General features: G+C 45.3%; 1 protein-coding gene across 1 annotated transcript; it reads right to left on the bottom strand.

The window, feature by feature from the left end:
• Positions 1–47489: 47489 nt before the first annotated feature.
• Gfra1 (GDNF family receptor alpha 1) lies at positions 47490–263404 on the bottom strand. Its single transcript, XM_052182664.1, has 10 exons — positions 263143–263404; positions 262274–262559; positions 261125–261418; positions 259909–259992; positions 113775–114111; positions 86697–86806; positions 83544–83678; positions 79199–79380; positions 55373–55426; positions 47490–54643 (listed from the first exon to the last, which is right to left on the bottom strand). The coding sequence occupies exons 2-10, from the start codon at positions 262311–262313 to the stop codon at positions 54488–54490; spliced, it is 1392 nt and encodes a 463-aa protein (XP_052038624.1). The 5' UTR covers positions 262314–262559; positions 263143–263404; the 3' UTR covers positions 47490–54487.
• Positions 263405–283840: the final 20436 nt, after the last annotated feature.

Genomic DNA, 283840 nt, shown 5'->3' with positions numbered 1-283840 from the left:
CCTCGTCATTCACGTGTCCATGAATGTTTGGTTGCTCCCATCTCTTAACTGGCATGAATGTTGCTGCCGTAGATAACTATGTGCATAATTTATTTTAGAACCAGAAATAGAATTGTTGTTTCATATGAGGATTCCAGATTTATTTGTTTGGGGGTCCGCCATGCTGTGTCCCACAGTAAGTCAGCATTTTACATTCCTGCCAACAGGGAGGATCCTTCACCTACACCCTACTTTCCCTTCTTCTTGTAATGGCTATTGCCATCCAGGTGGGAACAAAGTGGCCTCTTACTGTGATTCCACTAGGACACAAAATATCTTCCTCCATGACTGGGACACAAAGTATCTTCTTCCATGACCCATGGACACATGTAAATCTTTTTTAGGCAACTATGCCATTTCCCTTGTATGTTTTAAAAATTAAGTCATTTGCACCCTAGCTTTTCTTTCTTTGTATCTATATTCCCATCTCTGGACTTTCCAATTAAGCCTGGTCTGGTTTCAACTTGCTGGGCTGTACCATTGGTACGCTCTATGGACTTCTGTGTGGGTTGATCGCACGGTGTACGCTCTTGCCTTGTTTGCTCACTTAGCATTTGGAGACATACTTGCTTGTGCCAACAGTTTCTTTTCTTTGGTTACTGGCAGAATTCCTTGCAAAGATGACATGCTTTGCTGTTCATCTTAACATTTTTTTTCTTTATCCTGAGACACAAACTCGACATGTTGCATTTCTCAGGACTTGGTTTGCTGCCTCAAGGGTATCCTCTCTCAGCTAATCTTATGTGGCTAAGATTATAGACACCACCAGGTCCAGCTCTGACATTTATTTGTATTCCTGTGTAACTTTAAACAAAGCAGTCAAAAACATTTATTTATGCCTTAATGTAAATACATACTTCCGTCTTCTTGTGTTAATGGCCAATTAATGCACAGTGGCATATACATATGGCTTGACTGTGTGTCTTGCTGATGAGTGATGACGTTGAACACCTTTTCATAAGCCTCTTGCTACCTTCAGGTTTCCTCTGATGGAGCTCTGAGCTCGGCCTTGTTATTGAGTTGTGTTCTTTGTTATAAGCAACCTACATTTCTCGGTTACATTTCCTAGTGCTGGAGTTTCATCTTTGTTTTTATAATAGCGTGTAAAACTTCCAATTTCATAAGACTTTGTCCATTGCTTCCTTTTCAGTGTTTTGGAGTTTGTAACCTGTTGAAGATATCTTTGTAAAAGTCAGCGACACTAAGATTTTTTTCTCCTGTCTTTTCTTCCAAAACGTGTGCAGTCACATTAGTGATCACCTTTAGCGCTTATGCACTGCTCTGGGAGTTTTATATCATGTTAGGTAAGGGAGAGAGTCTTTATGTTCTCAGGTGACTGTGAAGTTATTTCAGTTCCTTAGTAAAGACTGAATTGCTTTGATGCTTCTGTCAGGATCAACTGGAGCCAAGTAGGTCTATTCCTGGAGTGTGGCCTGTTGCACCGACTCTGTATCTGTGTTATGGTCTCATCACACTGTGAGCGTTCCTTTAATCTTCTAAGTTTTATAAATATATAGTGGTTATTTCATAGCTTGTATTGTAGAGTGGCTTTGTGATGTATCACTGGAAGACTATGCTCTGCTTCTATATTATTTATTCATTCCTTCACAATTCGATACATAAATCACTTTGGTCATAGTCACCCAGTTAGCTTCTCTTCACAACAAATCCTCCTGCACTATTATGTCTTCTTTTGTGACCGGATGTGTCTATTTGGGGTTGCTTTCCTGAGCAGTAATAACTACCCTTTATAAACTCTGAAATAATTTCATTGGTCTTTATTCTTTTTCAAGGTTGTTTTGATCATTCTAGGTCCTTGGCTTTTCTGTTTAAGATTTAGAAACAATGTGTTTATTCGAGGCAACAAAACAACTAAGGATTTAGAAAATGTGAGATGAGAGGCTGATTTAGCATCTCTCCGTTTTCCAATGCAGTTTTTGGTAGCTACAGAATTAATGACGAGAACTCTCAAGACATTCAAGACACTAAAAAGGCCCTGGCTGCCTTTGCTTCGGAACTTGTAACAAGTTCATTGTAACTTTTGTTACTCTGTTCTACAACCTCCTTCTGTTGGTGCTGTGTTTTGAATGGAAAATATCCTCCATAGGTTCAGGTATTTGAACATTTGGCCTCCAGAATGTAGTAATCATTGAGAAGGTTATGTAATTTTTAGGAGGCACAACCTTGCTGGTGGAAGTACCTTATAGGTGGGGGTGGGGTGGGTTGAGGGCTGGATTGGGGTAGGGGATAGGGGGGCAATTTTGAGGTTTTCTAGGGCAGCACAGTTTTCTCTTCTAGTTCTCTGCTTCCTGTGTAGGGTGAAATATGACCTCTCTTCTTCCTGTTTTGAGTGAAATGTGACCTCTCTGCTTCCTGTTTTGAATGAAATGTGACCTCTCTGCTTCCTGTGCTAAGTGAATGTGACCTCTCTGCTTCCTTGGTTGAGTGAAATATGATTTCTCTGCTTCCTGTGTGGGGTGAAATATGACTTGTCTGCTTCTTTTGTGAGGTGAAATGTGACCTATTTCCTGTGTGGGTGAAATGTGACCTCTCTGCTTCCTGGGTGGAGTGAAATATGTCCTCTCTGCCTCCTGTGTTGGGTGAAATATGACTTCTCTATCCACTGCATATGAATGAAATTTGACTCGTCTGTTTTCTGGATGTCAGGCTGACTTGGTGCCTTGCTGCCATACCGTCCCCACCGTGATGGACTGTCTCCCGCTGAAACTCAGAGCCAAAGCAAACTGTTACCTCCTTAAATTGTTTTTGTCAGAGTGTTTTATGAGAGTTTATGAACCAACTTTATAATAAGTTGGTTCAGCTAATGTGGTGGTTAGTTTTGCTTAACAACTTGACTGGACCTGGAATCAAGTTCCATAAGCCACTGGACCAGGGATAGTATTTTCTTGATCAGATTATTTGAAGTTGGAAGACTCATCCTAACTGTGGCTGGCACCTTCTGGTTGCAGCTTTGCCTTTTGCCTTTTTTGCCTTTGTTGCAATGATAAGTCCATCTACTCTGTGTACACTGTGTTGTGAATTCATCTCTGGATGCAGTGGCCTCTCTTTACTTTCTCTTTATGATTCTGATACTTTATCAGAATTCAGAGTTTTTGCTGTTCAAGATGGACACTGTTTCTTCAGTAGTCTTCCAGACCTGCTGCACCTGACAAGGTCTGCTGGGGCATCCAGTCTTCCCAGCCGCTGTAATGTGAACAATAGTCACATTGTGTATGCATATCTAAAAATAAATCCTATTTTAATATATTTCATTCTACCTATTCTGTTCTCTTAGAACCTTGAATAATATACCCAGTTTTATGATTTTTTAAGTCACTGATTTAACTTGATTATGACAGTGTTCAGTCTGTATTGGTGTATTATACACAATACACTCAATAAGTATTTTTTATTTATTTTATTTTTTATTTACATTGCAAATGATTTCCCCTTTTCTGGGTCCCCACTCCCCGCAAGTCCCATAAGCCCTCTTCCGTCCCCCTATTCTTCCATCTACCCCTTCCCACTTCCCTGTTCTGGAATTCCCCTATATCTTGCACTGAGTCTTTCCAGAACCAGGGGCCACTCCTCCATTCTTTTTGGACATCATTTAATTTGTGGATTATGTCCTGGGTATTCAAAGTTTCTAGGCTAATATCCAGTTATCAGTGAGTGCATCCCATGGTTGATCTTTTGAGACTGGGTTACCTCCCTTAGTATGATGTTCTCCAGCTCCATCCATTTGTCTAAGAATTTCATGAATTCATTGTTTCTAATGGCTGAATAGTACTCCATTGTGTAAATATACCACATTTTTGTATCCATTCCTCTGTTGAAGGACACCTAGTTTCTTTCCAGCCTCTGGCTACTACAAATAGGGCTGCTATGAACATAGTTGAGCATGTGTCCTTATTGCATGCTGAAGAATCCTCTCGATATATGCCCAGTAGTGGTATAACAGGGTCCTCAGGAAGTGACATGCCCAGTTTTCTGAGGAACCGCCAGACTGACTTCCAAAGTGGTTGCACCATCTTGCAATCCCACCAGCAGTGGAGGAGTGTTCCTCTTTCTCCACATCCTCGCCAACACCTGCTGTCTCCTGAGTTTTTTACCTTAGCCATTCTGACTGGTGTGAGGTGAAATCTCAGGGTTGTTTTGATTTGCATTTCCCTAATGATTAATGATGTTGAACATTTCTTAAGGTGTTACTCAGCTCTCCGAAGTTCTTCATGTGAAAATTCTTTGTTTAGCTCCGTACCCCACTTTTTAATGGGGTTATTTGGTTCTCTGGGTTCTACTTTCTTGAGTTCTTTGTATATATTAGATATTAGCCCTCTGTTGGATTTAGGGTTGGTGAAGATCCTTTTCCAGTCTGTTGGTTGACGACAATACACTCAATAAGTATTTGCTTACATATTAGACCAGACATTCCCTGAACTTTTTGAATTTGTGAATTTATAGTTTTCATCACATTTGGGGGAAGTTAACTATCATTGCTTCAAATATTTTGTGTGTTTCTTACCTTGGAGAACTTGATGCCCTGCATGGTCACCATTTTCTATGCTGTTTTTGGTCTTAGTCTTTGCTCCCCTTGGTGCTTCTGTGTTGAGATCTCCTGTTGCTCCTTTATAAAATTAGCCAATGTCTGTGCTGTGTAGTCTGTTGTTAATTCTGACCAGCATGTCTTCATGTTTACTATAGCCAACATCTCAAGAAGCATGGCTTGCATCTTCTCACAATCCATAGCTCTCTTGGTTACAGGATGTAATTCCATCCTCTTTAATGTCCTTGGTGTCCAGATGTCTCCCCTTTAGTCTCTGTCTGCTGTTCTTTCTTCTCCCTGTTGGCGGCTTCCTATTGCTACTTAGCAATCAGTTTATTGGAGGCTAGACATTGTGTTCTTTCCTTTGTTTAGTACTGGATACTATGTGTTCCTTCCACAGCTTTCTGCTCTGTGGCTGCTTGTCTAACACAATGTCTAGCTCTCATTCTGAACTGAAAGATCCAATGTAAGAAAACCAGGTGATGTTTCAAGTGATTCTCAGTAGCAAACTATCTGGTATATTACTGACACCCAGTGTTTGGTAAGTGGATGACTAAACAAAAATTCAGATGACCTTTGTTTTAGCTGCCCATTGTGTAACAATGTACTCCCAAATGTAATCAATTTTTAAATGGTAATTAATTATATCTCATAGTTGTGTGGCTTCACTGAATTCACCTGTAAGTTCTTTTGCTTGTCCCACTAAGGTCATGCAGATGGTTGCCATGAGATGTGTCATCTGGAGTCCAACTGGAATGCTGGATGCTTGGTCTCCCCACTTCCCCATGTGATCATGGGGTCTTTCTATGCACCATGTCTTCAAAGGCTATCTCTATGATGGCAGGCTACACCCTACACTTACTCCTCAGACTTTCTCAGACACTCAGATTCCAGGAAGGAGGAATTTGCAGAGGTTAGTCCTCTAAGGCATGCAAGTGGGTCAACATTACTTCCCCAGTCTTCTGTGGATCATGAGAACTTGGCATCCACCCTGAGTCAGGAGAGGGGACTCAGGACCTCCTCCATGTTTTAAACGCACCAAGTCTATGAAAAGGTGCTGATGTGCTTTTCCTCTGAAGGGTTTTATTACTAGAAATCCAGTGGTGAGGCCAGGAGGGCTTCTGTTCTCAGGTGTCACCCTTACCCATTTTATAACTGTCCAGAGACAAGACTTCCTATCTGGAGACCCCAGCTCAATATTCCAAACCAATGAGATGTACTTAATATTTTACACGGAATTCTACAACTCCTTATTATACAACAGAATTCATATGTGTGCGTGTCTCTCTTTTTAAATCCTACTTTGCCCAAAACCACCACATTCAGAACTCCTGGTATGAGGCCAACCTTTCCTCCCCCTTGATCTCTCTCCTCTCCTTCTCCTTCTTTTTCTTTTTCCCCCTCCTTGTCTCTGTCTCTGCCTCTGCTTTGTATCAATGTGTATCTCCACCTCTGAGTCTCTGCTCAAGTCTCTGTCTCTCTGTCTCTCTGTCTCTTTCTCCCCTCCTTTGAACTGGGCTCACAAACTTGCCTTAAATCTAGAATCGCTCTTAATTTTTCCAAAAATAACCCTCTCCTCTTCTTGACTAATGCACGCTTCTTAATTCTTAACAAAATGTGGATAGTTAGCCATTCTGCTAAGAAAAAAACAAAACTATAAATATAACTGCTTTAGGACCAGAAAAGCTCTTAGGGAAAGTGCATTTTTAGTCCTTTGTCCAATGTTAATTCGGTACCTTCCACCCATGAAAACCTCAGTAGGTTCATGTCTAACTCTATGACAACCGAGGTGGGCAGGGCTGTCAAAAGCCGTTGAGCTCTGTTTTCACACCCCTCCCACCATCGTGGTTAAGAACTTGAGACCCACTTGTCAGAGCTGATGCTAAGCAGAAACCTGATGGCCCCCAAAAGTTCTGGGTCTTCAGTTTCATTTCCTCATCCCTGCCCTAGAAGATCGTGGTTTCCTTAGACCTGGATGTTTTATGATGGCCTCCAGTCTCTGCCTTTCTCTCTCTGGGGTCACCAGAAGTTCAGTTGAGCTGAGTGGGAAAAAAATACACAATTCTAAGTTTTGGTTTTCACTGTGAAGAAAGACCTGGGCTTTCACATAGTCCCTGTCTCCTCAGACTCCATGTGTCAGCCACAGAAATGCATATTTTTGTTCTGTGAAAAGCAAAAAGAACACACCTATTCTCAGGTAAAGACTCACACTCATCAGTGAAGCCCATTTCCCTGGGGAGAAGATAATGAATGCATTGGATTTGTTTAAATACAAGTTGCAAGCACCCTCATACTCTTCAGAGCTGTCATAATTCCTTAACGTTGGCATGAAATGGGGACATAGCATCAATGAATGAGAAAGAATTAGGAAAGGGAGCCCATCCCACCTGAGGTCTACCCTGCCTTCAGTTTAATACCTTTAGCCCTTGGACCTCCTGTGTGTCCTTGGTAAACACGGGAAGCCCCTTTCCAGGCACATCCCCACGTTTTGACCTCCTTCCTTTGATCTAACACAATCATATGACGCCTGATACTTTCTGCTAGATAAGGCTCTGAGCTATTTTTTAAACAGAGTACTTACGCTGATAAGAGTCATATTTTTCCCATCTGTATTTTCAACATATTGCCAGAAGGGCCGGGCAGGAGATCCATTTTTGAACAAAACAGAATACTAAATCGAGGCAATGGATCATAAGCTTAAGCAAGGAGGCTCTGCCTTCACCATCCAATAAAAAAGGTCAGTAGACAGAGAGATGGAATGGCAAGAGAAAGTTTTAATAATGCTACCATCACAAAGCTCAGCCAAGCTTTTCTTCCTCCTCCCGGGCCCTGCAAAGATAAAGTCTTCATCAGAGCACAGGAAATATGCCCAGGCCCACCGCCACGGCTGTGGTTCTGGGGAATGGATCACAGCAGCCCTGACTCTGATCTCCTAGAAATCCATCAAACTTGTCTCTCCAGGGCCTGGGCTTGAGTTATTACCCTAGGAGGATTGGTGGGATGCCCATGTGTTAGCCTTTTATGTGCCTAAAAAATAGGCACTGCTTCATCTTCCTCAGCAAGCCAAGCGTTCCGCCAGCTCTAGGACCTTCCCTTCATCATCTCTCTTGCCGCGGTTGAGGCAGTGGAGTGGGACAGAACAGCCTATAAGAAGTCCTCACTCCTTGATTAATGGCCTATGAAGAAGTGTCTCAGGAATAAAGTCAGGGGTGAGAGACGCCACAGTTCATCACTTGTCACAGGAAAGCCTTTGCAATGGCACTCACAGAAACTCAGACAGAGTCGAGTGGGCAAGTTCACCCAGGTAGGCAAGACCTGTGGATTGGTGTCATCCCTGCCTTGGCCTTTGGGATTTTCCCTATAGTTTGGATGCTCCTCAAAGGCTTATGTGTCAGAAGCATCATCCTCACTTTGGCCCTATTGGAAATGGTAGAAAGATTTAGGGGAGGGGCTTGTGAGGTTTTAGGTGGTCATTGGGGATGTGCTCTTGAGGAATACCATGGGACACCAGTCTCTTCCTCACCCCTTTCCTTCATGACTAGATCATCACATAAACAATTTTCTTCCATATCCTCCTGGTCAAGATATGCTAACTTAGCACAGGCACTAGGCTGTGGGGCCAACAGCCAAAGACTTAATGCTCCAAAACTGTGAGCTTTGAGAAACCTCCCTCTTTAGAAGTTGACTATCTGGGGAATTCTGTTAAAGTAACAGAAAGCTGACTAATATGTTTTTCATTATCATTCGCATTACAAGGCTTACATTGTAAAACCTGCCAACCATTTCCTCAGAAGTTAACATAATGATTAACTGATTAAAAAAATTAATTCAGCAACTGCGCTAAACAATGTTAGTTGTGAACTACCTCTTATATAGTTCAGATGCTGCTGTTGGAGAAATTGGTGGATCAAATGAGCAAATTATTATTATTTTTTTTTTACCTACAATAGTTCAGACTGTTATAGTGGCTTAAATTCATAGGTTTATACTATCATTCAGCAGCAATAGCACACAATACATGGAAATTAGTTCCTGTCTTCAGCATAACTGACCTCTCTGATACTCCTAAATTCTTTCAGATTTTCTCTACTCTGTCCTGTTGGTTCTCACCTTTATGCAATATTTTAATATGTCACACAAGATACTGGTCTTCAGCCCAAATTGCAATTTGACTTTAAAATCAGTTCTCTGAATAGCTGGACATGATGTCTGTATTGGAGTTTACCTCCATTCCTCATTCTTGGGAGGAAATGACACAATTCGCCCTTGTAGAGGCACCTGTAACAGTACCTCCCCTTCCATTAGGAAATCCTTTACTTCTCTCCTCTTAGGGCTTTGGTGCAATATGACAGCTATTTCCCCCAAACCAGTCTGTCAGCACTAACTTAACATGTTAGCATACATCTCAAACATTACCAGGAATCTGGGACTACTGAAGCAACTGCTTGTGATGTTTTTAGTTCCTCCTTTACAAGGTCTATGTCTTGCCTGGCCTTCTGATGCTTGGAGGATAGTGCAGCTCAATCATGGGTTATAGGCCAGCTTTATTGAGGATGGTCGTACCAAAGCCAGTGAAGAAAAATGTAGACTTCTGCACTTACTATCCTTTGATGTTTGAGCATCCAGTGCAAGATATTCCACAAAGGTTGATTGTAATGATGAGACTACAATTTATAGTGTATTAATTATCATTCTAAAAGTCAAAGGAACCAAAAGTAGTCTGGTTTTCTAGAAAGTTCTGCAGGGTGCTATTCAACTTAACATGTGACTTTAGTAAACCTTCCAATTGGCGTGTGCATATGTCTGTGTGTGTTGGTGTTTGTACATGCCCATGCATGTCTGTGCATGCACTAGAGTCTTCCTCTATCACTTTCTACCTTATTTTTTTGCTGCAGAGTCTTTCACTGAACTTGGGTTGGCCATATTTGGTTATGCTGGTTGACCAGTAAGCTCCAGGATCTGGCCCCAACCCCAGGCACTGAACTGCAGACTTCCATTGTCATGCTAAGCTTCAGTGTGGGTCCTGGGGATTTGAACTCAGGTCCTTATGCTTGTACTACAAGCACATCATGGAGCTATCTCCCCATCCTGGTCTTTTAGTTGTTTTGTTCCGCCCCCCCCCCATCATTTTTCTAGTCATTGATTAACTTTTCTGTACTACCAGGGTTTGCTGCATCTCCTCTATACACCAGACGCCATTCTGCATACTAAACAAATGTTCTTTCTTATTTGAGTCCAGCCACCCTTGAGGTCTGAGGGGTTTTACTTCAAGGAGTGTCTCAAATGATGGCAGTCCATAGGACACATTCTTGACTAGTCTGTTGTAGTGGCTATTCCTGGTTGTCAACTTGACTATATCTGGAATGAGCTACAATCCAGAATTGGAAGGTTCACCTATGATCCTAATCTGGAGGCTCAGAGATACAAGGTTCTGACCTTCTCTCGATCTCAGTGAAGTTTTGAGTTTCTCCTTTACAAGGTCTACATGTTGCCTGGCCCCTCGGTATGTCAACAAAAATGAAACCCAACCACAAGTTTTATTAGTCTTATTAAGGACTGCTACACCAAAGGAACTGAAGACAAAATTTAAATTCCTATGCTGGGTGTCTTTCAAAGTTTCTGTAAGGCAAAGGACACCATCAAAAGGACAAATCGGCAACCAACAAATTGGGAAAAGATCTTCACCAACCCTATATCAGATAGAGGGCTAATATCCAATATATACAAAGAACTCAAGAAGTTAGACCCCAGAAAACCAAATAACCCTATTAAAAATGGGGTACAGAGCTAAACAAAGAATTTTCATCTGAAGAACTTCGGATGGCTGAGAAGCATCTTTAAAAAATGCTCAACTTCATTAGTCATTAGGGAAATGCAAATCAAAACAACCCTGAGATTTCACCTTACACCAGTCAGAATGGCTAAGATTAAAAATTCAAGAGACAGCAGGTGTTGGCGAGGATGTGAAGAAAGAGGACCACTCTTCCACTGCTGGTGGGGTTGCAAATTGGTACAACCACTCTGGAAATCAGTCTGGCAGTTCCTCAGAAAACTGGGCATGTCACTTCTGGAGGATCCTGCTATACCACTCCTGGGCACATACCCAGAGGATTCCCCAGCATGTAATAAGGATACGTGCTCCACTATGTTCATAGCAGACCTATTTATAATTGCCAGAAGCTGGAAAGAACCCAAGTATCCCTCAATGGAAGAATGGATGCAAAAAATGTGGTATATATACACAATGGAGTACTATTCAGCCATTAGAAACAATGAATTCATGAAATTCTTAGACAAATGGATGGAACTGGAGAACATCATACTAAGTGAGGTAACCCAGTCTCAAAAGGTGAATCATGGTATGCACTCACTAATAAGTGGATATTAGCCTAGAAAATTGGAATACCCAAAACATAATCCATACATCAAATGAGGTACAAGAAGAACGGAGGAGTGGCCCCTGGTTCTGGAAAGAGTCAGTGCAGCAGTATAGGGCAAAACCAGAACAGGGAAGTGGGAAGGGGTGGATGGGAGAACAGGGGGAGGGAAGGGGGCTTATGTGACTTTGGGGGAGTGGGGGGCCAGAAAAGGGGAAATCATTTGAAATGTAAATAAAAATATATCGAATAAAAAAAAAAACCTCAGCATTCTATATGAATGTATTCTAAAACTGGTCCCCACCTGCAAAATGAGCATTTCTTGTTGAGGAGAAGTGTAGGGTGCAGCCAAGTTGCTGGCTGGCTGGCTGGCAGGCAGTTGGTGCTGTGTTATTTATTGCAGAAAGGCACATGATGGTGCTGCAAAAAAATAAAAATAAAAATAAAAAAATCAAACTTAGGGGATGCTATCAGCCTGCAAAATCGACCTGAGTAAGGTGGGGCTTTTTAATTCCAATCCTTGGTGTATCTCTCAGCAACACTGATAATAAGCCTTGGAGCCACTCACTTGAACTTGGTTATGCCTTTGACTCAGACCTGTCCTGGTCGACCCTCAAACCTCAGGCTTCAGAGAAAAGTCTGGATGGTGGTTTTGTATTTACATTAACTGCATTGATTTATATCTGACACAAAGAAATTGGGGGGTGGAGGTGGGAGTAGGGTGGAAAGTGCCTAAGTTAAAAGTGGCTGTCTTAGTCAGGATTTGTATTCCTGCATAAAACATCATGATCAAGAAGCAAGTTGGGGAGGAAAGGATTTATTCATCTTACACTTCCATGCTGCTGTTCATCACCAAAGGAAGTCAGAGCAGAAATTCATGCAGGGCAGGAACCTGGAGGCAGGAGCTGATGCAGAGGCCTTGGAGGGATGCTGCTTACTGACTTGCTTCCCCTAGCTTGCTCAGCTTGCTTTCTTGTAGAACCCAGGACTACCAGCCCAGGGATGGCACCACCTACAGTAGGCTGGGCCCTTCCCTCTTGATCACTAATTGAGAAAATGCCTTACAGCTGGATCTCATGGAGGCATTTCCTCAAGGGAGGCTCCTTTCTCTGTGATAACTCCAGTGTGTGTTGAGTTGACACATAACCAGCCAGTACAGTGACTTCGTTGGAAATTTAACCTGCTTGGTTTTGGGAAAACCCTCTGCTAGACTTTGAACTACACAGACTGATTATTCAGAGGTCCCCCTTCCCCATTGTACATTATATATGTGTGTGCAAGCAAGTATGGGCGTGGGCAGGCATGCACATGGTATGTGTGTGTATGTATGTGTGTGTGTGTAGGTAGAGGTAGATGTTGTGCATCTTCCCCCCTAGTACTCTCAACTGGATCTTCAGTGACAGCATCACTCAGTGAGTTCAGAGCTTGCCCATTGACTGGAAAACCTGAGAAGCAAGCTGCAGGGATTTGCGTATATTTCTACCGCTGCTCCATGGCACTAAGGTGACCGAGACAAACAATCACAACTGGCTTTTGCATGGGCTTGTCGTTTTACTGGCTGAGCCATCTTTCTTGCTCCCTCAAGCAGCTTTCTGTGCCATTTTGGAGGATGGGGAGGGAGATTCTTACATCCGCTGCTTCTTTGTGACTGTTCACTATCTCATTCCCAGGGTAAGTAGTAGCATATGTCCTCTAACCCAGTATAACAGCTTTATTGGAACCCGAGAACACCCAGGGACAATGGCCAAGCACCTTCCCGTGCACATCAGGAAATAGTCATCAGCCAGCCTCAGTGCCAAAGCAGAACTAATGTGATCCCGCACACCTGCCCGTCTCAAGAAGTCTCTTTACACAGTAACTGCTCTCATTATCTGAGAGCGCTGGACTAATCCTCATTATAACTTTAACACGGTATTATTGCCGGCACTAGGATGAATAAAAATAATTTGCCTTCAGTGATACAAAATATTCTTTAAAGACTAATTTGACCTTGAGAAGAGGCCTGCTCTCACAGGTAATTTAGACAGCAGATTTGAAAAATCACCTCTGCGCATCCTAACAGGCACTCTCCTTGGGAAAAGCCAGAGAGAGGCAAGAAATGGTGTGTAGACCATCTTCAATCATGTTTTCTCATAACGTGTATCTGATCTTGAAATGATGGAGCGTATGGGAGATGATCAGGTTCAGCGGGTAGGGGAGGGTCACAAAAGAAAGAAAAATCCAGAGAAGTCTCCCTTCCCTGATTAAGGTGAAGGCCTTCTCTTACCATACTACCCTCTGCCATTAAAAAAAAAATTTATAGAAGAAATTTAAATGAAAATGAAAGAAAACAATTACCTCTCCGACTCCTACAGGCACATCACTTTTGATTGACAACATCGCTCCACTCAAGACAATGACTGATCAGCCAGGGTCATAATCTTGAGGAGACAGAGAGAGCAGCTTGGAAAAGTAGATGTTTAAATTCACTGTGAAGTCCTGGGATGGGGGTGTGGACCTGGGCCTCACTGTGACTCTCAGCAGTTTGGGGCTTTTGATGACGGGTGGACAACAGGAGAGATGGCATCGATGTGGTGGTGTACTGTGTGAGGGAGTTATCAACTCAGCCTGGGGACAGTTGTGATGACACCGTGTCTTCATCTTGAAGATGGATGCTCTTTATGCAGGTTGGACCCTTGTGTCAAAGCACTGAGAATAGGACCTGGCCCTCCACCATTTCAGATCTGTAATTTGAATCTCTGGGTCAGAGATGCTGGGGGTTTGGAAGCAGGGTCTTGGAAGATTTCTAAAGCAAGGAGTCCAAAGGCACATACACTGTTGAGCTTTGGAACTCCCTGATCGTCTTTTCAAAAATTGAAGTCTGGACTGTAATTTTGAGGCCTATGTGTTGACAACCAGGAAGGCTAGCTTGTGCTGTTTCTAACCCCCCCCACCCATACCATGACATATCTGAATTCACGACCCAAGCAATCAAAAGCTTTCCCCCTTCATTCCAGCTGTATATCCAAACAGGAGAAAGCAGGGCTTGCCCTGCATGTCTAGAAGGAGATGGGGATTCATGCACAATTTCCAAGTCTCCGTCATCTTCATTTTCTCTTGCCTGAACAATCCCAGTATCTAACTTACTGTCAGTCTTTGCATGTCTTTAATGGGCTACTCTCTTTTCCTTTGCTTCGTCGTAAGCAAACCTCCCTCTGAAACCCACACATGTGCTAAGTGAATGGTTAATAGCACTCAAGAAAGTAACTGTGAAGTAATTAAATACAACCCACATCTGTCTCATCTAAAACGTCTTGCCTGCCACCTTTGGGACACAGATATCTTTTGATGGAGACACAAGCCTAAGACTCTGGTGGGAGAGTTGGTTTTTAAGGGTGAGGGTTTCCACTGTCAAGAGCTGGGGTGAAACCACAGCCTGCTGCTCCTCACTCCATGGCTCTGTTCTCTGCAGAGGGTCCAGGACTCCAGAAAGACAGACTTGGAGGGCCCGTTTCCCATCAGAGACAAGAGTGAGGGTCTTTGACAGATGCCATGGAACCATTAGTCTTCCAAATGAGAGCTCAATTTACCAAACATGTGTTCCTCAAGCAATCAACGTCCTCCTCTTGTCAACCAGAGCTTCGATTAGAGGCAAGTAATATGCACGTTCCATTCATAATTATCTCCTCTTAATGCAGTCTCCCTGATAATGACGTATGCTGTAGCAGTTGACGCCTCACAGTGGGGATTGTTAACATATTGTGAAAATTTGCACAGAATCACTCTTTCCCAAGCTGACTTTTGCTGTTAAAATTAGAAAGACCAACATGAGTCTGAGCAGCGTGAATAGGAAGAGTGGATGATCAATTCTTATGCCTGGGGGTGCAATCTCCTCCCTGGAGCTGGGGCTTCTTGCTTTCACATCTTATAGTTTCTTGTGCTTATTATAATAAAGACAATAAAGTGGAATGAAAGGGGTCTGGGCTGAGAGGAAATAATGGAATAATCTAGCATGAAATGATTCTGATTTTAATATTTTTCTACTTGTATTAACCGGTATATCTGGTTATTAGAAACTTGGCAAAAACTAGAATGCATTTAGTTTTCAAGCATTTTTTGAAGTGAAATCTTTGATTCTGGTATCTGTAGGTTTGCTGCTCATTCAGAAGAAAAAAAAAGTGGGTTGAAAATTAAAAGGAAAACCAAGACAGTCACTGTTTTTCAAAATGTGCCACTAAAAGTAAGCAGAGATCTACTGAACTGACAAAGACCAAGCCAGCTTGTTCAGAGATCTGAACTTGGTAACGGTGTCTCTCGGGATACCGATTGGGATGTTTATTTTAACAGTCATAGATAGATAAAGAATACTTTCCTGTCCCCTTAGGAAAATAAGATTTCCATTCTATTGCCATCTTCTTTGAGACTCACTGTGGATGTGTCCCAGGATCAACCTTCTTGGAGTGAATACTCCCTGGTCAGTCAGTTCCCAGGGAACTTCAAAGGCAAATGGAAGTCACAGGTAGTTGTAGCTCTAGCTCCTCATTCAGAAATGTTCCATAACCCACTGATCCTAGAATTAACTCTCAAAGGCTACTCCTCTTCCATCTCCATGGCCAGTATGAGGACTCCATGACCCAAGTCAACTTTTGCTTCCTCAGATGAACCTTCCCTATTGGTACTGCCAAAGGTGGCAGACTTCCTTGCCCAAGGGGAGTCATCAGGATGACACCTGCAGTCCAGAAGTCTGACTTCACAACCCCCCCCCCCAAGGCTATTTTGAAATGTCAACTTTTTCCTGCCTTTGACTCAAGCAGAGATCTGTTAAGTATCAGCAAAGAGTAATGTGTCCCACATGCTTCAATGGGACTCCTTAAACCCTGAGCATTTCACTGTGACCCAGCACTGATGAAAATAGAAATATTATGGGAAGAGAGAATAATACTTTTATTAAATATACCCACATATATGAAGTTAATATGTAATTATATCAGACCACCCAGACAGAAACCATTCCTCCTACACCAAGGGCTGAGAGACATGTCTGAGGACTGCGTCAACCCTGCTTCCATGCTGTTTGGAAGCATCAGATCCTTTTTCCTTTTCAATGCCTGCTCTTACTATGGGTATTTTGCAAATACAACATGAGGTTTTGCTTAACACCCACGTCTCCATTAATAATTATTTTCAGAGTCTGGTTTCAGTGCCTGAAGCTCTTTGTGTCAAAGGATCCCAAGATCCCAGCGACAGCCACTCTCTCAGGATGGATTTTTTTGTGTTGTACATCAGAGGGAATTATTTTAAAATGCATATAGTAGCTCAAGGAAACACACTTTCCAAGTTAGGATAACCTAGTTATAAACATTTGTTTCTGTGTTTCATCGACAGTCACAGGGGTTCAGGATTTAAGGGAATTAAAGAAGCGAAGGTCTGGAACATTCTTAAGCGAGCCCTGCTCAGCTTTACTCTGAGATCGGAGCGTAAGCCAACCTTGCTTAAGCACATCTCCCAGGTGGGATATCGATCAGTAGCTGCCGTCATGGTTTTACTTGATGTCCTGACTATTCCGATGGATTAAATGTATTTCAAACAGATAAGAAAGAAGACGGGTTTTTAAATATGCAGAGCAGAGCAGGAAGTCCATATGGCAAGGAATAAAGACACAGACACTTCTGAAAACTTAAAAGGCTGTCATCCGCTGAGCCTGCCCATAATAGCCACTCTGAAACATAATTGCCACCCATGTGTCCTTGATGAAATGTATATCACACTGCCCAGGAAATTGGCTCAAACTGTAACAAGAAAGATTTAGATTTGCTGAGTCAGTTCTTCCTGCTGGGTAGCTCTGGGATAGCAGTGTGCGAGGCTGGGGTGTGCTCTGGACTAGACTCTGTCTTCTCTTTGGCCTTGAACTCTGAGCTTAAAGCAGAGGAGTCGATACTGTCTCCTTGGACATGTGAGATTCTTCATTTTAGGAAGGTTGGCTTCCTACCTCACTTGCTGTTTATGAATTCCCACAGCAGTCCTGATGGTGTTCTAATGGAGTCATTGGGTGATCAAGGCAAAGGCAGCCCACATACCTCATGCTACACACTATTCAGAGAGAAGGAAGTGGGCACAGAGATCTCCCCATAAAGCAATCCCACCCATGGATTGGACACTGTCTAAGTAGGGAGGTAGGCAGGGAGCAAAGAGTAGCCAGGGTTGGGTGAGGGACATATATAACTCAAAGCTCCCAGATCTGATTGTAAGGCTTGGGCTCAGGAGATGGAGCAGAAGAGGGGACACTCATGGACATCCGCCAGGCTGCCCCCATGGGCTCTCTCGGTAACTGGAGCACCAGGGAAACCCATACAGTGTGCCAGCTGGTAAAACTTTTCCTTCTTTGATTCTTCTAGAATATTTCAGAACTGTTTCAGCCAACAATACTCTTGCAGCCACAGCCAGTTCTGAACACCATTAACAACGCCATGAAAATCACTGAGGACTCTCTTAGGCGCATGGGCAGATAGAACATCAGTACCCTTTGAGGGCACTGCAGAGTCCCCCATCCAGGTGACATCGAACTGTACGCCTCATTCATTTGCCCCTGAGAGCACTGCCACTACACTTGAAGCTCCTGGACATCAGAAGAGAGGACTTGGAGCAGAAAGGATAGACAATCATTTGCCTTTGGAGGGTGGAGCCATCACAGATGTTCGCTCACATACATTGACAGAGGTGGCCGGGCAGCCTCTTGTATTGGATGTTTCCGGGACCTTATTGGTGCTTCCAGCATGAGGGGAGCCAGAGAGGGCCTGGGTTAACCTCTTGTCCAGCCCATGCCCTTAAGGCTGATGGGACCTGGTAGCCTCCGGCTAGCTAGCCACCAAGATTTATTGTGCTACCTCTTGTCTACCTGGGCCCCTGCTCAGAGCCCAGGTGTGCTTTGGGAAGCTTGGGCAGTGCCTCTGAGCTGCTTCATCCTCACTCCTGCTTCAGAGGGCACAGATGAGAGAGAATTATGAGCAACCTTTCTGTGCATTCTGGGTTGTTTTGCCTATTTGGGGGTAATAATTCTCATTATACTTTGTGGTCCTTTTTAATAAAAATGACATTCCCCTTATCTTTAAAGGTTGAATTCTCGGGCTAATGTATGACCCGCACTCTCCTTGGAGAGTTGTAAAAATTAGATTATATAACCTCACATTTCCCGCTAATGAACATGGTGATGCTTCGGCCCAATGAGAGCGAGACAAGCGATGGGAATTTATGCTTTAATAATCCTGCTTAGATTGGTGTGTGTGGCTGCGGGCAGCAGCCTCCGATGGGCACTGCAGGCTCGGCGGTGGCTCTCCTAGCTCTCCTGGCCAGCAGAGCAGTATTTTTTATGGCAGTAAATCTCTCTCCTGGGTGAGGGATTCTTACAGTGTACCAGGAGATAGTGGCCTGCTGTGTGAAACTGCTCTGAGAATAGGCTTTCCCACCATTAGAAGGATGCCACCGGTGCTGTTTGCTTGGGGTCCTAACATGGAGGTGATTCTCTGACACCAGCTTATCCCAGGCATGGTGCTGGTTACCCAAAGCATAGTTTTCTCCCATTTATTCCACTTGATCTCCCAATAAACTACGTGCCACGTCTCCATTATTTCTGTGGTCTCCTGGAGGTGCAGACCAAGTCTTCATTTCAGTATTCCCAGCAGTTGGTGTGGTTCTCTTTCTGTCACTTCATTGTCAGTGACAAACTGGGGTCTCTATCCATGTACCAGTTTCATTGAGCCATGTGTCCAAACATCTGTTCAGACATTATTCTAGAAGGTGCTTCTGTGAAGGTGTTCTTTGGATGAAATAACTTTGGGTAAAGCACATTACCATCCTCAGTGTGGGTGACTCACACCCAATCTAGAAAGGCCAAGAGGACTTACTAGGAAAACTATGAGTTCATCAAGAAAGAAGGAATTCTACCAGTATGTTGTGTTTTATAAAATAAATAAATAAATAAAATAAGTAAGTAAATAAATAAATAAAAGAAAGAGAAGCCAGGGATATGTTTGGTGGAGGTGCAGTATGGTGAGGGGGCAGTGGGGTGCCTCTCCAGGCCCATGCTGAGGCATCCCTTCCCCCTGAGGGACCAACCATAAGATGTATATAGTATGTATAGGGCATGGGAAGGGGAGTCAAGGGGATAGTAGAGACAGAGAAATGGGGGAGGGAGAGAGAGAGAGAGAGAGAGAGAGAGAGAGAGAGAGAGAGAGAGAGAGAGAGGAGAATGTATAGAGAAGTAGAGGCCAGCCGTGAACATGTGTATAGAGAGGGAGGAGGGGAATGGGGAGAGAAGGGACAGAGGGGGAAGAAGATAAGAGAGATCGAGGAGGAGGCAAACAGCCCCCTTTATAGTGAGTCAGGATCCCTGGCTGTTGCCAGGTAACTGTGGGCGGAGTCTAGAAGAAATGCTAACACTGTAGATGGCCTTTGACCTAGAATACTAGTCCACATGTCTAAGAAAGAACCACACACAATGCTCCCCAGCCCTCAGTCCATGCCTAGTGAGGATTGGAGTGGTGGAAATGACAGTGATACCAGAAGATGGGTTGCTTCACTCTGCTGGCCCCCTGCCATTACCACAGCCACAGCAGCTAAGGGCAAGCTCCCTCCAAACCTATTTCCAGTGTGACTCCAGAGTGTGAGTAGATGGTGTGGGATACTCGGTGTCTGGGAGCAGAAAAGGCTGTGAAAGAGTGGCACCCAGTATGCAGATCTGCCCATGGGGGATTTGAGAGAGCAGAGATTGAGGACTGAGGACTGTGCCTAGGGAGAGCCGGCTTCGTCCTCTGTCCTGTATCCCCAGCATCTGTTTGCTAGGGATAAGTAAGGCATGGCTGGCCTTCCCACCGGCTCAGTCCCCAACAGCTCCATAGCTCTCCTCTCACCTTACCCACGCCTGCACTGCACAGTGAACAAACTCCAAGTCTAATTCCATCCCTTGTCTTCCATGCGGCTCTTCCTGTTGGAAGGCTGTGCTCCCGAGAAGAGAGGCCAGCGGTGACAGATGGCGCCTGTGAGGAGCACCTGCAGAGTGCAAAGCTCTCTCTTTGATTCTGCTGATCGTGAACAGCACGTTTCCATTCCATTAATTGCACGGGAGATGTCTGGAATGTGTGACTGGTGGTGTCCCCTGCCCTCTGCAGTCTCTGCCCAGCCTACTTGGCAAATCCCCTGCCTGGGTTTGGTCTGGTACAAATCTGTGGTCAGAAGGTTGAATATGAGTCAGCGGCCCCGGCATATCAGGACTCAGAAGCTGCCGCAAGCCCTGCCAACCCACCTCCTAGGTTTCCCATCCCTAACCCACCACACTAGCCTGTGTGTGTCCTATTCCTGGAAGATTATGGACCAGCACAAGAGCTACCTTTATTTACTTGAAGAGGTTAAGCCCTTGAAATGTATCCAGTGGAAAGAAGGCCTAGATCTCTCTTCCCACAGTTCGCCCTGCCTGGTTCCTAGGTGTTACTGACACCTCAGGGATGAGGTGTGTAGCCTGACCCTCCCGCTGCAGCTCAAGCCCAAGTCTCTCAGTCTGTCCCTGCCGTGTTCTTGCATTCCCTAGCCACCCATGGTCACCACCAGCCAGAGCAAAATGCTGTTATGTGACATGCCAGTGTGTTATCCTCCACACTTGGTAGCTGAGAGCCTCCATGGCTCTATGCATTGTGGGTCTATTCTTTTTTAACAAAAGTTACCCATGGAGTTAGCTGTGGCCCTGTCACTCTAGTTGACCTCAGCTGAAGCAACCAAGCTCTTTGTCCATTTCTCCTCTCATCAAGCCAACAGAGTTCATGTGTATAGCAACAGCAGAGGTGCAGGAGGACCCTGGCAGCCAAGATCAGAACTGGCCCCATGGCTAGGCCAATGGCTACAGGTCACTTGGCCATCCCTGAGTCACAAGTATGGAAGCAGATAACATCTCCAGGGAGGAACTGGATGCAAAGTCACTTTGCAAGGGACTCATGCTCAGAGAAACATGGAATTTGGGAGCATTTTAAAAGGTAATCTACTCTACCAAATCTCATCCCTACCCTGGGACTGCATTCTTAGTCTTCAAAGTTCAGAATGGGCAAATGTCTGCTGCCCGTCCTCCAAAGGCAGAATTTCACATTTCTCTCTGCTCCAGCCTACCTTAAAAGGCCACTGACTATGCCAGGCTTACTTGCTACACTCCAGCTGGCCTGGAATGGTCCCTGAGTTAGAAAAGTCTCAACTCAGACAAAACAGATGATGAGAACTGGCAGAGAGGACTGAACTTTCTTTTCTGTGAATGATATGTGCATACATACAAACCCATGTGCACATACAAACACATATGCACACATACAAATACATGTACACACAAACACATATACACACACTCAAACATATGCATACATACATAGACACATACTCACACATACATACTCACATGCCTACAGACACACATATGCGCACACACACAAACAAACGATAAAAGGATGTCAGTACAGCTCAGTGCAGTTCTTGCATTTGCCCCTTTTTAGTTGTGGGCAAATTACCTTCTCTCTACTCATCTGTTTTCTCATCTTGATTGGATAGAAATGGTACCCAGGTTTTAAGGCAATCGCATCTACTGGATCTATAGGATAGCATCTACACATTGTTTGAGACCCATGGTGCACAGAGCAGGGACTTAGGGTAGCTGTGTCTCAGGTACAGGAGAGGGGAGTTACTGAGGTAAGTCTGTGAGGAGAGAGGGCATTTTCCCAAGGAATCCTTAAATCTAACCCTGTACCACATTCAATTGAAGTGTATTTCAACTGTTCGCATTACAGGATTTGCTACTTAACAAAACACAGACCTGCCCTATAGAATGTCTTCCAGTGGGAGGGGTTGGATGTCTTCTTAAGTGGATCCTGTGTGACCAGACTCTGCCCCCTGACGTGTTTCTTCTAGGACACTGTGCTTAGACCAGGGAAGGAAACCTTTTGCAGCTTAGCTAGTCATCTGCTGGTGGGTGTTCCCTGGGGATTGCGTGGTCCTGACATGACCTAATGGCTGTCCATCCCACTCATATACCTCAGGTCACCCAGGTCCCAAGCAATCTGAGTGTCTGACAGTGATGTAGCTCTATCAAGAGGCTGGAGACTGGGGATTTACGCAGCCCTCACAAGGGCTCTTGTAACCTGCCAGAGTGCACTGGCCATGTCTTGCTTCTTAGACACACCACTTGCCATCTCTGGGCCTTTGTACACACTGTTCACCCTTTCTGAAGTGCTCTACCCCTACATTTTATTGTCCTGATGGTCTCAGCTTAAATGTCACCTTCTCAAGGAAACCTACAGTAGCTCTTGACTAGGACTACAAAACAAAACAAAACAAAACCACCAATTTCACCTGACCTTGAGCCTGTTTTCCCAGGGATTCTGAGGCAATCTAAATAACACTGAAGACATCAACAAAAAAGCAAGCCAAGCTTCTGTTCTGACAAGCAAAGTGAAAACTGAACCGAACTTTAAGGTATCATTAAAATGTAAAGCCTTTCAAATATTTCTCACGCTATCAAAGAACTCAGGTAAAATTAGCTCCCACAGAGAGGTGGAGTCTCCAGGTCAGAGTGGTCATGGGAGGACTTGGAGGGCAGGATTAACTGATGTGAACTTATCTGGGTTGCACTGACCCAGATCTGGAATAATTCCCAGGGAGTTTGCTCCTGGCTTTACAAAACAGAACACTCTCTGCTTTAGAAGCATCAAGAGCCAAGCTGTGCTGCCTTTAATGTGGAAGTAGTCCAAACCCAAAAGTCCAGAAATGCCCAGCGAGTCCTTAGAACTCATGCTGGTGCCTCCTAGTCCTCTCTCCTGGGTATACCAACTCCACATGTATGGGCTTAGAAACTTTGTAACAAAAGAAGTTTAGGGGGGGTTTCCAACCAAGATGATTTTTTTCACTACTTTTTTTTATATTATGTAAATTTTTTGTCTTACCCCCCATTAATTTCCTTTTCTTTGATTTATTTTAATTGATTTTATTCAGCTGTTCTCTTCTTTACAATTATTTTTATTGACAGACAATTCAATACAGGTATGCGACATCTTGGTTCATTTCCATAGATACCCCATTAACCTCACTCATCCCTCTTATTCCTGTTAAACAACTTCTTTCCAGTAAACCTCTCTAGCTTCGTATGTGAGTGTGTGTGTGTGTGTGTGTGTGTGTGTGTGTGTGTGATGCATGTGTGTGTTCCTGAGATTAATTAAAGTTGCTTGTGTGTTTCCCATCTATCATTGATTGTCTGTAACTTCCAGGGGTTGGATCTTCACAAGACCCTCTTCCGCCCATGGTGAAATGTTGACGGGTTCGTCTTGTATGGGTAACTGTGGCTGCTGTGAGTTTGATTCTCTGGCACTTACATTCTTTCCGCCAACTCTCTGACATTCCATGACCTGGAAGGATTGATAGAGATATTCCCCTTAGGGATGAATACTCACGATGACTTTCAGAAGAGAATGAAATGATGCATGTGAAGTTTGAAAATAATTATTTAAAAAAGAATGCACCATGACCACCCAGTGAGAACCTCATTTAGAATTGTTCTTAAGATTCTTCTACGTAGATGCACATAGCTACAGATCTCTGCCTGGCACTTCCATACTTGTTTCCATAGTTGAAGAAGACTGCTGTTCACCCTGATCCTGAGAGAGGGCATCTGAGTTGCCCTTTTTAATGTTTCCAGTTTTCTTTCTCTCCTGGAATCAAGGCTGATGGACATGCTGTTTTCTGTGTGTCTTAGCTATTCTTGTACAAGGTTTCTCTGAGGAACTGAGAAACTTTTAGTTAACTTTTCTTATGGTTGTAACAACGTATCCCACAGAAGCAACCGTGGAAGGAAAAGAGGGCTTAGTTTTGCTCACAGGTGTAGGGGAAGCCAAGTGTGAGGCCCCTGGTCATATTACATCAACAGTCAGGAAGGCAGAGAGATTCATGCTGACCCTCAAATCTTCTCCTTTTTATTCAGTCCAGCCCAATGATGCCTCTCACAGTCAAGGTGAGTCTTTCCACCTTAATTAATCCAACTAGAAACTCCTTCCCAGATGAGTTTGTTCCCATCTGTCTACTTGAAAATCAATGTTAACCATCACATCTGTAGTGTTCAACAGGAAGCTAATAATCTAAATTTTTCTAGTAATTACATAAAAGGTATAAATATGAAGTCAATTTAATAAAACTTAATGACCTAGTACATTTATGTACATTATGACATCAACATGTAACCAATATGCAAGTTATTAATGAATTGTTTTGCATCGTCTCTTCCCAGGGTGCTATCTTTGAAACCTCTCACATTTCAGTGGTTCATTTGCTGGCCGTTGCTGAATTTGGATTGCATTGCCTTAAAGTAGACAGAGAGGAGCAAACTTGCTGATTCATAACATGTGTGCATGTTGAGTTTTACTAGATAGTACCAAATTATTTTCCAAAAGTTGCATTACCTCCATTTGTTGTTTTTTGTTTTTGTTTTTGTTTTATTTAGGCACGTGTTGTCATTACACGAGTGTGTTCCTTCTATGTGTGGAGGGTGTATTCATTAGAACATGTATGTGGACATCAGAGTGGGGGTATATACCATGGCATGCATATGGAGATCAGAGGACAACTTTATGGGGCCATGCCTCTCCTTCCACCTCTATGTAGATTCTGGGGATCCAACACAGGTCTCCTGGCTTGCCCATCTGGCACCTTTACCCACTAATTCCTCTTGTTGGTCTCATTGTGTATTCCCAATGCACTAAATCTATGTCAAGGCTTGGGGTTCTCAGAGCTGCTTGGTTTTGCCTGTCTGGTGGCTGTGGAAGTGTTTTGTTTTTCACTGGGACTTAGTTATTGTGTTTCTGATTATTAATGAAAGACTGTCTTGTGTCTTTATGGGCTACAGCTGTGGTTGATCATTTTCCCTCATAGTTGGGCTCTTTTAATGATTCTATTTGTAGAAGTTCTTCTCATAGTCTGTAAACCACTTCTCCCTCAATTACATCTAATGTAATTATCTTCCATTCTGTGGCTTCCCTTTTTACTTTATAAATTTTGAAATCTTCTCATTCCTAACAGTTTTGTCATGCAGGTAATGATGCACCCTTGACGCTACACAGTTTAGTGGGTTTAGCGTACTCTCCGAGCCGTGGAGCGATCATCAGAGTGACGTGTTGAACATTTTCAACCCCCTGGAAGGCAGCACATCAGCAATCGCTCCTCAGTCCCTCAGTGATCACTGTGAATGTACACTATCAGAGAGACTGCCCATCACCTTTCAGGGCGCCAGTCCTCCTGCGTCGGACTGGTGTCAGCTTCTTGCTCAGAAGCAGCATTTTTCCATCTCCTGGGTCTCATGTTTCTGCCTGTTGTTCCTCTACAAACGATATGCATATCGTCTCACACAATTGCATTTAAAATCAGTCAAGGGAGAAGTGGAGGAATAAAAGATGCAGTTGTACTATCTTCTATAGTCTTTGGAAGTTGATTCCAAAGCTTTCTATAGTGTGTAGATACACAGATGCCTATACTCAAGTCCCTAACATAAAATGACACAATTTTTAGAAGACCTATGCATAGCCTTCCATTTTAAATGTTCTCCATATAACTTATTATATGAATAATTTTATGCTGTATTTTAGTTAATTGTGATGAATAAAAGCTTTGTATGTTCAGCGTGGATGTGATTTTTTTTTTCTCAAATCTTTTTTATCCAAATACAGAATGTTCTGTGGATGTAGAGTGCCAACTGCATCTAAAGTCTGGCTCGTCTGCCATTTAGAAGGATGTGACTAATAGGCAGCACTTTCCACTTGGCTCTCAGGACATTCACCTCCTGTGGTGGCTAATCTCCATTGTCAACTTGACTGGGCCTTCAGTCATTTAGGAAGCAATGCCACCTTATCACACCCTGACTGTGCACACGTCTCCAGGCTGGAGGCCTGCCCTGCTTGGGTGAATGGAAGACAGAGGGAAGCAAGCTGACTGCAGAACTATAAGTCTCTTTGCTTTCTAGTAGCAGACGCTGTGTGGGCAGCAGGGGCTGTGTGGGCAGCAAGAGACCCCTGTCCCTCAAGTTGTTTTGTCAGGTATTTTGTTTGGAGAAGGGGGCAAGTAACAAACACACTTTTTAAAACGCTTTTACTGCAAAATGCTTTATATTTCTATAGATTATAGCCTCAACAATACACTTATATAGATGCTGGGTTTTGTTGTGGTTGCTGGTTGTTTGTTTGTTTATTTTTGTGGTTTTTTTTTTTTTACAATGAATTTCAATTCAGTCAAGAGGAGAAAGGAGAAAATATATGACATTAACCTACTTTCTTGCTTTGTATAAAAGTATTAATACTCTTTTTTCCCCCACCATAGATTCAAATTACCATCTGGGACCATGGGCCTTTTAGCCTAAAGAATTACTTTTAACATTGTAAGTCAGTTTGTCTAGCAACAGATATTATTTTGGTTTTGGTTTTTCTGGAATGTGTTTGGTGCCTTTGTTTTCGTAAGCTAATTTTACTAGATATAAAATTCTTGGTAGATAATTCTTTTTTAATGTGTCAGCAGCATTTTGGGTACATCACACCACTAACTTCTGACGGCCACTGTTCCTGCTGAGAAGCTAGCAGCTCATCTTCGGGGTTCCTTTAGATCAGTCACAGTGATGACTATTATCTTCCTGCTTGCAGGATTCCTCTTCCCTTTGAGGCTCTGCTGGCATCTTCCCTGTGACACGTCTCTGGTTACACTCATCACACGTGGAGTTGACACCTTCCTGGATGTGTGTATTTATGTCTTTCATCAGACTTGTTATTTTTCTGCCTCCACGCAATCTCTGTTAGACTTTTCCTGTTAGATTTTCCCAGTCATGACTGTGGGCCCCACTGTAGTCAGCAGTGCTCTGGGATGGAGGATATTAATGGTATGCATAGCTTTACACACTGACTGACCCAAACAAATTCACCCTCCCTTGAAGACAGTCCCTGAGTGGGTGTTTTGGTCTTCTCTCTTCTCTGAGCAGTCGAGCCCACATTCTCCAGTGGATCTTGTTTTTTTGCCTTTCACCTCATCCTTAGCTCTCTCAGTGGGAGCTTCTGCACAGGCTCCAAAGGAAGTTAGTCCTACCATAGAGGAATGGAGTTGTGTATTCTTTGTGACCAGTTGTACCTCTCAGGCAAGACCAAAAAAATACCACTGTGAAGCTAAGACACTGCCTTTCTTTGAGGTAGTCTTGCACAGCTGAGAGCTAGGTGACTGACAGAGAAAGTAGACTTGAGCCATGTGGGCTTGTCACCCTGACACAGAACCACCACTGATGCAGGAGGATGACAAGGACCTTCTTAGCAGCCTCTTGAACAGCATGGAGCCCGTCGTCATAGTCACTGCTCTATCGCTGTGGAGACACACCATGACAAAAATGATTTATAGAGTTAATTGGGGGCTGCTTTGCCATTTCAGAGGGTAAATCTATGGCAGCAGTGGGCAGGCATGGTGCGGAGGCAGGAGTGAAAGCTCACACACGACCAACAAGCTGGAGGCAGAGAGAGAAAGACTAGGCCTGGCCTGGGGTTTTGCAACCTCAAGCCCCAGTGACTCACCTCCTCCATCAAGGCCTTATCTCCTAATTCTTCCCAAAATAGTTCCAGCCACTGGCAACCAAGCATTTAAACATATAAGTCCATGGGGGCGGTCTTTGTTCAAACCACCACAAAGCCTCAATCCCTTGAGTTAGAGTATACTAGTACACTACCCATGGTTATTGATTTTTTGTTAATCATGTTATGAAGACAATATCGTTTTATGATAATAAGTATTTTGAGATTGCTGAGACTTGCCTATGGTTAGAACAAACATGCATAGTCACCCTCAAACAGGAAGATAAATGTTAAACCACATGGATATTAAGATGAGGTGTAAGTTGATGCTGCCCCAGAAACCAGTGTCTCTTATCCCGTTTGGCCGAACACATGATGGAATTCTTAAGTTATTTATTTGTCAGAGGCAGGGTTTCCCACAAATAAATAGCCTTCTTCAAATAAAATTCTGGTTGGAATTTAACTTTGGGCATGATTATGAGGAAGATCATTCTGGAAATAGATGTTTACATTTAAGCATACATAGTTCTTCCTCTGAGCCCTCCTGAATCTCGGGACTTCCCTGTGGGTCCCTTCCTTTCTGCCTGGAGTCCATGCTTAGGAATTGTTTTAGTGAAGGTTTGTCACTGAAAAAACTCAATTTTGGTCTGTCTCAGGACATCTTATTCTTGTTCTCACACTGTATTTTTCACTTTTGTAGAATTCCATGCTGACAGCATTTTTTCTCCCAGCATGCTGCGAATCTGAGACTCTGTTCTCCTCTTTCTGGCTCCATTTTTGACACCAACAAACTGGCTACTATTTTTTTTTTTAGAGTGGTCTGTCTTTTCTCTGGGTGTTTCTTTCCATTTTTAGTTAATTTCTCGATTTATAAAGTTTCAAATAAGGGATAGTGTATGGAATCCCAATGTACCCTGGCTTTAGAAATATGTGTTATTCGGCCAATTGGCAAAGATGCTCAAATTTAAAAAAGAAGAAGGAGGAGAAGGAGAAGGAGAAGAAGGAGGAGGAGAGAAGTGGGCAGATGAGATGGCTCAGCCGATAAGAGTGCTTGCAGCTAACTCTAAGGACCCAAGTTCTGTTCTTGAAACACACATAATAAAAGGAGAGAAATGACCCATGAAAGTTGTCCTCTGACCTCTGAACTATGTTGTAACGTGTGCAAATGCATCCACACATGTGTTCTTTCCATTTAGTATACTAACATTTTACATGTGTGTTGCTTTTTATGTTGTATGTGGCCATATGGATCAAGTCCTTTTACCCACTCAGATGTTAATTTTGCAATATGCTTTACTTCTGCATCTCTACAGAGAACACACTTTCTTCATCTTAGCACTGCTGACGTCATTCTTTATTGGTCAGGATGGCCCTGTGATTGGACCATGTTTTTACTTCCCTCTCCATCTGTATCCTCTTGGTCATCCAAAATGTCTCTTTGATACTGCTGGTATTTAATCTTATCTTTTATTTCTACAGTTTTGTGTTCTGTCTGTGGTCATTTCAGGATTTTTAGTCATAGCTGATATTTCTTTCTGCCCATTTTTCTAAGGGACCCTTAAAGTCCTTCATTGTTATTTATCCTGGAACTTGTACCTGACGAGTCTTCAGGGGATGGAACCTTAAGAGAAGATTTGCCAGTCCCTGGGCTCCCTGCTAATCTAGGGGCACTTGCACTTGATCACAAGAACTCAGACTGCACCCCAAGCAAAGACCATTACTGTCAGAATGGTTTCTCCAGGATTCTTTTCATCCTTCAGTTCTGGGGCTCAAGGGCAGCACATTGTTTTGGTAACCCATTGGTGGTGAAGGCATAGTGGATTCATTTCTAATTTTCTCTGTACTGGGGACCTAGCTTCGAGGAGTCTGTTTCATTAGTTAGGGTCCGTTCTTGGATTCACTCCTCCTGAGCAGACCTGTCCTTTGTCTCTGGTGCTGCACGCACCTGGCAAACTAGAAGCTTGATGTCCTCGGTTCTGCAAATTGTCCCGGATGAAAGCTGTCCCATTTCTGCTTCTTGAGTTCACATCTTGACCTCATTCTGCGGCCTCAGTGTTTTTTTATTTTCTTGCGGGTTCCTCAGAGCACTTCAGAGGGTGCTCACAGTGTTTTGCCAACATGTTAAGCTATTTCCAGTGGGAAAATTGGTCGAGGTGCCTAGTCTTTTATTTTGCTGGCAGTAGATATAGAGTTCCATTTTTTACCTTTCCCTAGTTACAAACCAATTAGTTTACTGGGCACGCCATTAAAGCTACCTTTTCATCCTGACTACATGGCCAGCCTGGGTTTCTTAGGTCACTGTTTTATAGGAGTAACAGATGGAAGAATAAAGCAGAAACACTCTTAGATTGCAATTTTCACAGACCTTCCCTTCGCCTTTGACTCTCGGGGAGGAACCAATTATAGGTCAATATGTGTGACCTGAAAGCAGTCTGTTGGTTATTGAGTCTTGCACTGCGATGTCCCCAAGGGAATCTCTGTCTCAGGACCAATGGCCACTGCTCTGATGAATTCATAATGTTCAGCATTGAGGAATCAGTTTCCGACACACCCCCATCCTTCCAACGCATCTTTAAATTGTTACATGCTGCCTTGCAGTGAGGCTGGAGTGTAACCACCTGCAACGAAGTGGAGAAAAACATGCTAGGAAGACTGTTTGCTGTTACAGTGGTAATGATAAGGCTAACGACTGTGATAATGGCAGGTGTTTACTCTGGACCATTGGCCATGCTTAGGATTTACCTGGACCCATCAATCCAGATGATCTCACCTAATTAATCTCCTGAAAATTGGCCCTGGTATTTAATTATTGCTGGAATCAAAACTCATTAATAACTCATTCAAAAATAATAAACTGCTTCAGCACCTCACCTCATTCGGTCCTCCTGGCATTAATTTTGCCAACTAGTTCTTCTCGGTGGGCTGTTGGCATTGTAGGCCCTCCAATGGCACGTTTTTAATTGAGGTAGAAGGTTCATTTTCATCCTGTAAAAATGTCTTACGATATTACGTATATGCTATAGGGAGGAAAACTTTCAGATATAGAACCCTGTGTGCCTTAAGACATGCATTAAGGAAATCTTGACTCAACACTAAGTCTTGGGGTCACCTATAAGTAGAAATAGAATTGCTTCTGCATTAATGTTCACAACCTTGCCATGTAGTCCATCCATTCTGGTACATCAATGACTTTTTAAAATATTTTTAAAGCAATCTAAAAATCTACCAAAAGTTTGGAAAATTGTATGCTCTTTGCCCAGAAAACATGACTCATCACACCAGATACTCTTTTTGTATATTTACTGCACATAAAGTCATTCTCATTTATAAAACACAAGCAGCAAAGCCAGAAGCTAGCATCTCTGCATTTGCACCACTTCTAGCCTCAGACTTCACAAAGTTTCCCAAATGGTCCCAGTTTAGGACCACATTGCATTTCTGTCATCCAGAATATTGTCTGTCCCCCAAGTCTCACCTCAAATCTCATGATCATGATTTCTTCTGAAGATTCTGTGTGCTAGTTTCCTTTCTGTTGCTGTGATAAAAACATGCCGGCCAAGAATAACTTGAGGAGAATGAAGTTTAGTTGGCTTACACTGCCAGGTCACCACCCATCACCGAGGCCAAGTCAGGTCAGGAACTCAAGTGGAAACTTGATATAGAAACCATTGAGGTGCTCTGATAGTTGCTTAGTTCATATTCAACTAGCTTCCCTTACATCCCAGGATCTCCTGCCCAGAGAATGATGTCACTATCAGTGGATGGAGCCTTCCTTCATCAATCAACAACCAAGATAATCTCTTACGTGTATGAACATAGCTCTGTGTGATCTGGGTAGACCCTCAACTGAGGCCTCCTTCCCAGGTGACTCTAGGCTGTGTCAAGTTGATAGTTAAAGCTAACTCAGACAAGAGAGCAGATAATTTGGAAAACTTGTAGCATTTGTCGTTTTTCTGATGTTCTGATTTTAAGTTAGCAAGTCTAGCAAGAATGTCACAGAAGTGAGGAGAATCCTTTCCAGACCTCCTAAGCGGGTGTCACACAATGTCACCTGCCTTGTCGTGTCTCATGGCATTGGTATCAATCACTAGCTTCCTTGCTATAAAATTACTCTCCTCACCCTTGCCTGACAATTATTAAGTATTAACCTGAGGTGACAGACTTTGAGATTGGTAAATAACCTATTCCTCATCAACCTTTCAATTTGTTATTTCATTCTTCTCAATATTAGTTCATGGTTTCTCACTATGAATTTATTTTCTCACTCAAATTTTCCCCAGTGCCCTTCCATCTGATGCATTGCCATGATAGTTTTGAGTATACTCTCCCTGTTATCACAACAAAATACCATAGATACATCTCTTTCTCAGCCCTAGAATCAGCCCTTCATCATGGTCCCTAGTTTCTTTGCATCAGGAAGGGCATTTCAGAAACAAGGTCAAAACCAGCAGCTGTGTTCATTGCTGTTGGGATATAACTGTCATCTGGTCTTCTCATGGACAGAGATGTATTTTCCTTCTCTGTCTCCACTGCACCTGATCAATGAATAGACACAAATTTATAAACAGAGTTTGATGTTCTTTTGTTGTATGAACTAATTGTTCAACATTAAACATTTGAAATGCATAGAAAAACAGAGAGAACTTAGAGTGAAATCACCCATGGTGCCATTAGGGGAAAGAACCACTGTTGATATTGTTCCATTCCTGGGATTTGAGAGCCATGCAGGGTCTTCCCCTGAGAGGTGATGTCCGTGGCTGTACGTACCTAGGAGACAATTTGCTGCACACTTAGTGCTTGACAAAACCCAGCTTTTAATATTTGCTTACAACATGTAAAATGAAGCCAATGGCCATTGTAGCATAGTTCACAGATGCTGAATTCTTTTGCCCTTGAACCAAGCTTTTCTATGACCTCGGCCAGAGAGGGACTCACCCCAGCACAGGAAGCCTCACAGTGGAGTCTGGGCCATTGGCCGTCTCAGCTTCTCTCTCTCTCTGTTTGGAAACACGGTTCCCTGAGATGGTTGCCAATTCCCACCCTGTTATTCTTGTTTCTATGTTGGCACAACCTTGAGTCCAAGTCATTTATCAGATTTCTCTCCCAGATGGGGAAGACTCTAGACAAACGTAATGAGGTAAAGGCCAGATGACACCAGTTCTGCCAAGAATAAGAAGACAACCCTATTTGTGAAGAACACAGACAGTGGCATTTGCCAGATCCTCTCAGCTTTTAGACTGATCTCTGCAAATCAGGGGAAATCGTCATTCAGATGGCATTTGAGGGGCAAAGTCCTGGTTGTGTTAGTAAGTACCTTGACAGGGAGTTCAGGAAGACCTGCAAATGTACAATGATGTATGCAATCATTTAATGGGTAAAGAAGTCGATACTAAAATTGCTCCTGGGCAAATGCCCTCTGGGAAAGGATTTAGATCCAGTCACAGGATGTCTTTTGCCATTTTTATACCATATTTTCTATGCATTTCCATACACATTGGCCACCTTGGGTGGGACCTTCAAACCATGGACTCTTTAACTGTTCTTCTGTTTGAGGAACCAGTGTCACCTTACAGGAGCATTAACCTCAAGCCGGAGTGGGCTTTTAAGTGTGGTGAGATGGCCCAGCTGTGTTATAAATTAGCAGAGTCCCATCTGTCCAGGTCACTCTGTATAGATGAAGCAGAGCTATTTCTGATTTCATCCCAAAAATGAACCATGGTCTTCCCTGCATCATCACAGGCATAGAGGTAGAACACAAGTGGTTTAGAATTTCACAACCTAACACACTCCCCTGGCAGTGAAGTACACTGAATTAGATACATATGTAAAATGAAAATAGAACTGTGTCTTCCTCCTGGGCAATTCTGAGGTGTCAAATGGCCAATTTTCAGAAGGCTCTGCCAGGGCTTGGCACCTGTGTGGTGCTTAGCAAGGGGAAGCTGAGATGTTGATGGGAATCCAGTGAATCTCCTCTGTCCTGTAGACACAGCCACGATGCCCTGTTTACAGGGCTGGACATAGCTGGGTATCCACTGCTCTCTCACAGAACTTGATGTGGAGCAGTTGTTTTGAGCATCTTCCTCAGCCACCTTCAGAAATTGGTGGGATGTAGCTGCTTCCTAAAAGAATAGGTTAACCAGCTATAGGTAACTCTAAAGTAAATACTGATTTCTTATCTCTCGATCCCTTAGCTTGTCTCCTGATCCATATTGATCCTTTCCCACCAAACTCTGAGCCAGCAGATGACGTTCACCTTGATCTCACTCCTCACCTGATTTGATTCTGGAAGCATCTCTGGGTCTTCACTTTCACCTTTGCCCCTTTCCTCCTTTACCCGAGTCTCTGGTTTTTCAGCCATTTTATCAAATGATAGACAAGGGGATGTAGAGTCAGAGTCTAAGAAACTCCACTTAACCTTTCACTTTAGCAAAGACCTTGCGGCCCTCCAGTGTGACTACAGGGCTCTGGGACAGACCCCTGAAAGTTGTTGTTCTGGACAACTGGTGCTGCCCAGGCTCCTGCTCTACACAGCCATCCCTGGAAGGGTTTTTAAGGTTAGCTCTCTAAATATACTCTTCCCCATCCTAAACATGTTTGCTCATTGCCTACTTCCTGCCTCAGAAAGCATACATCTTGGCACTGTTATTGGCTGGCTATGTAATTAAGTATGCTGCTTAAATCTCTCCTCTGTGACTTAGTTTCCACATCTGTAAAATGGGCCGTGGTGAGGTCAACTCCTAGCTGTGCAGATAAAACACTCAGCTCTGTGCCTGTAAGAAAAGAAGCCTTCAGTTATTATATGTTCTTCATACACATCACCCTTTTCTTATTGGGTCATTAAACTAATCAGTAGATTTTGCAGTCTCGTGTTTACTAGGGGACCTGACCTCAGTGAGAGCCTTTGGCTCCCCTATAATTCTGTAGAATTGTGACTTGGGTGTTTCTCTTATGAGTTTTGTGACCCATCTGTGTCAGAATACTCATAGGTGAATGCAAATGCTTGGGTCCCAGTCAGAACTGTGGAACTGACATTTACAGGTCAGGGAGGGCACCAACCTACATTTTAACACAATCCTCTAGATTATCTTCTGTGTTGTGCGGAGGACTCTCAGCGTGTACAATTCCCCTCCCCCTCTCAGATGCTCTCAGGAGACCAGGGTTCCCACCCAGCCTTGACATGGTGATTCTTCAGTGCCAACCTCTCAATCCATTTTTATCCACATTCAATTTTATTCCAAGAGCCTCATCCTGCCCCCATACAGTCACGCTGCAGTACAGTTATGCCAGAAATATTGACTTTGGCCCCAAACCACTCCCTCGCCTCCTCCCCCCACCCCCGCAGGATTTTTAGAGGACCAGGTCACATGACTAAACAGCTCACTGCGACCAACAAAGCATTCACTCTCTTGGCCGAAGCTTGTTTGGGTTCCACGGAAGCAGCTAATTAATCGTTTACCATTCTTTTGTGTTTTTACCCAATACTAGGCTGTACTTAAGCTGTGGAATAGGCCATCCATCCAGTGTGTATCATAATTACTGTTTGGCGATTTCACACCAGCAAAAATTTATTAAAACTTCACGACTCATTAATAGTAAACGATCATAATCGCTTAATAGAAAAGGAAACTGTGCTAATGACGGCGGCTTTGATGAACATGTTTGACCTTAAGTCATGAAGTCAAGTGAAATTAATATCGCCAAGTGTTGAACATAAGGTTATTTACAGTGCACATCATTTCAATCATCGTAAAAGCAAATAAATGTGCTTTGAGTTTGACGAGATCTGAAAGCCTTTTAAGTCTTCATAACAGATTAAAGGAGCGTTAATGAACTCCCACACAATGGCAGTTAGGTGACAGGGTACCTCTCGAAGGAACTGGCTCTGTTCTATGCAACGCCGGAGCTAAGTCAGTCATTTGCTGCGTAAATGTGCAGAGGCACCTCGAGGGCGGATGTCATCACAGAAGAATTTGGGATGTGGTGGCAGCCATTTGGTAATATTTATAAAGACAGAGAAAGCAAACAGATGAGGGTTTGTGATACATAACTACCTAGAAAAAGGTTGATCCCTTTTATTTTGTGCATATGTGTGTTCATATGTATGCGTGCACATTCATGTGAGGGCTGCTAGGGGCCGGGTGCGCATGTATGCGTTTATGTGTGTGCGTGCGTACGCAGTCACCCGAGAGCCACTGGGGCCTTGTGTGGAAGCTGATGACATTTGTCTTCAGACAGTCTCTCATTGGCCAGAAGCTCACCAAGCAAGGCTGAGTCAACTGACCTGTAAGCTCTGGCGATCCACCTCTCCTTTACCAAGCATTGAAATAAATGCGTGCCGCCAGGCCCAGCATTTAAAAGGTGGGTTCTGAGGCTTAAACTTGGGTCTTTGGGCTTGCAAAGAAGGCACTTTGCTGATCCAGGCCCTTCCTCAGGCTCGAATCCCATTTGTAACAACTATCTTCATCCTTTGAGGTATCATGGGCTCTACTGTATGCATCCAAAGCCCATCTGAGAGAGCAGACTTCCTAGTGTGAGTGAGGCCTTCTACTACACCCAAGAAGTCTGAATTCTCCTAGGCCAGGACACAGAGGAATACATTCTCTGTTTTCACAAAGGCAGAGAGGGTCTATCACATGGTAGACCCCCATCTCCTCAAAATTCCTCAACAAAGAAAGGCAAGAGCCTGAAGGAAACCGAGCTCAACTAATCTTGCAAGAATAAGTCAGCACACACTCTTACTCCTACTGGTATATGTCCTGGTGTTTTCCCTTTTGATAATGGGAACCCTTTAGATTCAGAGAACTCAAGAGACTTTGTGTCTGAGTCCATGTATTAAGGACACACAGAGTCACCTTCCCTTTCTTTGATGGGAGGTGATGTTCTGAGACTTGCTGAGGAGGGAAGTCTCCTGCTCTTAAGACTGTACACATTTCACACAGGAAGACAGGAGCACTTGAGTGACTAGCTATGCAATCAGTGAGGATCTCAAACTGAGAATTCATTCAGGTGACCTGAAAAGCTTTTTGGATGGGAGCTGACCAGATAGATATGTAAGTGGCGGCAGCAGGAAGACATGGATGGTGCACAGGGCACATATAGAAGGCAGGGACTAGAAGGGTATGTATGGAGGAAGAAAGGAGGCTTAGATCAGAGCTGGGGTCTGTGTGGCCTGGTGCCTGGAGTGGGGAGGATGAGGGTGTGGTTCATCCAGGTGCATGGGAGAGCCACAGAGCAAAGGGAAGACCACACCCCAGTGACCAATGTTAGATTGCTCTACAAGGAGAAAAGCCAGCCAGAGGCATGGTATAATTTGAGGCTATGGACTAAGGGATCCTTGGCACTTAACAAAATTGTGGGTCCATTCCTCTACACCCTACGCGACCTCCTTCATGTCCTCCTTGCCTGCGCAGAAGCCATCCAGGGCCTGCTGCTTTAGCCTGGGAGGTGCCCTAGCTCACCCTCACCTCTAGGTGTGCAGCCTGCTTCTGTGTGTGTTCAATGCCCCCACCTGCTCTGTAAGCATCTCAGATGCCTTTCTACATGGACCATGACCACAGTCTGATTCTTCGCACCGCCTCTTGTATGTTGTGCTCTGCCTCCAACCCCAGTATCTTCACACAGTCATGCTGGCTGGACTGCTGTCTTCATTACATCAAGCCGCTCCCACCTTGGCCTTGTTGTGCCCTGGCCTAAGTTGTCCCTTTCCTGCTTCAAGGGCTTCTCAATCAATCAATCAATCAATCAGTCAGTCAATCAATCAAACCAACCAACAACAATGAAAAGAACCTACTTGGACTTTAAATGTGAGAACATTCTCGAAGAGATGTGCTCTGGTCCGTCTGTCCTCAGGCGACAGCCAGAGCCCAGGTCCACCTCTTGCAGCACCCACGTGTTCCAGTGATAGATGCCACGTGTGTCATGGCGCTGGTTCCACCACAGAAACTGATTACCTGTGTCAGCTCACCTCATCCTCAGAGCCAACCAGATAAGGCACCAGTGACATGGTAAGTGCCGTTACTGTTCACATTTCATGGATGTTATCTTTTGAGAGGTGTCATTGCCACATTCTCTTGCTTGGTTGTCATCATGAACACTCCTCCCATTACTGTGTAGGTTCAATGACAAGACAGACCTATCTCTGTTATTCTCAACTCTACCCAGCACCCGTAAGGATGCCTGGAACAGGGCAAGCGTTAACGTCTGCTGGGAAGGCTGGAGGACAGTGGGGAGGGACAAGGATGCCTGTGTGGGAAAAGGGTTCAGGAGATGGCTGGGTTTTCCTCAGAGGCTGGAAGCTGAGTGGGAGGAGGGGTGCTGTGTTTTGTGGGTTTAGGGTGGCAGCTGAAGCTGGGAGCTGGAGTAGATGAGTTCTCGAGAAGGGACAGATCAGCAGAGGGCAGAGAACAGAGTCTGACTGTTCTTGTGAAGTGCTCGGGCAAATCCGAGTAAATCCCTTTAAAATATCACCAACAAATTGAGTATCAAAAGGACAAGGTCTCACTCTCAGCAAAGCAAATTAAGAAAAGAACATGCCAAGCGCATACTCTGGTTTCCATAAACCCAGAGGTTATGAACTTAATCCCACAGGTTTCCTCAAGGATCTAATCCTTTTGTGGCCTGGACAAATGGCATGACCCAAGGTACGGTTTCAAAGACCAGCCAGGCTTCCCACACCCGAAGCCTAAGGCTCCTTTTTGCTTCTGAGACTTTGCCAAGTGACTTCACATGAGTCTGTTTCCTCATCAGCATCTGCCCCCCAGGGAGCCACAGAGATTTATTGTGGTACCTGAATTTATGTAAGCCATTAGTGGAAGAGGGTACCCTGGAGAAATAATCTTTGGCTCTAATTGGGAAAAGATGGAAGCCAATCACGGACCAAAATGGAAGTGGGGTCCACGGTGGAAGCTGTGGACAGACCTGTAGGACCTGGACAGCACCTGGGCAGTAGGACTTGATGTCTGCATGTGAGGTTTACTGGAGAAGTGACGCTGAACGTTGTTTCGGGAAATATTTAAAAAGTGAGCATGCACGCTTGTACCTCTGCCCCGGCGGCCTGGCTGGCCATGCACTGGTGGGCAATGACTGACCTGTTTTTATCTCATGGAGATTCTAACTCTGAACTCCACAATCTCTCTACCCAGCTTGCTAGGTGCCCACTAGCCAAACCCATGCTTCAAATCCCCCACAGCCTTTGTGGAGCACCTTAGGCAAACCCACACTTGGCCTCCATACCTTTCTTTCAAACACAACACCAACTTAGTTCAGAAACAATGGTTTCTGAACTCAATCACTGGGCACAACAGCTAAAACCTAATCTTGAAAACCTTATTAAAATCTGATCCCTCCAGTGGCGGATCCTTGTGGATCTGCCATGATACTAGGAAACTAGCAGCTACATCTTACCCCTCTGCTGTCCAGGCTCAAAGAGAACCTCACTCTCTGCTAGTTCCTCTCTTCTTCTATCCAACACGGGAGTCCCGCCTCCTCACCCAGTGATTGGCTCCTTTATTCATTAGGGGATTGGTTCACAAGAACAGTATCAGGCCCATTTACAACAGGATGTGAGGACTCCTTGTGCAGACAATGATCCCATTGAAAGGCAGCAGTACACTGTGAGTTGCTCCAGCCCCCCCCCCCCCCTGGTTTAGGACATTTAGGAAACCACAAGCCCAGCCCTCTATTGCTTTTGTCCAGTGTCAGACTAATGAGCAAACAGCTGTCACATAAAGCCATTGCTGGCAGCCCCATGACAAGGACACTCTCTTAAATTATTGTAAAGAGCATTTCAAAGGACACTTGATATTCTGTAAAAATTGCCTTTAAAACTCCCTCAATATATTCAAGTGTGTAGATGTGTTCTGCAGAAGTACATAGCACATTGTGCATTAAAATACCTTGCAATTTCAGAGTTGGAAGAGGTCACAAAATCAAGACAGGAAATCAAAGGAGGTCCCAGTGTCAAAGGGAGGGCAGAGAGATGCAGGGCTGAAGGAACCATCTGCTGTTGACCAACAAAGGTGTGCAGGACCTTCCTCTGCATACACAGAATGAGGATGGTCACGAGCATTACCCTGGTTGGTTGAAGGATTCAGAAACAGCTTGGGTGTGAAGATGTTGGGCAAAATGTATTCCTTTCCCTTAGTTGACCTCACCTGAGAGCCCCGGGAGAGAAGGGATCACAAATCAGCTGTTGGGCCATGCTTCTTTCTTCTTATAATATTGGGCAGTCACTGAATGCCACAGCTGGTGATCCTCTTTCAAGGGAAGGAAAACAGGGCTGAGGGGAGGGCTGTGTGGATATCATATCTGTTACCTTTTTCTTATCTGGTTTACATTTTCTTCTCAGTTTGGATAATGGTTTTCTTGGGGGGGGGACTCTCCAGCTTGAGTCAGATCCTCCTACAACTACAAATAATTTTCCATCACTATTGATATAGTATGGTTCCTACATGCCTCCCAAAGACCTACATGTTAAAGGACTGACTGACCCAGACACTGGTGCTATAGGGAGGAGGTGTAAGCTTTGACAGGTGGGACCTAGTGAGGAGGCTGAGGTCTTTAGAGGTGTGCCCTTGCAGGGATTGTGGGATCCAGTCCTTTCCTCCTTGTCTGTTTATGTCCCATTATGAGGTAAATGGTTTTGCCAAGATTTGTTCCAGTGACAGATTTCCAAAACCATGAGCCCAATCAATCAACCAATCAATCAATAATTCATCAATCTCTCTTTCTCTCTTACACTCTAGTATGTGTGTATGTATGTATGCACGTATGTATGTATGCATGGTTGCATGTATGGTTGTATGTATGTATATATGGTTGTATGGGTATATAGTTGTATGTATGTTTATATAAATGTATGTATATATGAATGGCTGTGTATATGTGTGTATGTATGTATTATGATTATATGGTTGTGTGTATGTTTGTCTGTCTGTCTGTATGGTTGTATGAGTGTATGCTTGTATGGTTGTATGGGTGTGTTTAAGTATGGGTATATATGTGTATATGGCTATATGTATTTATGTATGTGTGGCTGTATGGTTGTATGAGTGTAGGTGTGTATGTATGTATATATGGTTGTATTGTGTGTATGTGCATGTATGTATGGTGTAGTGGGTATATGGTTTTAGGGGTGTATATGCATATGTGTATGGTTGTATTGTGCATGTGTGTACGTGCGTATGTATGTATGTATGGTGTGTTGTGCATGGTTGTATGGTTGTATGTACATATGTGTATATGGATGTATGGGTGTATGGGTGTATAGTTGTGTGTATGTATGTGTGTATGTATATAGGTATGTATGTATGAATGGGTATATGGGTGTATGTGTGTATGGTTGTATGTGTGTATATGTATGCATGTTTTTATATGTGTATGGGTGTGGATGTAGATGATGCAGATGTAGATGATATAGACATTTGAACACACACGTAGAGGTCGGGTCAAATTTGAGTGTCATTCCTTAGACTTCAGATACCTAATCTGTTTAAATTTTAATTTATTTTATTTTTTGAGACAGAGTCTCTCACTGGAACCTGGGGCTGACCAATTTGGCTAGGCTGGCTGTCCAGCTAGCACCTAGGATCTGCACTGTGGTGTCCCCTCTTCCTAGCACTGGGATTGAGGTGTTAATGTCAGCTTTGGCATTTCACTGTGGGTTCTGGGGTCTAATTCACGTCCTCATGTTTGCAAGGAATGTGTTGACTGAGCCATCTCCTCAGCCTCAACCTTTCCTCTAAAACCTTTTGAGAGACTTTAAAGACACTTATATATGTATAATAGTAGAACCAGCTTATATTGCCTCTCCAGTTCATTCATCACATTTATTTGTTGTGTGTGCGCTGGGGGTGTGCACACCACATTGCATGTGTGGAGACCAGAGGACCTTCTTCTTTTTAAGATGGCTTCTCCCAGGGATTTGCTACAGTAACAGGAAGCTGACGTGCAGGCTGATCTCGGTCTGCACACTTTGGGTGTTTCAGTTCTGAGGCAATGAGGCAGAGAGAACTGCACTGATTGTGTGGTGGGGCTTCTCAGAGGAGAGAGAATGCTGCCCCTTTCAGAGTTGTCCAAGTGTGGAGCAGGATTGGCTAGGGCCAGGCAGGGACAAGACTTCTCTAAGCAGCACCTTGCGAAGGGTCAGAAATACAAGCCTTGACTGCCTCACCTCTCCTGTGTGTCACTAAGTCAGTGAGGGTCCAGGAGGCAAGAGGTGTATGGGATGGCTATAAGGACACATGAGATGGCCCTCAATACTTCAGAGCTGAGCCTTGTACTTGCACAGTTACAGGGTAACGGGCCAGCTGCACTTCTTTGGGTGCAGTTTGTGGACAAAGTGGCTCTTTAAAAACACTTTAGCTGGCTTTTGTCGCTTGGTTTAAATGTGTACATTGCAGCTACTTTAATTGGTTCCATGTCTGGAACGAGGGACCGGAATGGAAGCGTGGCTCTGTCTCTCGGGGGAGCAGTCCTCGCACTCCGATGGCTTGTCATATTTCTTTTTTAATCTGCTATTCTTCTCCTCCAGGCGAGGGAGGTGATCTAATTATCTTCTGAGACAAGCTCACGACACAGTCTACCAACTTGGGCTGTTCTCGGGCCATAGTTCCAAGTGTGTGTGGAGAAGAATGCAGTATGAGTGAATGTGTGGAGATACTGTGTGTTCTCATGACCTTCCCTGCTCAGCAGCCAGGAGACCATCTCCCCGCTAGGCCTGAGTCCACAGCTACCATAGTTTACCTGGATGCTGGCCTTGGACAAAGTTAAAAAAAAAAAATTCCATCCCTCCTTGGTGGTGCAGCTTTGCACCAACTCTGCCTTCTCCGAGAGGCAGTTTCTTTCATTGCAAATTGAAAATAGATTCTATCTGAAAGTTGTGGTTGCAATGACAGCTGGCATGATCTGGGGTGTGCAGCCTGTCCATCCCGTGCATGGTGCATGTGAATTCTTGATAGCTAGCAGCTGCTGTTCAGGAGCCCCTCAGGAACAGATCTTCAGGGCTGGTTATAGCCTGGCAAGAGCTGACCCAGCCTCCCTAGGGCTGGAAAAGCCCTGCCTGGAGCTGACTCGCCCGAGTCTCCAGCCACTGGGTGAGGGATTTTTATAACTCTGCCATGCACACAGCACACACCAGGTGCCTGGAGGTGTTTCTTCCCAAAATTGAGGCAATTAATCTTGCAGGAGGTGCTGCAGGGATCCTGCTGCTTGCTTCCTGGGATGTGTGGCTGCACGAGGGAACTTTAGCCTCCAGAGAGCTCTGATGCAGAGAGGGTCATCACCTCTTCTTTCTGTAAAGTAGGGCTTGGAAGTTGAGACAGTGGCATGCATGATATGGCCCGGATTTCCTCTGCATCTTATTCTCCAGAACAAAAGTAGTAAAAATCTGCGGACATAGTAAAACCTGCTTAGGCAATGTCTCTCTCTCTCTCTCTCGCTTATTGAGGCCTATCACTATGTCTACCATTTATTTACAATCTATCAGTAGCTCTTTCCTATTTCTATGTACTTACGTATTGATATTTTATCTCTGTTATATTCTACCATCTACCCATTGGTCATGTATCCATATCTGTATCCTGTAGCTATAATGTACTTACAATCTCTAGCCTGCTTATCAGCTAATTTTCTGGCACCTGTCATCACGTTTTTATCTTTATCAGTATAAACATTATTTATTACATTTATGAGTATAAAAATAAGTCCAGCATTTCCATTAACCTACCCTTTTGCTTTTGACATGATTGTTATAGAAGCTTACATTTTCAATCTGTTTATAGCTACCTCTCTCTCTCTCTCTCTCTCTCTCTCTCTCTCTCTCTCTCTCTCTCTCTCTTGTTTTCGTTTTGGCTTTCTTGGAGACAGGGTTTCTCTGTATAGCCCTGGCTGTCCTAGAACTCACTCTGTAGACCAGGCTGGCCTTGAACTCAAGAAATATGCCTCCCTCTGCCTTAGCCTCCGCCTCCGCCTCCGCCTCTGCTTCTGCCCCTCTAGTGCTGGGATTAAAGGCGTGCACCACCACTGCTGGCTACAGCTACCTCTCAGTGTAGCAATATAGGGCAAAACCAGAACAGGGAAGTGGGAAGGGGTGGGTGGGAGAACAGGGGGAGGGAAGGGGGCTTATGGGACTTTCGGGGAGTGGGGGGGGGGCAGAAAAGGGGAAATCATTTGAAATGTAAATAAAAAATATATCAAATTAAAAAAAAGAAACATAAATTAAAAAAAAATAGTTGCAGAAGTTAAGGAGCTGCCGGGGAATCCGACATTATCTTCCTCAGTAGTATAGGCACGGAGAAGCTAGCCAAACTCTGGTAAACACCTCCCCCCCCCCATTCATGCTCATGCAAGCAACCCTAAGTAAATTCAACAGATCATAAAAATATCAAAATAAGAAGGTAGGAGAGGGGCTGGCTAGAAAGAGGACATTTGGGATCTGACAACAGGGGCAGTGGAGTGAATCTGATCAAAATATTTTGGACACATGTATGAAATTGTCAAAAACTTTTAAAAAATAAGAAAAATAACAGAATGGGTGGGTCTTTTCTGGTTATTTGACCCGCTATATCATCCTGTGGTAGGATGATAGGAAACTCTTCTGCATGGATTTGGGCACACTGCAGAAGAATTTGGGATGTACTCTTTGCAGTGGGATTGTGGATCCCAAGGGTGTGATTTTAAATTAGGACACTTCCAGAGGGGAGTTTCTGAGGTTTAGTGTGGCTGACCTGCCCAGTGGTTAAGAGAACAACAGGGTCATGAAAACCAGAGCTCAGATCCCAGCAGCCATACACAAAGTATGGTGTCCTGGCAGAGGCCAGCGACTCCAGCTTCAAGGGATATGACACGCTCCTCTGGCCCCCACGTGCACAGGAACATCCATGGGCACCTATGTATTTGTATACATACATTATTTTTTTAAGATGAGCAGTGGTGGCACATGCCTTTAATCTCAGCACTTGGAAGGCAGAGGCACAGGCACATGGATTTCTGAGTTCGAGGCCAGCCTGTTCTACAAAGTGAGTTCTAGGACAACTGGGGGCTATACAGAGAAACCCTGTCTTAAGAAACAGGTTCCTTTTTTTTTTTTTTTTAAAGATACCTTTACTGTATTTATGTACCCATCCAAGCAATCGGAGACCAAAGTTCACTTTACTTTTGACGTGTGGCGACTCCCTCCTCTGCCAGTCTGCACCGCAGGAATCTCCGCAAGCTGAAACCCCCTCCGCAGCACGCTGTGGTTTATGGGGCTTTTACGACTCCTCCTGCTCCTATCCTTCACCTCACTGTGTTTTCGTTTGTGCTTTATTTATATCACCAAACACAGGCAGTCTTGTATCTTGTTCCTGTCACAATTTTTATTTGCTTTCTTGGCATTTCTCTCAGGGTTTTATTAGACATTTCTTGTTCCAGCTCCTAAAATTTCTATCACCAGTGTCTTGGGGACTTGGCTGCGTTCAGAAGATGATTAGAATTTGAATGGATGGCACAGGTGAGGGACCCTGAAGGGGCACAGGTGGAGGACCCTGAAGGCCCCCAGGTGCATGCCACACTGCAGGCTGCCCTTGCCTTGTTTCTGTTGGTGGCAATGCCCTATGTCTGCCCATCCCTTGAGTCCCAGCCCTACCTGAGCTAGCCCTGAGCAGCCTGACCTGAGTCATGCTTTACTGTGTCCTTTTCCAGGAGAATCCCAGAACCTGGGAGGTATGGCTTTTATTATACAGTTCTGAGTGCTTGCAACCCAAACAGACCCAGAAATTCTGAAGGGTCTGAATATAATCAACCTAAAGTTGGCTATTCGATATCAGGCTCAAGAAGCAAGGGAGGAGGGAAGGTGGTCTGGATAAACAAATCACAAGAAAAGCACCAAAAAACTGAGGATGTGACGGGCCATAGTGGGAAGGCCTTTGCTGGTGTTTTGCTAGACGGACAAGATGAGGCTCTTAGATGGCCTTCTGGATAGTTATCTTTACGCTTACAGAGGTGGAGGCGTGCTGGTAAGCAAGGCTTCACTTTTCTTGCTATGAGCAGAGATTCATAACTATCAAAGTGCTGAGAACATGTGGCTGCTGAATGCTTAGCTTTAATGGGACATGCATGTGCACACGCGCATGCACACACACACAGAGACAGAGCGAGAGAGCAAGAGAGCAAGAGAGAGAGAGAGAGAGAGAGAGAGGACTCAAGCAATGCCACAAAGAGAGGGCATGGAGAATAGAGGAGTGGGGAGGGGTGGTGTGCTGTGGGATGCATCTCTGGACAGGACACAGCGGTCATGCTGTTGAGTTCAAGACAGCAGCGAGAACCTTCACCAGACCTGCACAAAACTGGGCTTGTCAGCTTCCTCACAAAGACGTATCCCTCCCTGAGGGTTTATAGGTAACTAATGGTTGTTGAGAAAGGTAGACATTTTGTTCAATAGTGTAGCTACCAGCAAAGCATCCACTTAACCACTCGTGCTCCTATAAACAAAGCTAGTTAAAATCATTGAGTAACCAAAAGACAAAGGCAAAAATAGACATGGGCGTGGTGGGGGGAGCATTAACAGAGAAGCAGAAGGGGATCAGCAGGAGCAGAAGGGGACCTGACAGGGTAACAGGATCACACTTACGTCATATACATGTATGAAATTGCCGTGGTGAAATCCATAATAACTAGTGCATGTTAATAAACATAAAGTGGTCCCAAACAAATCACCATCCATGTCTCTGTCTCACACAGACGTCAGGCCTCCTTGCTCCTCGGATTATAATCGTGTGACTCCTGAGGCGTATAACAGTGGAAAACTTCATTACAGCACTTGTGTCTAAACATTTTGCTTTACCGAGTCCTGGCAGAAAAAAGGACATGATAACCACCCACCAGGGATACAGGAGAATGGTGGGACAGCCGTCTCCAAGTACCAGTACAAAGAATTCTGGGACCACCATGGCTTTCTTGGACAGGCACTGAATTATAAAAATACTATCTGCAAGTCTCTCCGAGTTACTCATGCAGATGAGCGTAACTAGAAAATCGCAGTAATGCGATAATAATATTGACCTTAGCAGACAGAAAATAAATGTCAGCTATGGCCCCTACACTAAACCTAACCCATTCCTTTTACAACTCTCAAGTGAGACATCAGATTGGGTCAAAATAGCAGCTTTCAACTAGTGGTGGGGTAGATCACCTAAGTGAACATTTGCCAGTGTTTAGAAATATTTGAAGACTGGTTGTCCAGGGATGCTACTGAACATCATACCAGGGATGTTCAGGACCTGACCCATCTTCTCTTGCCTAGTAAACTGTGTTGTCAGCCATGCCAACAGTGTCCGGGTCAAAGATAATGGCACACTGTTGTGTTGGCCACACTGCATCCTCTATGGCCGGCCACCCCAGATACCAGCATGTCCATCGTGAAGACCTCTGTAACCTTATAGGTTTCAACATCCCTGCTGTGGTGCTGCAATAATTCTAGTATTGGAGAGACAGAGGCGGGCAGAGTGAAGGCCAGCCTGGTCTACATAGCAAGTTCCAGGCTAGCCAGGGCTGTACAGGGAGACTCTGTTTCAAAAAGAGATTTTTATAACATCATTTAAAAAAAATTAGTGTAAAAGCAAAAGACCTCAAAGCAGCTGTGTTATGGTTTGAATGTGATACGTTCATGCCTTTGAATTTGTAGTCCCTGGTTGAGGGCATTATTTCAGAAGGTTCTGGAACCTTTAGGCAGTGGGAGTTAGCTGAAGGGCAGAGGATGCTGGATGGTTGACCTTGAGGGTTACACTTGCTGCCTGAGTTCTCTGATACTTGGTCTATAGAGAAGTGAGGAGTCACAGGTCATATCCTGCTGCCATGTTTTCCTCAGTGAGGACTGTGCCTTCTCAAATGTGGGCTAAAACAAATCCTTAAATTGCTTCTGTCGGGAATTCTGTTGCCAAGACAAGCACAGTAATTAATAAAAGCCATTTTTATATAAAAGAAAAGAATGTTTATTAGGATATTCTGGGGTGGAGGGGGCCAGAGGGACTACATACACTGTTGGGTTGAGCAAGAGGCAGACAGAAAATTCAAACATCACAGAACCTCTGTCAGAGTTCCAATGGAAAGCTGTGTCCTTCTCTTAGGTGGTCCTCTGAAGCATGAAGCGAGGTCCAAACAGCAGTGTGAAGAAGTGTGGGCAACCTGGGGAGATGTCCAGCTGTCTTCTGGAGATCTGACGCTCAGCAAGGCAAGCGCCTCTTCCTCTGTGTGGAAAACCCTGGAAACCGAAGTTAATGGATTCCCAAGAAACATGACCCTCTCCTAACCTGAGACTCCTTAACCAAGCCCATTCTTCTCACCCTGGCTCTGAGGAGACTGGTGTCGGAACCCTCGATTAGGTCAGAATTCTGAAAATATTCCCTGAATGAGAAGCTCTCTTCTGCATGAAACAGAGCAGCAGTAGCTGAGACTTACCCTCAGGTCAGGAGGAAAAGATGCAACCCCACTGGAAAATACAAGAGAAAACCCTGCACCCTAAATCCCACACAGCTTCTCAGCGGGAGCCCGGATTAAACAGAGAAAATAATTTCAATATCAAGGGATAATGTGCACAAGACAGGAAACTCTTTCAAGCAGTCTGTGTGATGAGCAGTGTTTCGCGTCCCCTGGGGACGGAGAAGAGAGAGAAGACAGATAATTAGGAAAGCTGCAAGGCTCTGGATTTTCAACTCTCTGAGGACATCAGCTCTTTCTGAATCCAGAAAATCACAGCAGAAGAGTTGGACTGCAGGAAGACTGCAGCCAGAGAGAGCAGGGTGTTTGTAAGTAGCTTCTACAGTCTCTCTCTCCCTCTCTTCCCTCCTTTCCCCCCTCTCCCTCAGAAATGTTATTAGTTACACCTGAACAGTAAAAACCCAAATAAAACCCAAACTCAGACCAAACACACTTCTCATGCTAGGAAGATGATGCTGATGCTGGGGCACACACCAAACAGCCCTTCCTAAGTGAGAAGGAGATGGGAGAGAGGTAGCCTTTATTTGTCCTTGCAACAATCACCATACTGTTCTAGTTCCTGGTGACCATTTTTTACTACTGTAAAAAACAAACAAACAAGCAAACAAAAAACCCAACAAAGCAAAACCATCTGGGTTTCCTATAGTAGGGCATCCATTAAGTTTCCTATTCTTCCTCCCAATTCACTTGAACCCTGGGGCCTGTGTTACATGTGGTGGACATTAGTACTCCTTGTACACAGTCAGAGATTTGCTATTTATATTGGCCCTGATAAAGATTGTCTGTGAGATCAGGAGTGACAGCAGAGGAAAAGTGGTCAGAAAAAATGCATGAATGTGATGATTGTGTGTGTGTGTGTGTGTGTGTGTGTGTGTGTGTGTGTGTGATGTAACCATGAGACCCATGAGCTATGATGATGTAATCATGAGACCCATTAGCTGTGATGACATAATCATGAGACCCATTATTTTGTATGCTAACTAATATTATTTTAAAAGGAGTCCTGCTTTTTGCTGTGCTCAGCCAAAGGAGCTCTAGAGTCCCTTCTTCCATAGCACCTAAATTGGCTCAGAGCACTGTGACCTCCCTACTGGCACACCTGTACAGCCAAACTCAAGGCCATTTGAGGATCATTGCTGTGTCCAGACAGGGACTGAGACATGTTTCTTGGAGACCATGTCCATAGGCTACGTATTATAAAGGCATCAAATTGAAGGATTTCACCAATCGAAAAGATTTAATGGAGATTAAAATCTCTGTAAGCTCACTGGTCTGGCAGATGTCAGTCTGTTGAGACTAGCTGGGACACTCAGCTCTTCTGGGAATAGGTGTTTATATCTCAGTTCTTGGCAGGAGACACAGGTTTCTGATCACCTTCTTAAACCCAGGGCACTCTCAAAATCATAATAGTCTACTGAAAATGTCATTCAAGGCCAGCACAGCAATGTGGCTGGACAGCTCTTGCAGCCATGGGGCATAATGAAGCCCTTTAGTGTGATTTTTTCAGGCAACTGGCATTTTTAAAGTACCTACTATGGGCTGTACCTACAAAGGAAGGCAGTGTTCAGAGGGAAACTGTCAGTCTCTGGCCAGGCTCCTGATATCTTTTGTAACATGAAAGTGGGGATGGATAAGAAAGTTCCAGCCGGTGAAGCGAGAAAACCCAGAGAATCCCTTCTATTGATGCTGGTGCTGAGCTTGGCAGCTGCCCTTGAGTAAAAGTGAACTCCTTCTCATGGCAATGGGACAAGCTGCTGATCCCAGCACCTGCCAGAGGCAGACAGCCGAAATCACAGCTGCGTTGGTCAAATGAGCTTGGAGACAGACCCCGGGGTCTTCTGGGACCTCGATGACTATCAGCGGGCTGCTGTGCTCTGCAGGCAGTTTATTGGAACTGGGTTCATATGCCTTCCCCACCGCTCTGGGCTGGGTCTCAGTACCCTTCAGAAATGCAGGTGGCATATCTAGATGATCAGCCATGCTGAGCTGCCTCTGGGAAAAAGTATGGACTACAAGAGAGTCCCAGAGATATCAAAGGGATCCCCACGAGGGTATAGGAGGCAGGGTACCAAAGTGAAAAAGAAGGATCTCAAAAGAGGGGCAGGGAGTGCATGTCTGACTTGAGGCTTTCATCACCTGCCCCAAGACATGTCTTCTTCCACAAAATGAGCATCTGATAGAATGTGGGTGGATTTTGGCAGCACTGAGCTTAGACTGACAGGTGACGAATAGATGGGAGGGGGCTCTGTGATGTTCATTGGCAATAACAGAAAAGGGAGCCACGGAGGCCTCGGAATGCAACAGGAAGATTAACAGAACCAACCGCATCTTAAGACATCTCTCCTTGGGAAATCAACATCCTGCAGGGTACGTGCCAGGGCACAGGCAGTTGCAACCCCATGGGAGTAAGGCCTCTGCAGTAAGACTATTAGAAATTCTGAGGTAACAGTTCTTCATGAAGAATCCCAGACAACAGACTTAAACTCGCTCAATAAGAAAAGCCATGTCAAGATCAAGACCTGTCAGATAGAGACGTGAGATTCCTTGCTCAGGATAAGAGAGAAGAAATACAGCTTCTAGGGTTGTCCAGACATATCCCCTGGCTTTTTTTTTTTTAACTTTAGTTTCTAAAAGAAAAGCCATACATTAGTCATTGCCCAGACACTAATTCTAGTGCCCTCTCTGTAGAGGACCTCCTGCTATTGCTATTTCAGGACACTTGCTTATTTTTTATTTTTTATTTTTAGAAGAATGTCCCTATCAGTAAGAAACATCAGCAGAGGGAGGGACCCACTGTGACTCCTTATTGCACCTTGATTTTGCTTTGTTTCTCCAAGCCCTGTGAGCTCAGGGCAGCTGGGCCTCCTGATGTCATGGTGTCCAGACGACGGCAATTCATTTCCATCTGTTGCCACTGTCTATGGTCTTTCCTACAAAGATGGGTCTCTCATGGTCTCATTTGCTTAGGCAAAAAGCACAGCCAGGGCAACAGAGAGCAGGGGCGTGGATCTTGGAGACCAAGAGCAGCATCCAGAAGGCAGAACATGAGCTGATTTAAGCAAACCCCTCTCTGTGCCACACTTTGATTCAAATAAGCCGTGCGTGTCTGACTATAGGAATAAAAGCTAACATTCCAAATGATAGGTCCTTCGAGTCCACTATTTTGTAAGTAATAACTGAAGTGCGTTTATGTTGGAACCCAAGGAAATAATTTGCTAATTATATATACCCCCACACGCTGCTTTTACATCTTTTTCTATACTCACTGATTCAAACATGCTTCCACCCTTTCTCATTTCTCCAACTCAACAGATAGAGTATTTGGGGGCATCTGATCTAGAGACAAGGAGGCTCATGGGAAATGTGGTGCAGCTGAGAATGACCAAGCCTTGGTGTACAGGCAAAGACATCCCTGTACAACACACACATTATACTCAGGGCTCTGGAGGGTCCTTGTGCTGTGTTGGGATGAACTTGAAGTTGTAACTAAGACATTTCTCTTTAGCTACAAGATATGGAATTGCCTTAAAAATAACATGAAAACTACCCTCCAATTACATCTAGACACAATTTGCTTTACTTGTTGAAAAACAACCTATGCCATCTTCAATGTCTACTATTTTTGAGGTTTGAAAAACAAAATCTGATGTGGAAAAATAAACAGCCAGCATTCCGAATTCCCTCTCTGTTGTGCACTTCTCCTCTCATGTGCTCTCTTTAAAAAAGACTCTCAAACACCATCTGCTCAAGGGCACTCAAGGTCAAAGAGAATGAAAGTGCTTCTGCTCAGTGTGGCTCCGTCACCTTTTTCTTTTTCTCTCCCCGACGTAGGCTGGATTCGAAGCCACTGTGTGGTCGCAACTGCAACTGTCCATGCAAAATCAACTTCGCAAAGGGCTTTCTGTAAGGAACCCAACCTCAGCAGACAAAACCCGTGTTTCTAACCAGCGAAAGCAGAGGAGCAGGAAGTATGGAGTCACTTCCGCTCATGGGCGGGGCTCCAAGAGGAAGTTGATTGCATAAAAGATCCGCCATTGTTTCCCTGTTCTAGTCTTGAGACAAGTGCTTTGTGGGTCGCACAGCCTCAACCTAAGGCCACAGAAAATGGAAGGCCTACATGCTTGCCTTGGTTTTGTAGCCGTCCTTAAATGTTGTCCCTAAAGGGGACCCTTCCCACTGTTTTATTTCATCAGCAACTTGTTTTCAAATCAAGGATTAGGTAACTCTCAGACACTTCTATCTCTGAAAGAAAATGCGATTTCTTTTTTTTTTTTACTGGCGATACAGCTTTCCAAAGTTTAATTTGTATGTTGCCTATCTATGAGTTCTTGCTGAAGGCTGCCCTTATCACTGGGCTCCTGTTTCCTCTCTGGTGCTCTGTGAAGCTAACTAACAGCGGGCAGCAGTACATGGCAGGGGTAATCTATAGCCTCATGGTCAGACAGGCCCTTATGCAATTAGTCCAGTGGAGATATATGTGTATACCTTAATTAAAACGAAAATATGATCAATAAGAGATATGTTCCCATTCATGACTGGCATTCTGTTTGGACACATCGAATATGTTTATTCAATGTATGACTCTTCTTGGAACTTCCCACTGATCAGGTACACGTTGGATGCATTCCCCTCAAAAACATTGTAAAGGGGGAAAGAAAGGTTGGTACTAAGTATTTTACATTGTTATTCATTAACATTTCAATATAAATGCACTTCAAACACCAAAGGAGTCCCTCCCCAGGTTATTCTCCCAAGGCAAACCTCAGAGAGCAGTGCAGGTATCAGAAGACTGTGTGCACCAGGGTTCCCTGCTCTGTGGGAGGGTGAGAAGCCCGATCACACTTCCAGGGCTCAATGGAGGGACGATTGTCCTCTCCTTTACTCACTTTGCAGGAAATATGCCAATATGCAGCCATTAACAGATTCTGAACCTGACCATGTAAAGCAGTCTTTAGATAAACGCTTAAGGGTGTGCCCCAGCAAGGAGGAGGGCTCCAGGAGATGGTATGTGGCTAATAAGCCAGATGTCTCTTCTCAAGTGTCCCCTTCTGTTCTGTGTATTTATGCCTAATCAGTTCACCTTTCCAGATCCCATGCTAGCCTTCTAGATCCATAACCTACCATTCCTTTTGTGTGGGACAGTCTGTATGTAGTGAAGGTCACAGAGCAATAAACAGGAGATGTTTAATGACCTTGAATCCAGACTGTTCTAATTTGTTGTCAGGAGCAGAGATGATTCCATGTGCCCTGGCAGGGCTCAACTTTGAAAGAGAGGGCAGCACATCTCCATCCCATCCCTTGTGGCCAGCTAGTCTCAATCAAAGCCATTTCTGCCAGACAACATGAAAACCAATGTACTGAGCCTCTATCAACTGCCAGTAGCACTGTCCACCATGGTACCCTTTACAAGTATCTAGTCATTCCTTACTTACAGGCAGTCTTGATTTCAAGACAGTAAGACATGGGCTAGCTGCTCTATTTCCTCCTGCCTGTCCACAGACACGTGATGCGGCTTTCTGCTAAAGCACTGGGCTTCTTGGGGCCTGCTTTTGAGAGCTGTATCTATGAAGTTGATGCTGGAGCGAGCTAGTGTTACTGATGAGGGGAAAGGGCTGTGTGTATTAAACCATCATTAAAACATGGGATCAGCACTGCTGCTTTCAAAACACAGAAAGCTAAAAGTTGTAGAGCTAATAGTTGGTAACACTTGTTCTACATGTGACCTCATAAGTGTAAGAAGCGGTAAGAGTTGTTCAGCTTCTCACTCAAGCGAAGGTCAGGAGAGTGCAGTGAACAATTCGGGTTCTGTGCAAGAGCCAAACCCACCCTCCTCTCCTGGGCTAAATGACAGGTTCTACATTTGGATGTGACCAGGGATTTGCTTTGCTTTGTTTGGGATTACATAAACACTCTGTGGAGAGCATACATAGATAGGTGAACATTAGTAAAAGATGGAGTCTGCAAAGTCCACTCTTGAGGCCAACCTCCACTTGCCATCCATACACACTAGGCTGCAGTCATGTCTTTAGAATTCAACGCTATTAAATAAGATATGGAAGAATCTTTATCAATAGCGTCTCCTGCTCCTAGCCAGCAGAGAGAACAGGGTTCAAGCTTTTCAAACTATCATCTTCATCGTCATGATCTTCTTCACCACCACCACCACCACCACCATCACCACCACCACCACCACCAAAAACATAAGCTCAGCTTGCTTTACAGTACAGGTTACAAATGGTCCCCTTAAACCACACCATGCCCCAGAGCTTTCTGAGTTTGGGATTAGCCCTGTAGCAGTTCTTCAACAGAAGCCCATGAGGGCCACAAGAAGCTTTCTTAAAAATAACAAAAGAGTTCCAGCTGGGTGAAACTGCTTCTCAACCGAGCTTTTAAAACTGGATTTTCAGATATACAAGAGGACAGGGATAGAATACTTGATTTTCTTTTGTCTTTTCATACTGTTTTTCTGGATGCAGCTATGATGTTTCTGCCAACAATACAGATAACAGGGCAGCCAGAGCAGTGAGCACCATCGCAGGCAGTGAGCTCAGACCACAGCTGGGAGGGGCAGCCATTGATTTTGTGGTTATGTGGCTGGAAGCACCAGCGAGACCATCCTTTCCGTAATCATTCTGTAAGAAAGAATGTTTTCATTATCACCCACAGCACATGCCCACTACACCATGTTGCATTTCACCCATGTTCTCCACCCCTACTTCCCTCTCCCTAATGGCCAGCTCCCTCTGGCCTGAGAGTTAACCACCGAGATTGAACTGGTTACATTTTAATTTTATGAGATGGGACCATGAACTTTGGGTAAGATGTGGATCCTTTGGATTACCTGCTGGCCAATGCTTGCTGCTTGATCCTTCATACATTCTTTCTGATGGGAGATGTTTAAACCCAGGTCACACTGCCTTTATGTCTTTTTCTAGACCCCTTACATCTATGACCTCCTGACTTCCTTCTGACTCTTCCCCAGTAGGCAAGGAAGTCTGGGGAAGTGTAGTCCATTGAAAGATGGATGGATCAGAATGAATGTCAAGGACAGACAGTTGCCAGAGCCTTTTTCTGAATCCCTAACCAACCCATAAGAGGTTTCATAGAATCTCAGAGTCTCCTAGCATAGAACAATGGGCTTAGAGCTGAGGCTGACTTTCTGGTAAAGATCACAGCTGTACAAAGTTCTAACTTTGCAGTGAATCTTAATTCTGCACTTTCCTCCAAAGGCAGGTCAATACGGAGGCTGATGAGAACTTTTCTGGGTCCAAGACTTTATTGTTCTTCAAATATTACATATTATATACCCATTTCCAAAGTCTATGTCCCTATAAAGAAACACAAAAGGAAAGGCCACTTACATCAGAAAGACAGAGATGTGTGCTGCCCGACACATTGGATTTCAGCTTCTGTGCCTGAAGAGAGACAAAGGAGGGAAAAAAAAAGCACTCAGATATAATAGGGAAGAGTAATTAATTATGATCCGTTAATCAACAGTCTAGGGCAGGGCCAGATGATAAATATAGGCGCCACAACTGTGAGCCCCATCCGTAATTTACAACGTTCAAGTGGCTGCCTAATAAAGAGGTAGCAGGTAAGGTTAATTTTAATTATATATTTTATTTAACCAACTGTATTACCATTTGGACATGGAATCAATATAAGAAATTAATGAGATATTTGGCATTCTTTCTTCCCTGGTCTTCAAAATACACTCCCTGACCCTGCAGGTCTGTTCAGGGATGCCCTAATTCAGAGCTCAGCAGCTACCTGTCACTGGTAGCTGTCTCAGGGATGGCACAGGCAGGGCTGAGACACTGAAGAAAGAGCTTTGAAGTGGTGACTCATTTATCTTCCTGGGTGTTAATTTGGAGAAAGTGCTACTTAAAAACATCACGACACGCACGCCTACGTATTAGTAATCTAGAGACCCCTGGAAACCCTTTCCTTTGCTGATTCTGTCAACTCCCTGCCCCAGTCAGCAAACAGCAAGGAGCTCTTAATGTTTCCTAAGGATGGGCAGGCGAGGGGGCAGGGAAACTGAAAGAATTCGGTCCCTGGGCTCATGGGCCTTCTTGATGCCTGGCAAACAATTCCATGTCTGGAGTCAGAGCACACTGAGAGCTCTCAGATGGATACCCTCCAGGAAGCATAGCCCTACAGACCCTGTGGTGGTTTGAGTAAGAATGGCCCCCATGGTCTCCTGTCTTTTGAATGTTTGGTTCCTAGATGGTGAACTATTTAGGAAGGGATTAGGTGGTGTGGCCTTGTTGGAGGAGGTGTGTCAGTGGAGGTGGGCTTTGAGGTTTCAAAAGTCCACACCAGAACTCTCTGACTCTCTGTCTCTCTCTGTCTCTGCCTCTGCAGATCAGGATGTGAAGTTTTCAGCTTCTGCTCCAGGCCATACCTGCCTGCTTTGGTCATGTTGGCTCTTCAGAGCAATAGAACAGAAACTAAGAGACCCCCAAATTCAAAAACTGACTCTAAGACAGTTGCAAGAAGAGCAGTGAAGGCCTAAAGCTCTTTTCTTCTTAGTTGGACCAACTCCGCCATTGGGTTTCTGCCTCAGGATTCAGTGGAAGGAGCATTTCCATTACTCAGACAATTGCAATAAATAGATCTTAAAAGCTGCCCAGTCAGTGCAACACTCATTTTTACAAACATGGTACAATTTAAGCCCAGAGAAGTGGCTGATGTGCTTATAAGCCAGGATGTAACCAAGGCTCTGCCGCAGTTCTATGAAAATACACTCTTTCCTGGATCACAGTCTTTCTTCAGTCTCTGCCCTTCCCAAAATCCACACGAGGAATGCTTCCCGTGACGCCCACCCTCAACCCTAACAACAGCAGCCTTTGACCCCAACGGGGAGCTTGTTTGTCAGGAAGGCAAGCCCTGGTAAACAGTCATCACCTTTGAGTTGAGGGGGTACCTGAACGACCAGCTCTGAGGGCATGACATTAGCAGGCTGCCTGTACACTACGAGCCACCGTGACTCACGGGAGACACACAAGGCTAAAACGACAGCCGGCTCACCCGAGGAGTAATTTGTTGACCATAATGCTACTGGGAAGGCATCATAATCTTTACCTACATTTGCATATGCCGGCAGTGAATATGAAGTAGAAACCTTTAAACAGGCTTCAAGAACAAGACACTGTGAAGCATCCCCGGGCTGTTCAAAGGTCACTAAATGTTATGTATAAGAAGATCAGAGGGGAAATTGGGAGCGGAATTACACTCACTCAAAAGCCTACTTTTAATCTATAATAATGGGAAGCCTGATCCGCTGCTCTGGTACCTATGGAGAATAATGTGTAGAATACCACGTTTTATTCCTAGTTGCGTCTGGAATTGTGCCCAGACATCCAAATGTCTCTGAAACCTTCCACTCTGCCTTTGCTTCAGTAGACCATAAGATACAATGACAAAATCCCCACTGAGGAAATAATCAGTGTAACTAATCTACTCACCGACTGGTCTGGGGATTCAGAAGGACCTCTGGGCCAGGCCTTAAGCTTTTTCTATAGTGTGGTTATAGCAAGCCAGCATCTGAGGGGACTGCTGCAGCCCCCAAGAGTTCACCGCTGGGTGCCATCTTCTCCCTGTGTCACCTGACAAGCACCAGAGATCCCTGGATTTTCTCAGTGTACTTGTAATCTATGGTTCTGTCACTGTATCCCTGTCACCATGGAACCTGGGGCAGCCTGAGGAAACGGGTTAAATAATTATGATGGGACATCCAGTGGCTAACCAGAAAGGGCTGCTGTCTTCCCAGGTGTTCTCGTGGGTTTCCATGCGCACGGGGAGACTTCTATTCCCCATCACTGAGAACCACACTAAATAAGATGCTTCTAAACTCTTCAACAGGTCAGCACGCCCACACCTAAACTGACAGCTCATGACTTTACTCAGAGAATGGAGGCAGTGATGATTTATTGACTCTGGAATATACACTCAGAGCATCCTCGAGGTCGTACTACATAGGGGCTCCTGTTCCCCAAACAGCATCCCATGTACCTCTCTAACAGTTAGCCTGTAGCCTGGAGGACCATCCTGGCGGGAATACCCACACAAAATGCTGAATCCCAGCTAGAATATGCTGCCCAACTTATAGAGGCTTCCCAGCGCCCACACTAAGAGGCTTGGCTTTCCACAGGCCAAGGCAGGTCTAAAAACCTGCTTTCACAAAACAGGTAGCAAGCTTCCTGTAGAGAGAACTCATACTGAGGGTGTTACCAGGAGTGTGAGCAGCATAGGCACAGAAGTCTTGCTGGGTCTACCCAATCACAGCAGGGGACACCGTAAGTAAGGTGTGTGGCCTTGATGAGAAGGTGAAGGCAGAAAGTGGTTGTTGAGCAATAAAATCAAGGATTGCACACAGATGTGAGATGTTTTAAATCCCTCACTGATAAGATACAGGCCAAAGGGTCCATGAAGATCCTGGAATCAGCTACAGACCAAGTGTTGTCTAGTACCCATGCCACATGTGTCCGGCAGGCAGAGGGGTAGAACGAGGCTCACAGGTATGAACAGTGACTGGCTGCAAGCTTAGGAATCTTGTATTCAGCATGAGCCCCAATGATCTCTGAGGATCAGGAACCTACTACTACAGACCCAGAGCCTCCTTAAGAAAATATGGGCCTTAAAACCCATTCTATAAGCCCCAGAAACCTGTTATTTCTACATTTGGATGATTTTTTCACCCTGAATGTTTTAAAAAGACATCATTAAGCAATCAGTCTTGCTAGTCAGTTGTGATAAATTCAAATGTAAAATGGCAGTGCATTCCCCCGTTTCAACAACTGTTGAGTGATTGCCGAGTACTTACACAAACACACACATGCACACGCGCACGTGCACACGTACACATACAGACACCTCCACACTCACATATACACACATGCACACCACACATAAGATACCACACACATACACACACACACACACACACACACATACACACACACACACACACACACACGAATACACACACACCTCACATGCACTCCTCACACACACATACACATACACACTCACATACACATATGCACACCACACAGAGACACATACACACACATCCAACACTTACACACACTACACAAACATGCACACACCACACACACAGGCACACATACCAAACACCACACACACACACACACACACACACACACGCAGATACACACATACCTCAGATACACAGACACTCCTCACACACACTCACCTATACACACACACCACACAGAGACACACACACATCCAACATTCACACAGACTCACACACACAAACATGCACATACCACACACACCAAACACCACACACACCAAATACACATACACAAATACACATACACTGACATTCCCACACACACACTCACATATACACATGCACACAGAGACACACACACACATCCAACACTCAGATTCACATACACACACCACACACACACTCACACACACACGCACACACACACACACACACAGCTCCTCAGACTTGACAGAGAATAAACTAAGTTCAAAAGTTTAAAAGCAGCTGCCATTGACAAAGTGTAAACTGGCAAAGCCAAGGACCATAAAGATAAAGCTAGCATGGGGTGTGAGGGTCTGCTGTGGTCCCCTGCTACCTGATAACCATGGGACACAGTCACCTGATTCAGGGTTCAGGCACCAACATGGTCACTGACCAAGCACTCACTGGCTTTAAAATAGGATGTGTCTCTAACGACAGGAAGAAAATGAAAGTCTATTCTGTTTTTGTAACAGTTAATTTGAACCATTATTACAGTAGGCTGAAAAATGAATTACTTAATGTCCTTTATGAAAATATATTTCCTATCAGTTAATTCCTGGTCCTGTGGTTTGGGCGAAGACTTCTGACTCTGCTTTGTGTGAAATGTCACCGTCAAGATGCCTTACCTTGCGGCTTGCGGCTTCCATCGCAAGGGTTAAGAAAGGTAAGTGGATGCTGGGAAAGCCACATTCTAGAAAACCACAGCCCAGAAACTTGCCCTTTAGAGTCTCCATAAGCTCTGTCCCTCCAGCAGCTGTTACAAAATTGTCCCTGGTGGTAACCAACAAGTCCAGGCGTGTCACATAATAGGATTTCCAGGGCTCTGTAATTGGGAGGCCAGACCTCACTAGACCCTGGCACCAGAGGGTTAATAAATGCATTAGCCGCTGTTAACCTCTGGTACCTGGAGTCAGAGTGGCCTCTCTGCCTTTTACCTCCACCATCAGCATTTGCAAAGTCAGTGTCAGTGCCAATAGCACCTTAATGCAGAGCACACCAGCACACATGCAATTTATAGCTGGCAGCGGAGTCCCCACCTACTTCTGCCCACAGCAGGCTCTGCAGGACTGTGGGGACAGCTCAGGTTTGTGAGCAGCATGCCAGGCCTGTTTATGGAATTGGAGACTTTAAAGTACACCCATGCAGAGCCTGGCCTTTGCTGCCCCAGGTCTCCATCTCTGTGCAGAAGCCAGTGTTTAATCTCGGGTTTTTAGGCAGCTGTCAGCCAGCAGGGCATGGAACATTTCTCTGTTCTCCTCCATGCAGGAGAAAAGCCTTCAGTCCGTTCTCTGCTCTGACTCCAGGAAATAAAACCAGAAGAAGCTCCCAATCCAATAGCAGCAGACTGTCCAGGCTACAGCCAAACAGTCATAATTAATGTGCTCTGCTTCCTTTCTCCCTGCTTTGCTGATTAGAGAGATTTGCTATATTAGGGACCTGTTTGCTTAATGACAGAATACAAGCAATAAACAGAGAAGCACACAGGCTGTAAAACACAATCAACTCTGCTCTCGATAAGTACCTGGCTGTATCTATTACATTTGTCAATACCAGCTCATTAGCCTAGGAGCCTCTTCTGTGGCACCAATGGGACTCTGGTTGGGGGAAGCCATTACAAGAGGTCTTTCTGAAGTAGTGGAGACTTGACAGTCCAAGTTTAAATATGCATGTTTGACTTTCTCCCGCGAAGCCAAATGGACAGAGAAGGGTGTCTAATCCCAAGAGAAACTGAGCAGGCTAACTTGCTACACAGGCCCCATTTCTCAAATGGTACTTGAATCGCAGACTTACCCGCCGATGTGCACTTATGGTTAGTATTTGTTACATAACCATACTGTGTACTTGGTCTGCATCTGCCCAAATTAACTTCTGTATGTAAAAAGAAAACCGAGGAAAGCAGCAGCCTGGGGGAGAGTCCCGGCTAGGTTGTGAGCTACAGGGCTCTCACGCCTTTTCCACTCTGCAGCTCTTTGACTCTGCAGTTTTTGGATCTTTGCTTCTGACTTTTGAGAGAACAGGAGAATCTGATGCCAGACTAAGTCACAATCTGGTCACAAGCAGTTGGGCAGCCTTTCTGACATCTCTCTCACTGACTATTTTAAAACTCACCTTCCCTGCACGCTTGGTAACAACTGCATGCAGCCACTGGCCTGAATAATTTGCAGTAATGTCGGCTTTGCAAAACAAGTGAACATATAAATAAGGCCTGCTCAGAGCCTCTGGGGCTGGCTGTTTGTCTTTTGGAGCCCGTGCTTAGCAGAGAAGGGACCCATTTCCTTCCAGCTCAGTTCTGTCAGGAAGAAGGAAGGGGCTGAGAAGTGAGGCCGGTGGACTGGGAGCCTCCTATTAAAGGGTTAACTGTGGTCATGTTTATCATTCTGCGATGGAGACTACACAGTTCCATAGTAGCCCTCTTGTCCTGAAACACATTTCAGTGTTGCCTGAGGCTTAGCCAAAGGCGCTCATCTTGAGAAGCACTTAGAAGGCCTGGGGAATGGTTCTCACTCAGTACTGGTTCCCAAAGACCTAGCACAGGCTTCTGGAGACCCAGGGCAGCAGCCTGGGCAAGCCAAGTCTGGTCATATGGCTGGGTGAGGAACGCCAATAGACTTCCTTACCTGGAGCAGGCCTGACTCAGACACAGTATCTATACTGTGTTTAGACGAGGCTTCCAATAACAAGTCCCGGTGAACTAAAAGGAAGTTGGACTTGTACAGCGTACCACAGCCTTAAAGCTGACATGGAAACAAGGTCTGAAGTCTGGAGGGTCTTAGGTTCTGATGCCAGCCTAAGTTCAGAATTCACCTGTGCTCCTGCTACAGCTAAAGCACAGACTCTCAGAGAAGAGAAAGCAGAAGTTCATCCATGACCCGTGTATCCAACTCTGTTAAAACCTGCGTGCTGGGGGCTGGAGGGTTGTCTCAGCAGTTAAGAGAATGTACCATTCTCACTGAGGGCCCGAGTTGTGTTTCCAGGACCCACACACGATGGCCTGAAACTCAACCTTGGAAAATCCACCACCCTTGGTCTGGGCCTCAGCAGGATCCTGTACTAAACAAGGGCACTTTCCTTTTCTTTTATAAGACAAGTCCACTGAACAGAATTCTCTGGCTTCTGTTTAACACAAGCCATATTAATGAACCAGGAATGACAAGCCCCATGGTTTAATTTTCTTTTTCCATTTTATTCATTTATTCTTAAGGGCCAGGGTCCCATGTAGCCCAAGGTAGCTTCTCTCTCTCTCTCGTATGCAAACTCTGAGGCTAATTTAGCTTCCATGAACATTATATGAAAGAGAAGTGCTTCATGCTCATCCTTAAGATTTTAAAAATGGATGGCATGAAAGAGACACGAGACAGACATATATCCAGGAAGACATGTCAACACTCCCCATTAGCTGAGCCATCCTTCGGGCCTCTCCATCAGTCTCCTCACATGAAAGGATGCTCAAAGCCCATGGTTGTAATTCAACGCTAATAGCACGATGGCGAAAAGCAGCACGTAGAGCGTGGCCTGAGGCACCACAGAATGCCTTAGCTGGGCTTTCTTCTTGGTTTAAAGTTCCACACGCTCATCTTATGTCTCTTTTGCTGTTCCCCATGTTGGGGCAACCATGGGTTGCAAAATAGACCACAGAACTGTATGTTTTCATTCATGGTTAGCTCACTTGATTAGTAAAATATTCAGACAAAAAGCAATTATGAGCTGCGGTTTAGGTAATTATGCCCAATTAACAATGAGGCTAAACAATGTGTGAAAGATGTTTTGGTGCAAGGGGGGAAGGGGTGTCTGCCAGGGGAGGGAAGCTGTTCAGTGCAAACATTCACAACAATGGTATGCAAATCCATAAGAGCAATGGAAAGATTCATAGCTATCCTCGATTGGAAGTGCATGCAGCCCGTCTCACCAAACACACATCCTCATGAACCACAGGACATTTATTAAGCCTCTCACTCTCTGGTGCATTTATGTGCAGCTGAGTGCAAGCCCATAATGGTCTTATGACGTATGGTGCTGAACAGGGTTTTATATAAAAAAATTAATTAAAAAATATCTAAGGTCTCAAGACCAAGGAGGCAGACACTTCACTCACCCTCTGTTTAGAAGATGCATGCTTAATGTTGCAAAATTAATGATAGACAAATAAGATAAATCCGATTTTAATTTTTTAAAATTATTGTACTTCAGCAGAGAAAAATATTCCAGCAAATACAGGAAAACAAAGTAGCCTAAAATGATGATGGCTGTGATTATTCCTATTGCTAAAAACCTCCACCGAGAGTCTACCTGCAATTATCTATTGTGGGCAGGTACCTCTGTTTTGTATGAGTTGGGACAGAGGGGTTCAGAGAGGTTGTTTCTACAGCCTGGACTGGCCATGTAGAAATCTGAACACACTTTCTCGGACCTCAACACCCTTGAATATTGGCTCCAGGTCAGATCCCTGTCTGTTGGTTCAAACAATCCTTACCTTAGAAGTAGATCTTTCTTTCCTGCTGACAGTTCAAGACAATGACTACAGGTGCAATAATGTCCCACAGTCAACAGGGACAGAGTTAACCCATGCAGGGACAGAGCATAAAGGGGGGACCTCCCAATCCTGAATCCATATACCAGGAACAGTGCTTACAAACATGGCCACTTGGAGAATCCAAAGGTCAGGAGAGACTGCGTGGCTTTTGCTCTCTTAAGGGCCTATGGAATAACTGCTTTGCATCAAATCTGAGGTCTCTGGTATTGAGGCTGACAGAAGGACATCCATTTTGGGGGGAAACTCCCTCAATATCTGTCAGCACCCAATTTCCAATTTTCCCTCTAGATAGTGTCCTCCCATAAAATGGCTCCTCTAGGGCCTGAAATAGAAAGGTGATGGAGAGGGAACACAGAGGTTCAGAGCAGATGTCTCCATATCAAGTCCCATGGTTCCAGCTCTGTGCAGCCTATTATTCAGGGAGGCGCGGTTAGAAGTCCAAAGGATAAAAGGTCAGTAGGGAATTCAAGAAATTGGATTTATTTATAGTATGTGACCTAAGTGTGCTCAGAGGTATTCTCGTAGGTTACTCGGAACAAGAGAGCATATTTATAGTCACGATAAGGCAGACGTCCTACTGCTTTTTATTAAGCATGGTTATTACATGGCAATTGGGTTAAGCAATTGTCCAAGGCTGAATTACTGTCCTTCTGATGGGCTTGGCCACACTGCCCTGTGGACCACAGGCCCAGGTAATCTATGGCTCTTTCCTGGATGTAGTAATGTGGGGGCTAGTCTTCAGATCCCATCTCGGTTTTTGAGATGAGTGGTTTTAAACAATGCTAAGGAGAAGATACAGTAAGCGTGAACATAAGTGGCTCAACCTGAGCCCACGTCTTCAGCAAGCAGACCTGCTTCTAAAGTTCAACTTCACTTTCCAGATGAATCTTGGTGTCCCATCGGCATGGGCTCCTCCTAGCTCATGGTCAAAAATGGGCCGTTCAGGTAGAGAAAACAGCCACAGAAAACCCTCACTGGAGCTGGGAGATTCGGATCTGTTTAATTATCCCAACCCTCCTAGGCAGTGAGGCTCTCCATGCCCACAGGAGAGATGACAAATCTGATGATCAATGAGATCTTCATCTTGGTCTGTGGGACGCTCTGATTTCACTTGAGAGCCCCCTTCAGCATCATCTTCCCAAGGATGACTCCAACACACAACCACCTCTTTACAAAATACAAAAGCACCATGGAGAGCAAACCTCTCCCTATTGTTTGCATGATCCTTTGCCAGGCCTCAGCACATTCACTGCTGGTATTTTGTTGCTTAAGAGAAATTAGCTTGAAATGTATTACAGAGGAGCTGGAGAGATGGCTCAGCAGTTAAGAGCACTGACTGATCTTCCAAAGGTCCTGAGTTCAACTACCAGCAACCACATGGTAGCTCACATCTATCTGTAATGAGATCTGATACTGTTGTCTTCTGGTGTGTCTTAAGACAACAACAGTGTACTCATATACATAAAATAAATATTTTTTTAAAAAATGTTACAGAGACAGGAGAGATTGTTCAGTGTTTACAAGAATACTTACTACTCTTCCAGAGGATCTGAACTGGATTCTAAAGCCTGCATGAAGGCTCATAACTATCTATAAACTCCAGAACCAGGATATCAAACCCCCACAGGCACAGCAAGCACATGGTGCACAGGCATACATGCAGGCAAAACACCCAAGGTGCAGTTTGGTCTTCAGGAAAATGAATGGAAGTGTTGCCCCAAGTCTCCACAGGCCACAGGACCAGAAAGCACAGCCATCTAACCCCATTATAAACCCAAACAGTAATGATCCACTACTCTAGATCCCTTCTGGTAAGTACCATTTCTATGAAACACTGACAGAGATCTGAAGCAGAAGCAGTCAGCCACACAGTACTCAAGGGCCTTGATACTGAACTTCTTTCTGCAGGGTGTGTGCCACAAGACCCTGCTTGTGGACCTGGCTTAGAGGTGCACACTATATTAATGCTGTTGTTCAATGCCCTACCCATGCCATACTCTAAAAATATAGCAGCATACACTACAGTTTCAGTGACAAAATGAGATAGAGCCTTGCCCTCAATGCTATAGAGCTAGCATTTGTATAACTCATAATGATAACATATAATTAAATTATTATAATGTAAGGCTCCCACATTTGCCACTCACTTTACAGAACAGTGAAGAACAAGCTATTTGTGAGTGTTAATAAGAGACTCTGCGATCAAGGAGAAGTCTGTGAAAAGGGAAATACTTCTAAAGAGAAGCAATTTATTACCTGCTCAGCTGAGGCTCTCTGGCCTGGCTGCTTCTCCTCCCCCTGTGCTCACTCAACAAATAGGTTTATTCTATTTTCAGGGGATTAGGGATAAAAGAGGGGACAGAAAGAGAAACTGTAACCCAGAGTTACTGCACTATGTGTGCGTAATTGGGAAGGCATCTAGGTGAGAAAAATAGGTTTCTGTTGAAAGGGGAACGGGACATCTGGGTTCATTAAAGGTGTGCAGTAGATTCTGATAAAAGCTATTTTTCTAAGTCATTAAATTGGTTTTAAGGAACTTTACATCCTCCTTCATTTGAACAATTATTAAACTATAAAATAGAATCGCACAACTGCAAAAACTGTAATCTGAAATTTTACAGCCAGCTATAAAATGCCGTATTATTAACTATACTGAAGACGCTAAAGCCCATTACAACTTTTTAAATGAATTACAAAAACCCTTTACTGCTGACGAAATAATCTTAAATTACAACATTATGTATTCTAACAATATGCTGAACCTAAGCTTGCTATAATACAAACATGCCAATCACAAAGAAATCGTTACCTGAATTAAGTCTTTACAAACCCACAATCTGATAACAGCTGCTGCCTGGAGGCAGCCCAGCACCTGATCTGCAAGCTGCGGTAGCTGGTCTTCTACACAGGTACAGCTTCCAACGTCCTTTCCAGGAACCAGAGCCTCAGAGGGTAAAGGCTCCACAAGTGACACTTACTAGGACCACAGGGACTCAGGCAAGGACTGTGAAGTCCTTACTATTGTCCCATAACGGAGTTCCATCCCTCCTTCCTTCTTTCCTCTCCCTCCCCTGCCTCCTTCCTTCCTTTGATTCCAATTGCTCAGTTACTGGGACTGTTGCACGAGCACCATTGAACATGCAGAGGGTATGTACACTTCCCTACCAGGAAGCCTGGCCTCAAGAGTCAGTTCCCGTTAAGGGAGTTTGTTACAGCCTGCTTGTTCCCTCGGCCATTTGGGTTGACACACACAAATCAAACACCATTTAGGGTCTCTGGATTGTTCAGCAGCCTTCATGGAGTACTACCTGATTTTTGAGTTCTGAATTCAAGCACTCTCTTGGTTCAAGGACTCTGAAAACACTCTATAAAGCAGTTATGTCAGAAAGCATTTTTAGGATAGCCTCTTTCCTCCTAGGGCTAAGTGGGTGGATTCTGGGGCTCAGCTTCCTCTGAGCTCTTCTGTTGGCACCTGGAAAGAGGAAGATCAAGCACAACCATCCTGGCAGCCTCTTTGCCGTGAGGACCTGGGCCCAGTGTGTAGGCCCTGGAACCACTTGTCAACCTGGTCCACAGTGATGGTGCAAGTCCTCTTGGGAGTCAAGAAATCAAGACACTGCCAAACTCCTTTCCTCCTCACACTGTCTCAGCAGCACCAGGGTTACAACGTGAGAACTGGAGGGGAGACCTCCAATCCCTATCACTGCCAGAACCCCAAATTTGGAAATTATGATTTTCCCAAAACAGCACTTTCCCACAAGTAGGCCCTGCCATTGGCACCACAGGTGATACCAACCTTAGACTTGAGCGCTTTTCTTACCATTCAGCGATGTGCAGGGGTCCACGGTACTCTGGAACCTCACTATACTTTCGTCCAAGACCATAGGCCAGGCATCTGTGACCCTAGAATCATGTCATAGCTTCCCCATCAGGGGACTGAACTCACTCTGGGCACATGAGCATCATGTGTGGGAAATGTTGGGTATACCCAAGACTTTAAAGAATAAATAAATAAACGGGACAAAAATAACATTGAGCTGTAGAGGGCAGGCTACACTGAGCTGTAGAGGGCAGGATACCTTCTACAGAAATGGCAGAACACCTTCAAAGATGGAAACCTAGTATAAAGGTTAATATTGTTAACTTCGCAGATTTACATAGGGGACAGACCTCTGGGTATACATGTGAGGGCTCATCTGTATTGGGTAAGCTCCCTGGCGTGTCTGTGAAGGGTCATCTAGATTAGGTCAACTGAGATAGAAAGAGCCGCTTTAATTGTGGGCAACACCATCCTGTGGGCTGGGATTGGCTCCGTAGAGAGTAAGGCAAGTGCTAACATTCATCCTGGGTGCTGTGCGACCAGCTCTTGGGTTCCTGCTGCCATCCTCCCTCTACAGGAGGGACTGTATCCCCTCCACCTGTAAACAAACCCTCCCTCCTGAACTAGCTCCTCCTCTGGTGTTTTAGTCATAGCAAAGAGGAATGTAAGACACCAATGTCACCAATACTGCACATCCCAATGCTACTACCTTAAAGACAAAGCCTTAGTGTCCAGGAATCAAGAACTTTAAGAAGGACTCAACACAGGGAGCTCTGTCACAGTGTATTAGTTAGGGTTTTACAGCTGTGAGCAGACACCATGACCAAGGCAACTCATAAGGACATTATTTAATTGGGGCTGGCTTACAGGTTCAGAGGTTCAGTCCAGTATCATCAAGGCAGGAGCATGGCAGCATCCAGGCAGGCATGGTGCAGGAGGAGCTGAGAGTTCTACATCTTCATCTGAAGGCTGCTAGCAGAATACTGGCTTCCAGGCAGCTAGGATGAGGGTCTTAAAGCCTACACCCACAGTGACACACCTACTCCAACAGGGCCACACCTTCTAATAGTGCCAGGCCCTTGGCCTAGCATATACAATAACCCCAACTCTTCTGAAACTCTCATTCTCCAGTCCATTCTACTTAGATCTGGGAGCACTCCAATCATCCACTGTGCCTTATGTCAAAAGTCTCCTCTGAGATGTCCTCTGCAGGGTACGTGCCGTGTTTTGCAGGGTCATAAACATCACTTAGAAGAAAGTACAGTGAGATCCGAGAGGCCATGGACTCCTGCATATCCCTGAATGGTAAAAAAGCGTTCAGCCCTAAGGTTGGTGTCACCTGCGGTGCCAATGGCACATCCTACTTGGGCACAAGTGCTGTTTTAGGAAAATCATAATTTACAAATGTGGGGTTTTGGCACTGATAGGGATTGAAGGTCTCTCCTCCAGTTCTCACATTGTAACCCTAGTGCTGCTGAGACAGCTCGAGGAGGAAAGGAGTTTGGCAAGTGACCCCACTGATAAATTCTGAGGCATGAATCCAAGGTGGCACGTATGCCTTTCTCATGAAGACACAGCACAAAGGCAGCCATCTCAGAAGGAAGTCTTCACCAGGAACTCCATCGCCTCTGCCTGACCTGATGTCTGTTGCTTATGTCCCATTGGCAGCATTTTGTACACTATCTCACACAGACTAGAGTCAGCAGCAGCTGCAGCCCCCAGGTTCATTATTGCCTACACCATAAAGGGGATCCCTACCACACAGGCTAGGGGTTGAGATGGGGTAAGGGGATTTTTAGGCAGTCTTCTTGTTGGTTAGTGATTCTGAGCAAAAGTTAGTTTTATCCTGCAAGGGGATAGATATTTGGGAAGCCTGAGGGAAACTTTAGGTTGTCATAATGCTTTTGAAATGATACTAAATATCATACAATGCCAGGACATCCCTACAAATTATTCAGACCAAAATACCAAGAGTACCTGACCCAGGAGAAGTGACTAGCTCACAGCCATGAGGTCCTTAAATAATTTTGAATACAATTCTTCACACTGACCTAGGGATGTGCAGCTCATGTCCAGCAAAGAATTCCAGAAGAAATGCTAATGTCCTATGAAGTACAGAACTCGAAGCTATGACATTGCCTCATCTTTTTCTGTCAATTATTGAGTTTATCCATACAAAGCTGCACAGGCCACCAAGATCAGAACACCCCCCAGGAATCAGCAATGCTTGACCCTCAGGGGCAGTTCATTTTAGTAAGGGTGGCATGAAGGCAGTCAAGGATTTCTGGGTTGACAGTGTTACACATTGACAAGTGTTGACAGTTCCCTGAAACTACTTACAACCAATGGGAACTCTCACAGTTCAAACTCTGAGGTAATCACAGTTCTGAGTAAGCCATACAAACAGAATACAGCATATTCTATTAAAAAATACTATAGGAGGATCTCCCACCATCTTGCCCACCTCACAAATAAAGAAACTGAGGCAGAGAGGATAAGAAACCAGCCCTGTTTTTCATGGCTAGAAGACACTGAAGAGAGCCCAGGCTCATTTTCAACTCCAGTTCTCTATACGAAGTTTGGCAAGTCTGTAGCTCCACATTTTTGCCTAAGCAAGGATTTTATTGGAGCTGTTCCTCTAGATCCTTCTGAGTTTTTGACTGTGCTTTTACTCAACGGCCCCATGGACCATACCTGAGCTTGTGGTGATGAGATCCTTCAAGATGAATGCTGGTCACCAGAGAAGCCAACCTTGGGTTCTGGGGGGTGGAGCTTTGAGCCAAGGGAGGTCAAACTGTCAGGACTTCCAGTGAATTATCTGGAGAGAATTATCTGAAGACTGTGTTCAGTCACACGGAGGGTGGTGTCAATGACTCAGTTCCTATGGCTACTTAATGCAACAACAAAGGAAGCATTGGCCACTGGGCTGCATGGGGCTTCCTGACTGGTAAGTACATTCATGTGACAAAATAATAAAATGCATTTAGTCTACAGGGGAGGGAATCCATAGAAATCCCCTACAGAAGCCCTCTCTGATCTTACTCACACTTCCACATCACAATCTGTATCCTTTACAACAAAGCTATTAAGTATTGCAATCTGCTGAGTTCCACGAGTCATTCTAGTGACCAGGACTTGGAGCTTCATGCAAATGCCTGAATCTGAAACTGGCTAGTCAGACTGCATATGGAGGAGAGCCCAGAAATGCAGCTGGCATCTAACAAGAGGCCAGCCTTGATGGGGCCTCTGGTCTGCCACGAGCTCCTGGTAGTAGCGTCGAGATTGAGCTGTGTTGTGGTATACCAGTTGGCATCGGAACAGTCGCCATTACTTTTCTTTATGCTAGTTTACGAGCCATACTGACACTTCAATCTGCCAGATGTTCAACAAGAATTTAGGGACTGATTTAATCTATAGTGATGAATAATGTTAGTGGAAAGTGAAATGTTTAAAGTCCTCTGATTTAAGTGATACAGAACAGGCATGCTGAATGCATAGAAGAGGAGAGGTTAAGTTAGTGTATCCCCTCTCCCGGACATTGCTATACGTTCCTCGCTCTCATCTGAATTACTGATCTCAAGGGCTACTCACTCTGTGGCTTATTCATGGATAGTGCTGCATGCACTCTGCCTTATTAACACCAGACCGTAATAGGATATAATATCCGTGCAACTGTTCTTGGCTCTATTCTAGTTTTAATGTATTTGTATGTACATGTATGTGCATGCATGTAAGGGGCATGTGAGTGGGTCATACATGTGAGTGGAGATGAATAGTCACATGTATGTATGTTCATGTGGAGTACAGAGGTCAATCTTGTGTGCTATTCCTCAAGATACCGTCTGTTTTCTTTTTGAGACAAGATCCTCACTGGTCTGAGAGACCAAGTAGATTATGATGGATGACCAGTAGGCCCCAGAGTTTTGCCTGGTTTTGCCTTCCCCAGAGCTGGTATTACAAGCACGCACCACTACATTAAACTCTTGATTGCACATATGCTGTTAAGAGTTGTGGTGGACAACTATTTATAAACAAAGTTATAAAGATAATAAATCATAATCCCAGACTATGACCAGTGACATATAGATATGGGAATAGCTCCAGTCCTGGGCTGTGAATCTGAGAGACAGGGTTGGTTCTTAGTCACCATCTTTTCTACAAGTAAGAGCACTTGGTGCTAATGGTTATGTCAACTGTTCCCATGTCAACATTGGTTAGAAGTTCAGCGAGGGGCTTGGTGGACTCTCCTAACCATGCCAGATAGGATTTGGCTCACATAGTTCTAGAGAGTAGACTGTCAGGACAGAGCTCCCGAGATAATTATCTAGGTAGCAGGATGGAATCGGGCGCAGTTCTAATCCCTCCAGAAAGACCTGGGTCTTTCTGCTTTGCCCTGCTTTTCCTTCTTGGCCTGGAGTACAAAGAACATCCTAACCCTTAGGAGGGACTGTCTGCTGACATTTAGTTCAAAACTTAACAAAGTAAGAGATCAAACCCTGAAGAGCTTCAACATTCGTTTCCATTGTTGTCCCCTCTGGCATCTTTGGGACAGATTCTCCTCTGCAGCTTCAGTATCCCCAAGACTAAGGCACGGCATCGACCCTGACGAGAGTACAGCCACTTTCCAAGTGCCAGGGGTTTGCTTGGCCCTGTGTACACTTGGACCCTTCCTTGATCAAAAGAAACTCAAAACTTGGGTTGTGCTTGACAGCAGAAATTCAGCGAGGTTAAGGTACACATTTCATGACACAAAATAATAGAGAGGCAGGTGGCCACCATTCTTGCTCAAATATGCCCAACTCCACAGGTCCAACTCCTCCCAGCAAAATAACTCCTAGGCTGTCCAGAATGCTTAAAGGAGGGGCATGAGGAGTGCCTGGGGCCAACTCCAGGGTGAACTCAGAGGTTTGACAGTCCTGCTCCCAGACAGACCTAGGGTAGGAAAGAGCCTCCTTACTCTCTGCCCTTGGGTTGTCTTCTCACCAGGCATCTCCAACAAAACCCTACCACCCTGGCCTGTCTCGTGAGTGTCTCTTCACTGATGGAAGATTAACGGGACGCCAGAGCACCCCGTTGCTCTGCAAGCATAAATTGCAAGAAAAACATTTAGAATATTGATTAAGTGCTTCATGCTCGAAGATTTAAATTTACCTCCTGTATTTCCAGGATTAGCTGACATAATGGGGTCAGTCTGCCGGCACAAATGATTTACAGAACACCCATTGGCAGCTTTCCTTTGAACACTCGACACTTAAAAATTTGCACTTGGTCACAACCAGCAGAGCCCCGGGTATTTCACAGTTTTAGATAATCACCTTCCTGCCGGGAAGTTTCAAAATCAGCTCTGGACTGGTCCGGCCCAATCTGGAACAAATGGACTTTGTTTGGATCCCAGGAGGTACTGTGGCAGAGCAGGGACGGGGGCCTTCTAAATATAGATAATATTTAATATTCTTAAGCAAAACATGGAAGAAGTAAATTGATGGTTTTCCCTCCGTGGCTCCAAGTCATCTTACCTAGGTGACTTCCTATCAAGAGTTCAACCTAAAGTACAAGTTTGGTTCTGCCTTTGGGCTAGAAAGAGGAGAAACTAGGCTATACAAAGAGACCAGGCTATGCTGGAAGACCAGGCTATGCAGGGAGACCAGGCTATGCAAGGAGATCAGGAGGTGTAGACCTAGATTCAGATCCTATGATTTCACAGCCCCACTGAGTGTTCCTCCCTCTTCTCGGGCACAGAGGGAGATGAGTGTCCTTGCAGAGACCTGCTTAGGGCTGATGAGCTCTGACAATGACAGACAACAGAGGGGTGCACCTGTTTCGGGGTTCAGGGGCAGCAGGGGAGCTGACTCTGCACTGCTGATCTGGGCAGGAATCATCCTTACATCCTTACCCTGCGGACGGACTCACATCTGTCATAGCCCAGCAGCTGCTCTGCTGACTCTCTTCTAGAATGCTCTCTCAAGGACTCTCTTCTAGAATGCTCTCTCAAGGACCCAAACCTTGGATGAACACTTGATGGCCTTCCATGTCTCACACCCAGATGTAAAAGCTAACTTGGTGGCTTACACATTGCCATCCTGCTTGATCTGAATGGATATGTGCTCCTTGATCTGCTCTATCACTACCAGCCCAGAGCCAGGTTGGAAGGCTGCCGTGACTGGCCTCCAGTAGAGCCAGCTCGCTACATCTACCATGTCAGAGGACTCAACCAACCCTGGGAGAAAATTAAAACAAAACAGACCTTGTTTTCTGGAGAGATAGCTTCAGTGTGTAAAGCATGCCCTGTGCAAACACTGAGGGCCTGAGCCTTATCACCAGGACATGTGTGTAAGTAGCACAAACTTGTAACCCAGTGCTAGGGATGTAGAAACAGGCAAATCTCTACTGTGGTTCACCAACAACCAGCTGAACTTGCCAAACTTATCTGACATACTATCTCAGAACATGGTGGGTGGGTGGTGTCCTAAGAAATGACCTCTGGCCTACATATGCATACTTACACATGCATACTTGCACCCCTGCAACAGGCATGCATACGACTACACAGAAACAAAACCTGACTAAGACATGATTACTCATATCTGAAATCCCAGCACTTGGAAGGCTGAGGGTGGTTGATCAACCCAAACTTAAGGTCATCCTGGAGTACAGTGTGAGACTTTTACCCCCACAAAACGAAGAGGATGTGGATGTTAGTAATCCTGGGAGCCTTTCCCCTGCAGATCCCCAAAGCAACACTACTACAGTTAGACATGGATGCTAGAGGTTTCCCACAGCAAGGGGTCTTCACTGGGAGCCCCAGTGCTAAGCAGTGCAGTGGTCCCAAACAGAAGGCTTTCCAATATCTGCTTCCATCCCCACAGACGTTTACTTTAAAGAAGCGGCAAGTACTCTCTTTTGGTTTAAATACTCTGAGTGTTTCCAGCTGCCAGGCCACTCAAGTGTACAGATGATGAAGTAATGGGTAGAGTTATTAAGGTTTCCTTGCTTCTCGTGTGACCATTTCATACAAGTCAGAGAGAGACTAACAATAGCACAGCTTGCTTGCGTCATGCTTGTTACTAAAATGCATGCCAATTTATCCTAACATGGGAGCTTGGCAGGTTACCCCAACCCGGTATTTTATCACCTCAGGGGGCCAGCACTTGGACATTTCCTTGACATTGTACACTAATCAATCAACTTTTCTTTTTTTAAAAGCAGAGCTTTCCACAGCAACCACCCATGAGCCCATGATCACCAGGCCCGAAGCAACCCACTGCCCAGGAGGATCTGATGTTGCTTTATTGCTGATTACACTTCTAGGCAGACTTTTTGGAGGAAAAAAAAAAGTATATTCTTATTCCTTTCCTTCTGGGTGGGGGGGGGGAGTCTCAAATGTTAAAACAGATTCTCTAGTCCCCAAGAGTCTTCTCATGTTATTGTGTATTTAAAAATATTACAAGAGGACGCTTCTCAAGAGATGTGAACTTTAAGGCTGCCAAAGTCTCTGACTGTCTCCAGATCTGTTACCAATGGATCCCAAGTTGGTTTAAGTCAGTTCTATTCTGAGTCCTGTCACAGACAGGGACAGACATCATTCGGGGATATTTCTAGGACCCCCTGGCAAATGGCAATTCATCTACAGCCAGGCAGGCACAAAGGAAAGGCAGATGCAGAGAGAATGAGCCTCCTGGGAGCCCCGTGCTGAGCAGAGCCCTAAATCAGCCAGAGCGACCATGTTCTCAGGGTGAAGGCCCTTCACTTGTCACCGCCAACCCCCAATCTGTGGCCTCAAATTGTCTTTCAGCCATTCTTCATGTAGGTCACCCTAAAGAGGTCATCCAGCTACAAAACTCTTACTGGCAAGCTCTCCCTATCCTGTGTCCTGGACTCGAGGCCAGAAGCAGCCCTAGTAGTGCTGACTTTAGATTCGCCACATTGCTCCTGGTGTCGACCTTCAGCATGACCTATGACAGCATCCCTTTCCTCCTCCTGTCCTGTGCTTCCTCCCACTCTGTGAGACCAGCCCATCCGAGACACGGATTCAGGCTAAGTCACTGTCTCCTCAGTTTTCTCAGGTGTTAAGGGAAGGAATGCCTGCCACGTCTGCCCCACAGGGGTGCTCTGAGGAAAGGGGAAACAGATTTTTGGGATTATGGACTACACTACTCTCCACCTGTCAGCTCTGTCTTCCACCAGTGCACACCCCAGACCCCCATCTCAGAGCAAAGCCAGGGAGCACCACTCTCATCTTTGCAACAGCCCAGTCATGTGACACACATGTGACAGTCAACACAGAGAGAGCCATTTCTGCATGTAGTCCTGGAGCATCCCTTCAGCCTCTCTGACTGAGCTCTACTACCGAGAAAATGCTCCTGCTCATGGGACAAGAAGGACAAGAATCAGGACATCTGCTAAGACCACAGTGCTAACACTCTCATCTGTGTCTCGGGTGTAAAGACGGGTTCAGTGAAACCCCCGAGACATCCTTTCCCAGATGCCAGGTGCTTCCAAACTCCACTGTGTATCACAAGGAAATGTGTCCATCCTTAGTCCCAGTCAATCCGATCTCTTCAGCCCTTTCAGCGGAGTCAACAGAGGTAGTCCTGTGATGAACATCATGCTATAATTTTAGTTTTGTCCTTCTATTTACAAAGCAGAGCTCCTATGCTAACACAGGGAGCGGAAAGGCATGGTTTCTGGGGAATGGAGCTCCTGTGTGCCTCAGCGTTGCCAGGGCAACTGTGCAGCGGTACACAGAGTCCTCCTGGCAGGGAGGGATAGCTGGGCATATCTGTGTTGGAGGTGAGATGTGTATCACAAGAACCTAAGCCAGGAGCCTGGATGGGATGTGGAAAAGAACTGGAAAGCAGAGGACACATTTCGTGGCTAACAGAGGAGGAAACTGGAATGCCATAGCTTCCTGTATTCACCTGAGATGTCACCTGGTTACCTCACCTGACCTTCCAAACTGCAGGCAAGCAGCATCTGGCCCATTAGGCTTCCTTCACTGAGAAGTTTTTAAGTCAGAGGGAACGTAATAATGGCCTTAGGTGGCACGTGAGTCACGCTTTGTGTATCTAAATGTGTGCAGGACGTACAGATGCAGGTTTTGCTGAAGCACAAGCCTCCTGCTTCCTGATCAGAAAGCACTTCTGACTTCATCACCTTCCTTAGCTTATAATGGATGGCACGGTCTTACCCTCCATCTGGCTGTTGTGTTTACTGACACTGGCATCTGAGGGTAGGAGACACAGGGAGCAAAGGTTGACTGTGTCTGCAGCAGGCTGACTGTGTGTCTGCGGCAGGCTATGTGCATGTGGAGCAGGCTGACTGTGTGCATCTGCAGCAGGCTGACTGTGTGCACATGCATTAGCAAGGAGAAGCAATAAAGCCAGTGGCAAAAGAGAATGACCTTGTCACTTCTGACTTCAGGTCACCTTCACGAGGCTGGGAGACTCAACAAATCTCTTCTTTCAGACTCAGGGCCCTGCTGCAAAAGGGGGGGGGGGCAGTAGATGTCACTGCCCACTCCCCCTGTGGCCTCCCAGCTCTGATACTCTACAGATGGGGATCTGGAGAGGACAAGGGCTCAAAAGTGGTTCCGAAATCCAAAGGACACAGAGTTTGACGTTGGGCTGTGTGGTCTGACTTTCTCCCTGCTATCTAGTGTGCGTGTGTCTGAAACTGAGTGTTGGAGTGGGAATCCAGAAGGACTAGGAGACAGAGACTGAAGCTCAGATGAAGGGCACTGAGTGTAATGTGGTGTCATACAAATTAGATGGGAAAACTGATTGACATTTTGTAGGGAGGATGGCACTTGCAAATGAAGAAGGCATTCATACAAAAGTTCCTTCTAAGAGTTCTTGGGCAGACAACCCTTGCCAGTCACATGGAAAGGAGAGGCACTCTTGTGGTAAGACTGAGGTCCTGTTACAACACTTGAAAGTAACACACCAGGCTCTACCATGAGCTCTGCATAAACTAGGCATGCTGGCACATCTGCAACCCCACACTCCAGATGCAGAGCAGTGAGGACAAGAGGTTCAAGGTCAACCTTAGCTACATAGCAAGTTCAAGGTCAGTCAGGATACTCAAGACCCTGAAACAATCAGAAGAACAGCAGAGAGCCTAAACATCCCTTTCCCCGAGTGGCAGAAGGCAGAAGCTGCTGTGGGTTTCCTTCTCCCTCAACGTATGGGAACAACCATGGACAGGTGACATTCTTGGGTTCCCAGCACTGCTTCTGTGATCTACCAGCTCTTCAGACTTGGATAGAAGCATCATATTCCTGAAGCCTATATCCTCAGATATGAGAGCTAGACCACTATGTTATAGTAACTGACCTCCTCTGTGAACTATCTGGAGAGCACCCAAAGAGTCAAAGTGCATGGGAATCCCTGCAAATCTCCAAAGAACTAATGTTTTGTTGACAGTTGAATACTCCATACAATGAGAACTCAGTAAAACAAGAGAAACTGGAACACTCCCTGGGCCTGGAACATTCCTTGGGCTTGGAGCACTCCCTGGGCCTGGAGCACACCCTGGGACTGGAGCACTCCCTGAGCCTGGAGCACTCCTGGGCCTGAGGCACTTCCTGTGTCGCAGAAACTTTCTTGTTTATACTTTGCTTTTACTCAGGCATATTTGGGTGGGTCTGCCTGAAGTCTCTTGATCACTGTCACTGGACTCTGGGCACACACAAGGTTTTCCATGGCACTCTTACACTGAAAAAGCTTTTATTTTTCTTTGCTTTGCAAATAACTAGTATTTCTGAGACTCCACATAGCAGCTAGTAACAATGCCTCCTCTGATTTACCTTCAGAGGCAGTGAAACAGTCCATGGAGGTTTGAATGGCTATAATGGTAACACGCTAAAAAAGAACTCCCTCTATTTGATACGTTCTTGCTTTATCAAGAACACAGAATCGGCTACAAATATATAGTGCCAACTCAGCTCTACCATGTCTCACCAAAAACACCCCCACCAAACACAAAAAACAAAAAACTTAGCAGTCCATCTGCCCAGACCCCTCATTGCACAGACACTTGACCAAAGTCCTCAGAAAGTGGCAGTCTGTACCACGATTGTCTTCACTTGAAGACATCACATCTTCCAGATGCAAATCTGAAGAAACAGTTCCGTGGGCTCACCACACACATAAAGACCTGAGTGCATATTCCCAAAGCCCGTGTAAAGCTAGACAGAGGCATGCACTGGTAATCCTAGCACCCTTATGAGGTAGGAGGCCAAGATGTGGATGGGTCAACCTTAGATGTGACAGGTCAATCCCAAAGCTCACAACTGGGCTGGCTTACATAGAGCCAACTAGAGCCTCTGTCTCAAACACAGGAAGAAGACTGACACCAAGGTTGTGTGCTCTGACCTCCACACCACACGCATGCTATAGCCCATGGGCTCCCGCATCATACATATGAACACATGTGTACACAAAGACTTTGGGGGGGGGGAGGATTTCAAATCCGAGAGGAACCTTTTGAACAATGAGCACACTGTCCTCCCGGAAGTCAGCTCTGATAGGAAACCAAGACCCACTTCTCACCTGCAAATTTGCACAAGGTGGTAAAACGTGTGTGGGGATCTCATTCTCAGACCCTGCTGGCCCTAGAGGCTTGTTCTTGACCCGGAAGGCAGTGGTAGTGGTGGCAGTAGTGGTCTGGATTGGGGGTGCTGGCTGCCACATGGTCACATCTGAGCCATTGCCAAAGGCTTGAATTGCATTTTCTGTGGTGGAACAAAAGGAAATCCCATTTCAGAGGCAGCATAGCATAACAGGCAGGATGCACACAGCCAAAGACACACAGGAGGAGGAATTCTGGCTGTAACACTGGATGTGTCAGAACAACCCCAGTCACCAGCTCCTCACTGACCATCCATCCATCCCACCCTCCTTCCCCCATCCCCCACCCCATCCCACTCATCTCCCCACCCCTCATCCCATCCCCTCTTCCCTCATTCCCCATCTCCCCCATCCCACACCCCAATCCCACCCACCCCTACCCCACCCATCATTCCACTCACCTAGCCACCTCTCCACACGTCTACCTAATTGGTGCTAAGAACCAATCTCTTGGATCCAGTGCTCAAAAATCAATCCACTCATTAAAACCTGAGCAAGACACTTACTCTACCATGAGCACAGCAAGAACTTATTGTGAGCCCTTTGAAAGTCATCCTGAGACTCAGAAGTAGCATCACAACTACATCATTTTCCAAGAGAAAAAATCCTTACACTCTATAAGAACTCTATGCCAAATGGAAATTAGCCAGTGGAGTTTTCTTTACCCTGAAGCTAGGCAATGCTAAGGCTCGCCCTCACTTGGCAGGAGAATGCAGTCACTTTCTTAAGAAAAAATATCTATCCCAAACCTCATCGATATCTGTGAAAATTTAAGTATGATTATTTTTCTCCTTTCTGCTTCCAGTCTTCCAAACAAAATCTGCATAATTAGATAGGCACAGCCCTGTCTAAATGAAAAGTTTGAAACGTGAAACTTTCAAAGCTTATTATAATTTCATGGGATTAGATTGTTTTTATGGCAAGAGTAAATTGGTTGTGTGTTGTTCCCTTCCCAAAATGAATAAAAAACAGTTTTTAATCAGGTCTTCGGGGATTTGCCCTGGATTTAGGAATTTTTTTTATTTCATATGCATTGTATAAGAAATCAGACTCCGTCATTTGGGACCCAAAAGTGCAAATTGCTAATACATGGCGCTTACTTGGCACTTTTGATATGTAAGACAGAGTGACTGAACCCTAATCTTCCTCTCAGAAGTGACACTTTGTTTCAACATTGTCATTCTTTGCATTTAGTAAAATTGGAAGCTTGTTTTCCATGACTGCACTGGGAGGGGTTGGGGGCTCTGTAAGAGGCAGCTTCGAAATGATACAAATGCAGCTTCGTGCTTCCAAATGATACAAATGCAGCTTCCTGCTTCGAAATGATACAAATGCAGCTTCATGCTTCCAAATGATACAAATGCAGCTTCGTGCTTCTTGCTAGGCCCTGTGGCTTAAGTGCTTTACAGATCCTCGAGACAGGCAAACCTGTAGACCAGGGTCCCTAAGGGATCTCAGGACAAGAACTCAGGGGTCTGCTTTTCCTTGTTAGATGGAGAGACTCAAGAAACAGCTGTCATTTTTGAAGACTACCCTTGCTTTCCCAGAGGTGTTGATGTAAAGCTACCTTTGCATATCCAGAGGTGTTGATGTGAAGACCACAGTAGCTTTCCCAGGGGTGTTGATGTGAAGACTACCCTTGCTTGCCCAGAGTGTTGACATAGTCCCTTTGAGTTTAGTTGTTTTCTTGCTCGTCCACTGAAATGTCCCCAACATAACTAAGTTTCAGGTTTGGCTCTGTGTACTACTCATAATGTCTTGAACAGTAGTGACATAAGACCAAAGTCACATCCCCAAGTGGAACTCTGACCACAAAGTCAAAACAGCAAAACCTACCATATATGGGCAGTGGTAAATGCCAGGAGAAAGGAGGCTGGGGTCAAGATAAAGTGGTCCAGGGATGCTGGGGTGGAACAAATCTTCCTCTCCTCCCCTTTCCCCTTAGTCTTCTCTCATCCCTATACCTCAGCCATGCACTTGGCTTTAAAATGATCATTTCCCATTCCCAAACTATGACAGAACAACCAACTGTAGCTGTGCTTACAGTAGGGGAATCTGAGAGAAGCCTGGCTAACTGGAAGAAAGTGGACTGGCGTTCCCATGCACGAGTCACGTTTAAGGATCTGTTACAGCTCCTACTCCAGGCCCCCTTGTAAGACATTGAATTTGCAGCCCTGTGCCCCATCCAAACTAGGATAAATGAAACAATTATGAAAACTTCTGGCTGGCTTTGGCATTTGTTTTTATTTAAAAGTCATTAATAAGACCATTCTTCCCTTTACCAAAATGCTGCCAAAGAGGGACAACTTTAATGTCTCTCTGAGGAACAAAGTTTTCATTGCTTTATTTTTTGCTAAAACTTGTATTCTACCAGAAGGGAACAAGATGTGAGGGGAAGAATGCACAAAACAGAGTTCAAACAAAAGGTCTAAGCACAGCACACTGGTACACCCAATGTTTCCACGCATGCTTCTGTATTTACGGCTCATTGTGTAGGAAGAACTCAAAAGTCCATTTTTTTTTTTTTGGAAGACCAAGGTGATGCTTTGGAGCTGAACTGTTTGAAGCACAGATCAAGCAAGTTGAGTTTTACTTTTCCATGGGGGACATGACGGAGAAATTTTAGTGAAATGCTCATGAGATGTAGTGGCTATTCCTGGTTGTCAACTTGACTATATCTGGAATGAACTACAGTCTAGAATTGGAAGACTCACCTATGATCCTAATTTGGAGGCTCAGAGATATAAGTTTATGACCTGGATCTTGGCATGGAGACCTTGAAGCATAGTGGCTAAGACAAGGAGATCTCAAGACAAGGAGTTCAAGATCATTTGGGATTAAAGGCATGGGTGCACACACCTTTAATCTGGGCCACACCCTCTGCTGGAGACCTACAGCCTTTAATCTGGGCTATACCCTCTGATGGAGATATATAAGGACATTGGAAGAAGGAAGATTCTCTTGCTCTCACTCTTCCTTGCCTGCTTACTTCGTGGGACTGAGAAACTGCTAGATCCTTGGACTTCTATCCTCAGCTGCTGCTGATCATTGTTGGGGAGTTGGACTATCGACTGTAAGTCATTGAGAAATTCCCTAACTATATAAAGACTATCCATACGTTCTGTGACTCTAGAGAACCCAAACTAATACATGAGATGTTTTCCATATAGTGAGTACATCACTAGCTAATTCTTCAAACACCAGTCAGCACATATCATCATGCAGAATTTATTACTTGACGACAGAGTTCTTCAAGGGCATGGCTGAACTTCTATGCTTGTCACTAAGAAGTCAGACCTAGCCCCTAACATCCAGGATTATACTTCTGACAACTGGTCCTTCAATATCAGTCATGAACAAGGTCTTTGGGAGTTAGGATGCTGCTCAAGGACCCACACTTTGGGACATATAACTCTACCACTCAGGGTCTGAGACAATGCTACTCTTTTACTATGCTATCCTGGGGATGACACTTGCATTTCTGGTGTTCTCGTGTGGAATAAGGAAACCCAAACTACATGAACTCCATATCCCTTTCAACATGATTGGTGTCTCAGCTGGAGAGTTGTCCAAACAAATATGGCTGACTGTCATGGAGCCATGTGGGAGGGTGACCAGGTGTCCTGCTTTTTAAATCTTTCTGACAGATGCAAGTGGTTCACATCAGTACATCCCTGTTCCATTGTCAAGCAGGATTCCAAATTACCTGAAGAGTACCACAGCAGTAACCAGCCCTGTTCCCAAAGAGGAGTAGTACCCTGCTCACAAAGGCTCATCTCTCAACTCCAAGATAACCCATCCCAAGTAACCCTGGTGAATGGCCCAATCAGGATAGATCCATTGCTTCTATCCGAGCCAGTCCTGACAAGTTAAGGAGGTGTTGATTTTAACATTCTAATTCCCCCTGAAGAGTCCTCCGAGGCCTGTCCTATGCACCCCATTCATATTGTAAATTCCTACCAGGTTTTCAGAACCTGGGAATGGACTCTCCACTGGCTGCCAGGATCAGAATTTGATCTGTGGGTAGAGGCGTTCTTTCCCACACAGTACACCCTTGAGGTTATCTGACTCTCTTGTCCTCATAAGCCTTTGGGATCACAGTCTTGGCAGCACCTAATTCATCACTTGTGTGGCTCCCTGCTGCGTCACGGAGTGTGCCAAAAGAAGCAAGCATCCACCAGACACCAGGAAAGGGAGGGAGAGAGGGAAGGTAAGGGAGGACATTGCAGGCAGAGCTTTCACTCAAAGAGGGGAAAAAAAAACTCACTGAGACACGTATTGTCCTTAAAAAAATTCAGAAATTTCAGGCAGTCTTCCAGGTCATTGCCACTGTTGCTGCAGTCACACCACGGTGCCACACTGAGGCTGCTGGAGTCTATGTAGTTGGGAGTCATGACTGTGCCTGAAAGAGAAAAAGACAAGGCATGTTGCCCTCCTGCGTTGACATAGACATTTCAGTGGCCTAAAAAAAAAAAAAAAAAAAAAAAAAAAAAAAGAAACCAACTCTACTGCTCTGACAGTAGAAATGTCACAGCTAATCACAAACACCATGGTCTCTGGGCAGGGAATTATGTTAAGTGGTGCATTTTCTTGGCAATTTATCTTGAGCACATAAAATAATTTATACATTTACTTAAAAAACTATAAGCAAACTCCTTGGGCTGTGTTTAGGGTATTTTCTTCCTGCACAAATGGTATGGATGTCGTGGAGAAGGCGAGAATTAACTTAGAATCTATGAGATGCCAAATCCCTTGCATTTTCTAGAAAATGTCATTAATTTTCATAAATAGAGAGTACTGGGTGCACATATCTTAAGAATTCTTTTATGCTTTTAACGCAGTTTCCTTGGAGGCAAATGGCTTCTTTAGAGTAACACGGGCAACTGTGGACTCCTCCAATGAGGTCACCATATCCTGAATGTCTAAAAATCTGTATAAAGAGGCTACCATCCCATGATTCTCAACTGATTAAAATAAAGTTGTCCATAGTAGAAAGAGATGGAAATAAAGCTGGGGTGTAGTTCAGTTGGTAGGAACTTGTCCGATCTATAGTGGCACATAAGCCAGGTGTGGTGGTGCACATCTGTAATCCCAGCACTTGGCAAGTGGAGGCAGATGAGTTCAGGGTCATCTTTAGCTACAAAAAGAATCTGAGAAGTGGACTACATGAGACCTTATCAAAAGAAGAAAGAATAATACAGGAAAGGAAGGAAAGAGGAAAAACCAAGAAAACAAAAAACAAAAACAAATCAAAACAAACAAACACAGTGGAACTCCCCCCTCAAGTACTGTCAATGGATCTGCAACAGAGATGTAGATGTTCCCACAGAGATGTTGTGTGGGCTGTCCTGCTTATGACTTGTGGTTTTTCTGTTGAGTTCTCCACTGGGAGACATATACAATGCATTTATATTAAATAAAATCCAAATGTCTTCTCCTGGGTGGCTCATAGCAGGCAATGCCCACGGATGCCAAGAACTTTCTGTTTCTAGTTGCTTTTGTGGAAGAAGTAGGTGGTCAGAAATCCAGAGGGTGAGTTTAGCTACAAATAAAACCATAGTTTTTGGAAACTCTTCTGGGGTCAAAGGCATTTGTCATGATCCTACTAGTCTACTACTACTTTTTTAAAAAAACCCTCAAATCTCATTATTAGCATGAGAATTTTCATCTGCACCTTACAGAGAGGTCTAATTCACCAGACACTGGGAACAGAGTGGAGAGGTCAAAGCTACTGGACTTCTGATGCCACAGTGGCATCCGAAAGGCAGGAGCAAGCTTTGTGCAGAGGTTAGGAGCCACTGACTCCAAAAGCCATGGAGAAGAAAAGATACAGGCCCAGGAGAGAAATACTCTTTGGCTGGCCCAACACATTCCTTCTACCATCCGTCCATTCCCTCCACTTCATTGTCCTCAGGCACATAAGGTTTGCCAAGCCTAGGAATGATCTCACAAAAATGCTGGCAGTACCTCGCCTTGGCTCACCGGGGAGTTAATGAGCATAAACTCCTGGAAGGACTCAGACTGAAGTAGTAACAATGACTCCATCTGCAGAGACTTAACACTGTCTCCCGGGAGCAGTCCTGGTTTCAGTTTTCCTTTTTCCTTCTTCTTTTTTTTTTTTTAAAGTGTTTTACTCTCTTTAAACAGTACATATGTCTTAATTGCACTTGTTATTTCTGCAACTCCACAATTCATACATCATCCTAGGTGAAGACTAAGACCTTCGTTAGGGAGACCATGACTATATTTCTGCCGTTCTAACTTATGGAGGGTGTGTGCACATGTTGGCTGGAACCACAGAAATGGTGCATACCTGGAGGAACTGAGGCAGGATTTTAAAGGTTTTACACATGGGAGCACAGGTTATCCTTTTAAAAAGTCGGGAGTGCACTACACACTCGCTCACTGGAATCAAAGACTCTTACTGGAGACATTCTGGTGATGAGGTTGTTGTTAGCTTGTGTTGCCACTCTAGGTGGGAGGGTCTTCATGCTGGTGATGTGTATGACCCTGTCACAGATGCTTGGATGGAGATGCCACCGAGCCAGGGCTGTGTGACAGCTGTGCTTTCTCTCACCCTCCACAGCCTTCACCCTATATTCCTTCTCAAATGCCATCTATGGTGGAGCTCTGAGAGAGAAGCTTCACAAGGACAGCTAGCTCCCTTTCTTCCTGCAACGTGGAGCAGCCACCCTTCTCCCTGCCAGCCCTGTTCACCCCAGATGTAAGTCTGCCTCTTTCTGGATGTTTCCCCAAGGAATGTTATTTAATTTTACTATTCTCCTGACTGCCGAGCATATGGCTAGCCTAGTGCCACAAGCCTCCCAAGCTAGAAAATACAGTTTCTGCTTTAGGTTATTTACAAGGAAAGTAATTTTAAACAATCCCATGCACAACAGGAGTCAAACGGCCAAGAATAACACTGGTAAGGAGCTCCTCAGTATTGGGGGGGGGTTCATTTCCAGGGGGCCATTTCTCAGATACAGTTTCTTAGATTTTCAAGTTCCTTCTTCCCAAAGTTCCCTAAAGTATACAGTTTCTTGGATTTTCCAAGTTCCTTCTTCCCAAATTCAATAATCTTTCTTTGACTTGTTTTCTTCTTCTAATACACATGTAACCCCTGCTTTTGCTGTGTGTGGCTAGCTCCCCAATGGAGATGCTCAACTTCATTAAAATTTATAGCCTTCCTGGATCTATAATTAGCCCAGATTCTCCCTTCTCTGGCATGTTGCTTCCTTCCTTCCTTCCTTCCTTCCTTCCTTCCTTCCTTCCTTCCTTCCTTCCTTCCTTCCTTCGCACTGTCTTCAAACCTCCAGAACAAAGTCCACTGGGAAGTTGTTTCTTGTGTAGACACTGCAAGCTGCCTTAAGCACATCTGTAATCCAGATTCCTCTGCCTTTCCCACCTCCCCTGGTCTTACCAATCAGTCCCGAGTAGGCAAGGAGGCAGTCTGCGTAGTTCTCCTTAAGACAGCTGCTGACAGACCTTGACTCTGGCTGGCAGTTGGTAAAAAAATCTGCAAGGCGAGATCTGCAACAGAAAAGGGGTTGTGGGGAGACACTGAAGACACTCCAGGCCTCAGGTCTGAGAGGGGGATGAGGGGAGAAGCTGGTAATAGCTTCAGGGGTGTGGCTGTTCGGAAGAGCAACTTCTCATGGTTCACAGCAGAGGAAGCAACTGTGGCTGCTCATACTTAATTGTGTACTTCAAAACAGTAAGTAGAGAGGATTTTTGGATGTTCACAGTTCACAAAGACATGATACATTTCTGGGGAAATGAACACACCAATTAGCCAAATCATTATACACTGCATATGTGTGTGTATTTAAACATCACCTCACCTCACAGTCTATAAATATATATATTATGCATCTATGACAAATGGAAAGTATACATGAAGAGAGAAAAAAACCATTAAGTCTTTGGACAGACATAACAATAATTCCTTTGGCAATATGTTTCTTTACTCTTATTCCCTCTCTCTATCCCTCACCACCCGCAACATGCACGCAGGCATGCACACACATGCCTGTGTGTGAGGGAACACACACACACAGACACACACACACACACACACACACAGAAATACAGGTGTATTCAATCCCCCTCTCACCCCTCCCCGACCCTTCATCTACCTGTGTGTGCCTGCTTGTTTGGACAGAAATCTTCAGGGTCTATAACTGGAGAAATCTAGAGGCTTTGAAGTTTCCATTCAATATTTATTTCTGACTAGACTTATTTGCATCTTTAGGAAATACGCTTCTCTACACTCTCACCGGAGATCCACACTGGGAAAATATTTACTTTATACAGAAACATGTTCCTGGCATCAAAATTGGATCCTACAGCCCATCTGCTCCCATAATTCCTAGAGCCTTGTAATATGCATGCTTCTGTCTCCCGAGTCTTTTCTCATCCCCTCGCCCCTCGCACTAAAGAGCTAGTTTTTCTGGGAGCAAAGGGAAATCCAAGAGAGGTGGGAGAGGCTTCCTATGGGCAAAGACGCCTGCGGCTCAGTGCCTTGTCTTCAGGGCCCTTTGGAACTCAGAGAACTCCCCAGGGGAGAGCAGATTCACTGGGAAGCCATGGGTAGTGGCGAAAGAGGAGAGACACAGAAGCAAGTGAAGGGAAGCCATCAACTCACTGGTCTGAGGAGGGAGAGGGCTGGTTTTACCCAAGGGGCTGTTTCTAAGATCTTCAGGGGATATTGTTGGGGAAATCCTGAATAAGAAATGGCCTCTGGTGAGGTCACCTTGGCAGTCAGCGGCCATGTTTCTGTGGGAGAACACGGTGAACTTGGAGACGTGAGTTACCCAGCAACTCGGCAGACAACAGGCATGTGTCTCTGTTGCACCGCTCACTCTAGTTGGCTGCTGGCATGCCCAGGGCTCATCTCACCTCTTTCCATGGAAGAAGCTATGATTTGCTTCATCTATGAAGGCCTGAGTTTGCTGCTCTGAGGTGGGCAAGGCTGTAGGGAGTTAAAGGTTTGTAAAGGCTCAATTTCTTCTAGGTTTTGGGGGTTGTGGGTGTTTGCTTTGTTTCTGAGATAAAGTCTTGCTGTGTAGTACAGGCTGTCCTCAAACTTGCAATCCTCCTGCCTCACCCTCCCAAGTCTAGGATTAGAGGTATATGAGTACTATGCCTTGAACCTTTCCTACCACTTTAACTAGAGAAGGCACTGGAAGGCCTGGTTAGTGGTCAAAGCTCACAGTACACCACAAGGGCTCTGTGTTCGAGGAGGCAGGCTCATCACAAGCGGTCTGGGCACAGGTGCTGGGATATGCTTTGTTTTCTCTACACAGTACCAAAAACTTTTTGGAAAACCTCTCAGCCACTCTGGACCAGGGCCACTGGCTAAGCTAAGCAGCTCTGCAAGCCACCCCTCCCACACTCAGCAAGACTGAACAGATGTGAATACCGGGACACAAACACAGCCAAGGCTTGGCTGCACCCTGTACTTCTATTAAACACACAGAATAGCAAAAGACCTGGGCATTTCTTCAGTCTGGCCAAAGAATTTCTTTTCTGTAGAAGTCCCTAAAGATACCTCAGGCCTACTCAACTGGATCCAATAGCATTCAGCCTGAATGGAGTGTTAATTTCAGGGGGGAAAAACCGTTTCTGGTCTTCAAAGTTAATGATCTAATTGTTTCTAACTCTTCAAAGCCTGCCTCCACCACAGACAGGTCTACACAGACCCTAGCTGGTAGTGGTGGCAGGCTGAACAGTGCCTGACCTAGTGGCCCCTTCTGTCCACCTGCCCTTGGGTGTGTCTGAGTCTCTAGAGGATACTGTTAACTGATGCCACTGTGACACAGATTACAGACCCTCCGTCCAAACACCACCAGACTCATCTTGCTTAATAACCCTAGAACTGACTCACAACTAGACCCTGGAATAAGAGGCCAATTGAGTCAGTATATTGCAGAAAGTATACGCCTGATTAGCAGAATCAAACAAAATAATACCCATCATAACCCCCATGAGTGCTTATTGAGAGGGGACCATGAATAAAGGCTGTGGAGCATAGCTTGGGAACGGAAGAAAGCAGCAGGAAGATTAGCATAGAAGAAGCCAGTGTTCCAAGGAAGACACACACACACACACACACACACACACACACACACTTTACCCAAGATTATCCAACAAGCAGAGCGTGTGCCCAAAGAGCAGCTGGAGAATATGGAGGGGAGGCAATGAAAGACCACACAGTCAGTGCATGGAAGGCTGTTTGGGGGAACTTTCCTCAGCTCCCCTCCCCTCCCACTGGAGTCCTTTTAACTTTAAATGTATTCCTTAGCTAACTCAAAGGGTATGATTTTCCTCCACCTTTTCTCCAGGCAGTGGCCAGGATTTTCACCTACTTTGTGTTATGTGTTTCCTCTTAAACTCAAGTAAGGTTCTCCTCAAGCTTCCTTCTGAATCTGCTTTTAAATGCTTTTGTTAATGAGACCAATAATCCCAAAGGGAATCTCTGTGTCCCTAGTAACAAGACCAATGAATGCATCATGGGTAAAGAGTTTCAGAATCAAGGTAAGTTCAAGATCACTGTTACAGCACCCACATTTCTGGCTCTATCAGATCTGCTCCACACCTATTCTTCACACTCACACTTGGAGACAGGGTGTCATATGATGAGACTTCCATTACACAGGATGGAAGACTGAAGTAAGAGTTCCATTCAGTAGTGTGCTGGAGGCAGCTCATTATGGGTAGGTGGGGATTTTGAGGAATTGTGGGAACCGCTTGACATTAGAGTAGCAGTTTCGAAACACTACTACAGGAATATTTAAACGGTGCTGATCAGCAGATGCTATAAAGCAGGTTGTTCTTGGGTGATAAATGAACACCATGTTGAAGAAACATGATGATGTTGTTGGGCTTATGGATAGAGCCCAGACTGTATCTTGGCTGTCCAATCTTGGTACTCTGGGCCAGGCTCCTACTTGACAACTAAAGTATTGTGGCACCAGCTCCAGCCCGGTCTTCAGTATTTTCCAAAGAAAGAGGAATCATTCCACTATAGCATCTCTTCCCATCATAGGCCTCTAAGACCTCAGGTGTTGAGTGCCAGTGGTCAGGTGCATAGGTCAAGCCTCTAACGAGTTCCAGCTCAGAGACTAATACTGTGGTCTTGGTGCTTCTGATACAACAATGAGAAAGACCTTCTCTTTAGCTTAATCTGTCCAGAAGCCATAAGAAACAGGTAAAGGATTATGAAAATACCTTGGCTAGTTATTGTCTGTTTTGTTGATTTGAGACAGGGTCTTATGTATTATCCTAGGCAGTCCTCAACTTGATAAGTAGCTAAGAATGACCTTGAACTCTCAATCCCCCTGCCTCCACTTCCTAAAGTTCAATCCCCCTGCCTCCACTTCCTAATTGCTGGGAGAGCAAAAAGTCCTTGAAAGCTGTTCAAAAAGGCTGCTAAGAAAAGTAAAACCAAAGACAAATGAAGAATTTAATAAACAGCTTTACAAATGACCTAGTTTTTCCTGGCAACTCTAAGGAGGTAGATATTTTGTTGTTTTAAGCTTTGAATTTATTTATTTATTTTTAATGTTTTAATTAGCATGCAAAGTAACAGGTTTCCCTGTGGTATTTCATAACATTTGGTTTGGGCTCATTCCCCTCACACACTCTGCCTTTCTATCATCTCCCTGCCCCATCTCCCTCTTCATACCCTAAACCTAACTTTATACTTAATAAAAAATAAGTCTTCATTCCAGAGGAAAACAAGAAACAACAGAACCTGGGTCTTAAAACTACACACTAATTACCCTGAAAATGCTTTCAACCCATGAATGCAATGGCTTCAGAGAAGTCATGCTGTCAGGATTGAGGCAGAAGGAGGGACATACTTGTCAGGGAAAGGCAATGGAGGCTGTGGCAGGCAGAGGCCAGCACCATCTTATCACGTTTACTGTAATTTAATTTTAGGGTAACAGTTAAGAAGGATTTGCATGTGCTGGGTGTCAGTTTCTGTGCTCAATATGTGGTCGTGCTGTCAACTCTCACAACAACCCTACTAACTGGGAGCATGGACCCCACTATCTAGAAGAGGAGCCAGAGACAGAGAGAGGTCAGTGTGGACCCTTCCAAGTCGCAGAACTCCATAGCTGGGGTTGGGGGGCGGCCACAATCCATCCAGCTCCAGCACCGGAGCCGACCTTCAACCATTACACTAAGCACACGCCTCACCAGGAGCTCTACCAGGCATTTCAGCCAGGATGGTGAGGCTGTGGCAGGCAGGTGAGGCTGGAAGAGAAACCACTCAATGTACTGAGCTTAGATTTTGTCCTAGGGGCATGGGAGCTGTGGAAAGACTTTAAACTGTCACATCTACACGATCAGACGTGTGTTAGAAGGACTCTTAACTCAGAACTCCCAGCTGTTAAGCAAAGATTTGCTTAGGACCTATGTGCACCCACACTGCTTGAGAAGAAATGGGGCACACAGCATGTAGCTGAGAGCTGTGTGTGTGTGTGTCTGTGTGTGTGTGTGTGTTCCCAGGAGAATCACAGCAAAGCACTAAGGGGCAGGGAGAAATATAAAAGGAGAAAATGTGCCAGAATGGTAAGAGTCAACAGGCAGAAAAGAGCTAGTAGGCTACAGAGAGGCTCAGAGTGTGGATAACTCCTCAGAAAATGCTGCTGTGGTGGGAAAGACAGGGAGGGCTTGCAGCTGTGGCTCTCCCAAGTACATGCATCTTGAGAAGTCAAGTTTTGATAGGTGGCTGGATCGCAGGCTCTCAGCCTGAGCACCTACTGTATGCACAGCTCCAGCACCCAGCAGCCCTCGGATACCGTTCACGCACACACCTTCCCCGCTGACCCTGGGTTATGAATCACACTGGAATTGGTTTCGGTGGCTTCCCTGCCTGGAGTGCTGTAATCTAAACAAGGACCTGCAAATGTCCAGCAGGGGACTAACAAAGAAACTCTGCGGTTGGATTTCTTCTGGAGACACGAAATCTCCATGACTACAGCAAGTGATGAGCGCTGATTGTTTTTCCCTGAGAAAATGAAAAGGGTAATGAATAGACGCTAATGTAGAAAAGCATCGCCGTCAGCCACAGAAAAACCCCACCCTGGAAGAAAAAGAAAGCTGGCAAAGGCCATGAGCCCCTCAGGAAGCCTGAAGAAACGGTGGTTGATGCAGAGAGATGTGTCCTGAAGGGAACACGCTGCTAGACGTAAACAGAAATATGACCATAATGACCGTCTTGGAGCATTCCTCTTGAATAGCAGATGGTCTTTGGACAGTGGCCAGGGGATCTTTTACCTACTTTTTAACTTTTAGGAAAACTCATGTTATAAGGCAAGGCTGGTAACTCCTCCTGGATTGCTGTGACGTCTAAGTGACTTTCCAGGAGAGACCGGGTGGATGAAAGCTACATGGCTGGCAGTGTTGAACCTGGGTGGAGAACTCTCATCCCCAACAGGAACTCTTACTAACCACGGTGGCTAAGTACGATGCTTAACATCTTAGCCCCGGGGGTTTCCCTCTACAAACCTAAGAAATGAAGCGCAGGGGACACAAGGCTGCCTGCAACAAGAACAAGAACTACTTTTTGCTCTTCAAGTGTTCTTGTTATCCGAGTCCCATTCTGCCATTAATCATGATTTTAGTGTCAAGACACCTGGTTTCCTTTGAGCATATGGAAGAAGAGTTCTCTTAAGGGTCCCTCATCCAGCTCACAAGGCAATAGAGGCTTCCCATCCCAGATCAGTGGCCACGGGTGGCATCCGTCAGAGAGGGAATTGTCCTGTGACTGTAGAAGCTCTATGGGGGTGGGGGGTGGGGGTGAGTACAGATTTCTTTTCCCTGGGGTCTCAAAGTCATCTAGCATAAACTTTGTTCTTCATGCTTTGTTTTCATGTTTCCTGCCTTGGAGGCAGCAGTGAGATAGTGTGAAGACACATGTGGGGGCAGGGCATGCACATAAGAGAAGGTGACCCTATATATGAACTAGGCTCTCCCTTGGTTCTTTGGACCCCGCAAGAATCCATGTGGTATTCAAGGACTTGATAATCCAATGAAATCTGGTGTCTTAGTGAGGGTTTCTATTCCTGCACACACACCATGACCAAGAAGCAAGTTGGGGAGGAAAGGGTTTATTCAGCTTATACTTCCACATTGCTGTTCATCACCAAAGGAAGTCAGGACTGGAACCCAAGCAGGTCAGGAAGCAGGAGCTGATGCAGAGAAGTCAGTAATCCAATAACCTGTGGAGTTCCCAATGACCTCTCAATCAGAGGAATAAGGACATTTCAAATAAAGCTGCTTTATGGAAGAGATGTAGAGGTAAAAGGCATATTTTTCAATGGCTAAGTATCAGTAAGTTTGGTACTGCTCCTAATAGCTCAAGCAGAATGAAAACATCTTGAAAAACAAAGCTTCTAATATTAGCCCTGGGGAGGACAATGCTGGAGCACTGCGATGTAATTGTCTGATGGAGTGACACAAAACAGATCTTTCCTCCTTCTGTTTTTAGAAAATTACCTTAGCCATTGTGCTCCGGCAGCCTACTGGAGTGCACATCTGGAAAGGATCTTTCAGAAAGCCGGAGTCTGTATTAAATACATTCTGCAGGAGGTGTTGTCCCTCTGCCTCCACACAGGCTTCCTGGAGCCAAGGCTGGAGTCAGGCTGAGGAACTGAACTGTGGGACTGAGCCTGAGTCCAACCGTTGCCTAGGAGCAAGCGTGAGAGCCCAGCACGTCCTGTAGCCTCTCTGTGGCTTAGCCTCTCTGCAGCAAAGGCCCCGGGGCAGATGCACACACCCCTGCTGCAAAGGCTAAAGCATCGCAAGCACCTTGAGTTCATTAGCCCCTACCCTGAGTTGGCATTCACAGTGAGACTATTAAACCTGGAACTGATTCAGTAGAGGTAACTCATCCACTGTGACCATGTGTTGACTACTAGATCCAACAGCCTCTGAGACATACATCCCTGTGCTCCTGAATCAGGAAGGCATCTGTGGTTAAGCTGTTCTCAACCCCTGTCCCCAAATCCTTCATCACCTCTATCAAGGTATTTTGGAATCTTCAATACATTGATTAAAACATGGTGATATCCTGGTTCTTCCTGCCCCTCTGTGCTTCCTTATAGAGGTCCTTGGAAGGCCTCAAGGGCAAGGGTTCATTCAGTACATGGGTCCAGGATTCCCTCACAACACTCCATGCCCAACCTCCAGGGCTTTCTACAGAGCCTAGCCTGAGGAAGAAGATCAGACATCACAGGGCCATCTTGCAGTTTCCCCCATGTCTCCTGTTGTTGGAAGCTGTCCAGGTAGAGCTGACAAGCCAGGCTGCAGGGCAATGCAACCTTGTTGTTATCCATTCAGATCACATCATTCTGCAGTGGCTCTGAGGGAAGTCCAGGCAGCATCCAATCAATTTTGGCAGTCCTCCTGAAGCCACCTTGCATGCACACTGACAGCCATCAGTCAACATCCACCAGGTGGCTGATGTGGCTGGACAGCTACTCTCACGTTGGCAATTTTGCAAAGTAAGTTATGGGTGTTGGCAAGCTAATCCATCCCAGCCAGGAAGGAGCTTTCGGTAGCCTCTGATCTGGTATCCCAGATTTGCCCTTAGGCAGGGGCTCCTTCCTCTACTACCCGAAGATGATTCCTCCCAACGCACAAACTGATAGTTGCAAGATAAACAAATTGCAGGCAATAGCAGAAGCACAGAGAGAATGAAGACAGCCCTGTGCGGCATCTCCAAGTCAAATAGAGTTGTTTGTATTGCCCCTGCCACAGTATGTCTATTAGCGCAGAAAATCTAGCTTTTCAGTGCTTGTTTTTAAGGGAAGGAATTGAAGGAGCAGAGAAATTGAAGGCTTTCTGGCTGATGAAACAATCATACGCTCTCAGCCACCCAACAGTTGTCTGCCGGGATAACCGCAGGTGACAAACATGTTAAAACCCTTTAGAGTAAGTCTTAGCTCTTAAGCCCTTGATATTTCTGCAGGGAAAATTAATAAATCAGTTTTGTGACAATTTGGCTACAGAGAGAGAGAGACAGAGAGAGAAATCTGGATGTTCAACCAATCTCTTACCAGTAGAGCTATACAGTAAGGTTCCAGACCAACATGGCGTGATTTTACATCACAGAGAACTTAGTGGGCCCTTGTGTCTTCAAGGAAAGAATTTCAGAAGCAGCCTCACATTCATCTTGGAACTCAGGTCTCACATCATCAACTGCTCAGGAACTCTGAACAGCAAAGGTGGAGCACTGTGGCTTCATTTAAGTATTTATGCTCACCCTTGTCTTGGAAATAAGTCTGAGAGAGATTCAGCTGTAGTTGCCATACAGCAGTGTCAAGGGGAGTATTGGTGAGGGGCTGAGGGCCTCTGACAGATAAGAACACAGAATGCACACTTCCCCTGCTGCCTGGGTAAGAGCTATACCACAGAGCTGAGCTTTCAATCATCCCAAGAAGGAAAAGTCTTATGCAATTCACAAAAGAATCTAAACTGGAGACCCATGAGAAGAACACAAGTGTAGACCTTCATGCTAACTATCTTAGTTAGGGTTTTACTGCTGTGAACAGACACCATGACCAAGGCAAATCTTATGAAGGACAACATTTAATTGGGCTAGCTTACAGGTTCAGAGGTTCAGTCCATTATCACCAAGGAGGGAACATGGCAGCATTCAGACAGGCATAGTACAGGAGGAGCTGAGAGTTCTACATCTTCCTCTGAAGGCTGCTAGCAGAATACTGGTTCCCAGGCAGCTAGGACAAGGGTCCTAAGGCCCACACCCACAGTGGCACACCTACTCTAACAAGGCCATACCTACTTCAAGAGGGCCACACATTCTGATAATGCCAACTCACTGGGCTGAACATATACAAACCATCACACTGACCCATGAGCCATCCTGATTCCTAATGTTGTCTGCACACTAATCCTAGAAGCCTGAGAGAACGCTACCTCACTTATGACTATGACAGAGAAAGGGTCATTGCTAATGGGACCAAGGCAATCACAAAGACCCTTAAAAGTCAATGTGGGCTGCCCTGTGATAGAGACTCCATATGTTCCTGCTGCCTTTGAAAACAGAGTAGAAGCAAGGTGTAGTGGGTACGATGACAACCCCAGAATCCATGAAGCCGACGAGGTAGGAAGACTTCAGATTCAAGGCTAGCCTAAGCTACACAGTGAGATCTTATTTTGAGAAAGTGGTATGAAAGAAAAGGGATTAGAGAAAGAGGAGGGAGTGAATGTGGCAACGATGAGGACAAGAGGGACAGAGAGACAGACCTATGAGCCAAGAAATCCAGACATGAGAACAAGACGTAGGCATGCAGAAAGAACTTAACCCACCAAGTACCCCGAGGACAGCCCAGTGCAGCCATGGTGAGCTGCTAGTCTGCAGACCTGTGAGAGGGTATGTTCATGTTTAAGGCCACCAGGTATGTCTAGCATGTTCAGCAAACAACCTGAGCAACATCAACAGCAGGAATTTTTAGTGTCAAATTGTTTGATAGATTAGAAATTATATTTCAACTCAGCTGCTTATTAACCATGACACTTCAGGCAAGAACCCTAATTCCTGTGCCGTTTACTAACTCAGGTTGAAGAACAGCAAACCCATAATCAGAGGGGAAGGGGGGTAAGGCATGTCTGGCATCTTGCACCTGTCTACAGCTGCTCCTGGTTTGCTATGCAAAACCCCATGAGCACCAGTGTCTGTAACTCTTCTGGGCCAGCCCAGACACTCCACATGGATCTTTGGACCTCTGTGAAATGCTGAGGTTCAGATGACCACCACCCCTATGCTTCTAGAAGTTATCTGTTCATACTTGGTATATAATTCTATGTGTTTCAAGCCTACAAACTCAGTAAGGTCATGACAAATACCAGGATCATTCCTACCATTGAGCCCTAAGGCCTTTTTCTAGCAAGTCCTCTGATATGTAGGACATCAGTATGTCCTTCAGGCCAATGAGACCACAATTCGATATAGGAGCAGGAATTACAGCCCTACCTGTAGCTCCTGTTCACTGAGCACTGATCTAAAGACCAACCCTCCAGGCTTGTGCTCATTAATAGGGGAGCCAAGTATTTCAGACACATGTAACTCAATATCATGATGACCAGTAACTTAATATCATGATGCTTTCAGCCAAAGGGTCTGTCTGAACTCTAATTAGCTTTGCGAACACCAAGTCAATTCTAGAAATTATCCCAAATGCTGGCTGCTTCCTTCAGTCATGCCTTGGTTCTTTGGGTTTCCCAGAAGATGAAAAAAATTAAAATTGCACACTCTCTTAACTTTAATAATTTGCAAAGCCCTTCCCTCTTTCCCGGACTCTCAAAGGCTAGAGCTAACTACCTCTGTGGAGTCTGGGCCCCAAGCTCTGCTCCATGGCTGTGGACTTTCTTGTGGCACATCAGAGGAGCCCTAGAACATGGAGAGAAATGTATGCCTGAGTGGCTAACGACCTACACTCCTACAAACAAACCTGAAACAGAACATGAAAATAAGGATCCCTATTAATATTTAATGGGCTTGCAGACTTCCTAAGAAAAATTATATTCAATAGTAAATATACACTAGACCATTTTTCTTTCAGGCAAGTTGTTTTAGAGTCAACAGACTCTGAGCTGAGCAAACAGATGCTCTCTAATATCTTCCTTCCAAGATGGGCACAGAGAATATCACAATTGTGCAGGAGGCAGGAACTCATGGAGGTGAGGTGAGCATCAAGAGAGAGAATCACTCCTGCTAACAGGAGATAACTCCCCTTCCTGGGGTATCCTTAGCTCGTGTTCTTAGCAGAGCCTTCTCCTTAATGTCTTGACGTGGCACCCCAGCCCATATCAGTTTCTGCATTTTATAATACAGCTCTCACAACTGTATATAAAACGTTCTTCTCAAGGGCAAAGGAGCCAAGTCCTACAGTTTATAAAAGCCATTTTCCAGGAATGGGTGCCTTGGCTTCTCCGCCTGGTTTATACAGGGTCACGGGACTCCTTTAGGCCTCCCACTGAGTCCCTTCTGTCTCTGAGCCTCTAGCAGGGTGCCAGCGTCAGCCTTGATGCACACAACAGCTCTAAGTGTTGACACTTAGAACTATGACTGGAACTAAGTATGTATTTAGTAAATATTTGGATGTGAGAGCAAATAAATCTAAGTTCCAAAGACTAGGCTTCCAAATGCCTCTTAAATCAATCTTACGACAGCCGGCTTGGGTTTGTACATCCATTGGCATAACAGGCTCAGATGAGGAGAAATTTAGTCCAGCTGTTCTAGATTGTACTCACAAGAGCCACATTCACTCAGGACTGTTCTACACTGGGTTCACAAGAGTCACATTCACTCAGGACTGTTCCAGACCATTCTAACAACAGCCACATTCAGGACTGTTCCAGACTGTGCTCACAGCAGCCACATTCATTTAGAACCTGTCATTGCATCTATGGTGTAGGAGCATATAGCATTTGACATAAAGCCTTCTTGGCCAGGTTAGCCTTCATGCATGGCAAGGCCCTCATTCAGCCCAGTCATGGACCTGGTCAGAGTTAGAAACAGACTTGGAGAGGAAGCCCACACACACCATGTGGCCCTGACTTCATGTTCCATCATTTCAGCTCTTAAACTTCAGCCTCCATTTTGAAATGAATTTCACACATATCAAGCTCATATGAAATCTGATTTGAATGTATTTTAGTGATCTCTGCTAGATCCAATAAACTGTAATGGAAGAATTACTGAGCATAGTTTAATGGTGCTTGCTGTAGAAAACATAAAATATAATATTTATTGTTACTGTACAATATGACTCAACTACAACCTGGTGGCACTGTTTTATGAAGAAGTCATCTAGGCCTGGGGCCCACCTCTCTCAGCAGCCCTCTCCTCAGGTTCTGGACTGGTCATCCATCCCTAAGGGTCATCATACATCTCAAACAGTATGGAGTCCCAAAGCCTGTATTGCTCTGGGCAGTAGAGCTCCCTGACCACAGCAACCTTCCCTCCCTCGCTGCAGGAACTACTTCAAGCAGCTAGTTGAAGCTGGCTTTGCCAGGCCCATCTCCTTGTGAACCTCTCTTGGAAGGAGAGACACACATGTGGACCCTCCACCAACTAGGCAGGTACCATGCACCATGGAAAAGTGCATAAGACCATATTGTAACTGCCCTACTGCTGAAATTCATCCACCATGACTTGTTCTCCCCGTGCAAGGTATACGCTCATGTGACACCTCCAAGAACAGTGAATAGGCTGACAGCCTCTAACACTACATCAAAAGAGCCCCGGATAGACACACTGCTGTTCCTCTTCCTCTGTCCACTCTGACCATCCAGAGACATTGTGGCAGCTACTACACTTCCTTCAAAGGAGGGGACGGGCCAAAGAAACCAGGTAGGGTATTTCAGACCCACAGGGGTTCAGATGAGGCAAAGAGATAAGGTACTTGCTGGGTTCTGGAGGTGGCTAGGGCCAGTGTCCTCCGTACTTGTGGGAACGAGAACAATTGGTCTATCTCCCAGGTAGGGCAGGGAGGCTCTCTCCTGCATGGCTTGGTATCAGAAACAGTCAGACATTATTTCATGGCACCTTTTGACACCCAGATACACGTGTTTATGTAGTATAGATGGCCTTCTCGGCCCAGCCCACCTTGAACTCCCTCCTGACAACCAAATATGCGTCTATACTGAGGAAGTAGCAGGAGGGACTGAGTAGAACACATCAGCTGTCCTTCCAGTAGCTCAGGACACAAAAATCTGCTCTGAAGGTCATTGTTGAAAGGAGGGCTTCCCGCTAAATAACTGCCCTGGAGCCCTCTGTTTGGGAATACATTTTCAATTATAACTCAGACAACTACATCCTATTTCAGGCCAAGGTCAACCTATGGACAACTGGTTGTCTCCTCCTTTATGTACAAAATGAAGATACAGATTTGACAGGCAGTAGGGCTACCCCTGAAAGGATCTAAGCAGGTTCATGGTTACCACATTTTTATGCTTTGAAATGAAGTGTTTCCCCCAAAGGCTCATGTTTTGAAACCATTATGCCTAGTTGGTGAGACTATTTTGGGCTCTGGAAACTTAAGGAGATGTGGCGTAGATGGAGTAAGTGGGTCACTGGAGGTGTTGTCCTTAGGAGCTGTATCTTGTCCCCTCTCTATCCAGGCCACCATGAGGTGAACAGATTCTGCCACATGTTCCCACCCCATAATACTGTCTCCCCAAGGGCCCAGATGCTGAGCAAAGTGATCCCAAGCTGTGGACCATGACATCTCCTCCCTTTCCGCTGTTCCCTCAGGTCTTCTGGTCACAGGTACACACAACCAACTAGCACGTAAGCATTAGTGTCCTCCATGAGTAAGAAGCTGTCACCTGACTTTACAGCCCTTCTCAGTGAGTTCCCAAAGTCTTCCAAGCATAGTTCCACTTCAAAGCAGTGAGGGGTTCCTAATTATTCTCCTGCCCATGATTAACTTCTTGGCCGCAATGCCTTCCCTACTGCTCAATGTCCAACTGGCTTGACAATCCAGACCCCAGCTATAGCATGTACTGTCCTCTCCCCAACACACCCGCCCTGACCCCCAGGCTCAGATCCTGGCAACACTGATCTAGGTATGTTCCTTCTCAATCAATCTTTAGACTGGCAAGGTGGATTGACCACCAGCCTAGAGCACCTGGCCAGCATTTCCCTAATCAGTAGCTCTCCAAGTGTGAGCCCCAGACCAGCAGTAGTAGCAGCACACCTTGCCACCGTAGACTCTCTGGTCCCTCACCAGACCTCCTGCTTCAGAACTGATCCCAGCATAGGCTAAATCTGGAACACCAGAGACCCTCCTGAGGAATTCCAGAACCATCTCTCCAGGCCTGCTGCCGTGGCATAGACACCTGCCCTTGCCTGTCTCCTAAGACACCCCTCTTATCCCTTACCCTCTGAGCCCCACAAAGCATCTGATGTCCCACCAATGAACCAATCACCAGCCACAGCTCACAAAACAGCCAGTCTAACAAACAAGAGGGAAATGTCACAGCTGCAGACCTTATTTGTAGCTAAGCATGGTTCAGCTTTGTCCTGTTCCTGCAGAGAGGTTTTCTAGCATGGCGCCTGACTCCTATGCTTCAGCGTTCTGGAAGGGAAGGCATTTCCTCTACCCAGACCCCTGTTCCAAAAAGCTTCAAGCTGTTATGTGGAGCCAGGTGAGCAACTGCTGGGTGATTACAAGAATATGGTATTTCCAATTGTAAGGGTTGACTTAGGTCAACTATCATTGCAGCCTTTTTATTCTCTGTGGCCAAAAAATAAATAAATAAATTAAGAAATAAAATGAAATTGGCTGAGAGGGCTGGGGGAGCTATGTGTGTATGCACCTTCCAGTCAGAACTCTGAGCTGCAGAATCACCTGCGTAGTTCCTCAAGCTCCAACCTTAGAAGGAAGGTTTAGCAAATGTTTCTGCACACAAAATTCACAACGCCAATGTAGTCCTGGAATCCTCTAGTATTCTGAGAAGAAGAGCCACTGAAGAAGGTGCTGTCTTCAACAGGGCATTTCTTCCAGCAGGTCGTCATGCAGAGTCGTGTTCTGCAGCCTGCCTGGCAGCCCCAGAGCATAGCATGGCTGACAGCAGAGTCTAGCATACTTACTTACCTCCACCCTTAGTCCACCTGAGCAGGCTCCAGTGCCTGTTCCCAGACAGCCCCTAGACAGACCTTGCTAACATGTGGAGCAGGGCAGGCACAGGGCAGGCACACCTACCGACGCTGTCTCAGTTCAGAGACCTTGGGAAGAACAGTATATGTGAACCTAAACCTCAAGCCAAGATTACCCCCCATCCATCCACTGTGGTGGTTTAAAGCGAGATTCCAGCAACCTGCTGATCTCATGTAGCCTTGTGGTGGGGTGGGGTGGGGTGGGATTGGGTAGGGTGGGGGTTCAGTGTGGTTGTTTCTCTGGTCAAATGAAGCCCTTATTCCTTATTCTCAGAGAAGTAAGAGGAACTTGGTGTGAAAACTCCACAAACTGAAAATAGGAGTCGCCCAGTCTTCTTGCTAGACACCAGGGTTTGAAGAGTGTAAAACTCTTCCATGCATTTCCCTACATATATTTGTTGCTTTATTTGAGAACTACTTCTAACAAAATAGACTGTTATTTAAAGCAACACACGATGTGCTTCTTGATGATATTTTAAAGTGAAATGTAAATTGAGCTTTTCATTAGCATGTAAACATTCGTTCAGCTTTGATGTAATATAGGAAGTATTAATAGATTTAACCCATATAAACAACCCCCCTGGGATTCTCAGTGATTTTTTTTCAAGAGCGTAAAGAGTGTCAACCAAAAAGGCTGAAGAGTTGCTATTTTAATGAGAAATGAAATATGTTTCCAATAGGTGCTGGAGCTCTGTCCAGACAAGATGCTAAGGCTCCTAAACACTCTCCTAAAAGAATTTAGACAGAAAGTGGAAACAAAGTTACCTCCAGCATCCAAGTTCTCGCCTGCTCAGTGTTTCTGGCAGCCACACGCAGAGCTTACAAGACAGGCACCCTTGGGCCAGCAGCAGCCGGCACAGATTCAAGATTGCAGGCCCTGCAGCCCACCAGGCCTCCTGAGCTCAAATTCCAGTCACAGCACATGGGTGACATGTAAATGACTTACCATCTCACCCCCCAGCCTTCCCACTCCCACTTTGCTGGAAACAGCTCTGCACAATGCTTGGCACACTGTAAATGTCAAATAAAATGCTGCCCGCCCATACCCTAAACGCAGCCGCTGACATTCACACATTCCTGCAGTGATGCCCCCAGGCTCCTGAGTCCTGTGTGAGGAACCTCTCTGTCCCTGCTGGTGGCTTGCTTCCCAAAGGGATGATGCCCCTGACTCACGGTCCCAGTGGGACCGTGGGGGAGGAGTGCGTAGGTTCCTTCCTCCTGAGTCAGCCAGGGTCCTTTGCCACTCATGTGATGGATGCACTCAGAGGTGAGAGCCTCCCTTCCGGTCACCAGCCCACAAGGCTGCTGGTCCTGCTCTGCTGCCTACACATTCTCAACAATAGTGAGTCTCACCACTGTGGGCCCAGCACTCCTGTGGCCAGCTCCACTCACATGAATCTTACTGTACAAATGTATGTTAAATACTGCATATCCTACAAGAAATGTTCTGGAAATGACACATACCCTAAGCACCTCTAGATTTTTTTTTTCTCCCTGCCTCTGTGCTCCCACTTTTCCTGGAGGCCCAAATACCAAAAGGGAAAGGAGGCAGGATTTAAAGTTTAGCAATTCGACCTCTGGGAACATCCCACTCTGTCGCTATAGGACAGAAATGTTAATCTGGAAATTTTTGTAGAAATGGTAAACTAGAAAGGAGAAAATGCAACACAGATCACTGTGCTCTGTGGCAACCACAAGCTTAACCCTCAAGCTTGTGAGGACAGGGTCGGCAGTCCCATCCATAGAAGGGAAACTGGGCTTTGAGCTGCCTGTATCAGAACCTGAGTGGAAGTTCAGGCCCTGCCTCACTTGCTCTACACTGACAACTGTGATAGGGAAAGAAAATCCCAAAACTCCAGCCGAGTGTTGGGGCTTTTCATGTTGATAGCTCTTTTAAATTCCTGTTTTCCTTGCATGTGAAATTTTCTGCATAATTAATCACCTTTGGAAATTACAGAAAAGTTTCTTATTCAGTGAGTTGGAAATGCTCCACAGAAACGAAAATGGCAGGACACCCTGGAGGGGTGGAAACAAGAGATGGGCTGGGGGCCAGAAGACAAGTCCGTGTGAGACCCAGCCCCACGACGGCCTAAGAGGAGGCTGCAGTAGTTAAGGTCACACAGAGGCTCAGGTAGGATTCCAGGGATAGACCCCAAGGAGAAGAGAGCACATGCTGGCTCTGGAGAGTGATGTTCATACTGCCCAGGCTACCCTTGCCCTCCACAGGTTCCCCTCAAGCAGCAGATATGAATTTAACAGGTGGCATGCTCCCCTCCTGGCTTACGGGATTCTGTAAGAGGAGCACGGTGCAAGGACCAGGTGCAGAGGAGAATGCCTCTGGTCAGGGGCTACAGGGACAACATCAACTACCAACTGTGCATGACCAACAGGGGATGTCTGTGCTGAGAGAGCTGCACGCTCTCAGCTTGGGAGACAGCATGCAGTCTGCTGGGCATGCCCCTCACTGTCAGCAGGGTCAGGATGACAGAGGGCCCTTAGGAAGGCTGAGGTATCACTTATCCCTTTACTCTTTGCTCAGTGGCTGAAACAGCTCCGAAGAGAAGCTGTGGAGAATAGAAGCCCCATCCCTGGAATCAGGTAGGAATCTGGGAAGAAGAGAATGTGTCTGTTTAGCTTATGGGCCTGATAGGATGTGATCCTGGTGCATGAGGCTTTCACTGCTATTGAGTACAGGAACCCACTGGTGGTCATCTTTGAAGAGAAAAAGTCTCCTGTACTGGGGCAGCATAGGTGATCATCTTTAGACAAGGTAGTCTGAAATCCATGGACCCAGAGACCTTGTGATTCATATCCTCTTCCTTCAGAACTCCCATGAAGATCCTAAGGTCCTGTCCCCAATATACCATTCCCTAGCCCTGCACTAAGACAATAATATCCACATAGTACAGAACTCTTCTGTAGTGAATGGAATAGCCTTGGGGCAGGAGGGTTAAGAAGGCAAATCTATTAGGTAAGTCCCAGGAGTAGGACAGAAACATGGATTATTTAGAGCTGGTGACAGCATGTGACAGCAAAGACTTCGTCTAGACCATAGGCTGCATGGCCAAGGTTCCCAATGTGCACTGCTTTTGGCTAAGTGAGAGTCAAGGGTTGAATTCCAATAACAGGGCAGTGGGGGTCTAAGGATCACACAGGACGAGCCTGAGTATCTGGAAGAAAGACGTGTGACCAATATGTCCAGGGCCTAGGCTGTCACACACCCTCAGTGAATGTGCCCATGTAAACAGGGAGTTAATAATAATCATTAAAAGAACAGTGTGGTCTTGGAGGGTGTTTTTTTCCTATTTGCAGAAAGAACTCTTTCAAAGTCAGTAAGCTGTAACAAAGTGTCCACTCTGCAGCAAGCAGAGCGCTCAGGAGAAAACAAGATAAAAAAAACTTAATAAGCATGTGTTACCTGGGAAGCCATGCTTACTTTTCAAATGACTCTAAGAGGCTCTGATGGACATTATGTCCCAAGCACTATGAAACAGCTTTAAAACTGAGGCAGTCTTAGTTACTGAGCCATGCAGAGTGTCTGGACTCAGGACCATCAGTCTGTCTGTCTGGAACTAAAGGTAGGAAGGCCAAACAGTTTGAGAACATTGCATTCATGTCAAAACAAAGAATCCTTTGCAGCTAGTGACAGAAACCAGGATTTGGAGTTAGTAAGCTGGAGTTGACTGCAGATCCTGTATAAAGGAGCTGTGTGCTTCTGACTGTCCTCTTGGCCATCCTTTATAAAGCAGCTGGTATAACCAGAGGCTAAAGAGGTCTTGAGGTCCCATCAGCATGGCCATGTTAGCGAGGTCCTGTCACTGGTTCATAAGTGCGGCCATGTTAGTGAGGTCCCAGCAGTGTGGCCATGTTAGTGAGGTCCTGTCACTGTGGTTCATAAGTGCAGCCATGTTAGTGAGGTCCTGTCACTGTGGTTCATAAGTGCAGCCATGTTAGTGAGGTCCCAGCAGTGTGGCCATGTTAGTGAGGACCCAGCAGTGTGGCCATGTTAGTGAGGCCCCAGCAGTGCAGCCATGTTAGCGAGGTCCTGTCACTGGGGTTTATAAGTGTGGCCATGTTAGTGAGGTCCCAACAGTGAGGCCATGTTAGTGAGGTTCCAGCAGTGCGGCCATGTTAGTGAGGTCCTGTCACTGTGGTTCATAAGTGTGGCCATGTTTGTGAGGTCCCAGCAGTGAAGCATGCAGTCCAGTGACGTCCTTATTAACACTAAGGCTGAATTGTGCTTTACTTCTTATGCTTTTCTCAGTGTAGCCCGAGGCTTCTCTACCACACCTTTCTCATCCATGCAACTCATCCCCTGACCTACTTGACAAGGCGGCTTCTCCGGGAAGCCTTATTGAGTTAGCTGTCCTCACCTCTGTTCTCCTAAAGCACTTCATGAGCCCCTGACCGGGGAATAACATGTCCTGATATAAAATGTGTGTTGGCCTCCTCTACAACACGCATGAGATTCCAGGATTTTATTCTCTCACTGTAAATGCAGACCAGTTGGGCAGATGGAACAGATGGATAGGTGAATGGAGAAAAGCTGATGGATATGCAATGAATACTAGATAATCAATAGGTAGATGGAATATCAGATATACTGACAGATGAATGCATGGACTATCCCACAGAGGGAGGGATAAGAGGAAAATGACAGAGGGCTGGAACCTTTCTATGCTAAATCCAGTATTCCTTTTAGCTTCCCTCTGAATAACTGACATCACTGTCTGTCTGAATAGCTGACATCATTGTCTATCTGAACACCACTGTCTATTTGAATAACTGATGTCACTTTCTGAATGATGACATCACTGTCTACCTGAATAGCTGACATCACTGTCTGAATAACTGACATGACCATCTATCTGAATAACCAACATCCCTATCTGTCTGAACAACTGACATCATGGTCTGAATAACTGACATCACTGTCTATTTGAATAACTGATGTTACTTTCTTAATGATGACATCACTGTCTACCTGAATAGCTGACATCACTGTCTGTCTGAACAACTGACATCACTGTCTGAATAACTGACATCACTGTCCACCTGAACAACTGACATCACTGTCTATTTGAATAACTGATGTCACTTTCTGAATGATGACATCACTGTCTACCTGAACAGATGACATCACTGTCTGCACAACTGACATCACTGTCCACCTGAACAACTGACATCACTGTCTACTACTTTTCCTTCTTGACTGTTCCACCTATCCCAGCTTCTCTCAATGCTCTAATTTCCTACCTAAGGCCTCTTCACAGAAACTTTCATCACAAACTTGAAGATTCCCAGTTTTAGTAGTAGACTATTTCTTTTCCTACCCCCTGTCCAGGAGGGCAAATCCTGTCACACAAGCAACAGCAGCATCTATAAGGCACATTCTAAACTCTCACCATTTTGCCAACCTTGTATCTGACATCTACTCTCACACTATACATATTTTCATTCATTTACTCATTTAGGAAACAGTCATAAATTACCTTGGCTTGAAGTTATAACATTTTCCAAAAGCTTTTCTTTTGGGCCCTTTAATCTCTCATCTAACCCAAGAACTCCCTAACTGGCCTCTAATTCTCTCCACACCCAGCCCAGCTGCCTCCTCTCTACACCCAGCCCACCTGGACTCATTCTGATGTTCTCTCTACATTTTTCAAGGATAAAATCTAGCACTTAGCACAGTGCTGGGAGCCCTGGGGTCTTCTCGCCTTGAATCACACTGAGTTTCCTTTGTCTCCAACGTCACCTCCTGCTTCAGGTTTTCTATTTCTTAGCCACCCATGATCTGAACATTTGTTCCCATGTGATTACCCAGAAGCCCTCTCTGGCTTCCTGGGCTTCGCTCATCCACGTTTTTCTTTCATTTGTTTTCCAGCTCACCAATGGGAAAGACAGCTCTGGTGCCAAGATTCCCTCCAGATCCAGATATCGACAGCGTATGCAAAAAATAATGAAAGGAGTCTCTGACTCTTCCTGTCTGCAGGCTGAGTGAAGAAAGTGACTTTGGAAGGGTGCAGACATTCTGAGGGTGGGGATGGTGGGAGGCCCAAGCAAAGTCAGCAGAGACGCTGAGCTTGGCAAGTATGCAGAATGGTGGACAGAGAGAAGGAAGAGAGGAAACCCATTCAGTTATTTTATTCCTAAAGCTATTGATTCTGGGAGAAACAAACCGCTTTACCCTGGCTTCTGCCAAAAAGGAGAGGTACAGGAAGACAGAGTATCTGGTTCACACATCCCTGAGGTGGGGGTACAGTAAGACAGAGTAGTAGACTGTATCTGTTCACACATCCCTGAGGTGGAGGCCCACAAGAACCCATGCTCAGCTCACCTGAGAGCCAAAGACAAGGGGTAGTGGGTGTTGAAAGAGATCCTTGCCCTTGTTTTCAAAGTCTGTGTCACACAGACAGGTACAAGTGGGAGAGACAGCTCTCCCAGGCGGGGCGTGTTGAAACCCAACGTTTGGCACTTTGAACGCACTGCTAAAGACACTCACATACTCATGTGAAATGAAAGCCGTTCCAATGGACTGGAAAATGTTTCACTTGTGTTCTCTTGTATTCCTGAACCTTTCTTCCCATGGTTCAAAAGTTTGCATTGTCTAATTGCTGATTTCCATTTGTGAATGAATCAGTGTAAAATAAAATTAAGTGGCGAATCAATCTACCAAATTAATCTAGTTTTAGGCATTAATTATCCTCTCAGCCATTTTCTCTCGAACTTAACCACATGTCAAGACAAGCCCAGGTCTAACGATGCTGCGTTCAGTTTTTAACACTGGAGCTTACACTCGGGAAGTAGACAGTCTTGACTTCTGGAACCTACAGTTTACTGTGTGTCTTAGTTAGGGTTTCCACTGCTGTGAAGACACTATGACCACAGCAACTCTTAGAAAGGCAAACATTTAATTGGAGCTGGCTTACAGTATCAGAGGTTTAGTCCATTATCATCATGGCAGGAAGTATGGCAGCGTGCAGCCAGAAGACAGGAGACAGGAGTTCCACACTGGGTGGAGCTTGAAAATAGGAGACCTCAAAGCCAGCCCCTAAATGACAAACTTCCTCCAACAAGGCCACACTTCCTAATAGTGCCACTTCCCATGGGACAAGCATTCAAACACAGTAGTCTATGGGGGCCATACCTATTCAAACTACCATACTGTGCAAAAAAAAATCTCATTCCAGGTAAGTCTCTCACTTTTTAAAAGTTTTTCTTTTTGTTTGTTGATATAGAGAGATAGACCAAAGATAGATAGATAGATAGATAGATAGTGGTTTATCTGTATATATGCTTATAGGTCAGCAGAGGATACCAGATTTCATTTTAGCTGCTATGAGCCACCATGTGGTTGCTGGGAATTGAACTCAGGACCTCTGGAAAAGCAGACACTTCTCTTAACCTCTCAGCCATTTCTCCAGCCCCCATCACTCCTACTTTTTGTAGGTGCTCAACGACTGTGGAGTAAACAAGTCACTGGGGCAGAAATTCCTTCCATCACTTTGTGGCATGTTTTTCCAACTAGGAAATTAATGATGCTGCACATCCTTTATGTGTAGGAGGATCCCCCTGAGTGTGGCATTAATGGGGGCAGCTCGGAAACTGTGTGCACTGTTCTTTTGGAGTTGTACCAAGGGACTGGTGTCTCCTTGGTTCTGTTACCAAGTCCACTTGTTTCTAAGACTTAATTATAGGACCCTGAGCCCACAGGGGAAGAAGAGCCATATACCTGGTGACCTCATCAAGCCACTATTTTGAAGATATGCAGACCTATAGCCGGGCACCTGGAGAAGGAAGATGAGGTATACTTCCGGGAAGCCATGAGAGTTTCAGAGACAGAAGTCTAGAAGCCCCTCACTCCTTCCTTTAAAAAATACTTTTACATTTACTCATTTATTTTATTTTATTCTTATATGTATGAGTATTTGGGCTGCAATGTATGTATGTGTACTACATGCATACCTGGTACCCAAGGAGATCTGAAAGGGGAGACTCACATCACATGGATCTGTAGTTATGGCTGGTTTTGAGCCCCCTGTGGGTACTCAGAACTGTACTTGGGTCTCTGGTAAGAGCAACAAGTACTCTTAACAGCTAAGCCATCTCTCTAACCCCAGATGATCTCCTTTGGGACGGTCTTACTATGTGTTCCTGGTTTGCCTGGAAATTACTATACAGATCAGGCTGACCTCAAACTCATGGAAGCCTGTCTGCCTCTGCCTTCCGAGTGCTGAGACTAAAGGCGGGCTCCACATACCCAGCCTCCTCATTCTTTTGGTGTTCAGCATTACCAGAATGGCGGAGAAGGAAGCACATAGCCATGACCAGCAGAGCAGCATTACAGAACTCAGGAGACACTTACTCTTCCTGTAGGGGCATGCTGCCAAGCAAGGGAACCAGGGACACACCCCAAGGTGGGCAGCTGGCTCTGGCGGACGCTCGCTCCCCAAGAACCCAGCCCTCTGAGGCACAATGCCTTCATGACTACTTGGACATCCATGTTGCGCCTCTGCTGCATGCACAGAATGATCACTGCAACCCTAGCCACTCAACAAGGACAGCAGAGAGTACTGAGCGCCAGCCACAAGACAGGTGGCCTGCTCTGCAGCCTCCGGGTGCCTCTCTGGTTGGCACTGGAAGAGGAATGAGGATGAAACCATCTCTGTGATTCTTCAACGCAAGCTGGAGCAGCATGCTCCAGAGGAGATTCTCTTGGCAATGAGAACAGCCGAGCAGCGCCCGAGTGACTAATTAGAGAGGTAAGAGCGGCCGAAGCAAATCTCTGCTATCCTGAGTCAGAACTCAAGAGTGGAGCTTACTCTGAACGCTGGAGTGTTGGGGAGAAGGGAGGGAGTGGGGTAGAGTATACATTTAAATAATGTATATAATGTAATTTGCATCAGGAATGAAGGACAGTTGCTTCCTGGAGGCCATGCTAGGTACTGTCAGCTTTCCAGACAGTGAGGCAAGCAAGGAGAGGGGAAGCTGGCATGTGAGCTCTGGTGCTCCAGGGAGAGCCGCAGTGCTCCAGGGGAGGAGCACAAAGCTTTCAGATGTCATCACAGCCATCTGATAACACCTGAGTGCGTGCTTTGCTGCAGAAAAGCTCGGAGGCCTAAACATCAAGCTCGCTCCTTCCCAACCACCCCGAGAGGGAAGGAGCCTGTCAGCTTCACTGAAAAAGGAAGGAAGGAAAGGAAAACACAGAGGCAAACCACAAACCTCAGGTCGCTTCGCTTCCTATCTGTTTGAAGGTACAAGGCAGAAGAAAGGTGGGGTTTATACAGAGGCACCATGAGACCCTCCGGATGGAAACCCCAAGGCCTCAGTAGGCAGACATTACTTGCAGGGTAGTTTTAATCAGCTTGAGCAGCTCTTTGATAGGCAAGGATGTTAAGCCAGGAAGGGCTCTCTGCAAAATCTACATATGCACAGGGGGTAGCATGGAACACGTGGTGTCTCCTCCTGCCACCCTTCTTGTTGGGGGTGTTCACAGGGGCCCCTTCAGTCATCACAACAGAGCCAGGGTTAGGGCTGGAGGGGTGATTAACTGTAGCAGGAAGCCCACAGGACACCAGGCTCCAGCCTCTACCAGCTGCTGCCCTAGGTAGGTACGGAGAGACTTCCTCAAGGTGGATTGAGAAGAAATGAAATAAAAGGCATAAAATTAAAGACAAGATTAATAAAACCTGCTGAAAGCAAACACCGCTAGCCAACTCAGCGGCTCAAATTACATTACATTCACCACATTGGAAAGGAAGGGGGTAATCACGAATAAGCCCGGGCTCTGGAAAGACATTATGGGCTAACTAACCTAGCAAGGATAATGCCAGGGAAGTCCCCGAGTCACCTTCCCAGGAAAGATCCAAGACAGGGCATAAACCCATCAATCACATTGAGATAAATTTCCCTTGCGAGGCTCCCTGATAAGCCTAGCTCTGAACCTCACAGTCTCTGAGCTCTATCCACAGCAGCTCTGACCATAGTAAAAATGCCATCTCCAGATGTCACGGAATTTACCGGGGTTTGCACCCCACTATGTGAGGACCCCACTGTGAGTGGCTTCTCTCTCTACCAGTCTGGCCCTGGCAGGGCTGGGACACTCAAGGTTAGGCAAGGACTATCCAATCTTGAGTCCATTTCCGTTTCTGCTCCATCAGCTGAGTCTATGCCTGGCTACGGGAGTGTCTCTCAGTTTCTCGAACTTGAACTTGTGTGGGGTAATTCCGAACCCCAAGATAGCAGCTAATCCAAATCCATTAGATTATCTACAGGTTCCTCCGGCCACTTCCCCAGAGACCTCCAAGTCTTCAAATTCCTGGTTCTCATCCCTAGCTGAGCAGGAGCCCTAGCCCATATAACATATTTACAACAGTGCAGGGATTCTGTCTTTAGCAGCACATGGTGGTGTGTGCGTGGGAGTTGAAGGGGGGGTGAATATAAGCTCTGAAACGTGTGAGTGTGTCACAGGCTTTCCCTGGAAGCCATGTGCAATATAAACCTCTGAGGAGAGGGATTCTCTCCCTTGGCCAGCCACTACTCAATAGAGGTGCTGATCCATTCTCCGCTTGGGACCTGTTGACATCCCTTCCTGCTCAGAGCCCAGCTTCCTTCCTCAGACTCAGTAGTGAGTAGGTTGATGTCTTAGGGAGGAAGTGCCTGGTTTTAAGCCAAAAAAGACACTAGAAATCGAGTCCTGTTCACACACAGGGGAAATCCTTTATGCTCAAAGGGAACAGGGTTCTTTAGAATTCCCGAGCCTTTTCATCCCTTCATGCAAGGCCCGGCTTCCATCACTACCCCCATCCTGCCTTCAGCTGTGTCTGCTTCCCCCCCCCCCCCCTTATATTTTCTCTTCATCCCTAGTCCTTAGAAACAGATAATCTATTATTATAAAACAACTAGGTGCCTGGGTCACAGTTTCACCCATCTGTCCACCTACCATACACCCATGGAGTGGGCTTTACAGTGGTATTGATGTCCCCTGTGCCTAACCCTGAGGACAAAGAGCACGTGGTACAGATGTGATGACCTGCCTGACTTGAGTTCAGGATTCAGCCTGCTCTTTCTGAAAGAACCACGCATCAGTGTGCAGAGCTAATCTCTGCTTGCTGGCACCTCCTCATTTCTAACAGTGACTGAATTCAGCTCTGAGTTCTGGGAGCAGGTACCTCATACTGTCAACAATGAGTCTGGAGGGCTGGTATAGGGAAGGGGCTAGCTAGTGCAAGCCCCCTTTCTCCCAACCTCCTTCTCTTTCCACAGAGAATGTGTTCATGGACTCCTTCAAAGGTTTAAAAGAAACCAATAAATGGTCAAAAAGAGAAAGGAAACAAGTGTTTTCTACAACATCACTCACACACACACACACACACACACACACACACACACACACAAAGGCTGGATACAGCTGATACCCACTGTCTTGTCTCTTTCATTTTTCTGTACCTGCAGATCAAGAGCCTACATCCTTGGCAAGCTCTTTTGCAGGCCTGGCAGCCCCTGTGAACCTGATTGGGTGCGTGGCTACCTCACCTCCCCTGGATGACCCCTCACCTTAGAAGACTTTCCCCTTCTGCCTCAAGCATCCCCCAGCTAAAGATGAGGCCATCCCCAGGGTGAGAGCAGAACACCCGTGAAGGCTGATACAGACACAGAGGTCAAACTTTTACCAATCCACTCAGAGGACCAGGCTGGCCTTTCTAGAGCAGCACAGAAACCTGCAGCCTGGCAGCTAGAGCAGCCGGCCCAGGCTTCCTCTGAGGCCCATTAACTACCTGCTGACAGCACACTCACCTGCAGATGTAATTTGTCTTGCAGGAGTCTTGCAGATTCAGGCAGTTAGGCCTCTCCCGTTCTTCATAGGAGCACACCGGAACGATAGTTTGTCGCCTCCGCTCGGTGCAGGCGATGTCCCGGCAGGAGCAGAAGAGCATCCCGTAGCTATGCTTGGCTGGAACTTTGTCGAAGAACTGCCTGAGGGCCTTGTGGCACTTGCGGCGGTTGCAGACTTCGTTGGACATGCTGGTGGTACAGGGGGTGATGTAGGCGGACCTGTACTTCTTGCAGGTGTCATCCAGGTTGCAGGCCTTGGCCGCATCGAGGCAGTTGTTCCCTTTGGAAATGTGTTCCACTGCAAGGCAGAGAAAGAGGGGTGATCACAGTGAACATGTACAACTGCGTTTATGGGCACCCTATAATACTAGAGGCCTTGCCGTTCACCTGGCCATGCACTAGAACTCAGGGAGTTTCAAAGCTCCTAACCTAATGGCCCACAACACAGAGGAGGTATTAGGGTGCGAGGGAAAGAGCCTACAGTAGTCTCTACATGTCCATATACAGCCAAGGACCCAGGCCATGGGAACTCAGGCACTTTCCCAGCTACCAGTAAACAAGGCAACTGGAGAACTGTTTTCATCTCCTGCTTGGTAAACGGAAATCAGGATCAAAGAAAACAGTAACAAATTACATACTTGTTCATGATACAGTATATAAAATGATATGGTGAATGCGAGTATAATTGCCATGCAATCCTCCAGGAATATAATTATGTAATAAATGCGTATAGAACATGCTAATTACTATATGATTACAGAGTAATTACATGGTTATTTGAGCCCAGAAGACAAAATATTATGCCAGCCTCTCTAAGCAGGAAGAAGCAACTCCAGAGAATCCATGTCTAAGTTTCAGTTCTCAGGCCATTGGAAGAAAACCAGAATAAAGCACATAAAAATTTGCAAACCTCAATTACCACTTAACTCACCACATGCAAAATGTCGGCTCTGTGAACCCTGGCTAGGAGAACTCAGCTAGGATTTTGGATAGAATTTCCCTGGGCTTATTTTTCACCAGCTTTAGAACACCACAGAACATATGCTGCCTTCTGCTCTATGCCCACACTGCTTGGAAAAACAGTGCCGTCCACTGTGGGCTGCTCTTGTATGGTCTGGGTTTCCAGGAGGCAGATCCCACTGGGAGGCTGCATGCACTGCCTGGGCCAATTGCGATGGAGATGTTTCAAGAAAATGTAAACAGACAAGGGGAATTAAGCTCAGGACTTACAGCTTAGTTTCTTTGTTGCAACCAACACCCTAACAAAAAGACAATACAAGGGGAAAGAGTTCATTTGGTTTACTGTGTTCCTGAGAACAGCCTGCTACAGAGAAGCCAGGATGGGGTTTGAAAGAGCTTCCCCACATCACATCCACAGCCAAGAGCAGGAAGAACTGAATACTGACTGCTTGCTGGCTTTCTTCACTCTATAGTCACCCCCGTCACACACACACACACACACACACACACACACACACACTCACACACACACACACTCACACTCACACACACACACACACACACACACACACACACACACACACACTCACACACTCAACCAAGAGAATGGTGCTGCTCACAGTGGGCTGGGTCCTCCTCTAACTGTCACAACCCTTACCGAGGAGCTGCTCTAGAGCGAGTGAAGTGAAGGACCCTTTCAGAGCTCAGTCTCTGATAAGGGGGCTGCCCGCAGCCGATAGGCAGTTATGCCCCTGACCATCCAGCGGAGTACAGAAAACTGGCACCCAACAGATTAGACTCCCCAGCAAGTCTCCTCAGGCTTAGCGCCTCCCTGTTCTCTCTTCCTTTCTTAGCATGTTCCCCTAACTGAAGGCAGGCACTTGGGAAATTACAAGAGGCTGGAGAACTGACAAGAAAGGAAAGAGTCCAGGTAGGCTGAGTGGGGCTAAAAGTCAGACCAACAGGTTTATAGGAAGGGTACAGGGAATATTATTCTACCTTGAGAAAGAAGTCTTGCAACCTATGACAATAGAGAAGAAACTTGAGGCAATTAGGCTAAGTGAAATGAGTCAATGTCTGAAGGAAAAGCAAGAGTGACTCCACTCACAGAAGGATAGTAAATACTACAACTATAGACACAGAAGGTTCTGGGCTGAGGGTAGGGGATAGAGCTAGCTGCTATCCAATAGGAGCAAATTTCCAGCTTCAAGTTGAGAGATCTTTCAAACAAGAATCTGTCTGAAGTTACTGATCCTGTATTGAGTCTTGCGTTTTGGTGTGTGTGGAGAGGAAGGTGGTGCTGAGATGGGTCAGCAGGTAAAGGTGTTTGCTGCCCAGTCTGATGACCTCAGGTTGACCCCTGGATCCCATGTGGTATAAGGAAGAAGCCAGCTAACACAAGCTGGTCTCTGACCTCCATGCCATAGCTCGCTCTCTCACCCTTCATAAACACACACAAAATAAATCAAAATGTAGTAAGCATATTTTAAATTATTGGCGTGAGGGGTGACTTCATGTTAGATGTTCTTATCCTAACCTCAAAAAAAGTTTTTACAAAACAAAAATCTAAAGGACACAGAAAGTAACTACTCCAGAATTTCAAGAGTTTTTCTAAGCAGAAAAAAAAATCTTAAAAAAAAAACAACAACAACAAAACAAATAATGGTTTTAAGAAAATATTCCAAATGGGAAACTACATTAGAGCCTGGCATCACAAGCTGTGCGCTTCTACTTCCTATTTCCAGGTCCACATTTCTGCCTGTAGCTTCCCAGACCTGCAAGGTTCAATGTGGAGGCTGGTGGGCAGGACCCCCAGCCTTTCAGAGTGAACAAGGGTTCCAGAGCCTGGTCATTCCATCAAGCACTCCTGTACTCTCTGTCCACCTTGTTCTTCATATGTCTGATTCTCTGCTCCACTCGCAGAATCCAGAACTTTTGGAGGGAGACAGCCACTGTAAGACCTGACACACACAGACACCACAGACACTATGAGACATGACACACAGACACCATGAGATATCACACACACACACCACAGCCACTGTGAGCCCTGACACAGACAGACATCACAGCCACTGTGAGCCCTGACACAGACACCACAGACACTGTGAGACATGACACACACAGACACCACCGACACTGTAAGACTTGACACACACACAGACACCACAGTCACTGTGAGCCCTGACACAGATACCACAGTCGCTGTGAGCACTGACACACATACACTACAGACACTGAGCCCTGACACAGAGACACCATAGTCATTATGAGCCCTGATACACACAGACATTGTGAGCCCTGACACACACACACACACACACACACACACACACACACCACATACACTGTGAGCCCTGACACATACAGACACCATAGACACCACAGACACTGTGGACCCTGACACACACAGACACCACAGACACTGTGGACCCTGACACAGACATCAGTCTCTGGACCTGGTTAACATGGATGGCCTTTACTTTAAAATTTTCTTTTTGTTTATTGTTTGTTTGTTTAGTTTTTTGAGACAGAGTTTCTCTGTGTCGCCCTGACTGTCCTAGAACTCACTTTCTGTATCAGGCTAACTTTGAACTCAGAAGATTCTCCTGCCTCTCTGCCTTCCAAGTGCTGGGATTAAAGCCACCACTGCCTGGCAATGTCTTTTCATTTTTAAGTACGTGACCTTATGCACTCTAGGCTGGCCTTGAACTGCTTTTGTGGCCAAGGAGAACCTTGAACTTGTCTGGAGTGCTAATATCGCTAGTATGTATCCACAAAGTTTGTGTGGTGCTGAGGAATAGTACTTAGGCTTCATACATGACAGGCATGTGATACCTGTGCCCTTGGGACGTCTAAGACTGGATGGTTGGACTCAAGGACGGTGATTTGTGTCTTGGCATGTCTATCTATAGTCCTCTGGGTTTCTTCCCTGTGAATGCTTTATGATAACTGAAAATTAATAAACTTATTCCACATCCCCCTAAGGAGAGATGATGGCACCTTTGTGTGTGCACTGATATCTAATGAAAGGTGTTTTCTGAAGTCTACATGAAACAAAAACAGCTGTGATACAGAGGGGGTTTACACGTAAGGGATGTAGCTTGCAACGCGTGACGCAGCAGTGCATGTGACCTCACGTAGAGGACAGTGGCAGAGAAGATGTCACTGCGAGAACCAGGTGTCACAGGCTCACTAAACGAAAACAAACCCATGGCCACACTGAGCACCAGGTCCGTTCCTTCATTCGTTTGTTCGATAGGAAGGACTCTCTTGGCAACTCGACATCACCCTTTACATTAAGCTAATGTTATTCATTTGTTTCCTGCTTATTTCAAGGTGTGACCTTTTACTGTTTATTTATGCTGCTTTTATAACTGTGTGTAAACAAGCAAAGGCTCTTTTTGTTTACAAATCTAAGATAACACTATAATACAGATAAGTCAACTCCTGACGCCCACAGAATCTCCTTTTCTCCAGAAGTAACCCATACACAGCTTAAGAAACACTTGGCTGAATACTTTTGTGTACCCTCACACTGTTTAAATGTTTATAAAATTAGACAACTGAGTACTTTTTTCTTCCGTGTGTGTGTGTGTGTGTGTGTGTGTGTGTGGTACATTTCTGTGTGTGTGCATATATGTCTGCATGTACAAGGGAAAGCAGGAAAACAATGTCAGGTATCTTCTTTACTCTGCATCTTAATTTTTGAAACAAGAACACATGTATGCACCTAAAATGGCCAGCCAGGGAGCATCAGGAACCTGTCTTTCTCCTCTGGCCTGGCACTGGGATCATAGATTCTGCCTGTGTGCTTTCAGTGTGGGCTGGGCATCTAAACTCAACTCCCTGTCCTAATGCAGCCAATGCTTTAGACAGGGACATACCTCAGCCCAGTTTCACCCCTTTATTTACACATACACACACACACACACACAATCACTATTCCAAAGGAAAAGCTTTTTATAAAGTGGAAACAGTAAAGTACATTACATCTGAACCAATTGTTCAAGGCTAACTTAGTTTGGCCACAGGCATGACTCTGCCTCCCTATCTGCTGATTCTGTTTTCTGCCATACGTAAGCTGGCCAGTACACCATTTCCTTACTGCTCTTTATAGCCTGTGACAAATTCCAAAGTGTACAACCTGGCACATTTGGAGGGGCAAAACCAATTTATTTCCACCTCGAAGGTCATATGTGACTTCTGTCCCATTTCTTACCCTTATGAACCAAAACAGTTCCACTACATTTCTCATCTCCATGAGCAAAATCTAAATGCAAGAACCCACCAGAGGGAAAATAGGCAAGCAACAGACTTCCATTCCTTATAAACACACATGTAACAATATCCCCAAATCTAAGTACTTGTTTAGCAATATGTTAGGAAGGTAACATTTCCCCAAGGATCCCAGAAAAGTTTGATGCTTTAAAAAACAAAACAAAACAAAACAAAAAAAAAAACAAAAAAACAATGTGATTCCACAGAAACAGAATTCAAGAAGAAAAAAACACAGTATTTTAGTAGACAACAAAAAATGCATTCAGTGAATTTCAACCCTCACCTAAAACAAATGTTCAGTAAACTAAGAATAGAAAATGATTTCCTCAGCTATAACATACAGATAAAGTCATATCTTGTATCAAAATAATGTCCCCACCTAAGATCAGGAAGAAAGGACCATGCAGACACAATAGTGTAGCAGAGGTCTTAACCTTTGTAATAAAGCAACAGAAATAAATAGAAAGCACTACACACACACACACACATACACACACACACACACACACACACACACACACACACACACACATACTGAAATAGGCCTGTTTGCAAATGACTTCAAAAATCCTAAAGAATATATGAAGTCCACTAGGATTATTCAATTTATCTATCAGATATAGTAAAATCAATATAAAAAAATCAACTGTAGCTTCTTGAGTTCACAGGTTTATTCTGTGTTATCAATGACCCCCAGTCCAGTGAGTACTCCATATATACATGTGGGAGGGAGCACCCACTGGGGCATGGGCAACCTACCAGTGGCCGAATCCCTAAATGAGGGTGACTCGGACTCCCTCTGCAGCCACCCCTCCTCCGTCCATGTGTGATGTTGAGTGGTTTGGTGTTGAGCAGGTCACAGCCACAGCTGCTGTGTGGATGCAATGACCATGCCACATGCAGAGTCAGCGTCCCACACCACAAGTTTAACTTTTAGGTGACAAACTCATATTTATAGGGGGCAAGGTAAGGCTCCAATATGTGCTCGATCACTGTGGAATCGTTAAACAAATCTAATTAACACACTTACTCCTTTGATATAATAGGGTGATTTAAAGTGCAATTCTGCTTATAAGTAGTACCAGATAACCTATATAATAAATGATAAAATAACAAGATAATGACAACAGAAAAAATATAACAAATAAAAGCACATGCAACTGAAAAGTTAAAAACCACCAGTGATAAAAATTAAAGAGAATTACGAATGGAAATATATACCATGTTCATGGACAAGAAGACCCAACCAGAAGACCCAACATAAATAGCAACTGTTACCTCTAAACATTAAGGCTTTAGAATTGGTGCTCACATTCTAAAATTCACATGGAACACAAATGATACAATGTAACAAAGTGACTTGTATGAGGATGAAGCTGAGATGCTCAAGCAGCTTCAAGATTAACTATAAAGCTACAGTACGGTCCAGCAGAGACATAAACAGCCTGGACAGTGGAGCGGAGCAGCGTCCAGCAAGGTGTCCACACCAGGCACCCACAGGTAGTGGAGTTTTGAAAACAAATACTAAAGAAACCCAATGGGGGAGGGGGAGGGGAAGAAAATCTCTTCATAAGGAACAGCACCAGAATAAGGGAAAGACAAAAATCCCAGATTCTCAACACCCCCTGAACAGCATGCATAAATCAATATAAGACAAACTTAAATATAAAGACTACAATCATGAATTTATTAGAAGATAAAATAATCTGGGCAGTCAATAAATGTCACAGGACCACATAATAGAATAACATCAAAAAATTCTCTAGGTTAGAGTTCACAGAAATTAAAAACTTCCCGCTGACGTAAGAATGCTAATAAAGAAATGTACATAGAAGCCCATCAGGACAAATGGTCACAAATACCTATCAGAAAAAAGTACCATCATCTGAAAATAGGAAGAATGTTTAAAACTTAACGTAAAAGAAAGCACCCTTTTCAAAATACACTGAATGTTTTAACACACAAGTCACAAAGATAAACTTGTAAATGCCCAATAATCACATGTTAAGCATTCAACATCATTAGATATGCAAAAAATAAAGCTACAATGAGGTATTTTATTCAGCAACTCCAATGGTTAAAACAGATCAGCAACTTCAAATGCAAAGCAAATACGGAGCCCCTCCTATGCTGACAGGAGACTGCAAGTCCAATCACATTAGGGAAACCACAGGCAGTGTTTTACAAAAACCACACAGACAGCTGGGTGAAGGTGGTGCAAGCATTTAGTTCCAGTACTTGGGAGGCAGAGGCAGGCATATCTCTGTTAGTTCAAGGCCAGCCTGGTGTACAAAGTGAGTTCCAGGACAGCCAGGGCTATTATGCAGAAAAACTCTGTCTCAAAAAACAAAAACAACAACAACAAAAAACAAAACAACAAACCACACATACATCCTCAATGATCACTATATTATCAATCAGACTTAATATCTAAGTGAAGACCTATGACCCCCCCCCATAAGCTGCATTGCTGAGAGAAGCACACAGGATTGGGGGAATGGAGGTTGAAAGGGCCCAGAAGCACCCCCAAAACAACTCCCCCAGTACCAGAAGGTCCTACACAAAGGACCAGGACATCTGCGATGCTTACTGGTGGTGTTCCCCAGACGTGACTAGGAAGATACATCCATGCAATCTCAACAATATGGCTGCCCAAACAGGACCTGCATAATGACATGGACAGTCCCACGGGGCCCACCCCACAGGTAGAGTAAGTGCTACCTGTGGTTCAATGGTCTCCCACTACCAACCAACCAACAAGCAAATCATGGCACTTCGATGACCGGTAGGCAGAGGGAGGTAATATGGCAGATGGCGGCTCATCAGCTCCACCCACTCGGACCCACATGGGGGAGCAGGGGCACCCTTCAGCTTTAGACCCTGGGCTCTTCGCGGCTTTTCGCCCGACACTGGTGTGGGAAGGCTTCAGGAAGCTCAGCTCATCAGCACCATCCTCACCGCATCAGCACCATCCTCACCGCAGCCCATTTTAGAGCTCGGCACTATGGTCCGGCTCTCCCTTCCGTCCCTCCTTCCATCTGCTGTTTTTCATTCTTTAACTTGGTAGAGTGTCTGGGCTGCAGGCTAAATGGAAATGTTCTCAGAACGAAGGCGGTTCACTAGAAATCCCTCGGCCCCTCCCCCGGGCCAGGAGGTTGTGTTCAACTAATGTGTTCCTCTGCAGCTTGGGCCCCCACACTCTACTGTGGAGTGGTGCCACTTAACCAGCTGTTTACTCGGAAGCTCAGCACAGCTGCATCATGTCTTTGCACGTTACAGACTGCTTCCTTAGTCACACTTTAAGCCCCTCCCGTGGGTCTGCATCTGACTGGGAGTTCTTCAGTTTCTTGAGCATGAGCTGGGAGACCAAAGTGAAGAACTGGGTGCTACCAGTGAGTAAAGGATGGGGAGGTAGAATATCTGTCTGTCTGTCTGTCTGTCTGTCATTTCTATCATCTGTCCACCTGTCTGTCTGTCTATCTATCTATCTATCTATCACCTATCATCTATCTGTCATCTATCATCTATCATCTAGCTGTCATCTAGCTGTCTGTCTATCTGGCATATCTATCACCTACTATCTATCTATCTATCATCTATCTATCTGTCTGTCTGTCTGTCTGTCTGTCTGTCATCTGTTTATCTGCCATCTATCATCTGCTGTCATCTGTCTATCTGTCTTCCATTTATCTCCAGCTAGTTAGCTGTCTGTCATCTACCTATCTACCTATCTACCTATGTATGTATGTATGTATGTATGTATGTATGTATGTATGTATCTATCTATCTATTATCTATCTGCCTATTTGTCATCTATCATCTGTTATCTATCTACCTATCATCTATTATCTATCTATATATCCATCTTTCTATCTATCATCTACCTATCCTCATCTTGAATTAGTCTGTAACCCAGGTTGTCCTTGAACCCAACCTAATTCTCCAGAGCCAACTGCCCAAGTGCCTAGATTATAGGCATGCACTCTCAGGCTTGGCTCGATTTTGGTTTTCAGTGAGGTCCAATCATCTGTTCATCACTGCATAAGTCAGTTTCACCCCTGTGCAGCTTGCTTTTCACATTTTCAAGTCATTATAATGAAGTCCCTGCAATCTTCAATATCTTCTGGTTTGCTGTACAATATACTTTGCTTCTTTTCAAATATAACTTTAGATGTCAAGAATGAACGAATCCATAGGCAGAGAGAGACATTCTATGTTCTCAAAGGCATTGGCCTTTCTGTTGATTCAGGAAGCACATGAACCCAAAGTCCGCCCTGACCTGCAGCAGCACAGACACAGAGGCCTGTCCCACCCAGGGACTTGGGATGCTCAGTGGACTGAGAGAAGTATTCAAAAAATGTCTCTGAAGCAAGATACTGCCTTTTCCCAAATAATAATCCCCGCACTGTAACAAATCAACGAGGCCACCACTGCCACCAGTTGGCATTACACTCAGAAAAATGCCACCGTTATTGGTCAACACCAGCGCCAGCTAGCTCACGGGTGGTTACTCATGATGAAGCCGTGATGACAGAGAGCAATCTATTCCTGCAGATTGTGAGGAGGAACCAAGCAGTTAAGTGCATTAAAATCTGCATGGGTTGCTTGAAATATGACAGTTCGGGCAGAAAGTTCACAAGGCACTGTGCGAAAGTGCTGTTCACCAGGGCTTGCCAATTTCCGGCTATCTTTCCACCCTTCTTTGTGGGGCCGCAGAACGGAGCCCACACTCGTTCCTTCTTTCTTTCTGACTTGATTAATTGCCATGTTAACACAACCACTACTCTTCTCCAATAGTCTCCCTCTAATGTATTAGCCCAGCAAATGAAAAATGAGCACCAGGCGCCAAGCTCTTCCCAGGGGTAGGCAAGCCTTTCTGGAAGCTCACACCGACAGTCATCTGATATCCGAGAGGATCAGGTGGCAAAATCTGATCACATGCGTTGTGACCCCTGTAATTGATCCTTCGTGGGTTTGGCCTTTTCCAGCTGAGGTGCAAAAAAAAAAAAAATACATTTAAGATCCACGTGCAGGCATTCGGAGCTGTTTTCCCTATCTACACACGTTTCGGACCTATTGTATTGCGCAGTGTGCATTTCCTGCTGGGCCCCCTCTTTTACATTCTACACGACTACTCAAAGCCTGACGCCATATCTAAACTCTCCAGGGCCATGAACAGGGAAAGCATTTGGAACACTTATGGATTTGTAAATAATTCTTCTACCTGGTGGAGACAGTTTCCAATGTTAACCACAAGTCAAAGGCAGCCTTGATCCATTAGACTGCCATTTCCTAGCACACATACAGTCGCCTGCCTTCACCCTACCCCTCCCCAACTGTGTCCATACCTTAAAAAATTAGACATCTCTTGTAAGTGGTGTTCTAGTCTCAGGCTTGCCGCTACAGTGATTAAGAGTGCTGTCTCAGCAAATGGGATCATTACATTTTTAATTAACCTATCCAACCTCCCCCACCTTTTTCTTTTGTTATACGCCAGCTCCTCGAAATTTTCTATTTGTTTATGTTCAACTAGGTCTGAAACAAAGGCATGGCGAATGATTCCAGGTGAAGCAGGAGTCGGCACTGCAGGGGACCTGCTTGGGAAGGCTTGGGACCTCCTTGTGTGTCAGACACAGGGACAGGCACTTAGAACTGTGGCTGGGTTCCCACCTAATTTTTATTTTGGCAGCTTAGCATTATTTAATGGCTCTGGCTACCAGGGAACTGGCTTTTTAAAGTCTCTTTCAACCTAATTATAATTACAGTGTATAAATCATGGAATGATCAATTATAAAAATCCTGGGTTCATAAATATTTAACTTAGCATTTAAATCCACACTGCAGGAGTGCATGAGATTTTGGAGGCCATCTCTCTGCAAACAACTGCTTTATTACAGCTCCACTGCCAACAACTGCAAATGGCACCAAGTTTGTCTTGTTGCACACTCCAGCACATATCTGGGCATAACGCCTCTCCGAGTGCTAAGATGCCATGGTTAGTCTTTAAAAAAAAAAATCCATACTTTCCATTAAAAAAGGTTTTTTTGATTCCTATCATCATCCCCAAATTCCTCAAGTAAGGAGGCATGATTATAATATTAGACATAAAAACACTCATTAAAATATATTCTATCCAACGAAAGATTGATTCCAAGATAATTGAGGTCAGATTTGTTTGCGAATGTCTTGTGACGTGTGCAAATGTTGAGGCAGAGAGGAAATGATCTAGGCAGGCTCAAGCAAAACAGCTAAACATTTTTTTTTCAGCAAAAATCATAAAAGCATAATTGGATTTCAATTTAGAAATAGGGGACTAAGACAGGCCATTTTTAATAATCTAATTATGTGCTCAGGGCCTACCCCAGAACTCAGCCATGGCTACAGAACTATTAATTGCATTCAATCCTGCTGCATCTTCAACCATGAAATTTGCTATTAAATGTAGGGCTGGTTTTCAGTTATGGGCCTCTCTTCTCCAACCTCAGATGCTCTTATGCCATCCAAATGTGTCTGCTCTTCTCATTTTCCCAAAGCAAAATCTCTTAATGACTTCTCTGGACCAGAAAAGTAACACAGACGCGTGGTCTTTCCACAAACATCATAGCAAGCAAGGCCCATAACTATTTCCCCTGCTTTTATGAAGGCACAGAGAACAGCCCTTGCTTTTCTCTGATTTTCATTAATTAAAGGTATTTAATTGCTAACATCTCATTAGCAGTAAAATTAATGAGTACTTCAACCATCGGAAGGATCTGCATGATAAAATAAACCTAATTCATTTTATGGAGTGCAAAAAGTAAACCCACTAATATTTAGCCTATGCAAGCTCTACTGGTATTTAGTGATTTCAATGGTAAATGACTAAATACATCTTCAAAACAGGTGCTGCTTCTCCTCAGGGAAGGCAGCAAATATGGGCCAGCAAACTAATAAAGTCCTCCCTCACTTTCTGCCAGTGTGTTGCTACAGAGAAGACCAATTAGAAGAATAGAAAGTGGCTTTAAAAAAATAATCGTCCAAGTTACTGTTGATAAAAAGCTGTCCGTATGATAATGTTCCTATGTTTTTAAGGTAGTTGTGGCCTATGGACCACAGCAATGATCAGAATGGTGTGATAACCCTCAGGGTACAGTAGTGGCACTTATACCTCAACAGTAACCAACAGCTCTCTAACTGGACTTAGGATCCATTCAACAGGAGGGAAATCCCTCCCAGCCCGGGAAACCCAGTAAACTGTCCTAGAGTCATAAATCTTAGACAAGAACCTGCTACTGGCATTTTATTAAACCAGCATAATTCCTAACTGCATCTGGATATTTATCCTTATACCCACAGATAGATGTTTCTCTCACCACCCGTCAAAGAAACTTTGTAACAGATGGAAACCATGACAGAAAACCACAATCAACTAAAATGCAGAATTGGAGTAATCTCAGGGTGCCCAGTCCCAGCCAATACATTTACAACGAAGACAACACGCCCCCTCCCCCCGTCCCACACCTAAAACAAAAGCAACATCACAGATGGGGAGGCAGAAAGAGTCAATGGTCAAGCTGCGCCCCGAGAAATGACGGGGAAGCCACACCCGTGACACCTCAATAATAATGGCTGCATAAATAAAACCTGAAGAACACCACCAGCAAACATGGAAGGAAGAAATATCATGGGGCAACACCCAATGACACAGAACTGCAGGCAACTAAGGAATGCCCAGAGTGGGAGAGATACTCTGCCTTAGAGATGAGCCCCTAATTGGTTATTCAATACCAAGGGGAAGCCCTAAATTCATATACACACAAGTAATGCTAAATGGACTGAGCAGGTATGCACACACACACATGCACAAAGACACACACAGACATACAAACACATGGAGACACATATCCAACGTATACACATACACAAACACACACAGACACACCCACCCACCCAACATACACACACAGACACACTCAGAGAGACACACATACATACCCAACACACACATAGACACACACGCATACCCAACACACACACACAGACATACACAGACATACACAGCCACACATACACACACATCCAACATACACACACAGACATGCACATACATATCCAAAATACATACACATTCACACACAGAGACACACGTATCTAACATACACACATACATAGGTACACAGAGACACATACCTTCAACATAGACACACAAGTAGGTTGTTGTAATGTTAGCAGGAAATGCTTAGCAGGAAAAAGGAAGGGATGGATCCTCTGTTAGGGCTTTTTTTGTTCCTGGGAGTGATTGAAAATAAACTTCTGAGAACAATTACCTGAAAAGGTATTCTCAAAATGGTGTTTTACCGGAAGGTCCTGGGATAAGTGTTTCTAAGTATTTATAGATTAAGAAAAATAAGCTATGATTTCAAGAGCAAGCAAGGTAGGCTATATGTGGAGGTTTATAAAAAGGAAAAGACAGAAAACAGTATGATTTTTAATTAAAAATATGCACAAAAAATGCCTAATATAAGAAAGGCATCATGGGATGGTAAAATGCTACCTGAAGAAGGCTACCAGCTCTCAGAAGTCATCCACAGGAACAGAAAGACTCTAACATAGACACACCCCTTCCTTTCTTCTCCTAAGAGTCTCCTAGTAGTCTGAGAGGTGCTTTTTAAAATCTTTGAGCAATTCTGAGTCTCTGCATCAGGGATGGTTTTAAAAATATTTTTAACTCTTTTTCCTGTGTACCACTTGCATGCAGGGCCTACAGAAACCACCAGAGGGCATCAGATCCCCTGGAACAGAAGTTAGAAAGGGTTGTGAGTTCCATATAGGTGCTGGGAATTGGACCTGGGTCCTCTAGAAGAATAGCCCAGTGTTCTTGCCTGCTGAGCTAATTCTGCAGCCCCAGTAGCCCCAGGGATGAGACTTAAAAGCCAACTGTCATTTAGCTGGGTGGTAATGTTGAACAAACACTTAGGAGAAGAAAGGAAGGGATGTATCTATGTTAGAACCTTTCTGTTCCTGTGGGTGACTGATAAATTGATAAATTACTTCTGAGAACCATTGAATGATGATGTGTCTCAAAATGGTGTTCTGCCTGGGATACGTGTGTCTGAGGTGGCTATCCGGAAGGGATTTTTGTTTGTATATATGTTCTGTGAGTGCTTTATCTAATCATGATGGTATGTCCTAAAACGAAAGGAACTGGATACAACCAGAAGATGGGCAGGAACCCAAAGGTTGCTTGTACCCAAAACTCTCAAAAATGATCCTGGCCTCTGATAGACACACAGAGAAGACAAAGTCTTCATTTTGAAGCCAGGGCTCCCTTGAGGAAGGAAGAGACTGAAGATCCTGTTAAGTAGCTGAGCTGATGCTGAGATAATGAATCGATGGTGATGTCGTGGTCGTCGGGCCTCACAGTATGGATTTCAGCAAAGATAAGCTAAATATCAAGCCTTTATTTTTAGTTAAAGAGCATAAAATTCAAGGCCTCTCCTCCCACGAGCCTATTTACATACCTGCTGTGCTGCCTATTTGCCTTCACCTGCGTTCCAATTAATACCCCATTAAGCCGCTCCACCTGCAGTGGCTTTTCCCTCAGCCACAGCCCTGGAAGGATCACTCATTTGCCACAGCTCAATTGTTTCTTTTGGGAAGATAAACAGGAGCTGCATGAATAATAATAGCAACACTTTGTATTTAAAGGGCTCTGTTCCCAAAAGGCAGTAGCCAGGCACTGTGGTCTGGACAGAAGGAGCCAGTCGGTGGGGAAAACATTTGGAATCCTAAGTTCCAGAAGATGCTGGCGGAGAAGAAATGAGCCTTAGTGACTCAGATGTCAGATAGGTGGATTGATTCTGAATTCTATATCTATCCTTCTTCCAGTGTGTACATGGTGTGTGTGTGTGTGTGTGTGTGTGTGTCTGAGAGAGAGAGAGAGAGAGAGAGAGAGAGAGAGAGAGCGCTCAAGAGAGATTGCCAGAGCTCGAACTGACACAACTGGGACTTCCTGTATGTTCACATTCATGTAGACTTACATGCATGTGTGTGAAGGCCTGGGGTTGACCTCAAGCATCTTTCTCCATCACCCTCCACACTTTGAGGCAGGGTCTCAGGCTGAACCGGGAGTTCACTGATGGTGCTAGTCTAGCCAGTAAGCTTGCTCCCTGGATCCCCTGTCTCTGCTCCCCTCAAAGTACCATTACAGTGGGTGACCAGCTTTCATGTGAGTTCTAGGGTCCCAACTTTGGTCCTCAGGCTTGTGTGCCATTTCCCTAGATGCAAAGTCTGTCTTTTAAAACAATGTTTCCCTGCAGTCAAGGATTTCCTTCCTGTCCAGCTAGATGAGTAAGATTTTGTTTGGTCACGGGCTTTATGGTATCCTCCTGTTTGCAGAAAATATTAATTTCTCTTTTGTATAAACAGATTTTAGTGTTTCACCATTCTTTCCGGGAGTTATCAAATCTGGCTATCCTTTAAGATCTTATATTTTACACAGCTCCCATGACTCGGACAGGCACGTTGGAGCTGGAAGACCTTCCACAGCCTAAGCCTTTCCTATGGCCTTCCACCTGCATGATTACTTTATCGCCACGGCAGACCTGGCTTTCTATTTCAAGTTGCCTCTAGACACACATTTTCAGAATTGTGGTCCTTAGGAGGTGCTTTCTAATGAAGCAGCCCTTCAGCCATCTCCCCAGGAAGATCCAGTTGACAGTCTTTATCCACAGCTCCATCAAGGTAGACCAGATGACTGTAGTGTGCATACTTTCAAGGTGGCCTAAGGTGAAGCGCGTTAGCAGGACAACCCTCTCTCTGTTCTCAGGAGCCCACCCCTCTCTCTGAGCTGTAGAAGCAGAACACAGCAGAATGGGCAGGACTGTGTGTACCCTCACATCAGAGTGGCTCAGTGAACATTTGAGTTTTATTTAATGGGCTGATGGGAGGTCTTCCTGCTCTGTTACCCCTCCACCCTCCTGTCTCTGGCTTTACATTGCAAATAAATACATTCACACCTGTACCCTCTGATCCTTGTTAGATCCCTATTTGAAAGACTATACCAGTTAGCTCAGAGACTATTCAAAGCCAGGTGTTTTTATGTGAAAATTCCTCATTCAGGAACTCCACTGCATCTTGGTAACTTGAAGGTTCAGCTCTGTCTCCCAGGGGATTTGCAGAGTAAATACAGTTCTAGCCTCCAAGGGCAACAAGCCAGATCTAGAAAGGAAAGTTCTTCCCCACCCCCACTCTTGATCCCATCCCCCACCCCCTTGCCTGTTCATGAAATGCTGTGAGCCTGAGGCAGTCTACCACAGCTTCTGCCACTTCTAGAATGTAGCTTTCCATAGCTTCTCACACCAGAATGTCAACTTTTGTATTCCTGATTACATGGACATTATGTAAATAATTAAAAATCAAGGGTTCATTGAGAACTATGTCAACACCCAAAGTTCCTATTTCCATTAGGATGTTTCTGAGTAAAAAAAAAAAAAAAAAAAAAAAATTAAGCGTGTGCTCTACTAAAAATTCCTCCAAGCTCCCAAGTGAGCCTTTTCTAATAGAGAAGCAGCACAGCAGCTCGCTTTTGTGAGCAATGTCCACATGAAAGGTTCCATTTAACTCTGGGCTGAAGCTAATGTGAGAGTCCAGGTCAGGATGATTCCATCAGCTTTATGCCCGGAGAGATCAGAGTGACCTTCAAGGCAAGTGCCCTGGATCAGGTCAACCACTAATGCTGCACCCAGCACCCCGGGACTTGCCAGAGGTACAGGGTCACCTTTGGTGAGGGCACTCCTGCATGGGAGAAGCAAAAAGTGCCGGTCTCAGCACAGCCCCACTACCCTTCTGTAGAAGCCACTGAGGACTGAAAAGCTGAAGTGGGGGGTTTACCCTACAGGATGTCCTGGATCCTGTTCTAATGAAGCAGGCTCAGTGTGGGGGTGGGGACAGATTTTGTTTTCAGACGCAGAAAATAATCAGAGGAGCTTCATCTCTGTGACTCTATTCCTATCAAATCACTGCCCAACATGGGTACTAATGAGCCTTCCGCTCTTTGGCCTTAGGAAGTGAGAACTGAGTATCTCCTGAGAATCTGCCCTGATATGTCTGTCTAGAGCTGCCAGCAAAGACTGGACAGTCTCTTCCTCCCATTAGCAGGGGCAGTTGCTAATGAGCCTACCCAGGAGTACTGGGAAGATGCTGCAGTGTGAATCACAGCTGGATGTGGCTCCTGGTCTAGGGACGTGGAGCTCAGAGCCTGGGCATGTGACTTGAGGAAGGAAGAGGACATTTCTGTGAGCCAGGGTGTGCCTTCTAAGAAGTTCTTGGATGGAGAGAAAACAGAAGCGAGTTGGCTTTTTGGTGGGAAATTATGACTTCTAGTTTTTAGCTGGTTTACTGTGTGAAACAGCAGACTATCAATGTCAGATTTAAGAGTTATTAGTTTTAATTTTTCTAAAGAAGTCTGCCCTTAGAGCCTCCTGCAAACCGCTGGAGGATTTCAACCTGTCCAGTGTTATAAACAGGACCACACTTGGAGATGCCTGGAGACTAGAGTGTGGCTGATGTTCAGAATTCAGAGACAGGGATCTGAGAGACACTGATGAATAAAACCTGGCTTTGGGCAAGATAAACCAAGGGCCTGAGACACCAAGATGGCACAGCAGGGAAAAACACTGACCACTAAGATTATCCCACATAGCAGGAAGGGAGAATCAACTCTCAGGGCTTGCCTTCTGATCTACTCATACATACTGTAGCGTATACGCACACATTTACACCACACATTCCCCCCACACACACACACACAACACACACACACACACACACACACACACGCACAGAGAGAGAGAGAGAGAGAGAGAGAGAGAGAGAGAGAGAGAAATCCACGTGTAATTTAAAAGAAGAAACGCATCAAACAGCAAGACAAAGTTCCAGAAATATAAGCTAGACTCTGAAATCAATCACCAATTTCAGTGTGGTATCTGCAATATTAGGATGGAAATAAAGAGGTGGGAGGTCTCACTCTTAGTTTACTTAGATAAGAAGTCTGTTCCTCTGTGTAGTGAGTGCTTCTCTACAGTGCCAATGAGTCATCGGTCCTTTTGAGAGAGGTGAAAAAGAAAACTTCAAATGGGATTGGAAGCCCTCCACACCCTTCTGTGGGAAGAGGGCAGACCTCTGTACTAGCTGAACACGGCCTAGGAGGACTGTCTCTACCCAAGATTAGTGTGTCAGTAAACACATAAAGTACAGAAGCCCCACACATTTGACATTTGAAGAACAAAGCTATCCATCAATGTCCTGGCACGGATCGATCTGACAGAATTCTACAGCTGAAAACCTAATAGTATGACGGTAATAATGTAGCCATAAAACCTCTAGTCTATAATTGACTACTTCCACCTGACGGGAGCATGCCTCACACGGTGACTAATGCCCACCTAAAAACTTTGTTTTCGTCGAATGACAATCAGTTACACCTTGCACGATTCTCAGCAGATGGCTCGTGCTGGATAATGGCCTAGGGACAGACACACGGAGGTGGCTGGGGAGAGTGGTACAGGTGTGTGGCACTTAACAGTTAGTCTCAGGGACTCAGTTGCCTGCCTCCTGTAGAAGAGATGAGGCTGCCTCTAGCTGACAAAGCTCCCGAGTTAAAATGGAGAAGACCATGGAGTTGGTAATGGTGGCAGTGTCATGGCCACCTGTTCTTCCTTGGGGCATCCAGGTCTTGGTAGTGTGTGGTATAATGGGCATGGTCTTTTAATTCATCTTAAGAGCTCGGGGTCTGTCTCCTGGCAACGTATGAGCATGTAAACAGGGTTGGGATGGAGAGCATCTGGACTTCTAAGCTTCTGGGCTTTCTGTAACAGCAGGGCACCAGACCAGTGACCTCCACAGCCGAGATGTGCATGGTGGGCTGTCAGCAGCAAGGCCTTCAGTGAAGGAGGAAGGAAGCACCCGGTTGCTGATAGAGGAAGACAGAACAACCGAGGGCACCACAATGGGCGGGACAGGAAGTGCAGGATCACTTAAAGGGTGGGGGGAACATCTGTGGTCACCTTAATGATCACGTTTGCCAATGCCTCAGGACACAGCAAGGATTGTGCTGCCTACCTCATGGTGTTGATTTTTAATCCAAAGTGAGGTTTTACTGGCACACAGTGAAAACAACTTCCCCTTGATAGTGCTTAGTATCATATCTGAGAAGTGCGTTCTTCCCATAGTCAGGAGAGAAGCCTTCTGCATCCTCAGCTCACTGCCCCAACAGAACGCCCTTTCATGCTGGATCTATCCCTTGTCTCAGTATCCCTGAAATCCACAAGATCTTTCTAGTTCCCAATTTTCAAGTTCTTAGTTTTCAATTCGCCACAGTTGTTTGTTACCGAAGGCATCTTTTTTTGTTGTTTTTTTTTTCCAGCCACAGTGTAGGAGTTCATTGTAACTAAAAATTTTAATTAATATGTCCAGAGGCTTCTAATGGACTCTGGGTGTGTGTGTCAGGTTGCTCAGCTGCCCTTTGATGTCTACTTAAAGGTAATTGGGTAGTCTTACTGATGTATATTTAAAGAGCTGGCTATTGATTAATAATGTTTCAGTATTAATATAACCACTTTGTGTGGATCAAGAAACATCAACAGTGGAAAACCCATATTTATCTACAAATTAACAACTCACTATAGATCTGTTACTTTAAGCTAAATGAGGTGCATCCACTCATCCCATTCCAGCAGGGCCTGGGCCCCTCATAATAAAGATTAAAGTCAAGGCTGGCCTTATTTTTCCCCTGCATGAAATGAATGCTATTTGCCGTGTCATGCCCTAGTGCAGTTGAAGAATAGAAGCAGTAAAGTCCAGGTCTACTTCCCACTCTGACAGGCTGGTATTTTTAATGCCTTACTTGATGAGAATGCTTCATACTGTGGGAGCTTTAATTGCTTCCTGGGCCGAGCAGAAGGAAATAAAAAATGATTGTGCCATTCAGGATGGAGTGAGGCCGATCTCCGCTTTATCCCTGCTTAAAGCCAGTTGTATGGTTCATATACTCCGAGGGTGCATTCGTTCAAACTGAATTACTGCAGAGAGGAAAGCTGAGGTGTTCTGGAGACTTGTGAAGAAACAGGTCTTAAGACTGGGTTTCAGACCACTGGGCAGAGCTGTTCTCAAACTGTAACTGTCAATTCCACAGTCTTTTTGCCCCTAACATCTGGAAGGCCACTGACTCTACTAAGAAGTGGGTTGGAATTAAACTCTCTAATTGTCTTTAGCATACAATGACCAGCCCACTGACCCTTGGAATATACAAACAACTGGTCGAGTATCCAAGATCATCTATAAATTGCCTTGACAGCGGCTTCCATATTTGTCAGTTTTCTCCAAGCTGATGGCAAGATATCTGTCCATTCATTGCAGCTACTACCTGAACGTTAGTTGGATTCACAGAGAGAAAATGTCTCAAGCTGCCACGACTCCTCCCACTACTGTAATCTTCCCTCCCTGCAGTGATTGTGGAAATCTTGATCCCATGCTAGAAAAGCCACAAGAAGAAAGTCAAAATCCTTCACCAAGATGATTAACTCACAGGGAAGTCAGAATCTCCCTCAGAAGGATGAGAATAGACAAACCCAGGTGTCTGGACCCCATTTCTAGCGGGATGCTCTCCCGTGAGGCTGCGGCTAAGAGTCGGATGGCTTGGCTTTGCTGAAGGAGTTGTGCTGAGCTGGGGTGCCTCCATCACTGCTCTGGTTGGCAGAATGGAATGACAAGCCATCAAACCAGTAATGCTTCAGTTTCTTTGAACGTAAGACTCTTCTCAAGGAGCAGGGATTTTGCTCCCAGTCTGGCTTTGTGGGTAGATCTGGGTGATCCTCAGGAATCTTAAATCCCTCCCATGTGATTCTGCCAGACCAGATATTACTGCCAAAATAAAACACTATCCCGGAAATCACGGTAAGATAGATTTTCCCCATATAAAAGCTTCAGGTAGGCCAATGACAGCTTAAGCTCTAACTGCACTGATAACTTAGTACCATTGATTAACTCATAGTGTTTAGGTCGTTACCTATTCTGGTCTTTATACTGCCAAGCAGTATAAAATTTGCCCCTATTATTCCCAGACCAATCGCATTGGAATTCAGTTTACGTAGATGGATAATAACTGCATAAACGATGTGCCCTGAGCATTGCATTGATTACTTATAAGGAATATAAGGTAATATGAGCTGAAAAAAGTTCCCTTCTCACTAAAACCTTAATATATCCAAGTACTTTGTAATATATATATTATATGTGAATCTAAGAGATTTGTAGTTGAAAGTAAATCTTAAATACTCGAAAGAATCACAACTTTATAAGGAAGCAGACGTGGTGACAAGCTTGAGAGAAGAAAGAAACTGAAACAAGACATGTATACACCTCCACACCACAGAGAAAACACTGATGCATTAACCTCATTAGGATGAAAAACTGGCAAAAATTATTCCAAGGGTGGAGGGTAGTGGGGGGGGGGAAGGTAGCAATTTCAATCATGTGGTTGGTTGCATGGTGGGTCACGTGGTGCTCTGAACGCTCCATATGAACAAGGAGATACAGTCCCAGGTGACTGATAATAGGGGTTACCATGAAAAAAATACAGTGCATTGAGATAAAATTTTGAGGACCCAAAAGAAATTAATTGCAAGTTAAAATAGCCAAGGAAGTAAATTTTGAATAATTAAGAAGATCTTAGCACAGAATTTGGTTGTTTCGTCGATGGTTTAAGGCAGCAGCTGACCCTCGCTGTGGATAAGTCTGAAGTCCTTTTCCTCCAGCTTCTGCTTCTAGAGTGGTAGGGGCTGGTTACATTTCAGACCCGTGTGTCACTAACACCCCACTCTGGCGTGTTTGGGACTGAACTCAGGAGCTCTAGTTACCTAGGTCAGCACTCTACCCACTGAGTGACACACCCAGCAGCCTTAGCTGCCTATTACTTAAAGAGATGCTAGAACTCAATCTTTATCCTGTTTTCATTTCATGAGTTTTGTTAAATATTATGATCCTTACTTTTATATTCAAATACCTATATCATAATATTATGCAAATGACAACCTCCTCTCAAATTACAGGAACTTAGGCTGACGTATCTCAGCTGTCAATTAAAAATGTAAGAGGAGGCACGCGTCTCCACAATTCTTTTAGCAAATACTTGAGCAAGAGTTTGGAGATGCTACAAAGAATGTGTCATTCACCTAAGTATGTCAGATTGTCATGTACACTGTTTACTTCCAATTAGTCATTATTAGGTCCCAAATGCTCAGTGACAGGAGACAAAATATAAATTAGAGTACTATCACACAGCGAAACAATGTAACAACCCACGCTGAGTAAGACTGCAATGTATTAAAGGGCAAATTCCAAAACAGTGCTGGATAAGCAGGCCAGTGGTTACCAAGTGGTAACATTTAGATAAAAGATTAAAGTAGAGCACAGGTGAGCATCACACGCACAGTACTCACGTACCTGTCAGCCCATGTGTGCCATGACAATGTGAAGATCTGAGACTTGAAGGCTAAGAGCACATACTGCTCTTTCAAAGGACCCAGGTTCGAGTCCCCGCAGGGATGTTAGGCAGTGCATGCGCGCGTGCGTGCATAATTAAAAAGTAATAATAAGGGGGCTGGAGAGATGGCTCAGCGGTTAAGAGCACTGACTGCTCTTCCAGCGGTCCTGAGTTCAGTTCCCAGCAACCACATGGTGGCTCACAACCATCTATAATGGGATCTGATGCCCTCTTCTGGTGTGTCTGAAGACAGCTACAATGTACTCATATAAATAAAATAAAATTTTAAAAAGTTATAATAAAATATTTTAATAAAAATATAAAAGCAAATAAGAGAATGATCTGGAGGCCACAGATACCAATGTCTGAGTGAACTCCAGGTTGTCTGTGGCCAGGAGTTCTTACAATAGAGGAGGCTGCCATTGAGAAAAGAAATGTGAAGTTTCAGACAGGAGAAAGTGGAGTATTTTTAATTATACAGACAACATCACTAGGTTCCTTCCTGTCTTAGTTAGGGTTCTACTGACATGAACAGACATGGTCAAAGCAACTCTTATAAGGACAGTGTTTAATTGGGGCTAGCTTACAGGTTCAGAGGTTCAGTCCATTAATCTCAAGGTAGGAACATGGCAGCATCCAGGCAGGCATAGTGCAGGAGGAGCTGAGAGGTCTACATCTTCAGCTGACACACATCTGAAGGCTGCCAGCAGAATATTAACTACCAGGCAGCTAGGATGAGGGTCTTAAAGCTCACACCCAGTGACACACCTACTCCAAAAGGGCCACACCTCTTAATAGTGCCACTCCCTGGCCGAGCATATACAAACCATCACACTTCTCTATGGGAGAATGTTCTCCATGGGGCAGGAATCAACCAGAAGAGAGTTACTCACAATCTGCCATTGATTTGACATTTTTCCTTTTTCCTTTCATGAGCCTCTGACATTCTGACATACATTTTATTCTTTGGCTTACTTTCATATTGCCAGAATTAGGTGTGGGCAACCCAAGATTCACCCCTACATCCCTACCACTATGGGACCTCTGATCTCTGACCTTCACATGATGATTTTGGGCATCCAGGAAACCACTGTACAGTCCCTATACTCTAGACATGCTCAATAGCAGAAGTAAATGTAGCCTCATGCTACATCCAAACTCAGTTCATCTTCTCAACTCGCCCAGTAGGGATGTGCAAAAGCTTGACTTGCACCACCCTGCTGGGCAGGAGGCACTGTTCAAGAAGGAAAGGTCACAGTATAGCAAGAATGTTCACCACTAATTGCAGCCGGAACCTCTTCTGTAGTTTTCCAGTTTAAAAAAAAAAATCATCTAGACACTTGGCTGAAGCCTCTCCTCAGAATTGGAAGGGAAATGTTGTCGGGGAGGGGTGGCAAGGGGGGAGGGGTCTGAATCTTCAAATTAGATCACCCCAAGGATCAGGGCATGGCAAAGTGACAAAATGATTTCTGTGAGTGGGGGAGGGGAGAAATGTGAGGACTGTATATTTAGTGGGTTAGTGGATATTTGTGTGCACATTTACATTGTTTACACTTGTTTGTATATGTAGAACCATATACACTATATGGAGACAGGCAGACAACCCTTAGCATGTGCAGGGAGCCAGCTTATGGAGAGACTTATTAAAATGACTTGAAAAGAGCTGTTTGTGCTTGGGGGCGGGGGCGGTGGAGGGTGGAGCACATGACTAGCTGAAGCAGCTGTCCATCATCCGAGGTCACATTCACCTGGCCTCCTAACTGGGGCTAGTGCTCCCCCTCCAACCTTTACATTTGAAAATACATGGTGACTCTTTTCTTCTTTCAGAAAAGACTGGCATATGCCCAAACCATCAGTCAGGAGAAAGGTCAAACAGTTTTATCAAGACAAAAGAAACCACTATCACCAAGCTGGGCTCTGCCACTGCCTGTCACTTCGCATCAGCTGGCACGTGTCAGAGAATGACACAGAAAGCTGCACGCCTGCCATCTCCTCTCACAGCATGCCCCACACGCAGTCCATCTAAGTTTTTCTGTACAATGCTTCCGTGGTGCCACATTTCCTTTATGGACTATCGTGCCTCCTCTGGGAAGGAGGGCAGGGAAGCCTCCTTCCCAGAGCTGGAGAAGGTGGGGGAAGGAGCCTGTTATAAATAGGCCCTTTGCTCTTCCCACCCACCCTGCTCCTCCTCCAGATATCCGTTTCCTGGGGACACTGCGGGAGGTGTCAGAAAGCCACAGGTAGCCTTTTTTTTGAGTGTAAGTTATAATAATCTCTGCTTATTGGAAATGAATAATGTGATGAGAGATGACAGGTGAAATCCTTCAACTGTGCTTTAATCCACTGCTACAGAGAATATAAGGTGTACGTGTGCATGTGCGTGTGCATGCATGTGCCTGTGTGTGTGCACATGTGCCTGTGCATGTTTGTGGGAGGCAGAGCAGTGTCTTTGCCTTTGTCTTTGAGTGGCACCTCAGAGCATTTTCAAACAGTAAAAATTAAACACTGGGTAGTGATGGCGCATGCTTTTAATCCCAGCAATTGGGAGGCAGAGGCAGGCAGATTTCTGAGTTTGAGGCCAGCCTGGTCTGCAGAGTTAAGTTCTAGGACAGCCAGGGCCACACAGAGAAACCCTGTCTCGAAAAAACAAAACAACAAAAAATTAAAAAAGAATTAAAGGTTGGTAGTGCACACCCTTAATTCAGGCACTCAGAAGGAAGAGACAGGCAGATCTCTGAGACTTTGAGGCCAGCTTGGTCTACAGAGGGAGTTCCAGGACAGCCAGGGTTACACAGAGAAACAGTCTCAAAAAATAAAAAATAAAAAAATAAAAAAAGTTAAACCTTTAGGGCCAAATGTGACCTTAAAGACAACCTAGTCTAGAATTCTAATTCACAAGGGGGAGAAGGCTTAGAGGCACATGGTGAGCTGTGGCAGAGACAGGGAAATATTCAAGTCCTTCCCCAGCAGCTATCCCTGAGTGGTTCCCAGGGGTACAGATCACAGCTTCTTAATCAAAGTCCTGAAACTATACCCCCAGTCGACCCCTAAAAACCAGGAGCCCTTAGACAAGTCCGTCAACCTGAGTTCCCCTCCTGTCCCCCCATTATTAAATGAGTCTGTGGTACTAACAGGCCAAACCACCTCAGGCTGTTTGTTAGATCAGATGAGATAACACACAGAGAGGGCCCAAGGTGCTCCCGGCTGTTCCTTTGATTATTAAACAGATCATTTGCTTTTTCTACCTCGCCAAGACTCTCGCTATCCCAAGACTATTTCAGAAAGAGCTATACCAGGGAAGGGAGGGGTTTATTGACAGCCTTGTAAATATAAAACGATCGCTTCCATATGATGGCTTTTGTGAAATAATTAGCTTTGATCTTAAGAAAAAGAATCATTAAACAGGAGGAGGAAGCTGATGCGAGGGCACAGAGATGGTGAGAGAGTGAGGGCAAGAAACTGTGCACGGGAGGAAAACAGATCTGCAGTCCCACGGGATCAATTCTTAACTTGATTCAAATTACATTTCAAATACTTACATTTTTTTAAAGGAAAAACTGTTCTAATAACACGGTACAGAGGCATTGATGACTACGTTTTAAAACCAGACAAGGGACCTGCTGGACACCTGCAACATAAGCACACACCATGCTAGCCTGCGGAGGCAGGAAGATAGGTGTGTGTGTGTGTGTGTGTGTGTGTATGATTGTGTGTGACAGAGAGACAGAGACACAGAGAGACAGACAGAGAGAAAGGCAGAGAGAGAAAGAGAGAGAGAGAGAGAGAGAGTAAGGGAGGGAGAGAGAGTTCATCAGGAGTGTACACAGTATGGACTGAATATCTCTAACATCAGGAACATCTTTAATATATACATCCAGGATACTCCTATAAATCAGAGTCACTGCTATGTTGAAGAAATAATAGCAAATTAATAAGGATCTTGACATACTTGAGACTATATGGGGCTTGACAATGAAGTTATTTTTCCTTATCTCCTTGCATTCCAAGAAAGCAAGAAATAGCACCACACTAAAAAAAAATCTTTCATAACGGTTGATTAGAAAACATGGCCTGCAGAAACCCAAGCTCTCTTGTCACATTTCCACATTAAAAAATCCAAATATATTAGAGAAAGAGGATTTTCTCAGGCCCCCACAGCTTGAACACAAAGGATCACATTAGTAAGATACAGTTTAGATTTGCATATTTTAATAAGCTGGGGATCAAAGGAAATGCATAGCTGAAGGGCGGGTGCTGGGCTGTACACATACAAACTGCTCACTGCACTCAAGGAAGAAGGTATGTCTTCCTTGCTGGACGCCAACAATCCCAACAATAGACACTTTCACACAGGGCTGGCTTAACCTATCCAAATACTTCAGACAGGCATACTATGACTTCACCTGCTAAACAACCAGTTTCATAAGGTTAAGGGAAGATAACAGGAAAGAAATGAGCCCAGACTCTTCCTCAGGCTGGGAAGGATACAGGCAGGATTCACTGTTTATTCAACTATTACCAATAAAAACAGATCCCTCTATCAGTCCTAGCATCCAAGAGATGTTGACACAGAGACTGCCTTCTTCCCCCATTCACAAAATGATTTCCCTGAGTGTCGGATGCAGTTACAGCAACCTAGAGACTTATTATTCTACTTGTTTCTGTTTACCGGCCACTTCCTGGGTGCTCACTGGTGTCAACTCTCCACAGACACACACGATCTCCACCTCAGGGGCTGAAGAGGGGCTGCAGGTAGAGCTCTGTCAGTAGAATGCTTGTCTAGCACCCCTATTCTCCCCCAGAACCTTGTAAACTGGGCAAGGCTCACATTGGTAACTTTAGTGCTTGGGATGTGGAGAATGGAGGGCCAGGAGTTTGTGTCATCCTCAGCTACATAGATCTGGAATCATGGGCATTCTGGGTCAGATGAAATCCCGTCTTAAAGCTGACTAAGTCTAGACAGGACCAGTAGTGGGGCTGGACCTTGAATCCCAGAGACAAACTTCCGGTCTGTTGCTTCTTCAAAAGGCCTGACCATTCTCTGTTGACTCCTCCTGTCTCCAGAAGGTACCCATCACACCCAAGCCACCTCAAAAGTGGCATTAGGGTTTTCCTAGTACAGCTCTGACAAGCACACATGCTCTGGTGTCCTTCATCATCCCACTCCTGTCCTTCATCAATGAAAACCCTGCTGTCACACAACTCTTCAGAAGCTATCCAGATGGAGACTGTCAATTCCCCTTACCCAACACAATCTCTGAGCTGAGGAACATGGAGATGCCTCTGAGGGGTGACAGAGTACGTCCCTTGGGCCCTTACAGCCCAGGCTCCCTCAGAAGCACCCCGCCCCGAGAGGTACGACTGACAGGGCTGGGCCCACCAGCTGCATCAACTGCTTATCGCCTTCCAGAAATCTGGTATTAGAAGTCTCTATGGACTGCTTACTCCCAGAATAGATACCCAGGCAAGGCCCTCACAGGCCCCAGATGTGCTTTCTGCTCTTCAGTTTCCATGGACACGTCTGGGTTCTTATCCCTGCTCTGTGAATTAAGCAACTTAAGTCAGTTTCTTTTATCAGAAACAAAGAGAACACTATGAAGCATTCCAAAGAGCAGCTGAACTGGAGTCACGAGGAGAGCTCTTGGGATAGGTGCTAGGAACTTCACCTGAACTGTAGTTGTGAGGAGAGCTCTTGGGATACCAAGAGGAGAGGCACCAACCATACCACAACCACTGACTCCTAACATCCACTGTGGCCCATGATTCTCAGTGTGACACTGGAGCAGAAATCTCTGTTGCTGGGTAAACCAGGTTTAAGAATGGCAATGACAGACCCACCACGGAGGTGATAATTCTACAAACTCTGCTTACAAGATGGAGGGAAAGGACAGGTTCACTTAGTACTGTGAAACAGCAGTGCATGGGCTACGGCCAGGACCTGGGACATGGGGAGAGAAGGTGGTAAGAGGAGATACACTCTTCCTTAAAGACCTGGCAGTTTGGTGTGAAGATCCAGAATGGGTGGACTCTAAAAACAAATGATTATCTGTTTGTTTATTGAGCACCTACTACATAGTACTTAATATACAGGGAGCACCCACTATACAGGGAGCACCCACTATACAGGGAGCACCCACTATACAGGGAGGACCCACTATACAGGGAGCACCCACTATACAGGGAGGACCCACTATACAGGGAGCACCCACTATACAGGGAGGACCCACTATACAGGCTCAGGAAATGAATCCTGGTGTTCAGAGTGTATTGGAGAGAGAGAGAGAGAGAGAGAGAGAGAGAGAGAGAGAGAGAGAGAGAGAGAGAGAGAGAGAGAGAAGCAGGGCAAGCAAACAAGTGTATAGACAGAATGTATTGTATAGAAGGAATAACAGGAATATGGGGCCAGGCAGACGCTACTATTCTGATACAGGACAGTCAGTGGCTGTGTGTGTGTGTGTGTGTGTGTGTGTGTGTGTTTGGTGTTTCTGAGTCCACCAAACCTGGGGTAGAGGAAAGCTTTCTTGTCTGAGACACAAGGAATTATGTGTGGCCCACAGCAGGAAGGCGATATGAGAGGTGGGAGAAGTTTCTGAGGACCAGACCATTCTCAGCCACATCAGGGGTGAACAAGTTTGAGTGTCATTTTAAGGGTTTGGGTGGAAAAGTGACAGGATCTGTTTTTCATTTTATAGTGGCTGCTTTGTCTATGGGTGCAGAATAACTGGGTGTGGTCTTGTAAAGTGGTCCAGAGAGAACAGGAGCAATCGTGTGGAGGCTCTCTGCTGATAGCTCAGCACGGCACACAGTGTGACCACAGCAGTATCTTCACAGTGACATTTTATATGTCCCCATGCACCCCGTGAACAGCAACATGCTCGCCCACTAGGCTGCCGTCTGCTGGGACACCCTGTGAGCGAGCATTGAGTTGGCTTTTCGTTTTTACCTTTTGGTGACTTCAAACCCCACACGTGTAAATTTGCCACCATAGCTACAAGGTGATATTGTGCTATGGTCTGCTCTGTATAATTTGCATTTATTTTGTTTCTGCTTATTAGATTGATTGAAATAATGACACTTGGGTATTCAGCAATTGCATGTTAGGGGCTTTACTGAGAACTCCACCTTGCTCTAGTCCCACAGTCAGCGTGGTATAAACTTGGTTTCATTAATTTCTCAAAATAACCCATCTGCTCACCCATCCGCATTAATCCAATTTCCACCCACCCACAATCTATCTCTACTCCCCCTCCTCTATCCATCCTTATCTACATAAATGCACGCATGTATCCACTCATCTACCCATTCGTCCATCAGTCCATCCATCTGTTCTTCTGTCCATTTAGCAAGTCAATGTTCTGAACACTCCTCCTTATTGAATCAGTTTTACAGATTAAGAAATAATCTGGGACAGTTAAATGATTTGTGTGACACACTGCAGGGCCAGCCGCCGTGACAGCCTTGTGACAGGACAGCAAGCTTAGAACTGAACTCAAAGCTCCTGAGAAGATGCAGAGCCAGAGTGAGCCAGAGACACTGGACACCTGGTGATGCTCTTTCCAGACCCCGGGCTAACACATTCTCACCTTGCCTCCCTCCCTGCATCTTTCTGGAACTTCCAGAGCAGACAGGGGTTTGTACAGATGAGGACCAGGAGAAGACGTGGCACAGTCAGTGAGTTCCCATGGAGAGCTGAACAGGGACAGGTTATTCCTGCCTTTGTCGAATAATTCCAACAACAGTGTCTGACTGGCTGAATGCTTAAGGCATTTCCTTAGAAGACTTCCATTTACCACAGAGCTACTTAACACGTTGTGATCCCACCAACTGTAAAATTAAATAGCACGCCTTTAGAACATGGGCAGGCACGTGCTGGGCGTGCTGGTCTTCTCCACCCTCGGGCTGAAGCTACGGATTCCATCAACCAAGGGTGGGAAATATTAAGAGAAAAGATTAGTGCCTCAACACCTCCAACCTTCGTCTTGTCGTTTCCTAAGTAACACACACAACCATTCTTCACACGGCGTTTATATTGTGTTAGCATTACAAGATGGTTGGCAGGAGGAAGGGTGTAAATCTACTGTATAGCATTCTATATAAAAGTGCTGCACACACTCTGTTTTAGGTCCGTGTGGGTGATCATGGAGGGACAACCACATAACAAGCTACGGTAGGCAAAGATCTTCCAATTACACAGATCATTTGGTGTAAGGGAAAGCTCAGAAATTGGGCTACATTACATAACAAACTTCTGCTCGTCAAATGATATCGTCTAAACAGAGAAAGACAAGCTGCTGTGTAGGCGGAGGCAGTTGTAATACATTCATTCATCTGACAAAAGATTTTCTGTGCACTCTATGAATCAATAAGAAAAAAAGAAAAAGACAAGAGAACCAAGCAGAAGAGTGGGGAAAACCAAAGATGCAGCCACAAGAGAGACCATCCAAGTCCTTCAGACAAAAAAAAAAAAAAAAAAAAAAAAAAAAAAAAAAAAAAAAAAAATAGAGTGAGGTGCAGTACTCAGCATCATTAGCCCTCAGGGACATGTGATGGGAAGGTACGGGGCTGGGGGTGGGGGGCGTGGCAGTCCCACCAAGATGGCAATAATGAAGAGACCCAGCAAAAGCAACCATGGCTGAGAATATGGGTCACTCAGTGCACACACAGCCTGGCTGGGAAGGAGAGTGAGTATCCACCACTTGGGAAAACAAAACAAAACAAAGCTCTTTGCTCCTTACTAGTTCTAGGGTGGATGCAAATATATAAACTAGCAAGTGTAGACAGATGAGTTAGTGACTGAGAGAGAGTGTGTACGTGTGTGTGTATCTGCAGGTGTGTGTGTTTTCAGATAGCTGTGTGTGCATGTGTGTGTATGTATATATATGTCTGAGCTACAGACACATACAAGAACATTCATTGCTGCAATATTTGTAACAACCTAGATAAGGCCAGAAGCCCAATAACTGGATAACAGGTTTGTCTTATGGCAGAATCTCACACAGCAATGAAAATCCAGCCATTGCTTCATATAACCATATGGGTGAGTCCTACGAGCATGAAAACATTAAATGGAAGAAGCCGACTGCATAAAGTTCATGGTATGGCTTTATTTATACAGAATGCAAAGCAGGCAAATCTAACCTATGCTGATAGAAATCACATGGATGCTAACTCTGGAGATTTACTAGAAAAATAAGGGGGCCTTTGAATCCCAGGGGTTCCTCAGTTCTTGACTGGGTGGTAGGCACAGAGCTATTTACATTGTGTTAATATTTTCTTATGCGTGTGCTCACTGTGCACAGTACAGGGTTATATGAGGGGACTCTCACATATATATGTTGAACTTGGAGCTAGGCTCACTATTTTGAATCACACCTTGCTGTGTGCCTGTTCTGTGAGTCTCACTTAAAGTTAACTCCCGAGTAGCAAGCAGTTCCTGACATGGCGCTGCCTCAAATGCTTACTGAGCACTAATAACCAAGAGATGTCAGGAGGGTGGAGAATGAGCATGTGACTTCACGTAAGATGCCGGCATTCCTGTCAGACCTGACCTCCCAGCTCCACAGTCCCTGGCCTTCCTGCCCTAGGCCTCCCTGTGAGTCAGTTGGGACTGCTCCGCACACAGGATGGGTTAGCTTCAAAGTAACCCCCCTGAGAGTCATCAGGGAGCACAAATACCGTGCCTCATATGTCTCTTTGCAATGTTTATACAATGTTTATAGTAAACTTAAGGCTCTTTTTTTATTCTCAAATATAATCACTTTTGTTGAGTTTTATAAAAAGATAAGGAAGAAGGAATTTGTTTGGTGGGGGTGTGGCATGGTGAGGGGAAAGGGGTGCCTCTGTAGGTCCATGCTGAGGCATCCTTTCCCCATACAACCACTACCAGGGACCAGCGGCATGGGGAGGGGAGTTGAAAGACAGAGAAACAGAAAGACAGAGAGAGTCGGACAGACAGACAGACAGACACACACACATGTGCGCGCGCGCGCGCGCACACACACACAGAAACAGACACACATATAGAGACAGAGAGACAAAGAGATAAACACAGAGAAAGAGAGAGAGAGAGAGAGAGAGAGAGAGAGAGAGAGAGAGAGAGAGAGAGAGAGGCAGGCCAGCCATGAGCACATGGAGACAGAGCTGGGAGGAGAATGGAGAGAGAGGGGAAGCGGGTAAGGGTGCAGGAGAAGAGAGGGGGGGCACAAGTAGCCCCTTTTATAGTGAGAAAGGCACCACTGGCTGTTGCCAGGTAACTGTGGGGGCAAAGCCTAGACTAAATGCCAACAACTTTAAATATCAGAACTATGTGATAGATGTCCTCTCACCTCCTCCTAGGAATTCTATGAAAGATGTGTCATTCTTCCCACATTAAAAATAGGCACGCAGGCACAACAGGCAAAACCACAAGGTCACAAGGCTGAGGACTGGCAGAGCAAAGGGCATTAAAGAGTCTCTGGGTTCCCACTCCCTTGTCCCAGACGACAGTTCTGCTGCAAACCCAGGGCTTCACCCACCCTCTCTCCCTTCACCTTCTAGTAGAGGAAGAGAAGAGGCGGACAACAAACATTACCTGGCATCTACTTCTCGGAAGGTAGATGGCCACGGTGAGAGTGACCTGCAGACATCTAAAGAAAGTCCCTATGGAAACAAAGAACTAACTCCCAGAGTACAAACTTATAAACATGGGTGACTCTGCATGGCTTGGCTAGTGAAGTGCCCAATGTACACGCAGGAGGACCTGGCTCCATTCCTAGAACCCACTTAAAACAGGGCATAGGCATGCATTTACAATCCCATGACTGAGGCAGAGACAAGTAGATCCTAGGGAACTCGAGTCCAGCCAGCCAGCCAGCCACACACACACACACACACACACACACACACACACACACACACACACGTACACACTATTCACGCAAAAACAGTAAAGCGATTTCATATATCATTCAGCAGCTTTCCCCTTCAAGCACAGTGGGATTCAGGAAAACAGAGCAACCTAAGTGAAGCTCGGGAGGGCATTGCTTCACCCGGAACCTCATGATGAATGGAAGGTCTGGCTGTGGGAGAGACAATCTGCCTCACAGGTACCCGGTCTTCACACTGGACGCGTGCTGGAGCTGCAAGCTGAACCAGAGCCGCAAAAGTTTACAGTAAAAAGAGAGGACTGCAGAGACTTGCTCTGGCTGGTGAATCTTGCAGGCTGGGAGAGGGAAAGTTCTCTACTGGTTCAGGCTCAGCACACACCTACTTAGGCAAAAAAAAAAAAATTTAAAAATTTAAAAATTAAAAAAAAGCAAACAATAAGCCTGCCCCATCCCACACACGCCTGGGTGGCCTCAAGTGCAGCAGGTACCAAATGGGATGCTATTCCGATCAACCAATCAGCTTCCCTCACCCCTGCAAGAGGCAGAGGCCCTCACACCAGACCAAGACCACAGAGTTCACCACTAAATCCAGGGACTCAAGCCACAGACCAACCGGTGCCCTGGTCCTGGTAACAGTCTCAAGGGTCCGCAGGGAAGGACAACAAAAGAATATTCCATTTAATGAGAATAATCTGTCATTGCTGCATCAATCTGATTGATGTAATGGGACTGTTTCAACAGAGGAAATTACAGGTCATTAGGAGCCATTTCAAACGAAGTTAGGGGGTTAAATGGTTTTCCTCAGCTTTCTGAAGAATTCACCCAGAATTTTATTTTTCATGTCTCCTCTGGGGTTAAGCGGAGGCCTGAATGTTGAAAACGGCTATAACCACCCTTTGTTACTAAACTCAGTCATGCATGCAATCATCCCACCACTTCTTCCCTCCCCTGCTCCCTGTCCCCACCCCTGCTCCCCACCCCCACCCATGCTCTCCCCACTCCCTCTCCTTACTCCTACCCTTCCTCCCCACCCCCACACCTGCTCCCCATCCCTGCTCCCCACCCCCAATCCTGTGTGACTTGGCCCTAAGTTTTGATGCACCCTGCGGGCCACCCCCATATATTATTTACTTTCTGCAACTGGTCAAAACAAACACCTCCATTCCAGGTTGTTTATGAAACAGTTTGGTGATCTGATTCCAATTAGATAGTGAGGCACTACAATAAAAAGGAAACTATAAATCATGTTAAGCGTCTGTTTGGGGGCTGACAAAGGCGGCCAATGGAAAGGTTATGTTGCTGTTCTGCATTTAATCTGTGCTATTGTGGAAGTAAAACCCAATTAGAGATGGTATTTCACTGCAGGCTCTCACTGCTTCCCCTTTGTTCTTTAACTGGAATTGTACCTATTGTGTTTCCAAACTAGAGGGCGGGGTCATCATCTCCTCTCCCAGTGTGGGGCAAGGGGCACCCTCTTGATAAATCTAACATTGCCAATGTACCAAGGCCCACTAATTACAACCTGCCTTTCTCACCCACAACCAGTTTTTTTTTTTTCCCTCCAGAGTTTAGGAGCTGGGCTGTCTCTCCAGATAATCAAGCCATAGTGGATGCAATTGTAGCCTGCTTTGCTCTCTCCCAATAAGGTGGGAACTCAAGCAAAAGGTGTCTTCAGACAGCAACACCATAGAGGAAAGGTTAATCCAAACACTTCCTCTGGCGTCAGCACTCCAGCTACCCTGTGTGAGCTCAAAGTTCATCAGGTTGCCCTCCTTGTGGAGGCCTTCGCCATCCACAAGTGACTCCCTCTGAGGTTCAGCCCCTAAGAGGCTGTGGCACAGGAAGGGCAAGAATGCCACAAACCGCACCTTTCTGAATCACCATCTGGCTCAGGAGGAAGGCCCAGTGTGCTGACACCCACAGTGGGGGCAACTTCCCTCTTCTCTCTTGCTTCCTGTGGACCAGGCAGAGTTCAGAGGCCTGGTCAGAGTTTGCACCTTCATGCTTCAGAGCACACTGCCTCTCGCCCCGAGCTCTGCTTGTCCTTCTAGAGATTCTCTATTCATCCTTGAAGAACACCATTGCCTGCCTGTCCACGTTACTCTGCTCTCTCTGGTGGAGCGCTCCTCCGCCCCCTCTCCGATGCCCTTGTTCCTCCTCTCCTTGCTACAGCCTCTGCTCCACACCACTAAGTGCCAACAGTTCATGGGGTAGCATGTGTGTTCTTGCTACAGAACTACTTCCAAATACCTTATATTCCTAATGCTGTGTTCTGCAGATGGCAGCTGTGGTGGCTTATATATGCTCAGCCCAAGGAGTGGCACTCTAAGAAGGTGTGGCCCTGTTAGAGTGGGTTTGTCAATATGGGTGTGGGCCATAAGACCTTCATCCTAGCTGCCTGGAAGTCACTCTCCTCACAGCAACCTTCAGATGAAGATGTAGCACTCTCAGCTCTGCCTGCACCAAGCCTGCCTGGATGCTGCCATACATCCCACCTTGATGATAATGGATAAGCCAGCCCCAATTAAATGTTGTCCTTATAAGAGTTGCTTGGCTACCGTGTCTGTTCACAGCAGTCAAACCCTAAGACAGGAGAGGAGTGAAAGAATGGAAGCAGTGAACAAATGGATGAAGAATCAGTGAATGAATCCACAGTCCGTGTCTCAAATCTCAGGGCTGGCAATGGGGGCACCTCTGACATGCTCGATAGAACCTAGTTTTATAGAAGCAACTCAGTCTGAGCATCCAGGAGCCTTCTCTCCTTGGCTCGATTGTTTGGTGAGTCAGAAAGATGTCTGGCTTCCTGCCTGCACAGTTCCCACTGTCTAGAGTCCTACTCGTGTGTGGCCTGCTGTCTCACAGCATCAGTGCCATCCCTAAATTGGGCATTTCCATCAGACCTATCCCACACATGCCCAGTCTCTGCAGCAGAGTATAGAGTACACTGCTCCACAGCTGGCAGGAAGACCTTGCGCCTGCCTGATGAGCAAGCTGCTAAGAAAGCAACTGAGAAGACTATAGGCCTTCCTAGATGCCATGATTACCTGGCATGCCCCCTAAAAGCCAGAACCAAATCATGTGATCCCAGAGGCCTGGCATGGGTGGGCGCATCACCAAGTTCAAAATAGTACTGAATGAATGAGTGTAGCAAAGGCATTCATGAGGAGAACCGGCTCTACCTCATCAGATTCATCAGGACATCCTGCAGGCTTCAAGAGACTTCTCTACAAAGAGTCACATCTCTGGCCAGCTAAGAGGATATTCTTGAAGTGACGTCAGACACAGGAAGGGAGACAACTGCTCCACTTAAAAAGCTAGCCATGCCAGGAGGGCATTGTAATGTGTAGGCAGACATGGATGTCCACGCACTCATCAGCAGGTTATTAGGGGAATGAGGAAGCCATGAGATTCAGAGAGAACATAGCAAGGAGGGAGCTGGCCCTCAGAGCCCACTGGGATGCCCTGAGTATAGTGGCAGTAGACACCAGTGGGCAAACTCTCAGGGCAACAAGGAGCCCAGAGCTCGGCAGTAGCTCTGAAGGGACAGTGTTCCTGGGCCCTGGGCAGGAGGCACAGATCCTTCCCACTGTGTACACCTACAAGGGAGCCTTTGGTCCCATCAAGCACAGAGAGCCTGCCCACTGTGCTTGAGGGAAACAGCACACTGCTGTGGCCACATAAGGACAATGCCAACTTGCCTTCTGACTGTCTTCAACTATTGGCAATCCAAAAATGAAACGAAGAGAGTGTGTATAGGCCACAGAGCATGGACCTTAAACAGAAGAAAATACAGACTAGTCCCTACTGTGACCTCAGAGTGCAAAAGTCTCTAGGACACATGATCTGCCTGATGACCCAGTCCCTTTATGGGTGGCAGTCAGAGCCCCTCTCTGACCCAGTTGTTCTAGTCCTGTCTGCCCTGTCACCTAGAAGCTCCCAAATGTGTTCCTAAGAATCAGATGAGGGTTCCTCAGTGAGACACGGGAGCCACCTGAAGGGAAGCGAACTCAAGGAATCGCTGCAGAACTCGTCACAGCCTTTTTTTTTTTTTTTTTCTGAGACAGGGTTTCTCTGTGTAGCCCTGGCTGTCCTGGCACTCACTCTGTAGACCAGGCTGGCCTCAAACTCAGAAATCCACGTGCCTCTGCCTCCCAAGTGCTGGGATTAAAGGCGTGCGCCACCTCTGCCAGGCTCATCACAGCCTTTACACACCGCTCTGCAACAGATGCTCACACAGACGATACTGACTGCTGTGTTGTGTCCCCAGCACTGACTTCCAAGAAGGACCCAGAGCAGAGAAAGCGACATTCTGAACGCATCCATGGAGTTTCCTATTTAGGAGCCTGCCCCAGTGAGATGGCTCATTTCAGGGCATCAAGCTCACAGCTGCCTCTGTGTGTTTGGCTTGCACTGGGCCAAGAGGTAAAAGGAAAGACTGGCTATGGGGAAAGGCTGCGACAGGAAACCTGCTTTTCTGGCCACCGGGTAACATAATATAACATAATGACAACAGGTGACCACATACAGAGGAGCAAAAGGTTGGCATAGAATCGTCTCCTTAACCACCACCCCTCTCCACCCTCCGTTCTAAAAACAGAACATAGAGACCACCCGTAATTCCACAGCTTACAGATCCTGAGTTAACAGAGAATACTGACTTCTCATGATAACAAAATTTTTTTTTACTTTTATGAGACATGTTAAATTTACTTTTTTATGCCAGCCAATGTTTTAGAGACTTTACCCTGCCGAGAGATGAAACTTTGTCACGCCCACGATCAATTTCACTCTCCTCTACTGTAAAAATGGTTACTTATTCCCCAGCCCCCCATTGTTGAATATAAAAGGCTTTTGGTTCTTATCTCTTGGTTTTTATCAGTTGTTAAAAATAAGCATTCTAAAATTTGTATCTTCAGGTACTCGCACTCATTCCTAGAAAATTCCTAGAAAGGGGATTACAAGAGTCAACCGTAGGCTATTTTAAATTTTAAAAGTCACTGTCATATTGCTCTTCAGTGCTACTGTAACCGTTTTACAGCCCCGCGAATGCTACAGGAGAATCCTGTTTAGCACGTTTCCAGCAAGGCTATTGGGTGTGTGTCTCCTGCAATCAGACACACGATGCCTTGAAGGCATCTGATCAAGCATTGCTGGTCCTTCTCTGGGTGCTCACGTCCTTGGTTGGCATTTCCTCTCACTCACAGAACGCAGATGCATAAAGAATATTTGCTAGATGGATGTCAGTAAGAAATCACTAGACATCATTCAAGTGCCAGAACTGAAACAATAACCCACAGGCAATAAACCAGGACTCAGTGTTATACAACATGACAAAGGCATACAATTATCAGTAAGAATAACGGTCCTAAATGGGCTGGGGATCAATGGCCAATTAATGGGCAATATATGCTTCACAGAAGGATGTACTGTCTTTAACAAATCATGCATTTAGACAACTCCCAAGTGGCAGGGAGCACCAGGCATAGAGCCACGGATAGATCGGGAAGCCACTCACGCACAGTGCGGATTCCTGCGATGCTTTGGAGGGAGGACACCTGTCAATAACAGCCATGAATTATTAATTCTCTGGTTATAGGATCTTAATTTACTACTGGACTCCTCATAGGGAATCCATGCAGAAATGGAAGGCCTGACACTCTAGGCGCCATGCCTTCTGCCCAGGAAACATCTGGACAGGGTAGTACAGTATCTGGCTTCCATCGCTGAGGGTGGACCTGGGAAGGATCCAGGGCAGGAATGAGAGGCCATGCCAACAGAGAGATGAGGGCGAACGTCAGGTGGTCTGTACTTCATCTGTGAGCGTGACATCAACATAGAGATACAGCTTTAGGCAGTTGGGGAAAGTAGCACAGTGAACTCTGCACATGCTCAGTATGATCCCTGGAAAGGCACTTCTATGGCCCGCACCATGCTTTAACCAAGCTCCCACTATCCAACTACTAGGATTTCACGAGCTCTTTAGTGTCTAACTTCTGGATATACGGATCTCCCTTGACGAGCCTCACCGTGTTCTGCAGGACAGAGTTCAGTCCCAGACAGACAGATCTTCCCTCGATGAGTCCCCTACCATGTTCTGCAGGACACAGACTGGACATAGCATCACTTCTGTAGCAAAGGCAGAGTAGGAAGTCCCCTCCACTAAGAAGGAAACTAAAGGCCAGGAGATGTTCTAGTGTATAAAGGACTTGCTTATTAAACATGAATCTGGATGCCCAGTTTCGATATAAAGAAAGAGGACATAACAGCGCACATCTCTGAAGGCAGAGACAGGAAGATCCTTGAAAAATCACTGGTCAGTCTAGCTGAATCAGTTCATCAGTTCAGTTAGAAAGGCCCTGCCTAAGGCACAGGAATCCACACTGTGTGTGAGTGGCTTCCCGATCTATCTGTGGCTCCATGCCTGGTGCTCCCTGCCACTTGGGAGTTGTCTAAAGGCATGATTTGTTAAAGACAGTACATCCTTCTGTGAAACATATATTGCCCATTAATTGGCCATTGATCCCCAGCCCATTTAGGACTGAATATATATATACATATATATACATATATATATATATGAATGACTAAAAAAGACACCCAATGTTGACCTCTGGTCTTCTTCACACATCTGCTTAGACATGTGAACACACCCACCTGAGCAATATACACATCACTCACACACGTGCTCGCACGCACGTGCACATACAACTACGGAGAAGGAAGTTTGAACATAGCTACACCTGGAAAGTGGAGCCTAACTGAAATTTTATTATCCTGCAGAAACAAATATACCTGCCAATGGATCACTTGGTCCTTTATCAAAGGGAAAGGCCATTTAAGCCCCCTCAGAACACACAGAACCATTGTAAACCCCCAACCTCGCTTCTGACTGCCAGCTGTCTCTCAAGTTAAGGGTTTAAGAAGGATCATCCTTCCTTCTTTGTCTTCTGGGATTAGCCCAAATGCTGACCACAGCTTGTTTTATCCACTCTCTCCTAATCTAAAATGCACCAAGCTTGGCTCCACACGCAGATGTTCCACTTGGAGTCAATCCAGTTAGGCCTGCTTCGTCCAAGCAATGGTCTGAGTGGAGGTGGTTACCCCAGAGAAGAGCCCAGACTTAAGGTCTAAACAGAAATAATCTAAGATCAGAGAGAAGTGGGGAGAGCAGGCTTAGCTATCACCCCTTAGTCCAGGGGCTGTGTTTCTCCAGTGGCTTGAATATTTCACATAGAGTGGCCAGGGCACTGAGGACTCTGAACTGGAGCAGAACATTCTTCCCCAACCGGTCCTACGCCTCCTGCTTTCTGTTCCTATGGTCCGGTGTTACGGCCCCTGCCAAAGAGTTCCATCTGTGGAGGTTCCAGAGACTGTGAATGCTCACACATGCACACACTCATACATACTTCATACATGTAGTTGAGCACTTCACCTACCAGTAACATACACAGGAAAAAAATCTCACATTGAAAATGCTCAACTAACAAATTAGATTTGTGTGTACATATGTGTGTTTGCATGTGTGTATATGTGGAGGCCAGAGGTCAAGGTTAAATGTAATTCTTCACTTTCCATCCACCTTATGTTTTGAGATGTTTTCTCACTGAACCTAGAGTTCACTGATTCAGTTAAAAGGACTATCTCTGCCTCCCCAGGGCTGCCACTACAAGCATACACCATGTATAGGCTTGGCCCAGGGAGTGGCACTATTTGGAGGTGTGGCTTTGTTGAAGTAGGTGTGTCACTGTGGGTGTGGGCTTTAATACCCTAGTTCTAGCTGCCTGAAAGTTAATATTCTGCTAGCAGCCTTCAGATGAAGATGTAGAACTCTCAGCTCCTGCACCATGCTTGCCTGGATGCTTCTATGTGCCTACCTTGATGATAATAGACTGAACCTCTGAAGCTGCAAGCCAGCCCCAATATTGTCCTTAGAAGAGATGCCTTGGTCATGGTGTCTATTCACAGCAGTAAAACCCTAATTAAGACTCACCACCACACTGGCTTTTTATGTGGGTGTTGGGAATTGTACTCTGGTCCTCATGTTTGCAAGCAAGCACTCTACCTACTGACCCACCTCCAGCCCCTAGAAACCATATTACCACAAGAGCAGTTACATGCTGTTCCAAAGGACAGAATTTGTTGTTTATACATATAAATGTACTCTAAATGTGTTCTATGCAACTATACTATTTAAGTGTAGTTGAATGGAGAATTCTACAGTCAACAAGCTATGCTTCAAAGGAGGACTTTAACATAGAAGAGAGTCCCTGAAGGAGTTGCACATGTGTTTGGTGAATGGATAATGAAACTGGGTTCACTGTGGTCTCTCTCTAGACATGCCTGAAGGTGAAAACGGCTGAGAAAACAGCAGTCCCCTTCACAGTGACGGTCACAAGGTTGCTGGCCATTTTAATGTCACATGCTGCTGCTGGCAGGTGACCCCTGGTCTACAGTGTGGGAAAGGTCATGTGCCCTGCTCTTAATGACTCTGAGCCTGGATGGGGAAGAATCGATGTAATGACCCATGAGAGGAATCTGCTCATAAAGAAGGTCGCTAAGCACCTTGAGTTATTTGCTGGCTCTTGAGGGAAGAAAACCCCATAAAAACCTATGCGAAGGGCATAACCTCGGGCTCCATTAGTGCCAGTGACTGGGGGAGGTAAAATCCTCCCAAGCATCCATGCCGACATTTTCCTCCTTGTCTCCACCGGTACCAACATCCTTTGCTCAGACACATCCTGAAGTAGCTAAGTGCCCATGCATAGACGCTTTGGAGAGAATCACCAGAGGCCAAAGCATAGCCTGTCACCACTGTCAGGCCGATTTGTTCTCAACAAATTGAAGACATTGTTGGAAAACAATTTATCCATGGCCCCAGATTTCCAGCATCACTCTGGTGCCTTCAAGGCCCATTTCACCTTGGGTTGTGAGCTGCTAAGTGCAAATCCCAAGCTAAGCTGCATCTTGAAATCCGTGCGAAACATAAATAAATGCAAACGGCTGGTCAGAGACAAGGCTGTTTTCCACGTGGCCTCCTCTGCTTCGTCCTGAATCGTGCTCTTTTACTTAATGTCAGATGGTGTCCTGGTCAGGGTTTGTATTCCTGCACAAAGCATCACGACCAAGAAGCAAGTTGGGGAGGAAAGGGCTTATTCAGCTTATACTTCTACATAGCTATTTATCACCAAAGGAAGTCGGGAAAAGGAATTCACACAGGTCAGAAACTTGGAGGCAGGAGCTGATGCAGAGGCCATGGAGGGATGTTACTTACTGGATTGCTTCCCCCTGGGTGAAGAGCCCAGGACTACCAGCCTAGGGATGGCACCACTCATAGTGGGCCCTCCCTCCTTGATCACTAATTGAGAAAATGCCCTACTGCTGGATCTCATGGAGGCCTTTCCTAAAGGGAGGCTCCTTTCTCTATGATAACTCTAGCTTGTGTCAAGTTGACACACAGAACTAGCCAGTAGAGATGGCCTGATGGGGATGCCCAGAACCCAAGGACTTATCCCATTGAATGTAGGGTCTTGGGGGTGGGGGGCACTTGCTTTTTTCCAGCTCCCTCTTTGGAGTAGAATGGATGTGGCAGACTTCGAGCATCAAAGAGGGCTAGGCTGGACCACTAGACCACAGTCTTCATGGCCGCTGGCTAAGTTCCCCTCCATAGTGCCCTGGCTTAGGGACGGTGAGGCAACTGGATGTATCAATCATCAAGTCTAGTCTGTATGACAGATGAGGAATGCTTCAAGGTCTTAAGCAATGTCACCAAGTCCTCCCGGTAAATATTCTGCTGACTCTGTCACTGGGAGCTCAGTGCTTCCTCTAAGATGACACCATTCCTTCTCCTGAAGGGATCTAAGACAGCACTAGGTGAAGAGATCCCTGAAGGGACAACTCTTATCTCTTCTGCATGTCACACAGCCTTGTCTGCCACTGACTCAGTGGTGACTAATGCCAGCTGACCATCCCAACTGTTCAGCATCTGTGAGTGACTTATGACCCTCATGTTTCACTCTTCCTTTGCCGAAAGCCTGAACCCACTGCATCAACTCTAATCAGAACTCAGAGCACTAGTCTATTCACTGAGGTCAGAGCTATCGAGCAGAGGTTCAGGAGAGAACTCAACTGGTCAAGTTTTGCCATGTATGCACAAGGACCTGAGTTCTATCCATAGAATCCAAATAAGAAAAACTCAAGGTATGGCAACAGGCGCTTGTAACCCCAGCACTGGAGAGGCGGAGATAGGCAGATCCCTGCTGCTGGCTGGCCAGACAACCTATCCTATTTGGCAAGTTCCCTGTCAGTGAGAGACCCTGGTTCAAAAATTCAAGGCAGACAGCGCCTGAGGAATGACAGCTAAGGTTGGCCTCTGGCCTCTGTAGACATGTATGTGCACCTAATGAACATGCAAGAATAAACACAGATGCACAGACCAACAGAAGCTCTCATGTGCATGTGCACACGAAACACACACACACACACACACACACACACACACACACACACACACAGAGAGAGAGAGAGAGAGAGAGAGAGAGAGAGAGAGCATCACACCTCTCAAACTCTGCACTTTCCTTAAAAAACTAGAATCCAGTGGTGACCCTAAGGATCACAGACCATTTTGTTCGCAGTGGGTTTTGTGTAACCAACGAGTCTCTTTTGTACTCTCAGTTGCCTTGCTTTGAGTAAAAGGGAACAGCATTTAAAATGAAGGCAATGTTAACTCACAAATCAAATAAGCTCCCTACAGCTGCCCCAGTGGCTTCCTCATTCAGTTAATTAATGCCCACGGCCTCAGGGTGAACAGGCTTCTGGGGAGAATGTGGGCATTATTTTCAGATCCCCGTTTGGTGTTGGGTCTCTTAATGCAAGATCCTACTTAATGTACCCATGTTATGTTAAACTGTGTGCAAATTTATTCACCAGCCACTTGACAGAATTCATACCGTTAAAGTCACAGAGGATTTACACTGGAAAAATAGTCTTTTCTCCACTCACAAGCAGTAGCAAACCCAGCACAACAAAAGTGTGACCCAACAAGAACTGTCATCCCTCAGAATCCAGCCCCCGACTGGACCCATGAACCCTCAGAACAGCCCCTTACTGTTTTCCATGACCACTGTGAGGAGGGTCATTTAAGAGTACCGCAGGCATTGTGTCCCCAGCCATGAAACCATTTATGTGAATTCTTTTATACATTTCTCATAAAATGGTTGCTGTTTTTAAGTACGTAACTGCATGCCTTTGCAATATATGTTTTTCATCCCACCTGAGGAGGGACAGACAGCTCTTAATAACATGTTATTGAGCTTTAGACACATCTTTCAGACTGTATTCTCTAAAAGTCCAAAGCAACTAAGAGGTAATCTCTGTGTCTGAGGTGAGTTTTGATCAAAGCAGAGCCTTGGTTTCTTCAGAGTGACTCTGTGTGATCAATCACTATACCCTCAACACATCTTAAGCCCAAGCCTGGCAGGATTCTAAATGTAACAGACATATGGAGCCTCTATCCTTCATATTGCACCCTCAACTGTCCTCTCCCCTCAGTGTGGACAATGAGAAGTCACTCTGACGTGTGTAAAATGTCTGGTCTGTCCCTTCTCTAATAATAGCAAGGATGTTGTCAAAGACAAGCATAGATAAATGACAGACAGACAGACAAATGATAGCTAGACATGGATGGATAGATAGATAGATAGATAGATAGATAGATAGATAGATAGATGATATATATTGATAAAGTATATATATGTGTGTGTGGTACCTGATATTTGACAGATAGACAGACAAATGATAGACATAGATGATAGATGATAGATAGATAGATAGATAGATAGATAGATAGATAGATACATGATAGATACCTGATATTTGATAGACAGATAGATAGCTGATAGATGCCTGATAGAGGATGGATGGACAGACAGACAGATATGATTGACAAATAGGTGATAGATGTCTCATAGATGATAGATAGATGATATAAATTGATAGATAAGTAGATATGTAATAGATACCTGATGATAGATAGATAGATAGATAGATAGATAGATAGATAGACAGACAGACAGATAGATAGATAGATAGATAGATAGATAGATAGATAGATAGATAGATAGATAGATAGAATGGTCTTGGCTACCCTCTCGCAGGTTCTGACAGCTATCTGTCTGTAGCTGTGCAGACCATTTTGCTTGGTCCCTGAAGGCTCTTCCAACCCAGACACAGTGACAGAGTGTTGTTAGTCTCTTAGCCCAAGAAATTACAAAGCTCACTGTGAAGTCGTGAAGTTTCTGTCTAACAAGATTATCCTTGCTGCTTCCGTGTGGATACTCTGACCTTGCAGGGGTTGGCTCTCGTCCCACCATGCTGGTCTGGTGATCTAAACCAGGTCATCAGGTAACACTGCACCATCTTGTCAGCCCAAACCTGTATTTCCTAAATACTGCCATGGTATCACATCTTCTTCCCCCTCCTCCCTCACTTTCATAAAAACATTCACGTTCACATCTCCTCAAAGCACCTCCAGCTACCAGCCACGACCCAATCCACTGTCACACCACGGAGACAGGGAAAGAATCCTAAAAAGCCCCAGAACCCCAGAACCCAACACTGTCCCCTCAGTCAAGACTTCTTTAGCCTTTGAGGAGCAGCAGATCACCAACCGTGTATAACTTTAATTTCTTCTGAAGAGAGACCTACCTGCTAATCTACCAAGAACTGCCCAAGGTTTCTCACGTCAACAAGTCAGCTACAAAAACTGCCACGGTCGGAACCGGCCTCCCCGCAGCCACCATCAGCAGCTTGGCATCGCCTGCCAGGGCAGGTGCAGTCTCACTGGGCCTTCACTTTGTCCCAGCCGTCCTTTCGTACTAGGCTCTCTCAGACTCTCTCTCAGACTCTATGCACACCGTCTTTCCCTGGCCCAGTTCCTTGGTCAGGTGGGCAGGGATTTAGTCCTGTGCCTGGTGCAAAGCACCTTCAGAATACTCACTGATTTCAGTTATAAAATTGTTGGTAACCAAGTCCTTTGCTTTTCATTCCCAAGCTCTTCCTGAGGCTCTTATTTGGAGTTATCCTGACACACAGGTCTTTGCCACACAAAGCGATCTGGCAGCCTGAGTTTAAAATGGGATTCCACCTTTAGGAACTCTGCGGCCATCTGCATCAGCATGTGTGATGGTCACAGTTCCTGTAAAGCCACCATGATGAAGTTTGCAACCTTCACATCACTTGGAAATCTCACTCTTGACTCATATGACATTCTTAAGTGAGAGTCAGTGATCTAAGGTGGGGAGACGTGCAGGTGGCAAGAGTTCCTCCTCTTCAAGCATGAGGCTCTGCACGTGGTTCCTGAGAATCCACGGAGGAGTCAAAAGTCCAACCAGGTATAGTGGTACATACCTGTAGTCCCAAGTCCTGGAAGACTGAGGCAGAAGGATTGTCAGAACGTCATAATGAGATTCTATCCCCAAAATGAAAAAAGAACCAAAGGTCTAAACTTCATGGTTTTTAAAAACCAATTTTTTTAAGGTAAAACAGGTAGATAGAATGGTTATTAACAATATTTCTTAGAGACTTACAACATCTAAAGCGCTTTTCTGGGTACCACGGAGACAAGCACTGCCCACCCTCCTGGGAGAGGCCTAGCTGCTGTACCTCCCACTGGGGTAGCATTCATCCAAGCTAAGCAGTTTCAGGCTTTGAGGCTTTCAACATGGTCAAAATGCATGTGTTGCCAACAGTGCAGAAGCCCTTTTCACACCAGATGGCCCTGGCCCAGAGTCCCTCTGGGTCAGCTATTTCCTGTTGCTAATCTCTACCTGCTGCTACATCACCTTTGAGTCCTACCCTGGCCCAACATGCTCACCAGGCCTCAGAAGAAAGGGCATCCAAGTTCTGCTGACATAAATGCCCAAGTCCTCTTTAAGTCAACTATGGCCATGGGGAGGGCAGAAGGGCAGGCCTGAGGAGTCTTTCAAGGTCCCCAGGGGGCTTCCCCTTCCTGCTGTCTGTCAAGCAGAGGATGCTGTGAGGCTTCTGTTGAATCTTTCATGGGTCTGCTCTGCTCCTGGGCTGTTTTATTCATCATTGCTTTTATCTGATCCAAGTGCTTCTTGGTGCAGTCCACATTCAGCAGGGGGATTATACACACACTGTATCTTCTTCCAAATATAAAACCCACAATGACTCTGCTATGTAAACACTCTCCGGGTATTTTGAATTGCTCAAGTATCTCCCCTTTGGACATGCAGGCAGGGGTTCCAGATGGGGCAGTTCCCCACTGGCTAGGAAGTGACTGACTGGTCTTGCTGGAGCAAGTGTGTTGAGCTGGACTCCTGCCACTGGCTGTGCCTCTGTCCCTGTGCAATCACTGCCCTCGGCACTACAGTGTCCTGCCTCTAATTCCAGAACACAGAACTAACTCTAAGGAGGAGCACTGTCCCAGTGGGACAAGGACAGGGCAAATTCACCCAGGAATTCTGCCTTCCAACTGTGAGTCTGCACCCTAAACTTACAAATGTGAACAAAAAAGCCCCTACTCTGAAAGCTGATGCTGATCACCCAACCGAAGTATTCCAAGGTACGCAGTGCAAGGTTAGATGAGCAGAAGGCTCCAGGGCTATCCTCTGTGATGCTGAGCCCTAGTCTTCACGGACAGGACAGACCCAAGGAGAGCCTTACCTTCCGTGCTGTAGCCTGAAGTAGGTGTCGGGCATTGATCAGGAACACGCCAAGGTGAGCCTCGTCCTCTCCTGGACTCCACTCCCCACACTTGTCTCACTCCTGGCTTAAGTTCTCACAGAGATGACTCATGTCATCTGGAGTATGACTGGGACCTACTCAACAAGTGGTGGCTTCACATGCCTTCCTAAACTCTTATCGCTCAGACCAAACCAGCGAGAAGCCTTGTGCTATGGGCTGCTGAGTGAAGAAGAGTGGAAGAAACCCCTGGCCCTTCCTCTTCCAAGCGCTCACTATGCAGCTCCCTGCCCTGTGACTAGAGTTCTCTGTCTCTCTCTCTCTCTCTGCCACTTCAATCAGTGGCAGTGATTTTTGAGGAATTTTGATTTGAGAGGCTCATAATGCTATCCTCCAAAAGCCTGTGTTTCCACTCAGGTTTTAATAAAAATAAATGAAACAAACCATACTATTTATGTAAATTTAAACCCAGCAAGCAACTCATAGAACTGGTCTCAAATAAGAAAACCTCTGTGAGTTCAGACAAGCAGGGACGGACAAAGAGTGTCCCCCTGAAAGCCGATCTGTTGTCAGGAGCTTTGATTTCAACAGCTGGTGATACCTTCTGTCTATAAATCCTGCATGGACTCGCTGGAAATTTCAATGTACATAGGACACCTTCCTCTTGCTCACACAGCCAAGCTGTAACTCCAAGGTCATCTTCATGGTGTTTTCTGGCTAATCTTCCTATGTCTGCCCCATGAAAACTGTCCATTACAAAACCCTGTTGTTCTGACAGTCAAGCATCTGATTTCCATGTACAGAGGCACACAATGGACCACAGGCTTCACTAATCCTTTAAGAGTGTCAGAGGTCCCCTGGGAGGTTCAGAATGAAAGCAAAAATGCGCCCTGTATTATGCTATTTCCCACTAATCCTAGGAAGATGAATGTTAATTTATTATGAAAAAGGGTTAATTATGCATTTATTTCCCATGCAGGTACATGAGATCAGGCTCAGAAAAAAAATAATACTGAGTATAATTCTCTTTTAAGTGAGGATTCCATTTTAAGCATTTTTATCAAACAGATGCTAAACTCGAGCAACGGCGCAGAAGAAAGAGTGGCTGGGTAATGACAAGCCTCAACTATAATTTTAATTAACCTTCTGATCCTGCTTAAATATATTTTGCCTTGTAAAAATCTGTAATAACATCTATTTCAATCTCCTCCGCTATTAGTTATTAAATTGAAAATGGATGCCTAGACCGATCTGGCAAAGATATTCAAGAAATTTTTCTTTATTCTCTCTGGTTTATTAAAGTAATAATTTGTAGCATAAAATTTCTCTGATTAAGTAATTTAGTGTAATTAAATCACCAGATTTATTAGGCTTCCTGGAGCAGCAAGCAGCTGGAATGATGGATACTGTCAGATGTTGAAGCCTGCAAGCGTGTCTTGGTGGTGGGTTTTTCAAGTTTCTGTGCTGCTCAGAGCTGCTCAGACCAGAAGTCCATCGGTTTCACTAGACCTTTCCCCACAGTCTGAGGTTCTGAAGGTCCTTGCCTCCCAGCTCACTCAGCTCACAGTCTGAGCAAATCCTCAAGGAGGCTGTTGGTGTTAGCATCAGCCACTCTGTAGACAGGCAGGGCAAGGAAAAGGGGTGTAGCAAGCCAGAGGCACATGCTCTCTGACCAAGCTCAGAACTTCTCTTCCCTTATAGACCCCGAGCTTAGCCTACTCCCCCAAACACTCTGTTCTAAGTGCTTCCCCTGGACACACTTAAGTCTTGTCTTCCCTCAGTCCTAAGAACTCTGTGGAAGGCAGGATCAAGTTGACCATCTGCAGCCAGATTTAGTCCCCTTGGTGAATCAAACCTTTAAAGTTCTACAGTAGGACGGTCAGGAACGGCGTTGCCTCTCAGTGAGTTTGTGACCCTCAGCCCTGTTGCCTGATTCCCTCACAGGAATTAACATAGCTGAAGTCAAATATACACATATCCAGCATCCACTGCCTACATGTGCTGGTTGCCTGTGAGCTGCCCACCGTGAAATGGCAGGATAGCGACTGTACTCACCACACATTCAGACCCCTCCAAGGAGGGAGCCCAAAACCCAGAGCACAGCGGAACAGTAGTGAACGGGACAGGAGACAGGATGCACTGCGCCACAGGCAGAGCAATGCAACGTTTTACTCACTAGACCATGGGCTGGAGATAGAGGATAACAGGGGTCAAAGGACAATGGGGGAAAAGGCAAGAGGCCTTGAGGACCCAGCATGGAGAAGAAATTCAAGTGGCTCCAGCTGTCTTGTCAGATAGAGTGAGGAGAAGAAAATAGAAGCCAACAGGACCCCAAAGTATATGTATCCAGGATCTCAGCACCACATAGCTCGCTGACTGGAATGGATCCCACTGAAAGTATACCTTCACTCCAGGGGTCTCCAGGAGATGGGCTATGAAGAGGTGCATTGGGTGCCAAGAGCCTTCTAGGCAGCTGTGAGGCATGGAGACATAAATCTGCTCTCAGCAAGGGTGAACAGCACCCTGTAGGCACTGACCTCAAAGGAGGCACTGTTCACTGGGGTCTGTAAGTTTCTCCCTATTCACATAAAAAACACCTGTTATATGTGTCTGGTATCAAATACAAATATTTGTATTTGTAACTCGAGATTGCTACATGTTCAGCCTCTTACATCTGTGGTAAAGCACTCACTCCCATTACAGACAGTTCTATCTTGTCCCTGCTCAAGCAGACCTGGGTATGGGGGCCACCTCAGCCCCACCTGGGTGCTGTGTCCCAGGCCCTTGACCTAGATGCTGGTCTCATCCTGTCTGTGACACCTGTCTTGAGATGTCTGTAGTGGAGGATTGCACTTCTCACCCAGTGCAGCCAATCACAAGCCTGCCTTGGGCACAAGGCACACCTGTATTTTAACATACCTCTGGAGACATGCTGATTCTTCCACATAAATGCCTTTCCAATGACTGCTTCTTCTTCTCCGTGCCAGAGGTTAGACCATAACCCCCACAATCTTCAGAATGGCTTCTCAATTCAGACTTTGCCTGACTGACAATGTAACATAGCACTGTACTAAAAACACCCTTTCAAACTTCAGACAGCTTTCTGCCATGCACCTGGTTAGTTATACTGAAAAAGTTTGCCCCCCACCCACCAGGAGAAGAATACAAAAAACACACTAGCTAGTGGCCAGATCTGCCAATCCTGACAAATTAGGCTTCTCAAAAGAAAATGGCAAGCTCACATCTGATTTCAGTATGTTTTAGATCCATATAATTTTACCACGCAGCCAAGGCAGCTCTTTAGATTTAGCTATATCTCTATTTCAGAAAGCAGTGCTAAGTAAATTCTAAGGAACAAAATGAGCTAATTCTTTGAATCTTCCAACGAGTCCTTTCCCTGAATTCTTCTCCTTAATAACCTATAAATTTCAGTCATGTAACCCTTTCTTCAGTGTCTGCGGCAGTAAAACTCTTGCTGAAAATCAATAGTCTGCCTACTTTTAAGACTTCAGCGTGTTGTGAGACAGGAGCTTGCTTTATAAAAAGTCCATAATGACCTAAAAGAGATTTGATTCTAGAAATCAGAATCCTCACACTAATAGGTTTTCACTGGAGAAGGCTCTCCTAGCTCAGAACAGACTACCAAATGGGCTAGATTTTTCAATTTTATACCTTAGTCCATAAGTGCTAATTTCTCAGTGGAACAGTCAGAGATAATATACTACCAGAGACTACTGAAGCCTCTAGTCACAGTTGTGAATTATTAATTTAAAAGGTTATGCACTAGTGCTAATATAAATTATCTTTAAAAAACTATCTAGATGGGTAACATTTTAATAAGCTTTAAAACACGATTTTTCCTCTCTCAATACTGAAAGCAAAATATAAGGCATAATGGCTCCAAGCGAGAGCTGTGAATTTATTGTATTTCTTCCTAAAAGATTTGCATGCCATTCCCCATACAGATGACAAAGACTGGGGCCTGCCTGCAAATGCCCTGCCCTAATCAATTTAAGGCAGCAGGTGCACAGCCCAAGCCTGGGATACAAAATGAAATCTTACTCAGGCACACCGAGTCCAGGGCTCCGTTAGGAAACCTGTGCACAGTATTCGGGCTTCACCTGAGTCCATCAGAGGGAAGAAGCAAGATCTGGCCAGGCCCCGAGGGAAGCGAATAAAATACCAACAGTGGAATTGCCTGCAGAAATGTCAGCTTCCCCCAGGTTAATAGAGAGTGTTGTGTGCCTGCTATAGAATGCATCCTGGGCCTCATCCTCAATATGGAGCAATATCCCTGGGAAAGAGGAGGGCCTGGAGGAAATATATGACTACTTAGCTGTCTAACCACGTGCCTGCTCCCAAAGATGGCTTGACATTTATCAGGAAGCATGAGCAAGGGGTGCTCAGCAGGCTGCCTTCCGCCAAGGACAGAAAGAAGAGAAAAACACAATGTTAGATTACCACGCATAGATCATTAAAGGGCGAGATTAATGCTGGTTGATTTTCCACTAACTACACTGGTGCCTGGTGCCCTCGTCTAGAACTGCGCTGAGAGCTTTGCTTCCTGAGTGAAATTCAAAGTTTCAGGAGGAGAATGAGCAAAGGCAGCTGGCCCAGACCTCTCCCTTCTTTGGGGAGTCCTTGTGTTTGGTGTTGCTCTACCTAGGGAACCGTTTACCACCAAGCTCTCACCAGGAGGCTGCCCTGTCACCATAGTTACATGATGTAAACGTCATTACTGTAATAAAGAAAACAGAATTTAGCCAGCTGCACCGCTCTTCAAAATCCAGGAGGAAATGAAAGTCCTCCTGCATTTCCTCTTTTTTTTTTTTTTTTAATGGCCACTGCCTGGTTTTCCAGTGGGTCTTTGCCCATTTCAACCTTTTAGGGCCCAAGTGGCAAATCAAAAAGCAGGTCCATGTGCAAAATGGAATACCCAGCTGGAATCCAAAAGGTTCACCTTTCTTTTGCTTTTCCAAGTGGATGTTAGTTTTTGTCAAACGTGTTTACTTTATTTAAAATTTTTAAATATGGCCTAATAATGTCTGGTGCAGACAGAGGTCACCACAAACAGCCCAGCCAACACGGTAGTATGTTTTTCAAAGATGTTTAAAAAAGAAAAGAAAAACAAACAAAAAACAAAACATAATCTATGCTTTTATAAACACAGACCTTCTTTTCATAAACATATATCAATCTAAAAAAAAATTACTAAAGAAGAGACTATTAGCAGGGGTCTACAAGAGTAGGTGACATTGTTGGGCACTGGGAGGATGGGACAGAAGTGGCTGAATAGTTAGTGCTTAATGCATCGTCTGAAAGTAATAGGTTTGTCCCTGTCACCTGCATTTATCTTCCTAGTTGCACCCAGCTGGGCATTCCATTTTGCACATGGATCTCCCACAAACCTTTCTTCCTCTGTCCCTCCTCCCATCCATTCTCCTGATCATCTCCACGTCCAGTAATCATGAGAGTTCACAGGACCTGACACTAGACCTTCAAATCCAGCACTCAAAGACAACCCCCGAGAGAAGAGAGCTAACTTCCAGCAACAGAGAAGCAGGAGAGTCAAGGGACTCCCGCAGTGTGGCAGGTAAGAGCATAGAAAAGAAGGACTTCTGAACTTGGTCTCAATGGGTGAACTAGTTTCCACAAGGACCACCACGGACAGCACAGCGGGAACAAAAGCACAGGATCTAGGATGTATCTGGGACATTCAGGGATGGACACCAAGCCTGATGTCTCTGGAATACAGAAGGAGGTGGCAGAAGATGAAGCTGAAAATAAGACAAAGACCTAGATGGGAGGTTCTGATGAGATGCAGGCCCTCGCTGGGGCAATAACCTAGGGTCCTGCAACGATTACAGGAGCCCATCCAGGATTTAGGAGGGCAACCCTAATGCTCCATGGAGGACAGAAGTCAGGAGACAGAGAGTGGCTCACTAGAAGATTATACAATGTCTAGTCAAACTAATGAGGTCCTGGGCTAAAAGAGAAGACACCAGGAAAGTTCAAGGTGCACAGAAGATTAGAGGAGGGAAGAAGGCCAGGCATGGGAGACAGCACTGAGCCTGGGGAGGGCTAGAGAGAAGGGAAGAATTACAACTCCCTCTCTGAAGCTTGGAAGAGGTGTGAGCCGCAGCTGGCAGTTGACAGGGAGGACACTGACGCCACATAAGTGCCAGAGAGTACCCAGAAGGGTTGATGGGGACACAGTCTACAGAACCATTCTTCACAGGACAGAATTGCAATCAAGGAGGTGGCGATTGGCTGGGGGGAAATTAAGTACAAATAAATATATGTCAGAACACCACAAACCAGTAAAATTACATCCTGAATGTCTGATCACATGTCCTCTCTCACGCATGCATGCCGGGAACACTCAGAATAAAACCAAAACTGCCCGCTCAAGTCAGAAAGGACCACATCAAGAGATGGCACCTATCAATGAGCCCAAGCTCATGGCAGAAGCCAGGTTAGAATCAGAACCCTTACAAATATCTATTCTGCAACATCCACTGACCATAGGATCAAACAGTTGCCACCGTGACTGCGCATTGGAAATCTGACGTTTTCTTCACTTTGCCATTATTCACACATAAGACACACTTTCAAAAGGACAGGGTGGTTCTGCCTGGTGCTTGCCTTACCTGAGGTCTGAAACGCATGCAGATCTTGTTGGTAAATAGTTACACTTTCCAAATATACATGAATTACAAACCATTTGTTTCAGGAACCCTAAACATAGGGGCCTTAGCTGTGCCAGGCACCCTTCCTTGGTCAGGCCAGCCCAAAAGCACACACCGCACTCCACAGCTCCTACAGTGTGACTGTCTGGTTGCGGTAACTGCCCACACTTTAAGTTTATTATTATTTAATTGTTGTCTGGCCACATGTCAAGCTTTTTGAGAACAGGTTGAGTTACACTGTCTGTGTGTTACAAAGCAAGCATTTAAGAGTACATGGCTTCAGAAACGTAAAAGTCATCCATTTAAGGAAGGGATTCAAAGTTGCAAAACTGGATGCAAAGGACTGATTCAATCTAATGAGTAACTGCAGAGTGCCCCCAGGAAGGTGCCCCCAGAGTGCCACTAGGAAGGTGTACACAGGGTGTCTTAGATACCCAGAGTGGGGCAGTTCTGCCTGGCATTGACTTGAGCCATCTGTAATGTTTCCAGGCTGATAGATTAAAACAAGAGAAATATCCTTGACAACAAGACAGCAAACAGAAAATACTACCCCGCTTCTCCTGCAGAGTTAGGGCTCCCACTCCCGCAGATTGAAGGCTACCAGTATGACTGGTCATCCTTTCCTGGTCACTGAAAGGGCCATGTTCATCCCTTTGAGGCCCTGTGAGCACTGCTCTATTTTGCCCCATAGTGAAGTATTGAGGCTCCCAGGGTCTGTGTCTTCATTCCTGCACAGGGAACAGTGTGACTCTGGAGTGAAAACCACTCTGAGCAGAGGGTATACAGCCCAGGCAAGAAGACAACGCCTAGCCTAAATCTAAGCGATCTTAAAGAACCATATGGCCCCACTCTTCAGATATGGTTTAACGCATCCAGCGAGAACCTAAGAACTTCACAGATACTAAAATTCCCCATACAAACTCCACACAGATGAAATACCAGAAACGAAAGAGTCTGAAAGGCTGCAAAGGGGTCAAAAGGGAACAGACATCATATATATGGGTGCAAGTTTTGTGCCCACAGAAAGGCAAGATACAAATTCTGGAGTTCTCTAGGTCCCTAGTCCAGGGGTTGCCACATGCACAGGGCCCCTTGAAATGCCACAAACAAGCTGTCACCCACCGAGCAGACCACACAGAGGAAATACTTTGTTTCCTCCACTCAGAGTTTGCAGCTCTGTCGAATGAATTTGATTCCTTAATAATCACTACTGCAATCCAAGCTTGTCAGAAAATATATCTTCGCAAACAAATATGTGATTAACTCAGACAACACCTTCCGACTCGAAGATTTTAAAGTGCCTGGCTGAGGTGAACACTCAAGGAAAAAAATAGTATCAGCTCTGAAGGAAAATTCATGCATAGTTCAATTTACAATATTGTAATAAGACTATGCGGTATAAATTCCAGCACACTGGACAGAAAAGCTATTTGCGTAGCGTGTGGGAACATAAATAAAAGCCAAATACTAGACTGTCCTCACAAATATGAAACTTTCTTTTGTGAATCTGTACTACTTGACATGTTTTCCAAGAAGGTTGGGTCCTTTGATAAATTCCATGCCTCGAAGATCTTCAACAATACTGCCTCTCAATATTCTGTCACTAAGTGAAGAGTACTAGTAGTACTGTCGCAGACAACAGAGGATTGTATCAGCACTCAGTCTCGACAACCTCTGTCACCAGGTTCTTAACTTTTCTGGTAATAAGACAGACAACTCTGCCCCTGTTGTCTTGCTTCTGCTCCAGCCAGTGACGTCACTGACCTCTCCTGACCCCTCCCTACACTCCTCTTGGCCAATCTCTGTGGTGTCTGTGACAGAAGTTCCTCGAAAGCACCGCACATACTGCTGAATCTTTATCATTTCCTTTGTCTTGTTACTAAAAACCATGAACTGAAACCACACCGGAACGTAGTCTGGGGTGACCCAAACCTCTGTTCTTAGGCAATGGACTCTCTTGAGTATGGTAAGCTGCTTCTTTATCCCCTTTGAGGCAAGGGGTGTGCTTCAGCACTGATGTTTCTGCTTGGTTTTGAACTGTGGGTTCAAGCCACAAGAAGACAAGATTTTGTTTGAACAGGACTGCTACTCTGCCCCATCGTCACCCCTAGAAAAATGTTCTCTCTAGACTACTCCAGGGGTGCGCATGTGTGCATGCGCAGTCCCTCTTCTCTAGAAAGCATCTTTGTTCCTTTTCTGACTAGTTGTTATAGAGCAGTAATTTTCGCCGGGGGGCGGGGGGGGGGGGTCATGGGTTCCTTCTAAGTCACTATGTGAAGCAAGTGCGTCTCACTCCTCCATTAAAAAAAAAAAAAAAAAGCAAAAAACATGTTTCCCAGTACAGTCAATTTTGATGAAGCCCTTGAGGTGGGCGGTAATAATGAGCTCATTTCTGAGGATCTACGAACAAAGACGTTATCATCCATACGTCTGTACGAATTTATCCTTGTGCCTGCAAGAATCACTTGTGGTATCACTCTGCTCTTGTGTGGGAGGTGCTGCTAACTCCGGCTTAATAACAACGAGCAGGGTGCACAGGTAGGAACAGTTTGTGAGCAGTCATAAGGTGGAAAGAGAGAACCAAATAAGAGAGCCTGTGAAGGCATAATGACGTGCTTTGCTCCAAGGACCTGAGAGGCAGCAGCCAGGACAACACCCCCAGACTGTTTTACAGGCAGTCACCACTGGGCTTCTGAAACCGGAGGTCATAGGGCTGGTAGCGGAAAGAGCCTTAGTCCAGAGATAAGGGGGAGACCTAACTCAGCCATCTATATCAGCACAAGCTCTCTACTACAGATCTTAGTTTATTTATTGGGATATGGCCACAGTAGCACCTCAGCGACTATTCACCTTTCCTCCCCCCTCCCTCCCTTCCTTCCTTCCTTCCTTGCTTCCTTCCTTCCTTCCTTCGGCACCAGATGCTGCCTGTACCCTGGACTACTTACTGCCAGACCCTACTTGTCCTTGGGGGTTGAAGGTGAAGTGGCTTGGAGTCCCAACACCGACTCCCAGAGCAGGTGACAAACACTGCAGCAAGGTCATGTGAAGGCTGCTGCAAACTCCTTTAATACCCTCCATGTGCTCTCCATTGGTTCCAAGAAAGCATCTCTTCTAAACAGCAGTTCCCGATTGGCTGGCATTGCCTGCGCCAGCAATCCTTGGTCTTTCAGGCAGTCCTCAATTAGGTCCTCCTACAGGAGATGCTTTGGCGGCTGTGCAGGCGTGTGCATAGAGGTAGCCCTGCTGTTTCTGCTACACAAAAGCTTCCAAAGAAAAGGCTGTGAACTAATTACACACATAACAAAACCTGGACTCAGTTTGTTTGGTTTTTATTTTAACAGTTTGCGTATAAATGAGTTAAGAAATTACTAATACAATAACGTGAACATTAAAAAAAAAGCATATAAAAACCACCTTGCTCAAGGACACACATGTACAAAACCACATTCAAACCCAAGTGGTGGGCAGGGAGGGATGAACTGAAGCAAAGACCAGGAATGAGCCCCCACAAGCCAAAGAGAGGCTGTCCCCTGGAGGGTGAGGTACACACAGTATCCTGTCAAGCACAAAGAGAGGCTGTCCCCCTGGAGGGTGAGGTACACACAGTATCCTGTCAAACACAAAGTAATGACCAGATGAAGAGGAAGATGGTGAAATCTGCAACTGTCTTCAAGAATCAAGAAGAGGTCCCGAGACCGTCGGGATTGTTAAGTATTCATTAAGGAGAGTGAGGTCATGTTCCAAGTCTTAAGGCTTGGTTTGAACGTTACACTGTCTATAACCACTAGCAGCCATGGTGCATGGTCACATCAGGAGACTTCTTGATTCTGAGACTGGAAGCTTACCTGAAGAGTGGTTGGGAAGCTCTAAGAAGTAAGGCTTCTATCATAACCATGATGTTCAGCATCTCTGAAGATGAAGATGCTCTAGAAGCTGAAAACTCAGGAGTTCTTCACCTGTCGTTTGCCTAGAGCCAGACATTCAGGTCACCAGACACCCGGCTCATCTTGTATGCAAAAGAAAGAGTCCAGTGGCCTACCTGTGACTTTTCAATGGTTCTGAGACCCTCGGGTCTATGCTTGGGTGTTTGGTAGAAAGTACACCAAGCACAGGCCTCAACGTTCCAGTCCCAGAGCCCCATGTCCTAGTTGAGCACCCTAGGTCGCTATTCCGCAAGACTCTCAGTTTCTTGCTTCCCCAGCATTCAGCTGACGGCAGCTTTGGAGCCTGGGATAATCTCACCCTGTACAACTTCACTGCTAGAGTCAAGTCCAACCTAGATCAAAAGGAAATGTGAAGACTGGCTGGGCTGAAATCATGCTCCCGCCCCTGCCTCATTCTGGCACTGGAGAGACAGAGCCTGCTGGGTTGAGAGCAGTGAGCTCATGAGCTGTCAGAGCTAAGAACATGGTGTATGGGTAAACAGCAACACCCCCTTCCCTCTTCTCTAAAGGCTCTGGCTAGCTGGAGTAGGATCCAATACACGGGTATTACTGTCTTCAGTCTCCTCTTCCCTGCGTCATCTTCTTCATTTTCAATCTCTCACTCCTCTCTCTTCCCCACCAGTCTGTCTCTGTGTCTCTATCTCTCTCTGTGTCTGTCTCTCTGTGTCTCTGTCTCTCTCTGCAAGTCTGCTTCCTCAAAGAGAACAAGAGGCCTATGCTGTTCAGCCCATCAGTGGCTCCTCGCTCCTCTTAGCACCACACCAAGCATGCTGATTCATCCATCCACCTCATGGGGCCTGGCTTTACAGCAGCAGAAAGATCTGTGGTGTGTTTCGACCACCTGGCCAATGCCACTCTCTGGCCCTGGGACCAGCTCTCCAGAGGGGCATTCTTTGTGCTGCCACACTACTGGAAACTTTCTGAAATCCAGGATGATGATGATGATGATGATGATGACGACGGCCGCCCAAGCTGTACCCCAGTGCTTGAGAATGCTGCACGTATTGGTTCCCATATCTGTTTCCTGATGCTACAAAGGACATTTCACCGGATGTGGGCCCATCCCATCTGGAACTTCAAGGTCCCTTGCTGTGTGTTACAAAATACAATTTCCTGGCCCTTTATCCTCTCTACTCTATAAAGGCTTGTCCAGACAAGACAGCCATCCCTACCCTCCAGCAATGGTTCATGCAGTATCTAGACATACAGAGGAGGCACCTGACAACGACCCAGAGGATTTAAGGGAGCCCTAAAAACTCATGAGCCTCTGTTAGACATAACCCTGCGCCCACCAGTCATGTAGGGCCATGCCCCAGGCCCCTAGTGTTCTGGTTGGACTCTACCCACAGTCACCTGGCAACAGCCAGGTAGCCCGGTCCACTATAAGTGGGGCTGCATGACCCCCTCTCCCCTCTCTCCTCCCTTCCTGCTCCCCCTCCCCATTCTCTTTCCACATGGCCATGGCCAGCTTTAACCTCTCTCTTTTCTTTCCCTCTACTTTTCTATAATAAACCTTTAAAACCATGGGCTGTCTCCTTACCAAAACCCACCATGCTGGAGCAATGGAACAGGCCTCACACAGTCTCCAGCCACCAGACCGGATCAAGGACTCCCCGGCCCAGGCAGGCTTCCTCCACAGGTACACGGACCTGTATCAGAACGGCCCAGCAGGCCTCCAGGATCAGTCCTCCTGTCCAACTGTCAGTAGGAAGGTCCACATGATATGGGAGGATGGATGGCTGCCTTCTCTATGGTCCCATGTAGCTGCATCCCTAGCATCGTGCCCACTTCTCAGAGATGTCATCGTTTACCAGGCTGATAATGGCTGCTTCCCCGGGGAGAAGTGTGTCTTCTGTCATTAGGGCCTGGCAGAGACCCATCACCTCTGGGGAGAGCCCTGACCCAAGCCCCATCTGTCTGGTGTACCAAGTGGCTATGGGCATTGCTGCTTCCCTTGCCAGACCTTGGCATGAAGAAGAGGTGGCACTGCTGTGGGGCTTCCTGGCCAGCTGCTCAAACTGTAATTGAAATGTGTCCTCAGAGGGTCACAGCAGAGACCTGTGGCCCCCTGACAAATCTGTTCCGCCTGGACACAAAGCTGGTTCAAAGCTTGAGGCCTGGGAGAAACCCACTATACCAGTCGTCATGGTTGTTTAACCAGAGCCCAGCATGGTGGGCACCAGAGAAGCTTTCCCTTTGGGCCAGGAAAAGCATATGTCCTCCTCATTAGAGCATTTACTTTCTTAAGCTCCTAAACATCTCGGAAGGTATGGTATCTGCAGAGCAGTGTCTGAATCTTCTTAACCTCTCAGATCTTTGTGCAGCTGCCAAGATCACCTCTGGAACTTAATACCTCTATGTGCCACACACAAGTTTTTTCATACCCTTGTTTTCTCCCTCCCTCCCCACTCCTTCCCTTCCCTTCCCCTCCCCTCCCCTCCCCTCCCTTTCTCTTTATGCCTCTGTCTATCTGTCTCTCTGCCTCTGTCTATATCTCTCTCTGTAGGTGTGGGTGTGCATTTGTCTTAGAGTGACTTTTGCTGTGATGAAACACTATGAACAAAGCAACAAAAGGGTTTACCCGACTCACACTTTCCCATCCCGATTTAACACTGAAGGAAGTCAGGACAGAAACTCAAGCAGGGCAGGAGTCTAGAGGCAGGAGCTGATGCAGAGGCCACGGAGGCAGGCGTGCTGCTTACTGGCCTGTCCCCATGACTTGTCCAATCTGCTCTCTTATAGAACCCAGGACCACAATGGGCTGGGTCTGCCCCATCAATCACTAAGTTAGAAAAAAAAATGTCCTACAGTTGGATCTCTCAGAGGCATTTTCTCAGTTGAGGTTCCTTCCTCTCTAGTGACTCTAGATTGTGTCCTTGACATAAAACTGACCAGCACTGCACGCATCCGAAGGCTAGAGGCTGGCGTTGGCTGTCTTCCTTAGTCACTCTGTATCTTACTTTGTGAGACAGGATCTCACACTGACCCTGGAGTTTGCTGATTTGTCTAGGTTAGCTGGCTAGCCCATGCCAGGCATCCTCTTGTCTCTGCCTCCCCAGCACTGAGACCACAAGTAGATTCTGTTGTGTCTGGTTTTACAAGTGTGTAGAAGATCAAACTCAAGTGTTTGTGTGACAAGTACTTAGCTCATTACTCAGGTCCCCCTCCATGACTTTTCCTTGAGGCTTTTAAAGTCTCCGACCTTGAATACTCTGGTTGAAAAGGAAAATCCTCATTTTAGACACAAGTCATAATCTGAGCATCTGAGACAGAACACCTTTCCTCACAAGCCTCATTCATGAAACCTTCTCTTTATTTCCCAGCTCCCATGCACGGATCACTCAGAACCTGAGCTTATGCCTTTAGTAGAGACACTCTTGACACAAGCATCACCCAGAATGGAGTATACCAACTCCATACCTACCATAGGGAAGGCCAGCTGAGTCTGGGAGTTTGTGAGCCCAGCTCTGCCTCTGTTCTCTACAGCTGTTCTCAGGTCTCCCATACCCTTGCTCTATCTCTCTATCTCATGGATGAGTTTCCTCAAGGAATTGCTTAATAACTGCTGGTCAGGAGAGTTGTCTGCTCAGTCTGCTTAACACCATCAGGGCAATAAAGGATATATTCAATTATCATGACTTCTGTTTTAGTTGTTAGTGAGCACTTTGCAATGCCCAGAACCAACTGGTCCCTCTGACTGGTGTCCAGGTGTGAGCTCTGGGGAAATTCCCACAGAGCCACGGTTTCTATAATTTCATTTTAACACTTTTCTTGGAGGAGGAGAAAGAAATAAAACAACCATTTTCCCAAGGCTTGGGGTACAGGATCAGTCAGTAGCAGGTGCTCTGTCAGTTGACTAGGCCCCTACACAGGATTCGGAAGTACAGGCAGGGGCAAAGATCTCTACATGAAGATGACTTATCTTGATCGTCAGCTTGGCAGGTTCTAGAATGATCTAGGAGACCACTTCATGGTATATCTGAGAGGATGTTTCCTGAGAAGTTTGACTGAGGTAGGAAGACCCACCCTAAATCTGAACACCCCCATTTCACAGGCTAAGAACAGAAGGAGAAGGTGGGAGCAGCGGGACCAGCAAGCAGTGCTCTCTGCTCCCTGACACATCACTCAAATGCCTGCCATCAAAGCTAGGGGGCGCTCTTACAGCCCCGCCCCCACCTCAATGGACTGAATTCCAGGGCAGTCGGTGTTAGGTACCACTAACAGTGTCTAGGGAATAATGGAACTTCTGGGGATTCAAGCACAGTGGCCGCTGTCTGCACAACCTTGCCACTTCTGAACAGGCTTGTACTTCACTGGCAGTGACATGCGACTACTCCCCTCCCCCTCCCCCAAGCCCCACGAGGCGCTAAGTGAAGAGAGAAGAGCTTCACTGCTTCTCACAGAGGTGGTGGCAGCCTCTAATTACTGCTGCACCACTAAGCAAGGTTTTGCCAACAGCTAAACAAGCACGTGGACACTCACAAACGAGGGCACGTGGACAATTGATTACCTTGCACGTTTGCCTGAGACACGACACAATTCAGAGAGGCAATCTCTCTCTAGAAGGCAAAGGAGAATGGTTCTTTTTTTCCCTGAAGTCCACATTTAAATGCCATATTGTTTCCCATCCAATTATCTCAGGATTCTGCAAGCAGTGAGGGAGAAGTGGGTGCTGAACGCTCATTTTCAGGACATCTATCATCTGCTTAATTAATAGCAAGCAAACTCTTCTATTTGCAGTTCAGGTGAACAGAACACACACAAAAAAGAATAATTTCCTGTATTTATAGGGACTATGACTTCCTCCCAGGGAAACAGAACCATATCCACTGGCATTTGCATCCGAAGCCTTCAGAGCTTTAAGCAGATTTCAAGTCCTTCCTCACTTCCATGGCCGGAGTCATGTCCCACTGAGCTGTTACACTGGAGGCTGAAAGGCTATCTAGGTTACAGGGTCATGCCTGAGTCCTTCTCCCAGCCAGGAACCTCTAATGTGCCTTAGAATACACATATGTGTGTACATGTGTGTGCCTACACATATGAACACACGTGAGTGCATGCACATGTACAGTGCACACATATATTCAGGCATGTATAGACTTGTGTGCACATGAGTATGGAGACCAGAACTCAATCTTGGGAGTTTTTTTCATGAGTCATCCACTTATTTATTTTGGAGCAAAGGTTTCTCACTGGCCTGTAGCTCACCAAGTAGACTAGGCTGGCTGTCCAGTGAGCCACAGGACTATCCTTGTCCCTGTCCCTCATCCTGAGCTCTGAAATTACAAATGTGCTCCATCATCTCTGGGACTGAGGACCAAATTCGCATCTTGAGCTTGCAAGATGTGTCCTCAGCTCTGTATCTGGAATTCCAGCATTCAAACACAACACAATAAAGTAACTCAAGGAGTCTCACAATGTGCTCAGGCAACATGCTGTTTAAATGGTCAATGTTCTGTGTGTGAATGCAAGATAGAGTTGTGTAGAAAGAACAAGGGCAAAGGACTGGGAACAGCTCAGCCAGTAGAGTGTCTGCAGTATAAGCAGGATTCAGTAAAAATAAAATAAATAAATAAAAATAAAATAAAATAATGCCAGTAGCTGCAGCTTTCTTCCGTAAGCCCAACACTGAGGGGTTACAGAGAGGCATACCTGAAAATCATCAGCCAACCAGCCTAGCCTCGTCAATGAGCCTCAAGTTCAGTGAGAGTCCCTGTCTTTAAATAGCAAGGGCTCTGGAGAGCGATAAAGGAAGATACCTCCTATATGAGACTTGGACTTCTACACTCATGGTTACCCATGCAACTGCACACTCATGCCACCCGCCCCTCCCAAACCCATACCCCAAAGTGCTGCAATGACTGTAATGCTTGCACTCATTAAAACGGCACCAAGATTCCAGGAAAAAAGACTTCCTCCTGAATACAAGAATTATGTAAATATTTCATATTTAACTATTATTATTTTGTTCAAAAATGCCTGCTTGAGGCCATAAGGCTGTAGCTCTGAGCTCTACATACACCACTCTCAGCATCTCTGAAGACTCTGGGTAGCTCCTGATGTCACCCTGTTTACAATTATATCTTTCGAGTGACTTGGACAGGATCCTCAGCAAAACATCTTCCAGAATGAACTGGCCAAGACCTCAGGCATCTTTAGGGACTTACGTTATAATCCCTCAGGCCTGAAAATTGCTATCTTATGTTTAATATTAATACAGTCTAATTATAATAATCTAAAAGTTAGTGGTGTAGATAATCCAATGAAGGAACTCATATAAAACTCATTTCATATAGTTGTATGAGTATGGGGACCAGCTTTTCTGCGGCAGACTTTTGCTTCTTAATTATGCTTTGTTTGAGTCTATATTAAAGTTTGTTTACTTTGTCTAAGCATACAGTCATGAGGGGATATGAATGAACTTTGTCTGGGTATGACAGGCAAGGACTTGTAAATACAGACATTTTTCAGGGAAGGCCTAAGGCGACAGCAGAGACCACAGCAAGAATGGAAGGGTTAAGTTTGCATTTATCTCTGTGGCACTTAGCACCCAGCCATGCAAATGACTTCTTGCAGGCCAGAGGAAAGGCTAGATTTGAAGGTGTATTTTTACAGCTCTCCAGCCTTCTGTAGTATTAACTGAGTGCCTACAGGAAGGATGGACCTGGGTTATATCCCAGAAATAAATCCTAGTCCCTCAGATATGAGATGCCAGTGGACAAGGGGCCAAAGAGGACAAAGTATAACCTGCACCCAATACTTCTGTCAGAGCTCAGGTGACTGTAGGCAAGAGTGATACAAGGGTCAGTGGAAGGGAAAGAAGCCAGCTTCATAGTATTGTCAGGGAGGTTATCTCTGTGCAATTCCATGTAGCTCAGGAAGAGCAGGATGAGGGGATCCACCCTACAAAAAGATGTTTTTGAGAGCTGAGGTTCAGCGGGTAGGATATTGTCTTAGGGTTTTACTGCTGTGCACAGATGCCATGACTAAGGCAAGTCTTATAGGGACAGCATTTAATTGGGGCTAGCTTACAGGTTCAGAGGTTCAGTCCATTATTATCAAGGTGGGAGCATGGCAGCATACAGGCAGGCATGGTGCAGGAGGAGCTGAGAGTTCTACATCTTTATCTGAAGGCTTCTGGGAGAAGACTGGCTTCCAGGCAGCTAGGATGAGGGTCTTAAAGCTCACACCCACAGTGACACACCTACACCAACAAGACCACACCTACTCCAACAAGGACACACCTTCTAATGGTGCTGCTCCCTGGCCCAAACAAATACAAGTCATCACAAATACCTACAGTACACCTTTGATACACAAACTCACCATAGCCAGGTAATAGTGTAGTGATGCAGACACACAGGAATGAACACCGCATGTCTCCACCCACATGAGGTGCCTAGAATGGTCCAAGTCATGAGATATAAAGCCAATAGGCTAGAGGGAGAAGAAAAGGGGAGACTGTCACTGACTGGGCATGTGGTTGCAGTTGTAGAAGCCGAGATGCTTCAGGACTGGGTGGTAGAAGAGTGGTGTAAGAACACAAATGAATTTCATCGGTGCCTGACGCGGCCACAAAAGGTAAAGATGGACAGTTTCATGTTATGCATACATTGCCACAGTTCTTAAAGGTAAGCAAGAGGTTGTGCATTTGAAATTCCTATGGGTATGTGTATTGTGCATATATGAGTATATATATGTTTGCATGTGTGGGCACACATGTGGTGTGTGTAGAGTCATGAACTTTTGTGTGCATGCCTGTGGAGGCTAGAGATTTATGTCTGGTGTCTTTCTCAAGTATTCTCTGCTTTATATCTTGAGATAGGGTTTCTCACTCAAGCCCAGGGTGGGCTCATTTAGCTAGTCTAGTTTGCTCCAGGGACCCACTCTCTGCCTCTCCAGCACCAGAATTAGAGGTGGGCTACCACACCCACCCAGCATTTACATGGCGCTGGTGATGGGAGCTCAGGTCCTCAGGCTTGTGCTGTGAACATTTTCCCTACTGAGCTATCTTCTCATTCTGAGTGTTGGGTGTCCTGAATCCACCTGAGTACTCCTTGCCTCATGAAGCAAACATACCTACAGTTTGAAAAGTGGTTCTTCTTCCAAGACTTAAAATGGAACAAGAGTTGTTAGAGAGGTGGGTCTTACCATGGGGTCCCTGGATGCAACTGTGCCTCTGTTAAAATCACAGCATGACTGCCTCCGAGGAATCCCCTAGATTAGCACTGTTTCCTGAAGGAATTGCATCCCTTCAGCCCCAGCTGCTGATATTTAGACTACTGAGACTACACCAGTAAACTATATTAACTTTCTTTCTCTTTGCCCACCATATAGGAATTATTACATAAATTCATTCATTCACTCACTCACATAATTACTAAATGAAGCATATTGTAAGTCACAGAGACAATATTTTTTTAAAAGAAAAGGAGAATGGAGACCACTGATTTTCCATAATTGTATTCAGTGTTCTGAATTAGATTTTTCTATTACAGCTTACATTTCCAGTTGTAACCGGTACAATACTTTGTTCTCTATGAACTGTGGATACATCATGATTTTTGACTTCTCCATTCGTAACACCTGCCATTTAAAAGGTCAAGGTAAACACGCTAAGTCAGAGGTGGTTTTGATGATCTCTTTTCCTGGCAAAGGTGAAACTTGGTGTAATACTCTATGAAGAGACAGACAGCCCCAGGGAGGCATCCCAAGCTTAAGGAGAACCTCAGGGAAGGCAGACAGGGAGGCCAAAGCTTGCAGAGAAAAGCAAAGTCAGCAACTGGACATAGCTGGGGAAATTTGTCACAAGGCAAGCTGACTTGGCACGCGGGGCTGACAGCATCCTCCCAATGGGTGAGGAAAAAAATCCATTCATTCAACACACCAACTGGACTTTCTCTTCATTAAACACCAAGCCAGCTGCTAGAGATGCCTGCCATCACTACAAAAACACATCAAACCTTCCCAGTACCCAGTGCTCACTCACACATGGCATGGAACAGGTGGATTCCAAACCTGACAGGCGTTTGAAATCAAACTTCTAGAACCAGCAGGCAACAGGCATCATCTCTCTAATGGGACTCCCAGGAAGTAGGCTGACATCTCCAGCCTCTGTGAACATCAGAATGTGGGAATAAGCCAGGGCTTCTACTGCTTTTCAAGCTCCCAGCAAGAGAAGACATCAGGAGACAGTGCCAGCTCCTTCTCTCCCTTCATCCATTCCACCTTCTACACAAGAAACTGCTCCTAACCTTTCCCCCAAAACCCCAACCAGAAGCACACAGAATCATGATCTACCAATCCCCAAAAGCCATTTACAAGATGCCTTGAAAGAAGGGAGGGGTGGGGAGGAAGGGGAGGTAGGTAAGAAAGAAGAAAGCTGGGTTTTTCTTTGCCAGAGGTGAGAACAAGAAAGCCACAGCCAAAGCTCTTCCATTTTCCTGTGGACCCAATGACGTGAGTCGTTTATTTGGTAACAAAGTTGCAAACGCCAATTCAATGCACTGAAGCTGTAATAACCCAATCCAGACCATTGTTTTGCTCTGTGCTTCAACTTCCCACGTGCTCAGTTGCCTACATCTGAACAAGAACAGGTAAAAAGATTTGCTCAAAGTAAAAACATGAAGAAGGATGAGGGTGGAAGAGTGGGCACCCACTTGGGAATCCACCTGGTTCCCATGGAGAAAAGGGCACCTCTCTGGCGCATGGCAGTTTGGTATCAATGCAGTAACTTCTGGATAGCTGCCAATGGTAAGGTTAAAAAGCAATATTACAAGACTTCTGTGATGACGGCCTACTGGGAGACATTTGTTGGAAATTGCTTTGCCTATCATTTAGTCAGCAAAAAAAAGCCCACAGTACTAGTTACGCACGAACTCTGTCGAGTGTGCATCTATAAATGATTCAAATTGTAAGCACATAAAGCCCCCATACAGGTAGACATAATCACCATAAAAGCCTAGAACCTCGGCCCTGTTCTTTCCCATTGATAGGCCTTGTAAATTTTCCCTTTATGCTGCCAAATAAGTGGCATAATTATAAACTATATTCTGAGTTTTAAATCCAACTTTTCTTGAAAATGAAATCGGAATGACTTCTTTAAGCACCGAGCAATAAACTTCCGGACAGCTGCATTGTGAAAAGCCGGCTCTCCGCAGCGCAGGCTGACTACATTTTCCCACCAGCCTACCTCTCAGTCTGCCCGAAGGGTAGATTGGGCTGCCAGGGGAAATTGCGAGGTCTTAACTAGACCGTCTCTTTGAGACTCCAAACACGTGAAAACATTTTCAAGTGAGTTAAATAAAGCATGTGAAAAGGAAATTCAGGACCAGGTCTTCTAACTATGAGAGCTGGTGCAACCTGAGCCCTTTGCTTCCTGGTATGGGAAGGTGGTTGCAAGGGTTAAGCTACTACTGCAGGAGCCTGGGGAAGTCTCATTTTTTATTCCTCACTAACACCTGAGGAGTAAATTACTTTCTCAGTGGCTTGGAGTTCTTGGCTTACATTGACACAGAGTCATTGCTCTGAAAGACACCCTCAGTCCTTGTCCGGAGGCCAGGAGTATCCATTCTAATACTCGCGTGTCCTTAAGACTAGGAAAGTGAGCAATCTTTCGAGTCTGTGAGTATCCACAGACATGGACATGAGGACTCTAGCTTGTGGAAGGGATATGCAGGCTTCTACTTGGCCTATGGAAGGGATGTGCAGGCCTCTGCTTAGTCTAGCACTTCACACCATCGGGTATTAGGACTGCATTACTTTTCTCCTTGCAATGGCAAAATACCCAGCTAAGGCAACTTAAGGAAGGGCTGTTCATTCTGGCTTACAGTTCGAGGGCAAGTCAGTCCAGGCTCACAGTTTAAGGGAAGTCAGCCCACTGTGGTTGGGAAGGCATGGTAGCAGGATCATGCGGGAACTGGACACATCTTAGTCTGCATCTTAGTTGGGAAGTCGTGAGAAATGAGTGGCTCTTAGCTTACTTTCTCCCCAAGCCATGGACAACTGCCTCCACATTAAGAGTCCGTCTTCTGTCCCGAGTTGAACCCTCTGAAAACACTTAAGACAGTTACATCCAGAGGTGCATTTCCATGGTGATAACAAATCCTGTCAGGTTAATAATCAAAATTAACGCTATGAGGGCATTCCATTAACACACCTCAGCATCTCTATCCATGCTGGAGCATCTAACTGAAACCTGTCCTTTGGCCCATTCCAAAGCCTGTCGCCAACATGATCTGCGGCCTCCCAACGGGCAAATGAATGGTTCACAGCCAACACCGTGATGACTTTGCTTGATGTCTTTACCCACACAAAGTGAACATGAATAAGCCATCTCGTGTCCCTTTAGATGATAGGGAAGCCTCTCTCTTTAAAGGTGGACCAGCTCCAGTCCTTCTGGCCAGGCATCGCTCTGCACACAGACTTTTACATTGAGTGTGAGGCCAGGCCCTCCACAGTGAGGAAGAGCCCACAGCCAACCTGGTCAGCAGCTGTGGGTGTCATAGAAAACTAAGGAGTTAGGAATGCTTTTCAGTCAGCTGTAAAAGCTTGAAGTAACTGACGCAGTTCCAGAAGAGCGCTCGAAAACACATTTTCTACGTGTGTGTGTGTGTGTGTGTGTGTGTGTGTGTGTGTGTGTGTGTGGTGTCAAGAGAAAGCATAAACACCTGCTGCCAGCCCTGCCCAGACAGAAAGCTGCCCACTGGCCAAGCCGGGGAAGCACATCCGTAAGGTTCGTTTTTGGAAGTTACAAAACTGGCTGGCAAGATGGAAGCTAGGGAGACTTGGAATTACAAAATGAAAACAGATTTCTTTTGATCGCTAAGGCATATTAAAGTCAATTATGCTATTGCAGTCATAACAGCTACTTGTGCACACAGCGGGTTGGGAAAGCACAAAAGAGCCCTGCCACCTCGGCACCCACACCAGCGGCTATTAATGTCTGGGGAGGCAAAGGCGAGAGAAAGGATGTTTAAGACTTTGGGGGTTTTTTTTGCACTGATTCTTAAAACTCGATTAACATATTCTTTACCCTTCAAAGGAAAACAGAGCCAAGCCCATTTCCACTTCTGGGGGAGAAGGGGAAATCATAGTGGGGGCAACAGAGAGGATTTCATCAGGTCCCAAGTTCACTGAAATGTCACCCAGTCCTCTCCACATTGATCACATCTGTTTTGTATTTTCTTATGTAGCCAGCCAAGAAGGACTTGTCTCCTAAGAGACACAAATCCCATTTTTATTGGGAAAAGTCTGTGCCCAGTGACCTGAGAGGACAGTGACAGTCCAGGTGGTACACACAGCCTCTAAGCCCACTCTGAGCCTGGGGCCAGCAGCTCTTAGGCCACCCTTCTCCCCTCCCCCATTTCTCTGGGCTGCCTCCTTCCAAAAGGCAAGTTGAGCCTCAACATTCTATAATAAGAAGGCTTATTATAAAACCTTAAATGAGGAGCTATACCAAGACCAAAGAGTTCTTAATAGTTTGCTGTCTCTCAACCCTCTGTCTAATGCAGAAAAGTAGTTTCTAAATATTCTAGTGGACTCGTTTCCCTATTTACAAACTGGGTCTCTTCGGTAAATCGATGTTGCCTAAGTTGACTGATAAATGAGAACAGAACACCTAAAAATAACCCCATGAATCCTGGCCCAAGCAAACAAAGCCATTTCCAAAGAGTCATCCCAGAGCCTGCTCACCTCACTGGGTCTAGTATTAATGCCCCCTCACTGCAAATGAACCCACCAAAACTTCCTTGCTTTGTAACATATCCTGAAGAACTCAAAAAAAAAAGCTGGAAAAATTAATTACATTTTATGGTATGGTTTTTGTCCATATGTAACTTAACTGAGCAGTAGTGAGCTTGGTAAGATTCCTGTTTCTGAAAAATGCAATCTCTGGGCTGATGAGTACTGAGCCTACATCGGAGGGCTGCAAGTATTCGAGAATCAGAATATAAACAAAACTCTTGCATGACTTCAATGCAGCGTTGTTGTTTTTGTTATTCCTTTTGTTTTTGCTGCACTGTTGCTGTTTGCATGAGTCAACCCAAAGCCTCCAGGTAAGCCCCACTGCAAAGCAGCTTGCTACAAGTCTGGCTCATTTCATCATCTGTGGAAGGCTTCCTCACTCCCTACACAGACTGACAACCACTTCCAAAATTTCTCTTTTGTTATGGCTGCTGACCAAAAGCCTGCCCAGAAAACACAGGAAAGCAGGCAGCCAGAAACAGAGTAAGAATCTGTCCCTGCTTCCTTCTTTACAGAGCAGGTGGTAAATATTTTCAGTTTGCCAGCCATATAGTCTTTGGTGGAAAGCATCCATCTTTGCTACCAAAAACAAACAAACAAAAACAACAACAACAACAACAACAAAACAGCCATGAGTAATGGGCAAGTGAATGAGAATGGATGTGTTCCAATAAAACTTTATTTTAAAAGAGAACTGACGGTCTGCAGGCCACAGCTTACCAGTTCCCCGCACAGGAATTAATGGTTTGCTTTACTTTGCTGCTTTGCTTTGTTTTGTTTTCTTTCCAAGGTCAACCTTAAAAAAAAAATACCCCCGTGTTGAGCCCTCTCTTCTCTGTTTGCAGTGAACTCTCTCCACTTTTAATTGTCTCATTCACTTATTTCCAACTTGTTCCTTTAGATAAGAGTTTCACAGCCAGGCTGAGTCACAACTGCTAATTTTGTACCCTTTAACTACACAGGCTTTTCCTATCTGAGTAACATTTTTGAAGAAGGCATACTGAGTGCTATGTAGAGGAACCCACAGCAAGGCATTCAGAACCCTGTCTGACTTCTAGCACTGCTTTGTCTGCTTAAGCTTGCAAACAAACCTCTTCAGAGAACTCTCAGACTTCTTAGCTAACTATGCCACCTGGATTAGCCGCTATCTGGTGAATAGGTGGGAACCTAAGAGACACCACATTACAAATGCAGAGGAGAATATTGTAAGCAGTTTACCGCCATCACACAGAACACAAGACCAACCAAACAGCTATTCAAGGGCAGGTGCCAACACCCAGCTACCAAATTGTTGCACACGTTAACAGTGTCAAGCCACTGTGATACAGGCCATTCTGCTTTGTAGCCACAGCTTCCCTAGATTTTAGGGTAACTAGACTTTGGTGTGAATGGAAAACTATTCAAAGAGTCTGGCTCTGCCATCAAGAACCTATGTCATTATGTAGCCACAGATATACAAGGGCCAGGACACAGACCAAGAAGTACCATGTAACAGGTTGCAACATTGATACATCCCTTCAAAGTAGACACAAAGCACTCTAGATTCTGTAGCAGTCTTTTTCAGGATACTCCTCTCAGTCAGGTTATAAGTTATCTACACACAACAGCTGCCTATTTGACAGTTCATTCATGGTCTGGGGCAATGACTCAATTTGTAAAGTTTGCAATCATAAGGACCAGAGTTCAATCCCTAAGGTCCATCTTTTAAAGAGTCAGAAGTGATGTCATACATTTGTGCAATGATTGGGAGGCAGAGACAGGCAGATCCCCGGGGCGCACTGACCAGCCAGCTGTGTGAACTTGGTGAGTCCCAGGTCAGTGAGAGAAACTGTCTCAAAGATCAGAGAGAATTTAGGGAACAACACGGGTGACTTCGTACCTCTACACACATGCCCACATGTTTAAATTCATCCAAGCACCCCGTATCTATGAATGGTATCCCAGGCCTTGGAGATGAGATGGTGAAAAAGACAAGTCCTGTCCCTAGACTGCTTCCAGCATAAAAGTAACAGAAGCTGAAGTCTGCTACCCTAAGCTGAATCTATCTTCTGATTCAGACTGGAGGTCCTGCCTTGTGATTTGCTCATTTTATTTAGCAAAATGAACTGTGAATGACCTTCAAGTTCTTTTCAAAAGCCTCACTAAAACATGGCATGCACTAGGAGAGAGATCACTTGTGCTAAGCATATCTCCTGCCACAGAGTGGTAGGAGAACCTGAAGCTGGTGTGAAGAGCATCTGGGCTTCAGGGGCAGCAGCTGAGTGGGTGATATAGAACACCTCCATGGTGGTTATTAACCCCAGGGTCCATTGGTTGACAGGTTCTCAATGAGCACCTACTATGTGCTTAGCATTCTGGGTGGTGAATTATGAGCACTAATAGCATGAGAGGCCCTTATATCCATGTAGTGAATATTCTAGCTGGAGAGACAGGCAGGAAACAGGAAACAGCCTTCAGACAGCATTGACTGCTGTACTTGCTACATATAGTAGCTCCTCTTCAAGTTCTAGAGAGGAACATCTGCACCACCCAGCATCCATGGAAACACAACTCCCACTCCTGCCTCCAGCTCCATCCTTCTTCCTCTGACCTCTCTATGTCTTAGAAGTACCATCAGTCCTATTTAGACCCATCTTAAACCTAAGTTTTCCTCTCGAGGCAAGCTGCCCATGTTTGGAAAGTCAGGTTCCTCCAACATCTGCATGCTGAAACCTAAATCCTTACTCGATATTATTAGGTGTGTTTGGGAGGTGACTAAGTTGTGGGGACAGAACTCTTAAAGGTGGGATTAGCACCACCGCAGAAGCTCTAGCAATCCCCTTCCACTGAATGCAAACTTAGCTGCACTACAGTATCTACCAGCCATAGACTGAGCCTCACCAGACACCAACTCAGCTGCCACATTGCTTTAATCATAAGCTTTACAGCCTCCAGAGCTGTCAAAAATTACTTTTTATAAGCCACTCAATTTACAGCACTTCCCGATAGTAGCCCAATTATACCAAAAGTCAACCCTATTTCCAAATATTCTGAGCTTTAAAGTGAATAAATACTGGAAAGTTTGGGGGTGGGGTAGGGGCAACTGTTCAACTGATAACAAAAAGTTTAAATGAGGAAATAAGATAGTTTTTAAACTAGAATGTTCAGGGAAGGGACCTCTCAAGAACTCCATATTTAAATAAGCTACAAGGGGAGTCTTCTAGGGACATAAGTAAACATCCTAACACGTCCAAGTAGCCCAAGAAAGTTACTGAGCAAGGTAAAGAGATGGGGACTCTATAGGAAAGGGTCTGGTATGAGATGGGCAGGTGGCTGGCAACTGAAGCTCTGAGTGCCTTTGAGGACCGGAGAACCGGATGCAGATGAGGATCCTCAGGGATTGACTGCATTAACTCCTCCCCACAAGGGCCAGGAACCTATACTTGAAATCCACCCACCAACCAGAGCGGGTGGTCCAAGCCCAGGAAGCTGAAAACCACAACATGCCTCTGGGCCGAGAGAACATTAATTTATAGACCTATCCCCCCCACACACAGGTGTTTCCTGATACAGGATATTAACTCTCAGCTCCTGGAGGTCCCTAACCTCACACCGGCCCGAAAGGTTTCCTCGGGTTTGGATAAGCCTCAGATAAGCTGAACTTTCGCAAGCTTACGGGAGCTGCACCTGCAATCCTTCTGAGATTCGTTCATCACGAACCTTAATCCATCTCAAATAAAACCTGCGCGCACAGACGTGACTGCCCACCCGTGTGTGGCTGTTTAACAAGAAAGGAGAACAGCTCTGTCTGTTCTGCAAAAGCCTCCTCTTGTGTACACGGCACCCATGGATTTAATTTCTGAGATTTACATTTTAATTCTTTAAGATATTCGGGACATAAGTGGGAAGAGAGGCCCACGGCCAAGAGAACTGTCCTTGCACGCAAAGGAATTTGCCTTCTGCTCTGACCCTGGCTCTCCCTTCTCCCACTTGCCATTTTTAAGAATCCATACTTCCCCCTCCACATCCTTAAAGTATAGCTTCCGTCTTCCTTCTTGCTTTTTCAACCCTGTCTTCCAGCAGTTGAATAGCATCCACTGAAGCACCAACTTTCAACTCTGGAATACAACCTTATTGAGAATCAGTAGCTACAGATGAAGTTAAGAGGCCACAGCAGAGTGCAGTGGTCTCTATATTCAAGATGCCTGGTGTCCTCGAAATAAAAACACACGTGGACACAATGAAAACATGCGGGTGATGCAGCCACAGGAGAATGGTGTGATGCAGAACACCAGGAGATGGGCAGAAGCAAGGATGCCCCTCCCTTAAGGGCCACTAATGACATCATGTCCCCGATGCCACCAGTGAGACTCCAGACTCATCTCCAGAACTGGAACATGATTTTCTGGTGTTGTCTTAAGCCAGCTAATGTGCAACCCTTTAATGCAGTGCACTCCATGGCGAGCCTGCTGCATGCATGTTCAGAGCCTGCTCAGCGACCATATCTCTCTCTCTCACGCACACTGCTGGACTCTGTGCCTCCTCCTGATCTGAGGCTCTGTAGCTGGGTCTCAGGCGCTGCCTCTTCCCTGTAGGAGAGGCCGCACGCTCTGTTTACAGAGAGAACCAAAGTAGAATCTCTCTCTCTCTCCCGCCCCCCTCAATACTTTACTACGGAGTTTTCAAATATGGAGCCAAGTTGACAAATCTCACAATGTGTCTTATACACCTACCGCCTCTGTCCCCCTGCAATTAACAAGAGTATTACATACGTGCTTTATCATGTACTGCTCCATCTGTGCACTTCCTCTCCACCCTGCAGTAAACGCTGCCCATGTATTTCTTGGATGTGTTCCAAAACCATTTGTACACATCAGTGCCCTTGCCTTTCCTCAGTCGGTGGACACATCAGTCACCACCGGCTCATATCTGATCTTTCTTTTTCCTCTATTAAGGTGAAATTTACAAAAGGTAAAATACACCAAGTCTTAAGTGCACCTCTTCTGAGTATGGACAGAGGCGTATAACCCAAACCTAATCAACAAGAGAATATTGGCCACCAGCCCAGGTGGTCCTTCTTCCATCTTCCAAGTGTGTCTCCACTTGATGTCTGAGTGTTTTCCTTCAGACCAGTTTTTGGAACTTTATAAAAGTGAACCAGTCGTCTGCCCTAGAAGAGAGTCTTTTATGAGGTATTATGTTTTTTTTTTTAAATCTCTCTCTCTCTCTCTCTCTCTCTCTCTCTCTGTGTGTGTGTGTGTGTGTGTGTGTGTGTGTGTGTGTGTCTTTGTGTCTGTCTTATGTGTTTGTGCCTTTGTGTCTCCGTCTTTCTCTCTCTGTGTGTGTGTGTGTCTGTCTGTCTGTCTGTCTTTCTCTCTTTGTGTGTGTATATATGTGTGTGTGTCTTTGTGTCTCCCTGTCTTTCTCTTTCTGTGTGTGTGTGTGTGTACTTTTGCCCCACTGGAGGCCAGCAGAGGGCATCCCCCTGGAGCTGGAGTTACAGAAAGGAGTGAGCCACCCCATTGGTGCTGGAAACCCAACCCCAGGAAGGAGCAGCGAGCACTCTAAACTGCTGAACAACCTCTCTAGCCCCTATGCCTTGTTGCCGATGTTGATTTATTTGTTTTGTGTTGTTTCTAGACAAGGCCTAACTATGACGCCCAGAGCAGCCTTGGACTTAGTCCTCCAGCCTCCTCCAGCTCTGGTCTCTACATGCTGGCAGGCATCCGTGGTGTGCCATCTCAGCCAGTGGCCCTTTCCCCTCACGGCCAGAACCTGCTGCATGGTCCTCTCTTGGACTATTAACAGTATTTGAATACATGGGCATGAGTGTTCTTCTGGGTAGATGCTTTTATTTCCTCTCAGGTTTGGCTGACACTTCTCACCTGATCACAATTCTGCCAATCCTGAGCGTTGGTAAGTCCAACTCAGTGTCTTGGTCCAGCCACAGCACCCATGTGGTGCAGGCATTAGGACTTCAAACCAGCTGCCTGGGCTTGAACTCAGACTCAGTCTAGTTCTGTCTGCCCTCTACAAAATAAAACTAAGTGTCCTGAATCCATGTCAGCTTCTGGGAAATGGGGATAAAATGACCTAGGTGCGCACATGACTCTCCTGGCATCTCTCCTGGGTTGACCTAGATAACTTTAGCTCCAGGGGACGCTCTCTTCTGACCCCCAGTGGTGACCATGAACACATGAACGTTCACAAACGGGTACACACACACACACACACACACACACACAGGGACAGAGAGATGGAGACACACATACACACAGAGAGAAAGAGACAGAGATATGGAAACAGAGACAGAGAGACACAGAGACAGAAATGTTTAAAAATATCTCATGAAAGAATCTCTTCCCAGAAGATGACTCTTGTTTTACTTACATGAAGCTCCAAAATGAGCCATACATGTTCTCTAAAGAGCAAGTGCTGGTTTCTCAATTCTGGAATATGGAAGTCTGAGATCATGATGTCAACAGGACAGATAGGGAAACAGCCTTCTTCCTATGGAAAGGTGATTGTCTTCTTGCTGTGTCTTCCCACGACAGTGAGCTGAAGGCATATGCTCTCCTCCTTTCTGGTAATCCCTTTGGTAAAGATTCTGCCTTTATGACCAATTGCCCTTCCAAAGACCCCAGTCCAAATTCTACAGGTTAAAAGGACACCACGAAATTTGGAGAAACACAAACGTTCAGTCCATATCTGGTTTACTGTTAGACAGAAACTAAGTCAAAAGATGTGAAAAACACTCACTGACAAAGCCAGGAAGAATATAAACAGGAACAGTCCATTTCTGCTACCTGACATCCACTGAGACACTGGTGTGCACGGCAAACACCTTTCTCTGCTCAAAAAGCTACAACGATTAGGGGCAGGGCTTCATAGAACTACGCTAAGTTCTGTTGCCCAGATTTTAAAAGATCCAAGGAAATCATTGCAATCTAAAATGGCAAACTTTTTTTTTTTTTTTTAAAACACGGATTGGGATCTCATCAACTCCGGAAGAGGACACTCCCTGTACCAATGAAGAATGTGGAATATTTGATTGTTAACTGCTGAACAACAAAAGGTATGATAAGATGGAGTTAATAAAAAATAGGGAAATTCAATAACCCAATACTATTCATCTAGCAGACAAAAATCTTTTCAATCATACTGGGATTATTCAGAAACATGAGAAGACAAAGAGGTTTTCAGCAGTAAACAAACAGGGAACATTCTATAACTGTCCTCATCTGATCCCAGGCCAGGATCTGTCAGGTTCGTTACCCTAGCAACATCCTGTAAACACAATACCATGCGTGTCTTTGTCTCTGTCACTTTCTCTGCCCCCATCCCCATTCGCCACTTGTGCTAGAGCTTTTCCTATTCTAACCACTCAGCCCCCACCCCACCCCCTGCCCTTTAGAACCAACTTCCAGACCTTTACATTTGCACATCAAGCTCTGCATCTCCCCAGCCCTAAGAACACATTTTAATCAACTTGGAAATGCTTCTGAAAAGATAACCTCGGCTACAAACAAAGCATGCGTGTGCGCTGGCTGCTTCTGTGTCAGCTTGACACGAGCTCAAGTCATTTGGGAAGAGGAACATCAATTGAGAAAATGCCTCCCCAAGATTGGCCTGTGGGCAAGCCTAAGAGGGGTTGTCTTCATTTACGATGGATGTAGGAGTGCCCGGATCACTGTAGGTGGTGCCAGCCCTGGGGTGGGTGGGTGGATGGTAGAACAAAGCACGCTGGGAAAACCATGAGGAGAAAGCCAGTCAGGAGTACTCCTCCATGGCCTCTGTCTCTGCCTCCAGGTCACCCTGAGTTCCTCCTGCCCCAACTTCCCTGAATGACAGACTAAAAGCTATAGGCTGAGACAAGCCCTTTCATTCCCAAGTTTTTTTGGTCACGGTCATTATCACAGCAGCAATAGAAACCCTAACTCAGACTATGTGTTGCAGCAACTATGGTGACCTGCAATGCTATATAGCTCCCAACAAGCCACACTCTGAGATGACCCTGACTGTGGGATAACCCAGCCCCAGTCCTTGAGTGCTGTGAGTGGAGAGAGCCACGATACTGAAGATGTCACAAGAATTTAGGAAGCAGGTAGATCTAGCAGGTAGATACATGTCCACTAGCTAGATGCAGTAGTCACAGAAGTCTCCGTGTCGGAACACTCTACCTAGAGGGGGCAGTACATAAGCATGGGCATCTGGGAAGGGAAGTCAGAGAAAAGAAAGTGGGAGAAATGGGTGGTTGGGGCCAGACCAAGCAGATAAATATTAGTTTGGTACAAAATAACTGTAGTTTTTGCATTATTAAAATTTACTGTTTAATACCAGAATGCATTCTTAATAAATGAAGTTATTTATATACATCGTTTTAATGTGCACTCTTGCTTTATGTTCCTTGATAACGACTTATAACTTGCTGTTTATTTCCTATTTATTTTATACAGTGGAAAGGATGTTGGGCAAAAAGCGAATTGAATGATTTTTCTTATTCAAGTTAAAGATGGATCTTAAAGCTACAGAGACAACTCTCCAAATTAACAAGGCATTTGCCCAGGAACTACTAATGGTCATGTGGCACAGAGATAGCTCAGCTGCAGAAGAGTCCCCTGGGGGCCTGGAGGCCAACAAGCACAGCATGGTGAGAGGCCACTGGGAGTGGACAATGACCAACCAAGAGCAGTCATCAAGGATGCTCCACAAGACGTTCCCAAGGAGCTCCACCCTCTTCGGTCAGTGTTCATCCGGCACTTGAAAATCATTGGAAAGGTAAAAGTGCTCAGTAAGTGGATGACCTCATGAGATTACCAAAGCCAACAGCTAAAAAAAAAAAAAAAGAATGTCACGTGAACTGCTCTCCTCTTTCATTCTATGTCACAATGACAAACCAACTCTTGATTAGATTACGCCATAGAACCTACAGGTAGGTTGTATATGACAGAGAGCAACAGCCAGCTAGCTCAGTGACAAGACTTACCATAAAAAGGTCATGGTCACTGATGGACTGTTAGTCTAACTCTTGGAGGAAACCATGATATCTGAGAGGTATGCTCGGCAAATCTATGAGATGTGCCATAAAGGGCAACACCTGCTGCTGGCACCAGCCAACAGAGAGGCCCCAATACTTTTCCATGATGATGCCTAACAGCACTTCACACAGCCAAGGCTTCAAAAGTTGAAGGTGTTGGTTGCAAAGTTTGTTACCACCCACAATGTTCACCTGCCCCTTCCCAAACGTTTCTTCAAACTTCTTGATAACTTGTTGCAAGGGAAACACTTGAACAACAGAAACATGCAGAAAATGCTTTCTAAGAGGTCTTCAAATCCCAAAGCATAGAGTTTTATGTTACAGGATAAATAAACTAATTGTTCACTGGCAAAATGTGTTGAATGTAATGGTTCCTTGTTTAATAAAATTGTGTCTGAGTCTAGTTATAGCTATTTAAAATGCTGGGGATGTATTACAGGTCTTTAATTCCAGCACTTCAGAAGTAGAGGCACATAGATCACTGTGCATTTGAGACCAGCCTGGTCTAAATAGTGAGTTCCAGGCTAGCCAAATTGATACCCCATATCAAAAGAGGGGGAAAGATTTAAAATCTGCCAAGTTCAAACTGCAATTCCTTTAGCACTAACCTCATATATGTAACAACTCTCCTGCCCTATACAAACCCTCATCATCTACCCTGAGACCAAGGTTGGAGATGTAAAGAGTGGCTCTGAGTTTTGTTCCCCAAGAGAATGTGAGTCCCCAACATGCAGAATGCTATAAACAGACCAGTTGCTTTGTCCCTGACTCGCCCAAGATAAAGTGACAAGTGCTCCATTCAGAGGCAAGCCTCCAAGCAGCCAGGCCGACTCCAGCCACGGCAAACCCACAGTTTACTTCCAAGCTGGTAGAGTGTTGGAGGAGTCAGGAAAACAAGCCTGGGTCGGGTGTGGAAGCAGAGAGGAATGCTTTGAAGAGGGTCCCACTGGGAGTGTACAATTGCTACTTCTGTACAAATTAGGACAAGGAAGGGTAGAAGAAGTTGGACTCAGACTACCTGGGCCCAAGTCCTGGCCCAAGGGAGCTTCCAAACCAACAAGGACAGAAGGACAGCATCATTGTTTTAGTAATGGATGGAGCTGGGGACTTCAGTGGTGTATGTGTCATTTAACAAAGGTGTACTTGGTTAACCCAAAGGTATTTGCAGATAGGCACTTTTCAGAGGTCAACACATTTGTGTTTCTGTGTGTGCGCATGTGTGTCTTGTGCTGCCAGCCAGGAGGATCTCAATGAAATGATACTCTAGTAGTGACAAGCCAAACTATGCCCAGATTTTAGTTTCTAGAATCATTGTCCCAGCAAAGCAACAAGAGCACCATAAGGAAATAACTATAAGACTGTGCTGGGAAATAAGTCTGAACATCTTTTGGTGCCACACACAATATAGTGTAAAAATGCAAATATATATATGTGCATATACACATACACACATACATACACACACATATATACATATATACACATATATACATACATACATATGTGTGTCCAGATATATTCTTGATTATTAATATAGTCAAGGGTTTCTAGTGCCCCAAACTAGAACAAATTGAGCAAGGAAATTAATAGTATAGTGATAAGACAGAGTATAAAATAAATATCCATGAGCTCATATTATTTGGTATTATAAAATATTATGAGCACTTAATACATTTAGCAAGTATACATAAATTAGTGAATGGAGTATTAAATAAGGGGAAATCGCTAGTGAAAGACAACCCATCCGGTTCTGGAGGCGAAGGAGAGCTGCCTTCCTGACCTGGGCTTGGTGTAGAATCCTTCCAGGAGAACCGCATGAAAGAGAAGCGTAGCTTCACAGATGAGGAATTTGACAAATACCATTTCAGTCAAGTGATCGAGATCCATATCAAAAGTCATAAATCACCTCTATGGGGACAGTATGTATCCTTCGCATGATGGGGCAGAAAGGTCATGTGGCAAGGTCATGCGGCATCCGAGTTAGTCCTCGCAAGGATACACAGCTCCAGTCTGTGATCATAAAAAAACAGGGCCAGAGAGAAAGATGGCTTGCTGGGTAAGGGCATCTGGCACCTATGAGGACCTGAGTTCCATCGCAGGGACCTGAGAACAGTCTTCCGCAAGCTTTCCTCTCATCTCTACAGTTCCACCCCATATCGTACACAGAGCAAGTAACATAAAATGTAGCCATGAGTACAGTGCAGTCAGCCAAGCCGTAACATCCATTTGAGGACTATGCCTCAAAACAGTGGTGCCATTTGTAAACAAGGAAGATCTGAGAAACCGCCTTAAAATGCACAGGTTGAAGCAATCCCCAGGGTGGTGGCATCAGTAGGCGGGTAGTCAGGATGAAGGCGCCAGTGGGTTTGACATTTGATGAGGACAAGGTCTGACGTGTTCCCTGCTTCTAGCTGTGTCCTCACACAGAAAAGAACAGAGTGAATCTCTCAGGTCCCATATTGAATGGACTATACTCTCAGTCCTGTGGGAGGAGGAGGAAGAGGAGGAGCATCATAACTGCTCACCCTGTCACCACCCACTAATTACAGAGGAACTAAGCACAGAGCACACCAGCACACTCTATGCTGTCTTCTTGTTTTTATAGCTCAGGTTGTTCCGTACAGGAGACCATCAATTAAAACAACAGACCCAACTCTCCCTGCCATTCACTAGTTACAAAACTATCACTAGGATGATTCCGCCCTACTTCCGTTTTCTCCCGTAAGATCAGATTGCCAGCTATAACCACTTCAGGATGTCTATGAGTGAATCAACAAGGAAATGGGTGCCAAGGGCTCAGGACAACACTTGGAATAAAACCGTCAACCAACACCAGCATTATCACTTATTTGTATAGCTTCTTCCAAGACAAGGTCTTAGCATAATGCTTATGTCAGGCAAACTCTGTGATGCTCCTGCCTCAGATCCCAAGGGCTAGATTACAGGTGTGCACCCTGACACCCAACTCTTCAATAAAAACTTAAAGGACAAACTGCTCTTTTTTAGTACTATCAACGGAAGAATCAAAGCTTCCACCTTTACAAATTTGGCAATTTTGAAACACAGGGTAGCAGGAAAAGGGACTATAACCCCATCCCAAACCATACCCTCCTAGTAAGTAGGCATAGACAAAGGAATTGAAGGGAGAGATAGAGCAAAGTCACCCAGCAAGGAGCAGGCAGTCAGTCCTACATATCCCACATGGAGCGTGGTAAACTGTTGTAGAGAATAAACACACACACACACACACACACACACACACACACACACACTGAATCTATGTAAAAATTAAGTACGAATGCTGTCTACTTATGCTGGGAAGATAGATGCATTTCCTACAGGGCACAGAATATTCTATTAATTCTGGGAAGAATGAGGAAACTGCCTGCCTGCCTCCACAGTGAACATCAACATAAAGGACAGTGCAGCCGGGGAACCAAAGGCTTCTACCTCAGCATTAACATCTCCTCACCCTCCACTTACAAATCCACAATCACAGATAGCAACTTAACACATCTGCCTAAAAATGGTAACAAAGATTTAATTCATCCACCCAAATCCCACACTCATAAAGAAAACAGTATTTCATAATGTAAGATGTTATCAGAGGAGCCATAATTCAAGGCTAAGGGGCCAAAGCTTTCCTCATAATAACGGGTTTTCTGAAGTGGCTGGGGAAAACCTAAGATCCGGCCACAGGAGTTCGGCCAGTAAGTTCTAAATACACAGAAGAGCCCAAGTTGAGCTTATTATAAATGACTGTGGTCTCCTGTCACCACAAACCCACCCCAACAATTAACAAGCTGGGCTTCACTGCCAGAGACCAAACTATGATTTATTGTTCTCTTCAAATTAATAAAAGCATCGCCAACCATTGTGAATCCCAGTACTCATCTGCTGGGGTAGAGCTAATGTTTCAAAGTGGCTTTGCTACACTTCTGAAGCCACTTCTCTCACCTTAATGCTTAATGCCCACCCAGGCCCTGCAGGTAATAGCCAGAACCCTCATGAAGCTCTGCTTAGACTCAACCACATAGATAGCCTAAGACTGTGGGCAGGAAGGCAGGAGGGCGGGTTCCTCCAACCTGCAAATTCCCAGAGTTCTGGCTTCTCTTGAATAACTTCTGTCCAAAGACACCTAGATTCTCACATGGTCCCCATCTGATCTGGGGAACTAACAAATTATGTCAAATGGACATGAGGGTTCATGGGGCCACAGTGCTATCAGTACACAATCTCTCTTCCCATACTGAAGGGGCCCAGGGGGCCTTTAGCATTGATTACTCTAGCTTTGCTCAAACTCAATCAAAGTGTGTGTGTGTGTGTGTGTGTGTAAATCAATATAATATACATGTTTGTATATATGCTTGCACATGTGCACATGTATGCGTTTATGTGTACATACACATATATATGTGTGTGTGTGTATATATATATATATATATATATATATATATATATATGTATGTCTATGTGTGTGTGTGAGTGTGTGCTGTGTGTGTGTAAGCATTATTTTTAAATTTTTCTTTTGGTGATGTGTATGTGTAAGGTTACATGCCCATGAATGCAGGTATCCCAGGAAGCCAGAAGGAGGTGCCAGAACTCCTGGAACCTAAGTTACAGGCAGTTATGAGCTGCCGGTGTGGATTTGGGAGAATCAAACTTAGGTCTTTTGAAAGAGCCGCATGTATTCTTAACTACTGAGCCACCCCTCCCAACCGGTTTTAATCTCCTATACAGTCAAGACCTGGAATCTATTGGTTGGTTCCAGGACTCCCCAAGGAACTCCAAACCTGCATGCACTTAAGACCTTATTTAAGATGAACATACTTGTATACAGCCTCCTCCCAGATGACTTGGAACACTAAGCAACTTGGGTGCTTTATAAACAGCCACTAGGATGCATACAGGGGAAATGACAAGAAAAATAAGCTGTCACAGGCTTAGTAGCTGCAAGCACTCCAGGACACATTTCCCACCTGTGGTTGTCCGAGGACAGACGCCTACAGCCAAATGTAATCTTATTTATGTATCAGAGGAAAAGCATTTATGGGCTTCATGACAATAAACACACTCACACACATGTTTATGCATGCGTTCTGGAGAAAGGCGGCTTCGTAACTTGGACAGACTGCTGGTTCCCCGGCCTAGGAGAGCAGACTCAGCAGAGGTAGAGTGCAGGGCCTGAGCCTACTGGGCAGCCGGCTCCAGCCCCATTCCCATACACTGTATGCCGCTCCTCTGCACCTGTCTGCTCACAGCCAAAGGGGCTATTTTTAGATGTAAATAAGATTTGACCTTTTTCTACTGAAAAGCTCCTCCAGCTTCCTTCCCCTGAGCTGCAGACCCCACTCAGCCCCATTCTCCCTACTTATTCTGGACAGTTCTCTCCACGCATCAGCCCCAGTCATACCTGCCTCCTCTGGAGCCTAGAACACTGGAAGCCTGCTCGAGGGGCTTTGCATCCTCCAGACTCTTCAGTCCCTCGTTCTTGTCCTTCCCTGACCACACTACACAAGCGCCCCTCTTAGGCATCAGAATGTCACCCTGGAACGATTCCGGTACTTGACAAAAGCTGTTATATTTCCTTGCTTCCTTAGCTACCAACTACCCTGTGCGACCAACTGGCATCCACAAGAAAGAACCGTTGCAGTCCCATTCACTCCCCAACCATCAGCCCAACAAAGTACCTGACATCTATTTCAGAAGACACACATGGCAGGGGACACATCTCTCCCTAAGCTCTGGGCGGAAGGCTGAGCGAGGGAAGCCTGGCCTCCTTGGTCTCAGTTCATGCAAGGACTTCAGTACAAAGAGAATTAACTCAAGGGCTACGTCTAGCTACCGTGGCCGTGTATATTTACAAATGCCCCACTGAGCGACAGTGTTCTGATCTTGAAGCAGCTTGCCGAGTTTCTGTTCGATGTTTGGAATCAGGGTTGCATGCATGGATGGGTGCCTTTTAACAGGCGCTTCAGTGGCTTCAAATGAGGCATGCCGGCCTGCGTGGGATGTGCTTGCGAGTTCGTAGGCCTGCTCACCATCATCACATGATTGCTGTGAAGGATCTCTAAGTGGAAACACGTGTGACTACATGTGGTGTCTCAGTACACACATGAAGAGCCACTGAGTGAGAACCAGTGGCTCAGGAGCTCAGTGAACAGCAGGAAATGTGGCTCCGTGGCCCTGGCTCTTCGTTTGGAAAAGACGCAGCTGTGGATCCTCTGGTCCCTGACCATCTTCGGCCGTGGCCTAGGCAAGTAGCAGTTCTTGAAGAAAGTGCCGAAACAAGCAACAAAATGCCACTGGATCAAGAGAGAAACCCACACCCACAAACACGCACCGCAGCGTTCACACAGCCCTGAAAGGCCCGGCCGTGTCTGCCACACTGTCAACTCCTGTAACAAGACTGATCTGTCGTGAAACAAAGATGATAAGATCCAGAGGAAATAACTTTGTTTCCTCAGAGAAGGTCTGAGGTTGTCAAGCGCATGCTAGCTTCTCCCCTCTGCTTGCCAGAGCACACACAGCACAAACACACAGCCACACTGCAGGCAGACAGGCCCTCCTCTTGCTGACAAGGCTCACCTGTAAAGCAGTGAGTCTTCCACCTGGTGCCCAGCCCCACCCCCAATGGCCAAGCCCAAGAAAGTAGAGCCACTGTCAGTGGCCATCATGAAATGGGTTTCAGAAAAAGACCGCAGTGGCATTCACTCACTCATCTGCGAACACTAGATTTCTGCTGTTTACTTCTACCACAACTTACATCTCCCGGGGGATTTCCAGTTGTCACAATCACGTTTCCAGAGTCTGTGTAGAGGCTGCAGAATGCCTTGGTTTAGTTGCCTGTGTCTGTCAACATTATTTGGAACATTATTTTCATAGAAATAATAGTAGGGTGACCAGAAGCAAAGGCACGGGAAGGCACAGGTATCAGGTGTGTAAGCTCTTAAATATCCTTTCTGAGGTGTCTCAGAACAACAGGGTCCTCTAAGAACAAAGTCTGTAAATAATTAACAATAATTCCATTGCTAGTATCTTTTATATGTGTGTTCAATACAAAAGTGATTTATGAATTGTGGTATCTCGACAACAAATGCTTTCAAAATTCTGGTTCTCAGGGTCAAAAAAATTCACTACATAAAATATGGATAAAAATTTATAAGGTATATGAAAGTTGGGAAATATTAGAAAAAACAAAAATAGAAATTGAGTGTATCAAACCTGGTATATACATTCGAAGTTACTCTTTATTGAGAATTTCATATATTCATGTGATGTTTTCATCAAATCTAACCCCCGCTCCCTCCCCTCCAGCTTCGCTCCTATTTCTCCACTCTTGCTCTTCTCCCCAACCCCTCACTACTGCCCATGTAGACACTGAGTGTGAAGGACCATCTATCTACATGAGCATGGCTACTGCATCACAACAGGTAAATCAGCAGTGAATCAAAGACCATGAGGCATTCAGCTCCCAATGAGACAACTATAGCACACCCTCTTACCCCAAAGCTCAGAGACCATTGTGAAAAAAGAGGGCAGAAAGACCTAAGGATCCAAAGGTAGACTCCTGCAGGACAGTGTAGCTGCCCAGATGAACTCAAAGCAGCTGTGGCTTGCATGTACAAGATCTGCACAAGATCAAGTCAGCCAAAACCCCAGCACAGGTAGAAAGAGGCTCACGAAGTCCCATCCTCAGCCAAGAAGCTATCAGCAACTGATGGCCATAGAGAAGAGCGTAGCATTCTTCTGGGACGCAGACCCTAGCAATATCTTCAAAGAGAACTGCGCCCCCCATCCCATGATGCAGTAGGCAACTCTTCTCGGCTATGGGCTGGCTCCTTTCTCTTTCAGATGTTATTAAGTCTCAATGGCCAGTGATTTGTAGATGATTATAAGTTTTACCGTGTGTATCATTGCAACTGACAGGCAAATCCCATCAATCAAATGGCATGACTGATGAAAAGGGACACAGATTTGACATCAGCTCTCCGCCGGCCACTCTTTATATCAATTATGGCGCTCGAGACGTCTCTCTGTGGCATGCGATGGGAGGCTCTCCCTTCCCCCTTCCCCAATAGCCCTGAAATGCATGTTCCCAGCTCAAGTGCTTTGTGTTGCCAGGGGAGAAATATCATGTGTAGCAGGGTGGGTTGTGTTTATATCACAATTCATGGGGGGGGGGCTTCTTCCCCACTGTCTTGCTGAACCCCCAATTTGTCAAGGATGAGAAGCCACTGCAGCAATGGGCACCGACCGACCAACCGACCGCAGCGCTCTCATTACACCGACAGCCACGACACCTTTTCAATTCTGCCCATCTCTTAGTCTCTAGTCAAATGGAACTTATTGCTTATAGCTTGTTGAAATTTTATGAATTATTTATGAAAGTAGGTCTACGACTCCAGACTCTTAAAAGACAACACAATAGAAACCCTCCTCATTACCCGCAACCTGGCTTCTATCAGAGAGCCAGGTACTCTCCGTAACATGAGCTTCGTGTTTGGGGTGCAATAGCAGTTCTTTAAAAAAAAAAGCCTTTAAGAATATTTGGAAGCTATTTATGGGATGCCTCGGCATATTTTTAAATCTTTACTGTAAACCAGCTTTGAGTTCCAGAAAGACACAATGGATGCATTTCCCAGTTTGAAGACAAATAACAAATGTCTACCACTATTATCCAAACTCGACTGAAAGGCAATTCTCCCATCATGTGCATCCAGAAAGTTCTAGTCAGGCCATTACCCCAGAGTTCCCTTCTGTTCCAAAGAGCTTTGTGGCTATGTACAAGAGAGGACCACACCCCAGCCAGTGACATTGGTGTGAAAACCAGTAGGTTCCAGCTATGCAAGAGGAGGACATACCAGTCAGACACACCAGTGAGAAAATGCTTGGGTCTCTGCTCAGCAGAGCACGAGACCTTGGGTTGTAAAACAGAGGATACCATTGACTGTCGTCTGTCAGTCACACACTCAGCTGGAGAGGCTTTGGCATGGCTAAGCTGGAGGGCACCAAGCAGCGAAACAGCCTGTTCTTGCCACACTCCCATGACTATGTGCTTACTCAGCAAAGACATCTCCACTGGGGCTGGCGGACAGAGTCCTCTGAAATCAGGAGCTGCCTCTGATTCAGGACAGCTCTCTCCATAGATACCTGTTCCTTCCAAATCCTAAGGCATCCCTGCCCTCCTTCCTAGATGTTTAGTCCCCAGACCCAACTACAAACATGGTTCAGAGGAAGAAGCAGAGCCCAGAGAGACCGATGGCACCTCTGGCTACAGTCCTTATAGGGACCCTTAATTTTCAGAGACACATCCTCAGAGAAGCAAAGTCCCACTACCCAAACGGTATATAGCCAATAGCAGAGCAACGGGATGCGGTGAATCTTACCTTGCTGGAAAACATCTGAGAGCAGAAGGAGAAAATACAAAGGGGTGTGGGGGGGAGAGAGAGAGAGGGGGGGGAAAATATTAATGATTGTAAAGAAGAAAGTATGACAATCAGCTTACACACGCTGGCTTTGCTAAGTGCTCTCCACACTGCACTCCCTGCACACCAAGCTCAGGCAGTTGGTAGAGACCACTGGGTCTAAATCATGGCTAACACTTATAAACTCCATGATTTGCTGTCACCTAAACCAGGACATAAGCATCATGACTGGAAAGGTTAAATGTGTCATGTCGTGACTCTTAAGGACTTGGGACAGTAGCTGGCATATAACATGCAGTACAAAGGTGTTTGTTGGGACCCATAATGTCACAATTGCAATGGCCTTATGAAACAGGTTCTGTAATCGTTCTTATTTTATAGAGAAACTGAGTCTTCACAAGGCTAGGACAGCAGGGGCTCAGGACTGAACCCAAACCTGTGTGATCTTGACTTTAATTGACTTCTAATAAAAACATTAGACATCTAGGTAGAGCACATACTCCCAAGGACATTTATGTGCCTGTGGGCATGTGCCTGTTCATGGCTGCATTAAGAAAGGTTTGTGACAATGGCCACAAAGATATTGCTAATCTTTGGTAGGCAGAACTTGGGTTTCTTTAATCTTGTATGAGATTTTATATATTATTTTAATTTTCAGCAATGAGCACATCTTATATTTACAATCTCTACTTAAAACTAACACTGTTTGGACAAACACGTATTGTTGTTATTATGTCCTAAGTAATATACTATCATAGCTAGCTACACAGCACTTATTGCATCAGGTTTTAGAAGCAATATAAAGGTGATTTAAGTATACAGAACAGCATTTATAGGTTATAAACACACACTGTGGCATTTCTGTAAGAGACTTGAGAACCTCAGACTCGAGAAGCACAAACCTTTCCTGTGTACGTTGTGCAGTATCCTCTGGCCTTGGCAATTCACCTTCAGGACAAATTCTGGCCCAGCAGTGAGGTGCCACTGCCCAGGGACTGAGGAAAAGGGTCTAGGAAGCCCCTTACATCTACCACACTCATGTGCCTGCTTCCCGGACCTCACCGAGTGAACACCCAGTCTCTGACCAGCTCGCACTCCTGACAGAGCCCGGCTACCCACCCTTGAAGTGTCAAAGACACTGTGAAGTTCCCACAGAGAGGGAACTCACCATTTCCACCTGTGTTCCTAGAGTAATCCATGAATGTCACAGTTATAACTCCAGTTATAATTAGTTATTCTTGCAGACTGTGAGCTCCTGAGGTTAGATAGAGCAATGGATTTACTCCTACCTATGTCCAGACTACCAGACACTGTCTTACCGTTCCCTTAACACACAAGACAAGGAAACTGAGTCTAGGATAAATAGAAAATCTTTTCCTACGGTCATACATGAGGCTGAGCCAGGACTACATGAGACTCACTTAACCTTAATAAAATTAGAATGCTTATCATGATTATTAGCAAAGAACAAACTGGACATTTATTATCCCCCTTTAATGAATACAGACAAAAACCTTCAACCTTGAAAACATCAGGGAAATGAGATTAATCTCTTAAATACAGACCCAGTCTCGACATTCATCCAGAATCCTCAACTCCTCTCCAGGATTTTGACAAGGAGTGTTTCCTTTGAAACTCAGAATTGATCTGCGTCACTGGACAGCACCACCAGCAGGCTGCCGGGAAGGGAGCTCAGGGCTGACCTTTGGGCCTTGTTCCTCGCAATCCTACTGTGTGCTGCACATCTTTGCAGACAAATGCGCACAGGTGCTTCTCAGGCCTGCTATCCCCAAAAGCCTCCCCACAGTCACATGGCTATTTCAGGTTAACACCATCTTTTAAAAAGCTCTTCCAGGTGTGTTTTCACAGTCATGTTTTGCCCACCTGTAAATTTGAACAGACTCTAGTATAAACTCCAGACTACCCAGGCACCATCTTGGAATTTACACTCTAAAGTCGTGTCTTCAGGGGTCTGGGGCATAAATCATCACATTCCCTGTAGGAATGGTTCACAGGTCTTTTAAATTTTCATGTTAACAGATGAAAATGGCCACCCAAGCTCAAGGTGGAATGGTGTGTAGATTGGACAATGGAAGAGAAGGAGGAAGAGATGGAGGAGGAGAAGGAGGAGGGGAGCTGACTGTGTCCGTGTGGTTCAGCAGGCATGTCATACTCTACCACACACACACACTTTCCCCAGATCAATGGATGTTCAAGATACTGGCCCCCAAAGTTCATCGCACCGTCCCATGCCCCGGCATTTGTGAGCACAGCATCTATGTCCACAGCCATCAGCTTTGTCACTTCTAAAGTACGCAGAATGGGAGCGAGGGGTCACAGTTTCGGTCTAACCAGCCACAGAGAATTATTCAGGAGTCGGCCTGCCCCCTCTGACCTCCCATTTCCTTGCTATAGAATCTAAAACCACTCCACGCCCCTGGGAAGGTGAAGTTCACTGAGATATTTAAGCCACTGAAAGCCACACTGAGGGTAAGGCACTGGCATCTCCTACCCTCGCAGGACTCAGAATCACATAAATCCAGAGCTGGGAGTTGCTGGTGGTCACCACACCAGTCACAATTAGGTTGAGCCCAAAGGACACCAGGGACAGTGATGCAGAGGAAACCAACTCGTTCAGACAAAGGTTTGCTCAGACTCCCGTGAACAAAGAAAGCCTGTTCCCCAGCCCTCAGCCCCCACTGCCCCGCCCTCCAGTCCCTGGAGCCCTTCTAGTCCCGGAGACAGATGAAAGGCCATGCGTGAGGTGGCCATTCATATGTGGGAAGAAAACAAGAAGGAAGGGCTCCAGATCTGCCTTTCTTAACCTGATGAAAGGACAAGGATGCGTGCCCCTCCCCCACCGCTATGGAGGGAATCAGCCCCCCACCCCCACCCCAGCTCTGTAATACATGGAGTCCTCAGAGACCCAGCCCATAAAAAGACTAGATTATTTATTATTATTAATAAGTTATGGCAATTAGGCTGGGTGATTCCTGAACGTGGCTGATGAGAAATTTTCTTGAGTACTGCTCACCCACACCCGGGTAGTGTTTACCTCTATTAAAGATGATTTAACTACACTCTGGGTGAACCCCTGTCTTGGGCCTGGGTTAATAATTAGCAGCGCACAGAGCCATGCAGGTTAAGTGAGTCGGCTGTCCTTTATTTACCTATTGCTCTGTTTTATGAGGAGAAGTGGATGGCGGTCTTACTGCCCATTCCGTCTGCACGGAATAATTTACTATTGCAATCCACAGTCGCTGACTACAGGTAGAGAAACCTCACCATTATTATAGTATCACATTTAACCTACACACCACAGCATTCAAGATCTGTCCGACAGGAGGAGTGTGCATGGCTTCTGGGGGAAGGGAAGTGACTACTTCCCAAACGATGTAATCACACTCATCTCTCTACTCTTCTTTCTTTCCCAGGTTAAATTATATATGAGGGCAGTTTAGTTTCTTGAAAATGCATGCACTTAACTCCCATTTAAGAAGTCTCACCTGGGGAGACAGCTGTCTTACGAGTCCTCCTGTGGTTTGAGCTACTGAGAGAAAAATCCTTTTTCAAGTCCAGGGCTTTTACAGTAAAGCGCTATAAATTTTACTTGCACCCAACTAACCAGGGCTAGGGAAGGAATCTGGACAGCAGCTAGAGTGAACACTGCTCCCTTGAAAGGAGTCACAGTCGCCATTAACGGAAGTCACATTCAGTATCAGTCTCCATCACGGAGTCCCCAAGCCCAGCCAGCCCCACACGCGGTCCAAGGGGTAACAGAATCCAGATGAATTCTACCACTGCCAATCAGTAAGAATGAAATGAATCATCTTCTGCGCTGAGAAGCAGGCTTGGCTCATGCTTCCCCTTCCTGAGGACAAGCTCTCCGCTCTTTTTTTTTAATCTTTTTTTTTATTCGATATATTTTTATTTACATTTCAAATGATTTCCCCTTTCCTGGCTCCCCACTCCCCAAAAGTCCCATAAGCCCTCCTACCTCCCCTTGTTCCCCCATCGCCCCCTTCCCACTTCCCTGTTCTGGTATTACCCTAAACTGCTGCACTGAGCCTCTCCAGAACCAGGGGCCACTCCTCCTTTCTTCTTGGACATCATTTGATGTGTGGATTATGACTTGGGTAATCCAAGTTTCTAGGCTAATATCCACTTATTAGTGAGTGCATACCACGATTCACCTTTTGAGTCTGGGTTGCCTCACTTAGTATGATGTTCTCCAGCTCCATGCATCTGTCTAAGAATTTCATGAATTCATTGTTTCTGATGGCTGAATAGTACTCCATTGTGTATATATACCACATTTTTTGTATCCATTCCCCCGTTGAGGAGCTCTCCGTTCTTATCCACTATCTTATGCTTTATTTCAAAATGTCCATGGGGGGGGGGGGGTTACATGCTTATAAGTACTGGTGAGTGCTTGTGTAGTGCAGTGTCAAAGTGCACGTGTCTGAGCCTGCATGTATGTTCGTATTCGTGTGGAGTTCACAAACCAATATCCCAAGTCTCTCTTTAATCACCCTCTACCTCTTCTAGAGACACACTCTCACAGATTCAGCTACCCTAGCCAGCTGATGAAATTCAAGGATCCACCTGTCCCAGACTCCAGCTTCTAAGAACTTCTAAGGCTTCTACATCAGTCTGGTTTTATGTATGCATCCTGGAGATCCGAATTTGGGCCCTCATGCCTGCAGAGCACTTTAACAACTGCACCACCTTCCCAGCCCAGCATGCTACCAGTCCGTTTTAAGCTGACAAAACTGAAGTCAAGTTTTACCACATGCATGAGCTTGTCCCAAAGGAGGCAGGATACCACCTCACCATGGCAACGGTCACTGTATCCTGAGACCCTAGAACTAGGACTTAGCCTTCTACCAGGAAGCCAGGGTAACTGTTCTGTCCTGAATAGAGGAGAAACCTTTCTACTTATCACAGGAATCTCATGTACATCAGGCAGACTGAGCTTGATACCTCAACCAGTGCACACCTGTGGACGCTGTAGTCAAACAAGACTTGCTTGAACCCCGGCTGACCCACCTTCCTAGCCAGCTCCAAGCAGTTGCTACAGTCTTTCCATCTTGGTTTCCTCATCTGTAAGCACAAGAAAACCAGTCTTTCTCTCAGAATTCCCATGAGCACCATCAGGGTCTCTTCCACATAAAACCTTTGGTGCCTGAAGTTGGTCCGCAGCACGTATTTCACAAGTGCAGCCAATGTTATTGTTAAGATAAGCAGACTAGAGCACAGCTGCCCCACACCCTGCTCTTCTCTGACCTGCAACACTCTAGTAACAATGTTCTCAATGCTAAGAAGTAGCCAGAAGAACTCCATGCATGGCAATACCTGTTTTTACCAGACCTCGACCGCCATGGAGAGAGACTTAGGTAATACACATGAGTGACAAACCTGGGCTGTGTGAGGCCTTCTATGTACTGCAGCCTCGTGACTCAAGCTGTTACAACCTTACTGACTGCTTGCTTGAAAACCCATGTGACAACTGTGGCGCTGTAGAAAGAGCAGGGTGAAAATTCATTATCTTGTCATGCTCTAGCTATGTGCTAGTTAAGCAACCCCAAAGGGGTTCTCAAATGACCTCGTGAGCATTACCTTATGAATGACTTATTTTGGGGCCTTGAGATATATGGGACCCAATGACATCCAACCTTCAAACGCCAAAGCAGGAAGAAGGATGAGCAAGCAGACCTCAGAGATTCTAGAAACCCAGGGCCTGGCCTTGATTCCTCTGAACTTTTTGACCTCTTCCGGCTCCATCATTACTGAAAGCACCCAGTTAAGGGGCTTGCAATGGAGACACACTTTCTATTGACCACGTCAAAATAGGTAGAAACCACTTGGGACAGCTCAAAGAATTTGCCTAAGGAAACATTTTCAGTACTTGATTAAATATACTGAAGTTTGAGCATAACAGAGCCCCTTCCTGCCTGGGCGCAGGTCTGTCACCACTGGAGCAGCGCCAAAGTCACGCTCTCCTCCAGAGGCCATCCTGCCCTCAGTGGCACCACACAGGCTGTTATTTAGTTTTAAGTGTCTCCAAAGCCAGACAGCTCAGGCAGCTACACGCTACACTGCCAGTCCTCACAGGCTTCCCACTTCCTTCTGCCATACACACAAATAGTTCAAACTGAACCCAGCCCCCAAGAGCCTTGGTGAAGCTTTAGTGACTATCTCGAAATGGCTTGGATGCCCCGAACTAACCCCCAACCGAGTCCTTAGGCCTTAGACTACCTCCCTCTCCTTTTGTTCTTGTCCTGTTCCAGATAGAGGCCCAAGAGAGTTCTGTCATGTTCCTCCATCCTGCACTTACCTCAGCTTTCATCATGAAAGAAATTAAGACCAATACTTTGCCTGTCACTGGGCTCTGTCTGAAAGCACTCCGCAGTCAGAAATGTCTTTTATTTGTAGATAAGAGAAAAGACACAAATTTTTTTTTTAAAAAAAAAAAAAAGCATCTTCCAGTTATGTTTCCTAAAGAAGGTGCTTGCCAGCATCAATCTGCAACCTTACCGTTGTATCCCATCAGCCAACACTGACTGGGGCAGGCAGTGTAAAGGACAGCTAGTAAAAGTCCCCAGCATTTTATGACACTCCATTCCTAGTATATCTCACTCCTACCACCGAGGTATAAAGCTCTTAACTACTGGAAGAACATAAAAAAATAGATTTAGGAATAATACTTTTTTATGATTGCATTCTGTATACTATGAAAGTTATGTGCAAGTCTGCTGGTGCTTTACGGAGCTGATAAAGTAGATCGGGGTGGCTGTCTAGCCTAACCGTGCATTTTATACCCTTTAAAAATATTTTCAATTGAATTACTTTCTGAGTAATTATAGTAAGGCTAATCTAGGCTTAATGAATTCATGTACAAATACTTTAGACTTCATTATTAAAATCCCTATGATATGAAACCATTTTAAATTTGATCTCTAGCAACCAATAGTTTTCTTTGAAAGGAACAGCATACATGACTTTCTCTAAAATCTTCTGAACCTGCTGAGAAACCCTATGAAGCTATGTTAATAGGCCAACAGAGGAGGAAGCTGAAAAATGACATCATTCTAATTCCTCCAAACTTTTGTAATCAAGTATTAATCAGGAGTTGTGAAGTGATTTTTACTAAGGAACTGCACACACCAAGAGCTGAGGAGCTGCCTCATATTGAAGCAGAAACCACACTATAGCTCTGATCAGCAAAGACACGAAACTAGGATCACTAAAACACTTCCTGTGGGTAGCAAGCCTTCTAGTCTCGAAAGTCTCCAAACCCAGTAATTTACCTATCTGAGTCCCAGTCCACACTCTAGGCAAAGCCACTTCATCCTCCAGGATTCATTTTCTCTGTCTGCAAAATGATATGCACTAGGTACAGGCTAAGGTCCCTTCCAGTTCTAAAATATGGTGGTTTTATGCTTAAAATTACACACATTACATCAAATGGGCTCTTGTTGTGTATAGCTTATTCATCATCTTATCTAAGCTAAATTACATTCAGAGAAAAAAATTCCCTCTCTGCAATTCACATACATCCACAAACACATCCATAATACAACCTATGATTCTGAATTTATCCCAGGATATTATCTCCATGGTAAAGTATTTTTCCCATTATAGATGAATTATAAACCATCTGAAACCTATAATATTATAGCAGTTCATAGCCTCCACCTCTGGTCCCCACCCCCCCCCACCCAACATACACTTCCTGAAGCACCCTCTTTTGTCTCTGTTTTCAAGTCAGCTGATTAATTTCATCACAAGTGTGTACTCCTCTGATGGGTCTGAGAAATCCAGATTTGAGTCAGATTGGTTACCCAGTCTCCTAAATTCAAAGTAGGCATTTATAAATGTCCAGAAGAATAAATCTCTTTCTCTGTTAGGTGATCATTACCAGGATGGACAACTTTAAAGCAAACAGAAGACAATGGCCATCATCATTATTTTGATGGCTTGGCACAAATTACCATCAGGAGAGCTCCCAGGAGCCAGAGACAATTAAAGTCGGAGGTCTGAGAAGCTGTCCTTAGCAGTCAAGCATTGTTGATCACCATGAAGCAGATCCAAAGCCTCACAGAAGACTGGGGACACAATATCCTCTAGGTTGGCCTTCACCTCAGGACATGACAGATTCTAGCCTGGCTCCACTAGAAATTACCGGGATAAACTTGGGGAAATTGCTGAAGTTCATGGCTGTCTTAAAGGGGCTTCAACAGAAAATATGTACTTTAGGTCAGGAAGGTGTCTGCTCCTGTAATTCCATCGCTGGAGATGTAAGTCCAGTAGTAAAGTCTTTGCTGTTACAAGTTTGAAGCCCTGAGATCACACGGCCAGCATCCATATAAAAACCTGTGTGCAGCAGTATGCATGTGTAACCCAGGGTGGGGATACAGACACAGGCAGATTCCCAAGACTTGGGAGACAGCCATTCCAACTGAACTGGTCAGCTCCAGGTTCAGTAAGAAATCTGTGTCTCTGTCTCTGTCTCTGTCTCTGTCTTTCTCTCTGTCTCTGTCTCTATCTCTCTCTCTCTCTCTCTCTCTCTCTCTCTCTCTCTCACACACACACACACACACACACACACACACACACACACAGGAAAGACTATATGCAAGCTATTCCAGCTCCTGAATCCCACAGCCAACAGAACATCAAGACCTCCCACTAGGCTTCTCTGCACTGTGCTTTCAGGTCACATGCACATCTGCCTCCTGTGAACTCGGATACACCCTCCACCTTCATTCTCTCTGTCTGACTAAGACTAAAAGTCAAACACCAGGGGTATGATCATCGTCATTCCAGAGCCCAGCGTAAAACAGTAGCTCATCCTAGGTGCATATTAATGATAATAATAGTATGTTTCCAGAGCTTCCATGCACCTGGTTCTATTTTAAGTTCTTTCAATAGACAAACAATGCTCTCAATCACTCCACAGGAGAGCTGTTACGATGCTTGTTCTACAGAAATGGAAACATATCCCAGAGAGGGTAAAGTTGTCAAAGGTCAGAGGGAAGAACACCAGCTGGGATGCAAGTTGAAGCAATCCAGTTTCAGAGGGCACCTTTTGTGTACTTTGATACAATGTCTCTTGTGAACGCTTACCCAGTAGTCATACAGAGGGTGGAGAAACAAGTAAACTCACCTAATGCTTTCTACAGCCTCCCAAAAAGGAGACAACTACCCAACATATTTAGTATTACATCACCCATGTTTCTACACACACACACACACACACACACCAAATTATTTCTGTAACTCTACTATCTGTGAATTTGGGGTTTTTTGCACAAACCACTTCAATACATACTTCACATGCCCCTTTTAAGTTTACAATCTCTCTTTTAAAAAATTCTCTATTTATATAGTTTAACGGCAAAGGCTAGACTCATGCAGAAACTCAGAGAAAGTAGGTTGAGCTGGGAGAAAAGTTGGCAATTTGAAAACAGAGCAAGAGAAATGAGAGTAACTGGGATGGGGTGGTGCTGGAGCTACAGGTGTCTGCACAGAAGCCACCCCTGCAGGGGTCGTGAAAAGGAGGGTGTTCCAGGTGGGGGACAGGAAGAACATTGTAAGAGGAGTGAGTGCTTACCACACACTCTGAGCTCCGGAGTCGGAGGGCTTGAACATGGATCCTTATCTGACTCTGGGGAGGTCAGATGCTGCCCCTAACCCTCCCATCATGATCTAGAGACTGTACAGGGGCTATTGTGATGACTGGTGGTCAGGCTCCTGTGTGAAGGCCTACCTATTGACTGGTATACACAAGGTATTTCATACATGCAGGCAGCAGCTTCTAAGGCACCTACTCTCAGGAGTTCGGGGTAGCTAAGTAGCCTCTCACCATTGTCTCACACCATGTCTGTGTGTGTCCAAAGTAAATGTGTAGCTGGACTCTTCTATAATAAAATGGTCATTTCATGGAAATAAAAAGAAAAATAAGAAAAGAGATTAAGACCCTTCACCAGTCACCTCTGTAGCCATGAATGGACCCTAATCTGAGAGGGCTCCTTCGTGTGCAGCCAGAGTGGTTACAGCAGCTCACACCCCACTAAGTGCCCTTTTAAGAAAAAAGGAAGTTCGCCTGGCAGTTTAAGGTTCTTCTAAACCTGTGAGCTATTATTCACTGGCCACACACAAATCATAAGGCATAAATGTCATTTTCACGATGGATTTGTGCAGCTGGCTTGCCAGCAGCTCCCCGAAGAAGGAATTCTAACGTATCACAAAGCCTAAAATGTTTAAATCATGCTTTATATATAATTTGTTTTTAGCATGGTGGTTGGCACAGAGGTCCTCTTCCCAGACCAGGCAGCAATAAGTTGCTGCTTGGAAACAGAACGGAGCTCATCAAACAATCAAGACTTCTGGTACCTTGACCTTGAAATTCTCAGTCTCCAAAATCTATGCAAAAATACACCTCTCATCTTTATAAATCACCTACCAGGCTAGTCAGTTTTTGTCAACTTGACACAAACCTAGGGATGCGTAGGAAGAGGGATCTCAAATGAGAAACTGCCTCTGCTCGCTCGGCCTGCTGGTACGTCCGTGGGCATTTTTTTTTTTTTTTTTTTTTTTTTTTTTTTTACTGCTGGTTGATGTAGGAGGGTCCATCCAGCCTAAGGGGAGTGGTGCCATCCTGGGAAAGCAGCCTGGGCTGTATAAGAAAAGGTAGCTGAGTAAGCTAGGGCAAGCTAGTCGGGGCAAGGAATCCAGGGCAAGCAAGGCTAGAATCAGCATTTCTCCACGGTCTCTGTTTCAGTCCCTACCTTGAGTTTCCACCCTGGCTTTCCTTGATAGACTGCAACCTGTAAGACAGGATAAACCTTTCTCTTCCCAAGGTTGCTTTAGGTAATGGTGTTTATCATAGCAATAGGAAGGAAAATAGGAAAAACCCAGGATAGAGGGTTTTGTTATAATAGCACAAAAGGAATACAAGACATGGCCATAATTTTTTTTTAAAAAAAAGTGTTTGCAGTTACTAGTACACTGCTAATGAGAATATAAAGTGCCACTATGGAAAACCATCTGGAAGGTTCTCAAAGGGTTAAATAGACAGCAGAATTTCCCATATGACCCAAGAATTCCACTCCTGGGTGTAGGCCCTAAAGGAATGAACACATGATCTTAGAAGATGGCTTAGTAGATAAAACACACATGTGAGGGCCAGAGTTTGGATCCTCAGAATCCACATAAAAGTCCAGCATGTGTGGTGGCAACCTGTAATGCCAGCACATCACATAAAGACAAACACAGGATCTCTCTGGGACAACGTGGATATCAAGACTAGCCCGTGCTGGAGAACTCGGAGTTCAGAAGACACTTTGGCTCAATAAACAAATTTCAGAGTGATCAAGGAAGATTGCCAACATAAACTTTGGTCCTCTACATTAAGATATACATACATGCAATCACACACATGTAAACACACACACACACAAACACTCATACATATGCAAAAAAACAAAAAAAGAAAATGGACCTGCACGAAAACTTGTACACAAATATTCATGTCAACATTATCCCTAATAACCCAAAAGTCTAAGCCATCAAATGACCAGGTATGTAATATGCAGCATATTTGTACAGCAGAATATTATTTGGTGGTAAGTGAATCAGTAACATGTGCTATACAGGACTGAACCCTGAAGACACTATGCCAAGTGAAGGAAGCCAGTTAGTTACACAGGACTACATATTATGAATACATGAGCAGACAAAGTCCATTTATACCAAGTGTCCACAACATATAAACATAAAAGGAGCCTAGTGGATGTGAAGGAACAGAAGGGACGAGAGTAAAGGGAGAAAGGAACCACGAGGTTGAACTGAGTTTCTTTTCAGGCTAATAAGCACATTCTAAACAGACTACATGGTAGGCTGTACAACTATATGAACAGACTTGACCCCCTCTGAACTGCATGCTTTACATAGTGAAGTGAAATGCCCGTGAATCATACCCAATAAAGCTGCCCGAAGATATGAATTCATTTCTAATTGCTGGCATGACCTCCTCCATCTCTCCAAACTCACACCCTATCCCAATCCTCCAATCAATAAGCACGTAAAGAAATAGACACAGGAGCCTGACATCGTGACAAGCATCCAAAAGGTCCAAATGAGACACTTCGTCCTGTCTCTCCAGAGGGCCACTACATGGTATTGTGGCTCCTTGGGCTGTCCAATATGGCAGCCTCCAGATACACGTGACTCTTAAGCAGGAGGAAGCAATGAGTCTGCACAATGCTTTCAGAGAACACATTCCAATGACTTTCCTGGGGGGGGGGGGGATGCAATAGCTCGTCAATAATTGTTTATATTCAATAATATCCTGAGATATATTCAATGAATTGACAAAACATCTACATTAAAATGAACTTTGCCCATGCTTCTTACAGTTTAATGCATCAGAGCTTTTTAAAATCACATGTATACATGGCCTATACTAGATTCCTATTGGATGCCGCTGGCCTCCTGCTTCCTGATCTTTAAAGTACTTGAGGATCTAGTGTTTATTTCTAATAAAGGAATAAGTCACTGAAACTCTCCTGATCCCCAGTGTTTTAGAGGATTATTTTATTCAGACTTCTAAATGGTAATTAACTTTGAAGTCCACTCAGCAGTTATAAAATGCCTGCTGCTCTGTAATTATGGAGGCACAAACAGTTCCTTGTCTGTTCCCCACTGCCAAGTGGTTCCCTGGACTAGGGTGGAAGATGTTAGCCATGGCCTTTAAAATATTGGCATGCCCTGGTCTACAAAGCACAAATGTTCCCCAAATAAAACAGGCCCGGGAAACTCTGCCTGAACTCTGTAACATTCATGATCAAAGGGTCGCCTTTGTAGAAACAACTGAAGCTCCTCCATGAGAGGACAGACCTCTATTCACAGAAAGGAAGCTGCTTCTCAAAGACATTTCATCTAGAAGGGGCCTTGCATGTCATCTGTGAGGACCTCCCCCCTCATCATCCCATGTGCATGAACCCTGCAATGTTTAGGGTCTTTTGCTTCTTTGCCATACTCTTTGATCCATAAGTTCAAGGCAATGAGAATATGTCAAACTATGAGTCAGAGGAAAGCTATGAACAGTATCAGTGCTCAAATATTACTTAAAATATCCAGAGGTACAGCTGTATCCAAAAGAGGAAAGAGATACGGAAGGTCCCAGGGATGGAGATACTATCATGTTGCCAGAGCCAAGCAGCCTAACAACCTCTCCAGGTGCTTGTTTTTCATTGTTGTTTTGTTTGAGAAAACCTCTCAAGTAGCCCAGATTAGCTTCAAACTCTCCAGTCACAGATGACCTTGAACTCCTGATCCTTCTGTTGTTACATATCGTGTAACAATTTCCTCAGAACTAAAACATTCCATCCTGGAGGGAAGCTCCTTAAGACCTAAAAAATAAACAACTCATACAACTCAGGAAGTCCCTAAAACTTACCAGATTCCACAGGCTTCATCCTTTCCAAAGCTATATAAGCAGTCAAAATGGCTGAGAAAACAAAAAAGACCCTGTAAAGTCCTTGAGTGTCTGCAAGTGGTAACAGAAATCTAGGGTTCCTTCCAGCTTCTCAACAATTCTGGGGTGAGCTTTGGGCAATGCAGCTTCCAAAGTAATTTTATACTTCTGTAATTAACACTAAAAGAAACTTGCTGGTCCTCCAATCTGGACTTTGGTGGTTATCGATACATTGGTCTGTTAATTAATTTAGTTCCCTATCTGATGTTCCCTATATTTTCTTCATCTACCCCTGGAGTGATATCAAACAACACTCAATCTCCAAGGGCTCTGAGCTCACAGGCATGAGCCACTACACTTGGTTTATACACTGTTGGGGTCTAAACTTGGAGTCTGAACTGTGTGTACTGGACAAGCATTATCAAAGGAGCTACATCCTCAGTTCCTGGTTCCAAAGGCCTGTGTCAAGTGATACTGTCACACTGGCTCTTTGGAGTTAAGGAAGAAGGTATGAAGGAACCAAGGCAAAGGGCCAAGTGGCACAGTCCTGAATGACAACCAAACCTTTAATAAGCATAAGGCTCTGCCACCTGCTGTGCACTATGGGAGTCAAAGGTTGGGGCAAACTTCTTAAATGTACAGGAACCAGAATCCTACCCGCCACTTCACGAAAGACTCTCATACATGTGGAATGGACTTGTATTCAGAATTCCCGGACAATGAGTCTTAATTGTCTGCACTCAGTGCATTGAAGAGAACAGATTAATGTCTTCTGGGTACACAATGGGTCCAGTGAAAAATACTGCCTTAATCCCATCTCCTCCTCCATTAGGCCATTTCCTCTACGTGCTGAGAGTACACACACATAACACCTGTTCTAGCACCCTGGAAGGGCCATCCACTATGCTGATGCTGGGTGTGGACATGGCTGAGTACATCCCCAGTCTCCTCTTCCTAGAATGTTCCTCTAAGCCTGCTGAATTGTTTTAAGGGGCGCTGGGTGGTGGGCAGAGCATGTTATAAAGAACAAAAGCCCATTTCTGGAGCCAGATTGTGGCTTGAAATGTCTTCAAATTACAGACGTTGTTACAAAATGTACCTTGGAGTTAGAAAGAACTGGCTGTAATGTGGCTATTTCTAGATGGACCTTTTCAGGCCCGATAATCAAAGCCTTCATTTTCCACTCTCCTCCCACCACTCCCATTATCTACCAGGCATGGTGGCAGCAAGCAATCAGCAGCCTTAGAATGCTCTGGGTGGTATAGTTTGATACACGGAGAATATCCCTGATGTACACCACAAGTTTGGAGTCTTCTGGTAGAGATTTAAAGGTGTCTTAGCATCTCCCAGGTAGAGACTCCTAGGAAGTCAGCCAGAATAGACAGCTCCAAGGGACAGGGGGCACAACCCTTTCTGTTTCTGGCTATGGTAAAGAGAATAGTGGTGTCCAAAGGTGCATGTGAGCTGGGGATGTAGACCAGTGGTAGAGTATGTGCTTACCTGTGCAAGGCTGAGTTCAGCCCTTCCCTAGTCTCATCCTCATTCTCCCACCCACCTCCATTTCTCTTCCCTGGCTCCCCCGGAACCTTTGTATTTGCACAAGATTGGTCTTACATGGCCAAGATGGGTGCAAGCGTGTTAAACTGAGGAGGCCAAAACAGGTAGAGTGTCCTGGGTTGTCTAGGTCGGCCACTGTCACGCTTGAAACTACACTGACAACTTGACCAGATCCACAACAACAAAGAGACAAGCAGCCTCTGGGCAGCACCTGTAAGGGAACTCTAGATTGTGTTCTCGAGGTGGAAAGGCCTAACCTTAAGTGTGGGTGGTATCTACCCTTCATTCCCTGGGCTGGGGCACTGCGCTGCACAGGGAAAGAAAGCTAGCTGAGGTACAGCTTTCAACTCCCTGCTTCCTGACTGTGGACGCAGTGTGACCAGCTTGTGTGTAACCTTCACCATATGGTGGATGGTCTATGTTCTTAAACTGTCAGTCAAAATAAATTCTTCTTTCCTCAACTTACTGTTGCTGGGTATTTTACCACAGCAATGAGGATAAAATAAATAATAGTCAAGTAGGTGAACCCACAACAGTCAAGACTTTCCTAGACAGTTGTGATAGAGAGACGCTGTTTCTGACCTTGAAGTTGGCCACAAAGTAAACCAACCAACCAACCAAAAAATGTTCTTGTGCTCTGCTCGTTGAGGCATTCATCATACAGTCTGACTAACATGTGATATTTGGAACAAGGAAACAAGATTCTACTTGAGTCCTCTAGTTGACACCTCACTGAGATGTTTAGGCCTATAGACCTAGCTGCTAATCTGGTTGTATTGGCTAAGATGCTAAAGTTGGGCTAAGGAATACCTTACAGCAGCAATAGGAAATTCATACAGCACTTATGTGCAACTAAACAGTGGGTTGATCAGGAAAGGAAGCCAAGTGACCAGGGCAGGGGTCACTCAGTAAATTCCCAGATTAGAGAACAAATACAGACAGAGAGTCATGAAGTAAATCAGGTGGCTTTCCTCCTGGGCAGAAACAAAGGCTACTTCTCTGTGGACAATCTGCTTAATTCTGATGCTGTGATGGGTAATCTCTACTATCAGCTTAATTAGGGAGAGAAACACTTAGACCTGTAAAGCCAAGACTGCAGTGGTATAAGAGATATTTAACCACAGTCTCAAGCACTACATAGTCCTCAGTTAGTGACACTGTCTGGAGAGGCTTGAGAGGTGTGGCCTTGTTGGAGGCAGTATGTCACAGGACACAACTGGTTTTGAAATCATTCTCTTTGCTTCATGTTTGTGGCTCAAGATGTGAGCCCTCAGCTCCTGTGACTATGTCCTCATTCAGCCATCATGGACTGTAACAGTTGGAACCATAAGCCCAAATAAACTTTCTCCTCTGTAAGTTGTTTGAGCCACAGTGTTTTGTCACAGCAACTGAAAAGTAACTGCCACAAAGACTAAGATGGAAGAGGTCATCCACCACTGCAGACTCACCCACACTTCCACTCTTGGCTGACATGGGGTGAACAGTTAGTTTCCTGTTCCTGCCACTCTAAGGCTCTGCCTTACCTCAGGTCCAAGGCAAGGGCCACTGACCCTCTGAAACCTTGAGCCAAAATAAATCTTCCACTAAGTTGTTCTTTGTAGCAACTGTCATAGCAACAAAGTTGACTAACATATACACATTTTAAGCAAATAGATCATACAAATATATTATTCATTAAGGCTGGATGTTTATAGGAATGGATTAAGTATCCATCCTTTCATTTTTGACAGCAATGAGGATGGACAGACAGAGTACTCCCATCTCAGAGCTAGAGAAACTGAGACCTGCTCAAGGTCATAGCACAAGCAGGTCTCCCTCGTGCTAAAACCCAAGTTCTCCTCACTGCACTCACTGGGATGGCCCATAACATGGAGACAACCACTCCTCAGCATCTGCTGGAAGGGCTGCAGTCAAGACAGCGGTGTCTGTAATGGCTGCTGTGTGTCCTTCCCCATTGAACTCTATCTCCTCTCACAGGGCAGTGGAAAGCTTTTGGAATAAACAAGCTCGGTTCTAGTCTAGAAGTATTTACTGAGTCACCATTAGGCAGGTGCCATTCATATAAACAGACCAGAGACTTCATTCTCAACTCAAGAAACTAGGTGCCTGCAGATGCACACCTGAGGGGAGAAAGCAGGAGAGAGAGATAGGGAGAGGGGGGGAGGGGGAGGGGGAGGAGGAGAGGAAGGGGAGAGGGAGGGGGAGGGGAGAGGGAGGGGGAGGAAGGGAAAGGGGAGGGGGAGGGGAGAGGGAGGGGAGAGGGAGGGGGAGGGGAGGGGAGAGGGAGGGGGAGGGGAGGGGAGAGGGAGGGGAAGAGGGAGGGGGAAAGGGAGGGGGAGAGGGAGGGGGAGGGGAGGGGGAGGGGAGGGGGAGGGGGCCGTGAACCCTCCACAGGCTCATGCTCTGAGCACTTGTTCCTCAGCTTCCTGGTTTACAGAGAACAGGCTGTAGGACACACTGGGGTGCCATGCATGCTGCCTGTCCCTTCCTGCCATGCTGCCCTGAGATGTCTCTGCAACTGCACACCCAAGTAAACCTTTCCTCCTAAGTTGTTTCTATTGGAAACATGTGTTCCATGTCTGTCTGTCTCTGTCTCTCATTCTGTCCCTATCCTCCCCACATAACCCTACCCCCCACATACATACATGCTTTAACATAAAAGATAAGTACTTTATCAAATGCATCTCAAGCAGGAAGTCACAGCAATGAGTAGTAGCTGCAGCGGCTGGTACAGTAAGTGACACAGGATAGACACACGGTAAAGGAGAAAAGAAATACAGACTGTCCCTGACTGGATAGAGCATCGCTGTGTGTCTAGAGCCCAGAATGGACAGGAAGCTTGCAACGGGCAGGGCCACAGCAAACTACAAATCAAGAGAGACTTCATGGCAATGTTCAGGACTATTTGGATTTTTCTTTTAAAAACAACAACAACAACGCAAAGCACTCATATATACACTTAAAAATTGTTGAATGAGAAGCACAAAGACGTTCTGGAAGTAAAATATTAACAGTCCAAATGAACGCTGATTCTTAAATCAAGAATGAGCCCAAACCAGGGCAGGTGGACCCTTGGGAAGGGACCCACCACACCCAGCGTGTGAAAAGTCAGCAGGGTCTAACTGTCAGCCTGCATTTCCAGTCCCAGAATTCCCACTTGTTTTGTAACAAACTCCATGAGCCTTGGCTTCTTCCCACCTTAGATGTTAATATGGCTGAATAGCGAACCAAGCCACAGCCTTGCTACAACAACTCCTCATGGCCATAAATTCACTACAGCTTCACATCACCTAAGGCATGGAGATACGTCTTCCTCCGATGTCTTGGACTCGTTGTGGAGTCAGATTGTCTAATTGATAGAAAGCATCTTTTTTTTTTTTTTTTTTTTTTTTTTGGTTTTTCGAGACAGGGTTTCTCTGTGTAGTCCTGGCTGTCCTGGAACTCACTCTGTAGACCAGGCTGGCCTCGAACTCAGAAATCCGCCTGCCTCTGCCTCCCAAGTGCTGGGATTACAGGCGTGCGCCACCACTGCCCGGCTGATAGAAAGCATCTTTTTAATGTAAGTGTTGGGTAAATGTGGGGTGGAGCTCTCATGACGATTCAACAACGTTTCGATGAAGCTTTCCTCTCCTGCTTCTGATGAGTATTCCTTATGCTTTCCTGTCCTGCTTCTGGTGCGCACCCTCTTTCTCCTTTCCCACATTCTAGACCCTTTCTATTTTCCCTCCTGCCTGAGAACATCAGCCAGCCCTTTCCCAACTCACCTGCTTAGTGAAGAAAAATAATCTGTTGTAATGCACCCGTAGATTTAAGTTCTAACTACGGTATAAAAGCTAATGCCCTGTGACAGCCGTTACTTAAAATTTCCACATCTAAATCAAGACCTCGGCACACAAGCTTACTGAGAACTAATTCTACCGAGCTGTGAATCAACTAAGCTTCCTCTGCCAACAGGACTGAATAGAAAGTTTTTCTCACAAGATGGAGTTAACCATGGTAAATGAGAGATGTTATCAGTGGAATCAAACTGGAAGCCTCGAGTGGAGGGGCCAAAGAAAAGAGACGGAGAGGCAAGATGTGACTGATCCACTCCTTCCAGACCAATTTGCTCTCTTCTTTCTAGCAAAGAACTTGACCGTAGCTACTTGTGAGAGCTTCGGGTAAAGAGGAAGACTCCCCCCTTGAGGTCAAACAGTCCCAACCAGAGTGGCTAGACTCCAGATTGTACTAAAACAAACAAGTTAAAAATTAAATATACTCCACGCTGTTCAGAAACAATGTGAGCAAAAACATGTGGGCGACTCCATCCCCCAGAGTGTGCCTGTTGAGTGAGGAGCTGGCCAATCTCCAAGAACTTGTCTTAAATGGCCACTGGGTGGGTGATTTAAGAAGATGAGAACTTTACTGCCTTAACCCCTCTTTAAATATACCCCATTTGAATGAATCCGTTTATAGCAAATATCAAGGCATTGTGTTGAAATTTTCAATGCCTAAGTAAAACTAAGTTCCCCAACATTTTTCAAACCTTTGGAGCTATTTAAATGATTCTTAATTAAAAAAAAAAAAAAAACTAAGGAAAAAAAAAAAAAACCAAAACAATCCTGTCATGTTTAATGATGATAAAGGACTTGTCTATTTTTGTAAAAAAAAAAAAAAAAAAAAAAATTCTCCGCAACAATAATCTATTATAGGGTAATTAAACAGCACATTCAGCTTAGATAGGAAGAAAGGGAGAATTGCAAATTACTTTGACAACTTATTCTGGAGTTTCATGAAGTGGAACATATTTTAATCATTAACCTTTCTCAAAGGTGTAAATAGGGATCAGGAGGGCTCTGTAAGGCCAGAGCTTCAAAGCCTCAGATCTTCCCAGGGTCCCACCTCAGTGTTGGCATCAGGGAAGCCCCAACTCCCACAAACACCATGTGATCACTGTTGGAAGGCCCAGTGCTGAACCCTTCAAGGGAGCTACAGCCATCTTTGACCTTTAATTAAATAAGCTTTGTTAGTTCAGGCCAAAGATAACTTTTGTTTGGTTGGTTGGTTTAGTTTTTTTAGACAGGGTTCCTCTGTATAGCCCTGGCTATCCTGAAGCATGTGCTGTTATGGCCAGGATGGCCTCAAACTCAAAATCTATCTGCCTTTGCCTCCTAATGCTGACATTTAAGGCATGTACCACCAGTGTCCATCAAGATTAACTTAGAATAACTTAATGTCTGAATCAAGACTCAAACCACCTTCAGATCAGATCTTTCTTATTATAAATCTCAGTGTGTGTGTGTGTGTGCACGCACCACACCTATTAATAGGTATATGTATACACCTATTCCTTAGGTACTCATGAGGAGACATGTATGAGTAAGGCAGACATCATTGTTAGGTGTGTTCTTCAGTTGCTAAAGGTCTCTCACTGAACCTGTAGCCCAGGATTCAGCTGAGCTGGCTAACCAGTGGCTTCAAGGATCCCCCTGTCCCACCCCACCCACCCCACACCAGGGTTCCAATTTCAGACACAGGCTGTTGTTGTGCCCAACTTCTACAGTAGTGCTGGGTATCTGAACTCAGGTCCTCATGCCTCAGTAAGTATGGCACACACTCTACTAATGCAGCCATGTTCCCTACCCAGCATGGAGGAGTGGCAGAACCTTAAAACAGAAAAATTCCCTGCCTAAGGTTTCCCCAAGGCTAGCTCAGAGCATAAGAGTTAATACTTCCTCCATGCAGACACACCAGGCAAACACTGTATCAACCAAGCCAGGTCCTGGGGCTCTTGCTAAAGTCCCCCCAGATCACTGCTCTCTCCTGGGACACAGCTGTTTAGACCAGAAGCTCTCCGGAGGCAAAGCCTTTCTCCCCCCTTTACTATCTGTTACCACCTCATCCACTGCTGTCACTCATGGGTTGCTCTCTCTCTACCAACACCACCTTCCTCCTGGGACATCTGTTCTGCCCTGCCAGCTTCCTCTCTCAAACCATAGCCATCTCAACCCACTGCCTGGTTTATTTTAACAAGCACATCTGGTTTCTCCATTTTCCCCAACATAAATTCTGCATAAAGGGCCAATATTACAAAAAAGCACAGAGGTGGAGAGAGGGTCTTCTCCTTAAACCACAACATATACATGTGGCTTTGAAGAAGAATCAGCCATTTACCAAAGCCAGCATCCCTTCTGGTGGAAGCCGAAAACATCAGCCCCCATCGCTGTGGCTGAGTATGTGGCTTCTCTGCCTGTCTCTTTCCCTGGCTCTTGGATGGGAGGACATCTTTAGTCACCCTCCTGGGAAGAACGCACACTCCTTCCACAACAATGATGGACACAGATGCCTGTGCTAAGCTGGAATGCAGATGATTGAACCAGCTGGAGTTTTTCTCCCTCACTTCTCCAGGAAAGTGTTGACAGTCAGCTTGCCTCTGTGTCCCCTTCCAGGAAGAGATGTCATCTGTGGGAACCCATCCTGGTCTTGGTTGGTTCAGATTGAACCTACTCATATCTAGACACCTTCTCAGAGATCACTAAAATGAAAAGATGGGCTCTGAGCAGGCACTATCCTCAACCGTAACAAGTGTGTCTAACCTGGAACAGGGAAGCCTCCAGATATAAATCAATGATGCTTGGATAAGACCCCCCCCCCAACAAAAGGAGGTCCATTTATTTAACTCAGTTCAGAAAAAAACAAAACAAAAAGAATAAAAGGAAATAAAAAAAAAAAAACTCTTTGTAGACATAAACCTGCTGTTCTGTAAACTTTCCTTCAAGAGTGAAACATCCATCCTTCAGGAAGCACCTTGTAAACAACTCAACATAGCTTGAGAAGTCCCTGAAACTGACTAGATTCAATAGGCCCTTCTTTGCCAGAGTAAGCAAAGAAAGCTGCAAAGACTCTGAGACCTGGCTCTTCTTTCAGCTGTCTGGATGAAGCTTAGAACAACTGACTGAGGAAAGGCTGCCCTCAAGCTACTGAGCCGCCCGCAGCTCCAAGTTCCCAGATTTCTAAGGCCGTGAGGAATGGGATGTATCTGTCTGTGAGTCATTTCTGCTCCTATAAGCAGCTCCAATAAAATTAATGGTTCACCAAGTTGGACATTGGTGGTTTTCACACTTTTGTCTGTTGTGGGATCCCTATCTGGGGTGAGTATATGTGTGGTGTGCCTCCACAGGAGAAGTTCGTCACACAGCACCTGTTAACTCCATCACCTCCTCAGCATGCTTGGAAGTTTCAGGCAGTGCATGCAGCCTCTCCATACCCTGCTACTGTAAAACTTGTAATATAAATTATATTACACACACTATTAATTAATTTTCTGTTGTGGTAAACCACCACAGACCAGGACAACTTAGAGAAGAACGAGCTTAATTGGGCTCATGGTTCCACAGACGGGAAGCACGATGCCACACAGTAGACATGACATCTCCAATCCAAAAGCAATGAGAACACACTGGACATGGGATGAAACCAGTGAGAGCAAACTCACATGGGGTGAGACCGTAAACACCCCAAGCCCGCCCTAGTGACACACTTCCTCCAGCAAAGCCACAATCCTAATCCTTCCCAAACACTGTTGCCAACTGACAACTAGGTGTTCAAATATTTGAGCCATGGGGTATATATGTTCTCATTCAAACTATCATACATATGTACATACAGAATTATATACCTGGTGTCCTCTGCCTAGATCCCAGGGGCAGATCAAGACCCTACACCACTAATGGAGGGAGAGATAAGAAATTCAAACCTTAAGCACCAGATCTCAGCAAGCAAGCAATAACAGAATGATACACCATGGCTGGTCAGCCAAATCAAAGAGAAAATATATGTTATTACAATGGTACACTGCAACTTGCCTCCAAACCACCTCAGGATTTCCAGGTTGTTAATTATCTTTTCCTGACCTGTCAGTTTCTCTACAAAAGAAATAAAACCAACAAACCAATGGCAAGATAGGTAAATGAAAGGAAGGGAGGGAGGGAGGGAGGGAGGGAGGGAGGGAGGGAGAGAGGGAGGGGGGGAGGGAGTGAGGGAGTGAGGGAGGGAGGGAGGGAAGAAAGAAAGAAAGAAAGAAAGAAAGAAAGAAAGAAAGAAAGAAAGAAAGAAAGAAAGAAAGAAAGAAAGAAAGAAGGAAAGAAAGAAAGAAAGAAAGCCTCTACCCTTTTCTCTAGACATCTTTACTCTCTGTTCCTCTTGCAGTATCCAGACTCATCCTGTTTGTTCTATCAAAGTAGCAGGACAACATATACTCCCTGCCTATCAACATCTGAAAAGACCTACCCCATTCTCAGTCATCACTTACTCCCAAACAAGCCCTGGCTACAGGACCTCCCAGAATGGCCCTAAAGCTCTCACAACATCAAGAATGAACTAGGGCAAGGGGCTCCTTCGGGAATACAACACCTGTGCTACCTCCCAGGCGTCACAGGGCCACCTCTGAGAAGCCTGCTGATTAAAGAGCTATCTTTCACTCTCCACTTCAGGGTTCACAACACTGGTTCCGGCTCCCCCCACCCCGAAACAGATATCCTGAGAACCTTCAGCTCTTTCCAGAAAGCTGACCTCCAGAGCCTTGTTTGTATGCTGTGTTTTACATTAGGCTCAGTCTTCCAATAAATTTAACACCTGAATTATATACAACACAAAGTGCACACAAGCCCAACTGGCTCCCTCCCCAGCTCTTTCAGGAGCAGCTGCTGGAACCGGGCTGCACATGATAACAGGAAAGCTTGGCTTTCAGCACGCAGAGGGGCCCTGGGGAAGGTGCCAGCAAGGTAACCTCCCTGTGACCCCGAGAGGGATCAGGAAGACATACTCCATCTTGTAAGTGTCAGAAGAACACAGCAAACCCCTCCATCTGACTCCAGCCGTCAGGCCATGGCACGCCTGCCTTCCCAAGTGCCTGGCTAAAAAGTGACTCAGATCACAGCGTGTGTATTTGCACGAGTGACACATACCATCTGCAGCCTGCACTCTGGACTCTGTGGACATCTCTCTGTGGACAGAACCCTTTCAGGTTCACTGACAATTCCTGGAGAGACAGGAACTGATGGGGAAGCCTAACATCCCCTTCCCTCTGCGCGATTGATCATAAGAGATATTTACTTAGCAAGGGCTCAGAATTACGACTTAATTGGTTGTAATCTGCTCAATGAAGGAATAATGTCCTAGGCCATTATTCTAATCTGGTCCATTTAATCTAAAAATCTATGGGACATTACAGTTTTTTCTGAGGTAGGATATTTTGATCTCTTTCTCCACATTTGCATTGCAACTATTGACATACAGAACAAATGGCCACTTCTTTTAAGGCTGAGATTAAAAAAAAATCTATAATTTTTACCCATGTTAAATGTTAACACTTACTAGCTATAAAAACCAGCATTTGCAATTCTCCTGAAGTGGGGCTCCTAAAGCTTCTACATTTTTGGTTTGTTTATTGTTGGGTTTTTGTTTTGTTTTGTTTTGTTTTTTGTTTTGTTTTTTTCTATTCCCTCCACTGGGCTCAGACTGATAGAATGGAAATTTCATGACTTTGCTTTACTTGTGTGTGTACGTAGGTATACATGTCAGTGGTGTATGAACAGGTGTGGTGCTGAGACCAGAGAATGCCAATGTCCTGTTTTGTTGCTCCTGGCTTTATTCCCTTAAGGCAAGATTCCTCTCAAAACTTGGAGTTAGGCTGACAGCCACCACACCTAGAGATCCTCCTGATATTCCCCCACCAGCTCCCAGTGAGGGTCAGGGGCTAAGGGTGCATGGCCTTGCCTGGATAAAAATCCAAAATGTGGATGCTGGGGATTTGAACTGAGGTCTTCATAGGTGCACAGCAAGCACTCTTACCTACGGAGACATCCCCTAGCCCCTAGAGCAGCAATCTCAAAGCAGGTGTGTTGTCACCCATGTCTGGCTATTTTAGAGACAAAAAGAAAAGTATGTTTATGGAGGAAGGACAAAACCATAGGAGGGATGGGGGAGAGAAGAGAGGGAGGGGAAGGGGAGGGGGGAAGGAAGAACAGTCATATTCATCTGCATTTGTGGGTTTACATTAAAATATTAATGTTTATAGTCCCTCCTACCCTGTCATGTCGACAAATTTTGTTCTAGACATCATAAAGCTTTGTATTTCTCAAGTTTCAGAGAATCAAAATGCAGATCACGGCAGAAACATTTCTCCACATTTTTGTTTTATAAATATTACAGTGCAATTCTAGTGGGGTTTTGCTGGATATATATCAGAGGCAAAAAATCTTCTTAAAGTAAATCATTATAAAACCCCTTTCCCTTATACCATGCTGGTAGTGCCCTGTCTAAAGGTCTTTGGGGAAAATAAATAATGGGAATTTCGTTATTGATCTCATGCAGAGGCAGTGGATCTAATGAGTTATTGTTATTTTACCCAGAGCAAATATTATGAGGTCCAAAATAATAACATTCAATTAAAGAAAGCTAGCCTGATAGGGCAGAAGATAAAAAAAAAGTAATGCAACAATGAATTCCTTTCAGGACTTTCTAAATGCTAATTTAGCTTGTCATACATTTAGAATGAAATTCCTTGCAAAATGTAGTTTCCCATGCCACCATAATAATTAAAGTGATTATTTATCTTGTGATAGACAAGTATCATCTCCAACAAAAGGAGGTTGCTGCTCTTCATTAAAAGATAATTTATACTTCAGATTCATTTTTTGAGTGTAGCAATAACAACAGAAGCCTTAAGCTGATAGCCAAGTCTCCCAGGATTTACCAAACTCTTTGAGAGTTCACTCCAAGCAAATGTATGAACATTTTGAATGTGTTACACAATAGAGCCCTGTTCAAAGGCTCCCCAGTGCAGGTCGAGGGTCTCTGGATAGTAAGGTCACTACATGGTCTATAGAATTTAGCTGGGTCCAAGAAACTGTAGCACTTCATAGATGGAGAGAAAAGATACCAACAAGCAGGCGCCCTCGCCTCTTCCCTGTGGAGTGATAGAAAACACGGGAAGGCTCTGGCTGCTAATGCTCTGTTTCCATCCATCAGGCCACCAAGAACATCTAAGTGACTGAATTTGAGGAAGCAGCTGGTTTGCTTTTAAGTCTCCCAAACAAAACCCTTACTGTTTTCCCCCACACAGACCTAATGTGCTTACCTCTTGTTCCCAATGTGGTGACCGAGCTGCCTCACTGTTCCCCACTGAGCCCCACTGCTCCAATGCCCACATCACATGCAGTTCCTCCTCTTCACCCTCCCTGCCGCCCGGAATACCTGGCCCTCTTCACACAGTGAAAATGAAGACAGGAGCATTGGCAGCAATGAATCTTTTCTTTCCCAAGCCACCACAAAACCATGCCTACCAAGAGGCGTTTTCTAGGGATGATGATCTCCCCCAAGACTTCAAATCCCGCCAGTTTCCCGAAGCCAAGAGCTATAAAGAGCAAACGAGGACTGGAGAGATGGCTGCATTAGCGGGTAAAGTACTCGCACCACATAGAGACTAGCTGTGCTACATAAGCAGCTGGAGCCACGTATACGCGATTGGTGGCTTCGTCCTTGGGAGTTCTTGGGGGGGGGGCCTGGTTGGTTGATATTGTTACTCTCCCTATGGGGCTGTATCAGTGGGAACAGAGGTCTTTGGTCCTGTGACGATTCAATAGATAGCCAGGTGTAGGGGAATCGGGTGAGGAGGCAGGAGTGGGTGGAAGAACACCCTCACAGACGCAGGGGGAGATGGGGATGGGGGTTTCCAGGAGGGAGGGACAGGGTAAGGGGATAACACTTGAAATGTAAATAATTTTTTTAAAAAATTAAAAAAAAAAAAACTAGCTGTAGTGGTCTCTGCCCAGTATAGACAAAATGCAAGGTCCTGGTTCAGTGAGAGACCCTGTCTCAAAAAAGTAAAGTGGAAACAGATAAAGATAGTAGAAGTTGACTTACACACACACACACACACACACACACACACACACACACACACAGAGGCAAGTACATGTATAAACACTTGTGTATACAGGCACACGCGCACACACACACACATATACGCACTCATGCATGCATGCACACCACATGAGTCCTTTAGACCACGTGTCCTTTAGAGCCAAGTGACCTTCCAAAGGTGATGCTGTGATCTAGAAGCTGACTCTTCTGCCATCGGCCATGTGAAAACAGTCACTCCTCACAAACAAGGCCTTGCTTAAGGCACACCAATCTTTCTTCAGAGTGGATGGTTCAAAATTTCACAACTCGGGAGATTTCTGAAGTGTGTGGCTTTGCAAAACAATACTGCCGTGGATCAGAGTGACCTCGGCCTCTGCCAGCAGAATCCGAAGCCCTTGTAAGACCAACAACAGGGGTAAGAAAACCAGTGTGTACCTTTCCAAGAACCTGTCACCAAGAGGTTCACGGTCCCCCGGCTTCATCCAACTATCTTGTGAGCATTTCAAATTGCCTGGAAGAGACCCGAGGGAAAACAGAGGGGCCCTGCAGAACGGAAACCTGTCACAACAAATCTCTGCCGTGCAATTTCAGGGTTTCACTGTGATGGGAAAACACGAGGCCTCGCAAGCCTCCTGCTGAGGGTCCCTGCATGACTCTCTGGACCACATCTGTATCTTCAGCTGATCCAAGCAGCAACTCAATGGGTAGTAATACTCGGCACTGCATGACGCAGATGAGTTTGGGAATGGAATTAGACTCTGTTGGCCGAGGTTCCACTCTGGCACTGAACAGAGGTTCATCAGAAACAGGTACCATCTGGAATTGATGGGACAGTCAAATTGGATGTCTCTACACATGGAACTATCCGCCATGCTCTCTGTGATTACAGAGCACAGGTGGGGACTGCTGCTGTTGCTAAGGGCTGGGTTGATTAGCACTGGCTAGATGCAAGCTCTGCTCATTCTAAAGACTAGCTAGAAATATCATAAGATCCATATAGAAGTCTCTTCAACACTAAGAACATAAGGATTATCTTGCTGACCAGCTATTATTACTAGAAGAGACTGCAGAAGAACAAAGGATCCAAAATGTGAGCCAAAGTACCCAATTCCCAAGCAGGAATCCCACACAGACACTCACACACACACAGACACACACACAGACACTCATAGACACACACACACACAGACACTCACACAGACACTCATACACACACACAGACACTCACACAGACATTCACACAGACACTCATATACACACAGACACATACACACAGATACTCATACACACACTCACACACACACAGACACACAGACACTCATACACACACAGACACACACACAGACAAACACACACAGTTACGATCTTGAAAAAAATTGGTTATTTTCAAGAGAGAATTCTGTAAAGTTGTCAGTCACAGGACAGCTGTGTTTACACACTGGATGAAATGGAAAACTCATGCAATTACCCAGATGATTTTCATCAAAACATCCCTGTAACTGAAATATCCAGAACATTGAAGATATCAAATGGAAGATTCTTACACTTGGGGCTTGAGTTTCCAGATAATTGTTCCATCTCTCCAGTCTTGTTTGGGCCTAACCCCGGCCTGTGCACTAGCAACTGGAACCGTTTACAGATGCTCATGTTTAGGGACCTGAATGTGTACGGTGACAGGCACACACAGATGTCGCCTGGCATGAACCAGATTCGGATTTAAGTTTTAGAAGCTTATTTTGAAGATGTAACTGGACACAGCTCGTTCCTTTCCAAGTCAAGCCCCTACAAAAAGTCACTTAAGCAAGTAATGTCAATTGTCCCAAACTAATCAGATCAAGTAAAATGATTCACTAATGGTACTCTGATTTGATTTTGGAAGACAGCATCTGAAAACAGCGTTTTTAATAATTAAAAATGAACCCCTTTGTAAACTGCCTTCAATTTGCTTCAGAAGCCACATTTGCATAAGAAGCTTCCCTTCTTTTGACTGTGTACCATTATATTTATTATATTAGCGTGTCCTCTGATGGCACACTTCTGGGGGGTCACTGAACAACTCTGTGGGGTTAGTTTCTTCTTCCACCATGTGGCTTCCAGGGATCAAACTCAGGTCACTCAGCTTTTAGCAAGCCCCACTGAGCCATGTCAGCAGGCCTACCATAGCCGTTTAATATCCTTACTATGGTGCCTCAACTCATATCCACATAGTAGGTGGTTACTGCAGTCAGCTCACATCCACATAGTAGGTGCCCACATCCACATAGGAGGTGGTAACTGCAATCGACTCACATCCACATAGTAGGTACTCACATTCACATAGTAGGTACTCACATCTACATAGTAGGTACTCACATCCACACAGTAGGTGGTTACTGCAACTAACTCACATCCACATAGTAGGTACTCACATTCACATAATAGGTACTCACATCCACACAGTAGGTGGTTACTACAGTCAACCCACATCCACATAGTAGGTATTCACATCTACACAGTAGGTGGTTATTGCAGTCAACTCACATCCACACAGTAGGTGGTTACTTGCAGTTAACTCACATCCACATAGTAGGCACTCACATTCACATAGTAGGTACTCACATCCACACAGTAGGTACTCACATCTACACAGTAGGTGGTTACTGTAGTCAACTCACATCCACACAGTAGTTACTGCTGTTAACTCACATCCTCATAGGAGGAGGTTTCTGCAGTCAGACAGGTTAACTTACTCATGTAATGTTTTCTTAAGTCAACCAGAAAAACTGCCTTCCTTCTCAATAACTTCCTTTCACCTTTATTTTTAATGATCTACTTTACCTTCCCCCAATTAAACTTCCTGTGATTTCTTATGCAGCACTTAAAGTCTTACTACACGTATGCTTCTCACACCTCTGATATAGCTGACTTTGGAATATATTCTCCAGCTACAGAATCTGTTCAAACATATAACACAAAGGGGAAGCACAGAATGCCATTAACTCAAACCCAGCTCCAAAGTATGAATTCATTTTAATTAAAGATATTTGATATGAGCTCCCATGCTGAAAGAAATGGGTGGGGAAGGGGGGCACAGGAAAAAGACCTATCTTTTGCAGAGAAATTAAAAATCGCATGAAGAATTCAATAACCCAGGCAGCAGGTTTCTGGAAATCTATGCATGGCAGACAAAATGTTAATATGTGGTACTTCTCATTTTGGTCAGAAAGATAACCTGAAGGGATACAGGTATACAGATACAAACTGAACCAAAAACAAACAAATAAATAACTGAGCAAATAGTAAATGTTACATAATTAATAACCAAAAAATTAGAAACCAAGAAATTAACTAGGGACTGGGACATACAGTAATTTGTAACCTAAGCTACACATTTAGAATCGCCTGAAGTTTAAAAATAATTACCTGTGAGCCTCTCTAGGTGAGAGGACACTAGAGCGCAGCGATAACGCCAGCATGACACCCCCAGAATACCAATGTTAGTCAGGGCCTTGTGAAAGCAGCCATCCTAGGCCAACCCCTCATCTAGGAGACTCTTGCTAAGCTCCCAGCATGCACCCAGAAGACCAGAAGCCACACATCTTGAAAACAAGCCCACAGGATCTCTGTTGAATGAGCCAGGACAGAGTATAGAAAGAAATGTAAATCCTTAGAGTCCCAAGGGTGCTCCTGCATGGAATGATGGATAACTTAAAAATGGCCAAGTACTCGGGAAAGCCAAAAGACCCACACAGCAAGTGGATGAACTCTGACAGCTGCCTTTAGGATCCTATACAGGAATCCCACAGAAGGCCACCATCGCCAAAGACAAACCTGAAACAAACAGCATCATAGAACCAATGAAAACAGCCAATGGATGACCGCAACAACAGGTCAACCTGAAAGGCTCTGAAATAGGTAAGGCCATTGAGACAGAGAAGGAACAGAATCCCAAAAAGATATCTCGAAGGGTTGAACATGGCTGGAGCTGGTGAAATGGCTCAGCAAGCACTTGCCAACCAAGCTGACTGACCCCAGTTCAACGCCTGGGTTCCTATGGTAGAAGGTGAGAACTGACTCCTGAGACTTGTCCTCTGCCCAGCACCCATGTGTGTCCCCTAGACACACACACACACACACACACACACACACACACACACACAACTGTAATTTTTATTTTATAAAATATTTTAAAAACACCATATAGGAATTTAAAACTTGAATATACAATAATTAATATAAAAATTCAATATATGGATGAGTTCGATAGAAGGTAGTTAGTAAGCAAGAAGTTAGACTTGAACACTTAAATGGCACATCAGAGAAACAGTCTGAGTTGATGGGACAGAAGGATAAATAAGCTGCTAAGAAGGAAGACGGCCGTGAGAATGAAAAGCATTAGGGGGGAAATTAAGCAGAAAATGTGAAAGCAAAACGAGGATGAATTCTCATTGAAACAATGCATTATATGACACTGAACAGGAGAAATTAAAAGGCAAGACTGGGGGTAGAGGAGACAGACGGCTCAGTGGGTAAAGCGCCTGCCAGGCAAGCATGAGGATCTGAGTTTGAATCCCCAGAATACTTGCTAGCCAAACATGGAGACAGGAGGATGCCTAGACGTTCACAGGCCAGCTAGGCAGGTGTGCATAGCAGTCACAAGAGACTCTGTCTTAAACAAGGCGGAAGCAAGGCTCGACACCAGAGTGTGTCCTCTCATCTACTCCCGTATCGTATCCGCACCCGCACACACACTCAATAACACAAACAAAGCCACATCTAAGCCTGTGAAATAAAAGCAAGTGTGAAAGGTTAACATAGTAGACGGAAAGAAAATTAAGAAACGTATGTAGACTGACAGTCAAGTCCTAAAATGCTGAGAGAGACAGTTTTCCGGTGACACAGAATCTACTCACATCACCCTGAGTTGCAGGACGACTCTTCTGAAACTCTAAAGGCTTGTCCTCTAGAAGGATCCTTGGGATTGCTGCACCATCCAGCCTCCTCTGACCCTCATGACCACTGTCTGGAACTCTCCAACCTGATCACAGAATGTGGTTCAGGAGGGTGCAGAGGGCCAAGGAGCCGGCTGCCCCTTCCTCTGGCAAACCCAGCCTTGCCCTGTTTGCTAGCCTGTGTGGGAGCCTGCTGTTGCAAAGGGCATTATGTAAAAAATGTTTATCAGTGCCACCCACCCAAATTCTTGGAGAAAATAACTCTGAAACTTGAATGCTGTAACTAAAGAGACTACTATCCAAAGAGCAAATCAAGACATTTGCAACATACCCAGGGCAGCAGCTGAACACATCTGAAAATAATTGTTTTAAGGGGAAAAAAGCATCAAGAATTATAACTTGGTTTTAAAAATGGGTTAAAAAAAAACGTGAAGACATCTCACACAAAAGAGAAGAAACAAGCAGACAAAAAGAGTTCAGTATCATGGAACAAAGTAATACACAACTGAAAACACCATTCTATGCACCCAGTAATGGTAAAATCCAAAATCATGGTAACACCAGGTGCTGGTGGAGATGTGGAGCAACTGGAACGCTCACTCACGGAGAGTAAGCAACAAGATGGAGCAGCCACTCGGAATAAAATCAAGTTAAGCACTGGCTTAAAGCACAACTGAGCAGTTGTATACCCAGGTACTTTTACTCAAGTGAGTGAGACATTTAGGTCTATAGCACAAAAGTTATAGGGTACACAATGGCTTTCTGGTTGAATTTAAGCTGTCTTTGTCCAGTCCTGCAAATCTGGACAAGAATGCAGGTTTGGAAGCTCATAGGTCCTAGGGCTGAACTTTACTACTATTATTCTACTAAATGGACACAGTGTCAAACTGCCCTCTGAGTTTGTCTTTGTATGCCCAGATTAGTGCAGCTCTCAGGCTTCCTCAGAGATGTTTCCTCGTGCAGTGGACAGTGGTCAATGCAGAGACTCACAACTGGTAAAAGTGCAGAGAGAAAGCATGAGAGGAGTGCTCCACCAGCAAAGAGACATCTGGAGCATATCCCTCCCCAAGGCGCATCATGGAAAGGGGTGCAAAGATCGTAAGAGCCAGAAGGTTGGGGGAAATCAGAATGCCTCTGGAGTGACAGGATGGCTGAACACGTGAACTCAAAGCTGTGGTTGCCTGCACAAGTCCAAGCCAGTCCATGGTCCAGCATGGAGGAGATGAACTCAGGAGTCCCCACCCCTGACTGAAGAGCTTTGAATAGTTGATGGTATCTAACAGAGGAGTTGGTTCTCTGTAAGATTTATTTATTTTTATTTTATGTGTGTATGAGTGCTTTGCTTGCATGTATGCTTATGTACCATGTGTGTGAAGTGTCCTTCAAGGTCAGGTATGGTCCCTGGTTTGCCAATCTCACTTCAGTGGAAGGCACCCAAACTGGACTGATTAATTTAAAAAAAAAAAAAAAGGATTTGAGGTTGGAAGAAGGTGTGGAAGTAGAAGGTGGATCTGGGAAGAATTAGAGGGAGAAGGAGTAGTGAACTCATATACATTTTATAAAATACATTTTTAATTAAGATATTATATAATTAATTAAGAGATTATATAAAAACAAAAAATTAGGTCTGACCCTAAATCCTCAGTGAAAATGTTTATAGCTTTATTCATAATTTTCCAGAACTGGAACAGCTAATATTTGATCCAAGACACTTGTCAACAGGGGGATGGATAAATTTTCATAGTTCTTATATTGCAACATAATTATTCAGCAATTGACAGTGACTCCCTAAAGACAGTGCTAAGTGAAAGAAACCAGTCTGTATGGCAGCAATATTGTCAGATGGTACAATCAGTCTGTAAGGTGGTGCAACCAGTTTGCAAGATGGTTCAACCAATTTGTTGTCGGTACAGTGGCACAATTCCAGCCATACTCTGAAGACAGAAGCTAGTTCCCAATGGGATGGAGAAGGGGGTGGGGGTTAGAGCTGTGACACTGTCCTGTAAGATAGTGGTAGGGTGAAGCACAGTCATGGTACAGACTTGTAATCTCAGCTACTTGGAAGCCAAGTCAGAAGACTGCAGATTGCCAGAGTTGAGTCCAGCCAAAACAACTCAGGAGACCATATTTCAAAATGTTTAAAAGATAAAGGTGATATGCATTTGTCAAACTCAAGGAATCTCATGATGTAAATGTAAATGGTATACTTTAGGAGTACTAATGTATCCATATTATGGCATTATATAGTCTTGTTTGTAACAAATGTATCACACTAATGCAACATGGTGGAATTGACATGCTCAAGTCTTCTATAGATCTAAACTTTTTCTTAAAATTGGAACCTTGGAAGAGAGAAAAGGTCAAGGCAGAGGCTCCTGACCAGAGAGCAAACGCAACTATTTCCAGGTCTGTGCTACAAAGAAAGTCTACCCTGGGTAGGCAAAGATGCTGGTTAATATGCTATGAAACTGCGATATGGCAAGTACTTAAAAGCAAAAAAAAAAAAAAAAACAAAACAAAAAAACCCTAAAAACAAACAAAAACAAACAAAAACAAACAAACAAACAAACAAAAACCCCAAAAACAAAAACAAAAAAAAACTGACTTTGAAGGAGTATAGGGAAGGTGAAAATCTGTTCTGTATCCCCCTTTATGTAACAATCACATCTCAGCAGGGCATGGATACCTCATAACCCAGTCAGCCATTCCATTTATAGGTAGAAGACACACGCCCATGTTCACAAAGTGTCCAGAATAGTAACAGGATTGCAGCAACAAGTGTCATTTCAGACACACACACACACACACACACACACACAAAGTAACATAATGTCCTTTTCGTTCCTGGGAAGTCTTCTGAATGGACTGAGACTGGACAGACACTAGCTCAGCAGCATCAGGATTCTGGAGGGACAGAGAGGTCTGCATGAACAAAAGGGCGTGTTGCAGTGAGCATGCCCAAAACAGAATCTGAATTTACACCATCCAAATCAAAAACAGCCTTATTCCCACCCCACCCATCTCTACCTCAGCCGAAGGCACTGTGGGCAGCCAGATAAACAACAACGGGATTGCACAGCTACCTACAAGTCCTCCTTCTCCTCCACCCTGCCTGAAGTCTACCAGTGTGCCCTGGGGGCTTCTCATCCCTAACCTCCTGCCTCTCCACCTCCACCCCCCATACCCAGCTGAGCCCCAAGAAGGTCTGGAGCACAGGCTGCATCTGTTTCATTCCTGCCTCTCCTTGCCTGCTTGTAATCAAGAGATTTTTCTAAATCACAATACTGACCTCTCCCAAACCCACCAGTTCCTTCAAGAGCTTCTCATCACACTTGGGCCTTCCTAGTCTCCAAAGCTCTACAGTGTCCAATCACCTCCCCGCACAGCTGTCTTGTCCCTCTAGCTCACCCATCCATAAACAACACTTAACTTAGACCATAAGATCTTCTTCCATTTCTGAGCCTGGGCCCTGAGTAGCTCCCCAGATTCAACAAATCTTTACCAAACCTCACACGGCTGTGACTCTCCCTAAAACAGTACCCATTGAGGCAGAGTGATATTTCAGAAGCTAAGCACACCCGCAGTTCTTCCAAAGGACCAAATTTTGGGTCCCAGAACCCAACCCATGTGGAGCAATTACAACCACCTGTAACTCCAGCTCCACGGGATCCAACCCCTCTGGTCTCCATGGACACCAGCACTCACATGCCCATGTCCACCAGCAGACACACACACACACACACACACACACACACACACCTACACATAACTAAATTATAATAAAAACTATTAAGAAAAGAAAATATAACAATATCCATCCTGTTAGTCTGCCCTGACCCTCTCCTCTGTCCGAATTTATGATGTATGTCCCCTAATCAAAGCATAGGCCATGGGAGAGCAAGGGTGTGCCCTGGCATGCCCCTCACTGTATCCCAGTATGTCTGGCTGAGAAAAGACTCATCTATTATTCAGTGGCACTTGAGGGATAACTCAGTTGTTCCTATGGCAATTCCTTTTAAGAAGATAATGAGAAAATGGTCACATCTGCTCACGGTGAGTGGTAGATCATGGGATCCTCTCGAAACCTTGTGTGTATCCTACATGAAACTTCTGAGCCTCAGGGGACAGGAAAGCCACCTGTGTGTTCCACAGGCCGAGTCTCTCCAGATCTGTGGCCTGCACTTCTGCTATGAAGAGACTTGGTAGGAAGAGGGGAGGGGAGGGGAGGGGAGGGGAGGGGAGGGGAGGGGAGGGGAGGGGAGGGGAGGGGAGGGGAGGGAAGGGAAGGGAAGGGAAGGGAAGGGAAGAAGGGAAGCATCAGCCCTAGAGCTGGAGCCCAGCAGTTTTCTCAGGCCAGGCATAACACCAAAGCCTCCAGATTCAAGCTTTGCCTGTAACACATAGACTTTTCCCAAGCATGTGGAACAAACCACAATTCTCTCTACCCCTGGAGCCTTGTGGGTAATAAGCTATGCTTTGGGAGGCCAGGTGACTGGCCTCAAGATGACTTTCAGACTTTCCATGATTAGACAGGACAATGATTCATAACCCACTTTCTGAATTTTAACCAAAAGTTTCTCCAGGCTCGCTTTTCGGAAGGGCTGGGATTCAGTGTTCCAAGTGAATAGAGTCCACTCCCCTCACACGGCTGAAAGAGTATCAAAACTCTAATTTTCTCTACGACATAGGCTCAGAAATCTATAAAGAAGTCCTTAAGCAGATATGAAAACAAGCGCTGTTGAGGAAATCAAGTCTGGAGGGCTAAAGGGTCTGTGTAAGAGGGCGTGGCTCTCTTTGAGAAGAAGTGAATGAAATCTGTAGTGCATAAGCCCTTTGCTTTTCCCACATGGGTGCAGTTGGTCCTTCTCAAATGTGACAATGACGACAGTTGCTTCCACGGTGCATTCCGAGGTTTAGCTGTAGGCCACATCTGCAGGCCTGCTCCCACCCCGACTGCTACCACCATCCCTAGATGACTTCTCTTGACTCATCACACCCTGGCTTGTCTCCTGCTCCTTCATGCTGAGCACTCTTGGTCCTTCTCTTTCTGGAACATTCTTCCCACCGGACCAAACCAGCTCCCTGTGACAGTCCTCCTAGCAACACCTGCTTCTCCTGGAGGCTGGCGTCTTATACAAGATTCTCTGAGCATTACCCCCTCAACTGCTAGAGCATCCATGAAAGGGACCAAGTCTGGCATTGCTCTCCACTGTAGCACATGTACCTGGCTTGGGATGTTGAGCCCCCGAGATTCTGAAGTACCTTAGCCCACATGCACCCAAAGAAATGCACAAAACCGCTGGGAAATGTCAGACGTCTCTCTGTCAGACTCTGCACAACATCCTCCAGTATGAAGAGCAGATACAAAGCTGTAAGTCAGTGACAGTGACTTCTTAATGACAGTGTTTTCAAAAAGCTGCCTGCCTGTGGGCCTCTTGCAGGTTCTAAAACCAAGCTGTCAGGGAGGGGTAGTCACACGTTCCTATACTCTTAACCACTCAGGGTGCTCAGAGGACTAGACTCCCTGATCCTGTAATCCCAGCCATGGATGAAGCGCAGTCAAGCAGATTACCTGAGCCTGAGAATCAAGTCCATGCTCTACAACACCTTATGACCCAGCCGTAAGAAAGAAAATAACAAATAAATACTGTTTGGCAGTATGAATACTCATACTTGTCCTAGATCACCTAGGCGCTAGGCATCCAATAAGGGCATGGTACTGAACAATTTTTCCAAAATTTATTTGCATCTTCCTGGTTCCCACTCACTGAGCAGATACTGTGCCTATGGTTGCAGCTTCTTCAATTAGGGACAGACAAAGGAACAAGGCAGATGAAGTCCTTGCTTTGAAATAACATCCAAGTGAAAGATACGGGCAAATAAACAGAAAGAAACAAAAACAAACAAACAAACAAAAACCAGAATTGGATGGAGTTGGTTCTGTGGACACCATGCTATGAGGACTAAAGCAGTATCTGTGAGGTAAGAAATAAGACAGGAGAGAAAAGCACTATGTGTGCTCATTTAAGAATGACACTTCTGAATCGTGCACCCAGAATGTCCTGGGGGCAGTAGGTGCCTCCACTCCTTGTGACTCTCACCCAGGATGTCTCCAACTCAAGCAATTTCAAACCAGATTGGCGGGATACAGCTATGGCGGCTTTCACGGCTGAGGGTCATGAGCCTCTTGGCCCTGATTGGTGCCCAGGCATGGTTTTCCAGTGCTCCTGTGGTCTCAGGCTGTAGCTCCGTACTGAAAACTGAGGATGGCCTGGCCCCAGGTTTATCCCTCTTTACAGGGTAGACACCTTTGCTGGCACAAGCCAACCAACATGAGCTCTGCCAAAGTGAATGGTCTTCAGTAGGGCCAGTTCTGTCACTCACTTCCGAGTCACCTCCTCAGCAGGCTCTTTTCAGCTTCCCAATGTAGCAAGCGCCCTCTGCCCCCCAGTGACCACTACATGGGTCTCTGCTTTATTAAGGGCACTGGCTACTATCAATACATACTCACTTTAATCATGCTGTAACTCCCCCACTGAAGTGTTATCTGTCTTGCCTGCACCGGTGTTCTCATGCAGTCTAACTTCTGAACCATTAGAAGAACATCCATCCATGAACTGAATCCCCAAGGACCTTGGAAATGCACCAAGAAGCACATAGTGGATCAGAATAGGAGGGATCCCCAGGAAAATCACCAATGTCCCTCTCAACCAAGCAGCATGGCATGGGAGACGGACGTCAGGGAGCAGAATGTCACAGACCTACACAAGGATAGTGACAAATGTCAGAGGCCTACTCGTGGAACAGCGGAAGCATGAACTGGTTCCCCATGGTGGGAACCCTAAAATGTTAGGTCTAGGCCACCCTGTCAGAGATCAGAAGCCACTGAAGTAGCTAATCATGTGGAACTTTTAAGAGACTAACTCAGAAGCCTCTGTCTCTCTCTCTCTCTCTCTCTCACACACACACACACACACACACACACATGAGATAGGGGGGATAGAAGGATAGAGGAGGAGAGGGGGAAGGAGGGAGTGAGGTAAATAGAGACAAGAGACACAGAGATAGAGATAGAGACAGACAGAGAGAGACAGACTGACTTCCCCAGGTACAATGCCAGCCCTCTAGAGTTTAAATGCTTCAAGAGAGCTTCTTTATTCCCGGAGGCTATGGGAAGGCCAAACCTCCACGTGCCAGCATTCCACACTCTTTAACCTGACTCCCTAGGAACCCATGTGTGAGATGCACACAGTTGGGGCTCACAGAGCAAAATGCCAGAGTCCCTTACACGGGGAGGAGAGTACAAATCTGTGTACATGTGAACACAGCTGTCTGTGGGGAGGACAGGAACAGGTGTGGTAGCACTTCACCATCCCCTCAGGATTGTAGGGTGCTCCTGGGAGTACAGTAGGCCTTTAGTTATTTTCTTATTGCTTATACTCATGAAACATAAAACCCTGAGTGCAATTTTTTCTATTTTAGGGCCTTCTAAACATTTAGCTTTGTATTGCGCATCTACGGTAAATATTTGCCAGGCGTTTAAGGCCTGCGTCAGAGTGTGCTTATCTAACAAGCTCTTTGCTTTTAAGTTCTGTTTTTAACAGGAAAATTTCAACCCTCAACTGAGGCTCCTCTCTCTCTCCTGGGAGCCCATACCCACACACATTTCCCTCCTTCTCCAGGCTCACCACAATTTTATCAGCAGGGCCAAATCCTCCTCAAGAACCATTTCCAAAAGGCTATTTCTATCTGTGTCTACTTGCTTTTCTTAATGAAGAGTGTGGGGAGAGCAGGTCGGTGATTGCGGTGTGATCACATCACCTCCAGTCTCTGACAGACTGTAACAAGTAAGGTATACAATGGGTGAGTGGTGAGGCCACTCTATTTTACGGGCAAATCAGGACATGCACCATTGCGCAGAGGTCTTTCTGGAAGCCATCCAAGAAGCCTGAGCTATACCTTCATTCTGTCCACCAGGGCAAGCTGCAAGGGTAGACAGGAGACAAAGGCCCTCCCCGAAGTGATAGAAATGTCTTGATGATTTGTTTTACAAGAACTTTTCGCCATGGTGAGGCCCCTTCACAGGGAATTGAACCTGGAATCATCAAAGCCCAGTTCTACGTTCATACCTCTGCTTTACAAATAGGATCCAGTCTACAAACTATGCAAATGAAACTTCTTAAGTGACGAATTTGTAAAGTCAGAAGACAAACTCTGACATGGCTTCCCAAGCCTGCCTACCCTCTTTTCACCACAGCACCTCCCCCTCCTGCCCCAGCACACAATCACATCTTTCCTGGATCAGATATGCTTCTTCCCAGGCTAAGCTTCGGGGCCTGTTCACCATGAGACAGCTGTGCAGTGTGTCCAGTAACCCTGGTGGAAGTAGACAGCTGAATGGATATTCTGCAAAGGAAGACTCCTCAAATTGAGAGCTCAGAGATGTCACAGGACCCATACACTGTTTACCAGAGGTCCCTCTGGAGCCAACATGGGAAGTACTGGTCAAAGCAAGAGGCTCCTCAGAAACCAAAAAGGCAGATCAGAGGCATTTGGTGGCAGTAAAGATCCAGAGCTCTGACGTCCTGGGAGGGAAGTCAGAACAGGCGAGAGGCACTAGGCCAAGGGCAAAGACAGGGGCCATCTAAGTCCACTGGCCACCTCCAGGGCTCGCTCCCCAAGCTTTCTACAATGAGAGATGCGATGGTTTTTTCCTGCTCAAATACAAAGAGGGTGCTTAGGCCAGAGGACACTGAGAATCCATCTTGAATTTAATTGTTTCTATTTCTTACAAAACAATCAGAAAGGCAGAAAGCAGCAAAGCCCTATCTGCTAGACAAACTTGGCTGGAATTCAAGATCTGCTATCAGCTAGCTAGTTGTGTGTACAAGAGTCTCTGGGTATCAGGGTTTATGTTCCCTCCCAAGTAAGATTTGGTCAACGTCCCATCTCCAGGCCAATACTCGGGGCTTTAGTGTAGGGTCCAGAAAATAGCCTAGAAGTACCCCTTGCATCTTTGTGGAAGACATGCAACAGTTAAAATAACTCTGGGTTGCCCTCTGACAACTAGGACCAGCTTTGAATCTGACCTCAGGGCTGAACATGGAATAGAAGGCATCCCAAACATCTTCCAGGAAACATGACAGTTCAACCTTCAAGCTTGAAGATTTCCATGGAAGTCACCACCCTTGTTAGCAGGCACTCTCAGGGAGGAATCTTGTCACAGGCCGGATACTCCAGAGGCTGGCCCTTAGAAGCACCCATGTGATCAGACTGCCTGAATTCAAGAGATGCAGCCTCCAGCCTCCAAAAGAAGTCACACCCAGGATTCTAGAGGGTGCTCAACCCAGACAGAGGAGACTGAAACAAGTGGGCATGGCTTAGGGATTCTGACCCGCCCCTGACCCCACGCACAGTATAGTTCCAGTAAGCTGTTCTTCTCAGTGACCTAGCCACCAACAGCTGTGGAATGTCAAAAACAAGTCTGCAGGGGTCTAGAGTTACCCCTCCTCCACCACAAGAGAAACAAAACACATTTCTGGCTCTCTGACTTTATGTTCTTCTGCTGAGGAACAAATGTCGACAAGATATAGGATGCTCTGCGCTGCCTGCCACCCAAATGCAGGGAACATAATTTTATACAGAGCTATGCCCGCTTAATTGTGGTGCATTAAGTATTATGTTCATTGTTTCTGAAACTGGGGAGAAATGAATAATTTATTTCAGACAAAGGAAACTCTTGAATATGAAATGCCTCATCTTTTAAAATTACAATTTGGAAGACAAGAAAGAAAAAAAAAATACCCAGAGCCAGCGAACCTTACACTACTAATAGAAAACACTGCATTGACTGCTTCTATGTTGTTTGCAAACATTACATTTTCAAAAACTTCTCCAGCAATAATGGGGAAGGGGAAAATGGAGGAGAGGGAGTATAGTGGGGGAGGAGGAACAATGGGGGAGGGGGGACAATGAGGGAGGAGAATAATGGGGAAAGGGGATAATGAGGAAAGGGAATTTTGGTGGAAGGGAATAATGGGGGAGGGGGAACATTTGTTTTTCTCACCATGTTCTTCTCATCCATTCCTTACTAAGCTCATGTCTTCTGTGCTGGGTAAACCCTTTCCTCTCCCACTAAGATGCCCTGGCTTGCCTAAACTTCCTCTCCTCATATACAGACTTCCTTCCAGAACTTTCTTTTGTCCATGTTTTCTGTCTCTCTTCTCCCTTCCCCCATCCCCAGGCCACTTCACCCCACTCTGTACTCTAACTCACCAACACCTCCCCATCAGTTAGCACAGTGTCTGGTACACACACAGAAGCTTCTGGAAATGGTGGGCTGCTATTGTGTCCTGAGTAGACACTGCATTGTTTAAAGTACACCCAACTGATGTATGCTTGCTTGCTTGCACATCATGCTAACAAACTGAGGAGGAGGACAGAGTTGGATAAGGACGCTCAGAAGACCGTTTATCTTGGTCTGTTTCCTCCTGCTATGATAAACACCACAACCAAAAGTAACTTGCAAAGGAAAAGGTTTATTGGACTTACACACTCTGTGAGAATTCATCTCAGAGAGAAGCCAGGGCAGGTACTGAAGCTGAGACCATGGAGGAACACTACTCTCTGGCTTGTTCGAGAGGCTCATCTTCAAATACCTTTCCTATACTTCCAGGGTTGGCACCACCCACAGTGGGCGGGACCATCCCACATCAATCATCAATCAAGAAAATGTACCACAGTCCTGGCCACAACCAATCTGATGAGGGCATTTTCTCAATCGATGTTCCTTCTTCCCATAACTCTAGTTTGGGTCAGGCTGACTAAAAAACAACCAGGACAGCATTAGATGTGCTTGCTTCCCACTCTAAGAGCTATTTGGCAATAAAGCAAGTAGGCTCGATGACCTCCAACACTGGATACTCTTGTTACCTGTTAATAGAACTAGAAGGTTTTATGGTAGTGTTCACCTAGGCTCCCAGAGCTGGAGACTGCTGGGATGTAGAATTCAAACCAGGGGTGTCAACTGCAAGTTTTGTGTATGTAACCACTGTGCCGCACTGCATTTGACTAGAATCAAGACCTCATGCTCGCCCCTCTCCCACTCCCACCCCATGAAGGACTGCAGACAGCCTTCTTGGTTGATCCCCATGGGGAGATGAGGCAGGCTCTGGGTATCTTCCCTCTAGGGAACAGCCAGAAACAATGACAGCACCCCCTTTCCCCACTTCAAGAAGTCATTAAAGCAATGGCATTCCTACACCAGAGAGAGCTGGGGCCCAAAGGGGGGGGGGGGTCTGGGTGTACAGTCCCCCAGCCCAACCTATTCATCCTGCCTCACCACATGTCCCCTGGGGTCAGTGGGTATCCCATGCCATCAGGCCAAATTCCTGCATGAAGAACCTTGGAGTTCTTACTCAGGCATTCTTGCAAAGTGTCCTGAATTCAGTTAAAAATTACCCAGGACACAGTCAAGTGAGACACAAATGCTATTATCACAAATGCCAGAGCAAAAAAGCATTGACTAGAAAAGAAGGAGAAATCCCATACACGATGCCCCACTCCTCTGCAGGACAGAGGTCTGCAGAGAAAGTATGCTAGCACCATCTCTGTCCTTCAGGATGGTGCTGGCCTGAGAACCAAGGACCATGCCTGTTCAACTGTCTCCAAGTGAGAGAACAGAGACACACCCTGAGCCCAGGACTGAGGCAGAGCTGGGGCTGGGGTGGGTCATACAGGAAGACACTGTTCCAGGCGCCCAGACTGTGCAGTCCCAGAGGCCACAAGTAGAGGCTTCTTCTAATTAGCTATACACTATACAGGGCCTATGGGGCTCCACAGAACAACTGTCAGAGACTGCCTCTACTAAACCCTTCCACCAGAGTCTGGCCAAGTGCTCCACACCCTGCCTTCGGTCCAGAGGCTGGCTGTCTGACCCTAGTGTTCCTTGGACCACCCAAGGAGGTATAGACACATTCTGAAGCCTTTTACATGCCCCTCCCCTTCCCCAGGTCACACAGGTCTGGGAGAAGCAACATGAACCTGGCCCTGTGCCTATTCTGCCTCCACAGGCGCTGAGGCAGAAGCATGACTTTCCTAACCTGCTTTCACCTGCCTGTGGAGAACTCTGAATGGGGGTATTTCCACTGCAGGACTCATGCCCTTCTCTAGTCAGGAAGCATTGAGAATCTTGTGTTGCTTTTACGACACCAAACTATATTGGGGAGATACGTACAATGTCTGCTATTTTGCCACATGGAGTTGAAGAAAAAATGGCCACATCATGTGGTTCACTGAGAGTGCCAGCAATGCCAGGGAGCACAGCTCTCGCCTCACCTGGTTCTAAGCAGAACACATACATGCCTCTCCTCCCAGACCACTCCCAGCATGCTCCTGCCTGGTGCTCTCACCTCAGGAAATGGGCTGTTATTAGCACCCCAGACTTGCTGGGCCCTTGTTTGCACCATTCTACCCAAATGCCTTCCCCAACCATCTTTGCTTATCAAATTTCTCATTTCACAAAACCCCACTCAAAGATCCTCTTCAGACAGCAAAACAACATCTTCTTAGCATGACACAGCCACAAAAAGCACAAACTCACAGCAGCTTTGTCAACTGGCCCTGAGCCCCCACAAGTCTGGCCTACCCAACTGTCAGTTATGGATGGGGAGGAGTCTGTAGGGCCCTACCACAAACACAGGTGACTAGCAGATTCTGGGAGAGGGAGGTACATAGTATCCAATTTTGAACTCACTGGTGAGCCTACCAGACTGTAATGGATAGTGACGAACCCGTGATCACACAGACAGTCTTAAACACTGGGGGTTACAAAACCAACCCAAAAGTCATGAGCATGGAAGGCAGCAATACTAACCACTATGCCACCAAGGACGCTATAAATAGTCACGAATATGAAAGATATGAAAGAAGGCAGGATAAAAGGGGATGTGAAGGAGGAAGACATAAGAAAGGGCAAGCAGGAGTACCCAGGATACATCATATACACGTATGAACACACATGTATGAACAGAATTTATTAATAAAATAAATCAAAGCTAGTCAAGACATTCTCCGGTGAGGGAAGTCCCTCCCTCTGGGTAATAGATTACTCCCTTCTCAGGATTATACTGAGCCTTGTGGGGTTTTCTTCACTCACAGTACACTGTTTTCTTCATATCTATCCACAAAACAGAGAAGGGGAATTCTGAGAAGGCAGGAAGGGAAATAGCCTACTTAACTCTAAGCCACTGAGCTCTCCCATCCCCAATAGCTGTGAAAGAATTTGCCAGGATTAAAATTCTATCACCATGAAATACTGAAAAATAATAACCCCCGCAAACTGACTAATTATTCTAATTCTAAAATGTAACATGTGATCCATAAAACACTTATAGCCTGTGTCACTATATATGTATATGCATGTATTTATAATGTGACAAGCTACATACATGTGTGTAATATATGTGATTGTTATATTTATCACATATATGTGGGGCACAAGTAACAGATATTAAATACCTATATGTGTGCTACTCAGTGAAAACCATCTACCAGTCCTTCACATAGGTTATATACAGAACTTTCATGGGACACATATGTATAAATGGATGCTACCACATGAATCCTGGAGCCAACTTCATACAAAAGAACACTGGTTCTGCCACAGCTTAATTTTTAATTTTCCACACAATTCATGTGTGTGTGTGGTATGCATACGTGTGCATGCACGCCCAAGAACATGCATGTGAATGTTGAAGGCTTATGTTAGGAATCATCCTTATTCATCAAGGCAGGGTTTCTCATTGAATCTTGTTCCTCGCCAATATGGCTGGTCTTCCTAGCCAGCTTGCTCTGAGGATCCTCTGTCTCCGGCTTCTAAGGCTGAACTGTATGCAGGCCCCATGCCCGCCATCTAAATTTGGCTTGGGTTCCAAAGATGTGAACTTTGGTCTGCATGTTTGAGCAGCAAACTCTTCAATCATAGAGCCCTGGCCACAACTGAGGTGTATGCACTCTAGTGACTTTACTTGGGTCTCAGTGTACATATCCACCAAGTGGGACCAACCTCCTACTCAGCAAGGATTGCCCAAGCTGTTGCCCATAAAAGGCCTAGACATTGAGCCTCACCTCTCACTTATTGCCTTTTCTTCTCCTGAATGACCACGGTGAGGTCGCTCATTTCTAGTTGGAGTATATTCAGAGTTTCTGTCACCATTTCTCCATTCAGATGTCACTCCTATGCTCTGAAAAGGCGGGGCTCCATTGGGCACACCCCCTTCAGACCTCCCATCTAGTGATCTCCTGCATCTGTTCACCAAGGGGTTTTGAAACTCGCAGGAACAAGGATCAATGAACCATTTCATAAACATGAGCTCTAAGAAACCTGCTGGTCTATTCCTACCAACAGTACGATCAATACTGATTTTCATACATTATTAAGTGTTAGAGAAATGGCAATGTGCAGTAGGCAGGAGGAATAACAACAGCTGGCAAGGTGCTTCCTGAGCAATTTGCTCCGGTGTGAAAGGGGAGGGGCATAAAGGGGAGGGGCATAAAAGGGAGGGGCGTAAAGGGGAGGGGCGTAAAGAGGAGGGGCGCCAGTCAGCATGCTGGAAGACAAATGAATACCATATTAGGTCACCTTAAAGTGGGACTCAATCTGTATTCCTTTCTTTGCCACTGTGTAATGCTATTTATATGACAACATGACAAAAAGTGGCCCCAGGCATTCTGCTCCACTTTAGAAACCTCCCTACCTCACACAAAAATTGAAAAGGATAGGATGCAGAAATTGCTTCTTTGGTTAATATTTCTGCAGTTCCGCCGGAATGATTTTAATAGCGAGCGTGTTCTGGATTCCGGGTCTCAATTAAGAACCCATCAGAATGCATGGCCAAATATTAAAATAACAGATACTGGCTTATATTTCAACTTTAAAGGCCCCTTTTCAAACTGTCTTAACGTAGAGGGCAGGAAGAGAAGCTGGGGACTGAACAGGAAGGAGAAAGGGAGCTAAATTTGTCCTTTGGATAAAGAGCCCAGATCTGTGCTTCACATGCCCGCAGGAAGAGCAGAAAGAGGGCTATATGGAGACATGGGAATGAAATGTGAGCTCTTCCAGGTACAGGCTGTTTGACCCTAAGAACACTGCTCAACCTCTCTGAACTCAAATTTCCCCCTCAAAAATACCTACCTTTAGTGAGCTGGAGCACAGAAACAAAATATACATGAGTGGGCTGTCCAGTAAAGAGACACACAGCAGTGACTTCTTTGTGAAAGACCCCTCCCCTTTCACTCCCCCTTTTAAAAAGGGAACAGACCTGAAGAACACGTGCGCTGAAGACGGCAGAGTCCCAGATGGAACCATGGATTGACCAAAAATAGGCTAGTTGACCAAATGATTAAAAGTCTGTCATATGCTAATGCATGGAAAAGGTGGACCTTCGCCAATTTAGCAAGAGTAAATTACAATTGATTTTCAAAGAAATTGCTTGTTCTCTTCCCTTTCCTCGGCTGTGCCACACACAGCTGCCTCTGCCTCTGTCATAGCCAGGGCCAACTGAGCACTTGTCAAGGGAGATCTTTTTGAGGCAAAATGATTGATGAAACAGAGGTTCAGAAATGCACACACTGTCAGCATGCACCCTAGAGCAGGCAGATATGCAAGCGTACCCAAATCTCTCAGTGCAGATACCTTTCTACAGTTTTTGGAGGGCTTATGAGCAACCCCTTCCATCCCCACCCCTAGAGAGAGCCCTGTGCTTTACCCATCTCTAGTTCCTCTGCAGTGGGAAAGCAAGCTCTCCTGTGCTGTGTCATTTAGACTTTCTACCATGAGATCATGAAAGGGCACAGCCCTAGAAGTCTCCCCAAGGACTTGCAGTCCTAAATGAAATCCTGGGCATGAAGAGAAACGGTTAAAAGATCAGAGAAGATGGGAAATCATGAGAAAGGTTAACAATGGCCGCTTTCACCCCTAATTTCTGATATGGTGATAGACCCCCTTAGAACGTTAATTAGAATGGAAGGAGAGATGAAAGAAATGCCCATGGGACATAATAAATTAGCCCCTTATGCAAATCACCCATTCATTTCCATCAGTGACCCAGCTAGCTGAGTCTCTAAATTACAGGAAGTGGTTAGCTTCTTTAACAAAAAAAAAAAAAAAAAAAAAAAAAGATGAAAGACTAGGGTTTGTTTTTGTTTTTGTTTTTTTTTTGGTTGGTTGGGGTGGGAGAACATAAAGCAACAAATAATTAAATAATTTCTCATTTTTCTCCCTTGGTGGAAACTCTGAAAAGGGACAACATTAAGGATGCTGCAGCCACTGGGTCCTGCTGCACGGGTTCTATCAATTAACCCTTGTTCTGAAACAGTGGTCAGCTGTATCCCCCGCCCCCAGCCCCGCCAAGCCCACGCTGTAGGACTCACCTTCCTCCAAGAGAGACAGAAGGGAACAGAGGCCTGACCAGGTCAAGGACGACTGAAGGGAGGCAGGAAAGTGCCAGGATCTGGAGAGCTTCAAATAGCAATTTAAAAGCAAGCACACACCTAATTCTGCTTGTCATCATTGTCCCTGACAATTTATGTTCCACTGTCCCATAAATTTATGTAACTCTCAGTTTTCTTATCAATAAAATAAGAGGGCTGGACCAGAATGACCTTCAAGAGACACCCAGGGCATCTTTGTTTATCCCTGTCAAACAAACTCGATCCTTGTGATTACTTATTTAAATATAATCCTACAGTTTGTGTTTTGCCAAACTCACTTCTGGCTTTGTTTCCTCTTTTTTTCCTTCTATTCTCCATTATCTTCTCTGTATATATTTAGCTAACGGACTGGATCACAGTTTATAAATTATGTATAACAATATTATATATATATACACATATATATACACATATATAATAATGTATATGTGTGTACATGCTTATGCATGTGTGCATGTGTATGTGTGTGTGTCACAATCAACAGTTTCATTTGTATGAAGAAAATGTTTGAGACAAAGACAGTAAGGCCCATAATGGTACATGATTCAGTGAAAAGACTCTTCAAGAAAAAGCAGAGATATGTTACAGGCCAACCCAGTCTGTTGTCTTCTTCACACTATTAAAGGCACATGTGGCCGGTGGGAAAGGTGGACATTGGCCTGAGGTCCCCAGCTAGTGAGGGGTTAGGTTCACAGCACTCTGTGAACATATCTACTCCACTTGGTACTTTCGCTAGAGAATTGTGTTTCAAGACAACAACAGAAAAGGTGTGAGGTGTCCTTTGGAAAGAACAAGCAAAAGAAAAAAAACATGAAGAGATGACAGAAAGAAATACTTCAGGAGTCTAAAGAGAAGGAACGAGGGCAGACATATTGGCTATAAATAATTTTGCACCTTGTAACAATCTTCAGCTCATGCAATTACCTGTCACTCACTGATGTTTTATCTCCCTTTTCTACAGCAGGACCTCCAGGAACAGTACTCAAAACATTTGGCTGTCTCCACCTTTCCAGTCTTTGCTGGGGCACGCAGGCCTCTGCCATAAAGAGTCAGAGTGTCCTATACGTTACTCATAAAACTTATTGAGGTTCACACTTAATCTAAATAACTTGATGTTGCTGTCGGAACATGGTCAATGACACAGAAAGACATGGTTTCCTCAAGTCCCTGGGCAGGTAATGAGCAACTGAGAGAAAAAGAAAAAACAGTCAACTGTTTACATGTTTAAAGACCCTAAAAGGCTCCTCCCCTTAACAGATTTCCTTAGAGTGGTTATCTTTTTGAGCCTGTTTGTAATCTCACATTGTTATGACATAAAAACAGGCTGCTTCAGGGACAGGAAAGGGAGGGAATAAAACCCAAAAGTAGGAGTCTGTGAAAGTGAATCCTGATTGTCCCTAGCAGAGGCTTTGGAGGGGGAAGTTTCTCCTGTCTCAAATCTCTCTGCTGTCTCAGACAGGCTCTGCGAAGGACACAGTAATTCTTCTGCTGTGAGAAGATTTACAGCATGAGGTGGGAGAGATGAGGGTTGTGACACTAAGAAGGGAAAGTTGATGCAAGAATCCTTAAGCACCTGAAGAGCTCCCTTCTGGGTGATCACCACACACTCACCTACCAAAGGGCCTGAGTACCAAGGAAGAGCAGCAGCAGGCACTTGAGCCTGAGCAGAGCCCTTCAGAAAGGGCCAGCAAGCCTCATGCCTGGCTACTGAGAGGCAAGGCTGTCCTCCAGAGCCTTTGAGATAGATGCAGATTTAGCATCTGAGTAGCTGAGGGTTTAGGATTGTTCCCTTCTTAGGTCCCTGGATTAGGGGATATCCTGTATGGAAAAGAGGCCCAGTCTCAGAGTCAGGCGAGAGATGACAGCTAAGAGGACCTCCACAGTGAGTTAAAAATGAGGAAAATCTATTGAGGACCAAAGATATTTCAGGCACTATGCTAGAATTTTTACATAAAAGCATCATTAACCCATAAGAACTTATAAAGTAGATGCGACCATTCCTTGATTTTATAAACAAGGTGTCCACACTGTGGGTGGAGCCAGGAGTCACCTGGGTAGCTGAATACTCAGGGCATGTGCTCCCCTTATCTAAGGTGACCCTGTGAAGCTACCCTGAGCACTGACAGAAGATCAGTCACTGTGCCTTGTCTACAACACTGCATAGGGCGAGACAGATGGATCAGGAGGACAAGGCTGGGAAGTAAGGCTGAACACAGGTACATGTTATCAGGTCAACAGGGCACCTGACCAGTAAGAGGGCAGATGATCCTGGGAGGAAACCAGACAGACCCAGGTTGACAAGTGTCAAGGCCAAAGCAAATTTTGAGCAAACAAGAGGGAAAGAAACTCAGGGTATGGAGCAATGCCAAAGAGGACTGGTGTCTCCTGTCTTCTTGGGGCTTGGAGATGGGCATGAAGATGGAGTAGAGATGGCACAGGGCTGGAGAGGACCTGAAGTTTGTTTTTAGCACACTGGATATCCAATAACCTGCTGTATAAGACAAGAGACTCAGGAAGAGAAGACACAGGGAGAAAGGGGGAAGAGATGATGGGATCCATTTTGGACATGCTAGGTTCGGGGTAACAGATACTAGATGGTCTACATGGCCCCATTCAGTTGGAAAGATTGCTTTAGAGCCTGGAAGAGGCTGGAGGAGAAGAGAAGGTTCTGACTCATCCACATAGCAGGTAGCCGAGGTCCCTGGAATTGATAAGGCATGTCTGGCACATGCAGCAAAAAGAGGCTGCCTATCCTTCCCCACAGCAGTGCCCTGGCAAATCTCAAGCAGTGTGGTCCTGATCAAATCTTTTACCCTCTCTGAAAGATCATATGTAGAAGTGGAGGACTGGCCTAGATCTCTGAGAACAGTGCCTTGTCAATCAGCCACCTGTGGTCCTAGAATGTCTGCTCTGGACCAGAAAGGATGCTGGATACTGAGCTGACACAGAACGTAACAAGCAGCCACCGACTTCCATTGGGAAAGGCAGACATGTAAACAGTGCTGCCAATGTGGCATGATTAACAGCTACCATAAACATAAAAGCACAGGAAACAGGAGGAGTCCTAAGTGAGGAGCCGGGCTGGGGATTCCAGTGAGACCTTCAGAGAGAAATTTGATTACAGCCTTGAAGAACTATTAGACGCTTCTGAAGCAAAAAGGCCATGGCCAAAGGCCAGGGCAGGGGGTGAAAACACAGAAGGAAAATCACAGGGAAGGGTCTGAGGGATCTTGAATGGAAAGAGTGCACGGGACTTCCAGGAGAGATTAGGCTGCAAGGGGCCCCTATGGACCCAGACCACAATCAGCAGCTCTGACCAAGATCAAGAATAGCAAAGCTGTACTGGGGCTCTGAAATATACCACCAGCACCATTAGAGATTGTTTTCAAGATCTGGGCAAGGGGCAGGAGAAATGCATTAGAGTAAGATCGTGAGCTGCTCCTAAGGCACCTACACCGGGTGTGAAGTTGAGTGTGAACGGATCTTACACGGCACCCACACCACCATGTGGCTCACAATTCCTCTAACTCCAACTCACAGAGCACCAATGTCCTCTTCTGGCCTCCTTGGGCACCCATATGTATGACTATATACACACAGAGACATATAAAATTTTAAAAATATATTTTACAATTAAGTCCAGAACTGAGTAAGTGGGATAGGACACCCCCTACTCCCCTGCATCTCCTCAGCCTACAGCAAGAATAGCAACGTGTAGGGTACTGAGACTAAGTAAAGTTTCTTTTTAAAGTAGTGACATGAAGATGATGGCACGTAGTATTAGAAATGGCAAGCACAGCTAATGATGCCAGTCCTTATGCAGAAACCCACACTCAAGAAAGACTGGGCACATCTTATTCCTGGATTTAACCATTCCCAATTATTCAGGCACCGAAGTTAAAGTCCTGACATTTCCAGAAAGGTCTCTGACACCCTCACAGGCCACAGGGAAGAGGTGACAGAGATGCAGTCTGGGTTGTCTGTCATCTGTCACCAAGTCATCGCAGGAGGTCGCAGCTCTGATAAACGCCTCCCTATCGCTTTCTTACACCTCACTGTCCACTATGATTCTATGTGTAGAGATCCTGGCAGCTCCTGACTCTCCCTAAAATGCAAGCTCCCAATCAATGCTTGAACCTTTGCAGCTTCTTTTTCTCTTTCTGCCCAAGAGGGCCTGCCATAGCTTGTCCCTTAAACCCTCACCCTTCCTGCCCGCTTGCCTGCAGGCTTCTCTTAGCGCCGATTGCACTTACTTTCAAATTTTAAATTTTCCTGCATTGTTCTTTTTTAAAGAGTTAAAGAAAAAAATTCCAGCAGGTTCACCCCTCCCTCCAGGCCCATGGTTAACAGGGCGAGGGCCTGTGGCCAAAAGAGGAGACTGTGTGCTTAAGTCTAGTGTCTGGGCTCCGAGGAACTTCTTCATGTCCCGCCCCCTCTCATGCCCCGCCCTCTTTACTCCAACATTCTCTCTCATTGGTTTATTTTCTCCCGTGTGTTATTCAGGCTCCAGACTCTTAGAAATCGCACTCGCCTAGAGAACATAGCTCCTCAGGTCTCTCTTTGCATGCCCTAGAGGGCAAACACAAATGTAGACCTGCCAACTGTCCACTGAAATACTGGCCTAAGTCAGTGGTTCCAGTTCCTTTCCACAGATCCGGCTTCAGAAGAGAAAAACGTTTTAGATTGTCTTTTATTTTTGTTCTTTTCCTCGTTCTTGCCAGGCCACATGTAATAACATCCCCACAAGGCCTTTTATCCGGTTAGCAAGACAGCTTTGTGTCTGAAGACTACGAAGATAATGAAAACAAACGTGTCCGTGTCCTTTAGGGGGCCAGAGTCCCTAGAATCTGCCTGCCTCAGTGGTCGTCTCCTTCTCAACAGAGGTTCTAGCTGTCCATCCTACAGTCCAGCTTTTGTGTGGGTGCTGGGGACCCAGTTTAGGTCAATTCCTCTTGTTTATACAGCTATCACTGAGACACCTTCACTGCTAGACTTTCAATCATGCCAGTGGGAAGCTTCAGCTCACATGTGTGTGTATTCAGTTCACACCTGGCATGCTAATCCAAACATGAGATCCCAGGTGGTTACTCCATATGTAAGAGTCACCTGTCCTTGGCTTCCTCAGATCCTTGCCCAACAGAACAGATACACTACAAACTCCCAATCCAACAGTGAAAAGCTACATTTCCACTTCAGCCTCCATCTGACAGAGGCCATGCTAATGTGCCAGACTCAATGACTTCAAACCCCTTAAGGCTCCATTTGGCTTTACCATATCCACTAAGGGAATTCAGTCACTGTCAAAGGTCAGGGCTCTCTGGGGCTCAGACCTAAGTCAATGCCCTGGAGATATCCAATCAAAGCTGTAAACGGAGCTTCCTGCCTCTGTTTAATTCATTATAACTTTTAGGTACTCAACCGTATGGGTCCCACACACTCAGAATCCTGTCTGCCTGAGTTTAGTGGTCCAATATAAATGAGTAAGAGAAACTTGGTCAGGGCAGAAGACTTTTCTCATATTCATCGAAAGAATTCAGACAAGTCAGTAGCACCCCAGAATGGCCTTTCTGTTTAAAAGTGCTACAGGAGCACAGGGGAGGAATTGGGGGTGATCCCAGTCTTCCTTCAGAACCACAGACTGGAGGACTGGAGGTCACTTACTCCAATTGCCTCATTATACCAAGGAGATCTGAATGACATGGCAAGGAACAAGAGTATATGCAAAGCCCCAAACTTAGTTCACTGCAATTCTGAAATTAAATCAAAATGGTCCTTATTCAAGGTCACACCCTCCAGCCCTCAGTGGGAAGTGACGCTCTCATGGCAGGCAGCAGGTAAGAAGCACAAAAGAGGTCAGAGGTCAGGCTCCCAGTACCTCATCAGCCACACCCCTCCTTAGCCTGCCCACCAATGCTTCTTTGAAAGCACACTGTTGATGCATCTCTCAGAGAAAAGCAGTCGAGATTTAGAGTAAAATTACCAGAAAATTCAGGAGAACATGAAGGTCTCAGATATTAACATAACTCTAATCTCTCTCTCTCTCTCTCTCTCTCTCTCTCTGTCTGTCTCTCTCTCTCTGTCTCTCTCTTTCTCTGTCTGTCTGTCTCTCTCTCTCTCTCTCACACACACACACACACACACACACACACTAAGGCATGGGGGAGAGAGAGAAAATCGTATATAAAATCATACATAGAAACTTCATATGTTCATAAAGGACCCATACAGGTGGATCTTGCTAAAATGCAGGTTCTGATTCAATAGGTTTAGATGCAACCTGAGATTCTAACCTCCTCAATGCCAGTCTGTGCCAACATCCAGTAGACAAAAAACAATAAACACCTTACCATCAAACAAATCCGGCTTTGAACTCCAAATTTATGAGCCCTGGGACCATCACAGGCTACTTTCCCATCATCCCCAGGCCTCAATCTGCTACCCCCACCCTTGCCATACAGAGTGTAAGACAGAGCTAAGAGCTCCTGACACAATGCCTGGCATATACTAAGGGCTCAGCAAATGTCAGCAGCTGCCTCTAAGATTCACGAGGACCAGGATGATAGCTGGCTGGCAGCCAAAACCACGACAGTGAGAACGCAGTAGGTGTCCAATGGATATCTGGCCAATGAGTGCACATCCAACACATTCTTGCAACCATGAATGTGTATGCTCCCTCAGTCCTGTGCTTTTCTGCATAAAAGCCCATGGCATCTAAAACACCAGAACTGGCTCATCAGCAAGCCATCATCTCTCAGAATAAAGTCCAACACATCATTGTGTTTACTACCACTGCCAAGACATGTGCAATTTGTGGGGGGTGATACACACTTATGAAAATGTCTTAACTGTAAGTAAGTAAAGACAGCATCAGTCTGGAAGCTATATTTCATTAAGAGAAATTACTGCCTTGCCTCTTATATGCGGGCTGTCTAAATGCAAACGCTATGAGAAAAGAACTTATTTCTTAAACGTCTGTTCATTTCCAAGCTGAATGCAGAACTGGAAGGAAAGTCCAAACAAGGAGAGGGCAGAGACTACATGTCAAAGGGCCACTGGGGCCTCTCAGATGAGCTCAGACTTGCTCAGGACAAATCAGACATCAAACAAACGTGAGCAAATCAGTGTCAGCTGTTAACGCCACAGCAACTAGTGAGTCTACCCACAGTCCCTCTACAAGTTAAGGTTATCTCCACTGCTTCTTGAAGACGGTGGCATCATGAGAGCAGATCCCATTCCATAGAGACTCACTGTGTAAGGTGCATCAACAGGAATATGATTGCCACCTACAGACAGCAGCAGTCCCTTTGCCTAGAGCTAGCCAATCATATTTCATTGTTTTTTTTTTTAAAGTCAATGTAGTCACCTCCCTCCAGGCTCTTCCAAACCACCACAGCACATTACTTCATTGAGAACTACTCTCCACTCAGACATCCGTGGCTACACGGTCCACCTCCTCACTACCAACACCTTACTTCCGATTGCCCAGAAACCTCCCTCAACCTATATGGTATGAGAAAGCCTGTCAGAGGGCAAGCCAGCAGTCTGGCCAAAGCATAGTGGAAGTATAAATCTGCTTACCTGATATGAACGGGACTGCCCGGAATATATCTGACAACCTGCTGTTAACCGGCTCGTACGGGGAATCTTCCAGTAGGTCATTTCCTAGAAATGACAGGAAGATTAGGCTCAGCTCTGGAAAACGGGCATATTTCAAACAGGGTTTCACTGCTCAGCCAGAACCCCTAATCGTGTTGTGACTGTGTACCAAAGAGATGCTGAAACTCTCCAAGATTTCACACGCATGTTTAGGGACGTGGATGTTTCCTTCTCGTTCTTCCGCCTTTGCCGTTCTCTGGGGAGACCCAGAGCACCTTGTAAAATACTGGAGAAGAACCCAGTCTGAGCTTGCCAGAAAACTCTCTCACTCTTTGCAAAGGAACTGAAATCTGAGAGGAAAGAGCCAGTGACGTCACGCACTTTGCTTGTCTCCAGGAACCAATGGAAGAAAGGTGACCAGGAGAGGCCCTAGTTCTGTTAGCTTCCCAAATCAAGGCATATGGCCTGCAAGCAGAACACTGGCTACTCAATAAGATTTTTAGAAGTGGCAGCTGACAGTACAAGCTTCAGTATTATAGATGTAAGTCTCAGAATGAATGTATATGTATGGGACACTTCAGAGGTCTACTTGCAGACCCCTAAATCCCACTGGAATGGGCAGTTGTGACTGCTGCTTATGGGCTAACCGTGGCTGAACCTCAGCAGCTGGTTCAAAACCCAACTAATCTAAAATGACAAATGGTTTTCCACCCATGTCTCTTTGAACTGGTGTGGGGGTGGGGTGAAGAGAGAGCGGAGTTCACTGGCTCTGTAATACTTCTTTATCTCTTGTCATAGGGAAAGAAAGGGGGAACCGACTGGCGAGATGCCTTTGTGGGACTAAGTCTCTCCGAAAGCAGTGAAAGCCTAGGGCGGCTGAAAGGTGGGTTCCTTAGGTAGTATCTAAGGGGTCCCCACTCTGATGTTCTGACTAGGTTTCAGGAAGGTCAATGGGGTCCCAGGGGTGCCCCCACCCCCTCATGGATTTTCCAACAACCAGCTCCAACAATACTGCTCAGCTGCAGCGAACACCAGCTGCTGCTGTCCCTTGGGGCCAATGAAAGGTCCTCATTCCGCAGCTGGGAGAAGTGAGCGGCGGAGGAGCTCAGCCAGCTTAGCCCCAGTACCCGCTGGACTGAGGTTGCCTCTGGCCTTTTGAGAGGAAGCCCAGCATGCTGGTGGGGGCAGTAGTGCATACCCTGCAGGCTCTGGTACATGCTCCAGTAGATACGCAGACAATTCTTCTCCTTCTTCATGCCCCGCTTGCAGCGGCAGTTGTAGAGAGACTTCTGCTTCAAGGCCTCCATGGCGCTGCGGCACTCATCCTTGGCCTCAAGGCCGGATGTCAGGCTGAAGTTGGTTTCTTTGCCCGCCACACACTGCCTTAGAGTGCGGTACTTGGTGCTGCAGCTCTGTTCCTTCAGGCACTGATCACTGGCTTTCACACAGTCCAGGCGGTCCCCACCACTCACCTCGGCCGACATCAGCAAATCTACAGGGTGAACAGAAGGCTTGAGTGCAGCAGACCCTGAATCCAGGTCCCGGGAGAGCAGAGCTCGCGTCTAGGGCATGACAGACCTCACCATCATTCTCAGGGGCGGATTTGGTGGGAAGGTGGTCCACCCCTCTTCTGGGTGACCATTTTCTCACCCCTGGAACTTCTGCCATCACGTCCCTCCCTGGCTCAAAGAGGAAGGTAACAGCTTCCACTAGCTGCCTAAGCCGGATTTGCTGGGAATCCTGCGCAGCCTCAGCGTCCCAAAGCAGAAGCAGTCCTGAACGGCTGGCTGCCCCGCCTCCCCAGGCACCCGAAGCTGCAGTGTCTCCTGACCCGCAGCAGGCACAAGGGCACTGAGCTAAACAGCGAGGCTGGGCGCTTGGCACCCGTAGAGCGCCGAACGAAAGGCGGGTGAGTGCCACAGTCTACCCCGCGGGTGCGCAGAGACGTTATTCCCAGAAAAGTTTTCCATTCCAAGTTTGCTCTCTTCCGACCCCAGCGGTATTCGACCACACTCCACCTGCCCGAGCGTCTCAGGGAGCTCCTTGCGACTTCCAAAGAGGACCAACGCCCCGGGATGGAGCCTACGACCTCTCAATTTCCCACTAGACTGGGTTATTAGTTTTTGGGTCTCCCCCGCCCCCCTTTAAACATGGCAAAATAAAATGAACGGCGCAAAGATGCGCCACCACTGCTTCCCAATCCCAGGAATTCTTGAACCTCTTCAGCCCCTAGCGAAACTTCTTCCACCCACACTCTCGGTACCCACCCGCGATTCTGGAGTGGCCGCCACAAGGGACCCCCTATGAAAGACTCTGGATAAGAAAGCCAGCGGCGGCTTCGACTTACCCAAGAGTGGCAGCGCGAAGTACAGAGTGGCCAGGAACATGGTGCCGCCGCGCAGCTGGTCCCCGCCCCCCCAAAATCCAAAGCCGCCGCCTGGTCTCGCTGAGAGAGCTCAGCGTGCAGCGATCCCCGGGCGACTGCGCTCCTCTGGCCACTCAAAGTTCAGCTCCATCCAGGGTGAGAGCAGACTCCCCGTTGCTCTGCCGCCCACCGCCGACAGCGACTCAGCTCCCGGCGGGCGCGAGGGCGGGAGGCGGACCCGCTTTTAGGGGTTCAGTTCCGACCCAACCTGGAAAGGAGAGCGCGCTTTGAAATGAGAGCCCAAAGTGTTGAAGCCTCCAGCTCCCGCCCCTCTCCCCTCCCCCGCTCTCGCCTTGGGGGACTTCTCAACGCTACCCCCACTCGGGTCTGAGAGCCGGAGGTGCGAGTTCATCTATTACGGGCTTCAGGAAGCTCCGGAACCCGGGTTCTGGAGCTGGAGAGGTCCGCTAGGGCTCCCTACATTCAAAGCTGGAGGCTATCTTGCACAACCCCAGAGGCTGAACGCAAGCAAATAAACAACCATTACTTTCCGAGCAAGCGCCGGAAGCTAGCTCAGCCTGGAGTCGGAGCCTCGGTGGCGAAGGCTTCTTAGCCAACCCCGCTGGACCAAGACCCTGCTCCGGCTCCGGGAAGTTGGCAGCCCTCCCGGGGTCCAGCCCGACCACTCACTTGCTGGCTAGCGTTCTAGCTCCTCTGTCCCCGGCCGCCCATGCTACCCCAGTCATCGACACCCCCTCCCCTGGACTAGCCTCTTTTCCCAGGCAGTTCGACAAAAGGAAACTGACATCCCGCCTGGAACTGAAATCTGGCTTCTGCGCCCCTACTCCTACCTGCCGCTCATCCTGGGCTCCTTTCTAGACTTCGGTGCATCACACTCACTTGCCCAGCGCCCAAACTCCCGTGCATCCACACCACTGTCCGGGGAGAGCGAGCTAGCCCACAGCATCTGCACGCCCCAGCAGGTGCAGCCCCGCACCACTAGCGCCCCCCTGGCCCCAAAGTTGGAGGACGCCAGAAAAATGGAAAGAGATGGCTGGAGGGGAGGTGGCGATGGGTTCTCAAGTGGAATGAGAAAACTCTAAATGCCACAAACCTGAACCCAACTGACCCGTGTCCAGCTGTAGCGAATAGCCAGTGTTTGTTTGTTTATTTATTCTTTGGGGGTGTCCCCGCCTCCTCTTTCTCTTTCCGGCCTCACTTTCTCTGTGCTAGGTAAAAAAATGATGCCATAATCCGCTACAGCTTAGAGGATAGAGTTGGCCAAGACGATTTCCGAGCAGACCTCCCCGCCCCGGCTCAATGCCCGGTAGGGATGTCAGCGGTTATTGGAAGCGGTGGAGGGTAGCGTGCCCAGATTGGTTTTGGCTAAAGGCCCCTCAGGCTGCTTCTGCTCCCCACGCCCGGCAGCGCAGGGCCGGCTCCTCTGTGAAGCGCAGTTCCTCTGTCCGCCACAGCAGACTTACAGGCTGGCTGGCGGTGGGACACAGGGCCAACAAGCAGGCAGGCTCAGGACCCGCAGCGCTGTGCTGCTGCCGCCGCCGCCGCCGCCGCCGAGACTGCGCACCCCCACCTCCTTCAGTGCACAAGGGCTCTTTCTTTAGCGCAGCACAGCAGCCCATCCAGACCCTTTTGAACACAAAGTTTTTTTCTCCAAGACATTCGCGGCTATGACTCAAGACTTGGCAAGATACAGACTCACTCAGACCTAAGCCCTGAGCGGCGATCCGGGGATGCACCCACCCATTGATCCACGCTTGTGAAGCTCACACACCTCTCTCCTCCGGTTCTGAGAGCGAGACAAAGCAAAGTCCCCAGTCCACTGCACTAAAGTCTGATCAGACCCAGTTTTAGATAATTTATAAAATAACTTCCTTCTTGACTGTTTCAAGAGTAAGATTTTTTTCAAAAACATTTTATAAAACAGAACATATCCACGGCCCTTTACCCCAACTTCAAGGGTCGCTCCAGCGATGCTGCTGAGCCCTGTTCTCCGTGACACCCGCTGTCCTTTAGGGGTCCAAGAGATCTGTCTAGAGTTTGTCCGCAGTGGTGTTTGACCGACCGGCTCGCTGCTGGGGGCTTGTGTCAGAGATCTTTTCTATATCCAAGTTCATCTCTCAGGAAAACCGAGTTTGAATCAACTCTATGAGCCCAGCTGTCAAATCTGCAAACCCATCACCACGGACAATGGGCCGCCAAGGAGGACAGAACGGAGACGCTCTTTTTTGATGCAGAGGGTTAATTGAAAGGGGCAAAAGCTTTAGTTTAAGTTTGAGGCCAGGCATAAGGGCAGGGAGGAGAGGAGGAGGGATGGGTAGCTCTCCATTCAAGTACACATCAGCCAGGAGTGCCCTTCAGCTGTGATGGCTGTAGCATTGTTTGGAGTCCTCAAAGAGTGTCTGCGCCTCAGTGAGCAACCTAAACCCAGGGGACACCCCGCCAGTCCTAGCTCCTCCTTTGCCTTGCACGTGTTCCTCAGGGGCAGGTATGAAGTGTCTGATGCCTTCTCCAGGAACCCCTCCCCCCGCGTCACATTCAGTCACACCAGACACACACAGATTTCCAATTCAGTGTATCAGTTTACACTCCCATCATTGAGTAAACAAAGAAAGCATATGTCACATTTTTTGCGACAGATGGTTCAATCCAAGGGCTACTTAAGTTCTTTCTCTAGTGATAGTCAGAAGTCTACAGTGTGGACTAGTGGGGGAGATGGAATTGAGTCTTCCAATCTGTCTCTGTGTACAGAAGTGGATTTCCATATTTTTACACCAAGGCAAAAATCCCCAGGAAGTGGATGTTAAGGAGAAGTCTTATCTGAAGACTCCCATATATGCTCAAAATGTAACACCCCTCTCCATTCTCCCATTTCATAAGTAAATGGGAATATCTTTTTCTGTCAACGCAATGCTTCTCTTGGGGGACCACTTGGGGTGGTTGGAGAACAATTAAATTTCATTTAAGACACCAGATATGGCTTTTCCAAATATTCCTTGTTAGGAAAACACTTGGTTATTCTACTTATTCCTCTGGAGTTGTTAAAATCTACTTTTAACAGAGAAGAAAAGGCTGGTTTAAAGTTCTCCAAATGTGGGAGATATGGGACTCTTTTGAAAATAACTATGACTTCAAGAATATTTCATACACCTTCTTCACTCTAGTCTTCAATATATGATAGATATATAACATAAATATATAAATATTTGTATAATATATAATAAATATAGACACAGTGAAAGTAGACCTTTGGGGTTTGGTCTGCTTTTGAAGGGTCATTAATTTTATTTTTAGTTTTGTGTGTGTCCCAACTCATGAAGGTCAGAGAGAACATCAGATTCCCTAGAGCTAGAAAGTGACAGGTTGTTTTTAGGCTCTACATCAATGCTGGGAACCAGGTCCAGGCCTTCTACAAGAACAGTAAACACTCTTTAAGTTCTGAACCACCCCCCAGCAATTTGCCTAAAATAATTAATAATAGTGATAATAATAATAATAAATGTCAATGGTTACTACAACTGTGTTGACCAACACCAAAACTACCAGTCTCAGTGTTACTGCCATGAATTTAATTAAAATTAAATACAAGATAAGTAAGGTTGTTTCTCAGTAGCACCAATCAATGACCACACATAACAGTGATTACCATATCTGATAACGCTTAACAAAACACTTCTGAAATCACAGAAAGATCTAGAGGACAGCAGTACTGTTGCTGGGAAATTAATAGATATGGCTTGTATATAGAATAACAGATCATCATAAGCACCCAGTGAATGCTTTACAAGCAATGGCACAATGGGAATTGTGAGAGTAATGGTGGGGGTGGAAGTGGAAGATGAGGATGATGGTGGGAGAGTGGGGGAAGTGATGGTGGAGGTGATGATGGTGATGGTGGAGGTGATGATGGTGATGGTGGAGGTGATGATGGTGATGGTGGAGGTGATGATGGTGATGGTAGTGTTTTGTTTTTCTCCCGTGTCTACAAAGACCCAGCCCATTCTACGCCTGCTCTCTACACAGGATGTGGTCAGTGGTAGTGAAGCAAAGGAGAAGAGGGACAGCCATGTCAAATGTCATTCTGCGAGAAAACCTGTAAATGAAAGATGTAGTTCATACCCTAGATTACGACTTCTTAAGGAAGGACCCCGTAAGGGAAACCATTGGCTTACTGCCTACTGCATAAAGGTGAGAGAAACGCATGACCAGAAAGCCTTGGGAATATGGAAAATAGAAAGTGTGACATATTCTATTAAGTCTGTCTCCTTAGAGCTTGTCTTTCCCATGAGCATGGGATGCGTCTCAGGACGAAAGGTGACATTGAAATATCAAATATTAATCATTATGAAGGTTCGTGTAATCCTCTATGACATGTTTTCTCAGTGGAAAATTGGTTTTAATGCTACAAAATTAGGTTCAATCCACCCGTGAGCATGTGAAGTGAGCAATCTTCTTGTATTTCTTGATGCGAGTATATTTCCATAAGTTAACAGATGAGTCACAATGAAAATGACAGTTTTATCTCATGTGGCATTTTGCCTCTTACTCTTTGCCTTTGTCCTGGAGAAAATAATATACAATATATTCTTCCCCCAAAGTTGTACTGTTCAAAAGTCATTCAAACTACGCCATCATCTGACATTAGCCAGTTGACAGGCTTACCTCTGTAACTACACAAAATCACTGACTGAATGTATTTATCTGTGCCTTCCATGTTACTCTGATTTTTCTCGACTGTTCTTTTCCATTTGCCCATGAAATTTTACATCTTGATACTCTGAGGTTCAGTTTAGCGGAGTAGGCCACGTAAGCATAACAAAGACTCTGTGCATGAACTAATCAATCGTGCGTTCTGTCCTCAGCCCCACCAGAATCTCTACTACATCTGTGGTGACAGTCGTTTCGTAGTTTGGCGCTCCATCTGTCTCCTTGACTGGACTGTGAGCTCGTTGAAGACCTAGTGTTCACACCCCCAGCATGTAGACTTATGATTGACACACACTCATTCCCGATGAATGTCCTAGACCTATGTCTGCATCCCCAGCATGTAGACTTATGATTGATACACACTCATTCCTGATGAATGTCCTAGACCTATGTCTGCATCCCCAGCATGTAGACTTATGATTGACACACACTCATTCCCGATGAATGCGTATTGATTGCATGAATACTGCTGCTGCTGGTCCTCACTTTCCTCTGACACCATAATTTTACAGAAAGATTTACATGAAAATCCCTTTACTGTATGAACAATACTAAATGTAAGTACCTCATATGATTACTGGTATTACAGTTCCAATAATAGTATCAGATATGTATTATTCCTTTGGGGATTTGACATTTAAATTTTTTTAAACAAAAACCATTATTATAATAGAATGCTCTTTTTCTGCCTCACTTTAATAGTAAAATATGACATATTTCATTTCTGGGAAATGATAGCTTGCCTTAGGTCATATTTTAAGGCATAAAGCCAGAAGCAGAGTAACACAGTCCCACCTGATGTTCTCTAACCATCTAGAAATGTACCTCTCTCTGGGAGAAGGGCCAGATCACAACACCACCCTGGAGCCTTCGTCTTCAGAGGCAAATTTTTAAAAGCCAAATTGGCTCAGAATTATTTTTAAAGAAACAACTCCATGAAAACAATCACAAGCCCTCTCGCCGTCTTTTAGGGAAGCAATAAAAATGAATTCTGGCTAAGAAACCAGAAAGCTGGCTAAGGCTCACCACACTGACAAAACTCTCACCTTTGACCTTTGCCCTTGGTGGTCCAGGAAGAGGCAGTTGCTCTCAGAGCACAGAGCCCTTTCCACGAGGAATAGATGAAGATGTATCTTTTAAACATTATTTGCAAATGGAAGTTTCTTACAGGCAGTCTAGGTGCCTGACCCCTAGGAACCTGCCTTAGGATATCTTCCTTCCTCCTCTCTGTTCAGGTAATTTTCATTTCTTAGTACTAATAAGTCAGTGGCCAGGGTTTTAATGCATTTATGGAAGAATATTCTTGAGGGTTGAAGTCATTTGCGCTTTGGCCTTCTGCCACAAAATGCATAAGGTGCACGGTCCTGATGAAACAAAGTGCCTGTCACGCCTTATTGCTTCAATATATGGCAAAGTGCACCCCATCTTCCGAGGAGGACTTGCAGGGCTTTTTCTCATGACTGCCAAAGGTGCTGGATTAAAAGCCCCGTGAATTTCAGCCCTCTTTATCCAGCCAGGGTGGGAATGCCTGCTGGCAAGAGAAACCTCCTCAGGACTGTCTTCCTCATCCCCCAAATCCAGCTCCAAAGGGAATATTTCTTCAGAAGGGCAGCAGGGAAGCTTAATCCCCAGCTTTGTCCAGTAATTAGCCTGCCTCTGTCTCTGGAGGCAGCAAACACAGATGCTGATCCGGATGAGTGCTAGGACAAGGAATGAAAACAAGACCGAAAACATTGAGCCGTTCTTTCGGAAGCCATTTAGCAGTCTTGAAAGCTGTACAAAGTTCTCGTTTCTATCCATGTCATTAGGTCTGAAGTGGTCAGATGAGGCCTTTCCCACCCGTGATGCTTTGGGACAAACTGGACCAGAGACTGGGAGATGAGCAGCTTGCAGGCTTTGTGCAACAATGAAAGCTCTGTAAGGCGTTTCTGCCTTTGTCCTGCCTCTTACCCAGGGGACTTAGAGGAACTGCCACGGCTGACCACAATGTAGGCCTCTGGAAGCCCCTGCTAGGAGCTCACTAACGCAATTAGCTTACAGCTAAGGACTATGAGTTTGCCAGAGCCCATGAGGCCAAGGGTGCTCCCAGAACAAAGGGCTGGGGGGTCTGTTTTAAAGTAACCATGGTGACATCATTTGGAAGTCATTTTAAACTCCCCCAGAACTGATACTCTGAGAACAAAGGCAGCGCGTGTTCTTGGGGCTGTTGGTTTTATTTTCCCCTGTCAGAAATCTGACAAAAGTCAGTTCAAACTGTCGAGAGAAACAACATCACATGTTATGAGGTTTCCCTCAAATCTGAAGTCTACAGTCAGAGTGACAGATTTGTTCTTATGGATGAATTCAGCACAGAAGTGAACTAAAAAAGGTAGGGGATACAGATGACGGCATAGATGGGAAGCTGCCCTTCACAGAGCTCATATCTCTGGGACCATGATAAAGAATTAAATGGAGGTCCCTTTGAGTTTAATCCGAATCATCTGTTAACGCTAAAACAGGGAAAGATCAATGGGGGTGATCAATGGGATAGATGTTATTTCCTACACACAGCACATTAAGGGAGACCACTGAAGGCCTCGCTTACCTTCAGTTTTTGGAATTAACATCAGTAGAGATGTTACCTAGATTCAGCAACATCTCATTGCTTGTGATGAGGCCAATGTATTTATTTTCTTATTTCTAGAGAGTGGATGATGCTGTGGTACGCATAGCCAGACCTGCAGGCAGATTATTCTGCCCATGGTTAGACTGAGTGCTCCCTTCCCCACCCGTGGTGGAGGTCCACTGGAATTCTTCACTCACCTTCCTGTAATAATACCTTTCAAATTGCAGGCCATATCTCAAGTGTAGCAAGCAACACTTGTTTAAAAATTACTAAAGTATTTTTTTAAAAAATGCAACATAGAGATGACTATAATTTCGCCACACTTTTGTGTCATTTCCAGGTATACTGGGTCCTTTACCTCAAGGGTAATATATTTTTTTCTACTCTGAATCAGGGTCTTAAAAGCCTGGAAATCATTGCATATTAAATGGTCTTCTGATTTTAAAAATAAATAAATTGGGAGGTTGGGTAATTTCTACCCAAAATAAGGATTTCATTTCCCATGCTCCTTTGCTGCCAGTTATGGCCACATAGACAGAACTTGATGTGTGAGCTATAGCAGCAATGACACCAAGATCCTTGGTCAAGCTCCCACATTGCTGTTGCTGCTCTCTCTACTGGATTTGCTGCTTGATGCTCTCAGTTCAACCAGGCACATAAAAATCACATCCAAGAAATGGCGGCATGCTGTGACAGAGGGGCAAAGTCCCAGAGTGTCTTCACAGAACACAGCTGTCTGCCTTCCGTAGATCCTCTATTCCATACTATGGGTCAAGGGATAGATGCACGCCTTATTTAAGCCATTAATATATTGCATCTGCAATGCACAGAACCAGTCTTGAAGAACCACTAACGCCAGTTTTCAATAAGAAGGAAATACATTTAAAGTTATTTCCTAAGTATATACCACAGACCAGACTCTAAAGCTGCTTTAGAAAATACACAGGAGAGTGAATCTGAAAAGAGGTGCAGTCTCATTGGGACGGTGAGTTACATATCTGTAATTATATTGTAAAGGGAAAGATGGATTATAAACATGAGTGGATCTAAAAATAAGGCTGTGCGTGAAAGAAAGAGATGGGGACGTCAAACTGGATCGTGAGTGAAGGATGAGAACTTAAGTGGGCAGAGTGCTTCGGAAGGCTCTGCGTCTACAGAGACTGGAAGAAAATTAAAGACTCTTAGAGGGTAGAGACGGCCATGACACACCGTGTGTCATTACTAAGGAGATATTGACAACGAAATGCCTGGACCTGAGGAGTCATGTTTCCTATACGCTGACCACACTCCATACCCAAGAGCTTATGGGTATACAGGCTGGATTTGGTAGGTCTTGTCAAACAAACAAAAGGAGGATGCCAAGCTGGGTGGCTAAGGAAGCAGAATGGCTTTGAGATTTTGTGGGACTGGGGGTGAACAAGACCAAAGTACGTTTTAATGACCTTGATCTTTTAGTCCTCAAATAATACTCAGCCAAAGCAATCAGCCTAAGCAATCACCTGGGCTGCGGCGAAGTCACCACTCTGTAAACACACTGTCCATGTTGGCAGGGACTGCTCACTTGACTAAAACTCTAATTATCAGTACTTCAGCTCGAAGTTCGAAGTGAAAGACTCCCTCCAGGGGGCAGTGAAAGACTCCCTCCAGGGGGCAGGGGTGAAGGGTGCAGGAGGGAACCTCAGGTGGATGAGGTTCTGTGGTGTCACTATGAGTTTGATGAGTATGACTTCCTTGTGGAAATCACACACCCAGGCACATCTCTATGTGTGTGAGTGAAGTTTATGTATTTTTAAAGCAAAATTAGAATTTATTAAGAAAAGTATACAGATTCAAACAGCAGAGGGGGGAGAAAGGGAGAGGGAAAGAGGAGATGCAGAGAGGGAGGAGAGGAAGTGGGAAGGAAAGAGAGAGAGAGAGAGACAGAGAGACAGAGAGAGACAGAGGGAGAGACAGAGAGACAGAAAGAGAATGGATAGGAAAAGGGAAAGAAGAGGAAGGGGAGGAAGAGCAGGGGGGGAGGAAGAGCAGGAGGAGGAGGAAGAGGAAGAAGAAGAAAGAGCAACAGCAGGACCATCACCCTCCCAACCCCCCCCCCCCCCCATGGTATCATGAGCTCAGAAGGAGCTTCCAAGCCTTACTTCAACCTTTAAGAAGCACTGGCCATTGCTCTAGTCTCCAAGTTTTCAGAGAAGCTTTCCAGGCCATTTGAACTGCTAACGATATGGATATTCTAGAATTCTGTTTTCTGCATACCAACTAGGAGCTATTTAACCCTGGGGCCTCCCTTCTCGGAAGACACAGGACTGAAGATGCCCGGCTGGCGAGGCAGGAGTATGTTAAAAGGAAAAGTGTTATTTCAGCAGGCTCACCACAGAGGTATGTGTTAATTAAGTTAATTGTGCCATCAGTGATGCAGGCAATGACAGTAACTATCCCCATAATGGGGCTGGGTTATTGCCATCATCTGTCAAATGTGCTGGTCTTCTAAAACGCAGTCACTTCCTTCTTGCCTTTTAGGCATGCATACACACACTTACATGAATATACAGTCACACACACATAAACACACACACTATTACATGAGTTAAATTATATTATTTGATTGTAGTATCTACAATGATAAGAAGAAGTTAATTTTTTTTCTCAAGTAGATAAGGAATCAGAAATTCAGAACTGCTCCATGGCTTTTCCTAAAGCTACCCAGCTTCTTAGTTAAAGGGGCAATGGCTCAAGCCCAGCGCCCTGCTGATCACAGTATCTAACCTAGATTTCTGGCGGTTTAATGGACAAAAGTAAAATCTTTGAATTTTTATTTCCTGCCATACTGAATTATCAAATGTTAAATAATAACAATTATCTTTGGAATGTTATTGATGAGTTAGATACTTGTTCCATTCATAAATTACTTAAGGTAATAGCCTCATATGGGTAATCAACGCTAAACATGGGACTGGGAAGGAGGCACCTGGGTAAGAATGCTTCTTCTGCAAGCATAAGGATCTGGGTTTAAACCCCCATGAAAACCCATGCATGAGAACCTCAACATTTCAGACATGGAGACAGGATGGCTGGGACTTGAGGTCTCAAGCCTGTTTCCAGCTTAAGCAAGGGACAGTGTTTCAAGAGAATAAGGGAAAGGACAGCAGGACACCCAATGTTCTCTCCTTGCTTTGGTGCACACATACATGCACAAGTGTGTAAACTGACATACATGCATACACACCACACTTAACATGATCACCCAGTCACATACACTATTCCCAAAAATCTGGAAGTCATCTGGAAACAAAATAGGTCCTTCCTTTGTTGGTCTTTCTATGAGTAGACAGCATTTGGCTCAAGCTGAACTCTTCTTAGTTATGGTGAAGACATGGTTAGTAAGGTCAAGTCCATCCAGATTTGTGAGAGACTCAACTGAAGCCACTGAATTCTTCTAGTTTCACAGGGACTTGAGCAATGATGATCCTACCCTAGAGATCAAGTCTTCATTTCTGTAGCTTTGACATAGTTAACACACCCATCAAACCACAGACATCTTTGAGAGTGTTCATTCAGAAACATTTTGGTCCAAATGCACTTAATCGTGACTGATTTTATAGCCTCTTGGTTGGACAGGGAAAGGGCTGACCCCTCACCATACCCAGAAGTGTGGAGCACATGGGCACAGAACTCTCTAAAACAGAGTGGCTTCTGGAAACTGGTATTCAGATATAGGGCTACTGTGCAAAGAAGCTCTCAACCGTGTCCACACATCTTGATTGAAGGACTGTAAAGGTGGCACAGGAAGCCCTCGTGCCCATGCAAAGTGTACAGCTGAGGCACAGAGATCCTTCCCTGGTGTGTCATCTTTTACAGGCTCTCTAGAGGGGTCAACTCGAATGACTGAACAGAAGGAGCCTGAATTTGTTGACATGATGTCTCCTCAGCCTGAGAAGGGATCAGTGTCAGAGAAGCTATTCTGTCCCTGAACTTGGTATTTCCTGTCAGTGTGAACACTTACTAATGCCACAGTTTTAGGCAGCGAATGATTCCAGTAGAATCTGTGGACAGCGATGAGCACCTTTAAGAACATACAGTGTACCTCCTGCAACAGAGGATGCTGGGAACCTTGCGTCTGGGTTCTTACACAATATCCCATGCATCTTTTTCTTCGTTGAACTCGCCTTGTCTCCTTTTCCCACCATACATCAGAGTCAATGAATACTATCACTTGCCAAATCTTATGTCCTGGAGAGCTGTTGAACCCATCAAAATGCTCAGGGGAACCCTCAACACACAACCATTCTAAACATAGTTCTTGAAGTGAGTGGATGGTGGTTTAAGATTGTAAAGGTTTAGATTGAATCATCAAAGCAGGGCTGACATGGACACGAGGTCTGTGCAGTCATACAGGATCCCTTGATTTTTAGAAGACTCCCCCCAAGCCTGTGTTGTGGTATCAGCATTCAGCAGTTCTTGAAAGCTTATATACAGAGTCCTAATTTTTACTTTGTTTTGGAGCCTCACATGGTGCAATTTACAAAGGGTCAAGGTGGTACTGAGATATCTTCACATTTACTTAGACACTTGTGTTGGGGGGGAGGGGTGCTTGCGCCTGTGTCTACACATACATTCTGTGTATTCTTCTTTTTATAAGAACACCATATTAAAGTGGAGCCCATCTTAATAACCTTGTTTTTAACTTTATCGCTCTCCGGAATGAGATCACTTTTTGAGGTAGTGCAGTTATGATTTGAACATAAACAGTAAGGGTCACTGTTCAAGGTCTAGTAAATCAACTTTTCCTTTCTCTATATACTTGACAATTTTAGGTTTAAGACCTTGTTACTGATCTTTCTCAGAGTCCATGAGAAGTTGGGCTACCAGTTACAGAGAAGAAGGCACACACAGCTATATGACTGCAGCATAGGAATGAGGGGCCCAGAGCTGCTGAGGTAGATTTGGGGCAGAGATTGCCCTGGATTCTGATGACAGAGCAATTTATCAGCGATTTGTTTAGGATGCTCCACCAGGAAAGAGACATTATTAAACCAAAAGAGAGCACAGCACTTGGGAAACTGAGCATCTTTTATTGCTATGAAGAGACACCAGGACTGCAACAGTTCTATAAAGGAAAACATTTAGTTGGGGCTGGCTTACAGCTCAAACGTTCAGTCCAGTACTGTCATGACAGGAAACATGGCAGCGTGCAGGCAGATGCAGTTCTGGAGGAGCAGAGAGCTCTGCATCTTGATCTGCAGGCAGCAGGAGACTGTGTGATACACCGGGCTTGGCTTGAGCATTGGAGACCCTAAAGTCCGCCCCCACAGTGGCACACTTGGCAATAAGACCACGCCCACTCCAACAAGGCCACACCTCCTAGTAGTGGCACTCCCTATGGGCCAAGCATTCAAACACATGAGTCTATGGGGACCATACCTATTCAAACTGCCACAATGAGGCACTAGAATTACAAGTTTGAAGCCAGTCTGGGCTATGTATGGAGACCCTTTCCCAGCAAGCAAACAATAAAAAAAATAAACATTAGGCAACAGACTGGAGACCTAAAAAGTGAGAGGCTGAGGCTGGGAGACTGAAAAGACTGCTGAAAAGCTAAGAGTTGGAAGAACCTAACTATAGCAGTAGCCACAGTGTGGCAGGACTCAGTAAAAGCCAAAGGACACATTCATACAGTCATACCCATACCTGTGTACAGACACAACCCCCCATGCAGACATGCTTTTACCTATGCTTTTACCTAGCTGCACATAGTTAAAAGACTTCACAGCCAGAGGCATTTCTTTGCCTTACTGGGGACACTGGTCTAGGAAATGTGTCATGCTAGGAAAAGCCTGTTTGGTTCCATGTCGATGGTGCTGTGAATCCTAAGAGGCTGGTGGGAACATCCTGTGGTCTTGCAAGATCTTCACAGCATTATCTAGCACCCACCCTCCTTCACTTGGTAAGCTCTAGACATTTGGGCTTCCTTTGGGTCATACCCTAGGCCTTAATACCTGCTATTTCCTTAGCCTGGCTCTTTGCCCAGCCCTGGCTCTTGAGATTTTTATTAGGGCTGAGGTCAGCTTTTCAGAGACTTCCTCTGGAAGGCGCCTCTGCCTGTCCCCTTGCGTGCTCTCATTGGACTGCAGCTTTGTTCACTGTCTCTTCTCCCCTAGACGCCAAGTTTCATGGAGATAGGGTCTTGTCTGTTGCTGCTGTGTCTCCAGCACCTATGACAAGCCAGGGAGAGCAGATAGCTTGTAAGCTGAATGGATGGATGAATGAATGATTTACTACACAAAGGGGTCTCGAAACAACACATAAAGGAATGACAGTACACCAACAAATACATAATGTGACAGTTTTGAAGTGAGTTCAGAAGCCACTTTTAACAAAATGGCATTTACATTTAAAGCCCAAGATAAGTTTTTAAGGGTTTATATTAATTTAATATTATCCACAGAAACTTCTGTTTCCTTATTTTAAAAAGAGAAGTCCCAAGGCTTATTTTTAAAAGCTTCACAGACATCAAATTACTGTCATAAAGGCAAAGGTTGCTTTAGATAAGTGTGTGGGAGTATAAATGCCCAGAAGCATGTGGCTTGTATTTCCCCTAAACTCTCTTGGGTTTGCAAATTGGAAAGAAAGGTCTGGAATAAAGCACATTTTCTATTTTCCCGAAGTCAGTACATCTGGGAAACAGCAATATTCGGTATATTCAGGAAACTGAAAATACGTGTGGGTACTTGTTTAAGTCGTTATTTCCAGTACCACATTAAAGTGTCTGATAAGAAAGAGGAAGTGGGCATTTAGCATCTGAAAGAAACCAATTCAAAACATAGTTTTTCCCTCTGTGTAGCTTTTTTTTTTCCTCACAAGAGAAATCTCCCTCTGCCTCCCGCCTTGACCACAATCAATATTTTTAGGGAACGGAGGCTGCAGGGAAGTGGGGATATTCAGCCTTTTGTATGTGACTGAGCTGTAGAAACAGGATGGAGATTTGGTAAGTCTGTTCAGTAAGTGCCTCTAAGTGCTTCAGAAAACGTGACTTAAAGCGGATGGAGGGCCTAGGGAGAACAGAGAATCAGGGATAAATTAGCATGTTTCACCGTCTCCATAGAGGAAATGTCAAGAACAAAGTAGGCAGGGAAACCAGCAGAGGCAACTTCAGATGCTCTGCCTGGGTCTCCTCTTCCTGAGCAACCCTAACAGCTGGGAAGTAAGCAGGTCGGTTTTTAAGTGCGTAAATTATTATGTTACTCCGACAGAGAATGTATTATTATTATTGTTGTTATTAATCAACATCGACACGTAGTCTACCCTTAGATGTGCCAGGTAAGATTCAAATCAAAGACTGTCAACTTCAGCGCATACTGTGGTGACTTTTCATGGGCAATCACTTCCTACAGATATTTACATTCTAATTTAGATGTTTTCTAAATATCGCCCACATAAAACTGAGAAATTTAAATAGAAGAAAAACCAGCGAAATAAAGAAAACGATCGGGCGAAGTGGATCAGTCATTTTGCATATGGATAAAATATTTCTATTATATTAAAGTATTAATATTTATAGGCAACAGTGAAAAAACTCATTCATTTTTAAACTTGCAAATGATAGTGTCCATTTGTATCTGAAAGGTGGACCACTAGAGCCCCCTAGCTGTGGAAAATGGTTCTGTCCTTCCCAGTGTAGGTAAGACCTGCAGAAAAACAATCCAAAATGAGCATCCATCACAGCCTTCTGACACTACTGTCCTTGCCTGTGGGACTGAGGTCATGTTAACACCACTGAGCACGTTCATAAACCTACATCCCGGCCCTCTAGACCCTCGAACTCCACTCACAGGTGGCTAATTATAAGAGGGGAGACATCACTCTATCTTCCCATTTTGATGCATCTGAATTAGACCATCTCCCAGATCCACAAGTACAGTGATACTGACTGAGACAGAAGATACTGGTTCTGTCTGGCACAGCCCAAGCTGTAGGATGGATTAGCAGATGCAAACATATAGCCATAAAAATTACAAAAAAATGTGCTTTGACTTTATTTCTGTGTGCACTGAACTTTATAAGCCTTTAAATAGGCAATTTACATGATTAGAAATTTTCAGATGAAGCCAGATGTGGTAGTAATTGCCACAGTACAGGGAGCCAGAGGCAGGCGGATCTCTGGGAGTTCAAGGCCAGCCTGCTCTACCTAGAGAATTCCAGGACAGCTAAGGTTCGTTACCCAGAGAAACCTGTCTTGGAAAAAAAAAAAACTTATTTCCAGCTTCTCTTGAACCATCCAGAGATCTGATGCTGGGTATGAAGTCATACCGTACCTACAGAGAGCTCTCAGTCATGTGACATGTAGAGCTTCATCCATCCAGTTCCTCCTACAGGTAACATGGGACTTTTATGATGAGGCTCACATTGCCTGCTAGGTGGCTGTATTAATTAGGGTTTGCTAAAGGAATAGAACTAAGGCAATGTGTGTGTGTGTGTGTGTTTGTGTGTCTGTGCGTATGTACACACATATGAATCCATTAAGTCATCTTATTCTAAAATAGGAACATAAACGGATTCCCACTAGAGAGGCTGAGAACTGGGTGGTTGCTTTGTCCTTGGAGTAGCCCACAGTAGCAGTTTCATAGTGGGGAAGTTAATTATCTAGTACTTTCTCAGTCTACGAGGTGCAGTACCTCATCAGTTCCAATCAACAGCTACAAACCTGGATGGCCCTTAGGCCATGGCGGAAATGCTAGCTGTGCTGCCCATGAAGGATAGAGAGGAGGGGGAGGATGAGGAGGAGGAGGGGGAGGAGCAGCAGCAGCAGGTACATAAACTCAGACGCAGGAGGGAAGGACAGTAATCACTCGTCTACCATATTCTTTTTATCTGGAGTGCTACCAGAACGTGCTGCCCACGTTGGGGTGGGCCTTCCTATATCAGTTAAGTCAGTCAGGACAGTTCTTTTGGTAAGGCTCTTACGTAGGTTCTGCTAATCTGTGGTAAGGTGTTGGCATTAGAACCAACCATAATAGAGGCAGCTGAGTTTGCAACTCCCTCTTCAAATCTCAAACAACCTAATACCTCCTCTCAGTGGAAACAATAAATTTCCAAGGACTGACCTCACCTCAGAATCCTTGCACAGTTCTCTAACTGCATCGTCTCAAATATTTCCATCCTATGAACCATTTAAGACCATTGCCTTTATTTTATCAGTAAGAACTGTGACACTCATGGTGAGACGAAGTAACACAGTAAGTCCTGAAAATGCAAAGTCAGACGTCAGTCTTTCGTCTATGGAGCTTGGGTGGAGCCCGGTGACTGTGGAGCGTAGATGGCCGTGATGTCGGAATCAGGGACGCTAATGCGGATTGCACTGGTGTCTTCCAGGTTCTGCACCACATTCACTTGGAGGAAGTGTATTTCCCCCTTTGCACCTTTCCTTCCTCATACCTTTGTCCTCTCTCCCTTTTCTGGTTGAGTGAGCCAAGGGTCACTCACACAAGGAGCATGCCAGGAGGCTCCACTCTGTAATTCGCTGCAAAGCACAATTCACAGCATGTTACATTTCGATCAGTTTTAAGTTGAGCCTCATTAAGTACGATTATATGATTATGAAACCATCAATGCTTTCCACGTCCAGACTTTGGTCATCTTCCTCTCTTCTCCAGGTAGCATCCCTCTACCCAGCATCATGTCCCAAAGGCCACCCACAGTCTAACATGGATCAGCATGTTCTTCCTTCTTAAGACTAAGATTGTGTGTATGTGCCATCTTTCATTTGGATTTTAGCCACCCTTGGCTACTCTGGATAATGCTGCTAGGTGTAAGAACAGTATCAGTTGAAGCAGAAATCTGCATGTTTACCTTATTTGATAACCCAAGTGATGGACACAAGTGAACCACGAGCTGGACATCAGCAAGTGGTGGGAAGAGCAAGCTCTCTGACAAAGTCAAACTAATCTGTAAGCTTGAGTAGGAAGGAGTTAACGAGGACTTAACGAGGGACTTTGTGTTCATTTGTTTTTTTTTTTTTGTTTATTTTGTTTTTTATTTTCTATATTCTTTGTTTACATTCCAAATGATTTTCCTTTTCCCAGTTCCCCCCTCCCCATAAGTTCCATAAGCCCTCTTCCCTCCGCCCATTTCCAATCAACCCCCTCCCGCTTCTCTGTCCTGTCGATCCTCTACAATGCTGCCTCAAGCCTTTCCAGGACTAGGGCCCTCTCCTTCCTTCTTCTTGGGAATGATTTGATATGTGAGCTGTGTCTTGGGTATTCAGAGCTTCTGGGCTAATATCCACTTATCAGTGACTGCATTCCATGTGTGTTCTTTTGTGAATGAGTTACCTCACTTAGGATGATATTTTCCAGTTCCGACCATTTGCCTAAGAATTTCATGAATTCATTGTTTTTAGTTACTGAGTAGTATTCCATTGTGTAAATATACCACATTTTCTGTATCCATTCCTCCATTGAGGGATATCTGGGTTCTTTCCAGCTTCTGGCTATTATAAATAAGGCTGCTATGAGCATAGTGGAACATGTGTCCTTATTGCATGCTGGGGAATCCTCTGTATATATGCTCAGGAGTGGTATAGCAGGGTCCTCCGGAAGTGTCATGCCCAGTTTTCTGAGGAACTGCCAGACTGATTTCCAGAGTGGTTGTACCAGCTTGCAATCCCATGAGCAGTGGAGGAGTGTTCCTCTTTCTCCACATCCTCAGCAATACCTGCTGTCTCTTGAGTTTTTAATCTTAGCCATTCTGACTGGTGTGAGGTGAAATATCAGGGTTGTTTTGATTTGCATTTCCCTAATGACTAATGATGTCGAACATTTCTAAAGGTGCTTCTCAGCCATTCCAAGTTCTTCAGGTGAAAATTCTTTGTTTAGCTCTGTACCCAATTTTTAATAGGGTTATTTGGCTCTCTGGAGTCTCCACCCAGTGCCATGAGCCAGGTATGGTGTTAGGTGCTGAAAACTTACAGAAGCTCTTCATTCCTTTAACTTTGGTGGTCTTCCAAACCTACTTGTAAATACTGATAATTTTCCTGTGTGCTGTTCTCCATGAAAGCCAAAGGCTCTCAATAGTTAATGTGCCCATTTCTAGGCACTTGGGCTACAGTAAGGGGATTATTAATTCCTCCTTTGGTTATTGATGCCAATACCGGCACTGATTTCTTGGTTTCTACATTGAAAAGTGAATCTCACTTTTACCAGAGTCTAAAGGTGCCACAAGGGTGATCCTGACACCTTGATGAGAGAGGGATGGTTCTTTGAGAGAGAAAATAGAGGAGGCCTTTCCAGTCAAGATCATTTGTAGTAGATCCAATATTACAAAAAAAAGTGCTTAGTGACAGACGAGTTACAAAGTCTTGAGTCAGAGGTAAAGGTGTCAGACCACAACCATCATGAGAATGTTTTCCTGAATACAAACTGCATTGAACATGAGTGTCATTAATCACCATCCAGCATGTGTTTCACCTCATGGATGTCAAGTGACTTGAAGGTAGGGACCATTTCTTAATTGTGCCTGGAGAGCTCTTATTATCAAGACTGGGTAACTCACAGTATACTGCACACCAAACATGAAGGTGATAAAACAGGTCTTCAGTAAAAAAAAAATACATGTTTGGACAAACAAGTAAGTGTACTTCACAGAAAACAATTTGGAAGGAACCAAAATCAAATTCTATTTGTCTAACAGGGACGTACTCTTGTGCTAAAGAGGGTAGGCATTGAAGTAAAAATCTTAATGCCAAAACTAATGACTTGAGTTCAATCTCTGGAACCCACGAGGCAGAAAAGCATTAACACTGTCAAGATGTCCTCTCACCTCCACATGTGCATAATCAGTAATAGGCATATACACACCACATACTCATCACATACACATGTATACACACAAACACACATACACACATACACAGAAAGAGAGAGAGAGAGAGAGAGAGAGAGAGAGAGAGAGAGAGAGAGAGAGGAAGGAAGGAAAACAAGATGTAGATGAAAGGGGAAGAAGTTTTAAGTTTAAAATTTATTTCCTTTGTTTCAGAGATTAAGCATGAATTAAACAAAACAGAACAAAAAATCAGGCCTTAAAAATAATATCTGCAATTAATTTGAAACATCTTCATTTAGAATAACCTTTTAAAAACATGTTCATTCTTATATGCAACATATACAGACACACATTGCCACATGAGGACAGACTGGCCTCACGACTCTCCCGGCATCACACTCCTGAGTGTTAGGGCTGGAGACACACATCTTCATGCCTACCTCTAAAAAAGTCCTCAGAGCCCATCTTTTCCCGGAGTGGGAGGGGAAACCACTATTTGCAGGAGCTGGATCACATTGTTGCTTCCTGGTCTTACTGGGAGTTAAGAGAAAATTTAGAATTTTTTTCTTTCTGCAGATTCTTGGTCAATGTCACCCTGAGCTTTTCTTTCCCACTGTCTGAAGCTTCCTGGTTTTCATTGTTTTGGTTTGACTTTTAGCCACATCTGACCAGAACACTTATTACAAAGAAACTTTATAAATTAGGGAGGTTCTTACTGAATTAGAAAACAAAGGCAAATTCTAAAAAGTCAGAGAAGACTTGGAAAGACAGAAGGAAGATTTTGCAAATTCCCTTGTTACTCCCCAAATACCAAAATCCACGAGGTAACTTTTGCTGACAGGTGTAACCTGAGACATTGTTGCAAGAGAGGATGAGGTGTCTACACTCTCCAGTCTTCTCACCAGTTGACTTGGGAGATGTGTGAAAAACCTTTTCCTGATGATATACAACACACTCCAGAATGGAATCCTACCAAAACAAAAATGTAGAACCCTCCAAAGTCCAACTTGGTGAACCAGTGAGTTTTATTGGAGTTACTTACAGGAGCAGAAATGACTCACAGACCACTGCATCACTGAAGCCCACCCCACATAGGTGACAGCTGAGAAAGTTGGGAACTTGGAGCGCATTGGACAGACCTCGGGCAGCTCAACAATGGGCTGGATAGCATCCTTCCCAGTTATTCTAAACCCCATGCAGGCTGGTTAGTTTTTTAAACCTCTTCCAGGCAGGTCAGTGGGTTTCTGCTTCTTTCAGGCAGCCAGTCCGCTCTCAGAGTCTGCCTTCTCCCTGGGAGCTTCTGAAATCTGATGCTCAGCTTTTGTTGTTCACTCTGTCAGGGAGGAGCCTTGTGAATCTGCTCAGTTTCAAGGACTTCCTGAAGCCGGTCTCAGTTGTTTACTTTCCTGTTTAAGAACCTTCCCAGCAGGATGGAATGTTTCAATCTAGGAGGAAACTATTAAACAACACTCCACCTCCTGCTTCTCCTCTTCTGTTCGTTTGCCTCACAACCTGCAGGAATCCCTGAGCATTGGAGGGGCTAACTATAAATAACAACCTATGGCTAAGAAATAGGCCACCATGGCCCCACAACAGTTACTGTTCATCAGAGCTTTGACTGTGGTTTAAGTTGAGGCAACAATCATTGTGATCTATGACAGAACACACGTTTAGAAGGCAGCTTGACGGCCACATCACATCCATCTAGAAAAACCGTACAAGTTGTTTCCCTACTGGGGCCTGTCTTGGTTAGGGTTTTACTGCTGTGAACATCACGACCAGAGCAACCCTTATAAGGACAACATTTTGGGGGGACTGGCTTACAAGCTCAGAGATTTACTCCGTTATCATCAAGGTGGGAGCAGGCAGGCATGGGGCAGGAGGAGCTGAGAGGCCTACATCTTCATTTGAAGGCTGCTAGGAGAAGACTGACTTCCAGGCAGCTAGGATGAGGGTCTTAAAGGCCACACCCACAGTGACACACCTACTCCAACAGGACCACACCTCCAAATAGTGCAACTCCCTGGCCTAGGCATACTCAAATGACCACATTCCACTCCCTAGCTCCCACAGATTTGTTCAAAGCATACCTAAACATAGCATATTACAAAATGCATTTAGTTTAATTTTAAAAGTCCCCATACGTCTATAGCAGTCTCAACAATGTTGAAAGTCCAAAGTTCAAAGTCTCTTCTGAGATTCATCCAATCCTCCAAGGCTAGACAGATAACCAGCTGGGGAAGCTCCAAACTCTGTATCTCCATGTCTGATGTCAAGGCACTCTTCAGTTCTCCAACTCCTTTTTCATCTTTGTTGACTGAAACAAAGTTTTTTCTCCTGGACTGGTTCCACTCCCTGTTAGAAGCTTTCCTCAGCAGATATCCCAAGACTCTGACACCTTTAAC

Source organism: Apodemus sylvaticus, chromosome 1, assembly GCF_947179515.1.
Source record: "Apodemus sylvaticus chromosome 1, mApoSyl1.1, whole genome shotgun sequence".
In the NCBI taxonomy this organism is placed as follows: Eukaryota; Metazoa; Chordata; class Mammalia; order Rodentia; family Muridae; genus Apodemus; species Apodemus sylvaticus.
The sequence above is the reverse complement of the archived record's forward strand: the minus strand, read 5'-3'. Positions and strand labels throughout refer to the sequence as shown.

Excerpts from the sequence above, each read along its gene's own strand:
- Gfra1 (XM_052182664.1), bottom strand. The coding sequence starts at position 262,313 with ATGTTCCTGGCCACTCTGTACTTCGCGCTGCCACTCTTGG. Across the intron at positions 114,112-259,908 it reads GGCAGTCCCGTTCATATCAG|TGGAACACATTTCCAAAGGG; the intron begins GTAAGCAGATTT and ends TCTGCCTTGCAG. Across the intron at positions 55,427-79,198 it reads CACCTTGTGCAAATTTGCAG|GCACAGAAGCTGAAATCCAA; the intron begins GTGAGAAGTGGG and ends GTCTCTCTTCAG.